The sequence below is a fragment of the Neovison vison genome, chromosome 7 (assembly GCF_020171115.1).
Source record: "Neovison vison isolate M4711 chromosome 7, ASM_NN_V1, whole genome shotgun sequence".
In the NCBI taxonomy this organism is placed as follows: domain Eukaryota; kingdom Metazoa; phylum Chordata; class Mammalia; order Carnivora; family Mustelidae; genus Neogale; species Neogale vison.
In genome coordinates, this window is record NC_058097.1 from 164,278,803 (window position 1) to 164,550,046 (window position 271,244).

The 271,244-nt window shown below is 45.9% G+C and overlaps 2 protein-coding genes, 1 non-coding gene and 1 pseudogene across 9 annotated transcripts in view; 3 read left to right on the top strand and 1 right to left on the bottom strand.

Annotated features, from left to right (window-relative positions):
- The window catches only part of C7H11orf58 (chromosome 7 C11orf58 homolog), a 12,269-nt gene extending 1,675 nt beyond the window's left edge, over positions 1 to 10,594 (top strand). The window contains exons 2-5 of the mRNA XM_044258890.1: positions 4,369 to 4,452; positions 6,959 to 7,019; positions 8,738 to 8,847; positions 9,551 to 10,594. Of these exons, the coding sequence (XP_044114825.1) occupies positions 4,369 to 4,452; positions 6,959 to 7,019; positions 8,738 to 8,847; positions 9,551 to 9,781 (486 nt within the window). The 3' untranslated portion in view covers positions 9,782 to 10,594. The remainder of the gene's footprint in view (positions 1 to 4,368; positions 4,453 to 6,958; positions 7,020 to 8,737; positions 8,848 to 9,550) is intronic.
- Positions 10,595 to 27,243: 16,649 nt separating this feature from the next.
- On the bottom strand, positions 27,244 to 241,332 carry PLEKHA7 (pleckstrin homology domain containing A7). Of its 7 annotated transcripts, none has more exons than XM_044258894.1 (28): positions 241,247 to 241,332; positions 241,056 to 241,132; positions 240,904 to 240,961; positions 115,618 to 115,701; positions 101,836 to 101,947; positions 100,952 to 101,056; positions 98,188 to 98,260; positions 96,704 to 96,804; positions 88,238 to 88,413; positions 75,347 to 75,817; positions 66,550 to 67,072; positions 65,969 to 66,055; positions 63,207 to 63,260; positions 52,759 to 52,827; positions 52,503 to 52,583; positions 51,450 to 51,599; positions 50,705 to 50,806; positions 44,995 to 45,103; positions 44,600 to 44,826; positions 41,438 to 41,626; positions 41,221 to 41,338; positions 39,129 to 39,220; positions 38,404 to 38,604; positions 35,342 to 35,500; positions 32,523 to 32,656; positions 31,618 to 31,760; positions 29,970 to 30,080; positions 27,244 to 28,045 (listed from the first exon to the last, which is right to left on the bottom strand). In XM_044258894.1, exons 1-27 carry the CDS (start codon positions 241,330 to 241,332, stop codon positions 29,980 to 29,982), a joined length of 3,882 nt encoding a protein of 1,293 aa, XP_044114829.1. In that variant the 3' UTR covers positions 27,244 to 28,045; positions 29,970 to 29,979. The 7 variants fall into 7 exon arrangements, with proteins under 7 accessions (XP_044114829.1, XP_044114828.1, XP_044114830.1 ...); XM_044258893.1 differs by having other exon boundaries at positions 39,117 to 39,220; XM_044258895.1 differs by lacking the exon at positions 29,970 to 30,080 and having other exon boundaries at positions 39,117 to 39,220.
- A 12,079-nt stretch (positions 241,333 to 253,411) lies between these two features.
- On the top strand, positions 253,412 to 262,876 carry LOC122913573 (annotated as a pseudogene).
- LOC122914824 lies at positions 255,939 to 256,042 on the top strand. The gene has a single exon (XR_006385896.1). It is a non-coding gene; the product is annotated as a U6 spliceosomal RNA (small nuclear RNA).
- Positions 262,877 to 271,244: the final 8,368 nt, after the last annotated feature.

The following is a 271,244-nucleotide window of genomic DNA, read 5'->3' on the forward strand; positions in this document are numbered from 1 at the left end:
GCATTCTTTTGGAGGGATTGGTTGTAGTTGCAATTCAAGATTAGGTCCTACAACTTTCACACATTATCTAAAAATGATTATGTTGCTAATTTAAAGTGCAGTAGAGTAATTGTCTTTTGATAGTGATTTTTTTAAGTCTGTTTCTTTCATGTGACTATTACTTTTACTGGTAATTAGGAGTTTACTTGTTTTAAAAACATTTTTAAATACTATATACAAAATTAAAAATTATTTTTTAAATACACATTTAAGTTGTAGAAAATCAGTTAATTATAATTGAAGTTGTAATTGATCATCAGTTTCTAATGAACGTACACTGCATGTGAAAGATAATCAGTTTCTCTGCTTACTCACCTCACATATTAAATGGAGATAACAAAACATTTGAAAGATGTTAAAAGTAGAAGACACCTCAGTTAAGCATTTGCCTTCAGCTCTGGTCATAATCCCAGGGTCCTAGGATAGTGCCCCATGTCAGGCTCCTTGCTCAGTAGGGAGTCGGCTTCACCCTCTCACTCTGCTCTTCCCCCCACCTCATGCACCTTGCCTCTCTCTCAAATAAATAAAATATTTTAAAAGGAAAGAAAGATGTTCAAAATAGATATTAAGCATGGAATCCAGCTTTAAGAAAATGCTGATAGTGTTAGAAATAAATTCTAAGAGTTACTACGTTATGCATTATTCAGGCGGAGGTAAATTGACTACAGTTCTATAATAAAAGGTATTAAGGATAACTTAAAAATGGTCTCATTGGTTTGATTGGAGTAGAGAAATGAAAACTATTTTTAAGAGAATGGGAGGTGAGGGGAAGTTAATTTTAGTAACTGGTGGAGACCCTCCAAGAATGTATCAGGCACCCATGTGCTTTTGAAAATGCAGCACTTGAGCAAGGTAGTTGCTGTTGTATGCTGAGGTCTTTGAAAGGAAGAACCAGAAGGACTTGACGATTGGAAAAAAACAATAGGATTAAATACTGCTAATGGTAGGATTATTTCTGTAAAGACTTCGGAAGATATTTGCTCTTTTAATAGAAAAGTTTTGGCTTTCAGAAAGTTGTTTTGTTTTTAACTTGATTCTGTAACTATTATAACTAGTTCATAAACTATCACATATTCTATCTCATTTGATCACGTACAGCATGATGTGGAAAGAGCATAGAACTTAAGGAAACAGGATCAGTCACTTAAACTTTTAAGTGACTTTGCCTCAGTGTTCTTATTTATTAACTGGACTCTTGAGAGAACATAAGTGTCATTAGTATGTTGTAAGTTGTGAAACACTGCAGTTCTTAGGTGTTGTTCTTAAGACAGTCTTTTAAAGAAGCTACTCTGTGTAGATTAAGAGTGGAAACTGGGAAGTTAAATGTGCGGTCCAGACTCCGAGAGCAAGTGATTTAGTGAGAATCAGAACTTAACTTTAGCTAGTACTTTGTTGTTGTTTTTTTTTTTTTTTTAAGATTTTATTTATTTATTTGACAGAGACAGATCACAAGTAGGCAGAGAGGCAGGCAGAAGAGAGAGGAGGAAGCAGGCTCCCTGCTGAGCAGAGAGCCCGATGCGGGACTCAATCCCAGGACCCTGAGATCATGACCCGAGCCGAAGGCAGCGGCTTAACCCACTGAGCCACCCAGGCGCCCCTTTCTTAACTGTGTTGAGCCAGAAAAAGTTAGGAACTAACTGTCATATATAAAGATACTGAGTTGTCAGATGGAAAGAAGTGGAGATTGGAAGTTATGTAGCTAAAATCATGAAAGCATATAAGCTTCCCAAAAAAAGGAATTTGGAAGAACCACAAGTGATTATCCAGTGTTGTACAAATACTTAATTTTTTAAAATTTATTTTTATTTAAATTCAATTGGTTAACATATAGTGTATTATTAGTTTCAGAGGTAGAGTTCAGTGATTCATCAGTTGTATATTAACACCCAGTGCTCATTACATCAAGTGCCCTCCTTAATGCCCATCACCCAGTTACCCCACCTCCCCACCAGCCCCCGCCTCAGCAACTCTCAAGTTTGTTTCCTGTAGTTAAGAGTCTCTTATGGTTGGTCTCCCTCCCTGATTTCATCTTTATTTTTTCCTCCCTTCCCTAAAATCCTCTGTTTTGTTTCTTAAATTCCACATATAAGTGAAATATGATAATTGTCTTTTTCTGATTGACTTACTTCACTTTACAAAATACTCTCTAGCTCCATCCACGTCATTGCCAATGGGAAGATTTCATTTTTTTGATGGCTAATATTCCATGAACAAATACTTCCAACACTCATATCCCTAGAGAAATGGTCACCATTGAGTTTGTTTTGTTTTGTTTTTCTGGTGTTTTGGTTTTTGTTTCGTTTTGTTTTAATTAAGAGAATGAGAGAGAGAGAGCATTGGGGGGGTGGTCAGAGGGAGAAGCAGACTCCCTGCTGAACAGGGAGCTGGATGCAGACTCAGTCCTGGGACTTCAGGATCATGACCTGAGCCAAAGGCAGTCGCTTTAGCAGCTGAGCCACTTAGGCGCCCATCATTCTTTTTTTATATTTTCTAAACCTTCTACAAATAATTTCCAGAAGAACAAAAATAGTGAAAACCAATTTTATTGAAAATTTCAATATGAATGTAACCTTAGCAAGCCCAAATTTCTATTACATGGCTTTCTGATTTTTGTGACATACATACCTAAAATGGTTAGCATCCTCTGAATCCGCTAACTGCTTATCAATTTTTGTGTGTAAAACTGGAACACATAGTTTCAGATTTCAAATAATTTCTAATAGATTTTAGCTTTATCATTATTGGTAGTTCTAGCATTTTCATCATCAAAAAATAATATGAAGAATTTAAACCTTTGTGCCCATAATTTTGTGTTGAAAGGGGCGGGTTGTCATCTTTGCTCCATAATTGCAAAACATTTTCATATTTAGATTATAAACTCAATTAGAATGATCAAGCCAATGAATGTTTCCTTTCTACAATCCTTCTAGTCACCTTTGTATATACATCTTCCTTTAGCACTTGTTCAGTTTCAGATCCTGTCAAGTAAATAAATATTGGTGTACAAATATAAAAGCTGAAGCAGTCACACAGTTTTTTAGAAAAACAGGATGGTCCGGGCTCTTACTGCACAGTATTACAAGATGAAGAATCCCTATTGAATGACTTTCTAGATGAGAGTGCTGAATTTTTTCTTTTTTTTTTTCTTTGTCTCTTGATTCCTTGATTGGAGAGAAGTCATGTAGTGTTTCAACATCCAAAAATTCAGTCTTTAAGATTTTTGCATATACGATTAATTTTGCCATTATCATTTGTTTAGGGTACACCACCTATCATTTTGCATTCACTTTATTCATATAATAATTGTGACATGGCTTTTGTCAGTTTCTGGTTTTTACCTAGTTGCCATTATGGGTAGAAATGAATATTCTGACTCAACTGTGTCCATGAAAGCTAGAAGTATACAACGGGGAGTGACATCTTGAAAGATGATGCACTACCTTGGACAACAGGATGAGAAAACTCTTCAGCTGTTTTTTTCTGTTTCCTTATTTTAGTCATTTTTAGTATAGTTGGCAAAAACTAATGAATCATAATATTTCCTATATTTGTTTCAAGATGTAGGGAAAAATATGATCACTAGGACTCCATAATATTTCTTAGATTGTAAAAGGGCCCAACTGACCATTTGGTAATTGCAAGGTAGAATGCGTTTTACTTTTTTTTAAAATAAGTTTTCTCTGTTTCCGTTTTCTCTTTCAGAAGACCTTTAAAAAAGAATATAAGTCTTAATATATCAATCCTTACAAACAAACTGCACAGAAAAGAAGTTGAAAACCTAAAATTGGGTCCATTTTGTGTTCCGTGGTCCTTTAGACAGCACTAAAGCCAGACTAACTTTTAAGTAATGACTGTGGCAGGCTCTGTGTTCGAAATTCTAGGTACTCCAGGGCCTTGCAAAGCTCTAGGATAGTAGGTCTCAAGGTGTGGTCCTCACATGAACATCAACAGCATCGTCACTTAGGAATTTGTTAGGAATGAAATCCTTGAGCCCACCTTACTTGAGCCCAGACTTACTGGATCTGAAACTCTTGGGGTGTAGTCTGGCAGTTTGGGTTTTAACACACCCTCCAGGTGATTCTGATAAGTGCAGTCTTCAGAATCAAAGCTCTGGCTGCAAAAGAAATAAAGGATACTGCCTTGAGGTAATAGAAAAGGAGTGTATATTGAGTATGATATATAGCTTCGGTACCTAAACAAAATCAGTGAGCCCTGTTTATATTTAAAAATGACAGGGGTTTTTTTTAAACCTTGGAAGTTGTGGGGAGAGTTTAAATTTTTAAGTCTGTATTAGTATGCAAAAAAACTAATGGCTGATTTCTTTTGTAGCTTGGATCTAGCAATTGGGAAGCAGCAGACTTAGGTAATGAAGAAAGAAAACAAAAGTTCTTGAGACTTATGGGCGCAGGAAAGGTAAGCATCAAACAGTTTGAGTTTTTTTAGTCTTTCTGTATAAATCATGTCCTTACTTTGTTGAGTGAGCCAGACTGAATATACTTGGATCCCATTTTCCTGTTCTGCTTAGGAAATACAGCTGACCTAACCAAGCGCTTAAAATTTATACTATTTCTGAACCACTTCTGGGATTCTCAGTGCCACTGAGCAGTAAAGTTTAGAGACTGTATAGAGAGAAACCTTGGTTTGAGGAGACTCCTGTGGAAGAAAGTTTATAATTTGCTATCTGTTAGCTAAATGACTTAATAGTTTTCTGGGCAGACCAGTTGGTAGGCCTTTCATATTTTATAGCTCCCTCTAGTCCCTGAAGTACTAGTCAAGCCTTTATCAAAAACTTAATCGTTAAAATGTTCAATATATTTTGAAATCCCTTTCAAATTGATTAACGTGGTAGAAAATAGAAAATATAGGTGCCAGGAAAACACTTTTTGGGGAAAAAAAACCGTCTTGTTCCTAGCAATAATTTTTACATGCAAATACAGTTATTTCTAGATCATTTATTTTGTGTAAGCAAGTCAATTTATTTTTCTAACATTGCCCCAAATGTGGATAAAATAAGAAAACTTTTTTTTGCTTTTTTTTTTTAAGTGCCTCAAAATTAAATTCTGCCCTTTGTTTTTGTTATTCATATGGGGACTCACTCATGCATTTTACCAACCATTATTGACTGTTTACAAGATGCCAGGGACCATGCTAGGTCCTGGAGGTTACATAGATTGCATGTTTGGAGGCATCATGTAATAGAGGAAACCAAGATAATTTAGAATTATAATTGCTATGAAAGAACTGTGCATGTGCTATGAAAGAGCTGTGGAGTCAACAGACAAGGGTAGCTAAGTCTGCCTTAGTGGTACAAGAAAGCATCCCAGAAATAAAATTGGTGAAACAAAGAGGAGTTAGCCAGATTAGAATAGTGGGGTTCAGGGTAGCGAGAGATCATGCAACACAGTAAGACCTGTACAAGGATGCATTTTTATAATATCTTTTTAACCCAGATTTCCCAGTAATTTTGTGATTTATCATGGAAAGTAATCTGAAGTTTGTCTTGATTATGCAAATTAAGTATTTGTTAAGAATATATGAAGTAAGTAATAATTTAGGGGACATGCTCAACCTAGTAGAATGAAAACTCCTTGAGTACTTAGAAAGAATACCCTAACATAAAGTGTATGAGATTTAGCTACCAGTTTTATATGCCAGTAATATTGTCAAATGTATCTCAAAACTATGGGGAAGAAAGAACAGATTGAACAATTTAAAAAACTAACTACCAGTATATGAGCTATTTAGCATACATTAAATTATTTCCTAGGAAGGCCAAGATTGTAGCTTTGATCTTACAAATAGGCTGTTTAGTTTTACTCCGTTCTGTGGCAACGAAGTATATTCCTAACCCTAGCCAGCTACGATGAGTATTTTACTGGTCACAGGGAGCACCAGCTAGGAGAAAGTGTGAATAGACTGGCGCACTACTGTCATCATTCTCAGGTAACAATGTATTACACATTTTCAAATCTGGATAATGGAGTGTCTTTTGCAATCTAAAGAAGCAGCATATTGAATCATTGATTTGCTTCTGTGATAATGGCCTGTAAAGCAGTTAAGTATTAGTGCTTGAAGCCTTTCAGTAATATCTTGGAGTATGGAAAATGTATGTGTCTGTCATCCTTTCACAATAGGAAGATTTGTTTTGTACTGTATCTTCACAGGTGATTGGTTAAGGTTACTTTGCAGTCACATTTATTTTCCCTTCACTGTGTTTTAGTGAAGAATTTCTTTTGTTTATGAAACTAAATATAAACCATAAGGAGTAGATTGGAACTGATAATTGAGAGTAATTATGTGGGGTAATTAATTAGTAACATTGAATCAGGATTTATTTGTATATTTTAGAGTAGAATTAGATTGCTTTAAATTCTGTTCTTGACGGTTTTAAGATTGGGTACTTATTGTAGTCAAATAATGATGAGCTGGCTATTTGTTAAAGATCTATCACTTTTTTCATTGAGTCTATTACTTTATTTTTATCTAGCTAAATAATTTCATTTGCTTTCTTTCTATAAAGTATAGGTATCAGAAAGAGGAGATGAGAAAGTTAAAGCAACTCATTTAATTGGCCTTTTAGGAAAGAAAATATTTATATTGCTGCAATTTTTTAGTTATCCGTCCCATTTAAAATTCCAGCCTGACCTCTGCATACTCTCCACTCCCCTTCTATGCTCTGTGTGTTTTAAAGGCACTTACAACTTTCTACCGTACTATAATTTACTTAACTGATTTCATTTCCCCTCCTCATCTCTATCTTTGCTAGACTATAAGTTCCATAAAGACAAGGATCTCGATTTAATTCTTTTTCTTTACTTTATCTCAGAAGCCTGGAATAATGTTGGGCACATTGTAGACACTCAATAATTATTTTAAGTTTGTGGTCTCAAATTCTAATATATTTTCTACTTTCTTATAGAAAGAACACACCGGTCGTCTTGTTATAGGAGACCACAAATCAACATCTCACTTCCGAACAGGTAAGAAAGTAAAATATAATTTAAGAGGCAGTGCTGCATTTGGAACATGAAATATTCGTTTGTATTGCGGGATAGTCTCTGTATAATTGTGTTAATGATTAAAATATTAGATCTGGAAATGTATATGTAAATGTATATATAACAATTATCATATACTTTAAAGATTTGAGAGAATATATCAATGATATTCTGACCAAGAAACTGACCTTTTTCTATCTTCGTTTTTATAGATCATACTTATTATAGTGAGGTTTTATGCCTTATCTTGCCAACTGTTATGTAGTATGTATATATGAATTTTTTACAGAAATTATTTAACATACAGTATAATTGTTGGCATATTAAACTGGCTTTGAATTTATTCACTGAGTTTTGTTTTGAAATCCTTAATAAAGAATATAAACTTGTCGCAAAGCCTGAAGAAATTAATTTTAGTGGAAAAAGTTTTAAAATAAAAACTAAAAATGAGTTTGAATTTGAATTCAGGCTGCTAAAAAATGAAATTTTCTCCTATATAAAATTGACACTAATCTTGGACATTATTAATAATAGGGGATAATGACCTGGATCATAGTTAACGAACTTTTTAGTTAAATTATTTAAATTAACTTTATACTGACCTAGAATATGTAGCACATTTCAGAAATTAACAGGTTTTTTATTTTTCCAAATAATTATTTCAAATTGATTTGCATTCTTAGAAAAAGAATTTCTGAGGCAAAAAGAATACCTGAGCTTTCTAGAATGGAAAAATACTTAACTACTGCATTTATTCTTTTAAAACTTGACTTTATGAATAAAAATAGTGCAGGCACTACCATTTGTGACTTAAAATGAAATTCCTCTTATATTTACAAATTAAAATGGCATACTCAAGCTTTTTTTCTCCCCACCCTAAGATTTATGTATGTATTTTAGAGAGTACAGGAGCACTTGCAAGCAGGGGGAGGGCAAGAGGGAAAGAAAGAGAGAGAATCTCAAACAGACGTCCTGCGGAGTGGGGAGCCCAATTTAGGGCTTGATCTTGGGACCCTGAGATCATGACCTGAGCTAAAATCAAGAGTTGGATGCTCACGTGACTGAGCCAACCAGGCTCCAACCCCTCAGAAAGCTTTGATGGTATTAGTAATGTTCTAGTTGTAATTAAGTTTGTGTTGTTTCAGTAAACTGGTATGTAAGAAAAGCGTGAATTAGAGCCATTATTTATTTAGCCATTCTCTGAACAGAATTGCCTGCCTTTTCATTGTATATCTGTTAAAATACAAACTTTTGTTTGTTGCTGGTGCTTTAAATGTGAGAGAAAACTCCCCTTTCTGGGAACAATTATTTATTAGACTATAAGTAAGCTAAAATTTTTAAGAGTTCTTGATAATTAGTATTTATAATACCTGAACTTCAGGCAGTTCTGAGACTTGTGTAGTTTTAACTTACCACATAGAAAAATATAAGTTCTTCATCTTTTATCAACACTTTTGTAGTTCAGAGGGTAGGTTACTAGAGAAATAATCATAAATACATCCTTCGGTTTTTTAATAGCGGTTAGGTATTCGTATTATATCTACTGTATAGCGGAAACTCATCCACAAAATGCGTTGTAAAATTAGTCACAGAGAAATCAGCCCTGAATATATTAGCGTTTGTAATGTGGGTTTTTTCTGTGTAATCAAATGTTTTTATTAATTTGACTAAAACATAACCAAAGTACACTGGACATGCAGGGGAAGAAGACAAGAAAATTAATGAAGAACTGGAGTCTCAATATCAGCAAAGTATGGACAGTAAATTATCAGGAAGATATCGACGACATTGTGGACTTGGCTTCAGTGAGGTAGTAATTAACATTTTCATTAAATGGGAAGATAATTTCTAAATTGATACCTTAATTTCTGTTAGATTACTCCAGCAGTCAAGAATCCTATGTAAAAGGCTTTCTTTTTACAGTCACTTAATTTTCCATATGCCCAAATAGGTCTTCGTAGATAATGAGAAAAGGTATTTTTGAGTTTTACAAACGTTTTCTGATAGAAGCTTAATGTAAATTCAACTTAGATAATCATTATGGCACATCTTTAATAAGCATGAACAACATACAAGTTAGAGAAAATATTTCATGTAAATACTAGTTTAGGATCTTTCTCAGTTTTCTCTGTGATCTCTTTTCATATTATAAGTGCTGGTTAACTACACCAAAGTTTATATGTAAAACATTGATCACTTTTCCTCATTTCCATGGGTCAGTGGTTAATTTATCTTACTTTTAAAAAAAATACTGTTTCTTTCAGGAAGATATGGTAGTTTTCAAACCAGGGGGAGGGGAGTCAAGTGAGTGGTCTTCAGAGCTGTTTCTTGAAACAAAATCCTACTTTAAGTCTAATGGGTAAAACACCGGGATGCCTGAGTCGATCATAAAACTTGATGTTAATGGCTAGGGAGTAGGTGTTCTGAGACTGTGACAAAAATTAGTGTCTTTCCCAGTTTTTGTACTGGGTAATTGTAGTATTTAAGAAGAACCTGTTGGTTGATGTTCATAGGTAGAAGATCATGATGGAGAAGGTGATGTGGCTGGAGATGATGATGATGATGATGATTCACCTGATCCTGAAAGTCCAGATGACTCTGAAAGTGATTCAGAGTCAGAGAAAGAAGAGTCTGCTGAAGAACTCCAAGCTACTGAGCACCCTGATGAAGTGGAGGATCCCAAAAACAAAAAAGATGCAAAAAGCAACTATAAAATGATGTTTGTTAAATCCAGTGGTTCATAACTCCCAAACACTTAGTCTTTGTATTAAAAGTAAGCCTTATTGTTATAATGCACAGTGGAGGACTGCTTATAGAGCACAGACCTTTGTATTATAATTTTTAAAAAGGCCCTTTTAAATAATTACAAAGAGTGTTTGCTTTCAGATGCCATGGATTACACTTTTATGGGCATGACTATAACCATTTTTGTAAAGAGTAAGAGTTGTATAAAATAAGAAATAAATACAGTACTCAATTTCATTTCATATTAGCATCATCAAACTCTAATCTCACCTTTTTACCCCTTCAGATAGTTATGGAGGAAACACTTTTTTGTGGTAGCTGTTTCATCTTTTTTGTTCCTTCATATTTTTCTCTTATAGGAAGTTTAATCTGATACTGTGATGTGTTCATGAAAACTACTCAGTTATTATACTTTGCTGTAGTAGAAGTATTCATCATGGGTATTTCTGCTGCCAGTAACTATCTAAATTGTTTGCAAAGATTAGGTACTTAGTTTACTCTTACTGATTCAGCTCTACTCTTTTGGACCAAAGCAACATGAGAGCAAATACTTTCACACCTGTTAGGATGGAGTTAAAACTGTCATACATTTGGCATGTTATGATCCCAAGCAGTCTTTATATAATTTGAATTACATTGTATGTTAGATTTTTGATAAAATTTGGCCAATTTTTACAGAAGAAATTATTTCTCTGATCATTTGGTCCTATCTATTTAGGAATATGTAAAACTGGAATTTTTTTTTAAGGTAATATGTGACCAAAGTTAATTTTCTTCCTAAGGCCTAAATAAAGAAAAAGCAGTTTCCCATATTTGGTTTGTGATACCTTTATCCTCATTATTTAAAATGAGGAATAGCCTTACTGAAGAAGAAGCTGAAACAAATTCTCTTCATTGTATCCCAGTGTTGTTACCTTGGTTATTGAATTACTGGAAAGTAGTACTGCTTTCTGATTTTGTTGCTGCTGCTTTGGGAGTGAGATTAGAATTCTCTGCCTGGTGTTATGTGGTTGATGTGTACATCAGATGAACAGGTTGCATTATGGGCTAGTCCATGATCTTTGAATATTTGGGTCCAAAATATTTCTAAGTAACATGTTCAGAGGCATGAGTCAAACCTGTTTGCTGAATTTTTATATATCTAGCTACTTACGTGTTTGATGTGTTGGACTTAAACAAATTCCTATGTCACTTTGAAATTTAAAATTTAGGAGTATTAGCAACTTGAACAGGTGATAATCCGGTTCATGCAATCCATTCATAGATTAGAGCTCTCCAACATTTGGCTTTTGATTTTTCTTATTTCTTACATTGTTTTATAGTAGTTGCTACCCTACATAGTAAAATACCAAGTCAGGGGGTAGTAGACAGGATATATGACCTTTAATAGATACTTGGTTTGAATAGGTTTGGCTTTATTCAAATTTCAGTTGGCCACAGATTTTTAAGTATCTAGTTTCTAGGGTTCCTTATTACAACTAAATGAAGTAGTAAATGAAGGCTGATTTATGTTTAAGAATGGAAGTGGGAGAGATCAGTATTACATTTTAAAAAGTATTTTCCATTAGTTTATTGTTGAAACATGCTGGGTTATTTATAAGTCTTGGTTCTTAATATGTAAATAGAAGAGCCTTCTTCTAAAATAACTTCACTGAAAGACCTTTTTCTTCATGACCAAATGGAGAAGTTTTTATTCCAGCTAATTCATATATTATTGGACCATTTATATAATTCAGGGTTGGAATAAATTTAGGTCTATTGGTCCATGTAGCCTAGTGTCCCAGCACCACATTAAACATCATGGCTATCTTTTAAGCATGAATATCAGGGTTGTGTTTTTTTTTCATTGTCAACTTTAGGGAAAAAAACGAGACAGATGCTTTGCCATCTTGATATCCCTATTAAAGAATCAGATTGGAAAATACAAATTATTTTGGTACAGTGAAAGACTAATTCAGTCAAAAGTTTAATGGCAAATTTCTATCACTGATAATTTCTTACCTGAAATGCACTTCTCCCATCTATGCCAATGATTTAACAGTCTTTACTGGAAAGCGTTTTAGGAACACAATTTCCAATTTTGTGTGTAATAATGCGTAAAAGTCCTCAAATCTATAATTTTTTAAACCTGGGAGAAATGAAGTTACAGAAGAAAGTTTGAAGTTACTGTTTTTCTGATTAAACAGCAGTTTGAGATCAGAAAGACAGGTCACATTCTTTGAGTAAATTTTGAGGAAAAATTTTCACTACCTATTTGACTTCAGTGACCACTTCTTACCAGGCTTTGGTTCCATTACTTTGTCTCCACCAACAACCATATCTTGGATATTTCCAATGTCCAAAAACAACTTTACCTCTGAAATTGCTAATTTAGAAATTACCTCTGACCATGACAGTTCTGTTCTTTATATATGTTCAAATTAGGTCATTGTCAATCTATTTTCACCTTCACAATCCCTGTCTAGATTATTAATTGGTCTATCAATTCAGTAGCACTATTGTCAGTGTCCTAAATAATCTTCAGTCATACCTTCCTGGGAAATTCCATATGTAGATCTATCCAGTCCTTTATGGATTATTTCTGGAGAAGACCCAGCATTACTAAAAATCAATGTTAACTGCCCTAAACACTGCATGTTATCAATACTGTTTTTTCTAGTCAACTCTTTTCCCATTTTGTTAGCGATTGTCTAAAGCCTCTATTCATAAACCTATAACCCTCCTTCATTCTTAACATGCCCTAACTTACATAAGAAATAGATTTTATCAGGCAGAAATTCCTTCAACTTCTGTCTTCTAAATTCACAACCATGGACAAGTTCCACAGCTTTAGGTCTTTTAGGTCACAGCCCTGCTCTACCACCACAGTAAAAAAGCTGAGTGACCTTGCGCAAACTAGATCTCTCTCGGTCTCCTTTCCTTGTCTGTAAAATGAAGATAGCAATAGCAACTACCTTGTATGGTGACTGACAATTTGATAAAGCAGATTAAAAGCATTTCACACTTGTAGGTATTCAGTGCTCAATAAATACTAGCTATAGTTAATCCTTTGAATCTTCTTGTGAACCTAGTGCTTTTGATTATCTTCCTTTGCATCTTCAACTTCTCCCTTAATCTGTTGGCCCTTTTCTGTCAACATTTTTACCCCCAGTATTTTACATCTTAAAAATAATTGTTCTTAGATAATACATACTTGAGCTATTGTCATCCTACCTCATGCCTTCCACATCCAGTTTTAATAACTTGCTTCTATTACTGCCATCCCCTCCCTCCTCACTTCATTTCAATATGGTTTCACACAACTGCTTTGAAAACTTGCATCAAATCAGTGATTCTCATTTTCCTAAAACGGATTTTTCAGTTAATTCCTTGCTTGACCTGTTAGCAGTACTAAGCATTGTTAACCATCAATCTTTAGATGAATATCTACTCTTGGGTTACACAGAGATTCAGTAGAATCAATTTCTGTACATCTATATGTTCTTGTTCCTAAATTGATCTCTCTCAAACCTACCTCTCCTTTCATGGTTGACTTTCTCAGGAAAGGAAGGAAAGGCAATACCTCTTAATCATCCCAAACTTCACAGTGATTTATCTTCCCTGTGGGTAAAATTAAGGCTCCAAAAGAGGGGACAATTTGAAATGTTGATACTGAGGCCTGAATGCAAGTCAGGAGGTTTCCTGTTCTATGCCTTTAATAAAAGTAGTAGAGAAAGTGAATTGTCAGTTGATTTATTAGGGATACATTTTGGTGAAAGATCATTATGATGTTTGGCCTAGATGCTAAGAGTTCAGGTGTTTTTTTTTTTTTTAATTAACATAAAATGTACTGTTTGCCCCAGGGGTTCAGGTCTGTGAATCATCAGGTTTAACATACTTCACAGCACTCACCATAGCACATACCCTCCCCAGTATCCATAACCCAGCAACCCTCAGTTTGTTTCCTGAGATTGAGAGTCTTACGGTTTGTCTCCCTCCCAATCCCATCTTGTTTCATTTTTTCCTTCCCTACTCCCCACAAACCTCCCCCCGCCCCCCCCAAAATCCCTCATATCAAAGAGATTATACGATAATTGTCTCTCTCTGATAGGCTTATTTTGCTTAGCAAAATACCCTTAGTTCCATGAGGTTTGAAGTTTAAAACCTATTTATTGCCAACTCTTCATATGAGCAAGGGTTCTCAGTGCTTTTACCTATAAAAATAGAAAACAAATTTTCTCCTTTAGAAATTCAAGTTATATATATGTTGCTTCTATTCTCCATGTCATTTTTCTTTATTTTTAAACCCTATTTTCTATTCCCCATATTGTGATTTGAGCACTGTATCTTCTGTCATTCTAATTCTATATTCATTTTTGTAATTATTCCTTAGTTCCAGCAGCTCACATTTCATTCTTTGTTGTTTCATCATATCCTCTTGTATTTCTAATGTCTGCTCTTATTTTATAGAGATTAATCTTCCATTAAGATACTCAGGTTATGAAATATTTGATCATAATTCTCAACTTTTAAAAAGATTTTATTTATTCATTTGACAGAGATCACAAGTAGGCAGAGAGGCATGCAGAGAGAGAGAAAAGAAGGGAAGCAGGCTCCCTACGGAGCAGAGAGCCCAATGCAGGGCTCAATCCCAGGACGCTGGATCATGACCCAAACTGAAGGCAGAGGCTTTTTAACCCGCTGAACCACCCACATGCCCCAGTTCTCAACTACTTTGAGGCAATTTTGTGTGTGTGTGCTTCATGTAATGTCTATTTTTCTTGATTTTTTCCTCTATTGTAATATCTTCATATAAAGCCTGTGCTAGTTTGTTTTTTTTGTTTTTGTTTTTGTTTTTACTTTTATCAGCTACAAATATTTATTGCACCTACTGTGTGTCAGCACAGTTCTAGCCACTGGAAGTACAGCAGTGAGCAAAAATCTTTAATGATTTAATGAGGCTTACATTCTCATGGAGGGGTGATACACAAACGTATCAAATGAGATAAATATAAGAAAACAGGGTAAAGGGATGCAATGTAAGTAACTGAATAAGCTAGGGGTCACAAAGAGTTGTGAGATGAGTTCAAAGAGATAGCAGTGAGGAATAAGATCATTAAAGCCACAAAAGGAACTTTGGATTTTATGCTGAGAAGAGATATTTGAGAGAGTTTTTGATTAGACTGACATGATCTAATGTAGTCAGGCAGCTCTGTTTGAAAAAAATACTATTGAGAGTCAAACGTCAAAATGGAGAGCATAGGTATGAAATTACTGCAGTATTCTAGGTGAGCACAGGAATGTAGATTAGAGGGTAATGGTGGAAGTAATGAGAAATTGATTCTGAGATGTATTTTGAAGGTAGAGGCACCAGTATTTGCCAGAAGACTGGATGTAGATGTGAGAGGGGAGTCAAAAATGAGTTCCCATTTACCTGTATGAAGAAAACTGATGACTCATCTTAAATTTAAGCTCTGCCCAGGTATTTGCAGGATTTTTGTATTGAGGAGGAGATAAGCTAACAGTTTTTTTATTGTGATCCAGAGTTATGTGTGTGAACCCCTCTAGCCTTGCCAGTGAAGATCATATGCTACAGTAGAGGGCTCTTCACATGCGGGGTTTTCCTCTCTTCCCTGCTACTTTAACAGACTAGTCCTGCAAATAGGCTCACCTTCGAAAAGACAGTAGCTAGGTTTCTCAGATACTGCAGAAGCAAGTCTTCTCCTGTACTCTTCTTTTGATATTCACTACTTTTTCAACTCTTTCACTCATTTGAGAGTTCCACGTCTCACATGTCTCCTAGGCTTGTTGAAGCTAGAGTTTGCAGTTCCATTTCTCATTTTCCTTACTGCTTTTGGGTGATTTCCAAAAGAAGAGAGAAGTGACTTCACTCTTCTGTCTCCAAACTGGAAGTACACATTAATTCATCACACCAAAATTATTACTGCTTAAACCCCCACTAGTTTGATTTCTGAACTTCAGCTCCCTAGCCCACTCTCAGAAGGCATTCCTCAATTACTTCTGGCACAGGATAAACCAAAGGAACATTTGTATGCTCCCCCCAAGGTATGCCTCCCACAGATGCCAAACAGTGCCTTCCCTCTTCTCTCCATCTCACCAAACTGCTGTTCACTGCCCTCAAAGCTGCTTCAGGAGCCTAATTCACTCTACTAAACACAGTGGCTTTTGCGCCTTTACCAGTACTAAGATGTTGCCTCCTCAGGCTGTCTTCAAATGGAGTCATTCTGCCTGCCACTCTTCAAATTAAAGTGAAGCCATTCCCAAAAGGATTCTTATATTAGAGATAAAAGATCAGTCCTGAAAACTGAGGCTTACAGTTAATGTAATAAACACAAAATTTAAGCTTTGAAAAGCTTCTACACAGGAAGACTTTCCTTCCAAAGGCCAAAGGAAAACACAACTCATTATAACCCATGGTCTCTAGTTAAACTGGTTATGTGCTTTCCTTTATAAAGCAGACTACTGGTATTAAGTTCTAATGTGGGTCTTGTCTGGAGTATTATCCTTAGACCAGTGGTTCTCAACCAGGAGGGATTTTTGCCTCCCAAGGAACATTTGGCAATGTCTGAAGATACTAATATTTGGTGCTACTGGCGGGTGCTACTGGTAATTAGTGGGCAGAGACTAGGGATGCTGCTACATTTCCTATAATAGTACAGGACAGACCCCCGCAACAGAGAATCATCTGACCCCAAATGTTAGTGTTGAGACTGAGAAATGCTACCCTTAAACCCAGGTAGGATGGGCTCCTACTGTGGAGCCCAAGCCTTAAAGGGTGCTGCATATCACAGATACATTTATCAAAGGGCAAATAGGTGCCTTTATTGCTCAGAATCTGCCACTTGGGGCTGGCATAGTACAGCCTAAAACTTTAAACATTCAACCTTGTGACCAGGAAAATCCTCCACATATTTTGTCCTTTGTGCTTGAAACAAGAGGTGACGATGTCCAAATTCCATGATGGTGGATGGGTTTTGCCACTGCTAATGTCAGAGACAGACACTGCTTTGGAGTATGAGAGAATCTGAGTGTCAAAAGCATTTCAGTAAGAGAAAGACTAATTGATTTGTCAAATCCTTCTCACACAGATGTAATTCTTGCATAATGCAGTATTGTTGCCTAGCAGGGAAACAGAGTGAAAAGACTTAGCATTCATACAATTATACGTCCCTTAAAGAAAGAACATAGAATATGAGGAAAATCTATCTTTTAAAGCAATAAAAGAATCTTCCCGAACTTACAAAAGATATACACTCACAGACTTGAAATCTCTAACTTCCAAAGTAGATAAAGAGAAACTCACATCTAGACATATTCTAGTAAAAGTGCTATGAACCAAAGACAAGAAGAAAAGTAACTGCAGACAAAGAATACACATTATCTTTAAGGGTGCAAAAATAAGACAACTGACCTTTCACCATAAACAAAAGAAGCCAGAACACAAGGTAATGATAACTTCAAAATACTGCGGGGCGTGGGGGGGAACCCCACCAACAAGGAATCCTATCCACAGTGAAAATATCTTTCAAGAGTAAAGATTAAAAATCTGTGCTGGCCAGCCCACATGGGACTTCTGATCACTGAGAGAAAGGAAGCACACTCTGATTTCCATGTCCAACCCTCCTTGCTCCTGAGGTCATTTTCCAACTGCAGTAAAGGAGTATAGACAGAAGCAGCAGATTCACTGGGTGGAAAAAACAGACCAGCATGCAAGACTGACAAGGAGACTGGGATTTGGAAGTAAGAGTCCTGGCAATGGGGGAGCTGTCAAGCCCCAAATCTACAAAAGCACTCCCATGGGCCCTTGGCTGACAGCCTTTGGAATGGGTGATGCACCTCCGGGGGAAAATGGCACAAAATGCTGACCCGCTTCTACCTTTCCTCTGAATCTTGGCTCCATACAGTGCTTTGACAACTCTCCAGTGCCTTCAAATATGGGGGGTTTTTTGTTTGTTGTTTGTTTTTGTACTTTAGCCTCCTTTTCTATTTGTTCTCATAGAGGAAGTTGATTCAAAGTCACCTTGTCCACCATTGCTAGAAGCAGAATTCTTTCTATAAAATATTTTGGAAAGAAAATTTTAAAGGCCTAAATAAATGAACTTATCATGTTCAGGATTAGGACACTCAATATTATAGAGATGATACACGTCTCTCCAAAGTAATCTACACGTCATGCAATCTCAATAGAAAAAAAAAATCCATTTGATGGCGGGGGGTGAAACTTGGCAAGTTGATTCTAAAATTTGTAAGGAAATGGAAAAGACCCAAAATTGGTAAGATATTTGTGAAGAATAAAACAGACACCTTGCTTTTCTGGGAATCAGCACTTACTCTGAAGCTCCAGTCATTAAAATAGTGTGATATAATAACAGACAAATAGACAATGGAATAGGAAAAAAAGGAGCCCAGAAATAGATTCTCACACATACAAATGCTTGATTTATGACAAAGGTGGCACACTACAACAGTGAGAAATGATAGATTCTTCAATAGTCTTGATAGCGACATAGAAAAATGAAAACTGATGTCCACTTCACTTAAAAATCAATTCCAGGTGGATTGTAGATCTGTAAAAGGCAAAACAATAAAGCTTAGAAAACACTGTGGGGAAAAAAAAATACTATGGAAGAACATTTTTATGACTTAAGTATAGGAAGACTCTTTCAACAAGATTTAAAAAAACAAAAAACAAAATCCACAAACTACAAAGGGAAAAATTTATAAACTTGATTAACTTAAAATTAGTAATGTCTATTCATTAAAAGACACTGTAAAAATTCAAGTCACAGAGTGTAAGAAGATACTAGCAATCTAGCAATTCGTTATAATCAATACGAGGCTTTGTGTCAGATACTTCTTGTGCTCCACTGCACATCCTCTAGGCCCCCATTTTACTCTAGCTCTTACTGCTGTGGGATCTCATTTAGCCTCACCTCTCATTTGATGCCCAATGTCTTCTTGGCTGCCCCAATACAGGAATCATTTGGGAAACACAGGTGGGATATGGAGATATGTGGGACACCCTATGGGGAAAACCCTTGGTCAATGGAGTCCCTGAGCTAGTAGATAAGTGATCTTCTCTTTCACACCTCAGATAATTTTGAGGTGTATTTTACATGGCTCTTCAGAAGGCCCCAATAAAATTGAGCCCATTTCCCACCACAGTCACCAGGTTGAAAAGGCATCCTACTGTTGGTTTCTTCTCTTTCCTTTCCACTTATGTTCCATAGGATCATTTCCCAAGTAAACCATCTTCCTGCAAGCCCTTGCCTTAGGCCCTGCTTTCTAGGAGTAACCCAAGCTAAAATAGATTTATATTCAGAAACCCTACAAATCAACAAGGAAAAGGTATGCAAACCCTAGAATAAAAAAACTCCTGACAGGTACTTTACCCACACCCACCAAAAAAGAAAGAAAGAAAGAAAGAAAGAAAGAAAGAAAGAAAGAAAGAAAGAAAGAAAGAAAGAAAGAGAAAAGAGAAAGAAAAAAAAGAAAGAAATCCAAATGGTCAATGAACTTTGAAAAGATGCTCAGTATCATTAATAATCAGACACTAATAAACCTACTTCATACACATCAAAATGGCTAACATTAACAAGAAAATTCTGTTGTGTAGATTATCTATTGTTGTATAAGTTACCCCCAAACTTAACGGCTTAACACAATAAACATTTATCTCATGGTTTCCATGAGCCAGGAATCTGATTAGCTGAGTGCCTCTGGAGGAGGGTCTCTCACAAGGCTGTAATCAAGATGGCCGCTGGGGCTGCCATCATCTCCAGGTCTCCCTGAGGAAAGGACCCACTTCCCAGCTCACTTACATGACTGCTGCCATCCTCAGGTCCTTGCTGGCTGTTGGTCAGACATCAGTCCCTTGCCCTGCAGGCCTCTCCACGGGTTAGCTCACAACATGGCTTCCCTCACAGTGAGCAAGTAAGAAAGCAAGGGAGAACGCTCAAGACAGAAGCTAGTCTTCTTGTAACCTCATCTTGAAAGTGACATCCTGTTGTGTTTTCTCATAACAGGGGCTTACACAGGATGCAAATACCAGAGGCAGAGATCATTGGGGGTCATCTTAGAGGCTGCCACCACAGCAAGGATGTGGCACAACTCGCATTCATCCTAGGACTATAAATTAGTGCTCCTACTTTGGAAAACAGTTTGCCTTTTCTACCTATACTGAAGATATGCTTATCTTATCACCTAGCAACTCTACACTGGGTATCTACCAAAAGATGTACGTGCACCAAGAGACACATACACAAATATTTGTAGCAGTCTTATCTGTGATAGCTCCTGACTGGACATGCCCAAATGTCCTTTGACAGTAGAATGATAAATACTTATTGAATATTCCTCCTATGAATACTATACAACAGCAAAAAAAGTGGGATAGAGTTACCAGGATGACTATCATAAATACAGTGTTTAGTGAAAAAAAAGGCAGACACAAGGGAATGCATTCTTTATTAGTCCGTTCGTGCACATTTCAGAAAACAAACAAAACTAAGCTACAGATTGTGATGATGGCTGCTTGGATAGTAAAGCTGTGAAGAAAAAGCAAGTAAGAAGTTACCACAAAAGTCATCTTGCACAGGAGAGGGAGGGAGGGAGGGCCTACTGAACGGGAAGGAGAATGGGAGGGGCTTCCGGCTTCCTGGCCAACAGAATTTTTTTTTTTCATTTTATTTCTTTTCAGTGTTCCAGAATTCATTTTTTATGCACCACACCCAAAGGAATTCTTGACTGATGCAGTGGTTGCACGGGGGCTGGTGCTCTGACCTTTCACGGAGCTGTACATTGTGATTTTGTGTACCATACATATGTATGTTAGACCTTGCCCTCAAGAGAGCTTTCACAAAACTGCACACAAACACACATCCTATTATCCAGCTGCACACAAAAGGGGGCCTGTGGAGGGTTTGGCCTAAGTGCTCAGGGGATGTGAAATCAGGACCATTTCCAGGACTCCTGCAGGTAGGAAATCCTGTCTGCCTCACCTCTTGACCATGACAGGTTCTGGAAGGAAAGGAAGACCTGCCGTTTGTTGCAGCCCCTCTTCCCCTTAGAGGACCCAGTCTCTCCCTTGTTCCAGAAAGGAGGCAGCAAATGGGAGGGGGAGCAGGACTGGCTGAGGGGCCCTCAGGTCAGGAGTCAGGGACAGCTCAGCTCTCAGAGACAACCTGCCTGCCCCACGTGACTTCAGCAAGCAGCTGCAAAAACCTTCTCCATCCACCTACCCCCACCCCTGCCCCCACAACTTCAACGAAAAGGTCAAGGGAATTTTCCTCCCCTTTAAATGGAATGAATCTTTCTTGGGCCCAGAAAGAATTATTTATCAAGTGTTCATGGCACTCCCAGGGCCTTTACAGGGCCCAGCCGTGCTCTGAGGCACAACAGACAACTTTCTTCCTGAAAGCTCAGTTTATAGGCCAACTTCAAAGCCCAGGTCCTCAGAGCAGGGCACGAGGCTCCAGTTTGGGAATTGACATCAAAGGGGCAGGCGCAGGCTGATCTCATGTTGGGTGGACAGCCGCAGGGCTGCAGGGGGAGGCCTCAGAGGATCCGCCTGTCCTCGGTCCCTGGGGAGTTCAAGGAGGCAGCTTGGCAGGGGCATGGCCTTGTGAACCCCAACTTCAAAGCCCCAGGCTGTTTTCACCTGCTGCAGGCACCTGTCAGAAATGGCAGACAGGGGCACCTGGGGGCTCAGTTGGTTGAGCATCCAACTCTTGCATGGCACTCGGGTCCCAACCTCATGGGTCGTGAGATGAGCCCCGCGCTGGGCTCAGCAGGAGTCTGCTTGAGTACTCTCCTTCTCTGCTCCTACTTCCCCCCAAATAAATAAATCTTTAAAAATAAATAAATACATAAAATGGCAGACAGATGGTGGAGGGCAGCAGACTGAGGATAACAGACGACCCCAAACCTGGTTATCCTGCCAAATCAGGGAAAGGAGACGGTACAAATGTGGAAGAACCACCTGGATCCCCTCTCTTCACAGCAAGGATCACGCATGAGGGCAAAGCAGCACAGTGAACCTTGGCTGAGTGCTCTCATGCCAGCTACAGCGTCCAAGCATGATCTCATTCAGGCCTCACGATCACCCAGGAGGGGAGGTACTATTACTCCCATCTTTCAGAGGAGGAAACAGAGGCTTAGGGAGGTTCAGGCACTTGCCCAAGGTCAGAGTTAATAAGGGTAGCTTTGAATTGCATACTCTCTCCTCTTAGCTACTACTCAAGGAACTTCTGAAGAGGGTACTAGAAATTATCTCTGGGACCTAGAGTATAAAGCACCTAAAAGAGCAGAGCAGAGATAGGCAACATCACCTGAAGAAGAGAGGAGCCTCCCTGGTCAACAAGGCTTGACTTCTTTCTCTCATTCGTTCAGGCACTATTTCTTAGCCCCTTCTTGTGGCAGACATCATTCTGGGCCCTAGAGATACTTTGAACAAGACAATACTCTTGCTTTCATGAAACATATATTCTTGTGAGGGAGACAGGTAATGACTACGTAAACAAAGAATAAGAGCGTGATGTGTATTTAATGATCATAACTTAAATGCATGTGAATAACTACATTTTTTTTTCTCTAGTGCTTCCTATGGGGCCAGAAACTGTGCTTAGCATTTTCTGTGTAATAACATTTGATCCTCACAACAACTCTACTGAGGTTGCTAATATAAACCTGTATCTTACAGGCAAGAAACTGAGGCAGTTTCAAAAAGGTTAAGTAATTTGCCCAAGGTCATGGCTGGCCAAATAGAGCAACCAGGTTTAGATTCCAGGCAGCCTGGCCCCAAAGCCAGTGATTGTTCCCTCTGCCTCCTGACTGCCTCCTTTCTGTGGTGTCAACCTACTAACAGGAGACTGGCTAGCCACAGTCACAGAGGAAGGGAGCATCTGAGGGGCAGTTCATCTGACTGTCCCTAGAGAGGAAGCTGTGGTCCAGAAACATGGCATCAGGTCTCAGGATGGGAGCAGCCTACAGTGGCGATAGGTCCTCAGCTGATGCTTCTCAGTGACACCAGGACTGTCCAAGATTGCCCTGGTCTCAAGACTGCCAGGCAACCTTCCAAGGAAGACTTGGCCTTGGGAAGTGTATGTGTGTCAGTGAACACTAGTGGTCTGGGATTTAGAGTCTCACCCAATTTTCTCCGTCTATCTTCAGAGCCCAGTGAGTGTGACTATTGCCCTGGGAAACAGCCCCAATTCTTGTGGCTGACAAATCTGGGTTCTAAGCCCCAAAGCCCAGGGATGGAGGGCTGGGTCAAGCACACCAAAGTAACACCTCTATGTGGGATCCTCAGGAGATTCTCACTGTCAGATCAAAGCCAAAACGGCAGCTTCCATTACTCACTAGGCACTGTGTTAGGCACTCTCCCGTAGGCCTCTCTGCAGGCTATCCATGAGCTCATTGCTCTTACCAGGGGCAATTCTATTTCAAGTGACCCAAATCCAGAGCCATAGGACAGCTCCACTTCTCCCAGGGACAATTCTGCCTCTGAACATGGATTTGAGGTCTAGGAAGGAGACGCTTTCTAGATCCAAGAGGCCTCCAAAGGCAAACAGGGATTTGGACCAACAAGGAGCCAGGGACTCAAAGGGGACTAGGTGCCTTCAGGGGGCAAGGAGAACCGGTATGTGTGTGGAAAATGAGACTTTCTGGAAGCTTCCAGGGCCCAGGACCAGGATGCAGAACACCCCAAGATGTCAAGTCAGTTAAGGACTGAGATGCGGCTCTGGTCTCTGGGAAAGCAGCTGCGACTGATTAGTGATGTCAGCCCAAGGGCTGAGGACAATGGGAGCCTCATGTCTGACTCTGTGACCTCAGGGACTGTGTCTCATTCCCTCTCAGTTCTAAAGCAGAGTGTGAGAGAAAGCTAGCAGCCGAGCAGTCAGGAGCCCCTTATTCATGAGGCCAAAATCCTCGTTTATCAGGAGGCGCTCTTAGCAAGTGCTTTTTCTGGCTCTCCACGTAAAAGCCTTTGAGCAGCTCAGCTGGGAAGCCTCTTGTCTGACCCCTTAGCTGGATCCAGTGAGCTCAGAGGGGTCCTTTTTAGGGTCCTTTTTTAGGGGCTGCTCCAAAGCTCAGCCCTTCCTGGGCTCTTCTGCCCCCTCCAACCATCACCTGCACCCCTCATGGGACAGGAAGGCTCCCCGCCCCCCACTTGCGCCCTGGTTCCCGCCTCATCTGCATTTAACATCCCTTGTTGGGCTGCAGAAGAGAATACTCAACAGACTCATATTAAAAATGCCCTTTAAAATTCAAAAGCTTTGAACTCAAGAAATATCTCAAGAAGTTTTCATGGAAAGTTCAGCCACACGGGTTCAATTCACTACACTTAGATGTACCTTTTCAAATAATAGGGAAAAAATGTAACAGGGTCAGACCCAATCAATATGCTTGTTCAAACAGAATTGCAGGGACTGTGATGTGCACACATTTTGTACTTTGCCTTTGTACCCCGCCACTCGCTCTGAAGAAAGGTTTCTTTGCTCGGAGAGCAATGAAAGTGATAGCCTTTGGAGTGGAGGCGGCAAAGCGATGGCGTGTTTACCGGGCTGGGAGGGGCTGCCATTTTTTCAGAGCCCCCCAGCCTTGTCTCTTTGTTCTTTTCATAACGGCACGAAACCCACATGGGCAAAGCCCCTTGTGCACCCTGGCGTCTGATGCTGAATCAGAAGCAAGGGGCTCCCAGAATTTGCCTACCATGTCTCAGAAATGTGATTTGTGGATTAGACAAATAATTTGCTGCTTCTTTCCCACCCTTGGTGCGAACACAAAAGGACTTGCCATGGAGGACTATAACCATGGGCAGAAGAAAATTCCAAAGCCCAAAATGGACTCTTGCTGGGCTGAGCCAGGGTCCACATCCACCCCCACCCCTGCCATTCCCAGACTGACTTTGGGCAGACAGAGGCTTCCCTGGGCTTGGGCTGCAATCTATAATAGCTAGGAAAATTCTAGAGAATCCAGTATAACTGAAAACCAGAGCCAAGGGGGTAGAGGAAAGCAAATAGACTCAGGGAAGTTTCTACTCTCACAGCCCGCCATGAAGGCAGGCAGAAAAGTGGATGATGGGGAGCAAACAAAAGGTTTTCAGCACCTCCACCAGTCTGGGGACCTCTACTTTACATGCACTCAGAAATGCAGGTGCATCTCAGCTTGTATCACTGAAACAATGCCCTGGACATGCTGAAGACCTGGGCAGTTCAGGAAGCTAAAGTGGCAATTATCCCTATCCCCCATTGCAGACTAGATCCTAAAGTGTTCCCATCTGTTCTTGCTAAAATTAGATAGACATTCTGGGCTCAACCCAGCCCAGGTTAAAAGTTATAGCTTGGGAGGGGAATGTCGCAAATGGATACAGGAGCACCGAACTCACATTTGTCAACCACGATCCCATTGTTCACAACTCTGCTCCGAAAAAGATAAATAAAAACCAATCAATCAATCAAACTCTGCTCGGGCCCTATGCCCCTGTTAAGGAGCAAAGCTGGAATCATGAGGCCATGCGGGGTTTTCCGGCGTGGTCCCCATCTGGAAGGTCCCCAGTCAGTGCGTACTTTCACAGATGGCCCCATCTTACCTCAAGTAAGGACTCCTCTTGATTGGGTTGAGAAGGGGGCCAGGCCCTGCTGCCCGCTTACACGTCATGGCTGCAGCAGGCCTCTTCCAAAACACACGCGCTCTTCCTGGAGTCTGAGTTGAGAGCCTGTCATGCTCTCTGCAGACTGAAGTTTGGGTCACAGTTCTTACAGAAGAGGCTACCCTTCTCCTGGCTGGAGCTGGAGAGAACAGAGAGCCGCCACCTTCTCTCCTACATGGGACTGTATGTGCGAAACAGAAACTGAGACCAACAGTAAGAAGAAAACCGCAGACACGTTTTTGCTGAAAAAGGTGTATGTCTGCTGATGGCCACACTGTGTGTAGGGGGTATTGGTTTCTGTATCTTCTTTTTCTTTATATTTTAACTTTTGTACTGAGTTACTGAGGAATATCTGCTCCTCCATGCCCCCCCAACCCCGCCCAAATCTCTTTCATCTGTTTTGGAGAGACCTTCAAGTAATGCTTAAAACCAGGGAGTTTTTTTTTTTTTTTTAATCTTAAAATTCAAAAAGAGATCGGTAGCTAAAAAAGCAGCAGTGTTCCCTGCTCAGAATGCCCTGGAACCTATTCTCCCCAGTATTAATAGTTGGAAAGTCACTCTAAACCTTGGGTACTCTTCTTGGCAATAAAGAAAAACTACCATAACAACAAACTTGGAAATACACACATACCCAAGCTGAACTGGCCGCTTGGCTTCTGTTTTAAGCCTACATAACAAGTCAAAACGAATTAAATACAAATCAAGTTTGCAATGGTCCGTCACTAACCCGCCTCACTGGAACGAGCTGGCGGCGTGTGGGTTGGAAAGGGTCCCCGGGCGTCCATCCTGCTATCTTGGATTGCAGTCTGCCCGCCAAAACAACCCCACAGGGCAGTCCATAGCCCAGAGGCCCCTCAACTCGGGTGTTGGGGGGAACCACTGTGAGCAGCAGCTGAAGCCCCACTAAGGACCCAAAAGCACAGGCCTTCTTCCCCCAGGCCTCCAAAGTCAATCAAGCGTCAAGGAACTGTCAGCAGGAGAAACTTTTCCTAAGTGAACACAAGCAAGATCAAGAGCTGACACTGGGGATTTTCCAAAGAAATGGAAAAAAAATTAAGGCCACTCATGAGGATAGAGCCAGCAAGAAGCAGAAAGCATATCAGGTTAATATTTTAATCTGTACATCACATTTTTTTTTTGCAAACCATTACACTTTTATTTAAATTAACTTTTTCTTGCAAAATATTCATTTCATTTTTCCAACAAAATCTTATAAAGGCAAAAATAAAATCTTATTTTGGCAAATGTCATGAAGTTGATACTGGCAGCATATGGAGTTAGTTAAAAATAGACAGCAATTTCTAAATATAGTTAAGATTTTTCTTTTTCCGACCATAGTCAAAGACAAATTTTCATTTAAAGTGTGGCCCTACCCAATGCAGGTTTTGTTTTTTGTTGGTTTTTTTTTCCTTAAAACATCATTTTCTGTATGCAAAATATCATGAGCTCATGACTTAAATAAAGGGCCACAAACACTGCTCCTGGCTTGGCAGCCCCCTCCTCACTTGAAACTGGAAGTCAAGTCCAAATCCTGCCACCGTCCATCAGGGATGCTGGGGCCACACGGCCTGACCTCTGGCCACCAGGCCCATATCACGCAGAAACTGACCTAGGTTCTCCGGGGCAGGCAGCAAAGTCCTGTCACAGCCTAGTGTGGAGTCAGGGAGACACCACCCAGTGTGAAGTTTATTGCTTATGATACAATAAAAGGTGCTTCCTCTCACCTTTTCTGTATTTCAAAGGGTATATATATATATATATATATATACACACACACACACATATATGTGTGTGTGTGTGTGTGTGTGTGTGTGTATATATATATATATATATATATGTTTTTGTTTTTTTTTTTTAATTAAAGCAAACTGTTCTGGTTTTCCTAAGAGAGCCCTTTGCTGAGAGAGCCTCATGAACAGGTTGGGAGCCAAACCTCTTGAATATACTACTGCCCCTAAACCAAACCCAAGGGCCAAGGCACAGACTTGGGCTCCACATGGCAGCCTGTTGGAGTTTCCCCCTCCAGAGTCAGTCATCTGGCCAGGTCAGGGACAGCTAACCTCTGCAGCTAAGGAGCCCTCTTCCCCAGATAGTATGCCAACAAGCCCAGTGCCGGCCCCCCCTGGAAGCACATGTCAAATCCAACCTTTACCTGAGTTCATGGATGTTGGACTGGCCCCTGCCTGCCCTGCCCTTCTCCCCAGCCCACACCGACCACGCACACGGTACCTGAATCTGTAGGTGCAGCTCCAAAATCCTGCATTCTCCCCTTTCCAGCCACTCAGCCCTTGAGGTGAACATTATAAAATATATTCTGAGTCTAAAATACAGTGTCAGTATTTTACAGTGTGTATCAAAAGTGCCTTTGTCATATGTAAAAAGGAGTCTGAACTAAAACAAGTTGGGGGGAGGGTTGTTAAGACCTAGCCCTATGCTGAACTCCCCACAGTTGGTGGACCACTCCTTCTTCCAGCCGGAGCCCCTGCTGAGCTGGAAGGGGGTTTCCTTGGGGGAAGGAAGATCAATCTTCTTGGACGAAACTGGTTCCACGGGGCCCCCAGCTCCAGACTTCTCCTTTGCACGCTGGGTCATGGGTCAGTCACTGCCTGGGCTGGCAAAAAGCACAGGACACAATAAGAAGCTGGCAGGACCCCAGCCCACATCTGGGGAGCAGACAGTGGGCATGTCTGTATACGCACACAACAGGAAATGGAAGGCTGACAAGACAGAGAGCAGCTGAGCAGGGGACTGGGGCAATGCGGCCGCTGCTGGGGGACCCTCAGCTTCTAGGACTCATGGACATTCGGCTCTTTCTTCACCCCTTCCACATCTAGAAAGTTTTGCCAGACAATATGCTGGCCCCTAGATTGGGTTTCTGTCCTGATAAGGCAAAAGTCCTGAGCAAAGAGGACTCCGGGGTATAGTTCTGGCCCTGCTTTTCATTCAGTGAGTGACTCTGAGAAACGTTTGCTCTCAGCCTCCATGAGTCTCATTTTATTAACCTAAAAGCAGAATGGTCAGACCCACCTCCTAATGAGGATCTACCCTAACAGGAGGGCAAACAGGAATGAGGATGTGCTCTAAAACAAGGCATTAAAGGTCTATCTCACAACTACAGGGGTGTCAAAAGCTGGGAGGAACAGGGCCTCACCCCTGCCTCTTCGTGGCCTGGCATGGGTCACATGTGGCATCACCACACACAGATCTCCAGGAGAAATCCACACACCCTACTGTAGCCCCAACAAGTCCCTGTGACCTTGACAAAGGATGTGGCTGGAGCATTTTTCTGTGGTTCTTCGCTCACTTTCTCTAACGCACACTTTCCAAGGGCCTGGCCCAAGCCGGCCAACCTCTTCCTTCTACCCTCAGGCTGGCAGGGCACCAGGCTGGGGAACACCTGCTGAAAATCACGAACCCCACCCCCAATGCACACACTCTCTGTCCCTCCCTTCTCAAACACCTAGAGCTCCTGGGGGTGCCCAGATGAGTCCACGGTAGTGATAGGGAACAAAGGCTCTGAACTCGCACCATAGGGGTTCAAACCCTGGCTCTGACACTTAGAGTTTCAACTCCTTGGGCAAGTCCCTCAAGGTCTCTGAGCTCCATTTCCTCCCCTATACAATGGGGGCGAATGTCTTCATAAGGTGGTTGTGTGGATCAAAGGAGATGCTTAGCACAATGCCTGGCACAGAGCAAGTATGCAACCATGCTACCTGGAAGTACACACAAAGGAAAGAGAAGGAAACCCTACAAAATAATGGTAAGATGGAATGTCAGGGAGAGGACCACTGAGACTTCTGGTATGACCGTCCCTTGTCCAGGTGGCAACTGGGCTCAGGCCACAACCTTACCCCAAGACTGGTCCAGAAGCTGGGCCTCCTGGCTCCTGCTCCAGTGCTCCTTGCCTAATCCCTCCCTGCCTCTCATCACTAAATGCTCTCATGGGGAGGCCCCACAAGGGGTGGTACCAGAACACTCTGAATGCCAAGGTGCCCTGGTGGCCTCCCCGCAAAGCTTCCCTTCTTCTCCCCCTCCTAAGGTGCTCAAGTACCGAAAAGAGCAGTCCTAGTCCTTGCTCTGACACCAATTCCATTTGGCCTGGAGTGAGCCTCTATCTCCTCACTGGGCCCCAGTTTCCTGGATTTTTCTAGTCTTCCAGCTTTTCACATTCTCTGGCCAGAGCCCTGAAAGCCTGAGACTAACTTCCACCCCCAAGCTGGCAGCCTGGCCTGCATTGTTCCTCAGGGCACTGGACTCCCTGCAGGAAACAGAGCTGAGTAGAAGGGGTACAGCTCCCGCTTCTGTTTCAGGGAAGCAGGGGGCCTGGATCACCCAGTCCCTACTCTAGCGAAGCCACTAAGAGTTGAGCTCCTAAAAGCCACCCATCCCCCACCCGCCCACCAGTCCAGGGCAGTCTCCCCAGCGGCGGCTTTGCCAGGGGAAGGAAGGAAGCAGGTGGCACTGCAATCATCTCGGCGGCGGGGCGGGGGGCATGCTCGGCGCTAGGGGAGAGGCAGGCCAGGCAGGGCTCTTACTTGGAAGGTGTTAGACAAAGGTGTAGTGGAGTCCGTTGCTTAAGGGGGGGTAGGGTGGCACCGTCCTGGAGGACAGGGGGGCGTTAGGCGGGAAGAGGGCCAGCTGCTGCGCTAGACGGGCACACAGGAATTAAGCGGGGCGTTAGGCTCCTCATCTGCTCCTGCAGCACCAGATGCCCCAGGCTTGGCAGGGCTGGAGGAGCGCGGGCCACACTGCCTGTCACTAACGGCCTGGGCAGCATACCCATGGGGTCGGGGGTTGGGACCGCAGTTCCCAGATACTGCCTCTGAGCTAAAGAGAGGGAGCAAGAGCAAGGAAAGGCTGTGGCAAAGGTGGCCACTTGTGGAGAGGGGCAGGAGGCCCTGCTAACTGCCCTCAGGGTGCATGAGCCCTGGCAGGCTTGCCTGCCAGCCACAGGAAGCTGAGCTCCATGTAGGTAGGGCAAGCAAAGGCCAGACAAGAGGACACCTATGGTGGGGGCGGGGCAGTATCCCTGCTCAACATGAAAAGGAGTCAAAATGACCCACAGGGAGCCCCCAGGATCACTGGGAGGAGGGGTCTGGGTGAGTCTTCAACTGTCTCCCCGGCCACACCAACTACCTCTCAGTCCACTTAGCAGTCTCCAAGGGAGCGAGGACAGCAGAGGCTGCAGGGACTCTGTGCAGGATCACAAGATGGGGAGGCAGAAAACAGCCTTCCTCTTGTCCAAGGTCACTCCCCTGGCTTCTTGAAGCGATGTTCAAGCTCTCCTCCCTAGACCAGACTTCCAGGGCCAGTCCCCTCTGGGCCCAGCAGGCCCCACCCTTCATCACTGCCAGACCTTTGGCCAGGGTTGGGGGGCTGGGGGACTGTGACAGCACTTCGGGCTCTATGATCACACCCTCCCCGGAAGGCCTAGAGCACACCTGGCCACGGGCGCTACCCAGACACACAGTGGCCCCTATATCAGGGGGACAAATAGCACTGGGTCAACTCGGAGGGCACACACGGGGAGCAGAGATGTGGGTGGAGGGAGGAGCCACAAGTCTGTTTCCTGGTTGAGAGAGAAAGCCTTGTACACACACACATACACACACGTGTGCACATGCACACAGATCCCCTTCCCATCCCATGGTGTTTTTTCCCCACTGGCCAGCAAAGAACCCCACTTCCCAAGTCCTGGCAGAGGCCACTCTGACAAAGCAAACAGTGGCTTTGACTTGGGGGCCCAAGCAGGGGGCCCAGGGAGAGCTCGAGGGTTCCCCTTTGTCTTGCCTAAGCAAGAAATCCAAACACCAGTGCTTTCCTGTCCCCCTTCTTGTGAAGCCAGAAACCTTAGCCTTGGCCCTGTCTCAGGGGCCTGAAAAACCTATTCTTAACCCACATTCTCAGAGAAAGCTGAAGAGCAGCACCTCACCCAGATTTAAGGAGGAGCTCAAGACACCCTCTCCTGGACCTCTAGCCTCGGACACTCCTGAACCTCAGTTCTCCCACCACCCACCCCGCCGCAGCTCACCTCCCCAACCCTGGAGTGCTGATGGGACCGGAAGACATGCCGCGCTGGCCCGCAACTACCACGCCTGACAGCTGGCTTTCCGCACACTCCCTGACAGGCCATGCTGGGCTCTGAGCCCAAGCAGGGCTGGAGGCTGGCACCCTCGGCCTCACCTGCCACCTGCTTGCTGCGCTGGGAGGCCTCGGAGGCCAGCGCGTAGGAGATGTTGATGATGCGTTCCTGCTCCTGCAGCTGCAAGTCCAGGTCAGCCACGCTGTTCCGGTCCTGGCCCGATGGCGGCTGCAGGTTGCACATGCTGCAGGAGGGCCAGAAAGCAGGCTATGGGCCTCCCCACCCCGGCATCTGCCCCAGGAGAGGAGGGGCTCCGTGGCCTAGAGGCTCTCGCCCTTTTAAGGGGCACCGGATAAACACAGAGTGCTCTCTCCCTAGACAAAGGCGTATGTGCTTCTCCCAAACACCCAGCCGCAGCTTTGTTCCTCCTCTGGGGGATCACGGCCTTAAGAAGAGAGTTCCAGCTCTGCATTCCTAATAAATCCTCACATGAGAAGGCTAACCCAACTCCGAAAGAGAGGCCCTCCAATACCACGTTTAGGTTTCTGAAGCTCAGGGGCGAGATAGGAAAGCCAACCGTCCTGGCCTCCTGGGAAGTGGGCAAGGCCTCCGGCTGAGCCCCTCGCTCTGGTCTAGGGATCTGTGTGAGGAAACATAGGCCCCAACACCAGACCACCCGCCTTGGGATTGATCTCCAGCTGCGTCCACCTCACTGTCACACTTGGCTCCACTCCCTATACTGGCCAGCATCAGAAGACACAGATCTGGGGGCAAAGGACCAGGGCAGCCCTCTATGGCTTATTTCAGAAGACCTGGCAAGCCTCCTCATGGACCCGCTGGTGCCATTCTGAGAGCCAGCCTGCCCTTTGCAATAAATAGGGCTTATGTGAGTCAGAGACCTGGCAAAACACACACCCTAGTCAGCCCGGCCCAGGTCCCAGGTAGTAGAGACACCCCCGGGGTCGGCCTAGCAGGCTGTCAAGACTTGAGCATCGTAAGCGCTGACCTGGAACGAGCAAGGATGTTGCGGATCTTCTCAGCTTTGCGATACCGCGCCTGCAGCTCCTCAAGGCTGGGTGGCTCCTCAGGGTCCAGCTCCACGTAACGCTCAGGGATGGAGACCTTCTCTGGTTTGGCCAGCTGAGGAAAGGACCACGCGGCGGCGGCAGGGAGGCTCAGATACTGGGCTTAGAACTTGCTCCTCGTCCTGTCCCCCAGCACAAGGCAGCACATGGAGCCCACTGGAGCTACGTCATGTGCCAAGATCAAGGGCCATCCACTGTGGAGTCGGGATCAGAACTGTGTTCTTTCCACTACACCAGACAACCTCCTTCGGGCCAAGGGACAGTGGGGAAAGGCAAGAGGGCGAGACCAGAAGCCCTCAGGATAAAATGATTATCCTTAATGCCGCCTTCGATAGGAGCTGAGCCCTGCCAACCTCCACAGCCACACTGATCCACCGTGCAGCCTCTGCTCCCGCACTCTCCTCCACATGGGATGCTCTTCCGTTCGCTTCCCTCCTTCTGACCCTTCGGACCTCACTTCCAGAAGTCTTCCCTGCCCCTCCCCACCCCACCCCTGGTAACCCGTCCTGTTTTCTGTTTGTGTCTCTGCTGTCAAGTGCAGGGACCTGACAGCCAATAGCCCTTCAGCAAACACTCCTCGGATGGGTAGATGGTTATAAAGAGGGATGCGTGGTTGGGTGGGTGGATGAAAGGAAGCGATAATGCTTTCTGTCCCTCAGAAGCTCCTCTGCTCTAGACAGTAAGCAGCCACGCAGTATCCACTGGTCACAAGAGGACAACGTCCCCAGCTCCCCCCCACCAGTCTCTGACGTGAGCCCAGCAGCAACCTCAGCCTGGTGACACCCTGCTTAGACTCAGAATGACAAAGGCAACTTTTGCACGCCCCAGGGAATTTCTTCCTCCTTGAACTACAAAAGCACATTAAAATGAGGTTGGTTGAAGTTTCTAAAAACAAGCTAAATCCAATCCCAGGACACATCTGGACTTGAATTTAAACCCATGCAGACCTTTCAGTCTGGTGAAAGATGGCAAGAAATAAGCTCTTCTCTGTTATTTCCAATGAGGGCAGATCCAGAGGAAGGAAGTAGATTACATTGTAGCAGGAGGGATTTAGGTTAGAGATAAGAAAGGACTTTTTCCCCTGGCTGGCAGGCCAATCAGAACACCACGAAGCATACTTGCATTGCCAAGGCAGCAGGGAGAAGCTTCTTGGGAGAATGTGAGAAAGCACAGACCTTCGGTTGTTGCAGAGGTGCCAAAGGGAGAAAGTCTAAGGGTGGGGGACCGACTTTCTTAACCTCTGGAGCCCCAGCTGGCCCCAGAACTCGGCAACTCCATAGATGTCAATTTGCTAAATCTAGCCTTCAAGTGGTGAGAACATTTCCTCTCATGCAGTTTCAGGGCACGCCAAATCCTCTTATAAATATTTGTGGGGTATCTGCGGGCCCCTGTGTACTTCATTCAACAGAGTTGTCACCCGGAAAATATTGACAGAGCACCTACTATGCGCCAGGCTCTATGCTGGGCACTAAGAGCCCAGAAATGAACCAAACAGCCATAGGCACTGATCTCCAGAGCTTACAAACAGCACAGTATAGGCCACAGGAGACCTCCCCATGTCATGAAGACCCTGAATCTGTCCCACTTTAATTCCTTGCTCTTCCCTTGGGTAAGACACATTCCTCAATGACAGAAGACCCAGGGGTTACTTGCTTTTCCAGGCCTGGCCAGTCATGATGCATTTGTGCCACCAGAGGGCACTAGAAGAACTCAGACTAGAACTACGATGCAGGTCTAGGCTCTGCTAGGGCTGGAAATTTCACCTGTGATTTTTCAAACCTGCTCCCCTCCACACCCACCCCCTCCCCACCAAGTCTAATTGCCCAAGTTGGCCGAAAACTGGCCCAATCAGTTGCCCTGACTGGCCAACTCCTAGTTTTCCAGGGAGCATTTCCCAATAACCACAGCTACCTGGTTACCTACTGGTTACAGCTACCTGTGTACCTACTATGTGCCAGGCACCGTGCTCATGGTTTTCTGACCACTGCTAATCCTCCAGGCAATGTGCTGAGTCAGCTTACCCCTACCACACCCCACTTTACTGTCAGGGAAAACCAAGGCTCAGAGAAGTTAAGTGACTTGCCCTCAACTGTGGAAAGAGAGAGATGGATGGGTCTGAATCTTCATCAAAAGGCCTTAGCTGGGGGCGCCTGTGTGGCTCAGTGGGTTAAAGCCTCTGCCTTCAGCTCAGGTCATGATACGAGGGTCCTGGGATCAAGCCCCACATCGGACTCTCTGCTCAGCAGGGAACCTGCTTCCTCCTCTCTCTCTGCCTCCCTCTCTGCCTACCTGTGATCTCTATCTGCCAAATAAATAAATAAAATATTTTAAAAAAAAAAAAAAGGCCTTAGCTCTGGGGCATCTGGGTGGTTCAGTCAGTTAAGCATCTGCCTTCAGCTCAGGTCATGACCCCAGGGTGCTGGGATCGAGTCTCACATCTAGTTCCCTGTTAAGCAGGGAGTGTACTTTGCCCTCTGCTTGTCCTCCCTCTCTCTCTCTCCCTTCTCTCTCTCACTCTGTCACAAAAATAAATAAAATATCTTTTTTTTAAAAAAATGCCTTGGGTCCTTTTTTTGCCTTGAGCTGCTATTCATCCATTCTCCTGGCCACACTGACACTGAGCCTTGTCCCCATTTAGGACAACACCTCCCTGCAGTGCCACTGGGTGGGGTGGTCAGGCCACAAGCCAAAGGCTGTTTCTCCTGGGGGTGGGGGACACAAAGGAAGGCCCTGCCCTCACCTCTCTGCTGATGTCCAAGTCATAATCTTGAGGTTCCAGGTCCAACTCAGTGACAGGCATGGCCTGCACTTTCAACCAGCCATTTTCCTCCTTGTCCTTTCTCTCCCCTTGCATGGCCCGTTCCAGCAACTGCAGGTCAAAGTCCTGCTCGCGCTTCCACTGGCAACAGAACAAGAAGGTTAAATGTAGTCACTTCATGACTGCTACAAGAGCCAGGCTTGTCCCCTTTTGGATGGGGCTTGCAGGTACTGGGGTCCTTGGGAAGGAAGCCTGTGACCCACTGGGGAAAAGCTGTGTGACCATGAGCCCCTCAACCTCACCTCTAAGTCAAGGCAGTGGTTGTAGGACATGGGTGGTCCCTGTGGGTTGCTGTAACCCCATGTAATGGAGAGTGAGGCCTCTGCCTCATTTATATGGCCTGATGCCAGGCTGCTGATTTCTCTCTCATCTGGGCCCCCAGAGGATTCACCCACGTACCTCTAGAGCCCACTTCTAAGACCCATGACTTCAGACTCACAATGGTCCCCAGATACAGGAAGTTTCTCAGTCTAAGAGGGTGACCCCAAAACAGACCCAGGGACAGAGCTCCAGAGAAGCTGCCTTATAGCTTGTGGAAGCCTTTCTAGTTCAGAAACCATAGAACTCAGCTCAGAAGTGAGGGAAAAAACAAGTCCTTTGAGGCCCTGGTAAGCACATACCAATAGCCAAGACCTTCTCTAATGGATGGTCCCAAGAGGATACATTTGGGGTGGGGGGTACTGCACCCACAATAGAGTAGGGAAGGTCCAAGCAGTGATGGCTGGAACATTGGGAGGCAGCTAAACTGCTTCTTACCCAGGCATCTATTTGGGGGCAGATACTTTAAGTTAGAAAAACAATGAAACTATGTACAATTGAAATGCTGAATCAAACACAACATTTCCCAGGTTCTTCATTAGTGCCAGCTAGGTACTAAGTAACTTAGTTAGGTACTAAGTTAGGTACTAAGTAGATATTAAGTTAGGTACTTAGGTACTAAGTAACTAAGTTACTTGGTACAAGCATCCCTTCACAGAGGGAAAAACTAAACTGGCCATTTTAAGATCCAAACGCAACTCTGCAACTCTATGGGGGCCTTTCAAATCATCTATGGCCTATGTCCTCACAGGCCTCTGACACTGAGCACGTTGTTGAGAGGAGGGAACAGCCTCAAAGCCTCTCTTTTCTTGAGCAGAAACCAAGCAGAGGCTTCTCCATACCAGCAGACCTCCTCTGTCCCACTCCATATATCTCACAGAGCCCCAAGTGATGATTGTCTTTGGTGCCCCCTCATGTACCCCCAAAGCCCCAAACCCATGGCCACATTGGCACATTTCACCCATTCATGCACAAGCTCTCAATACTGACTCCAAGCCAGTGGGATTGCTCTTAGGTGATGATTTCCAATTACAGCATGAAAGGATTAGGCATTTGAAGTTTTAAGGATGAAAAATTAATTTAATGATTCACAAAGAAAATGCACATTTTTTACACGCTCACAAGTGCCCCAAATAGACAAGTCCTCACTGAAACCCAGCCTGATTGTTTCCACAAACAGGAAAAGGTCACTAGACTCTGTGATGTATCCTGGGGAAGAACCACGCCAATCCATTGTCATTAAGCAACACGTTTATTGGCGTTGATGCAGAGACTCACACAAGTCTTTTTTAAGAGAAAAATTACAAGATACTCAAGTTACGATTTTTAGATAATCTTTCTACATTTGAGACATCAGGTTGTAAAAGGTCAGTGTTACTACAAATGACATTTGCTTATAAAGTTTAAAAGTTACCGGCTTTGCAGCTTTTCAGGATATGAGTGTGCTGGGTCTTACCCCTTTGGTGTCTGTGCTAACAGCTGCAGAGAGCCCCTCTGAATACAGAACATAATATATCTTGGCATCCATTCAAATTACTAAATACGAGAAACACAAAAGGTTTTCCATAAGAAACTGTGCAATAGGACTGGAGGAATTAAAATTGAACCACTTTAGATTGGTAGTATTTATTTAAACGTGCAGTCTCTGAAGCCTGTGTCTACCGTCCGGGTGTAAGGCATGGACTTTGATCAACTCGTAATGCCCAGACCTCTGCCCATGATCACGGCCCTCAGGCAGCAGGTTGGCTCAGCCCTGTGGGGCGGCTTCTGGGTTAAGTGAATTTCAAGTCAGTAGGCCTGCATCAAGGGCACAGCAGAAAGGTGAGTCACACATGGGAATGCTAGCCAGGCTATGGAGACGAGAGCTTCTGTTACAAGCCTGGTAACAAAGAGCACAGGCCAGTTAGAGAATGTTTAATGCAAATTAGAAGCTTCTGTAAACACAATCAGGCAGGATTAGAGAGGCAATGAGCGGTAACACTAAAAGCAAAAGAGCTTGTGCGATGAATTAGGGAAACGGCAGTCTGGCTAGAGGGCTAGGGAAGCAGAATCGTCTGACGGAATGTTTCCCAAAGGGACAGAGGGGGACTGTGGGCAGGGTGCAGCGCCAGGAAGCACACCAGGGGGCAGCACAGGTACCCCCCCACCGCTCTCCAGGGGGTACCATGAGGCCTGCCGGCACCAGAAGCTGGGGGAGACCGCCAGCCATCAGGGCTGTGGGGCCCAACCCTGTGCTCAGCTCCTTTGCGGGGCATCGCTGAGGGGTCTGGGAGGCTGGCTGGCTTGCGTTCCTCCTCACCAATCATATCACCATCTTCCTCCTCCATTCCTGAACTCTCTATCCCCAAGTCCTTGCTCCAGCTGAGACTCCGAGGGTTACAAAGTCCTCTCTCAAGTTCAGCTTGGAGAACAAACTTGGGACACCTGCTCTGGCTGGCTCCTAGGCTCCTGCTGTGACATCCTCACTCCTTCTCTGAGTCCGGATCACCCTCTGATCAGGTCACAGCTGCGGCCCAGGTTGTGGACACACAGCCTATGGGGTGTTCTCTGAACCATCTCGGTCGAAGGCCTGTTCTCTCCAGGGTGTGATATTCGTTGTGTTTGGGGAACTCTGGGAAGCTCTGCTCCCCGTCCCAGCCCCACCTGCCTGGACCCTCCTAACATACTGAGCCGCGGTCTCCAGGGAGAGGCTGGCTGAGGTAGCGGGACGAGGGCAGACCCGTCCTCTCTCCTTGGCTCAGCGTCCTCTTGCGCTCCCGGACCAGGGCCTTCTGGTGCCGCTTCATGCGCTCCAGCTGCTCCTCCGCGCTCATCTGGCCCCGCTGGTGATCCCCTGAGTACAGGCGCTCCAAGGCACTCTTGGGTCTCTGAGGAGCAGGAGGGTGAGAGACAGGGCAGCTGGGCTGGGCCTCAGAGGGCAGCCATCATTCCTGTCCTTTCTTTCTCTCTCTCTGTGTCACATGCTCTCTCTCTCTCTCTCATACACAACACACACACATACACACACACACGCTCCTCTAAGCATACTCCGGCTTTCTGGAGAGGACCCCATTCTGCAGATGCAGACACTGAGGCCCAGGCCTGTCCAGCTGGACACACATGTAGCATGTGATGGGGCCAGAACTCAGGGTACAGACATTCTGGGTACCCTCCTATGAGTCTAAAAGGCTGGAGAGAAAGGTAATGGGTGGTCTTCAAGAAAGAAAGAGAGCCAGATGATGCCCTTCTAGGTGGGCAGTGGGAAAGATATCACTGAGCACATGGTCACAGGGACCCTGAGCTCAGGAGGGGCTGAGGTCACCTCAAAGGCCATCCCTGGGGCTCCCAGGATTGCCAGTCACCATCCACCTCATAGCCCTTGCCTCCCAAGGCCACTCACAGGGAAGGTCACCTTGCTGCTTTCGGCATTTAGACCCCTCCGGAGCGTGACGTAGGGAGCAATGGTGGATGACTGCTGGAGCCTTGACGTGGACCCTGAGAGCCCTTAATGAGGAAAGAGAAGTCCAAGTGTATTTATGATGGGGTAGACAGGCCACCAGCCCCTCCCAAATCACCTCCCACTCCTGAGAGGGGACCATGAGGACCTAGCCAACAACCCATTCCTCTTCCTCCCCAGGGCCTAGAAGAGCAAGGCCCGGTAGAGGAGGAGGGGCCAGCCCAGGAGTGCTCTTTGTCCCCAGTGGGGTACAGCGTCCCTGGAGATCTACAGACCACCCTAGTCTTCCTTCACATGCAGAAGACCTGGGCTGCTTGGCAGGTAGAAAGGATGAAGAGGAAGGAATGCCCTTCCTCCTCCTTTCTTCCTGGTGCACTCCTGTGCATCCTGCATGACCCAACCTAGACGCCCTGCCTGTGTGAAGCCTTCTCAAATGCCCCAGGCAGAATTTACTGTCCTCTCTATCCTTCAGTACATGCATTGGTTACTGCACTGACCACAGTGCCAACACACCTAACCAACTAGCCTGCAAATTTAACGATGCCTGCCTGACCGACTGACTGAATGACTGAAGGAATAAATGAATGAAGGGAAAGCAGCAGCACCAAGTACTTATTAAGCACTTAACTACGGAACAGGCAGTCACTGTGCTTGGTGTTTTATATAGATTTTTTTCCACTGGGCTTACCATGTAAGCATTACCTGACCATTGCAGAGATGTATAGCCTAAGGCTCAGAGAGGTCAAGGAACTTGTCCAAAGTCACTTGGTAGGAATACCATTGACTCTGTGCTTCCCACATCTGGGTCAGTCCTACGGCTTAGAGAAACCATCTCACCCTCGCTGGCTGATGCCACTGCCTATGCTTTCTCTGCCAACACCAATTCTTACCAGAGGTGGTTCCTGACATCTGGAAATGGGCATCACTCCCACTAAGGACACCACTAGCATTTGGCACATAGGGGAAAGGACAATAAATGCCCTGAAATGAAAAGAGAATCCTGAGCAACAAAGAACTGTCCTGCCCCATATGCCACTAATACTGCCGTTGATATACACCTATGCCATAACGAATTAAGGGAAGTGTCCCTGGGCACAGTGCCAAGGATTGCTGTGGCCCCCTTCAGCAAAATCCAGAGCCTACACCCTCCAGGGACCAGCTCAGGCCGTGTGCCTAGGCCTCTAACCCTGCAGGTGCCAGAACCACAGCTATGGCTCCTTCTGCTTCTGCACCTGGCCAGTGGGGAAAGCACTGACCACCCACCTTAGGGAGCAGACAGGAGGATCAGGGGAGGAACAGATGCAGGAGTGTGGTCAGCCTGCTCAGAGATTCTAGGAGACCCAGGTGCAAAAAGGTCAGGAGACTTCCCTTTAAGAGGATTTCTGAGAAGAGGGTCTGGCTGTGGGGACCAAGAGGGCATGAGTAAGTCTAAGGGCCTAAGTCTGCTCCTATCCCCATCTGGAAGGCATAGGGGAGGACAAAGAGAAGGAAAGTGTGTTTGTTTATAGAAGGGACTAATGAAGTCTTTGAGTGATACAGGACAGCCAAAACCCCCCCGGAAAGCCTGAGATGGCGAAACTGATGGCAGTCACCCAACATCCCAGCCTGTAGGGTCAGAGGCTCCGGAGTCAGAACACTGGGACTGTATTCTCACTCCATCACCTGTTGGCCATTTGGCAAGTTAGTTAATTCCTCTGAGTCTTAGTTCTCTTATCTCTACAGGGAAATGATAATAATAACACTCCCTTCCTAGGATTATTAAAAATATTAACTAGGTGAATATAGAGAGCTTGAAACAGTGCTGGGCTTTAAAGTAACTGTTATTATCATTATTTCCAGGGGCAGATGTGATAAAAGAGCAAGAGAATCAGGATGGAGGCCAGAGGAAGGAAGGACAGGCCCTCCCTGCAGTCAGAGTCTCCGTGACAGCTGCTGAGGCCCCCAGCTGCAGGCAGAAGGGTGCAAGGTACGGGGCGAGGGACTGGGAGCAGTAGTTACGGTCGTAGTGGGGTTTCCCAGAAAGCCTCCATGGACAGGTTTGCCTTACCTCTGCCCGGCAGTGTCTGGTACCTGCTGTCAGGGCCCACTAGTCCCAGGGAGGGCTGGGCCATGTCCCCACTGAAAGTCGCCAGCTCAGGCTCACTAACGTATGACCGGAGCTCCACCTGTGGGCAGAGTCTGAGGCTGTCGTACCTGCCCAGTGTCATGCCACCTCCCCTCCCCTCACACACATCGGGGCAGCCCCAGAGGTCCCTCCTGCTCACCCTTGAGTCCCCATTCACACACTGCCCCTGCTCCCGGTCTCGCTTTCTCTCATCCGACTGCCGTTTCAGACCCCGCACTGACGTGTGCCGAATGATAGTGGCCTCCTTTGGCAGAGGTGGCACTGCCGGGGGCTGGTCCTCTGGACTGTAGAGCTCAGGGAGTGGGGGTCTGGGAGGTGCCTCGTCTTCCTGCTCAGAGAAAGAACCAGAATCAGTGCCAATGAGAGGGAGCTGGATGGAAGATGTGGCGTCACTGAGGCGGTGGCCCACCAGACTGAAGTGGGCCACTTCAGGCCTACAGAGTAGGACCACTACAGCCCAGGGATGCCAACACTTCCCCCAGATGAGCTGCGGAGAAGGGGGGGTGCCTCTGCTCTAATACTATTCTTCCCTTCAATTCACTCGTTTTCCATTTTTTCAAAGCATTACCCTTACAAAATCCAGTCTCCTGGGTCTGTGGTCTTACTCCACTTCCACGAAGCGTCCCAAGGTGGGGAGGGGGCTCTAGGCTGGCAACTCTGTGCTTATCTGTATGTCGATGACAGCAACCCACCACCACCACCACCACCTGCAGAACAAACACCTACCCCCCATTCAGAGTTCTCAGACTGAGCGGGCTCACTGTCCCTGCATGGTCTCTGCATCCTTCAGCAGGTTGCTGTCTGAGCAAGGACAGTCTACATCCCCTGTCTATGCCCTTTCTATCAGAAATGTGCGTGGTTACAAGCTATTTCCTCCTTCCTGACTCGGGGACTGAATAAGCAGTCAGCAATGGGTGACTCACTGCCTTCCTGGCAGCCCACTCGCTGGGCGGTGATGAATATAACTATTTTCCTTGAAACTCACCCCCACCCCCTAATAAATGTTCTCTGAGGGCTGTGGCTTCTACACAGACCAACAGTCTGGCCCCTGATTGCCACGAACACCCACTCCTGGAATCAGGGACCATCCTTCCTAACCACCCCCCTTCCTTAGTTTAATTTTGCTTTGTTTTTCAGGATTCTGGAAAGGTCAGGAAAGGATGCTGAAGCTTGCTCTAGGACGGTTTATCAGCATTCTGGTAAAGTGACACAGTTCACTATTGTGTGAAAGTTAAGCCTCCTGTCCCAGATACCCACACGCTCTCTGGGCATCAGCGGCTTCCAACCCTGACAATGTCTTGGAATCACCAATCTCTAAAAAGTTCCCCAGAAAGATAAACACAAAACATGGACACAAACACAAAAACTGCTTTGATTGAAGGGAAAAGAATGTCTGGAGATGAAGGGCGGGAGGAGGCATTTTGTTATATACTTTTCTGTATCTTTTGATTTTGTGCCCTTGGAGAATATTATCTAATAGAAAACTAAGTGACCTTAAATTCAAGAAAATAAGCCAAGCAAAAATGAAAGAACTATAGCTACGTGTAACAATGTGGATAAGTGTCCCAAAAATAATGTTGCAGACAAGTGCAAGATACAGAAGAATACAGCACCACATGTGGGCAAAACTCAAGTTTAGACACAGGTAGCAAAACTAAAAAAAAAAAAAAAAAAGAAGAAGGAAATTATCCAAAAAGTCAAGATAGTGATAATGGTAACTTCTGGCAGAAAAGGACTGATGGGCCTGAGGTCTCTAGTTCCTGACAAAGTTCTATTTTCTTGGTTTTCTTGTTGGTATAAATGGGTGCTCTCTTTATTATTTGTTAAATTATATATTCGTGTTTTATGTCAACCACAGGATATTATTGTTTCACAAATAAAAACATGAAACAAACAGTAACAAACAGTAAACCTGGTGAGCAAAGGGAAAGAAGACAAGCCAACTTGAAAAGTCCCTGCCGATGGGCCACAGAGGACTAAGCTGTGAAGAGCCTCTGTGACCATCTATTATTCCAAGCTGCTTATGGTGCACAAGGGGAAACTGAGGAAGCCCTTGCCCAAGGACCCAGTGAGAGAACAAGAGCCGCAATCCAGGCAGTCCAGCTCCCAGGCTACCACCTTTTCCCTCTGCTAGCAGGCATCTTGCCTTAAGTCAGGAGCTGTCTGCCCTAGCCATTCCTGCTGTGTTTTGCTATTCCCCACCTCCTGTTTTGTGGCTGGTACCCTACCGCCTCTTAGACATAAAATCAGGAAGGAGATATCAATGTGAAGAAATTCACAATGACTCAGTTCAGCACATGTCTTCCAGCTCTGGGCCCTGGATGATGGCTGGAAGCAGGCAGACAGTGAGGGCCAAGAGATGGGAACTTGTGTGTTTTAGCCAGCACTGCACACTAACCTTCTCAGAGGTCCTAGGCATACCCCATACCCAGGCAAAGCTCCTCTAAACCGTTGTTAGCAAAACCTGGAGGTTCCCATCCCAAGGTCCCCCTTACTATGGCTTCCCTGTCACTTGGACCAGATCCTTTGTATTCTCCAGCCAAGCCCAGCCTGGCACTGGAGACATGAGCCATCATAGTTCCTGACCATATCTTCTGTTTTCTTAAAGTTTCCTGTGCCCCCAGACTCTGTCAAAAGCCTGACCCATCTCTCTGCCAGGCAAGCCAAGGTGCTGGCTCGGGCAACCACATGGGCCACAACCCTGATCTGGGGAGCTGGGCTGAATGTCCACTTAGATGGCAGACGGCAAAAAATAGGAGATGTGGAGACTCTCAGCAAATGCTAACACCTTTGGGCCTCCATTCTCTCGTGTGTGGGATGGGACAGAGACCTTCCTGTCTGCGGACTGTGAAGGCCAACTGCATCCTACAACTCAGCAGAGTGCTCAGCTGCCAGGGAAGACAAAGATGCTCTTTTGCTGAGAGGAGTCCCTCACCCACGAGCTTGTGTAACCACAGGTTTGCATGGAGTCCGCGTGGGGCAGCCACCGGTCTCTGTGTGGTACATATCACAATCCCATCCTACTTAGCACAGTCATTTCCTCTTGCTGGGCCTCCGTTTTCCCAAATGTAAAATGGGAAGACTGGGCTAGCTCCTCTCTCAGGGCCCTTCTAGTTCTGGGAGCACGATGGTCGGCTCCACCACTCTTGAACTGTTCCTAGCTCAGGACTCTGGCTGATTCCATCTTCCCGGGTTTCCCCAAAAGCTTCTCTTCCAACAGAAGCTGCCCTAAGGACAGAGAGAGACAATCATCTCCCAGAGAGAAAATAATGGCGCTCAGCTCGTGGTCATCGATACTTACAACTTTGGGCTTTGCCTTGGTTGGTGACTGAAGAGGGGACGTCACTTTCCTCAGCTGGGGTGGATGAGGTCGGTATGGCACATAGGTTTGCAGCTGGGGGAAGAGTCGGACCTCCAGAGGGGTCCGCACGGGGCTGGTAGGAGGGCTGAGCTGTGGGGGCGGCTTGCTCTCAGAAGTCGAGAGTGAAGGCACAGGCGGGTGAGGAAACAAAGGCACCGTTTTTCTCTCTAAGGAGCATGGAGGGAAACAAAGGATGAGATGGAACAAAGACCCTCTTCCTTGGAGGACAAGGGGAGTGACGACTTTGCCATAAAGACCTGACCTCCCCAAGGGACAGCCCATGTATGTGGATATTGGCCTCCAACCCCCCACCCCCAGGAAGATGGCCCACTCACCTGGATTTTTGACCGATTCCACCAGGATTCTAAAGTTCTCTTTATTTGCACTCAGGCCTGCGATGACATCTTCAATCCTCCAGAGATCCTTCTGTATCTGCGATTTCTCCTGAGAAAGACAAGGTGGTGGTTCACTTCCTTCTTAGCACCTCACCAGAAGTTTTTCATTAGGACTTATGCTGTCATTTCAGACATAGCCCCTCACCCTGGGGGACAGCAACCCCTTTGGAAACCCCACCAGGGCTACAGCCAAGCCTGCCTCAGAGCTTCACAGGGAAATACACATATGGAAGACACCCAAGATCCAGGGGAGAAGTTCAGAGGAGGTTTCAGTGATTCACCTTGCCTAGTTCCCCCTAATTTAAAAATAGATGCCTTAAATACTGTACACTTCCAAAGTATCTACAGCAATCAAAGTCAGAGACAAAAGAGTGGTTAGCAGAGTCTGGGGTGGAGAGGGGAATGAGGAGTATTGCTTAATGGGTACAGAGTTCCAGTTTTGCAAGATGAAGAAAGTTCTGCAAATTGGCTGCAATGTCTTAATGTACTTAACACTACTCACCTGTACATTAAAAATGGCTAAGGTAAGAAGCTTTATGTTATGCATATTTTACCGTGATTTAAAAAAAAGAAAAAGAAAAAAACCAGACTGTTTCAGGCAACCACGGCAGAAGGGAAGAGAAGGCAAAGACTAGAGGTTACACCATCGCCAGAATATAAAGAGGATCTTTGAAAAGACAAAGCTGAATCCTGGGATTTGAGGTTCATTTAAAAGCACAATGGGCAATGAATCCTTGGCAAGAAAAAGAAATGAAGTACCGATACGTGTTACAGCATGGATCAACCCTGAAAATGTTTATGCCGCGTGAAAGAAGCTAGACACAGAGGCCACATTTATATGATTTCACTTACATAAAATGTCCAGAAGAGGTAAATCCAAAGAAACACAAAATAGAACATGGTTGGCTAGAGCAAGGCTGGGCAGTTGGGGGTGTGGATGAGGAGAGACTGTTAATAAAGAGAGGGTTTCTTTTCAGGGATGATGAAAATGTTATAAAATTGATTGTGGCAATAGTTGCCCAACACTGAATATTCTAAAAACCCCTGAATTATAGATTTTAAAAGGGTGAATCTTATGGCATGTGAATTATGTGATAAAACTTATGCACACTCTCACAAGTCACAAACAAAATCAGATGGGGACAGGTCCTAGAAAGCGGTGAGCAGGTTTAATCATGATTAAGGGACTCTGGGCATTTTACTGAGTATAGTCGACACACAATGTTACATTAGTTTCAGGTGTACAACATAGTGATTCAACCTCTCTAACCCTTACACTATGCTCACCACAAGTGTAGCTACTATATGTCATGATACAGTGCTAAGGCAATTACTACTATAATCCCTGTGCTGTGGCTTTTATTCCCACAATTTACTCATTCTATAACTGGAAGCCTGTACCTCCTACTCCTCTTCACCTGTTTTGTGCATTACCTCCAACCCCCTTCCCTGTGGCAACCATCAGTTTGTTCTCTGTGCTTAGAGGTCTGATTCTTTTTTATTAGATTCCACGTGCCTGAAATAATATGGTATTTGTCTTTCTCAGTCTGTCTTCTTTCACTTAGCATAATACCCTCCATCCATGTTCTTGCTAATGGCATGAGCTCATCTTTTTTATAACTGCCTAACATCCCATTGGGTGTGTATAACACGTCTTCTCATAAAAATGTGTCTATCAGTGGACACTTAGGTTGCTTCCATTTCTTGGCTATTGTAAATATGCTTCAGTAAACATAGGGGTGCATGTATCTTTTCAAATTAGTATTTTCATTTCCTTTGCCTAAATACCCAGTATAGGAATGGTTGGATCATATGGTATTTCTAATTTTTTTAGGACCTTCCATGCTGTTTTCCAGAGTGGCTGCACCAATTTACACACCCACCAAACAGTACACGAGGGTCCTCCTTCTCCACATCTTCACCAACATTTATTTCTTGTCTTTTTTATTTTAGCCATTCTGACAGGTATAAGGTAATCTCATTTTTTTTTCCCAAGATTTTATTTGACAGAGAGAGAGAGAGATCACAAGTAGGCAGAGAGGCAGGCAGAGAGAAGGGGAAGCAGGCTCCCTGCTGAGCAGAATGCCTAACTCAGGGCTCAATCCCAGGACCCTGAGATCATGACCTGAGCCAAAGGCAGAGGCTTAACCCACTGAGCCACCCAGGTGCCCCCTCACTGTGGTTTTGATTTGCATTGCCCTAATGATAAGTGATGTTGACCATCTTTTCACATGCCTATTGGCCATCTGTATGTCTTTGGCAAAATGTCTATTAGGGTCCTCTGCCCATTTTTAAATGTTTTTTGTTCTCTGGGATCTTGGGGGTTTTTTTTGGTATTGACTTGTATAAGTCCTTTACATATTTTGGATATTAATTTGTGGGCACCTTTTTTTTTTTTTTCTCAGTACTAGGAACCAATAAATCCCCCTTTTATTTAAGCAAATTTAACTGGACGTTCATGTTACATAGAGTACAGATTCTTAACAGTTATAAATTATAGATTTTTTCTTAGTATCTTCCTGTATTTTCCATTTTTCTATGATATACATAGTAGTTATAAATAGAATCCCCCCACCATGACCCATAAGGGATAAAAAATTATTTTTTTAAATTTTTTTTTCCAATTTATTTATTTTCAGAAAAACAGTATTCATTATTTTTTCACCACACCCAGTGCTCCATGCAAGCCGTGCCCTCTATAATACCCACCACCTGGTACCCCAACCTCCTTGTAGGCACCTTTTAATAGAGTTGTTTAAACATCAAACTTTTTTTAAAATTTTTAAATTGTCATGGGAGAATGTAGCTTTGGTCACTCCCCACAGACTTCAAAGGCTTCACACCCCATCTCCTCTCAAGGCACCCAGCCATCCTCCCGTGGAAAAATTCTTGCATGTGTGATACTTAGGGACTTGCCTGATTCAGCAAGTAGACTATATGCCCTTGGTGTATCTTCACAGTTTCTCAGCACATGGATGATGAGTGAAAAAAGACCCAGTCACATAAAACTCCCTGATCAATGCTGCCCAACAGCTGTGACAACAGATGTCCGAAGCCTCCTTCCTAAGGGAGCTCACATTCTCATACTCTCTCTACTCTTCCAACACCAACGCACATCCTCAAGGCTGATAAATAAGGAAAGGGCTTGATGCTTAGCTCCACCCCAAAGCACAAGTGTCCTAAAACAGACTTGGTATTGAACCCAGAGTGTGAGTGTGTGTAAGCTAACAGGATTGTCTCAGGAGCGGAGGTCCCCAAGCAGGGTGCTGGGAACAGGTAAAGGAGGAGCGTTGGAATAAAATCAACTCTCTCCCCTCTCCTCCAGCAGTCTATCTGGCATACTTTTACCTGTCAGTTTGCAGTCCTGCCCCTATTTAGCCCTTCTGTCAGCCCCACATGGAAGAGAAAAGCAAGGGCAAGCAAAAGCCAGAGAGCCTCTAATGTTCTCCAAGGACGATGGAATTTCAGAACTGAAGGAAAAGGTGAAGGAAGCTTTTGGGGCACAGGGGTTGGTGCTTCATCCCTGGACCCTCACACCATGCTGGGCAGAAAGGCTCCTATGGACTGCATTCAGCAGACGCCTGTACTTACTGTCCAGAAGCAGGGACATGCACAGGCAGCCTCATCTATCACTGCCTCTCACGGTTACCTCAATGTTCTTTTATCCTCTGGCTTGCCAGCGCAGGTGGTCACGAGGATCTTTACAAATAAAGCCACTCACCTTTACTGAAAAGCCTGTAAATTTTCTCACAGCCAAACCTGGCTAAAGGGGGCAAGTTTCCAACCCAACTGAGAATGTGTATGTGGGGCTGCACGCGTATTTCCACGCTTCATGACTTATTCAGGACTCTAACAGCTTGCCTGGCCTAGCATTACACCAAAGAAGTTAGCACAAAGCCTGTTCAAAGAAGTGCTTTGTGAGCTTCCCAGATCACAAAGTGGGGCTCAGGGAAAGCACGAGCAATGCCACCAGGCTAGGTGGAAGTTGAGTTGCAGGAGCTAGGCTTCAAACTAGCCTATGTCTTTGTAACTTACTTACACGGTTAAGTTCTTCAGGGAGTCTGTGACAAGACTTGTACATTTTACCCATTTGTTTTCCAGAGCAAAAAAAGGGATTCTGGGACTGCGGTATGTTAGATCACCATGAAATAAGGCATGGTAGAAACACAAATGGCCAATGACCATATAAAAAGATGTTTAACCTGCCAGTAATTAAATAAATGCAAATTAAAACTAGATGTCCTTTTTCAGCCAGCGGACAGGCAAAAACTAAAAAGACTGATACAGTCAAGTGCTGGAGAAGATGCGGATAAAGGTTCAGCACCCTCATTCACTGCGGGTGGGAGGGCAAATGAGTGCAGCCTCTTAGAGGGTGACTGGCCGGCATCCACCAACATTTAAGATGTGCACTCGCTTCAGTCTAGCAAGTCCACCCTCAGAGCCAGTTTTAGATGAAAGCTTATAAATGAGCTTGAAAGGGCAGTTAGATGCTCACTGCGGTACCATTTATATAAGCAAAACACTGCAAACAACTTAAATGCCCATCAGAAGAGAATAGCTAAAATATGGCATATCAAGACTATGAAATACTATGCAGCAGCTAAGAACTGATTTCTTTTACTTTACACAGCTTTCTGAGATTATGGAAATCTTATTATCTGTGCTGTTCAATACAGCAGCCACTAGACATAGGTGGCTACTGAGCACTGGACATGATTCTAGAGTGACGGAGCACTGTATCTTTAATCTTAGTTACTTTCAATTAATTTATATTTACATTTAAATAGTTAACACTTAAAGATCAGGCAACATAAACTTGGTATCTCTCCTGGAAAGATCTGCATATCATGAAGTTATGACAAAAAAGCAAATTACCGAACAATGTGTAAGTATGATCCCTCTTTAAGTAAACCCAACTCCCACTGCCAGATACATTATACTATCCTGTGGATGGGCATATGTTTGAAAACAGACAAAAAGTGGCACACAGTGATGGCACGGATCACACACAGGGAAGGTGATGGGAAAGGAAGGGAGGCAAAGGAGCTTTCATTTCATTCTTTGCTTTTGCTTCTTACTGTTTGGCCTTTACAGAGAGATGCATTCATGTGTTATTTTTATAGTTACAGAAACATAAGAAATAAAAAGCTAAAAAAAATCACTGCTAAAATTAATTAAAGAAGATCCAAGAAGACAAGTTTAATGGGATGAAACCGTTTAAGGAACTAGTAATTAGAAATAATCATTTGAAAGATATTGTCAACAATATTCACCTAGTGTTTTCAGGCCACTATGCCAAGTGCTGGGATACCAAATAAGAATAGGAAAATGTTAGCTTGGATACAGGGAAATCATGGGGGGCGGGGAACAGCAGCAGGAGACGGACAACTTCTGGGGGACCTGGCAGGCCAGCCCTAAGCCACAGGCAAGAGTGTTTTCCATAGGGCCGGGTTTTCTGGGACCAGGTTTTCTGGGAATCAGGTTTTCTGGACCAGGTTTTCTGGGAATCAGCTCCTAATGGTGGGTGGAGGGACAGCAGGCTTTTCCCAGGCCACACACCTAATCCCTACAGCCCCACAGCCCCACAGCTCTACAGGTGAAGTCCCTCAGAAGGAACAGAGCTCAGAAGGGATGAAGAGCCCTTGGTCACCTGGAAAAAAAAGGCCCTTCTGTGTTGTTCCTGCAGGGTCTGCTTCAGCTGCTGCACATCACTCTCTAACTTCAGGTACTCGTTCCAGGCATTGTCCATCTCCTGTTGGCCAAGAAAATCTCCTGAGTCTTAGTTATCCCCCGTCCCCCAGACGGCCCCATGAGCACCTGCGCTCTTGACCACTGCTGACCCAGCCAGGGGAAGACAGACGGGGAAAGGGCAGCCCAGCGGGTCTCAGGTAGGCCTGGCAGGAGAGAGACAGGGCTTGTCTCTTCATTCCTGCTCTGACCCTGGCTACTGGAACTATCGAACTGTCCCCTCTCCCACCACTGGAGATGCTCTAGTCCCCAGCCCCGGCAGAAAGGGCCTGCACCACATCCGATGGACAAATACAGTAGAAATTCTGATGCTTTGGAATTAACTGCACAGATCAGGGAAATCTGGTCCCTTGGGTGTCACTGTAGCCATACAGCAGTCACTGATGGAAAGCATCCTGAGGTACCAGCAGAGACAGACATGTCACCCCCAGGCAAGGTGAGCTACTATCAGGAGGCAGCCTGGAGAAGTTCTGCTACTCCAAGACTCTTGTCCCTGGCTACCAACTCAACTACAGCTTGTGAGCTAGGAGAAGCAGTCCCTTGCCCAGCCCCCTGCCCAGCCCCCTGCCCAGCCCCTGGCCCAGCCCATCTTGGGGCTGGGGGATGGGGGCAGGAGAGTGTCTGCCACCCTCACACCCTCTACACACAGTGGACTCTCTGGAGATCTCTGCCCGGATGTGGACAAGGTCCTCCTGCAGCAACCTCTGCTGGTGAGCAATCTTCTCCAGGTGCTGAGGCTGGTCTCGGTACTGCTCCATCTGTCTGTGCAAAACCTCCAGCACAGACTCCAGCTGGTCCTACAGCAGGGAAGGGCCAAAGAGCAAGTGGAGAGCAGGACAGCCCCTAGAGGCTTCCCCATCTCATGCCAGGAACTAAGCAAACCCGCTAGATCTGAGACTGAAAGGCCCCCAGCCTAGTTGGGGTCTCTGATTCCAGCTCTAACTCTGCCCACTGGGTGGGCTCCTGGGAGGAACCACCTAACAGCTCTCTGCCTCAGTTTTCTCATTTATGAAGTGGGCATAAGGTCATCCACTCCTTATGGATAAATTATGAGGATACATCAAAGAGTAGATGAAAAATTCTCTTTTCTTAGGGAAAAGGGCATGTTATGAACCTCCAGCATCGGAAGTATAATACCTTATTAAAGTTCAAAAAAGAAAAAAAAATCATAATAAATATCCAAGAAACTAAACATGGGCAGCCTCTGGCCTCTTCCTCCCCTCCCATCCAGACGTGCTTTCTCCATAGCCCAGATCCTAGGAGGAAAGGAGCTTTAGGAAATGACAGCCTCTGTCCTGTTACAAGTGTGGCCACTTTCTCCAAGGCAGCCCTCTTCCATGGAGTTCAGGCACTTGGGCTCAGCACACATAAGCCAGCAGAGCCCTCCTCTCCCAGGCTGACCTCACGAGGCCTCCAAGGAGAGGAAGGCCAGAGCAGAATTAAGGTGGAAGAGGAGGAGGTCACATTTGGAATAAACAGGCTTAAGCCTCCCCCTGAGATTTCCTCCTCTTTTCTTCCTCTTTCCCACCTAAGGTTTAGGCAGAAATGCCCCTGGAAGCAAACATATTATTCTGAATAAACTACTACCCATTCTGGATAAATGAGTACCTGTGACATACGAGTCCAATCTATATCTGAGGAAAGACAGCATGACAAAACCCCCTCCACTCAGCCCAAGGTTATGCAAAACCGATGCATACTTTGTTCTCCTTGAGGGCTCGGATCTTGTCTTCCAAGTCCTGGAGGATCCTGTCTTGTTCACAGAAGATGCTCAGTTTGACCTGTGAGCAAGAACAGGTTGGAGAGGGCCTGGGATGATGAGAAAAGGGCACGACCTTGAAGTGTGATCAGAAAGCCTTTGGCTACAGAACCATCCAAGCCCTGCCTGAAGCTGCCCACCTCGGGTCTGGGGGCAACAGGCAGCCAGAGGCTCAGACTGTTGCCCTGCTCACTCACGTCAATGTCACTCTCTGCGATCTTCACCGGCTTCAGACTCCGATCCTTGACCAGGTCCCGGCCCGTCATCTGGGAGGTGAACAATTTAAAGGAGATTAACCACAAGGTTCAGGATCAGATCTCAAGAAGAAGACCTAGCCCCACGATGGACAAGTGTGGAAGTCTTGGTGGTAGGGTCATGGCATGAAACGGGTAAAAACTCAGGCGAGACCTGATTTTTATGCCTACTTCATTTTAGGGAAAAACCAAAACCTTTTTGTGATCCAAGAAGCACTTGTAAATTTCTCAAATTTAAAGAAAAAGAAGACATTCAAGTTCTAGTATCATTGACTGGGGAAGCTAAAATTTGCCCAAAATGAGTTCAGTATGAATCTTGGAAGATTTAAAAGATAGAGTTTTGCTATTGAACCTGGGGTCAACCCAAGTTACAGAAGTCTATGGCCCCCAGCCCAGAGCAGTGAGGTGGACCAGAGAAACCTGCAAGTCCTGGGGGCATCTCAAAGACTTAGTTTAAGGAAGAGCTGCTACCTCCCCTCTGAGCAAGGTCAGTCTCTCTCACCCTATACCATTTGGGAAGAAAATCAGGTCAAGGGATGAAGGAACCAAGGTAACTCCTGGTTGGGATTTTCAATTGATCCCTAAATAACTGAGGCAGGTCCTATTTGTATACGTCACAAGTTACCCTGTCCTCTCAAGAATGAAAACCAAAATCAGGAGATAAAAATCATCTAAACTTATGGGTCAGTGGGCATTCAAAACATTGTCCATCCTTCCCTTGACCCCATGTGGGCACCATGCTGGCATCTCCCACTGACCCCTACAAAGCTAAACCCAACTCTTCAGCCCATGTTTTCACTTCCCCTAATTTCCTTCTTGCCAAAAGCTGTGTGGGATGGGGCTAGGGAGACTTTTCCACAGATGCACCCCCACAGCCAAGGTCAAATGACCAAGGTCAGGGAGAGCCAGGTCAAATGTTTCCCATGCACAGAAAGCCATCTTGCTGAATTCCATTTTACGGATGTGACCACAGAAACAGAGGGTAGAACCTATCTCTTCCATGAGACAGATGGTGTGTATATTAGGCCAGGGGTTCCAGTGTGGTTGGACAGACAGTTGCTGGAAAGATGGCCCTCACATTCTTCCTATTCCATCTGAGAGGTCCAATTAGTTGTGTGAATAAGAAGCAGAAATATATTAGCAAACATTCCCCTCACAACTCAAGCCAATCATGTCCCCAACTGTCCCGCACTCCTCCTTCCTCTCATCATCAGCAAATGCCAAGGTCAAGGTCAAGAGATGATGCCTTGTCCATGCCTTGGGCTGAGGAAGGAGTCTAGCTGCAGACACAACCCAAATCCATTCCCATGTTCCCTGTGGTCACATAGCAGAGGGCAGAGACCACTGTCTTTTATATCTTGGTAAAGTGAGCCTGAACATAAAGCCTGGTATGCTGGAAGGCACTGGGCAAATGCTTATTGCATTGGAGATAGGTCAAAGGCAAACACATGTGGGTCAGTAGAATTCCTGGAAAAAGTAGAGCTCCAGCCAAATTCTGCTCTTCAGACTGGCATATTATGTATGTGTACATACATCTACACACACAGTCAAGGACACATGGACTATTGCCACAATCCACAAACAAACCGCTGGCTGCTTCAAGGACAGAGGGCTGGGCAAGGCAGGAAGAGGAGTGGAGGGGGGGAGGGGTGGAATTAACTCTGATGAACCAGGGACAGCTGACCTCCAGGCAGAACTTGGCCTTTAAACTCAGGGGAACCCAGCAGGTGAAAGTAAGGAGGTCACTCTGTGTCACAGTCCCTCATCAAAGCAGAAGACAATGAGCCTGTCTACTCTCCAGGGGCTGACCCTTGGCTCACTTCCTAGGAAGAAATCATTTTTAAATTGAGATATGCTGTGAAGATTTTTTTCCTCCTAGCAAAACTCTTCCATTTATTTCATTAGAGCTTTTAACAGATACCATCTTTTTGATACTGAAATAGCAAGGCAGAGAATCTAATTGAGCAGTGCCTCATCTACCCAACACCGTCAAGAAAGAAATAACGTGTTCTACACAAAAAGGGCATTTTAAGAAAGCTGAACCTTTTAAACTTTTTGACGGAAAGGTTTCTAAAAGTCAGTCCTACGCTGCCTCCATGGAACTGAATATAAATTCAACCTTTCGGGAATGAATCAGAGACATTATAAAAATCAGTAATAGGAAATTTCTTAGAAGTCAGTGTTTTGGGACTTTTTGGCCCTTGATTAAATGCTCTTAAATTTCTGTGCTTTCATTTCCGTTGTAGATTGACACATAATGTTTCTTTTCCCTCTCAGAATATTAGTACGCCTTCTTTTCTAAGAAGTAACTCTCTCTTGTCTCCATTTAAGGGCTGCATTTAAGGTGCTGAAAGTTAGGAATTCAAATGGATGAGTCTATAAGGACAGGAGAGTCAACAGAGGTGACACTTGCTGCTTTTCCAGAACTCCCTCCCTCCAGTGGTTCTGGCGGCTTCAGGGGAGGTCCTCCCACAGTCTGTGTCTTCCAGTCTAAGAGCCTTAGCACGTCAGAGGATATACTCTGTCTCCCCTCAGTGAACAATGACCTAATTAGGGGTGACTGTGGGAACTGGGACACATTTTTCATATCTTCTCTGTATCCTGAAAGTCCAGCATATTGAGGATATTTGGAAAATGTCTGTTTAATGAACCCATGAATGTAACAAAATGGAGGGAGCTGAAGTAAAGGGCATGCTTTAGAGCATGAGTTTCAGGAAAGTGTTTACCCAGCTCAGAGGCCCTTGAAACTTCTGAATTTAGCTTTGTTCCAGAGAATCAAGGCTACTACAAGTATCCACAAGTAGTTTACTACATCTAATTTTCCTTTTAAAACTGTGCTTTGTGATAGCAATGTTTAGATCCATTTAAAATGTCAACTATGGGTGTCCAGCATCTCTGTCACAGAAAAAGTGGAAGTCAGTGGGCGTTTATCCCTTTGAAAGAGTCTGTGCACCAGAAAAGAACAGAAGACCACCCAGGCATTTTACCTCACCCTCCATCACATCCCAATACACGTTTTCTCGGGGCTTGGGATGACTGCACATAGCATCTGCTTCCCAATCTGCAGCCTCCCTTGGGAAGCTATAAAAGCTGGCCATATTTCAGGTGCTACTTCTGCATCAGTCAAAGGGAACCGTCTGGGGCAGGGGGTTGGGGAGTGGGCAGGGGAGAACCATCTTATTCTAGTCCTGCTTTAGACTGCTCTCAAATACCAATACCCTGCCCTAAAGAGAAGACACCCTAATCCCAGGGCCATGGTGGGATCTCAGGATACCCCAGCTCCTCCACGGTGACCAGAAAATGCTATTCCTTCCCAAGGAACTCATGCTTGACTACACAGACCACATTGGTCTCCGTCGAGGTCAGTCCTCACCATAGAGGCAGATGAGAGAGAATGGGAACACAACGCAAGCTGGTGGAAAGCCAGGCAAGCCCCCACCCCACCACAATCCCATGGCAACACAAAAGATGGAGTCACAGAACACCGCAGATGAGAGGCTCAGCCTGGTGCACCAGCCAAAATGCTGAAGGAAGCTTCAGTAGGAGAAAAAAATAAACCAAAATGACTTGCAGGAAGCCTGGGGGCGGTCAGGAGAGCCCCTGGTTAAGCAAGTGATGAGGTCAGCACTGAGCCAGAAGCAATGGAATGGCCCCGCTTGGAGACACAGATCAGATCATCTTACGCTTCTCCTGGGCCGACAGCCCCGTGCTGACTTCTTCAGCACTTTGTAAAGCACGTTGATCAAAGGTTCATTATTTTTTATCTGTTCCAAACAAAAAGGCAAATATAACAAAACGTAACAGGTGAGACATCAAAAGACACTTGAAGGAGCCAGAATTTGAGGAACTGGCCGGGGGAAACCTTAGGGAGGATGTGTGCTGTGCGATTCAAATGATCATGTCTCAGTCTGGTCATGCCGCTTCCCGGCTGCTGACCTTTGCAGACTTCGTCCCCTCACAGATGAAACAGAGGACAAGAAGCTCTGCCTGAAGGATCTTTATGCAGGCTAGTTCATGTGAGAGGGCCGATGTCAGGGCCCGCTGCCTTCCAATTCCCCCTGCAGAAGGCAAGAGGAAACTTTGCTTCCTCCTTTGCTCTCCTTCACCTTATGTTGTGAAACAACCAATCACTAGGGAGGAGCTAGACATTAGTCGCATCCCTGCCCCATGTTTTCCACCTTCAGTCCCCCAGACCCTCATCTCCACACTTATGTTCATCTAAGTAATGTCTAACCAGTGATCCCAAATGTTTACAGCTCCTTTGCAGGAACACCGTCCCTACCCACTACCACACCTACCCTACCCACCATCCCTACCCACTAAAACAGTGCACGTCAACCCCAGCTGAAACCGGCACCACCTGGGTGGTTTAAAAAAAAAACAAAAAAACAACAACTGATGCCTAAGTCACACTCCAAGAGACTTGGGTATAAATCCGTTTGGGGTGGAGCGTGAGCATCCAGATCCTTAAGAGCCCCTCCGGATGATACTGATATGCAGCTAACACTGGGCACCACCACCACCGCAACAAGGGCTTCTCAAACTTCAGCACGATTCAGAATCACCTGGAGGGCTTACTAATATAGCTGACCCTTGAGAACATGGGTTTAAATCGTCAGGGCCCACCTATATGTGGATTTTTTTCAACGAATGCAATACAGTCCTAGAAATTTTCTTTTCTCTATGATTTTATCAGTTTCTTTTCTCCAGCTTACTCCATTACAAGCATACAGTCTGTAATACACATAATGTACAAAATCTGTGTTACCTGTTCAGTTACCAGTAAAGCTTCCTGTCAACAGTAGGCTATTAAGAGTTAAGTTCTGGGGGGTCAAGTTATACTTGGATTTGCAACTGTGCAAGAAGTTGGCACCCCTAACCATGCTGTTCAAGGGTGAACTGTATACAGATTTGCTTGCCCCCACATTTAGAGGTTCTTACTGAGCCAATCTGGGGTGGGGGGAGACCCAAGATTTTGCATTCCTAACAAATTCCCAGGTATTGCTGATGCTGTTATTCTGGGATCACACTTTGAGAACCACTGCTTTGAAACAGTGTTTCTCAACCCTGGCCATACATTAGAAACACCTAGAGAATTTATTATTATTTTTTTTAAGAGTTATTCATTTATTTGAGGGAGAAAAAGCAAGAGAGAGAACACGTGAATGGGAGTGAAAGGCAGAGGGAGAGGGAGAGACTCTCAAGCAAACAGGGCTTGATCCCACGACTAATGAGATCATGACCTATCTGAAACCAAGAGCCAGACACTCAACCGAGTCACCCAGATGCCCCTGTTCATTTGTTTTTTAAAAAAGTAATTGCCGAGTATTACCAATTAGATCAGAGTTGAAGCGGTGGGATCAAAGCACTGATATTCCTTTTACAAACTTCCCTGGTTGTTCCAGTTCATGGCCAGGGTTAATAATCTCTGTTCCAGAACAACAGATCTCAAACTTTTTTGTGCCCAAGAATTATTCCAGAGCTTGATTAAAAAACAAGAACAAACAAACAAACAGCAAAAAAAGGCAGAATTCTGGGCACCATTTCCAGAGTTTCTAATTCAATAGAACCCCCTAAATCTGTACTTAAAAAAAAAAAATCAAGCTCCCAGGTGATCTTGAAATAGGTGGTGTTCCAGAACACAACTTAAGAAACTTGGCTCTAGAAGCTAACTTTGGAAAGAGACCCTGAACAGAGGAGCCCTGATCTCAGGCTTAGTCAGGAAGAGGCCAGAGGCCAAGTGACCAGCGCCCCGGCTGACACATCCCTCAGTCAGAAAGGACAGCCTCTGGGGGCACCATCTGAACAGCTGCAGATACTCACCCCTCCATCTCCCCTTCCCAGCTGTCTTCACCGATGCATGAAAGCAATCTAAGCTGTCAACAACAGTGACCCCACACCTGCTTCTTCAGACCCAGCCAGGGTGTGCGGTTCTGAAAAGCAGAACCATGATGCCAGAAACACAGTTCAGTGAGTACAACTTTAGGGTAGGCATAGTACATGGTGCATGGAAGAAAGAAGGCAGGAATAAAGTCAGACCCTGGGTTTACATTCCAGACCTATCGCTGTGGAAGTGACCTCTCTTGGATTCTTGGTTAGGAAAGTGGCTATCATCACACCTATTGCTCGAAACTTCTGAGAAGACCAAGAGCCATAATGAACAACGCACCCAAACCCTGCCAGGTGGGAACAGATGCCTCATCGGGGTAGAGTCCTGTCCACTCTGCAGCACCAAGTAAAATGCCAGACAGGTTCTTTGGCAAAAAGAACGTTAATACAGAGTATCTTCTAAAAGAGTGGAGTCCACCTTTGTTTGAAACTGGGCACCACAACAGAAATGCTCACTTTAGGGAGAAAAAGCTCCCACAACATGGAGGGAAGCAAACACCACCAACGGATTCTAGAAGCTGAGCATTGGCTGATGTACTGGTGGTGCTGGTGGTGGTGGTGGCAAAGGAAGGGTTTGGACCCTTCAGTCTGTGGCCTTTGGAACAGGGACATGGGGGAGCCTAGGGCAACCAGGCAGGAATAGGGAGGTCGATTTTCTCCAGTGATGCTTACCTCCTTCCTCACCCCCCCAAGAACCCAGAGGAACCTCTAACAAGCAGCTGGTCACAGCGGGGCTGTGTCACGGCTACCCCCACACCCAGTCTGGGCTTCAGGGCTCATTTGGCTGTGTCCACAGAGGCCCTCATCTCAGGGACCCCGGCTGAACTCAGCATTAGCACATTTTGTTGAGCATGTCGCCATCTCAAGAGCCAATGGACCTCAGGGTTTTCCTAACACAGTCACGCACCACTCCCCTTGTCCCACAGTGCTCATCTAGCTTCACTGACACCCCAGAGAAGGGGGGGTCCACCACAACCTGAGCAGGCCCTTTTAGAAACCCCTCTACTTGTAGCTGTTATCCACTTGTCTTTTTTTTTTTTAATTGAAGTACAGTTGACTCATGCTATCCATTTGTCTTCATTCCCCCTTGCAGTCACAGAAGACACATGGTAACATTTCAGAGCTTTGTTGACTGTCTCTAGGTCTCCTGAATTACCCAGAACTCTCTCCATCACCCTGTAGCACAGCTGCGCTAACTGCTGCTGATTTTCTTGTTTCTGCCCAGCATGCCGTTCCATTAGGGAACCCCTCCCTCACTCCACAGGAAGTCTGGATTTACAAGTGGTCACCCATGAGGATGCTGGGCTGGGAGAAAGTAAACTTGGGTTTGCAGGTGGCCACGTTCCCTGCCATGTGGACAGAGCCTACACATCAGGGAAACTAGAACAGTGATGACGTGGCCTGAGCCTCTGGGATCATGCAGCCCTTGGCTAAAAGAACCAGTATATTCCCTCTTTGGGTTATTAGCAGGTTCATATGGGTTTCAGACACCTGCAAACAAAAGCATCCTGCCTAATACATCCTTAGCCATTGCTTTATAGGCTCTCAATACCTCTGCTTTGCTTCCAGCCCTTTCTTCAAATGAGGCCTGAAGTGAAACACCATCTGGGAACCCTATGCCCCAGCTGGGTTTGAGCGGAGCAGAGCAGGTTCACTGCCTCTCAGACGTGGGCACTCTGCTGCATCTTGGAGAGAGGTTAAGGTGGTGCCAACATTTCTGGCAGCCGCACCAGACAGACAAGCACAAACCCCAGCATCTCCCTGCTACCAGTGCAGCTCATTTGGGGGGAAAGTTCTCTGAGAGGAGCTTAGCAACTGGAATAACAAAAATAAGACTGGGGAAATTCTGGTATCAACACAGCTGTTTTCCATGACAGTGACAACTTCCAGAAAGCCACTAGTTAATGTTCCGGGTGCAGACAGCTCCTAGCTCATGAAACATCCCAAGGATGCACCTTGCCTCTATCACATTAAGCACACGTCCTAGGATAATGACCCCAGTTCAGTTCCATCAAAAACTGAAATGCCGGGGCACCTGGGTGGCTCAGTGGGTTAAGACTCTGCCCCAGGTCCTGGGATCAAGCCCTGCATCAGGCCATCTGCTCGGCGGGGAGCCTGCTTCCTCTCTCTCTCTCTGCCTGCCTCTCTGCCTACTTGTGATCTCTGTCTGTTAAATAAATAAAAATGTAAAAAAAAACCAAAAAACTGAAATGCCTTTGGGTCCACAGTAGTGAAAGCAGCATTTTAAGAGAGGCTGGGAGGCAAGGTGACTGAAGTTTCAGAGTTAGAGCTATACCTAAATACCAACTCACCAGTAACCATTTATGTGGCCTTGGGTAAGAGCCTTAGTCAGTGAAAAAAAAAGATAACACCACCCTCCTTCTAGGGTTACTGTGGGATTTACATAATTTAACAGAAGTAAAACATAGTGACCATCACACATTTTACCTTCCATTGTTACTAAGCTTCTGCTGGTAGTTAGGACACCCAAGGACTTCAGGCTCTGCTGTCCTGTGCCTCAGTTTCTCTCTTTAAAGCTCTTTCAACTCAAATTCTATGATCTTGAAATAAAACAGACCTGAGCGGAATCTTCCCTCCAGGACCAGCTGTGAGTTTCCGCTGTCCCATATAAACAGGAACCAGAAGACAGAGATTTCCTATTAGTCTAGTCCGGACTCTCTAAGCTCTCTCTTGCACCATGCACCAAGCACTCTGGGGACTGTTTCAAGGTACACCCATGCTGCTGGGGAGCCAAATCTCTCTTACCAGCCTAAGTACATCGTGAATGCTCCATAAGCACTTCTAGTTGACTGCATGGCCCTGGGGCTGAGGTGAGAAGAACCAAGGGGTGGCATGGTGACTGGCTATTGAGGAGGCCAGTGAATGGAAATGAGGTGGTAACACAGGGCAGGTGAAGGTGGATGGACCTCTCTCTGGGACAGGTAGGGGTGGTGGGCATGCTGGGAGGACCCTGCCCAGAATCAGGGCACAGCAGGGTGGGCTGGGCTGCACATTCTGCATCCTGAGGCATGACTACCAAACCTACAATATTCACTCGTGCTCTGTGTGATCCGACCACCACATAAGCTAGAAAATGTCCTCGTTTTGAGAGAACCCTCCTTATTTTGCTCATGTCAGAAAGCCAAGTCTGACTTCTGTTCACTACACACCCCTCCTTCCTAAAGAACGTGTATAGTCTGCCTCCTCCAGCCCTGGCCACACCACTCTCTCCCTATCTTTCCTTGACTCCCACTGTTCCCTTCCCTTTAATTTCAATCAACTCAAACCCTCTGGCTCTTCAAGGCTCTAAACACGTGCTACCTCCTTCAGAACTCTTCCCAGCATCACAGCCCACGGTGACCTTCACTATTTCAATTCCAAGCACTAGGCCAGACAGATCTTTGTAAACTTGTTATAAACAAGTCTGTGTTATTTTGGGAGATTTTCTTTTTCTAACCCAGACTATTTGGGAGTTTCTCAGAGACTCAGAGAGTCTCATTTTTCCTCTTACATGTCCCTTAGGCTTCTCTAGAGCTAGTTATACAGCAAGTGCTCATCAGATCTAGAAGCTAACTAATTGATACCTAATCAAAGGCTCTGATCTTGTCTCAGTGTGAGGAGGCCCCCTGCATCTGCTACCGCAGTGCCTATTGTTTGTCATCTTGCTTCTACAAGGCTGGATGACAATCCCCATGTTAAAGACACCTCAAGCCAGGTACCCAGGGGATCTGGGGGAGGCATGCCCCGTGACAGTAGCCTGGGTGTCCTTCCACAGCTCGCCACTCTCTCACACCCACAGTTAATTAAAGGTCACATTCCTTCAGTCAATTTCATGGTTTAGGCATCAGAAGTGCTTTTCACAGTAGGAGCTTTCAGAGAGCCGGGGTAAGGAAACAATAGCAGCCCTCTTTCACGTAGAATGCCTCTCACACTTCTCCGCCAGCTTTCTCTCAGTCTCTGTGCTCTGAAGGCTGATCTCGAGCCCGAAGCTTTCTCACCTACATCGAGGTGCCCAGTGCTCTTCTCCTGAATGCAGACAGGAGACTAACCATACCGGGGGCTCCCACCTGGGACACCATGGTGGGTCTCAGAGCTGCAGAACTCCGTGTGGAACCTGTTCCCGCAGCAACAAAACCAAAAAAAGCGACCAAGATATTCGTGGCTGAAAACGCACGTCAGTGGCACCCTATGAGCCAAACCTCTGAGGAAGGAACTAGTTACTGTTTAGAAGCCTTTGGGTCCTGACTGAGGATGGAAGAGATCAAGATCTAGTACCCTCATTTCATAAAACTGAACTCTTATAGCAGAACTCACAAGGAACTGAACCCAGTATTCAAGGCAGTAAGAAATAAAACACTTCCAATTTAGAGAGGAGATGTCTTCATTTGGGATCCAGATTTGGTAAGAACTGCACAGCCTTTGACTTTGGGCTTGGCTCCATGAAGCTGACACGCTCAGAAAGGTGCATGTCCAAGGGAGGCAAGATGCTTGACATCCCTCACCTTTAGGTCCAAGTACTCCAGGTCCTTCTTCAGCTGGAGGTAGGTATCATCAGCCTTCAAATGAAGCAAAGAGAGAAAAAAGACAGTTACGAACACCAAGAGTTTCCAAAACTTGGGGCTTCGTGTGTGAATCCTTGACACTGCACAGCTTCAGGGTCAAGGAACTATATAGCGGGCTAACACCTGCAGCCACAGAGGAAGCACAAATGTCTCAGTGTAGCCAGAGCCTTCTTTGAGCATGAAGGATCTTGCAGGTCACTGTGGGGAGAAGCCAGTGAGTCCTGCAGTAGGCGGGTGGTGGGTGTGGGGGGTGCAGTTTGATGGGGAGACAGCACACATACCACCACAGGGCTAGGGCAGCAGTGCAGCTGAGGCCAGTGGTGAGCTCCTGAGACAGAACTAGAGAGATCTAGCTGGAAGAGGACAGGCAACCTCTGACCTAGGGACCCAACAATCACCAATGCTCCAATCCTTGTCATCAAACCTTTTCACTGACCCACTTAATATGCGTGAGGCAAAATGACCCTCTGATTGGCTAACGTCTCAAAGGGGAAGGGAGATGACCTGGGGACCCAGATGGGTCCTGACATGACCTTGGGTTCTAGGATGATAAGCCCCAGCAGCTACTGGAAGTCTCACCTCCCTTTGCTCAGCATGGGACCATGTCAGGAGCGAGCTGAGGAAGTTTCAGTGTCAGACCTATCTGCCCACACTGTCTCTGACAATCCGTTGAGTTCTTCAGTGTAATCACCAGGAACAGTGAAAATAAGCAAAAGACTCTTTCATTTTCTAGGACCTGTGTTTCCCATTAATAGCCCACAGAAGCTGTTAGGCAGAGGGGCTGTAAATGCTTAAGAAAAATGGCCCAGGAGCCACTTGCTCAGCCAGCTAAGAGGGATCCCAGCAAACTGAGGCAAACCAGAGCTATAGGAGAAGGCCATTTACACCTCTGATGTCAAACAAGTAAACAATGTGAGATGTTCAGGCTGTGCTTTTAAGCATGAGAAGACCTGAAGGACCATTGACAGGGAAACTGGTGACTTCTGAGATGGTATTTCCATCTCTAAACTGTCCCCTCACCCATTCCTACTCCCCCAATCAGCCCAGTCCCTATACACCTTCAACAGCAGCAAGGAGGACTAAGCACAGGAATATTGTTAAAAATCCCTCAAATTCACAACTTAGGGGTTTTGCTTGTGTTCTCTCACATTCATTTTTCCAAGTACATTTCCTGGGTCCCTCTAAACAGGACAGTTAAAGAAGGTGACAATCCTGTCACCCTCCTCTTCTGTCCCCTGCCTACTTTCATGCAGTCCAGAGGGACCAATCTTGTATGGACATTGTTAAGCTGCTCAAGATGCCTGGGAGAGCAATTCCTTGGCCACTCCTTAAGGAACTTGCCTGCAAACCTCCATGTCCCAGTAGGTTTAGAACACTATGGCAGATAGGACCTGATTTGGGCTCCAGCCTGCATGCCACTGGCTGAGGGGTCCCGGGCAAGTCACTTCCCCTTCTGGATCCGGTGCCTTGCGTGTGGCAGTAACCCCTGTCCTCCCTCACCTCTCCAGGGTACAGTGAAGTTCTCCAGGATAAGGGACATGAGGATGCTTTGTCCAGATCAGAGAGGACACCTGCCTTTTCCCTCTGGGTTGACACCAGTGAAACACACCTTCCTGCACCCCAAGGAGTAGCCACAGTGGCAACAAGGATGACAGCCAGCACAGCCCTTCAGACATGACCACACATCAGCCTGGCAGTCACTACTCACAGCCGGAGAAGCCACCGTCGAGGTCCTTCACGGCACATGCAGGCCCCTGCCCAGCACCAGAGGCGTGGGCTCCCCCCCACCCCCCCAACTGCCCCACAACCCCCTACCCCACCCCGGCCCCTGCACAGTGTCTGGCAATAGCGACCAGAAGCAGACAGGCAGGGAATGAGGGGACGAGCCAGACAGCAAATACAGACGAGAGCGTGGGCACGAGAAAACACGGGCCAGCACATCACTCTGTTGCCCCACAGCAGGGAGGCCCCGGCCCTGAGAGAGCCCAGCAGCGCTGACCTGGCAGGCGGGCCATGTCAGCTGGTGCTGCAGTAACTGGCCGACGGCGAGATTGCGCACGCTGGCCAGCCGCGCCTGGTGCCGCCGTAAGCGGGTGAGAAGCCGCGAGAGCTCCTCCAGCTGCAGGTGTGTAGACACATCACGAGGAAATTAGCCACCGCAGGAGCACGACGCTATAATTACTCTTCACCCCGGGGCCGGGACAGCACTGACGTGACACCATTAAGTAATTATTGCATTAATTCTGTCATCAGGACAAATAAAGGCGCTGGCAGAAAAGGGGCTGCAGGAAGCAGGTTTTATCTTTTTTTTAGGAAACAGTAAGGAACAGTGCAACCTCACCCCGACGGGAGCTTTAAAGGCAAAGTTAACTAACCAAAGCAAAGACCTGGACGAGAGGAGAGGAGCTAACGGCAGAGACGCTGGGAAAACACTGCAGGCAAAATGCTGCCTGAAAGAGAAGAAAAGCGCACATTCTCCTTCATTCCCCTAAGTTCTTCCTCCGATCTTGGAGGAGCCCAAGTCAGCTGGATGACATGGAGCAAGTCACTGGACTTCTCTGAGCCTCAGCCTCCTCATCTCTAACGTGGGGGCTGAAGGCTGCCCTGCACACTGCCGGTGATGGGCTCGGGGTAGGGAGCTGAGCCGGCACCCTGCAGGCAGTAGCACATTCACGGGGCAGGGGAGATGAGGGGCGGCTTACCGATTTTCCATGGAGACTGGGAGCGCTGACCGTGTGGGTCACGTAGCCCATGGAGGGCATGGAGCGGCGGTCCACATGAGAAGAGTTCTACAAGTGGGGGACACAGGAGATCAGCCTGTGGACCGAACCTCTGCCCCCTCCGCCCCTCTCTGCCGAGATAGCCTGGCCCACGGCACTCTCCCTCTTCATCTGTGAAATAGGGTGTCCATGTATTTCTTACTGGGTTATAACAACAGTAAACTGGGGAAGCCCCCTGGAGAAGTAAAGTGGGAGTCAGGTTATTATAAATTACTGAACCAGCTGAACACAGACATCTTTTCCCGCAGACTTCCAGTTGGATGATCCTCCATCTCTTAATGCCTCAGGGTTCTCATCTGTGCAATGGGCATCATAGCACCTACCTCATTGGGTTGTGGAAAGCATTAAAGGAAAGCCTTTAGTATTGCACCTGGCACCTAAAAGTCCCACAGAGGTGTCACCTCTCCTTATTTGAAATTGCTCAAATTAGTGTTCAAACCCTGGGAGGATCCTGGTGCCCTAATGCTGAACCCCACTGCCTTGCCAGCCCTCCGGAGACTCACCTTGGTGGCGTGGCCCCGTGCCTTCCTGGGAGAGCCCCCCAGGGAGATGTCCACGCTCCTCCGCTGGTCCGGGGGCTTCACGGTGACCCTCTCCGCTGGCGTGTGTGGCCGCCGGGGTGGGAAAACCCTCGGAGGGCCCGGAGGAGGGATGTCGGAGGGAGATGGAGGCACAGAGATGGAGCGAGGCACCTCCAGCATGCTTCTGCTCCGGCCCTGGTCGGTGAAGTCTGGGGAGCCGGCGCAGATGGGCGCCGTGGGGCTGCCATGCCGGAACTGCTGCCGTTGCTGCCACTCGTAGAGCTGCCACACCGTGCCGTCCCGGTGCGCCCGGCGCTCCTCGCTCGACATCTTCAGGTGACTGGCTCGGTCCTGCGCATACTTATAGTCACTGGGCAGGTCGCGGGGAGGGGGCGAGGAGCCCCCTGAGGGATATCGGGAGCTCTTAGGCAGAGTCTGGTAATTTTCTGGGAAGGACAGTGACTGGCTGGGACCCTGGCGAGGAAGGGTCTGGTCCAGGGGCAGGCTGTGGAGAGAGGAGGAAGACGGGTAAGACGACCAGCACGGAATCGTGCCGAAACACGGCGAGGTAAATCCACAGTGCCAGGCACGAGGGAGCCCTGCGAGAACCCCCAAAGAACAATCGAAGCAGATGCCCAAGACCTCAGTCACTCCCTCCCTACACGGAGGACTCTAAAACGATTGTTGTCCAACCACCTGGGAGTATCAGCCTCCCCATCAGGCAGCCTAGCTACCCCATACCCAACGCTTCAAGGGCAAGGTGATGAAACCCGCCTCCTCTTCTCCCTCTCGCTATCAGTCAGCTCTTCCAAACGGGTGTGTCTATTCCTAGGAAATGCCCGCTAATTCCCGGGTCACTGAGACTTGCCCTCTGCTGGTATCCGCACACCAAGTTCTGGAGGCTCTTAATGGAAGTGGCCGGCACCAGCTCTCTTCTTTTTCTACTACTCTAGTCCAGATACTGATTTAATCATCTTCCCCCAGATCACTCAGAGACCTTCCTAACCAGTGTCCACACCGAACACAGTCAACTGCTTGGATCTAATCACTCCCTTGCTCCAAAAACGTCAACGACTCCCCACTGCTTATGAAATAAAATCGAAACTCTTCAGCCTGGAACTCACCACTCTCTAGCACCTGATCCCAACCCACCTGCAGTCCTGCTGTTTTCTCACTGCTGCTCCCACAGGACTGGGCTGGGGCAAGCCAGGCATCTAGGGCCCAACTGTTAAAGAGGCACATCCACTCAGGTGTACCCCTGCACTTGCTGGGATCTAGGAATGAGAGACTCACCCTAATCCCATCTAGCCTCCTACATACCTGGGCTACTTCTCAGAGTGGGAAAATGTGGAGAGAGCTTGACCTGGGTTTTGAATGCTAGCTCTCCCATCCATTGGCTAGATGACCCTTGGAGGGCTCTGAGCCTCAGCTTCCTCACCTGCAGGTAACATGAGGACAGAACTATCTCCCTTATAAGATTGTTCTGAAGAGTAAATGAGACAAGTAAGAAAATGCAGCCTCCATGCTTGATGCACAGAAGCTACTTCCCAACAGGTTCTCCCTTTTACCTCTCTTTACTCTCATAGTATTGTTCTTCCCTCCCCTACCTGTATGGGGTTTCCTTGCCCTAGTCACCCAAATCGCACTCATTTTCCATGACACTATCCTATGCTCCTTCCAGAGAGATCTTCTGCAGCCCTCAGGGCTCCCACTCTGCTCTGACCTAGTTATTATGTTGTAGGAAACTTGTCCAAGGTCTTTCTATTGATGCAACCTTTTTATCCTTGGAAGAAAGACGTCACTTTCCCAGCCTACCTGTAATCCTCAGAGGGCAGGAACTAGGTCTCGCATTCTGCGGTATTGTCCACAGTCTGACAAAGTCCTGATGCATAACCAGCTAGCCACTGCTCTAAGCCAGTGCATCCAAAGTATGGTCTTGGATGGGCAGCATCAGCACCACATGGGAACTCGTTAGAAATGCGGGTTAGGGGTGCCTGGGTGGCTCAGTGGGTTGAGCTTCTGCCTTTGGCTCAGGTCATGATCTCAAGGTCCTGGGATCCAGCCCCACATCAGGCTCTCTGTTCAGCAGGGAGCCTGCTTCCTCCCCTCTCTTTGCCTGCCTCTCTGGCTACTTGTGATCTCTCTATCTGTCAAATAAATAAAATCTTTAAAAAAAAAAAAAAAAGAAAGAAAGAAAGAAAGAAATGCAGGTTATCAGGCCCCACCCCAGATCTGCCAAATCAGAAACACTGGGGATAGATCCCGGCCTCCTGTGTTCTAACAAGCCCTCCAGGTGGCCAATTAAAAAGTGCTATTCTAACTGTTCTTAAATTCATCTCATTTAATCACTTTCTCACTATGACCTCAGTAAATGTCTTTTATGTCCTCACTCTCCCTCCTATAACATGAGGATACGAAGAACCTAACAGATTGTTGTGCGGATTAGAAATAGCTGTCATTCAAAAATGGTAGATTTCTTCTCTTTTTATTGTTATCTTTGCAATTATGGGAGGTAATTTTAAGATCTCTTCAGCCAGACTTGTCTAGGGCGTCTGGCTAGCGTGTCTGTTTGCCACTAGGTGGCAGGGTTTACTACTGCTTTCCCAAAGTCAGAGGGGACTGTGTATCTGAGTAAGGGGCAGTGGCTGAATCCTCAAACAGCAGTGGTAGCAGTGGTAGCAGTGGTAGCAGTGGCAGAAACCAGGCTGGGGGCCTCTCCCGGGGACTCCACGACTTCACCAACCATTGTTCACTCTGACCAATGCAAAATTCAGACTATGCAAAGTATGTCCTAGCTCTGCTCCCAAACCCCTTCAGTCTGGTTTTGCAGCCTGTTCTTGGTGCCTGCCAGCCGGCCAGTCAGAGTCCCCCACAGGGTGGTGCCCCAAAGCCCTCAGCCTCATCTTCTAGCCTGTGCCCTCTGCTTTTGCATTGTCTGTCATACCCCCGAGCCCTCACTGCTGGCCATTTGCAGGCAAACCCCCAAATCCCAGTGCAATGGTGAGCTCCAGAGGCCAAACCAAGAAAACTAACCAATGATAGAGTGAGGGACACAGGAAGAAGTTTTGCAAGAAGAGGGAAAGAGCCCCCCAAAATAGGCAGGAAGTACCCAGAGCAGCTCTGCCCCTGAGAGCAGACCCATGTGCTGGCCACCAAATCCATCCTTACCCAAAAAGAAAGCTCCAGGTCCCCTGCCTTCATACCCTGCTCTGTTCCAAGGGGCCTCCCTGTTCCAAAAGGCACCAAAGAGGATATTCTCATATAGCCACTACAAACTGGTCATATCAAAATGTAAAATCAATTTCTATAACCAGTTACGTATGCAGCAGATAGCCCTCACCCTACGGTCCACATTTAATTGTGCAGGTCTTTCACTTTCTATACTGTTCCTCACTGTAACAGCTGAGTCCCTGATTCCATCCCCACCCCTGCCTTTTTATTACAGGTATGTAAATTACTTGAAATACCAGAGGGAAAAAATGGAAGGCTAGAATTTCAAAACAATCTCTTAGAATGTAGAATTCTAAGGGTATGTCAGTCTGTCCTCGCAAAACATCATTCTAAAGGAGTTTAATGATGAAAAACACAACATATATCTCTAAGAACTAAAAGAACAGTTAGAAATAATTTCTTGCATGGTCTAGACCCACGAATATAAGATCATATTACAGTGTAAATAACCCTCCTTCCTATGTCAATGTGCCCCATCGAACGAGACTAGCACAGTCTTAATCATACAAAGCACAGCCATCCCTCTTCTGTATTTTCAAAAGTTGGAGGCTCTTTCATTAGGCAGCCAGATCTACTTACTACTTAATTATAAGAAAATACAAATGTACTATTAAGATAAATAAACAGCAATTCTGAGAATGCAAGATGCTGTCCTTTCCAGATATAAGTGAATGATCAGAGACCGTGCACTTCGCTTAGTCACAGACAGCTTTCTTCTCAAAAGGGTGTCTTCAAGTCCTCACTTTTTTCTTTCAGCCCACTGAGATCTGCTTCCATCACTAGACTGAAGTTCCTCTCGCTGTGAACTCAGTGACCCCCAAGGCCAATGAACTGTTTTCATCTACAGACCTCATGTCACCTTGCCCCTCAGACAAGAAAGGCTCAAACCTCCAGCTCAGATGCAAGGAAAGTCCAACGCTTTTCCCAGCCCTGTCATCTACTTTGCAACTGACTCATCATGCTTTAGCTCACCTGGGTGCCCTGGAGCCCCAAGCACAGGCCCTTGGGTGTAGTAGAGTAACACAGGCTTGTGGGCTGCCAGAAGCAGTTAGGTAGAGACATTTCAACCAAGAGCTTACAACTGCATTATCAGTCACACAGCTTTTGAAAGTTCTTTCTGTGCCCCTGCCACAAACGGTTTCTCACTGGCCATGTGACCTTTTCTGATTTCTTCCTGTCCTCCTCTCCCCATACTGTGCTCCTAACCTAACTTGAAAATCCTAGTTCCACTCAGAAGAATGGGTCATGTCTGCCCATGTAAGCCCATTAAGGCGTTCAGTGGAACCCAAATCCCCAGTGACTGATCAAAAGACAGCAGAGATCTTAAGGCTCCAGATACTCTTTCAGTGGCTCCCAGCCTCCTTAGAAGGCACCAACCCAAGGAGAAGTCCTCATTCCCAGCACAAACCAGACTCCTTCTAAACGAAACTCCCTCCCTCACACTCTAGTTCCCTGGTCCCCGACCCCCACCCCTGCACCCATCTCCTGTTCACTGCCTTCACAGACACTGCTTTTGTCCACCCCTTGGGCTGGAGGGCTCAGCGTTCCACCTTTGGCCCTCTGCTATGGCTCACTCTGAGCTACGGATTCTCCAGCCTGGATGCACATCAGAATCCTATGGCGGGCCGGGAGGGGTAAAACTCCTGACCTCCAGGCTCTACCACGTCTACCTACTAACCAAGCCCAAGTCAAACTGTTCAACGTCAGCTATGGCCCTCCTCACCTTCCCAGCCTCGATGAAGCAATTTGCCAAGTTTTGTACCTACCCAGCCTCAACATCTGTGTATCCTACCCACCCTCCTCAAAAGTCTCATCATCTTCACTGCTTCGGTTTGGGTCTTCCCCACCTCCTACCCAAGCTAGGACTACCTTATTATACTCGATCATTGCTTCTTTCCAGGCCCTTCTCCATCTCGACCACCTTCTGTGTGGTCACTGGAGCAAGGAGTTAACCTGAAACAGTAGTTCTCGGTGCTGGACTCAGTGCTAGTTCTCAGGTGGACAAACTAGGACACTTTGGAGGGCAATTTTGTAATAACCCTCAAAATTAAAATGGCATATATCCTCTGACCTGTCGCTCCACTTCAAGGAATCTGTTCTCTAAGTACACGCGCACTCGTACGCAGAGACAATGAGGCTGGGATAGTCACTGTAGCATGGTTTGTAATAGCAAATGTTTGTAACCAACCTCACCGTCCATCAATAGTGAATGGTATAAATACCACTACAGATGCATACAATGGACTGCTCTGCTTATTTCAAATTAATGATGCACGTCTGTATGTGCTGACATGGAAAGACAGCCAGAGTACATTCAGATATTTGCATACAGACTTGCGTATATACTGATACATCAAGTGAAAAAAGCAAGCTGAAGGACAGGGTTAATTTTTCTTTAACAAGGTGGTTGGTCTTTAGGGAGTGAAAGTAGGTTTCCAAAATAAAGTAGAAGGATCCTTGTTTTTCAGGATTTATCTTTGGTATTTGGATTTATTTATTTATTTACCTTGTGAGTGGATTACTGATTATTTGGGGATACTGAGAAAAGGGAGATTTAGACATGTAGCTATGAATCTGGTGATGAAATTATAATCTGTACAAGGAAAACTAAGTAAACCACAAGCATGAAAATTATCAATATCAGAAAACAAAAAAATTGTTCAACAAAGTAAATTTAATTACAGTACATTATGGCCCAGCTGTGAATATTCATATTGTCATAATAATATAAAAACTGACTAGTGATCTGTACAAAAATGATGCTATATTATGAAGCCAGGATAAGGATAAGTGTATGTCTATTGGAAAGGCACAGCAAGGTACAAGAGACTTCAATCTTTATCTTCTAGAGTAAAATGTCTATTGATAACTAAAATTGAAAAATCAAGAAGGAGCAGTGTAAGAATCTTACTTGAAAATACAGAAATTAATTGGTAAAACTGCTGAAAGAATTGAAGGTGGCTGCCTCAAAGGGACAGAAATCAGGAGTAGGGACAGATGGGGGCCATACTACTTAAATCCTTAAATTACATGCACACATTAATAAAAAAAAAAAAAACTTTTAAGAGTAAGAGTAAGGAATCACTAAAAACTACCATTCGCATTATGGGTAGGGCACATCAGAATCACCTGGCAGATTTCTTCACAGTATACATGGACCTACTGTTTTGGAGCTGGCATGTAGTTAGGTCTGTCCAGGCCACAAAATCTCCCCAGGTGTCCCGATGCCTCTTTCCCGCCAATACCCTTCAGACCATCGATGACTTTCACAGGCCTCCAAGACTAAATCCAAACTCTTTAGAAAGAAATACAGGCTTATCTGAGCTAAACCCTTAGCTTTCCTATCTTCCCCTCGTTCTGATTTCTCCTGCTTTTACCTCCCCTTGCCTGCCCATATTGACTACAGTTCCTAGCACGTGTGACCTGTAAGAGAAAATAGCCATCTTATCATGGGTAGCTTCTCTCTGACCACACTGTCTCCTCTGCCAGATCCCCTTCTGCTGCTAACTCCCAAGTGCTGAGGTGCCATTAATGTGGTGACTGCTCCCAACCAGAACTCAAACCCCAACACCATGATCCATACCCAACTGTCTACCTGACATCTCCCTCTGGATAGCTAACAGGCTTCTCAAACTTACTGTCCAGGGTGCCTGGGTGGCTCAGCTGGTTAAGCAACTGCCTCCGGCTCAGGTCATGACCCCAGAGTCCCATGATCAAGTCCTACATCAGGCTCCGCTCCCAGCTCTGAGGGGAGTCTTCTCCCTCTGACCTTCTCCCCTGTAATGCTCTCTCTCACTCTCTCTCTCAAATAAATAAATAAAATCTTAAAAAAAAAAAAGAAAAAGAAAAAAAACAACCTACTGTCCAAAAAGGAACACTGACTTCCCCTGGTCTTCCTCCTAAGCCTTCCCTGTCTCAGCAACCACCTGGTTGTTCAAGTCAAAACTCTAGGGATCATCCTTGTTCCTCCCTTTCTCTCATCTTGAGCATCCAACTCATTAACAAACTTTGCTGTTTCAACCTCCAAAATGGATCTCCAATCTTTCTCCTTCCACTGTTACCATCCTGGACTACTGCAACAGCATCTTCCCTGGGCTCTTCTTCCTGAATTATTAATCAGATTACATTACTTACCTGCTTAAAACTTTCCAGTGGCTTCTCCTATTGTTTTTTCAAATAAAATCCAAATTGTTTTACCTTGGAGTAGGAGACCTACATGAAATAATGCCTGCTAGCTTTCCAACCTCATTCAGCAGTGAGGGCACTTAGAGTCACCTTCCAGGGGTGGGTCTACCTACCCCAGCACCAAGAATAGAAGCTTCTCTCCCCTGTGTCTCTGGGAGGTAGCTTTCTGTTTTTAAGAAGACACGAAATTTGAACTGACATTGACACCCGGTCAGTCCTAGGGTGGGAATGGGAAGGTATCTTAGCTATGCCACCAAAAGCCTTCCTTTTCCTAGTCTGTCCCACAACAATGTCTACCAATTCACCGGGGGATTTCCACGGTAATTTCTATACTAATCATCTAAACTCACAACTGTCCACCTAGACCAGATTCAAGAGGTTACACAGCCTGCATACACACAGCACACCCACACACCTGGAAAGAGGCTAAGACTATTCCCTTAGGAGCACTTGTGCCTCCACAGCCCACAGGGGGAATGTCTGGGCTCCACCAACAGAGACAATGTAGTATGGGTTTTAGAACACGTTTATCAGGTGGGTAAGTCTGTGGCAGACTTAGTCTGAGCTCTGGCACATCCACCGTAGCCCCTCTAGTGCCCGGGGAGCTTTCTGAAAGCACCAGGGCTTCGCTATCTCTTCTCCAGTCAGTGGCCGGTTTTAGAAGCCCAGGGATGATGAAACAATTTACTGTCTTCATAAGGAGGACAAAACACAGCGGCTTCTGGAGAAAATGGGGATGCCAGTGACCCTGAATTCTTCACGCTCAGAAAAGTTTCCTTTTTAATCTAAAACTGTAATAAAATACAAACAGTGCTTTGCAAATAGCAAAAACTGCATGCCCCTACATAATTAAAAAACCACTTCTTGAAGGAATAGGTATGATAAAGCCTACTGTCAACAGTGCCTAAGCACTTCTCTGTGCGCCTGGAATTGAAAATGGATCCGTATTTACTTTATTCTCTGCAAATATTTCCCGGATGCAGAGAAGGAGTGCAGTAAGAGGAGATCAGCTACTATCGACATACTGACTGTCACAAGGCACTTGCTGGGGAACCAAGAAGCCGCCTGATGCAATCTCAGACAGGCTTGGGAGGTTCACAGACCCGGGTTTGCACTCTGGCTTTGCCTCTTACTGCCTGGCCTGGGCAGGTTCCTTCACTTCTCCAAGCCCCCGTTTCTTTGTCTATAACTTGGGGATATCACCCTCCCCTTGCAGGGTTGCTACAGGAATTTACGGAGCTAGGAGCTAGCGGAGGTGGAGAGTTTAAGGCTAGCATTTCTGCAGTGAGTGCTGGGAAATGATAGCTCCTATTGTTATGTTATTATGCTCACAAGTAGCAGCCATCCTGAGTCCATTACTGACCTCCTGCCGTCCCCCTTCTGGGCTTTTGCCCAGTGCTCCACCTGGGCCAGGCTGCTCTTCCTCTGGCTGTGCTTTTCAGTGTTGTTCCTGGGAGGAAAGGCCCGTTGATACCCGCCGGTCCCATTCTGCTCTCCTGGGCCATACATGCCGGGCAGCACCCCGTTCTTCTCTGCCCGCTGGGGCTGTGCTTGCTGGCCTCTCAGACCACCAGGTAAGTCCACGAACAAGGCATCCTCCTCAGCCGGCGAGTACGGGGACCTGGCCTTGCTCCTGTCCCGCTTGCCCTCCAGTGGGTCCCTCTGGGAACGGTACCGTTCTTCCTCTTGCTCCCGCCTCTCAAAGCCAAAGGAATCCTCATGACTTCGATGAGGACAATCCCTCGCATGTCCAGGTCCCACGCGGCCACACTCTCGACAGGACTCTGTGTGGTTGGCTTGGGGGACCGCCTGCCGCTCTACCTTCTCCACGTCCCTGCAACGACAGAGGCACATTTAGCCCATTCCAGACAGCCGCACAGGCAGCCAAGACTCCCTGAAGAACACACTCTATACGTGAATTTCCTCCAGGCCTTTGCATGGGCTGTTCCATCCACCTGGAATGCCTTTCACACCTAGTCCCTCATTCTTCCTGCCTAACTTCTACTCCTTCTTGCCTAACTGCTATTCCTTCTATTCTACCTGGCCTATGTGTTCGTTAACTTCCCCAGGAAGCCACTCCAGTCACATATTCCCAGTCTAGATGGGGAACTTAGCGGACTCCACTCTCACATTACTCACACTGGACCATAATTGAGTTTATTCATCTAATGCCCAGGTAGACCGGGAGTTCCCTGAGGCCAGAGCCCCATCTGGCCAATTATGATACGCCCAGAACTTCTGTGCAATGACTGGTAAAGCGTAAGTACTTTATAAATAGTCTTTAACAAGTAAATGATATATGGGACAATCTCAGGCTTTCCTTTTTGCTCCTTGTTCAGCTTTCTGTTTGAGGCAGTCCAGCTTGGATAAAAGGCTCCTGAGCCCAGGATCTCTCCCACTGGCATCTAGCATAGCCCAGAGGACAATTAGAGCACAATTAACATTCTCCCAATATGCCGAGCAGAGAACAGGCTCAGCAACCTCTTTATATGACTTCTTACCAGAGCTCAAACAGGAACCCATGAGAACACAACAATCTTCTGAAGTATCACTAGTCGGATTTTAGAAATAAGGAAACTGAGGCACAGAGAAGATAAACAATTTTCCCAAGACTATAGTGTTGCAGACCCCATGTAGTTCCCACTGCCTCTCCATGTGTGCCCATGGTCTACGTACACGCAGACCTAGAAACTGCAAAGGAGAATGGAGTGGGGGTCATCAGTCAGGATGTGAACGGAGGCTGGAGGAAGAACTTCGGGGGCATCGAGTAGGGCTCCTTTTTCGTGGCCTGTCTCCTACTGTAAAACCTTTCTACCCTACCCACCGTCCTTGGGGCAGGATCCTCGTTATGTCTACATCCGCATTACTTGATAACAGGGACGGAGCATCAGCTCCGTAGGCTTTGCAGAATTTAGACTGGGGAAGAAGGAGAATGCGCTCCAGCCTAACCCAGAAAATTACCAAGGATCCTTGGCTGGGGCAGCCAGTTTCCTTGATAAAAAGGTCCTGGCCTTGATCTCCATTACTCCTCAGATGGCCAAGCACTCCATTTCAACATGAAAGCATACAGTGGAAATGCTGCTGCATTGACATCTTTGTGGCCACAAACCAGGCATTCTTACAGCAACCTAGGAACCTCAGCTACCAATAATCAGCACAGACTCAGGGCTGAATCAATCCATTCTGGGAGACAGTTAAAATATCAATGTAAAGTAACAATATAACACCTAAGGAAAGCAATCACACATCTCACTGTCCACGTACTCTCCTAACCATCCATGAAAATACAAAGCTCTGTTTAAAAAAAAAATCAATTTCAGCATTTCAATTTTCATTTGGGGATCACCTCCCCCATTCCCAGTCCATATGGTTTGGGTGCTGCTGACTCTACTAGTCCCTGTCCAGCTGAGGCCCAGTCTCAGTGACTAGTTCGGCTAGTTGGGCTGAGGCATCACATCACCTATCCCAAGCCAGGCAGAATTAGTTCTGGGGCTTTGGTTGGAGCGGGTCTTGAGCTGCTATAACTATATGGGAATCAGCTATTAGAGAATGAAACCAACAGCAAGGAAAGCAGATAGAAAGAAACAGAATCCTAGAAACTCTGAGATTTAGCCATACCTAAACCAGATATATCCTTGGACTTTTTGGTTGTGAACCAATAAATTCTCTTTCTCACTTAAGTTAGTCTGAGTTTGGTCTCGGTTACTCTTAGCGGATGGAGTCCTGTTATATCATTTTATAATGACATATTCAGATTGTGATCTCTGAGGGCCCTTCCATTCTATAAGCTCCAGCAGTGGGAATATCTGGGAAATATTCAGGGGCTATACTTTAAGAAAAAGCAATTCTTACTGTATGTTCATTAAGGGACAACTCTTTTCCAGTGTACATTATAGTTTTAACTTTGTTGTCCTTTCTTCCTTTAATCCTCCATAACTGCATCAGTGTAACCCCAACCAGTAGCCTTCAGGTTACCCAAGTTGGCCTTTATCTTCTTTACGGTTTCTCACACTTGGTGTGGGGAACCCCCCAAGTGATCTGTGCTAATGCTGTTGCCTCAAGGACTAGAGCTCTGGCTGCCCTCAGGGTCACACACCAGCCAAGTCACTGAAGCTTGATAACCTGGTTACTCCAATTGCGAGACCTAAGTAACTATCCCTCTTTGTTATTTCCACCCCAACGATAAACAGCACTTGGTCACAAAAACCAGGCTGTGAAACAACCATGCCACCTGCATAAATGACATTAGAACTTAAAGGAAAAAGGGGTTTCCTCAACTCCAGAAATCAAGGAGTGTGGTTATGATGCCTCAGCCCAACCAACCGTAATACGGATTTTCCTTTCTTTACCAATCAATCTCCAAGGATTTACTGAGCAACTATCTAGCCCCACTGGGGCAGGTACTTGGAGGTATAAGAAGGTAGCAGAGAAAACGGTCCCTGCCATCAAAGCCAGACAACCCTAGAGTCTGATTTAATCATGGTAGACACATTTACTACTATTCTCATTAAGTGATCCCAAATTGGGGAGGTTTCCAGTCTTTTCTCACCGTGGAGCTAATTTATAATTATAAATCTTAGTCTTTACTCTTTGTGGACATACAATGTATACACGCTAACATGCGCTAGTACATCCTGGTGATAAAGTTGATAGAGGATGACCAATCCTTTTGTCAGGTTAACACCACCATTTACTGCAAAATAAGCCTTAAAGACAGTGGCTTAAAGCATGGTAGTCTGCTTGCCACCTGGCAGCCTTCTAGGCCCTCAAACCTGGGATTATGAACAGCTCTTGGTCTCTTGACTGCTGGGACTTCGTGCTCAAAAGATGCCTTTGTGCTCAAAATAACCTATGCTATGGCTGTAGGTAAGAAAGATGAAGGTAATGTCCTCTACTCTCCCATCTTAACTGACTTAAACAGTTAACTTACTAAGATATATGATTTAAGGAAAAATGTTTTCTGGTTTTTCCCCCATCTCCCTGCATTCCCTACAATTTTAACAGCCAGCTTCTCAAATCAGGAGATCTGTCACAAAAGAGATTTGCAATGCTCCATTTAGCACAATGGTGGGAAAGAATGAAACACCCCTCAGCTCTCAATGACTGTATCATTCAGATAAGTTGGCTATGCAGGGCACACATGTTTAGCTAAGGTGATACAACCCTTTCCCACGCAGGTCACTACTATTATTGTGAGCACTGGACTCAGTGACTCTTCAAAGTCACAAGGAATTCTTGGCATTCGGTGACTGCTGTTGGCCAAACATGTCGAACACAGTGCCGGTGAAACCCGGTTTCAAGGGTTGGTTCCACCCAATACAAGCTGGGTGACCTTGAGTAAGTCTCTGACTTCTCTGGTTTCATGTTTCTTACCTGCAAAATGGGGATAACAACCCCTGTTTCATTGGACTGTAGTGAGAACTAAAGGATACAGTGCACAGAAAGAGCACAGCACAGTGCCTGACACACAGCGCGCCCTCAAACACACATGCGCTGACTACCCAATACCTATTCTGTTCCTCTTCCTTAACCCCATACTTTCTAAGTGGCAATGTGTCCAGCAAAAAGTGACATTTCCCAACCTCCTCTGGAGCTGAGGGTGACCATGTGACTTAGATCTGGCCAAGAAGATGTTAAGATGTACACAGAAATTGCTGGGTGGGTCTTCCAGGAAAGTCTAAAAGAAGTCACGCTTAGCTGGCTTAGTTAACCCTCCCCTTCTTCTGCCTGGAATTTAGATTCCAAGGTGACAAAAGTACAGATAAAAGCCACCTGCTAAAACCTGGGTAGAAAGTGAGAAAGAGCCTGGATCCCTGCTGGCTTCATGGAGATACTGTACCAGCCTGGATTCGTGTTATGTGAGGAAAGGGAAACCCAGTTTGATGATGCTGTCCTAAGTTGGGTTGCTCTATTACGAGCAATCAGACACAATCCCTAACCTGTTACAAGGTTATTAGCAGAGACTGGGTCCCTCCATTTTTAGCACATTACGGCAATCTCTGTGTCTGCTTAGAACATATTCTTTTTTTTTTTTCAAAGATTTTATTTATTTATTTGATAGGCAAAGATTACAAGTAGTCAGAGAGGCAGGCAGAGAGAGAGGAGGAAGCAGACTCCCTGCTGATTAGAGAGCCCAGTGTGGGGCTCGATCCCAGGACCCTGAGATCACGACCTGAGCCAAAGGCAGAGGCTTTAACCCACTGAGCCACCCAGGCGCCTCGAACATATTCTTTAAAAAAAAAAAAAAAAGATTTTATTTATTTATTTGACAGAGAGAGACACAGTGAGAGACGGAACACAAGCAGGGGGAGTGGGAGAGGAAGAAGCAGGCTTCCCGCTGAACAGGGAACCCGATGCGGGGCTCCATCCCAGGACCTTGGAATCATGACCTGAGCCTAAGGCAGGCACTTAACCGACTGAGCCACCCAGTGCCCCTGCTTAGAACATATTCTTGTCTCTTCCTGCAAGTGAGAAAGGACTCACCTCAGACTGGGGATACTTCTCTCTTCTTCATTTTCTTCACAGGGAACTTAGAAGTTAACAGATCATACCAAGCACGGATTATTATTTTATTCGCATCTAAACCCTTTATCTCACCAGGAAATAAGATCTACTATTTCCTTCTATCTTAATACTAAGCACATGCACACACCATACACATTATATTCAAAGACTTGGGTAGGAAGATGAATGACAGCTTGTAGGGCCTTGGTTGGACTTTGGTCCAGTGGCACATACAACCCTACCATCAAAATCCCACTAGAGGATCCCTTCCTACTCTCCACACCTAAATGACCAAACTAGGAATTCAAGAACCAAGGGACAGGCCACTGATATTCTTAAGAGAGTTTAGTCTGAACCAGATTAGGTAGCAGAAGTCCTGCCCTGCTCAGCCTGTGTTGACAGAAGGTGGGTCCTAAGCATTGTCCCTAGTGTCAGGAGGACAGTGGGCTCAATAGTCAGAACTGACTCTAGGCATAGTCTGTAGACTTGTATAAAAAGCTGAAGAGAAAGGGGCCCAAAGTATCTTGGGAGCCTATGGCAGGTTTGGTCACTTAAATTAGTCCATAGCATTTAAGGAAGGAAATGGCTGGAGAGAAATAGAGACAGGAGGCTGTTTCTCCTCTCCCCCAGAGTTAAATAGGGCAGTCCCCCTGGGAGTGGAGCAGATATCTGGCTCCCTTTCATAGGCTATTCTAAATTAACAATAGAGGGCTTTACCGCTCTGACAACACGCTCCCCAGTTCTCCAGGCTGTCCTCTCCACAAGAAGAGCAGGGTAAAAGATTAAATGGAACACCAGACTGCCAAGCTGACGTGCCTCTTGCCTCAGAGAAGTAGCTACTGGCAAAGTCCCTTGTGAAATTTTAAGGATGGACACATCAGATAAAGGAGATCTGGTCACTCCAGGTCTCCTCGCTCTAGCCAACTTCACTCACCTCCCGTCTCCCTATAGCAGTCACAGTGGCAGGTCATTCATTTTTTGGTGGCCAATGACTAGTTGTTATTACCATATGTTGGGTTCTAATATGTGCCAGGAACTTGACAGAGACCATCTCTAATCCCTACAACAATCCTGCAGGGTCAGTACTGTCAAGCCCAGAGCGGCTGAGGGTGTTCAGTAAGCACCAGATTACCTACTACAAATGGTCTCTACTAAAGAATGGGGACAGTGGCAGCAGCAGTCATCATGGAGCACTCAAGAAATACAAAACCCTGAGCTAATAAACAAGTTAAGCCTATTATCTCCTCTATCATTGTACAATCCTCCAAGGCTAGAGATATTATTCATCTTTCATTATAGGTAATAGAAGTGAAGCTCTAAGAGGTTAACTACCTTGCCTTGAGTCATGTAACCAGTGACATAAGCAGGACTCAAACCCCATCTGATCTGACTCCAAAGCCCTGCACCTGGTTGAAAACATCCCCTTAAATTACTTCTGCTCAGGGCCCAAGGGGCTTGTCCAACCTCAGCTGTTCCTGCTACCCTTTACTCAAAATGACCTGGTTTGGAACGCCTAATATTCAGTTCTCTGAAGACAGTGCAGATAGCCAGCACTGTATGGGCCATTTCTGAGGAGGATGAGTCCCCACATGTCAATCCCACAATAGCGGTCAGATCACTCTGAAACACCCCAAGTCCTACCTAACAGGTAGAGGTTTTACAGCTCTTTTGTTCATACATCCATCCACCCACCTGCCCAGCCAGCCAAACAGCCACGCATCCATCCATTAACTGATCACTTACTATGTGCCATTGCTCCATTTTCAAGGAGTTTATAGACGACTAGGGTTGACAATGAGAAAGCAGGCCAACAGAACTTGAGCATGAAAGTCCTGTGCAAAATGAAGGATAAGCTGGGGCATCTAATACTCTGAAGGGTCAGGGAAGGAGGAAATAACACCTAGGCTAAGGCCCGAAAGATGCACTGACATTTTCCTAATAAGGCTGAGGGCTGGGGGAGCAGAGAAGCAAGGCCCAGATGGATCCTGGGGCCTTATGAGATGGAGCACAGACCTCCACCTCTCACCCAGTTCCCATCACAGCCTATTCTCCCCCTTGCTCTCCGAGACGCAGCCACCCTCCCTAGCTTTCTGTTTCTTGAATAAACCAAGCTCATTCTTGCCTCAGGGTGTTTGAAAGTGCCATTCCTTCTACTTAAAGCCCTCTGCCTCAGCCTCATTTATCAGCTGGAACTCTCCTCCTATCTTCCCTGACCATCCAAACAACAGTGGCTACTCCCTGCCCCCTTGTCCCTCTCATCCCATCACCATATTTTACTGCCTTCATGCATGGATCATGACAGAAAATCCTCTTGTTGTTTACATGTTTATGATCTGTCTCCACCATCCCTTCCCAAGAATGCATGGGACTTCACCTCTTTGTTTGAACACAGTTGTATTTCTCAGCATCTTTAACAGCGTCTGATGCACAATATGCTGTCAATAAAATCCTTGTAGAATAAAAGACTAAAGAGATGAACACATGCACAAATGCACCTAATTCAAGTTCAGTACGGCTGGGGCACAGAGAATGGGGAATAGCAAGACATGAGCCAAAGGTGTCATTGGGACCAGACCCATGCAGTGCTCAAAATCCCTGAGGAAACTGACTTTTACTCCAAAAGTGATTAGACTCTAAGTTCCTCTGGTCCAGGAGGACTACAAGACAGGACTACAGTTACACAGAGACCAGAGAGGTTTGGAAACAGTAAAGAGGTAAGTTGTCTTCGAAGAGGCCCTCCTGTCCGAGCTGCTTGTCAGTTTTGTGAGCTGTAAAGGCAAGCTGACCTCCTTGCTGACTGCTTTAACTTGCTGGAGAGGAAAAAACATCTTCAGACACGAGACAAAAAAACAGTCCAATGCAGGGGAGGTGGGGGGAGAGATTTCAAGACAGTCCAAAGTCCGGCAAGTGGAAGAACATGGAAATGGGGGAAAGAAATTATGAACAGAAAGAGCTAACAAGCAGGCTCTGGCAGCACTGCACAGTAGCCCTTCTGGTGTGTGGGACGGGATCTTAAGAATACGTGGTTGAGGGGCACCTGGGTGATTCAGTCGTTAAGCATCTGCCTTTGGCTCAGGTCATGATCCCAGGGTCCTGGGGTTGAGCCCCGCATCAGGCTCCCTGCTCAGAAGGAAGCCTGCTTCTCCCGTTCCCACTCCCTCTGCTTGTGTTCCCTCTCTCGCTGTCTCTCTGTCAAATAAATAAAATAAAATCTTAAAAAAAGAATACATAAATGAATTTCTATCAAGAGACTCTGAAGCGCGTGTAGGAAGCAAAGGGATAAAGTCAGGAGTTGCAGCAGGGGTGCTCAGCTCTGCTCCTGGGTCAGGGGAACAAGGTGGGAAGAGGCTGGAGCAGGAAGGAGGGGAGGGGCAGGTGGAGGGATGATGGCTAGAGCTTGGGCAGAAGAGAACCACAACTCACACTGCTGTGGGATTACTACATCCCGATAAGGGAGAGAGTGCAATTTGTTCCTAGAAGACTCCTCATCAATGTGATCCAGAGGATGAACAATGAGACTGGAAGGGTGTAAAAAAAAAAAAAAGCCCATGACACTGTTAAACCAAACCCTATGGAGGGTAGCATATCTGCTATAAGGTATCTTAGGTATCTTATGAAGTAAGCACTTTATACATTCATTTTTTTAAAACACTCTGTTTATTTGAAAGAGCATGTGTGCATGAGAGAGAGAAAGCATGAGCAGAGGCAGAGGGAGGAGACTCCCCGCTGAGCAGGGAGCCTGATGTGGGGCTCCATCCCAAGACCTGAGCCAAAGGAAGATGCTTAACAGACTGAGCCACCCAGGCGCCCCTACATTCATTTATTTGACTTGACACTTAACACTTGTAATAGCCCTGTGGACTAAGGAAAACTCAGCTTTAATAAGCATACTTAATCTGTACAAGTGACTCAGCTAGAAAGTAGTAAAGCTGGGATTCGAACCCACAGTTATCTGACCTTAGACACTAAACTCTGGGAAGAAAACGAAAGATAAAAGAAACCGATACAGGAGAAAGTGAGGGGTGAATCAGCCGGCCTGGATGTTCATTGTCTGTGCCTCCTTTATCCCATCCCAGAGAGTCATTTCCCCTTCCTCTGCCCACAGTCCCGGCACTGATTTGGGCATTCACCCCACCTCACCCTCAGTACCTGGGGTCTGGCTCTCAGAAGTGAAGCACGTATCCAGGCTTGTGCCAGTCGGCATGGGCATTCCCTGGCCACGGAACATGGTGTAGGGTTAAAATGCGATCTAAGCCTGTCTAATCAGAACGGCTCTGAACAAGACTCTGGCTCTTTCCTGCTGGACTTTTACCCCTGGATGACAGGACTCCAGGGCTCCAGCAGCTACCTTGCCATCAGATCTAGGATCTTTCAGGGACCTCCACGTGCAGTTGAAGAATGAATCCAAACCAGAGGAGGCCAGAGCCTAAAGCCCGAGATAATGACTTCTAATATGGTCTGAGCCTTGAGCCTACCTGTTTCTAAAGCTAGACCTATCCTGAACTTTTCACTGAAGGTAACCAATGAATTGCTCCCTTTTTAAGATGAATTTAGGGGCACCTGGGTGGCTCAGTCAGTTAAGCGTCGACCTTTGGCTCAGGTCATGATCCTGGATTCCCAGGATCAAGCCCGGCCTCAGGTTCCCCGCTCAGTGGGGAGTCTGCTTCTCCCTCTCCCTTTGCCCTTCCCCCTGCTCATGCTTTCTCATTCACTAAGTGAATAAAATCTTGAGGAAAAAAAAAAAAGATAAATTTGTCTGCATTTTCTGCTACCTTAATCAGGAGTCCTACTATATATACCACATACATAAAGCATCTGTCCATATGAATAAGATCAGAAGATCTTGGTGAGAATCAAGTTGGGCAGAGACTGATACATGACCACTGGGGTCCCCCACTTAACACAGATGGAGGTTTTCCAGAGCAGATCACCAAACTGGAGGAGAAGGAAGATTTAGTACTGTCTGATGAATAATTCTAACTAACCAAATGTCTGAACATCTTATTCTGGGAACATAGAACATTTAATAAGTCTGGATTTGCTTAGCTAACTATTTCAACTCTCAGAAAGCTAAAGGAAAATGTTATTCTGTCTTTATTCAGACTCAGAAGGTAAAACAAGTTGGGTTTTTGGTTTGTTTGTTTGTTTTTAAGGAAGGAATCTTGGGCGAGCATGATTATGGGATTTTAAGAATTTAGTAAGGGCATAATAAGAACAAAAGTTAAAAGTTCAGAGAAAATCTAGGGACAATAGCCTGAGACCCTAAAAGGAAAGAAAGGCAGCCCAACAGATAAGGGATGGAGCCTGTCTGAAACAGAATCTGGGGATAATTAAGTACAACATCTTCAGTTAGGAAAAATTAAAAAAAAAAGAAAGAAAGAAAGAAAAAGAAAAAGCCAAATCTCAGCTAGCAAATTAATCCTGAATAGTTTGAGGCAGGCCTCATTTTTCAATCACAATACTCCTTCCTGTTAAGCCTGATTTCATTCTCATGGCTACCTTTGGCCCAGTGTCCTAGTCAGCCATGATGAATTGAGCAGAAATGGGACCCCAAGAAAGAACCCATTTGCCATTGCCGGTCTGAAGGAGCCAGTACAATAACGGAGGCAGCTCTCGGAGCTCACGTTAGAAAAGGGCATCCACAAGAAGAGGAAGGTGGGGCACGAAATCAAGCACAGATGCACATGCACAGTGGACGGGCCCACAGGAATGACGGCGAGAAGGGCAGAGTCTAGAAGGAGCCGAACTTCGCTTATTTAAAGCAAAGCAAAACAAAAACAAACTTTCTATTTTTCTAAGAATTAAAATGAAGGACGGGAGGGCTTTAAAAGAATATGAGACGTGGGTATCCTGCTTGGGGAAGATGATGCATATAAATAAAGCTGAATGCTTTAACTTCTGGATTTAGTTCCACATCTTCATCAAGAAGTATGATCTTCTCTGTAAAAAGGAAAACAACCTCAGTTATGAGAGACTGAAAGTCCAAGACCGGAAGGAAAATGGGAAAGGCCCCAGGCGTCAGCATCCCAGGGCCCTAAGGGAACACAGAAAAAGGCTCAAGAAACCTCTCAGGTGATTTCTGAAGAATCAAAGAGAATGGGAAAATGGCCAAAATATTAGAGACTGGCAAACAGCATCCTGATTTTCAAAAGAAGGGAAAATCAGATTCCATTCACCATAAGACTGGACAGCCTACCACCAACCTAGAGGCTGAGAAGCATCCCTAACTGGGCAGATTTCACAGCACACAGGAAAGAAAGCACCAGAAAAAGGCAAATGGCTCAGCAGAAAAATGGGCAGAGGACAGGTACAGGCAGTTCACTGAAGGGGAAACAGAAGCCCCCAATAAACAGAAAAGATTTCCATCATCATGCAGATACACACTGAAATAACCAGATACTATTTTTTTTAAGATTTAATTTATTTATTTAACAAGAGAAGAGAGAGAGAGAGAGGGAACACAAGCAGGGGGTGTGGGAGGGGGAGAAGCAGGCTTCCCACTGAGCAGGGAACCCGATGCGGGACTCGATCCCAGGACCCTGAGATCATGACCTGAGCCGAAGGCAGACGCTCAACCACTGAGCAACCCAGGCGTCCCTAACCAGATACTATTTATCTACACAGCAGCTCAGCAAAAAATTTAAAAGCTTGACAATATCAACTACTGGCAAAGATGTGGTGAGATGAGTACTCTCGTTAGGGGACTACACTGCTTTCTTTAAAGGGCAACTTAGTATACTGATTTAAATTAGAAACGCATTGTATTCTCACCCAGCAATCTGAAAGGCACACATGCAGAGGCCTGTAAAAGGCTTTTCATTACAGGACTATTTATAATGGTAAAAGTTGAGGAAAAAAATAAACTATCCAAGGCTGGGACCATTATGGTCCTATAAAATGCCATATACAACAGTCCAAAATAAAGCTGATACACACACACTGGTAAGGAAGGATTGGGGTGGTGGGGGGGGGGCGTTGACAAGCTAAAACACACCGAATGAAATCCACTTGCAGTCGCTGAAAAATCCTTCCTTTAGGTTGCTGGAGAACAACCTTTTATTCTGAGGCCTCACTGACAGACCACAGTCAAAAGGGCCTCTAAGCAGAGTACAGTGTCCAGATAGTGAAATACAGGCCCATGCCAGAGGAGGACCAGCCAACGCACACCCTGACTTTTCCAGAGCTCTCCTACCTTCTCTGAGACCCGGACTCCACTCTTCGTCTTGCTCTTTCTCTCAGGGAATTACCACAGCCAACAGACTCAGGAATCTCAAGATCCTTGAGTGTACCCTTGGTTTGACCACCTGAGGGAAGGGGTAGCTGGAAGATAGCCCCCTGGCTAGCCCCAGCAACATGGTGGGCAGTCTGAGGCACATTTTCAGTTTGGCAGATCTTTCTCATTTGTCTCTCTCTTCCCCAGTCTGGTGCCCCAAGACTGTCCCTCCCACCCCACAGCAAAGAAGGACAAATGAGAAACGTGCACACCAGGTTCCCAGGCAATCACCTCACCCTTCCAGGTCTTTGCATTTCTCTGCCCAATGCGGAGAGGACCAGATAACTTCTGGAGGACCGTACCATGTAGGCATTCTCTTCCCAGAAGAAATTCATTGTTAATTAGGACCCCAAAGAAAGGGCACTGCTTAATACGAGTGATTGAAAGGTGGAATTTGGGGCACCCAAATGTTCTTATCTGGGCCCCCATCCTAGTGTGTGTGAAGTACTCTGACGGGGACCTTCCATTGGGACTGACCTCTTCAGCGATGATCGAGACAGCACCTGTGCGGCCTGGTTCATGGCCCGGACCCACGCATTCATGTCCTCCTGGGTGTCCGCACTGAAGTAGTAGGTCCTCATGCCCGACTGCTCAGCCTGAGAGCCCCCCGCGGAGCTGTTGTAGATGAGTGCTCGCATGCCCGTGTGCACAGCCTGTAAACAGGAGGTGGAAACCAGGTCAGAGAGGTCAGCACCGTTTTACTTCCAGGAGCTGAAACAAGAAGACACTCCAGCCATGCTCTCCCCTCTTCCAGACTGAAAGCCCAGGCACCACCCAGCCTGTTCCCACACCTGGAAAACATCAAGGCGGGGTTCCCCTTTCCTAGTGCAGTCAGCCCCGGGGACAGCTGTGTCTGGTCCCCATGGTAAGGCCCTGCAGCTGTACCTGTTCCTATCTCTCTTACTCCTGGCTCAAGGAGGGGCCTACCATCAAGGCATCTGTGAGAAAGAATTTCCAAAACCCTCATTCTGTAGAAGCAAACTCTCTGGAATCCCTGCTTGGGTTCTTCTGAAGCAAGAAGTTAGTGCAGCTAAGCCAACAATCAGCAGCAACAGCAGGTGGCTTGGCGCAGGTACACGCTGGGTCTCCCAGCTTGGCCGTGAAATGTGATGTGTGCCAATCAGACCTGCTGCTCTTCTCTCTCTCCCCAAAGGCACAACAGAGTCTGCCATTCGACTGAAAATCCTTGTATGCCTACTATGCGCTAGGAAGCCTCAAGGTGCTTTCACATGTACCCTTGCAAAAAAAAAATCCAAGAGGTACTGGAAATGACCACTGAAAAGCAGCCAGGATGAGTGCAACGAAGAGGCAAGGCCACCAGTTCCTCCCTCTGTGTTCTGATAGGCAGGGGCCTATCTTAACTTTTTAATGAAAAACCTCACCAAATCTGCATAGGATGCTTGTGTGAGGAGGAAGATCAGCAAAGGCGACCAGTGCCTTCTAGGTGTCTCCTGGGTACGTCCATGACTTTCATTTCATTTTAATCCCAATGGCTCTGAGGATCTCTATTTTACAAACATGTCAAATGAAAGTCTGAGATGTTAAGTAACTTTCCCTGATCTCCATGCCCAGGAATGGATTCTTCACAGCATTTAACATTACCTGGCATTATCTATTTTACACACAAGTTTGCTTATCACCAGTCTCTTCCCTCCAGAATAGAAACTCCATGAGAGCAAGGACTTGTCTACTTTGTTCACTGAAGTATCCCCAGGAATAGTGCCTGGCACAGAGTTGGTGCTCAACAAATGTTTGTTGAATAAATGAAGAGCTGGAACCAGGATTTATTCCTAGGTCTATCTGACTCTGAGTCCGAGCTTCTCCATACAATGTTCCCAGGTCTTACCCAGAAATTAGTAATGATTACACAGATCACTGGTCCAATAATCTGGATCCAGACTGAAAGGCAGACCTCATGCAAGGGCCAGTCAGAGAAAACAAAATGAAAGAACCAATTAGGAGCTGGGAAATAGCATGCTTCTAGAATCACTAATGGTCATGGATGAAACCTCTCAGATGAGCTGTCAACATTGGCTTCTGCAACCCACACTAACACCTAGGTCCAAAATGCATATAAAATATGGGCCAGCTAGTGACACTGACATACCTGAATCTATCCAGCTAGTTCCAAGACAGTACAGGCAAACAGCCTGCAGCTAAGAGTCCCTACAATGACCAGAGCAAACCTGATATCCTTCCTTGCATGTATAAGGGGCTAGTCACTGTCACAGAAAAGATTCCTCCTGTTTTAGCAAGGTGGAGATAGGACAGTGAGAAAAGAATGAAAAGGAATGTGTTGTGTCTTATTATGAGTCAGCAGAAAGTCCTGGAAAAGTTCCCCTGGACAAGGACCCCATAACTTCTCTGATACCTCCTCCCAGACCTTCTGCCCAGTTACAGAGAGTAGACACTCGCCCCACCAGACACAAGGCCACCCACAAGCATAAGGCACCCTCAAGGGTATGAGATAGAAAGCAGGTCCCTACTATACTAGTGTTCTTAGAGCCAGGCTTGTCCAGGAAATCAACATGGGACCTTCTTCAAACATGGGGCTGTGGGAGTTAGACCCATGGTTACAGAGTAGCTACACATGATCACAAACAACCTCTAACCAAATTGCCAATATGTGCTCTGTCCAGCTGCCCTTGGTTCTGAAGAACAGATTTTTAACTACATTCTGCCTGTGCATGGGTGTAAAAGACATACTAACTGTAAAAGTGAGAAGTACAGGGAGTCGGCCCCATGACCCAAGTCCAAAGTGCACTGAGTCTGAGGAAGATGCCAGAGCCTAGATGATGAGAAGTCTTCTCAACCCTTCCTTAGTCTCATCTCAAAGATGCTCCCTTCCCGGGGCGCCTGGGTGGCTCAGTGGGTTAAGCCGCTGCCTTCGGCCCGGGTCATGATCTCAGGGTCCTGGGATCGAGTCCCGCGTCGGGCTCTCTGCTCAGCGGGGAGCCTGCTTCCCTCTCTCTCTCTCTCTCTCTGCCTGCCTCTCCATCTACTTGTAATTTCTCTCTGTCAAATAAATAAATAAAATCTTTAAAAAAAAAAAAAAAGATGCTCCCTTCCCTTCTGCTCTCTGCTTTCCAATTAACACAGTCCTCCTAGGCAACTTTGCATGACCGAAGAGAAAAGTTTAGGCTATGCCTAAAGGAAATGAGGGTGTAAGCAAGGAAGATTTTACCTCAAAAACTTAAGGCTCCTAGGACAAGACTGCTTTCTTGGCCTTTAGGACTCTGGTCTTGATCCAGCACTAGGGAAAGAAACTGGAATGCTCATACCTCATGCTCCCAGCATCAGCCTTTAGAACACAGAGGCCAAGGCCAGGGCCCATCAACTGACTGATTCATTCTCGAACTCATTCGTTTAACAATTATTTATCATTAACTGTTTATGTGAAAGGCACTATACCAGAAGGAACAGCCTTGATCCAGGTCCAGACAGTTTTCAGTCACGTAGAAAGACTACAAATACCTACAATTGTAGTAAGTGTCACCAAGAAGCTGAGGAGGCTGTGAGAGGACTGCTGGGGACCCTGGCCGGCCCTGGAGAAGGACCTACCTACGGGAGTGACATTTAAGCTACCCTCTACATTGCAAGTAGATATTCTAGTAGAAGTAGCACAGAGCGACGTGTGGGACCCCAAAGTGGACAAGGGTATGACATGTTCGAGGATGAAGCCAGCATGCCTGGCAGGGAGGAAAAGAGACAGCAGGGCGAGGTGAAGCTACTGGAGTTGGCAGTGCCAGGTCACGAGGGCCTTGTGGTCATGTTAGGGTTTTGTCTCGTGTACAAGAGCAAGGAGATGCTATTAAAGGGTTTGGGCGAAGGACTGGGGAAATCAGATTCTTGCCTGGAAAAAAACACTCTGGCTGCAGTATGAAGAGGTGAGAGCCGGGCTGGGGCAGATGAGACTGGGGGCAGGAGATCATTACAGGAGTACAGGTGAGAGATGGTGGTAGGGGCTGAGAAGGAGACAATCGCCCTGAGGCTGGACAAAGGTAGCAGATAATATCAGCAGGAGCTGGGAATGGACTGGACATGAGAGCTGAGAATGGCAACTGTCAAGGATAAGTCTGTGAGGTTTATGACTTACAAAGACTATGGTGCCCGTTTGCTGACATTAAGAAGGAACTCCTCATGCCCAACCTTTGGGCTGACTGCGAGTAGCACACTGAACTGGGTAGGAGCTCAGGCCCTCGACTCAGCCTGACGTGCATGGTGAACCTGCCTCTTACCCCAGGGCGTCCCTGGACCAGCGGCTCAACCTCCCCAGGCCTCTGTTTCCTCATCTCTAAAATGGGACTGAGGGTGATTACCATTTAAGGCTACGTGAGCATTAAATGAGATAATGCATATATGGAACTTACAGCACCGCCTACCATTTTTTAGGCTCAAAAGATATGTTAGTTGAGGTTATTATAGGGCCAGTCACTTGAACAATCTAAGCTGACTGAACTTTCTAGAAACGTTGAGAAGACTCTTCTCTGCCTTCTCCCCATTGCTAATGTACAGAGAACAAAACAGGCATTACAAGGAAGCCTGAACTTGGGAAGTCTAAGTAGAGTCACTCAACAGCAACTTCACTATAAATGACTGCTCTGTGTGGTCTCCGTCTACAGAATGGGACAGCTCCATCTGCCCAGGCAGAACTGGCTGATGGGCTCGCCTTCCTGGTGAAGACTCCAACAGGTAAATCAACCACGCACAGTGCAGTGTTCTAAGCGGTGCACACATACAGAAGAATGGCACCTAAACTGTCCAGAGGGCTCTAGGAAGGCTTCCTGAAGGAGGTAACCCCCAAACAGAGGCCTGAAGGACCAGTAAGAGTTGGGGAAAGACATTCTGGGCTATGGTTGAAGCTCAGGCACAGGCCTGTGGGCAAGAATGCTCTGGGACCCCAGGCAACTGTCCATGGCTGGAGGGAAAGTCTTAAGCTGGGAGTGGCTACAAATGGGGCTATATAGATAGGCTGGGGCTGGTAAACCACGACCGGGCTTTTTCCTGCAGGAAATGGGGAAACCGCTGGACGGGTTTATGGTGGGAGCAGAGCCTAAACAGATGTGCAACTCAGAAACAGTCTGGAGGATGGGCTGGAGGCCGCAGAGTCTGCAGGCTGAAGCAGGGGTAACCGATACCTAGAGAGCACTCACCCTGCAGACGCTGTTCTGGCAGAAAGTTAGTTACCAACAGGAGGGATGACAACAGCCAAGACAGAAGTGTAGATGGTAGACAAAACTGAAATGGGAGAGGAATAGGGCAGCTCTTCCCCATTCTCTTCTTACCTCCTAATAACCTCCATGCTGATGGAGAGTCTAGAATATAAGCCCTGTGAAGGCAAGGACCTTACCTTCTCACTGCTGTGTCCCCAGAATCTGTGTCCTACCAAGTAGAACAATGGGGCACATTGAAAGTTTGCTGAATATAAGTAAGTGAAAAACCACATGTCTCGGCGGGCCTTCAGAAAGAATCTAAAGCAGCAGTCTTAATTTTTCTTTTTTTTGGGAGGGGCATGAACCCTTTGGACAGTTTCGTAAATCCTAAGAACTCTTCTTAGAATGTTTCTATGAATGCAAATAAAATAAAGGAAATTTGTTGTACTGAAATATAGTTACCAAAACTTTCTTAAATGTGGCATAATGATATGGTGGTTCTTTAATAAATCATTACATAAGAAATGTAGTAATAATAGAGGTGCCTGGGTGGCTCAGTGGGTTAAGCCTCTGCCTTCGGCTCAAGTCATGATCTTGGGGTCCTGGGATCAAGCCCCGCATCGGGCTCTCTGATCAGTAGGGAGCCTGCTTCCCCTGCTCTCTGCCTACTTGTGGTCTCTCTCTCTCTGCCAAATAAATAAATAAAATCTTAAAAAAAAAAAAAGGAAAAGAAACGTAGTAATAATTATTGTAATTTCAAAGTGGTGATGAGCATAATCCTATTTCAAGATATTTACAATAGTCATAATGTGTTATGAAGAGTTTTCTGGTATCTACCGATGACCAAGGCACAGGTGTTACAGATAACCTGTTTTCCCCTGCTCTCCTAATCAAAGGAAACATTACAGGTTAAGAAATGTAAAGAAGTGATTCATCCATGGACACTGTAGAGCTCAGGTCAGGAACATTTGGTCTTAAGACAGAAGAGCAGTTCAAAGGAGGCCAATAAGGGCTTTTTTCCCCATTAAGGATCCTTGAACCCTTTCCTGCATGGAGATGTTTTTTGCTTTAGATCCTGGATCTAAGGGGCAAGCTTGCTCAGAGATGACCAGCAGGCCAAGGACAGCTGTGCATCCAGCAGGAGCTCTTTGGGGAGGCACCCAGATGGGCCAGCAGAGCAGAAAAGGCCTGGTGGTCAGGGCACTGTAGAAAGCCTTCTAGACGCTACCAAGAGCCCTGCTTTGCCCTCCTACAGAGCTGTCTGTGTCTCAGGATCCATCCAGCACCAGCTGGTAAGGCACAGGGGCTGCCAGGCTGCACGCACAATTGAAAAAGAAAGACAAAGAAGGGACCAAATAACCTTTCAGGTTGTTCCTATCTACCACCACAGATCCTGTCAACAGTCTCAGGTAAGGTGTCCTTAGCAACAGTCAGAGAATTTCAGCTCTGGACATAATGAAGAGTTGACATTAGAAGCAGGCATAAGGCCCAGGACACTAAACACTGTGCATTCCTCAGTGTGCCCCAGAACATAGATACTGAACTACCCAAGGGTCCCACTCACTGGCCCTTAAAAGAACCACGCTGCAACCCAAGGGAAAGGGAACTCTCCCACCATCAGGAAACCACAGCTGGTTCTGTGGAGAACCAGCAGGACACCACTTGACCTGCCTGCAGCAGCTCTGTCTGTTCTCAAACCCTGAAGACCCCCCACAGGGATTCCCCACATACATGCATGCCTTCTGTCTCTCAGACAAAAAAATTAGCTAAGGACACTCTTACTGAAGTCCTTCTAAGAAAATTTTTTTCAAAAAGAAAAGAGTCTATGACACATAAAAGATGTTTTTCTAAATCTGTTTTCACACCTCCCCAGTGAAGTGTTAAGATGAAATATATATAGTTACAGTCAGTTACTGTGACCATATTTCAAATGCTGTCCCTGAAAATTACATACAACATTATCCAAACTGTTTGCCCAGTAGCAACACTGAACCCTAGAAAGGAAGGTGTTCTGAGGAAGACTTTTAGGCTGCAAAAGAGCAATCTGGAACCCACTGAACACAATGTTTTCAGAGCCATCAATCAGCAGGAGAGGCCTCTGAATGATTAAATGAAAGAGTATTCCTAAAATGATAACAATAGACATTCATTCAAATCACTTCCTACCTCCTGCAGTGTGTGTGCAAGAGGGGACCAAAATAAGATGTGGAAGAAAAGTAGAGAGGAAGAGAAAGAAATTGTCCGCCCTCCCTGAATGCAACTGTAAGAGGACATAGTTCACATTCAAGTTCTGTCACCACCATCCTCCAGCTTTGTAACTTTGAGCAAGTCTCTTCAGTACTCTAATCCTCGTGTTCTTAATCTATAGAACAAACTTCGTAACACTGACCTTACAACATTGGCTCTCCACAGCCTTACATGAGCTTACGTGGATGGAAGAACTTCTCTGGTCATTAACAATTTTACAAATATAAGGCATGCAACAAGAAATAGGGAAGGATCCCAGAATCTTCAACCAACAGCAACTCTGCAGTCATCGGGGCTTGTGACAGCCAAGGGAAAGAGAGGGACAATTCAAACCTGGCAAAGAACAAAGCTAAATCATCAGTCCAGAAGGAAAGGCAGAGGGTGAGACTGACTTTCCAAACACCACCCCCACAATGGACTCAAGATCAAGATGCTGACGCAGACCCTGTGCATACCAACGCTCTCTTTAACCCTCACAGAGAATTCTGGGTGTCTTATCTTGTGCTTTTCCATGATCCTTTAGCTCTCTATGGCTGGCAAACTTGACTTCTGTTCAACCTCTGCTTTAGTACCTAATGTCCGGTACTTACCTTACACCCTCAACATATGAACAGCTAAGCCACATGAGTAGTGGAAGCAGGGGCCCCTTCCCCCACTTGAAATGCGCTTGCTTCATTGCCTTGTATCCTGAGCAGTGTGAGAGGGCGTTCCCCTGTGGTTACTGGCACCAAGGGCTGCTTACTTCAGTGCTGAGACTTGCACTCAACCGCCAATTAAACAAAACTTCAACTCACCCTATCCTTACCATCCCTAGGAGACCCAACAAACAGCAGAAAGTAAGGAATGCATGGAAGTAACCAGACGAGGTGGCCTCAGGATTCCCCAAGTTTGGGCCTGACCACCACCTTCCTGGAGCCTCCACACCCAGCTCTGAAGAGGCCAGAGGGCGTCAAAGGACCACCCTCAGTCATCACAGCCACACTCGCTTGACATGTGACAAGCAGAAAGTAGAAAAGGGGTTTTACTGTTGAAGGGATTTCCGTGGGAATCTTTAGTGATCCAGAAAACAGATCAAATTTGATTCTACTTGCTTTTCAACAAGAAAAACGAAGCAGACAAACTTGAAAAGCTCTTCAACATGAGCTTCTAACCCTCAATGTAAGTTTTCATAACAAAATTGCTATAAATCCATGATGAGTGACCGTCACTTGCAGTAAGTGACGGACACTAATTAGACCGGCTGACTGCAGTGATTAGAAGGCATGAGGGGGACTAGGGATCACAGGACTAGTAGAGATAGGAAAGACGTTCTGAATAGTTGAGCAAAGCTGAGGGACTCAGAAGCTCAGATACAAATGAAAGTACTTCTGATGTGGTATTATCATTTAAAGAATTTACAACATTGTTAACATGCACCTGAAATACTCTAGCTTCTTAAATTCTCCCCACTCCCCACATAAAACAACTGCTTTTATGAGGACATTTTTAGGAACATAAAGTTGGTTAGGGTGGAGTTGCAACCCTGGAGGGGAGGGGGCAGTACCTTAAAGGAATACTTGCGACTTATGCGGTCCTCAGGGGCTACAGGCGAGATCACATAGCTGGGCAGAGGGATGCTCCCAAGGACCGCTTCTTCTCGGCTGTCTTTGAATGGAAAAAACGCATCAGAATCATCTACTGTGGCCCCTTTCCTGGGTTGGGCCATCCCAGTGCCCCCGGTCAAGGCCCCTTATAGCTCCCTAGGACTACTGTCATCACTGATCGTCCATTCAGGTGCTCCCTGGGGACCTTGCGGTTAATGCAGGAATGACACAGGTGAGTCAGACAGGGTCAGACACAGGCAGTGCAACCTGTGAACTCCTGAAACAGGGCAGTATGCCGAGTACTGTGGGAACACAGAGGCAGAAGTGGCACACAGTCTGAGGAGGCGGAGAAGGCTTTGGAAGGAGATAACTAAAGTGTTTTAAAGGATGGGGAAGGGCATTCTGGGAAGAGCAAGCCTCATAGGCAAAGTTAGAGCATGTGCGAAATAGCCTACCTTCTACGTCTATTCTCCTCCTCCTCCAAACTATCTTCATCACAGAGGTAACTTCCTAATGACAGCGTTGGTCCTGGGGCTCTCCTACTCAAAGACACTTGCTGACTGCCCACTGGATGCAAAACGCAGTTCAACTTACTCTACCTAGTGGCACAACCCCCTTGCATTTTGGCCCTTACCCACTTTCTGAGCCATCTTTCTACCATGTCCTGCATGCAAGACTCACTTTGGCCTCACAGGTCTGTCCTTCCACTTTCTTCTGCTTCCAGAACTTTATTCAAGTTGCTTCCTCTGCTTGAAATTCCCATCTGCCCCCATACGCAGGCAAAGCTCTACCTATCTTTATAAGCCCAACTCAAATCCCATTGAGAAGCCTCCCCCAATTCTCCAACATGGGATTAATTTATTGCTCCCTCTGAATTGCTTAAGCACACTGAATGTCCTCGACAGCACCTAACACAGCCTAGTCTGTCTTAAAAGAAAACTCTCTCTTCCTCCACATTTTGAGTCTTACTTCTTTCTCACTATTACACAGCCCTGACTCTTTGTACTGGCACTCCAAAAATGTACATGTGGCCAACCCAATTCACAAGTTGGTTCATCCAATATTACAGAGGATAGATCCAGACAACAAGTTATAAAATACAGTGATTTATCTGTACTTCCCACCTCTCCAGATGGTGCCGAAGGTATGCCTGTGTTCCAAACGGGGTAGAAGCTGAGACAACTCCAGACTTGGAGAGCTTAAGTAGCAGATAAGCTGGATTCTATTTATTTTAACTCAACAAGTGGCACTTCAAGTATAAGGACTGGTAAAAATGAAGTCACCAGCCATTCACATATGTAAAAGTGAACACTTTGGCAAGTAAACAGGTTATAAACTAGCTTGGGCCACTGGTCCAGTCACTGGATTTGAGAATATAACCCCTGTATCACCTCACCATCCCCTCCCGCACAAAGAGCCCTTGATGTCCTGAGCCTCAGCTCACCTTTATAGTAAAACAAGCAATAATCAGCAAGCACAAACCACCTCCTTTTCCATAGTCTCATTCCAGAACTGTCCTGCAAAGCAAAGAAAACTAATCAGACAATATCTAAGCATACTCTTCCCCCTTTCCAATCATGCAAGGTGTGATGTTAGAACCAAGACTTACCCAGAGCCACTCGTTCTTTCAATAAATTAATGAATTAATAAGTTTATCACATGATCATTTTTTAATAGGACTTTAAAATTTAGATTCAACGATGGTTTGTCCCCAGGAAGTTTTGTGTGCTTCCTGGAAACAGATTAATGTAAATATCTTCCTTTTAGAAAGGAAGATGTGAATTCAAAAAATACAGTTCTTCCATTAAGAAAGAAATCAGTTTTTAACAAAAAGGAAGCTGTTTATTTATTTAGGTGCTATTCTGGAAAATATCTTCTCTTTTGCTGAAGAGAAAATTGATTTACACAGAATGGATTTTCCTTTCATTCAGTGTAAAGAGACTTGGATTGTCTTGCTATCAATTGCCTCATAACATGAATTTGTCTTTATGCATCTAAAATGTAAATCAAGACATTCACTAAAAATATTTTAGGTGATTGTAAATATTCTAAAAAAAATAATAAGGCCAGGGTAGGAAAATAGTAGGGCTGTAGGGTCATTTTTCTCCCAAACCTAGGAAAACTCCATAGTTGTCTTTAGCTGTTAAAACTGTTTTCCTGGGCACCTGGGTGGCTCAGTTGGTTAAATGTCTCAGGTCATGATCCCAGAGTCCTGGGATCAAGTCCCACACCGGGCTCCCTGCTCAGTGGGAAGTCTGTTTCTTACTCTCTCTCTGCCTGCTGCTCTGTCCACCTGTGCTCTCTCTCTGTCATATAAATAAAATCTTTAAAAAAAAAAAAAGTTTTCCTTCTGCAAATTTTTCAACAAGTTTAAATTTAAAAAAATAACAGTTGTGTTAGTCTCTAAACCTAAGCACAGCATGAAGTTTTGTTCATTCTCCACTTACTAAAGTGCTAAAAACAAATTTAACTTGCTGAGTTCATGCATGTCTTGGCTTTATCTTCTGCTCTGACCAGATGATCTCTAATATCTTGGCATATTGCTTTGTTTGGAAAACTCCTCTCCATCCTTTCACACCTAGTGCAAATGTCACTTCCTCTGGGAAGCCTTTCAGGACTCCCCAAGCACAGCTACATTCTCTGTGTTGTGTGTCCACAGCACTCCACACAGGCCTCTTACAGTTACTGGGCTGGGCAGTGGGGGCTGGGGAGAATTACTTACAGTCCTTTCCTTCTCCCTCCACATATCAAAGGAGCATACTTTTGTTTAATGGGGACGGGGATGCAAGTGGAAAAGTCAGAAGGTTATTCAGGCAAAGAGTTGGGCAGAGAGGCAAGGAAAGAGACACAGCTGTGAGGGAAGCAGAGTCACTGAGAGAGACGCCAGCACTGTGTCTGACAGAGAAGGTTAGCTATGGAAGCTGCCTTGGGGAGTCTGATGGGAAAGAGATTTCGAGGGGACTTCCAGGAACCTCTTCCACGTAGTGCACAATATAATGCCCTCTTCTGTCTTTCCTCAAGGCATTTGGTAAAAATTAACATCATAGCTCTTGGAGTTTGTGTGTTTTGGATGGTATGCTATGTGAGAGACGATGAGGGCAACGAGAGGACATGTGAGAGATGTGTCTGTTTCCCCGGGAAACTGAGTTCCTCAACGGCAGGAACCACATGTTATTCATCTCTTCATCCATGCTGTGGAAGCAGTTAGAACATAGCAGGCAGGGGCGCCTGGGTGGCACAGTCAGTTAAGTGTCCAATTTTTGTTTCCAGCTCAGGTCATGATTTCAGGGTTGTGGGATCAAGGCCCATTTTGGGCTTTGCATTCAGTGCAGAGCCTACATAAGATTTTCTCTGTCTCTTCCCCTGCCCCTCCCTGCTGCACGAGCTCTCCCTCCCTCTCCCAAAAACAAATTAGTCTTTGAAGGGATCTTAAAAAAAAAAAAAAAAAAAAAAAAAAAAGAACCTGGCAGGCACTTGGTAAACGAATAGGCAGGAGGACGAATGGATGCATCGATGGCAAGGAGAGAAGGAAGGAGAAAAAAGGGACATGCTCTCTGGCCCTGGGAGCTCACAGTCTATTTGTGGCCAGAGGACAGGAGACAGAACAATTGGTAGCAAGTTTAGAGATGCATGATAGCCTCAGGGGAGCTGACAGGGCTTCATGAGTGGAGCGATGTAGGAAAAGAAAGAGCTGTTTCTAACCAGGGTACCTAGGAGAACGGTGGTATCATCACTAAGATCCAGAAAAAGTAGACTGGGGGAAAAAGAGAGGTAAGGGGTAAGGAGGCAATGAGCTGAGTTTGGCTGATTCGGAATCCAAGGTGCTAGGGGAGCTAGACATGTGTGCTAGACCAGGGGAGAGGAAAAGATAGGATTTTTCAGCCAAATGATAGCAAAGGCTCTTTAACATCAAGAGGCCAAGTGCTGGCCAGGGACTGGTGGTCAGGATGGATTCACACTGACCCACCCAGTGAGTGCCTGGGTCCCATGGCAGCCAATAGTACTGGGAACCCAAGGGGTCAAGTAGGTTTGGGGAGGGAAGCTATAGCCACTGAGCACTCATAAAAATGGACAGCACATCTCCCTCAGACAAAGCCAGGAACAGAGAGCTTATTAAGAGTCTGCTCTCAGCTCCCAGGGGCCAGGGTTAGGACGGAGATCAGCTAGAGCCACCCCCCTCCCCCACCCTCCCCTCCCAGTCCCCTCACCTGCTTGTGCAGCCATCCCCTCACCACCACTGGAACATTGGGGTTCCTCCGAATGGCCTGGTCCCTCTTCCCAAAGCTGTGGACTTTATTGCTGGACTTCATGATCTAGGAAGAAGCAGACTCGAATTCTAGCAGCACTTAGGGGACTTCGGGAGTCACAAAAAGCACCTACACGATAGGAGAGCTGTAGGCTCCTCTGCCTTACTCTGAGTAGCAGTGCCCTTTGATGAAAAGAATAGCAAGGAGACCAGAATAGGTGGGCACAAGGCCACAGCATTTTAATTAAAAGGTGAATCCAAGGCCTAGCAGACTTCCCATCCAGGTCACAGAGGAAAAAAACAAAAACAAAACAACAACAAAAAAATTTAAAGGGATTTTTCAATGAACTTTCACCAGCAGCTGTTGGCCTTCATATGTCCTAGTCTTTCTGGAGCAAAGCTACTTTTCCATCACAGATTTTGCCAATTTCCAGCTATTTACCGTCCTACCTGGGTTCAGTCCTCAGCACTCACCCCTTCTCTGCAATGCTGGTTCTTTTCCCTGCTCCTCAGTCAATGGTCCCACATCTCACCTTTCCTCAGGCCCACCGGCCACAAATCCCACCAGGCAGTCTCCTAACACACCTATGAACAGAGGTGTGGCCCTCCCAAGACAAGTCAGGAAACTGAAGAAGGCATCCAAGGACTCAGATGTCAGTCCCGGTTCTGCCAGAAATCACCTGTTTTCTTGGACAAGTGACATAACCCCAGCTGGTCTCCCTTCGTGATCTGACATCTGGGGAAGATACCTCTTACATGCCTCCCTCACAAAACAGTGGTGGAGGTCGATGGGCACCTGCACAATATTAAAGGGTGGAAGGAAAGACTGAGTGGCCAGGAGCTCACCTTGGGACCAGGCTTGGCCTCCACGGTGGACGTGGTTCCAGCTGTGGACGTCTCACTGACCATGCTGGACGGCCTTTGGTTTCTCTCTTGCTTTGACATATGTGGATGTGGCCTGTGGGAAGACATGGGAGAGTCCAGTAAGTGCCAGGCTGCAGTGGAAGTGGAACCTGAGATTTGCTCCAAACTAGAACTGGTTTGTGTGCCATGACTGATCTTTTGGAGAATACCAGATTCCAGAATGTACCGGAGGACCACAAAGTCCGCCTGCTTCAGGGACTCAAGAAGATCACACACAGCTGGGCACACCTTCATGGCTGACACCGCACAAAGGGGCCAAGGCCATCATTCCTGCCTGCTGTCCTAAGGTCCCTACATTTAATCTCTTAATGGGATATCTGTGGCAACTGCCCAATCAGATGTGCACACACAGCTGTGCCACTCTTCACATGAGAGAAACCCATACTCGTTACACACACACACACACACACACACATATATACACACACACTCACTCACATATACCCCTCCATTTCTCTGGCTCCCAAAAGAAACTGCTTATAATTAGTAATAAGAAATCACTTGCGCACACATCCACACCCCCAGATACACACAGAGAATCGCTTACATAAATGCCAGTGGGGCTTGCCTCCCAAAATAGATTACTCAACAAAGAACCCTATTCTAGGAACATTCCTTTGCCCCAAAATAGAACCATTAGAGATATTAACCCCTTGTGCCATGCCTGGGAGCAGGAAGCAATGAAACATGCCTGGGACCCCAGTGGAGAGTCCCTCTGCGCATCCCCAACAGCACCCAGAGACACCATGCTTCCCGTCAAGAAGGTCTGCCTGCCCTGAGAGAGCCAGAACTCTGGGAACATCTCAGTAGGACACTCAAGAGACACTGCAGAGAACCCTTCTCACCTGCCTCCACACAGCCCCAGCATCCAGCAGTCTTTCCAAGCCCGGATGGCAGCGAGTGCCTCCAACAAATTCAGTGCCTATCCCTGAACAGCTTGATGCCTGATTCCCAGACTCTACTAACTCTGGGATCAGTAAGCCTTCCTCCAAGTGTGAGTCTCCTCGTTCTGTGGCTGGGTTCCCTGATGGGCAACACGATCCAGGCGGCGGCAATATACCGAGGCTCTCTGCCTGAGGAGAGGCGGAAATCGGACTTGGAGGCCTGGGCCAGGAGCCTGAAGAGAGGGAGCATCCAGACAAGACCCAAGAAGGAAGCAGCACTCTGCGTGTCCATTCGCCAGGCTCACTTTTACAGAGGTGCCACGAGGAAAAATCCTAGTTTCCACCTGGGAGATAGGCGGTTTCCTTCAAAACCACTTCTGCACAAAAGATAAGGGATCCTTCTTACGCCCCAGGACGGAGCCCCGACACCCGGCACCATGACTTCTTCACGGAAGTAGCCGTGACCACTGTGCTCTCTGAGCTGCGCCAACAGCAGGATCACTGCCGTGGGACCAGCTTTCCGAGAGGCTGAGCTCTACCGGATGCTTGGCAGCTGGAAGTGTAAGTCCCACCAGGCAGAAAGATCACGGGCTCCTTATCAGCTCAGGCACTCACTCCAGATTCCCCGCCCCCGGCCTCCATCCCAGCCAGACTTTTGTTACTGCTCCCCACTCAGAGCATGTCACAGCACTCAGCCCGCTCGCTGTTGGCAGAGGCTGCATGCAGCACGGAGATAATCGCCAACAGCCGGGTGAGAAAGGCCCTGAGAGGCGGCCTTGCCCAGCCCCTGCCTCCGGGCACAACTATGCCCAAAACGTCTGCCTGGAACCTAGTCTGGCCTGACGTTCAGATTTCCCGAGGTTGAGACAAGGATGAGTTCTCAGTTATGGCGGCTGTAGCTCTATGCCAAAATTGAGGACACAAAGTCTAACAATAACATAGGTTTGTTTGGGATTTATCAAGTTGAAATTGCTCCCATTTAAGACACAGAGGATTCTTATAGAACATTTGGGAAATATTTTTTAAAAAGCTAAAAGGAAAAAAAAAATTATCATAGTCTTGCTACCCAAAGGAAAATCATTTTTAACACTTGGTACATATCCATTCTTCTTTATATGTCTGGTTTTGGGGGTGGTGTGGGGGAAAAGAGTGCTTTTTTGTTTTTATATAATTGTTATGATACTATGTTTATGATTTTGCATTTTGATTTTTTAAACTTATTATAAATTAAACATTTTCTCTATTATTTTCAACACATCAACATCATCTTATTTCTTTACTTTTATTTCTTTTTACATAAGCTCTATGCCCAAAACAGGGCTTGAACTAACAACCCTGAGATCAAAAGTCACATGCTCTACCAACTGAGCTAGCCAGGCGCCGCATAACCACATCATTTTAAATGACCACATCACATTCCATCAACTGACTATACTGTTTCTCCTCTGTGGGACAAAGAAAGGCTATTTGGATAGATGTGTGACTGGCCTGAAAAGTCCAGGATGATGGCCACTTGCTCCCCTTTCTGTACCTTACAATCTTGAGCTCTGACTTTAATCACCTCCTGCTTTCTAGCTCCATATCCCCACCCCATTCAGGGATGCTGACTGTTCAGGGAGCTCCTCCAGACAACCGTACTGTCTTACACCTTGGATGGGTGAGGAAGGAAGGTATGACCACCACCTAAGGAGCCAATTATGAAAAGATTTCAGCTGGAGAAGGACTGGTTGTGGTCCCAACACTGAACATCACTGAGGGACAGTGGAACACAGTGGTTTGTGGTGGGGGCACGGAGGGGGGTGGCTGGAGGGTGGCAGAGTACAAGAGAAGAAGAAAGAAAAACATGAGGACAATTCCTTCTTCATTTACAGAGACCTCTGCTCAGCCACACCCAGAGAAAGCGGGCTTATCAGGCGATATGACTAAAGCCCAGACTATATCTGCCCCAGAGAAGAGACTGTGTTGTCTCTACAAACAGTGAATGTCTTCATCAGGGCTCCCCATGGGCAGGGACAGCTCCCAGCTTGAGCAACAGTTTCAACCCCTACCTCATAGTCCCTGACCGGGCTCTTTGAAAGAACAAGGTGCACACAGCTACGCACTCAGCCCAGTGACAAGATCGGCCTTCAGAGGATGTTCTCTATATCTCCTTAATAACAGTAATGAACTCCCATGTCTCCCAAGGGTAAATATGACTTTGGGATTAGTTATCTGGAACTACAACTAGTTTAAAAAACAAAGCAAAACAAAACACGTGGTGGTCATGCTTGGAATACCACTGGGTACCCCCCAAAAAAGGATATTAAAAAAGTCTCAGGGTACCTGGGAGGCTCTGTCAGTAAAGCATCCATCCGACTCTTGATTTCAGCTCAGGTCATGACCTCAAGACTGAGCCCCATGTCAGGCTCTGCACTGAGCACGAAGCCTGCTTAAGAATCTCTCTCTCTCCCATCTGCCCTTCCACTTACCCCCAACCTAAAAAAAAAAAAAAAAAAAAAAGAGCCTCAAAAACAATTTTCCCACTTGGCTGAAAAGCTGGCTTGGATGGAAAGTTCTGGAGGCTTTGAACAACAGGACTATCAATGGTGTTATATATTTATATAGCCTCCTGAAGTGAGACAATACTGAAAGAATCACCTTTCAGTGAACACACGTGTGTTCCCCACTTAAGAGCCTGGTGGGGCAGAGACTGACTCTGTCTTCAACTCCTTAGACTCAAGATCCATCCTCTCCTGAGGGAGAGGAACCTGTGCCCCTGCGCTGAGTATCTGTGAAAGGTGGTTCAGTGAACAGCATGCCCTCAAGCACATGAGTCACACAGCTCCCAGGAGAGGAGACCAAGACACCTGCACACGCTATGGGAAGGCAGACTCTTGGTGTCATTAAATAAAATCTATTAACTTAAAAGCCTGTTTGCCAGGTTTCTGGATTCCCAAAGTACAGTGGGACGATTTGAACAAAGACGTCTCTTTCCTTGGCTTGGGCTACATGAATGCTGATTATTTTGCTGGAGGGATGTGGGCTGAAGTTCAAAACAGTGAGCTAGAGTTTTAACTCAACTGGCTCCCAGCTGAAATGAACAAAAGAAGTTAGAACTAGATAAAACTCAGTCTGGAGATGCCCAGTAGCAAAGTGATTTCATCCTACTCTAAACTTCCTGAAGGATGTGTCAAGTGAGCCTGGACAGAAAATCACTTTCTCTGTCCCTCAGTTTCCTCCTCTATAAAAGGAACTGCTTCTGCTACCTACTTACCCAGGACCAAATGCATACAACACTGACAATGTGGTTAAGAGGGAGGTTATAAATTCAGAAGTCATTTTTTTCTGTTGGGTCTGAATTGAGCTGAGTTTGGTTACTAGGATCCCCAGATGCCTCCCGGTAACATCATGAACAAGAGTAAGCTGTAGTGGGATCACGGCAACACCCTTCCCTACCCTATCGCTGTCTTAGTAGGTAGGTGACCAAGCCAAGAACCAGCAAACCTTAGGATCGGTACACAAGGTCAAGCAAGCAGAGGTACCGGACTGGACTTGTCCAGTACCTACTATGTGCCAAGGCTCTCCGCCTGCATTATCTCCCTTAACCCTGGAGAGCCAGCTTTACCATATCCATTTTGTAGATAAGAAAACTGAGGCTAAATGAGATGAATGACTTGTCCAGGATAGAAGTTGGACTCCAGCACCTGGGTTTTGCCATAGAATCATCATCCCAAGGCAAGTCTCAATGTGTGACAGAAGCAGGCTGTTGATGCTCTTCTCAGTACCAACCCCCCTCTCCAAACCAAAAGGATCCTAGGATGGTGGAAAGACCAGGAGCCTGGAATAACCAGGTTTCAACAAAACTCTACAGTTTAGTCACTCCTCCACAAGTCACATTATTTACATCATTTCTTTGGGCCTCGGTATCCATTTCTGCAAAACGGGATGAAAACTATTCTCACCTCAAAAATGGTTGTGTGGATTCTAATGACCTTTTGAAAACCATGACACATTACACTAAATGAAAAGGTCTGTTGTGGCTGTTCCCAGTGGAGACCCCAGAATTTAAATCTCAGGTACACTCTATTTTTACTTCCAAGGCACTTCTCTCCCAGAAAGCTCAAGGTGCCAAACAATTAGCTTCTAAACAAATCATTTCCTAGAAACACCCCTATAAGCACCTTATCTAGGTGGGGTTCCTTTAAACTGTAATAAACCTGTGGCTGGGGGACCGGACTCCTATTCTTTCCCCAGGAGGTTAGAAAGCTATGGGGAATTGGGACTCCCCTATTGAGAAGCCATCGTTAGATATCACTTGTACCCCATCAATTCCTAGAAAAATAGGCCCCCAAATTAATTCCCTGTCCTCAAGGATTCTACACAGAGAGCTCAGCCAGAATTAATGCTACAAGAGGAGGGTGTATGAAAAGAGGCACACTCGCTCACAACCAGCACATTTTTTAAAGTGCTCACACCCACCACCTAAGGGGTTTGGGAAAAGCAATGCACAAAGAAAAGCAGGAATAAAATAAAGTTCTTGTCCCAAGCAGGCAGACACCTCCACACCCCCTCTTCTCAGAGAAAGAGACACACACAGACAGACCGCCAACGCTCACTGTATACTCCCAGCACCCCGGGGGAGGCTGTCTGACACAGGTTTTCATTCAGCAAGTATGGCCTTGTTACTCAGCTGTGGCTTTCTGTGCTCCTTCCCTCCCGCCCCCAACTCCTCTCTGGAACACAGGCTCTAGTTCCTCATCCCACCCCAACCCAGGAGCTGGAAACCAGCCTGAAGAACACCCCTCAACCTGGCATGAAAACAGTCCAGTGAGCCCCCAAACCCAAGCATTGCTCTGAACTCAGCCTGAGTCCTGCTCAGCCATATGACCTTGGACCAGTTTCTTCTGCTGTGTGCTGTCCATGCCCAGTGCCTCAGTCTGTGCAGGGGAAGAACCAGACCTTGACCTCTACTGTTCCTCCCACCTCTGCTTTGCTACTACAGAGACGCTAAACGGGAGCCATTGGCCAGCCCACCTCTTACCTCTCAGACCCACCCCACCCACCCCCCTTTACCAGGCAGCCACTCCCCCACTAGAAAACACCTTTCTAATGGAGATTGGGGGGTGGGGGGAGAAGCGCTTCTCAGACCAAGGAGGTAAAAGAGGAGGACCAGAGGGGTAGTCCCAGGAAGAAACAAAATGACAGCAAGCAGCAGCTTCCCTTCCAGAGCAGAGCCACCACTGCAGCATCTTTCCCCATACACAGAGCCCGAAACGTGACTACTGCATGGCAGCGACCGCACCCCCAGTGCTGGCGCCCTTGGAGACATCAACGCCAGAGCCAGGTCAACACTAGCGCCGCCTCTTCCCTACCTGTGACCGTCACAAACGTCGTCTCCTAGACCAGGAAGGAAAACTGAACAGTCAAGTTTCTGCATCTGCTTGCCAGATGTTTCCATTCTTCCTCGTTTTTTTCTGCTGCCATGGCAACCAAATGCAACAGGCAAAGCTAGCCCAAGCTTGCCAGGCTGGAGAGACAAGGTGCTGGTTCTATCAGCAGCGCAGTCTGGGCTCAGCGGAGGAGCCACAGGACAGACCCAGAGTTGGCCTGGACCCCCACCCTCATCTTGTGCTCTTCACCTCTCACTGCAAATTCTTACCAACTTGTAATGGCAGGAGGAGCAGCAGCCAGCCCCTGGTTTCCCAGCAGCAGGAGACAGCCCACCCCCAGGCCCATACTCTGCATAGGCCTTGGAGAGTCAGGCCCCGCCTATACACAAGGAAGAAGTCAAAGGTCAGGAAGGTACCTCTTACCTTCAGCAAAGTATGGTTTAAAGTGATGTCCTCCAAATACCACTCCTGACATTCCAGGCCATTCCGACCTACAGTTCTTTTCCAGACATACCAATGAGAAAATGGGGCTGCTCAGACTCCAGTGGAAGGAACAAGCTAGCCTCACGAGGAAGCCAAGAGAGGCAGGCCAAGAAATGGTCCCCTTCAGGTTAAGGAATCTAGGAGATCGGGGTACCTTCCACCTGGCTCCTGAGCAGAGCAGCAGGCTTCTGAACTGCCAGAGCACATACTCTCAGCTAGGCCCCACCTCAACATCAACTGCTTGACAGAGCCTGGGGAGCCGTGTACACAGCCTGCTGTCAATCAGCCCCCAGCGTCACCGCTTCGGCATGCTCTTCTCTGCTCTTCCCAGAGAGCTGCGGAGGCGTCTGTCAGCGGCTTCCTGGACAGCCGGCTCAGAGGAGCAAAAGCTCCTGTGCATGGCCCCAACCCTCAGAACCATAGCCTGGGAGTCCCTCGGGCCAATGTTCTCTCTTTCAGTAGGCCCCTATGTGTGGTCCGTTAAGCCACAAAGCCAAACCACAAGCTCCCAATTCAAGCAAGTCATAGAGAATCAGGAAAAGAGGCTGAAAAAGAAAAGCTGGAATGACCCCATCACTGGAAATGAGGCCCTATAGAAAAGCTTGAGAACATTTTCTGGAGACAAGAGTAATAAGGAGGCTTTGGCTTGGCATCTTTCACACAAGAATGAAGTTATTAGATCAAACCTCATTACTGCAGATACAATAAAAATCTCTAGCCTACTTAGTTGGCACAGTAACACCTATGCCAAGGAAGAGGACTGTCTCTCAAAGACCAGTCGGATGAGAGGCAGTATTAGGGTGCACAGCATCTGGGGCCAGACTATCTGGATTCAAATCCTGTCACTTACTAGCTGTGTGACTTTTGGCAAGTCTCTTAACCTCTCTGTGCCTCAGTATCCATGATCATAATGGTATCTTCCTCATAAGCCTGCTGTGGAAATTAAATAAATAAATGTAATCCCTGGGGTGCCTGGGTGGCTCAGTAGGTTAAATGTCTAACTTCAGCTGAGGTCATGATCCTGGGGTCCTAGGATTGAGCCGCATGTTAGGCTCCCTGCTCAGCGGGGACTCTGTTTCTTTCTCTCCCTCTGCCCCTCACCCTCTGCTCATGCTCTCTCTCTCTCAAATAAATAAAATCTTTAAAATAAATAAATAAATGTGGGGCGCCTGGGTGGCTCAGTGGGTTAAGCCGCTGCCTTCGGCTCAGGTCATGATCTCAGGGTCCTGGGATCGAGTCCCGCATCGGGCTCCCTGCTCGGCAGGGAGCCTGCTTTCTCCTCTCTCTCTCTGCCTGCCTCTCTGCCTACTTGTGACCTTTCTCTGTCAAATAAATAAATAAAATTTTTATAAATAAATAAATAAATGTAAACCACTTAGAAAAGTACCTGGTAATAAATAGTAAGGGCTCTAAATGTTCACTATAAAAATAATAACAATATTACTATTAATGGAAAAAGCCAACTCTTACTCTAGGAGGTAGATTACTTCTTGTAATGTTAAAGATGAAATTCTAGATCCCAAAACAAGGGATGTCAGGAAATTTCTTTCCAAGAAAATTATGAACTGAGCTAAAATTTGCCAACCTAGACCTTTTACTCATTGACCTGATGTCTGCCTTGGCGGCCACTCAATAAATATATCCCACTTCTGCCCTCTAGCCCTTCTTATAGACTTACAGCACATCCTCCTTCATCTTCTCTCCTGCAGACTGAACGTGAAAGGACAGTGTTTCCAGACCCCTCACCTTAATGGTCCCCCTCCCAGGGCAATCTAAGTTGCTCAATATCCCTCTTGAAACTTAGCACCCAGATCAAAGTGGGGCTTGGCATGTCCTTGGTGCTCCATAAACTTGGAATGAATGAATGAAGTAGTCCACAAACACCATGATATACCAGAACTATTATCCTCCTTTCTCTACATATTGTACTTTTATTAATGCAGCCTGAATTTATATTGGCTCTTCTATTTATTTATTTATTTATTTATTTATTTGGCAGACAGAGATCACAAGTAGGCAGAGAAGCAGGCAGAGAGAGAGGGGGAAGCAGGCTCCCCGCTGAGCAGAGAGCCCGATGCGGGGCTCGATCCCACAACCCCAGGATCATGACCCGAGCTGAAGGCAGAGACCTAACCCACTGAGCCACCCAGGCGCCCCTTATATTAGCTCTTCTAAGTGGGATTTCCATAGCCTGTTGACTGATACCCACCTTGCCTTGATGGTTCTGACAATGAGCAAGATCATGTAAAAGAAAAGGCAAAATGAGAAATCAAACTCTCTAATCATGCAGCAAGAGAAGCTTGTCAGTGATGGACTCAAAAGGTCCTACCTTCTTTAATAAATCTGGACTGTAGATTATTAAGTATAGTCATTAAGGATAGTGCTGGCCAACAAATATTTTGGATAGCCTTCCCAGGTGGATGGTAGAAATGCACCTCCCTGGCCCGGTGAAGTTAGGGGAGGTCATCTGACTTGCTTTAGTCAATGAAGTTTAAGTGAAAGAGCAGTTTACAATTCAAGTTCCTTTTTTCTTGACGTTGGCCATCCTGGAGACACAGAGATGGAGCATCCCTCAAAAAAAATGACAGAATAAAATCCCTTAGGTGACCCATGATGGACATGGAGCAAGTAAGAAATAGGGGCGCCTGGGTGGGCTCAGTTGGTTAACATCTGACTCTCAATTTCAGCTCAAGTCACGTTCTCAGGGCAATGAGACTGAGTGCCGCATCAGGCTCCACACTTAGCACAGTCTGCTTCTCTCCCTCTTCCTGCCCCTCCCTCTCTCTCTCAAATAAATAAATAAATAAAATTTTTAAAGTGGGAAACAAACCTTAATTCTTTCATATCACTTAGATTTCGTTTGTTGTTTTTACCACAGCAGACCCTAGTCTATCCTGGCTGATTCTGTATTACTGGCACAGAAACTAAAATACTCAGTGCTCATGTCCTCTGGACCCACTGATCATAGCTTTCACATTATTTCTCTTCTCCATGCTTCCAATTTGTAAGGTGGGAAGTCATCTTTGGGTGGGCATACACCTGTTACACCAAGGGGCAGCAGTGGGGTAGATGAGTTATCCGTCCACAAAGTAATACTCTCAAGGAAACCACCATGAGACCAGTTGGATTTCCTACCCCACCCCCACCAACACACACACACACAAGAAGGAGCCCAAGATTATTTGACTAAAATCCATCTAAGATTGTTACCACAGCCCAGAGAATGATGGGTGTCTGGAGGAGATTTAAGGATGAAAGGAAGAATCTAGGGGTAATTTAGTAAGGATGGAAATAGCAAGTTGTCTAAATCAGTGGTTTTTAAACATCTACCTGAATCAGAACTACCTGAAGCCTTTCAAATACATGCTATGACGTGTTAGCTCCAGAGTCTCTGATTAGTACATCTGGGATAGGGCTCAAAAATTTGCAACTCCAGGGCGCCTGGGTGGCTCAGCGGATTAAGTCGCTGCCTTCGGCTCAGGTCATGATCTCAGGGTTTTGGGATCGAGTCCCTCATCGGACTCTCTGCTCAGCAGGGAGCCTGCTTCCCTTCCTCTCTCTCTGCCTGCCTCTTGCCTACTTGTGATCTCTGTCAAATAAATAAATCTCTCTCTGTCAAATAAATAAATAGAATCTTTTAAAAAAAAAAATTTGCAGCTCCAAAGTGTTCCCAGGTGATGCTGGTTCAGAGACCACACTGAAAACCACTGCTATGGAAGGATTCACGTCAAGAGCCTCAGTGGAGGCTCTGGCAAGAGGAGTCCACGTGGCCTCAACAGATAGTCCTTAGAGAAGAAAAAGAAAAGAGCCAGTTTTCCACCCACCCCTGATGTTAATCTGAGAGCTGATGTGTAAAGCACACATGAATGGCTATCTTGATCTTTTGCCCTCACCATATAACACACCACACAACAAAATTAAGCTCCTCTAAGGGAACAAAACAGGAATCTTATTTGTTGGCACTTTTCTTTTTAAGATTTTATTTATTTATTTATTTATTTGAAACAGAGAGAGTGAGAAAGTACACAGAGGGAGAGTGGGAGGGAGAAGCAGACTCCCCGCTGAGCAGGGAGCCCCATGTGGGACTCCATCCCAGGACCCTGAGATCATGACCCAAGCCAAAGGCAGACACTTAACTAACTGAGCCCCCCAGGCACCCCTTGTTGATACATTTTTTAAAAACTGGGTTTCTATCAGGTGAAATCATGCTGAACTCCCCCTCCAGAGCTCCACCAGGGGTAACTCTGGGTGTATTTCAAAAGGAAGCAATTCAGATAACTGGCCGAAACTCCCTCCCCAACCTTATCTCCTCCCTCCCCCTTGCAAACCTCAAACCTCAGCTACAAGTCAGTCCCCCTCTTGCCCTCTGACCCCACCAAGGCTGTTCACACTTCCTTCAGCTGTGAATGACTGGCGCATGCACGTGCACACTTATCTTTACTTATCTAAATCCCCCCTTCCTCCAATTTAGGGCCAGACACTTCAAGAATGTCTTCCCTCTTTTGCAACCCCATCACAGCCAATCAATTACCAAGTCCTGTCAATTTTACCTCCCAAGTCCAGTTTTACCTCCAGAGTCCATCTGGTGTGTCTCATTTTTTCATTCTCACTCAACCGGTATAGCTCTACGCTCTTTCCCCTCTAGGTCACTGCCCAGGTTGGGGCACTGTGACTGGACAGGTCTCAATTGAAACAGCATCCCTTCCCAGGATGGAGAGGCCTCTTACAATCCCTAAGCCAGGTTAGAACCCTCTTTTATCAACTCCCATCGAACCCTATGTTTTTTCCACCGAGAACATTCATCACATTTGTGACCTCTTGTTTATTTAACTCCCCTACTCTACCACCTTCTCTTCACTACCACTCTACTACTCTTCACAGACAGGACTACATTTGTCTCGCACGCTGCTGTAACGGCAAACTCTGGCACAGTCCCTGACGCAATATGAGCACTTTGTAAGTATTTAATGAGTAAACCCAGGGATCACCAGCTCGGTCCACAGGAATCCTCCCTTCCTCTCAATGCCTAAAGCACGTTTTCCCTGCTTCAAGGAGTGTCTGGTCACCCAGACCCTGCACCCACCACCTGAGACAAGCAAGCAGTCCTTATGACATCCAGAAAAGGTGATCTAGAGGGGAAAAGTGAGCCTTGAAAAAAAGGTTTTTCTTGGAAACTGGATGGAATGGAGATTAGCTACAGAGATATTTTGGGAGGATAAAAGAGGCTACCTTCTCAGAAGTGGCCAAGGACAAAATCTTAACAGTGAGGAGAAGGAGGTGTGTATAAGACAAGGGTGTTTAGTGATGAGAAGTCTGCATTTCTCTAGAAGCTTTTATTAAAGTTGGTAACTTCCCAAACTATGTGTTCTAATGGATTCTCCATACAGACCTTTAAAAATGATAGGCGGCCATTTCTCTAGGATGCCTTAGGAAGGGGACTGAACTCACTGACCTCCCAAGAGCTTCTAACCTTCAGGAATTCTTTAAACATGCTCATTCCAAGCTGGAATGTGGAGAATCCACATTCTGGCTCTGTCTTTACATAGCAGTTCTGTCTCAATGTAGAAGACAAGACAATCTTTACCTCCCACCCACTTTCTAATAGTACTGACACTTTCGAAGTCAGACCCCATGACCCATGGGCCAGGAGAATCCAAAGAATTTAGCAAGTAGCCAATCACTAGTGGCAAGGGTTAGCCCTGACTATAGAGATCAAGCGGGGGTGCCATCCTGACTTTTTCTACTTCCAGCCATGCAAATTTGAACAAGTGACCCTACTTCTTTGAGTCTTGGTGTCTTCATCTCTAAAACTGTGATGACGGTCTACTTCTCAGGATTGTTGTGCTATATGTAAACCCCCAGCACAGAGTAAACAGGCAAGGAATATCAGTATCATCGTTATAGATTTCTAGTTTTAAAAGTTCTATAAGGTAATGATTCTAAACTGAAAATACTGTAGGAACAAAATGATGTTTGGAATTTGCTTCAGAATAATCTGGGTGGTGAGGAGGAAGGTACAGATGAAATAAAATCAGGCATATTTTTGAAATTATTAAAGATGAGAGTTGAATACACTAGACTTACTACTTTATCTTTCTCCTTTTGTATATAGGTTTGAAATTTTCCATAATAGAAAGTTTAAAAGTATAAGTACTGAGGGAGAGAAATACTATAAAAATATAAGTCTTTTATTTTCAGATCATATTTGGTCTAGATGATTGAACAGAAGAATGATATGAAGGAGAGAAAAAGCCAACATATCTATTCATTTCTCAAACAGAACTATTTACTTCAAACAGAACTGCCTCAGACGAGCAGGAGGAAGCAGAGCCACTTGCATACCTTTCTCTGCCTTTGTGTTTGGGCGAAGAACACACCCTGCTTCGGCTGTAGATGCATTTTTACATAGATAAGCCCTGGGTGGTGGAACCTACCTCTGAGCAGCCCAGGGGACCTGCTGAAATCAGACTGAGGAGCAAGGAAGTCCCCACAATGGAAAAAACAAGCAGAAAGAACTCCAGGCATTCTGGGACAATGGGTGCCACAGCCCTCCTCCCTTCGAAGCCCTGGCCTTAGACTCTTATTTGAGGCTTCCTTGAAAGGCTGGTTCAGTTTGGTGTGATTGAAGGTCATTTCGCTCCAGATGAGTGGGTGCTCTTAGAGCACAGCTGGTGTGTTAGATGATACTTAAGGAGGGTGGGGGTCGTTCAGGGGACAGGGTGTTTCCAAGAGGCTCTGACAGTACCAGTCACGGCACAAACCTGGGTCATCTCCACACTTCCACATCTTCCCACTGAGAGAAGTCTGGAGATTGAAAAACAAAATTCTTGCATTCCACTTTGAATCGACCATCCCACTCCAAGTCCCTCTATCTGGGACAGAAAATAGTCCAACAAGCTCTGTTTTGAGCCAATGCCTTTAAGCTCCCAAACTCTGCCTGGAAAAGGAGAATATATAGAAGTACTTACTCTTCTTGAAGAATAAATTCGCTATTTTCTGGCGAAAACTGCCCACTCACAGGATGCCTGAATGCTGTGGTCTGTTGGTTATGGCTAAAGAGAAAGAAAGAGAGATAATGAATGAGAAGTCATGGGAATGGGAAGGCTTGCAGACACAACAACAGATAGTAATGTCTGAGGACCCCTGATCAGCACAGATTCCTCCCAGGGTGAGAGAGTGGGTCTTTCTTCAAAGATGCACTTCATATGTCAAGACCCAGTTGCACTGAAAAACAAAAACTTTCAGCTCAGGTGCCCAAGCCCACCTAAGACACAGGGATTTTAATTCTAGGAAAGCCTTGGCTGCAAGAGAACATTGCATCTTTGAGAGACATTCCGTGAAGTCCTTATTCCGACAGACCAAACTGCTCAGAAGCGAGTTACTTTAAGACGGCACGAGCTAAAACAAGAATGAAGGAAAGTAGACAGCACTTTCAACAGCTTCCCAAAACCATGAACCAGGGAAAGAATTCCAAGAATTAACCACCCACCCAGAAAAACCTATCTTCTTAAAATTCTTCTCCCTACTACAAAATGCCTTCGCTTCAATGATGGGATATAAATGTATGGGCATGTCTCTGCAATATGACCTGCACAATTTCAACACTGTGGAGTTTCTATCACCCTTTTGAAGTTAGAAGGGATCAGCTTCCATGCCAAGCCAACAGACACAACCAAAGTGTGTAGGTGTTTTGTGTATTCACAAAGGCTGCCTGGTTCTTTGAAAGAAAGGAGGAGAGGGTTCTAAAGGCTGCTGGTTTGCTCGATAAATAAACCTATCTAAAGTCATTTTCTTCCCCCCTCAAAGAATATGATTTATATTAAAGTGTTTTCCCCCAATCAAAGAATCAGTCCTTTTAGAAATCTTAGAAAATATAAAAAGAAAAAATGTCACCCATTATCTCATCACTTACATACAGATATACCTGAGTATCTTCTCCTTCCCTAGTTTTTCCCTCTACTAAAAGATTGTGATTTTTCTGTATTTAGAAAGCTGTCTCCTGCCCTTTTCACATCCTAGTCACATAGACAATTTGCTGTCCTTAAGACTTCTTTATTTGAAATAGCTGAATCCATGTGTGCCCCCTCCCTCTCCTTTTTGGAAGTTCATGTTATGACACTTCATTTTTAGGAAAGACCTATATTAGTGCCTGTTTTCACTAACTGAAAGAAATCTGAAGAGGAATTTTTGCTTTCAGAAAAAAAAAGTTGAAAAGCAAAAAGCATTCAGCGTTTGTTTTGCAGGAAATCCTCACGGAGGCAAGCAGCGAGTGGCGCCCCCCAACTCCCTACCAGAGAACACCACCAGCATCTCAGCATCAAGTTGCCAGGGCTTTGAAGGGAGTCTGGGAGCAGCTGTGTTTTATCTCAATTTATTTTGTGTATCTATTAACAAAATGTGTCCTAAGATATCAGAAAAGCCTAAAAAGTTATTTTGGGAGTCTGAGAGTGCTCAAACTTCTTTCCATATAAATTACAGTAATCTGATTTGCCTTACATCATTCTGTCTTACAAAATGTTTCATAGGAATGCTCTATGTCCAGATAGGTGAAACCAGTCAGAGTTTTATCCTATGGATATAAATTTTTTTTGTCTATAACCATATAAGACATGTTCATTGGCCATCTGTGTGCCAGGCGCTGTTTTAGGTGCCAGAGATACAGAGTGAACAAGAAGTCCTTACTCCATTTGTGCTTACATTCTAGAAAGATTTCCATTCATCTGATGCTGGATATTTTAGATGCATTATACATCTTCTAGTACAAACTCTTTCTGCAATTCCAATTATTTCCTTGGGTTAAGCTCCCAGAGGTAGAATTATTTAATTCTAAATAATTAAATTAATTCTAAAGGGCATGGTCATTTTTTAGGGCCCTTAATACAGGTGGTTAAAATGCTTTCACTGTCAGAGTCAATACATCATCTCATTTTGCTAGTGTTAAAGTATTAGCCCATCTCCAAACTAAGCATGGGGCCACCCCAGAGATTAGTAGGCTTAATGAGAATAGTATAAGGTTAAAAAAGAAAAAACTCTCTTCACGCACAAGGTTTTTCTTACTCTGCCCTGGGCCCTGGTCAGAGTGTCCTGAGTTCCAGTGGCTGGGGTGAGCTGGCACTGAGTTTAGAGCAGCCTGACTGCTGATAAGCCAAATGTGAAGCAGCCCAAGCCATCAAAACCAGGTTGCTCCTTGGGCCCTGTGATTGTGCACCACCACCACCACCCCCAACCTTTCATCCCTCCCAACCATTCCAGCTTCCAAATTCCCAGGTTTGAAGCAAGCCCATGGAATCCCAGGACTCCATCAGGCAGACAGCAGCCTGATCGTCACAAAAAGCAGAGTTAAGGCACAGGCATCCAGATAAGGATGAGAACCAGACCCCAGTAACACCTGGTCCAGAAATCCATGTTCACGGGTTAGGATTTATTTACACCCAGTTTCCGCCTCTCTCTCTCACTCTCTCTTTTTTTCTTTCTTTCTTCCCAGCTCGGCATTCACCAGGAAATTACAAACTCAAAGCCTGCCTCATTTCTACCTGGAGGAAAAAAACCAAAAAGCCCTGCTCATAACAGGCTTAATAATGAAGCAACAACACCATGATCCACTGTTACTTCTCAAGGACTCTACAGTCTACAAAACATTTCCTTAGGCCTCTTAGCTATTACCACCATCGACCCCCATTTTATGAATGAGGAAATGGCTCAGAGAGGTTAAGTGACTTGCTCAAGATAATATCATCAGTAAGTGATAAGACAGGAACATAAATCCTGGTCTTCTATTTCTAGATCCAATACTGCATAATAACTTGCTGTCCCCTTTCCTTAGGAGTCTACGGGGCTTAGGGGTTCCTGGCCACAACCAGAAATCCCTGAAGACGAAGCATCAGAAAAACAGCATCTCATCCACTGCTACTCCCCCTCTCTCTTCCTCTGCACCTCCCTCCTTCTATTGTGCCTGGGCCAAAGTTCTGAATGACAACACCTATGTGGCACCCAGTAGTCCCCAAACAACCTTTGATCCTAATCCAAGGTCAGCTAGGAGGATCTCTGATGTACACAAAGAGGGGATCTTCTCTATGCCCAGAGCAGCACCCAGCATCCAGCAACCTCTTCATATATGCTGCATGACCTGGATAGCAACTCCTGGGCTCCCCCCACCCAACTTATACCAGCTTAAATAAGTGTAGAGTTTTGGGAAACGAATCCTGAGCTGAAAGATTTAGACACTAAGATGAAGTTTACATTCTAACATTAGAAGATACATGGATTTTTTTAAAGTGGACAAAAATATAGCTGTTTTAGACACAGAAGAAGTGCTCAACATCACTCGGCATCAGGAAAATAGAAATCAAAACCACAATGAGATACCATCTCACACCAGTCAGAATGCTCAAATTAACCAGCCAGGAAATGACAGGTGTTGGCGAGGATGCGGAGAAAGGGAAGCCCCCCTACACTGTTGGTGGGAATGCAAGCTGGTGCAGCCACTCTGGAAAACAGTATGGAATGTCCTCGAAAAGTTGAAAATAGAGCTACCCTATGACCCAGCAATCGCACTACTGGGTATTTACCCTAAAGATACAAATGTAGTGATCTAAAGGGACACGTGCACCCGAATGTTTATAGCAGTAATGTCCACAATAGCCAGACTATGGAAAGAACCTGGATGTCCATCAAGAGATGAATGGATAAAGAAGATGTGAGATACACACACACACACACACACACACACACACACACACACACACAATGGAATACTATGCAGCCATCAAAAGAAATGAAATCTTGCCATTTGCAACGATGTGGATGGAACTAGAGAGTATTATGCTTATAAGCTAAATAAGTCAATCAGAGAAAGACAATTATCATATGATCTCCCTGATATGAGGACTTTGAGAGGCAGGGCAGGGGGTCCTGGGGGGGTAGGAAAGGAAAAAATGAAACAAGATGGGATCAAGAGGGAGACAAACCATAAAAGAGACTCTTAATCACATGAAACAAACTGAGGGTTGTGTGGGGGGGGGTGGTTAGGGATAGGGTGGCTGGGTGATGGACATTGGGGAGGATATGTGCTATGGTGAGCGCTGTGAGTACCTCTGGGGCAAAAAATACATTACATGCTCATTAAAAATAAATAAATAATAAATAAATGTTAATAGCCAGTTTAAAAAAAAAAAAAAAGGCTGTTTTTTTATCAGATCTGGAGGCAGCTCCCTAACCTTTCTTCCTTAATATAGATGTTGCCCTTCTTGACAAAAAATTTCCTGAATTTCCATGAAGCTCCAAGTTTGGTCATATTCATCACTATACCTGACTCTCCCAAGTATCCTCTGAGATAAGCAGGGCTGAAATTTTTACTCCCACATTACACATAAGGAAACTGATGATCTGGGTTCCGTGATGTTAATGGAACACTAAACTAAGGGGGGGAAAGGACTCATATGCTGAGAAAAGAGATAAACCAGAATAATACCTCCTGAATACAAAGGCCTTACAACAGGATCATTTCTGATCAAGCTTGCCCAGCACACAGAGCTTCTGGTTCAGCCCTTTTTTGAGTAAAAGAAGTGTTAGGTATTGGGTTATTTAATTCGGTCTTCCCAAACCCCCAGTGTGGCAGGATGTGTTTCATCACACCAGACCACAGGTGAGGAAAGTGAGACCCGGGAAGGGTAGATGACTTGCCCACAATGACAGTCCCCTTCTGCATTCCTGCACACCACCACCCTTCTGGTCTCCTTCTCCTAACTGCAAGCTCACCCTCACCAAACAAAGGCTGTATAGTAAATGCAGGATCCCCACACCCGTTTGGAGATTGCAAAGTCCTCCAGCTTTACCTGCTGTCCCTGACCTCAGGCCAAAAGCCCCCACCCTGCTCCATTTCCTGATTTTATAAAATCCATGAAGAATCTCATGTCCTATCATCCTGTCTCAAGACACATTTAGCAGGCACAGACAAATCCCCTGAAATACCTGTTCTTAAACCTGAATTGCTACCTTGCTTCTTGGGAGTGATGGAGATGGCCCGGCTGGGAGCCAGGTGGCCAGTTTCAAGGGAACACAGAAACGTTCTTTCCTCCATACAAGGGCTTCTGTTTCTCTTCAGACTACTAGAAAGTAACTTGGCAAATGAAGTAAAACACAAGCTAGGCTTTATTTTCAGATCCTGCCCTTCCTCCTAGAAACATCCCCCACTAAGTCGAATGTCAGCTGGTCTCACCTGGGAGAGGACTAAGGCACACAAAAGGTTACAGGGAAGGATTACCCCCTGAAGGCGGGCCACACATACCCATCCACATAAATAAGCACGTCTTCACAAGCCCGGGGCCTGGAAGGACTTGGGTTAGGCCCTAAAGAGGTCCAACAGCAAACAGAAGAGATTTCACAAGGCAGAGTTAGGACCAGGGAGCCGTGGAAACCAATTTGAGCTCAATATAAGGAGGAGCACACGTACAGCCACTGACAGGACTAGTCGAGATGTAAACGAGTCCTACAGTTTCTTGCAGCATTTCTGCAAGATTAATTTTCCATTCATACAGATTTTGACCATAATGTGAGCAGCGAGATTCTGGTCGGTTAAACATAAGGGTTCCAATTACTTAGCCTGGCAATTCCTTTGGGCATAGCAAGAAGCTCTGGAGTTATGTGAACGGTGCCCACGAGTGGAGGTCAGAGCACCCTGATAAATCTGGTTTTCCGACGGCGGAGGTATTGGTATGCTGAGTGTGGGACAAACCTGCACAGTCAGCACGAGCTCTTATCTGGCCCAGCTATAAAGAGAACAGCTTAAAATGTAAGAAAAGGATCCAGCTTGAAAGTCTAAGGAGGGACTCTATCAAGGCTCTTCTCATTGGTATGCCTGGCAGCATCTGCCCCTCTGGCCCCTCAGGCTCCCCAGTGTGGCTCCCCTAATGCGACAAGACTGTCACCTTGCAGGCCTGATGCCACGTTCAGCTCTGCCTCCAGGCTTGTTAAGGCACTGACTGTTTGAATCCCAGTGTCTCAAGAAAACCAAGGGCTGTGGGTAACCTAATAATGCTTCTACTTGGGTCCCCAAATTGGTCACCGAAACTCCAAGAGCAGAAGAAATTGCCTCCCTATCTCCTTCAGTTCCTACTTAGGCCACAGAGTAAAAAGGTGGCACTCAAAGGCTGAAGTAGCATCTTTACCTTCCCTCAACACTTCCAAGTTCCTTTTATTTTATTTAACACTTTTGTAAAACGGCTTGTTTAGTACAAAGTGTCACTGTTGTTCATGTGGCATTTCCTAAAGGGACTGAGAATCTTACTGAAATGGTCTTTAGAGCTTGCACTATTTTGGAAATGTCAAGATTTTCAACAGCTCCTTGCACACGGGCATTCCTGTCAGGCTCTTCTTCAGAAATCATCGGAATTGGGCCTTGATGAGCCAACTTAGGGTCCCCATCCTCTCTTCTCAAGTGAAAGCCATCAACACTGCACACTAGCCAGCCTCCTTCAGTGTCTGCCCTGAGCCCCGGCGTCAGAAGACCTGGGTTCAAACCGAGCACGCCATCTCACCTCACTGAGCCCTGGTGCTTCCATGTGCAAACAGGGAATAGTGATAATATCCTTCCCAAGAGTTGTGAGGATACTCACACAACTCCTGGCACACTGAAGGTACTGAGTTGATGTTTGCTGAACCTGACCATGCACCTTGACCATTGCAATGGCTACTAGTAATCCACATTTTAACAGGGCAGAAACAAAATAAGCCTCCTCCCCCAACTCCGACCAAACCCAGTATTTTCCTTCCACAGTCTCTCTGTTTCCATTAACAGCATCACAACCCAGCAACCTGGGAGTCGCTCTCCATTCCCTGCTCCACAGTAACTTCCTCACACACTACGTTAGCAAGCCCTGGTGCCTCTATCCCCAAGACATCTCTGAATGCACCCCTTTCTCTTTAGTCCTATAGCCAGCAACCAATCATCTCTAGCTAAGATAGTACAAGAGCCTAACTGCTCTCTCCCTGGTCTCTGTACCACCCACTCTCCTCATGGGAAGCCTGATGGGTCTCTTCGAATGGAAATTAAATCAAGTCACATTCCTCCTTTAAACCCCGCAACAGCTCCACAGCACAGAGTAAAATTCAAGCTCTTTGCCTTGGCTTGACTCTAGGTGACTTGACCCCTTGACCACCTACATCACCTTCTTGTACAATGGACATCTTCTCTCCTTCTCCATCCCTCCCCAGCCACCCTGGCCTCCTTTTTGCTCCTTGAAGACTAAGCTATTTCCAACTTGACAACCTCTGTACTAGTTAGCCTTTCCACCTGGAAGCTCTTTCTCTCATACTCGCATAACTGGCTCTTGATCATTCACCTTGGCACAACTATCACCACCTCAGAGCCCTGCCCAACCACCCACAGAAGTAGGCTCCCAGTCACTTCATATCATGTCACCCTATTTTCACTCTTACTGTCATTTCTCTTACTCATGTGTTCTGACTGTTGTCAGTCTCCCTAAGATGTATATTCCAGGAGAGCATGGAGCTTGCCTGTCTCTTCACTGCCCTTGTCGGCTTATACCAGTGTCTGGCACTGTTACATTTGCTGAATGAATGAATGAAAAACGACTAAAGAGGCTTCTACCTTAAAGTGAGGCCACGAGTCTAAATACACTAGCTAACCTTTACAGAAGTCTGGGCAAAAGTACCAAAGAGACAAGAATCTAAAAGGTCGTAAGTCATCAGAGGGCAGTGGCTTCCCTTAGTGACAAAAGAAAGAAGGATGAGACACCAACATGCCAAGAACACTTCATCCTCGGCTCTCTCCCAACTGTTACAATATAATTTGGAGAAATCCGCCCTCCCCTGAACACCCTCCCAACAAAGGAGGGTAATACACTCAACACAGAGAATCAAAGAATGGAATGTAAACACCCGAGAGGAAATTACTGCGTGATTAAAAACACATGGGAGGAGAATACAAACATCACCTGTATCTCCCTTTTGTGAACTGGAGAGTATTTGCTACGAAACCTACAATTTGGTGACTGATTATATGCTCTCTCCTATATTGCTCTCTGCTTACTTCATGTGTGTTTGTTCTCCTCCCCCACCCCCTCCATCGAGAGCCCAAGTTCCTGGAGGGCTGGGAACCATCATTCACTTATTTCTCATGGATCTAGGGAGCAGGCGCTTGAACTCCTTCATCTCAACAGCCTGAGCACAAGCACACATCACTTTCAGATGCATAACCCACCTCATTTCCTGATCACTGCAGCCCAACCTGTCAAGGCTCCCCCAGAGAGAGTGGGGGAGAGAGGGGTCTGCAGGCCTGATAAAGGCTCCTACGTGCAGTGGAGACACTGACCAGCCCTGAGGAGCATGGCACAAACCAAAGAACAGCCTTCCCCACTCCCACGCGGTCCACACCTGGCTTTCACTCACACATGCAATTAAGCAGAGACACTGAAATCTAGCCAAACCCCAGACCTACTACCTGAAATGGACAGTCAGTCCCTGCTCTCCTCACCTGAAGGCATTAAAAGGGCAGAGCCTGGCACAGACAGAACTGGGCATAAAGCAGTCACAGAATTAACTGAGCAAACTCAAAGCTCACATATCTTGCAAAGAGAGCTGTGCTTTCTAAACTCTGGATTCCACAGACTCAAGTCTGCTAGCGTGATTTGAAAAGCTCTACATTTCATCAGGTGCTCCAGATGTTTTCAGATCCACTCAGCGGCCAACTCATTTCATAAATTACCTCTCCTGACCCACTAACCCAAGTGTAAGACCTGCCTTCTTCCTGAGCTCCCACATGGGGCCCTTAAGAGTCCTATGTGGTTAATAGGGAGTTCTAATTTTGACTTTACAAGACCTCAAGAACCATGAAAAGATTAAAACCAAGCTCCTGACAGAATGAGGAAAGCAAACTCAGATAGCCTCCTGCTTTTTTTTTTTTTTTTAATTTTTTGAAGAAGGTTGGCAGAGAATCAAGGTACTAGGAGCCGAGGTACAGCGTTGTCACTACCAGGTCCACACCCCCAGCAAACACTCAGCCTCTCGGGGTCTTAGGTTCTCTCATGCATCCAATGTAGAGGCCAGATGAAGCCTGCCAAGCATGAACCCCAGCCTGTTGTTCAGAGTCAGGACGACTGCAGCTCAAACCCCAGCTCTGCCGCACACTTGACGGTGCACGACCTTGAATGAGTGACTGACCTTTCTGAGTGCTGGATTCTCTATCTGCCAAATGAGAAGACAATCCCAACCTTGCAGACTGTTTTGAAGAGTACTAATAATGGGCCTGGCCGGCAGCACTGCACGTTTAAGTGCTTGTTAGAGTCTTCTTTTGCTAGCCCGGAAACTCCCCACGGATAGAGCTGTTTTGCCTTTTTCCGTACTGCAAGTGCCAGTATGATTAGCCTGCCATAGGGCAGCGGCTCAAGAACACATTTTCTCCCTTTTGAATTAAGGCACTCTACCCAGCCTCCTGTTTAAACTTCTATTTAAGGAACTTGCCTGCCAGAAAAAGTCCTTTAAGATCAGTAGGCGCCTGCCTTCAGCCCCACTTCTGTCCCCCACTTGGGTCAGTCCTCAAACATTCAGAAAGCACAGCCCAAGAAAAACAGCCTCCCCAGCCAGCAGTGCTGAGTCAGGGATGCGCACGCTACAGAAGTTTTCAAACTTCGCAGGAAACATTTTCAACCTCAGAGAGTAGCCGGTTCTATGCTTCTGTTTAGTAAGTCAGGTTCCAGAGTAAAATGAGAAGGATGGACCAAGTGACAATGTAGGGATCTTCCAACAATCACGTCCTGAGACACTGGGGTTCATCTCTGACTCCTGGCCGAGCCACGGACTGAGCCGGAACAACACTACAACATAACTGAAACACAAAGGAACGAGGCAGAACACTGTCTCCCTGATCTCACTTGCCAACAGAGAATCCTTTGTAATGACATCAGGGAGGTGTACTTAATAATACTTTCGTCCTATTTATTCTCAGTTAAATTGGACTGTTTTTGGTTGGCACTCCCAACCAAGCCATCGAACCCCCCTCCTTCAGTCCATTATCTGACTTTCATGAATCAGAATACACCGCAGTGAACGGAGTCCCTGTGAAGCCCGGAGAGGACTAACCTGCTCTCCCCAGCTCGCCGGGAAAGGTGGCACACGCACTCACTCTCTCCTTGAGCTCCATGTTCAGAAGGACTGTGTCTTCTTCCCCAGCGTTGGCCTTATGAAAACCTGGGTGCTGGTCACACAGGGAAGGAGGGCCTAGCTGCCTGCAAGAGGTGAGGCGGAGGCTCCCCGCCCGCCTACTCTCAATTTCGGTTCTCCCGCAGCTGCTTCCGAAGGTGTTGCAAATCCAGCTGCCACTTGCTCCTACTCATTCATTCTCCCTCTTCCCCAACCCCCATGCAAAAACTGGCAACGAGGCAGGAACACAGCTCCAGCTCTGAGTCACCGCCCCGCTGTGGCCAAGCCGAGCACGGGCTGGGGGTAAACAGCGAGGCAGACACTTCACGTCTCCAGACTCTGCCGTTCTCCTTGGAGTCTATGGGGCTCGCCACCCCTCGGGAAGCAGGACGTAGGAAACACCTCCGTTTATGGGCTCTGGAGTCTGAAGGATTTGCTCCTTTAGTTTTGCTGGACTACCTCTGTGGCTGAAATAAGCCCTAAAACGGAGACTTTAATGGGAAGGTAATGGCTCCTTTATCATTCTGTCCCACAGGCAGGGCAGGGAGGGGCCTGAGCAGTCCCAAGCCACCATCCCCACTCCCCCAGGGAACTGTAGAGGAGTCTTTTGTCGCTGCTTAGGATGGCTCAGGTCCTCTTAGCATAGGCTGAACCATGTGGCTCTCCCTCTCAAAACAGGCCTGGAGAGGAGAAGGGAGAGGAATCAGAAAGGGAAATACAGGCATTGAAGTGCCTTTACTGCCACAGCCGCAGATCAGTACTGTGGCTCTTTACTGCCATCTAAGTAGGTCTGCAGGTCCTGATGGAAGGGACCACTTGAAATGTAGGCTCCACCGGACAAGGACTTCTGTTTTCACAGCTATGTTCCAGTGCATACACAGTGCCTGGCACAGAGTAGGTGCTCAACAGATATTTGTGTAATGAAAAGGAACATACAAGGGATTTTCTTCTGAGTCGGCTTGGGATGACAGTTTTACTAAAACTTGTATTCATTGCCACCATTTTTTCCCCTTTTAGAAATCTCCTTAGCCTTCGTAACTCCTACCACAGCCTTCAGTGAGTGCTCTGTGAATCCTGAAATACAGAGATGGTTTACCTGAAGCTCAAGCATTAGCACCCCTCATTCCAAAATCCCTTGTAAGGTCCTGGAAAGGGTTCTAGTGCTGTATTCCCAGGCCTTCTGCCATTTCATATGATTTTAAAGAAGACCTCCTAAATTGCACGAACGTCAAGGCCCACAAACTGCAGATATGCCACAGTAGAATGAAATAAATGACTCCCGAGCCATCCTGATACATCACCCTAACAAGGGCATCTGGCTTGACAAAACTTGTTTTAACTACACACAAGATAAGCCCTAGCCCAGAGACACATCCTAATCAATCAGAAGCCAATTGCTGTAAAGACTGGCGTAGGTTAAACCACACAGACTCCACTCACGCAACATCTGCCTAGCCTTACTATGTACACAGCACTCTGAGCGCTTTGAGGTAAAACAATGATTAGAACCTATTATCCCCAATGAAAAGGAGCTTACCGTCCAACAGCATAGACTGATATGGTCATAAATAGATACAGATAAGTATATATTTCATATACTAAACATAAATAATATAGATATGTAACTACAGGTCAGACTGGGCACCATAATATGAAAGTAAAGGATGGCACATCTATTTGCAAGGTATCAACCTGCCAGGTATAACAACTGAGAAGGTAAATCATACTATCTCCATTTTGCACAGAGGATACTGGAGCCCAGAGGGATCAAGTGCCATCCACGACCACATAACCAGGAAGTGGCAAGGTCAAAATCCAAGCTCCAAACTCCCTGACTCCAAAGGACGGGCCCGTTCTGAAGTGACTACACTTCAGTCAATGGCCAGTCGCTCTACATAACCTCCAAAATGTCTGGAGAGACATGCTGGCTTCAGAGGAACAGGAACCACACCAGGCAACAACAGAGGTGGGCAAGCTTCCAAGGCCCACACTCTTGGGAGTGGAGGAACAGGAAGTGCCATGAGCTTATTCATCGGGTGTATAGGTATAAACCCCGTTCACCAGGCAACACCCTAGCAGGGATCAGTGACAGCTACCTGGGAGCCAGAAGAAGCCACATGAGAGGCTCCTGCCCTATGGCCCTGCCTACAAGCTCCCTCGTCCTTGCTGCCAGACGGATTGTGCTGGAGCACAGCAAACATTCCATTGCCTCCTGCTATACAACACCCTCCTTCACTACTAAAGCCCCTACCCAGAGCTCCTGCCAAATGTAATTGTTCCCCAGTCCCCACAACACCTGCTTTCCTACCCCCAGGCTCTGGCTGCTGTCATCCTCTTCCCTAATGCATTCTGCCCAACCATCAAGGCCCCCACTCCTTCCAACAGTCCTTCCTAATCACTCCGGGCCACGCTGCTTCCATCCTTCCTCAACACCGTCATACATCCCAACGACTCTTTCCATTTTACCTTCCCAAAATTACTCTGTATTACAGAGAGGGGGGAAAAGCAGAAGTTCCCCTTCCTGCGTCCAATTCAGTGTCAATCTCAGAAGCAACACCTTTACCGGTTTCTTAAGTATTTTTTATTTTTTGCTTTTATGAACATTTTACGCATTTTTAAAATTTTACCTATATTTCTTTTTAGAAAAAAAAATTAAACAAATAGAATGAAATTGTACATATTCTTCTATAATGTGCCTTTTACTTTGCGTATCTTGGATTCCCCCATGTCCATATGCAAGGATGAACATAACAATCTCTCCACATCACAGCTTCCTTAGGACCCCTACAACAGATCAGACCAGACCAGCCTATAGCCACAGGTGACCTGGGAGGCCATCCGAAACGTCAATCTGCCCCACACACCTAACAGAGCTTTGAAATTGATGACATGCAAACCAATTTGTCCCCAACATGAGTTTTATTTGAGCCACACAGAGTTTTTTGACTGAGCCAAAGTTTAAAAGCAGGAACATTTCATATAAAAATCTAGCATGCTTTGGAAAAAAACAAAACTGGGGCAATGCTGGGTGCCTGTGAGAGGCGAAATGGCCCTTCACATCCACTGCGGTCCCCACCACTCCCTACCAATTCCCAGTGTTGAGGGTGTACACCTAGTGCTACTTATCATCACACCTGTATTTCTAATTTTCCTACAGGAGAGCAATTTCTTTATACCCATATCTCAACCAGAATGGGGAAAACCCAAGATAAACAGAGTAGCCCAAGTATTCCAAAAACAAATTGGAAAGCATAAATACAGTCTGCTTTTTTGTTATCCACTAAGCCTCTACAGACATGGAGTTTGCAACCCCATTTTGTACTACCACTACTGATTCTAGAGAAGACCTTTCTTTTAGGAAGAAGCTCTATTTTAAAGAATGAAAATTTCTTGTATTAAGAGGAAGAACTAAAAGAAAAGATGGCCAAAATAGGGTGCCTGGGTGGCTCAGTAGGTTGAGTGTCTGCCTTCAGCTCAGGTCAGGATCTCAGGGTCCAGGGATGGAGCCCTGCATTGGGCTGCCTGCTCAGTGGTGAGTCTGCTTCTTCCTCTCGTTCTCCAATCTCTCTCGCTCTCACTCTCTCTCAAATAAATAAATAAATAAATAAAAGTCTTGAAGAAGAAGAAGAAGAAGGTGGAGGAGGAGGAGGGGAAGGAGGCAGCAAAAATAGGCCACAAAATGTCCTTCCCCCAAAAAACATTCTTAGAAGAATCTTCCTGACAATAATGGCAAATGAACTCATCCTTAGCCCTCCCTGAAGAGACTCCTGAAAAGGTAAGACCCCAGACACTCAGCAGACTGTTTCTTCCACAAAATGAAAAACCCAGAGAGGCACTGCCAACAAAGGTCCCTAAAGAATCCAAAGGGAAGACCCAGTGACTGCAGCCCATTAGGGACACCCGCAAGGCCACTGAAAACAGGTAGGGACTCCTGTAACAGAAAAGCATCTGACCAAGAACTGCCTAGGCCAAGATCACAGACCTCCCTCAACCCCCAAAAATGCACATTCTGTTGTGGTATTTAGAGCACAAGCCCTGGAGTCCAGTCCTCCACAGCCACCTACTTCACAGAAAAGGAAACTGCTCCAGAAAGCAACTCTTTTTTTTTTTTTCAAGTGAGAACATTTTTTATTAAATTTTTTATTTTTTATAAACATATATTTTTATCCCCAGGGGTACAGGTCTGTGAATCGCCAGGTTTACACTCTTCACAGCACTCACCATAGCACATACCCTCCCCAATGTCCATAACCCCACCCCCCTCTCCCAATCCCCCTCCCCCAGCAACCCTCAGTTTGTTTTGTGAGATTAAGAGTCACTTATGGTTTGTCTCCCTCCCAATCCCATCTTGTTTCATTTATTCTTCTCCTACCCCCTTAACCCTCCATGTTGCATCTCCCCTTCCTCATAGGGAGATCATATGATAGTTGTCTTTCTCCAACTGACTTATTTCGCTAAGCATGATACCCTCTAGTTCCATCCATGTCGTCACAAATGATAAGATTTCATTTCTTTTGATAGCTGCATAGTATTCCATTGTGTATATATACCACATCTTCTTTATCCATTCATCTGTTGATGGACATCTAGGTTCTTTCCATAGTTTGGCTATTGTGGACATTGCTGCTATAAACATTTGGGTGCAGGTGCCCCTTCAGATCAGTACATTTGTATCTTTAGGGTAAATACCCAGTAGTGCAATTGCTGGGTCATAGGGTAGCTCTATTTTCAACTTTTTGAGGAACCTCCATGTTGTTTTCCAGAGTGGCTGCACCAGCTTGCATTCCCACCAACAGTGTAGGAGGGTTCCCCTTTCTCCGCATCCTCGCCAGCATCTGTCATTTCCTGACTTGTTAATTTTAGCCACAGAAAGCAACTCTTAAACATGGGCACCATCTTTTAAAAATAATATTCCAGGGGATGCCTGGCTGGCTCAGTCAGTAGAACATGCGACTCTAAATCTCAGGGTTGTGAGTTCAGCCCCCATGGTGGGTATGGGGCCTTTAATAATAACAACAATAATAATTTTGGGGAGAAATCTTAAAAGGCCCAAACTTAGAAGATGATCAGACTGGAATGATGATAGTGCATTACTTGTTCCCAATAATAGTGTGTGACATAAACATATTCATTCATTCATGTAACAAATATTTGAAAGCCAAATAGAAGCCAGTCCTGTAGTATCTTACGCTTTGTGAGTAACCAAGAAGAGAGTGGGAACATGTAATAAACATCTCAGTCTCTACATCTTGTCAAAGGTGAATAAAAGGGTAGAATTTTTCAGATTTTCAGATTCATGAATCATAATCTGTCTTCTTAGTCAAGAGTTGCACATTTTTCGTTTATTAAGCCAACTTGAAACCTTTCGTCACAAAGAGTAACCCCTGTTTTCCAGAAATCACAGTATTAAGTGTCTTAATACTGAAAATGACACAGAGCTTGCCTCATCCAATCTCTGTTTTACAAATGAGGAAACGGAGATCTGAGAAGGTTAGCAAATTGCTCAAGGTCACTGTGATTACTTATTGTAAATTAACACTAGCTTCCTGGAAATAAGAATTGTGAAAAAAATAACACATTGTTTTTAAAATTAATTTTCCGCCTTAAACAAAATCCATCTATCAGTGCCTAATATCCCCTAACAAGCATGAAAAATATATTTTAGAGCTGGAATCCTTTTATCTAGCCAAAAGACCTTGCACAGAAATCCAGGGCATTGGTCTGGATTCAAGAGGTATATAAAGTATGCACAGGGGAGAAGGCCATGTGCAGACAGAGGCAAAGACCAAAGCAAAGCATCTACAAGCTGAGGAATGTCAAGAATTGTCAGCCTCCACCAGAAGCAAAGAGAGAAACATGGCACAGATTCTCCCTTAGAACCTTCAGAAGAAACCAATACTGCTGATGCTTTGATTTCAGGCTTCTCTCCAGAACTATAAGGATAAGCTTCTGACGTTTTAAGCCACTAAGTCTGTGTAACTTGTCATGGCAACCCTAGGAAAGAATACAGAATCTAAACAGTATTAGTTTAATGGCTTTGATTTACTATAAACCCAACTAGTCAACAGTAAGGAAAAGCGGTCACAAAGCTACTAAGATCTTGGTTGGGACCCATATAATAGTCTAAAATAAAGGAGGTAAAAAAATGTTCTTTCTTGAACTGATCAGACCACACCCAAATATTGGGTTCTCTTCTGGTAACCATACTTACTGGCCAGAGTGAAAAGGTAATGGAGAGACAAGCCAGGACTGTGAAGGGCACGAATGGGTCAAAGCCACATCACTAAGGCAATAGGAGTTTTATGGTCTGGGAAGATTCAAGGCACAGGACAACTGTCATCATCTCTGTAGGGCTATCATATAGAAGAGTAATTCAATTTGTTTCTTGAGGGCCAACATTGTAGAACTAGGCTCAGTAGGTAGAGTCACTGGGAAGCATATTTTTCAAGGAATTATGTGTCTACCAATGTCAAAGCCAGAGTAACTTCTGAACATCAGACTGGCTGGCTGCCTCTCATTGGTGGAAGTTTTCAAGCCCAAGCCAAAACACATTTGGCAAGATGTTGCTAAAGAAAGAACACCAACCCCATGTCTGTAATCTGCCAAGATGGCCTTATGTTCCTTTCCAGTTTTATGAATCTATTAACCCATGAAACATACCATTTAGCAATTATGCGAAATCTAAAGTATACGGACGGGTAGGATAAAGAGATCCTGAGCATTAGGAGATATTTTGGTGGGAAAACAAAAAAAAAAAAACAAGCCTCCGTACACAGGCATGGCTGAGAACCTATGCCTACTCCCAGAAACCTGGCTGCATTAGCGGGGCTCATAGCTCAATATTAGCAGCTGGGCTAGGTTCCTTTTGCTCCTTCTCAAAGGAAGCCTATGCTGAGATTGACAGTACCTGTGTCATGCTTGTTCTTTTAGATACACAGCTTTAAGAGTCTGATGAGGCCAGTATCCATTAATAAGCCACTGAGACTATATTAAAAGTAACAGCCACTGTTTTCTGCATAACTATCATCGTAACTGCTTAAGATGCTAGCACATACGAACGACCCCTACCCGTCACTTCAACATTTCCAATGGTATTATCTCAGGGAACTGAGGTTTAGAGGGGTTAAGTGATTTGTCTGAGGTCTTACATTTCAGAAGGATTTATGATTCCCATTGGAACCCAAGTCCAGAAGCCAAACTCTTTTTCTGCATCAACATGTCTCCCTTGCACTCCACTCTGAGCAGTTCAATTGCTCAAGGTAAGCAGCAAGACCAGCCAGGTGGGAAACAAACAGATGGCTTTCTCTTTCTGGTCCACAGTCCCTTCATCTGTGAAATGGGAAAGGGTTGGAGATGATTAACACCAAGCCCTACGTACTGTTCTACCAAATTCCATTTCTCCTTGTCATCTCCACACTGGTAGGGCTGAGCAAGTGGTGACAGGGTAAGTGGTAATTCTCTGGTATTCAACACAAGGGGGGACACAGCTAGCAACTTTTCCCATGCTACCCTGAGGTCAGGGTAGTAACAGGAGGAAACCAAGAACAGGTCCAAAGTCAGCAGTATGAGCTCACTCACAGGTGTACAGCATAGAATGACCCACATAAATCTTGACAGGTAGCACTTGGCTCCTTAAACCAGGGGAGGGGGTGGGTATGCTGTAAAGGGTCAGTACACAGATCTGAAGGCTAGCTGTGCCCCTAAGCTCAGAGCCCAGAGGATGTCCATGAGGAATTAAAGCACAGGGTCTTTGTTTAGAAAAGATAAAGCTGTCAGTGGGTTGTGAGAGATAAAGCAGTCCAGCCACATTCCAGTGGGAGGAGCCTCTTGTAGCTGTCCCAGTGAGGGCACCCGTCCAGCCTCCAAGGCTGCTTCCTCTGGGCCTGCTTGTGCAGCACCTCCTCCGGCCACCTATAACCCAACTACCTCTTTAAGAGTCTGCTCGCAGTAGTGTCAGAGCAAAAGGACTCCAGAGGCCCAATCACACAGCATCACTCCGTGACTCAGAGAAGAGGGACCATTCCACATTCTCTGCAGGGGGCAAAGGGAGGGAAAAGGACTCCAGATATCCCGTCCAGGAGAGGTCCTCTCTGCCTATCTCACTTCTAGAAAAGGAATGATTTCGGAAACCCCCCACCCAAACCAGTTTCCTTCTTAATTTCCTAGTGATGCCCATTCAGGAAGGGAGCCTCAGGTCAAGAAACACAGCAGGAAGAAGGCGCCTGACCCACAGGACCCAGAGTACCCAGACTTTCCAGTGAGTCAACCACTGACCCCAGAGAGACTATCCTGACAGACTTTTCTGGCTTTATTCTAGTATTTCTTTTTTATTTTTTTTAGGGCAGGGGCAAAGCAGGACTGACAACAGGACAATAGGAGAGTATAGGTTTGGAGCCAGAAGGGTGCCAGTTGCAACTCCACACTGTGTGGGCTTTGTGGAAGACCTTCTAAATGGTGCCTAGCATCAAGGAGATGAACAATAAGGGTAGCTGGTCTTATCAAGGTTTCTCTTCCTAAAGAAAACCTACTAGCTCTCCACATGACTAAACAGCGAGCCTGCTAAACTGGAGTGCCAGATTTCTGCAGAGAGCCAAAAATATGTGCAGGAAGGACAGGTAGTGGATAAAGAACCACATATCCCAAACTGGAATTTCCAGGAGGGTATCCTATCATATTCTAGGCACTCCATAGGCATTATATCAGTCTTGAGTATAATCCTGAGAGGTGGGTACTATTATCTCCATTTTACAGATTAGGATACTTAAGGGGTTTATTCAAGATTACACAACTAAGTGGGGACAGAGCCAGAATTCAAACCTAGGTCTTTTAACTCCAGAGCTGGTCAAAAGTTGAACCTTCATTTCCCATGAAGACAAACATAGCAAAACTAGCTCTTACTTTTCCATGGCAAGAAAAAAACTTCGCTATTGGATAAGGGCTTAGGAGAAGAAGCCATTCTTATTAGAATCTCCACACTCTGAAAGTAAACCACCAGCCTTCCACGTCCCTGTCTGCAAGGCCCAAACTCTGGCTAAAAATATGGAAACTGGGGGAAAGCCTGAAGGTCAGAGCCCAGAACTTGCTTGTGATCTTTAACCCAAAATGACTCCCACCTTGAAAGGGGGTGATGTGAAGGTCATGGAAGTGAAAGCCCAACCATCCACCACCCTCGAGCACCCCCAACTCTGGCCACTGCTGCATGTCATCGCTGACTCTGAATCACACATTTACACTGTACTCTTCTAGGTCCAGACTCAATTCCCCAACGTCAAACTCTGTCGGCGGGGAGGGATGCAGACAGCGGAGAGAATGGTCCGTGAATCACTTTCTCTGCTAGTGATGGTATCTGATGCATGTTAAATGCCTCCCTGCAATTCCTCAAGTGTCTATTAATCAGTGAACCAAGAACACAGAGGGCGTCAAGGAAAAATCCGCCATTGCAGGGAAAAAAGCAAATCTTGGAAGGTCTCCTTACTAATGCACAAAGATTCTAAACCCAAGGTGAGACAGTGAACAGCCCAGTCGTTAAGACCCTTGGGCCAACTGACTACAAAGTAAGAACCCTCAATTGAAGAGGCAAAATTCATTTCTCCTCAGCTTCATCTAGACACTGACTAAGCCAAAACTGATTAAAAGAGAATCTAGGGAAAGTCAGTGGCTCTCCCTGAGTTTCAGTCTCCTCTTCCCTATGGGTCCTAGAATACTCTCACTCCTCCCTAGCTCACAAGATCGAACAGATACATGAAGGTCCCCAAGGTTCTACCATCCACCTCCCTATCTCATGCCATCCTCCCTGGGAAAGCTCACTCACTGCCATGAGTAGGACTCCAGAAGCTGTATTTCGACTGCTGTCCACTCTTGAGCCCTGGATCCCAGATGCAGCTGCTTACAGGACATTTCTCTCAAGATGTCCCCTGGGCACCATTAAATCAACATATTTCAAAATGGAGCCCTTCCCACCATTATTTCTCATCTTTCATTCCCCGTGATGATACACCATTATTTTGTGGTTTTCAAGTGGGGGCATCTGGAAAAACAGGTGACATTTTTGTTGTCACAACAATTAGATGGCATTTCAGTGGGCAGGGGGCCCAGGCTGCTAAATAACACTGTCCTACACAGTGAAAATCTGTCCCTCTCCAAATGCCAACAGGAACACCATTTAGAAATGCTGGAAATCATCCCACCTCCTTCCCTCATTCCCTGTCAGAGACTAGTCACCTCTACTTCCATATCACCAACGGGACCATCTTCTCCATCCCCACAACACTCTCACTGGGATGACCACAGTAGCTTCTAAGGTCATCATTTGGTCTCTGTACTCACCCACCTATTCCTGATTAACTTTCAAAAGTCCTCCACACAACTACTTGTAATATCTCTAAACCTAAAAATTATGTCACTCCTTGCCTTAAAATCATCCCGTGCTTCCCCTCACCTTCTGGATAAAGGCAAACACCACTCTTCATCTGTTCCCTGCCTCAGGGTTTACCACTCCCTTGAGGATACCTACATTTTAGGGGTGTCTCAGTGTTTTTGCACACACCATTTCCTTTTCTTGAAAGCTGCCCCTCACCTCATCTTTCTGGCTAACGTCTATCTATTCTTCAAGGGTCAGTACAAGGATCACCTCCTCCCAGAAGTCCTCTCTGACACCAGGCAGAATTAAGTGCCTGTTGGTGCACACTGGGATCACACATTTACCGTCTTATTCTGATTGTTGTTCCTTCCCTGCCTCTTGGCCGGTCCCGCTTCTCCAACACTCAGCCTAGTATACAATCTAAGCTTTATGAACTAGAATGTCCAGCTTACAGCAGACAAAGCATCATCTAATGAGAGACAATGACCTGGAAAGACAGTGACTGTCATTACTACCATTTTATGTTTTACCTAGGAGACTAAGGCTCTGAGAGGTTGAGTTCTTATCCAGGTTCACCTCGCTAGCTAAGAAGTGGAGCCAAGACTTAATGGCAGATTCTTTGCTCTTTGTCACAGCACCATTCCACATGAAAGGTTACAGCACAGACTGAGTTGGGAGGGGAGGTGTCATAAGCCTATCTTCTTTAGACCTGCGGGTAGTCTCACCTGCAGACAGAGTTCTGGAAAATCCATCTACATTATGCGGCTGCACCACATCACTGGGGAGGTGAGGTGTCATTGTCCTGTCTTCACAGGCCTGGGTGGGAGGTAGCCTCACGTGCAGACAGAACTGACAAACCCATCCAGATCCTCAGCTGTACAACATCACTCTTCCCCATTCCCCTTCCTGCACCCCAATCACTCTGTGCCGAAATCCCAAAGCCAGCAAAAGAGCCTGGTTTTACGGTCAGAAACAGCTGCACTGTGGCTGCAGCGGCATGACGCCTCCAGTGAGCCTGCCGGGTGCAGGGGGGACAGCAGAGGACGGGTGGTGAGTGGCAGCTTTTGAAGTTGCCAGGTATTGAGTACAAGCCCCTCTAAATGGGCTGTGTACAGAGAAGGTGTGTCAGGCAAGACTGCTGAGTGCCTGGGAGTGGGGGCAAGAGAGCTGGGACAGGGAGGAGGCCTTCCTCCTGAGCTGTCCCCCTGTGCCACGCAAAAGGCCGATAGTTCCCAATTACTTTCTCAGAGTTTTCATGAGCTCCTCCCATATGCCATTTGGCTTCAGGAGCACAAAGCAAATAGAAATGGGGTTTCAGACTTGATCATTCTAACCATGTCTGCAGCGGAACGAGCGCCCCAGCTTGCGTGGACACACACACACACACACACACACACATTTGGCTCAAATGCAAATTTAAAAGGCGATTAAGGAAATGTGCAGTTTGGTTCTGCAAGCATCTCAGGGGGCAAGGAAAATGATAAATGCTCATTTCAAGGCTCTGGAATACAATCACTACCCGCTTCATCGGTGTCGTTCAGACATCACCATGACAACCAGGGAAAGGCTTCCTTCCTCTGTGGCAAAGACAATAGAAATTTTAATTAAGGCTATTCATTTTTTTGGTCTGGCCAGTGGAAGAAAAACATCAACAAAATGTTACCCAGAAATACATGACCAGGAACACTTTCAGAATTCAAAAAATACTTCTGAGGCTTTCCACTGAGTCACATGACGCGCATCCCCAAAGCCCTCCCTCCTGCCCCTTCAACAACTCAAATTTTATAGATCTCATAAATCCAGACATGTCTAGATCTTTTATCAAACATTATAAAACTAGGTAAACACTCCAATTTAAATTTTCTGACTATGATTGAGAACAGGAATTTAGTCATTTTTATTTCAGTCATAAAATTCAAAAGATCTGGCATATTTCCATAAAGTACTTCCAATAAACTCTGAGAGGACCCAAGATTAGACGAGTGTTCAGTGGCCTCTGGGCAGGAGGAGATCTAGCTTTAAACACCTGCCTTGCTCCCCTGGGTGACTTTGGGTCAGTTACTTAACCTCTCTGAGGTTTAGTTTCCTTACATAAGTAATGCTGTCTGCCTCAGAGCATGGAGAGAAGCAACAATGACCATAACACAGCAGCACATGGCCCAGTACATAGTGGGCTGTCAGTAAAAGTGTTACTACGACTCTGCCTTATTTTGCCCTGGAAGAATTAAGACTGTCCTGTTCCCTCTTATCCTAGGAAGGAAACCTCTCCAGCATGTGTTGGCTCCTCCCCCTTCTCACAGGCCTAAATCCCAACATTCATCTCTCACCTGGACTACTGCAACAGCCTCCTCAGTGACCTCCCTGCTTCCAGACACTGCTCTCCAGGCTCCGCTGTCCCCATGGCCACCCAAATGATATTTGAAAATCCAGAGCTGTGCTGGTCACCTGGCTCTGGGTGAACATCTGACAAAACTTTCATGGAGGAAAATAATAGCTTTACTGAAAAATATTTTAAAAGGCCTCAATGAAAGGAGAAATAGAAAACCCCCAATGTTGTAAAGTCGTTGATTCTTCCCTAAATTAATCTATAAATTCAGGGTGACACCAATCCAGATCTCCCAGGGTTTTCAGGGATCTTCACAAACCCACCTTAAATCTAAGTTAAAGAGCAAAAGGATGAGAATAGCCAAGAACATTTCATCATTGGAGAAAGTTCTACTGGGCAGTGTTATTCTAGAGTAAAACAATTTTTTGTTTCAATGGGTTTTATTTTGGAGAAATGTGTTCAAAATAGACAAATTTAGCACATAAATAGTGAGGCACGGAGAAAATATGTTAATAAAAGTACTGACAGGTGGCCTCCAACTGGAGGTGTAGAAAACTGGGTAACTTTCTCTGCCAATCCAGTGCAGGACTCGAGCCAGGGAAAGGGGAGGCAAAGAAGAAAAGCAGACTGAGAAAGAGGTAATGATCTTTATCAAAGGTCTAATGTGTCTCCAGCACCACACTGTGTACCATATGCTTTCCATTTCATACTCATCATGAGCCTGTAAGGTAGATAGCATTATTTCTATTAGAGATTAGGAAAATCTTAAGAAAAGTAAGTGATTTACCCCAAGGAAAAGACCTCTTGTAAATGGTAGAGTGAGAACCTGAACCTTGCTCTCTGGGATTTCTCCTTCTACCATACCTGTGACCTGTTCCAGGCAGAGGTATCTACAGGGAGACAGAAAGCCCAGGTGCCCATGGTGCACAGGAAAGTGTTGGCAGGCTCACAGGGTGAGGTGCAGGGAGAGGCACCTAGTGGACATACAGCCGCCCTAACACTTCCTCTTTTACCAGGAAGGCACCTGGACCTTACTTATAGAAAGACACACATGCACACAATAAATGAGAAGGCCTTGGAGCCGGAGAAATCCAGGTCATGCTCCCAAGTTGCCAACTTACTGTGTAATGGGGAATGAACCCTCCACCTTTCAAGCCTCTCATGGGTTGTATATCCTCAGCCTTACTCTGACTGCTGACAGCATATTCTGCCCTCAAACATACTGTTGGATCTTGATAAATTTCACTTCACTAATCCATAAATCCTATTTAAAGAAAAAAAATATGCATGGTCCAGCTGGCCCTTAGCTCAGGTGGAAAGGAAGGGGCCACAGTGAATTCCCCTTCTGTGCAGGCCTTGTAACGTTCATGAGATTATTTTACTGGGTCACAAGTAGAGTGTGAAATGCTAGCATCAGCAATCATACTTGGATAAATAAAGTGGAACAAATTACCTAAGGGCACAGACACCCCACTACATTTCTTCCTTTTACCTGTATTCACAATTTGATGTGACTATCCATCACCACCGCCACCATCCCCCCATGTATTTCCTTCGTGTAAAAAAAAAAAAAGTTATACACAGAATTGTACACAACATGGTTGTGTACCAGTTGATCATTAACAACTTGATGGTCTTTGAAGAGACTCAAAGGATAAGTAAGAAGTGAGAGGGTAAAAGGCAGGAAACTTCCAGGAAAGACTGGATTCTGACACCATCTCAATGCAGGGACGAACACTTGCGATACCTCTTTTTTTTCCCCAAAAATCTCTATTCTAGGACAAAAATTCTCAAACTAGTTCAAGTGGTACAACCTGTGGAAGTCATAATGTTCTTTTTGCATAACTCAATGGAATACATATTTTATGACATAGTTTATTTTTGGTTCCCTACTTACAAAAATACACACCCCTTAGAGAAAAATTTAAAAACCTAGAAAAATAGACAACTGAGAAAAAAAAAAATCACCTCTAAGTCCACCAACCAGATTCTAATGAGGACAAACTACTATAACCTAAAAGTCCCAGAGAATTAGATGGGATTTATGTACTGGTCCTTAAGTTCCACCATTAGTGATTTATTTGGATAAGCATGGTCTTTTCTAGCTTTTGTTGTTGTTGTTGTTGTTGTTGTTGATAACAACTTAATTGAGACATAAGTCACATGTCCAACAATTCATCCCTTTAAAGTGTATAATGCAGTGGCTCTCATATAATCAGAGTTGTACAACCGTAAACCCAGTCAATGTTAGAACATTTTCCTCACCCTAAGAAGAAACACCAGACCCTTTGGCCGTCACTCTCCTTCCAGCTCCGTTTTGTATCTCTATAGTTTCTCCATTCTGAACGTTTCACAGAAATGGAATCATACATGGTCATCTTCTGTAACAGGCTTCTTTCCTTTAGCATCATGTCTGGCAAAGCTCATCCTTATAGCATGTACCTTTTTTATTGCCAAGTAATCAATATTCCCTTATATGGAGGTACCTCATCTTATCTATCCACTCTCAGCTGATGGACATTGGGGTTATTTCCTCTTAAGAGATGATATGAACGACACCGCTTTGCACATTCACATATGAGTTTTTATGCGGACATGTGTTTTCATTTCTCTTAGGTATGTACCTAGGAAAGGAATTTGTGAATCATATGGAAACTCTATGTTTAACCTTTTGAGGGCCTGCGAACTGCTTTCCAGTGTGGCTGCATATTCTCCCCAGCAATGCCTTAGTGTTCCAATTCCTCTATGTTCTTACCAACACTTTTTTAAAAAATTTATCTATTTATTTTAGAGAGAGAAAGAAGGAGAGCAGTGGGAGGAACAGAGGGAGAGGGAGGGAAAGAATTTTGAACAGATGCCCCACTGGGCAGGAAGCCTGACACAGGGCTGGATATCATGACCCTGAGATCATGACCTGAGCCAAAACCAACAGTCAGTCACCCAACCAACTGAGCTACCCAGGTGCCCCTCTTACCAGCACTTTTCAATTATCTTTTTAAATAGATGTGTGGGGGGGGGCACATGGGTGGCTCAGTGGGTTAAGCCACTGCTTTTGGCTCAGGTCATGATCTCAGAGTCCCGGGATGGAGCCCAAGATCGAGCCTCTGATCAGCAGGGAGCCTGCTTCCTCTTCTCTCTCTGCCTGCCTCTCTGCCTGCTTGTGATCTCTCTCTGTCAAATAAATAAATAAAATCTTTTAAAAAAATAAATAGACGTGTGTGTGTGTGTGTGTGTGTGTGTGTGAGAGAGAGAGAGAGAGAGAGAGAGAGAAGTAGTATCTCATTACGGTTTTGCTTTGCATTTCCTTGATGGCTAATGATGTTGAGGATCTTTCCCCATGATTATTGGCCATTTGTTTGTGTATCTTCTTTGGCCCAGCTTTTCTTTTAAACTGCAAGCACCTCTGGACAGGGATACTGCTTGAATTCAAATGTTATTTATCAGCTGAGCAATCCCTGGTAAGTCACTTCCTAGCTTCAGGTTCCTTACCTGTATTACTCCTCAATACCTAACGGAGGGTGCGAGAATGGAGCCAATGCGCGTAAAGGGCTTCTCACACAGCTGGGCACTAAGTAAAGGATCGGCAAGAGTCAGCAAGTATCTCCAACAACAGACACGATCACTAACCCTTCATGTTCCACTGCCTCTTGGAAGCAGTTTGTCCCATATGCTGACAGTCTAACCTCTAAGATAGAGAACCTGGGAACAGGAGGTAAGAGGAGTTCAAAAGAGGGAGAGAAAAGGAAAAAGAAAACAGTTACTCGTGGACCACTTCCAGAGTCTTGTTTTAGGAGCCACTGCCGAAGGCCAGCTTTGATCCTGTTCTCCTGCACTTTCCATAATGATGAAAATCACCTAAGTGCCAGCATTAAACCCATTTCTGTTTAGAATAGCGAGTTTCCCATTATTGCCATTGAACCCTGACTGAAACAGGCAGGCAGGCTTAGTCATGGGTTGTATCACGACGGCCTTGCAAAACTCCAGGACATAGAACATTAGGTGATCAACAGCTGAAGTAAACCAAACAGAATGGGTCCCTGAATAAATGGACAAACAGGACTGTGTTTGGGATACATGTTCAGCTCAGTGACTGAGGACTCCTTCCCCAAAAGGCCCTAGGAAAGGCAGAAAAACAGCCCCTAAGACCCTGAAGCCGAGCTTCTCTGCCCATTCACAGCCCATCACCACCCCACGGGTATCTATACTGGAATATTTTTCAGCTCTTTATTGCCAATGCTCAGGAATTACAGATGCTAGAGAACGCTGCTTCCTTTATTTATTTCTTGAAGTCATAAGAGAGAAGGTGAAAAGGCCTCCACTTGTGCTCTTGGGCATATAAATAGCTCACAGTGTAAAGAAAACGGGAGTCAGTGGTTCCAAATTCAAAATAAAGACAGGCTGTTCTGACAAGGTCCAAATTATAGAGCGCTCCAGGCACAAACACAGAGAGACACTTTTCAGAGAAATTCTATTTTCCTATTCAATTCCAAAAGAGAGAGTCAAGCCAAGAAAACCCTCACAGCCTTCCACAAATGGATTTGGTTTCAGCAGCCGTTTGGGGCAGTGCACATTCAAACAACAAACCGCCCCTTAGGCTTCTGTCCTTGCCATGTTCCCTTCCTTCCAACAGGAGAAGCACCACTGCCACTAGGTCCCCCAGCATGGTGCAAAGACAGCGCAAGTCTGCCATTCCTGCCGTGCAGTTCTGCAAACCATCGTCTTCCCCCAACATCCTTCATGGCCCCAACTACAGAGCTCTCTCAAAGACCTGGAAGCTCTCAGAGCATGACAGGTGTGGACTTTAGGGTCCATTTTGGGGGGCCCTCTTTACAGGCCTGAACTGCCATAAAACCTTCTCTGTTTCTTCATGTTATCATTTATTCAAGTCATCTGCAGAATACGGCTTCACGCATGTCTCCTGATTCACTAAGCACAGACAACTGTTGAGTGACTGCTGTATACTCATTCATCAGGAATACAGTTGATCCAAGCATCAGACTGTTTCAGGGTCAAAACATCTAAATGCTTTGTTTCCTAAGTTGCTCATTATGGTATCATTTAAACAGGAAAAAAATAAAAAATAAAAAACCTGGAAATTACCTAATTGTTGAACCATAAGGGAATAGGTTAAACAAAATATCGTGTTTCTACTTGACAGAATACTGCCCAGCCATTAAAAGCAAGGTCCATGAAGGATCTAAGGTTAGTAAATGCTTATGTTAAATGAAAACCAAGCAGGACTTACACACAGATATAAAAATGTAATCTCAACTATGTTTATGAAACACAAAGAACAAATACTAGATAAAAATAGGCCACAAGGGGCGCCTCAGTGGCTCAGTGGGTTAAAGCTTCTGCCTTCAGCTCGGGTCATGATCCCAGTGTCCTAGGATCAAGCCCCACATCGGGCTCTCTGCTCAGCAGGGAGCCTGCTTCCCCCTCTCTCTGCCTGTCTCTCTGGCTACTTGTGATCTCGTCTGTCAAATAAATAAATAAAATCTTTAAAAAAAAAAATGGGCCACAATTTTAATTCTAAGATTATGAACAATGTCTTCTCAGCATACTTCTCTGAATATTTCTGCTCATTGTAGAAAATTTAGAAAATAAAAGCATAAAAAATAAAAATAATTCACCTGTAACATGTCACCACTGTTACCAATTTGGTATCCTGCTGTCTGCTTATTATGTAAGACTAAACATTCACAGGGGCACCTGGGTGGCTCAGTTGGTTAAGCCTCTGCCTTTGGCTCAGGTCGTGATCTCAGGGTCCTGGGATCAAGTACTGCATCAGGCTCTCTGCCCAGTAGGGATCCTGCTTCCCCCCTCTCTCTGCCTGCCTCTCCACCTACTTGTGATCTCTCTCTCTCTCTGTCAAATAAATAAATAAAATATTTTAAAAAATAAATTTAAAAAAAAAGACTAAACATTCACAAATACAGTTTACATATGTTGCTTGCAAAATTTTTAAAAATTGTTAAAATGGGAAGGAATAAGAAATGCTTAGACCTATGAAGATAATGTTAACTGAGTCAAAATCATATATGCAAAATACTAAAAGCATATAAAGACTTATTTTTCACTACTTTGCACTGTCTAATTTGTGCTGTTACGTATACCTATTTAAAATAAATGAAAATGATTATTCTCCTACCTCCCCCAAACATCCAGGAAAAATACATTAAGATGAAATGAAATGAATGCTTTCCCCCCCTCTTCTCTGTAATTCAATTTTGGAAGCAATGTAGTTACATTACCTTGATGATGAAAAAATCGTTTTTTTAATTCTGTGGTGTCCTCACTGTCACCGTTTAATGCAAAGTATCTAACAGCAACTTTCCTTTAAACAACCGAGTCCCCCCAGGCATTCTTCTTTGCTGCAGAGCCCCAGGCTAGAGCAGGATAGAGCCCTCAGGTGAGTATCTGCAAGGAGGGCTCTGCAGGAACTCCCAGCCCCACTCCATGCCTGTAACCACTTCCTCCCTCAGAGGGGGCAGGGAAGTAGAAACACATCCATACATGATGTCATGGCACTTCGTGAAGGTGAGGGCTGGGCAAGAAGGCCTTGGAAATGACTGGCAAGGGAGATGAGTTGGCTTCTTTTTCCCCAACTGTCCCCATATTTCATTCCTTTGAACGTTCTGCCCCAAGCTCCCACTCCCCTTCCTGTGGAACCAACTATCATTAGTCTCACAATCCCACCTAAACTGTGAGTTTATAAACACTTTCAAAAGGAAGTGTTTCATTTAACACTCTCAAAAAAAAAAAAAAAAAATCATGAGGCGGGAATCACTACCACTTTCTAGCTGAGGAAGATGAGACGCTGGAGGGTTAAGGGATCCATGTAGCCAAAAGCCAGGCCTTAGTGTCTAAAGGCTGTGCCTCCCTTGACAGCAGGCCTCTAGGTTCCCAAGTCAGGCACAGTTCTTCTCATTTAGGCTTTTGGCACTGCCTGAGAGGACGCGTCCAAGTGAGATGGTGGCCTCGAGAGCTGGGTGTTACCCAGTGGGGACAGCCCTAGAGGTTCCAACAGGCCATGTGACAAATAGCACATCCTTGAAGGCATCAACTTCGGCTGGGGAGGAGAATCAGCTCCTGGAGTTTACAATAACCACCCACAGGGGGGTCAGGAGCTACAGACCAGGAGCAAGCCTAGTTGGGATTCACACATTGGTGGGGTTTAAATCTCAGCTTCCCTTCCTACTCTCTGACCTTGAAAAAGTTACTTAGCTGGTATCCTCATTTACAAAACAGAGATAGTTATAGTGCCCTCTTTGTAGTTTTTGGGCAGATCAACTGTGGTGTGTTCACTGTAGTAAACACATCACACACAGATACACAGTCAGCACTCAACAGACAGCAGCAAGGATAAATAATAGTAACAATTAATATTAGCAGTGATGATGATACAAGAGCACATCACAGCGGGAGAAAATGTATAGCCAAGAGACAGCGTTCAAGGTTACGGAAGAAACAAAAGGACCTTCAGTTTCTCAATCTTTTTCCTCTTCAGTATGTTCACAAAGACACAGGAGCCCCTTCATGTGCAGGGCCTTTTCCCCTCAAGATTTCCTGCTATAAAGAATCAGTGAAAATCTTATCCTGTACACTGTGAATTCTGACGAATTTCCATTCATAAATTACTGAACAGAAAGAGATGACTTCACAAGACCAACAAGGCACATCTAAAGTCAAACAGAAGGCAAACGTAGCACCGTGGTTACGGAGCACAGCCTGCTCCCCCGGCACCAGCCAGGGAACAGGCGTGAGGGACGGCACCAAGAGCCTCGGTGCCGGAAGGCGTGGGCAGCAATCAAACCTGGCCTCCAGTACACCTCCCATACGCTCCCACTCTGGGCTCAGTTTCCTTGACTGCAGAATTAGAGCTGAACTAGCTGAGCTTTGCTGAGCCCAAGAGCTCAGAGACCTTTAATCTCCAAGCTCATCTGCATGTAACTCCACAGCCCAGTGCAGGCTTCGCAGCCTGCATTCAAGCCTGGCTCGCCTGTCACCATGCACCTCTCTGGGTGCTGGCAATGAGGAAAAAAGAAGGTGACACTGGTTTTGATTTTCATAAACTATCTGACAGCCCTTCAAAAATCTTGCCATCAAAAGAAACCATCTCACCAATCACAGATAATAACTAACAACAAATCTTGCAGAGACAATGGCCCAAGAGAGTTACTGCAATGGCCACCAAGAAAGAGGAGGTGACATTTAAAGTGAGAAAGGGGAAGATTAACATTAGGAGTAGAGAGATGATAGGGGTGATATACTTGGCCAAATACACGTCTAGATTTGCTGTTCTGCACTTTTGAATTTGAGAAAACCTTCAAGTGTTGGTAATTAGACTTGAATCTTATCATCACCACTTAATAGATGAGTAATGTTTTATAAACACTAACACATTTAAGGTGTCACTTAAGTCGCATTCACAACAAACACTTATTTCTATCATAATCAGATGAGGAGAGGGGCTTAAGAAGGTTAAGTGACTCGCCCAAGATCCCACAGCTAAGAAGTGCAGGGCTGGCAGGCAAAACATAGCCTGCAGTCCAAAATCAGTGGTCTTACAGGTTTATTTATGCCTTCCTTCTGCAAGCGAAAATGGAGAGGAGGACAGAGCTTATATTCAGCGTGATTTTCATTTATGTGTGTAACCCTGCACAGTAGCCAAGTTGGGGAGAAGCCAATGATGCAAATTTAAAAAGTGAAGTCCCCAAACCTAAAAATAAATGTCTTAAGGATGCCATCAGAGAACATCCCTGACACACAGCTTCTGCCGCTAAAGTAACAGTTCTCAACTGGGGTGATTTTGCCCCCCAGGGGACATGTGGCGATGTTTAGAGACATTTTGGATTGTCACACCTGGGGAATGTTACCGGCATCCAGGGGGTAGAAGCAAGAGATGTTGCTGAACATCCTATGAAGCACATAGGATTAGCACATAGGTCAGCCCCCCACACCAAAGAATAATCTGGTTCAACACAAATGATAGAGGACACTCTCAGCAAATGAGGGGAACAGAAAGAGAAACTACACTTTCGAAGAATAAAGCTCTTTACACCTAGAAGAAGGCATTAACATTCTGGACTCGTCTTTGGGTTCTTCCAGGCTTGGTTCGAGCCTGAATTCCCTGTGTGATCCCAGGCAAGTCAGCTGACCAATCTGTGCCATATTTTCTCTGTAAAACAAAGCAAGGTGGGCAGCGGGGGAGGAACATTTTTTAACAACGTGATTCTCAAACATTTCTATCCCTGAAAACGGCCTAGAATTCTAGCTAAAAGGCAAAATTCCTAGATTTCATTTCAGAGAGTCTTCCTGCTTAACAAGCACCCCAGGGGAATCTCTTATACTTAGTTAGTCCACTTTGAATAGCAAGGGAACCGTTTTTAAAAATTAAATAAAGTGTGTGTAGCTTTTTCTAAGCAGGATTCATGAGTTTGAGGAATGGTGCCACCAGCACTGCAGGTGTTAATCTAGAGGCCTCCTTCCCTGTGGGAAGACTATGGGGGCTCTCAAGGGAGCTCCAGCTTCTCTAAGGCCCAGGGCCTGGGAAGCAGCTCCACCATAAGACAAGCTAAGCAGCAGCAGAAACTACAAGAACAACCCCTCAACCTGAGAAGCTGCTCATGGAACAAAGCCCCAGCCACACGCATTCCAGAGAGGATGGGGGAAGGTGACAGGATTTGGGCCACCGAGAACAGTGCATTAGCCGACAAGGAGCATGACCATTCTCAAATCACACAGAGGAACCGCAAATCCAAATACACTTAGAGAAGGGGCTCATTCACTCAGCAATAATTCAGTCTCCTATTAACCCTTCTGGGAAGACATCTGTACAACACTCAAGAGGTTGTGGTGAGACCTTCGGAATCCCAGCCTACAAGGGGTGATGAGAGCCATGAAGGGTTGAATGTTCACTGCAAGCACCTGCTACTTTGCCCTGTTTGTCCTCTAGACCCAAACTGAAAGCTATCCCCGCCATGCACGCAGAACCCTGTTCCCGAGCCTTCCTTCCTGGGGCCCATGCTCCACAAGTTTGAAAAAAGTGAATCTAGGCCCTGGCTAATGAACCAAATATAAACAGATGCATACCCTGTTTGTACCTTTTTATCTTTAACCTTCACGAAAGCATCTGCACCCTGTCCAGGTCCCCTACTTGATTACCAGGCAGAGTGGCCCAGCCAGAGCACACGCTGGGAATAGACAGAGATGCTAGGTAACCCCACAAGGACTTCTCAGCAAGCCAACACCACACAGGAAAGGACTAACACAATCCTCTCCTTTGTCATTTCCCCTTCTGCTTCCACAGCAGATTTGGAGTAACCCACTACTGCAGATATCCCCCGCTCCAAACACATGTCTTCTCATAAAGGGAAATTGCTGATAGGACATGTCAGGCACATCTTACTCCTTACTCTGGGAAAGTCACTGGGCATTAATAATTAACACAGACTCACCTGTGGAGTGTTTTTAAAATGACGCCAAAGCCTCAACCCAGTGCAAACACATCAGGATCTCTGGCACTGGTCCCAGACATCAATATTTTTTAAAAGCTCCAAAGGGATTCTACCATTTAGCCAGGTATGGCATCCACTGGGCTAAGGTCTCACAGTGGGGACACTGGGCTTCAACATGCCAACTAAAAGTACCAGGGACAATCGGCTCCAAAGTGGGTTTGGGAAAACAACAGGGAGCAGAAGAAAAAGCTTCCCATCTTCAAAAGGAAGAAGAATGATCTGACATGGAAATTTTTTTTTTTTAAAGATTTTATTTATTTATTTACAGAGAGAGATACAAGTAGGCAGAGAGGCAAGCAGAGGGGAGGGGGGGAAGCAGGCTCCCTGCTGAGCAGAGAGCCCGATGTGGGACTCGATCCCAGGACCCTGAGATCATGACCTGAGCCGAAGGCAGCGGCCTAACCCACTGAGCCACCCAGGCACCCCCTGACATGGAAATTTTAAACAGGGCTGAAGACCAGGGAAGTAGCTTCTTTACCAAGGACATAAAGCCACTGTGTTGGTTTTTTTGTTTGTTTTTTTGTTTTTTTGCCTCCTAAATATTTATTTCAATCAAGTGCTAGACCTGTACTAGGCACTGAAGAAAGAAACAGCCAAGTGTGAAACCAGCCATCTCGTCTGCAAGTGTAGACCTTCTGAGAAGGGAAAACTACAAGCATGAAGCAGCTCATGTTAAGGCAGGATCTCCTGGTGCTGACTTGCAGGGGAGGGCAAGGAGCTGGAGGAGCTCAGCCAGCCTGGCCCGGCCCCAGGGGTGCTTCAGGCTCCAGGCTCCAGCCTCCTCTGGGCTTCCAGCCATGCTCAGATACTCCCACAGGTGCGGAAGGACTCAATTCCCAGTCTGTTTCCTGGGTGATCTGGTCCACCCTGCTGGCCTATTGCCAGCCGCTCTAAAGTGTCTAAACAAGGGACACAAGGGGCCTCTTACTGCCGGTAAAGTTGCAGCTATATTCACTTCCCTTCCAAATTAACATCCTACCGCCCCGTAATAAAGCTGTCAGCTCCCAACAAAGGATGCTGGCTAAGAAAGGTGGCCAAGGCTGTACGGGCAGAGGGCAGAGCAGTTATTTGATGCCAAGGGTGGGAGGCCCAGGGTAAGACCCTACCCCTCCTCACTGACAGCCCGCTTTCCCATCACGAGAATGCACTCAAATGCCCCTCCCTACCTGGTCGTCCTTCTTCGCTGCACATTTATCACTTGGCCAATGCGCTGGGGAATGAAACATAATTAATCCCAGCTCCAGCCACATTTCTTTTTTCCCAGAGAATGAATCTGATAGACCCGCAGTGTCAATAAGGGAGCACAGTTCTGAATGCTAATTGCCCCCACAAGTCCTGCAGAGGGCACGGGAGAGGCCGGGAGGCTGGCCCTCACAGCGTGGGCACTTTCAGGTTTGGAAACCCTACCTGGCGTTATCGTCAGCAACTCGATGCAGGGACCGCCCTCCCAGTCGAGACAGCAGCAGCCAGAGACCCTCGAGTTTCCTCCAGGGTAACATAAGGCTGGTGGCCAGAGCCGCGGCAGCCAGGCGGTCAGGGAGAGACGAGTGGGCTGCCTGCAGATCGTGCACTGGCTCTGCTCCGCTCAGCTCCACTGAGGGGAGTCAGCAGAGGGTGAGGATTTAAAATGCAGCAGCCGAGATTTAGGTTAGATTCACAGATGAACTTCCTGACAGAAAGGGAAGCATTGGAAAGGCTGACCCATTACTTAAATTTCACTGGGGAGCCACAAGAGGCTGATTGTACTGTCTGCCAGGAAGGAGTCAGTGATGGGGAGGCACCTTCTTCTGTGCACGATGATCAGAAGCAGGGACCTCACTGGGCTGACCCACAACCATTCAACACATGATCACTTTCCTGCTTCTTAGTATGAGATAAACAGAACAGTCTGATAATCCCCACCAATACACACTTCCAAATAGACTTATTCTTTGTTCTAGGAATTTCAGTTCTAGGACTCTAAGAAAATGGTAATAAACCTCAGTCAAATATTATTAAGAATTTTAGGGGAAATACGCATTCATTTATTTTAGTGGACACCATCATTTAGATGCATGGGGAAATGATTAAGTAAATTATGGCACATGTGCTCCACAGACTATTATGTAGAAAATAAAAATGTTTTTAAGGAATAGGTAATAATCTGGGAAAGGCACAATGACATGATTTAACGTTAAGTAAATAAAGCATGAACTGTGCATTTTACCAAAAAAAAAAAAAAAAAGTATATGTGTATTTCAAAAAAGAATGGTGGGAAATACACCAAAATGTTACCAGTAATCATTTCTGAGTGTGGAAGTAAACATTTTTATTTTCCCTATTGGTATTCTCCAGATATTATAAAATCAGCACATTCCCTTAATATTTAGAAAATGCAGACATTAAAAAAAAAGTCTGTTCTCTGATGTACCTCAGCACCATAAATCTACTTCATCTGCACGGCCATTATTCCCAGAAAGCGAAACGGTGACACTCAATCTCGGACTTGGCAAGACAAACACATTCTTGCTTCCAAAATGGCTCGGCATACCCACTGCAGCCACCTCAAAACCACTTGTCACCATTTCCCACTAGGAAGCACAGGGTCTTCCCCTCAAAGATTCATGGGGCTCTCATTCTGTGGCCAGACCCTCCCTTCACATCCAATTACAACATGCCTAAGTGCGTCTGAAAGGCAAGGGAGAAAGGTGGAATCCTGCAAAGAATGGGGACTTACTGGATTAACCCTGTGAAGTCTTGAACAGTCAGACTTAGAGATGGTCAATATTTATTCAATGTCCACCATATGCCAGGAACAAGACAGAGGCTTTCACACACTTTGCCAAGTAGGAATCATTAGCCTTGTTTTAGACAGGCAGAGACTAGAGGCTCCAGAACTGCCATGAACTTACCTCAAATCACACAGACAGTAAGTGGCAAGGCGGAGACTAAATGCTGCCTGCCCAACTCCAAGTCAGGAAAGGTTTCTTCCCCAGTTACCTCCAACATCAGCAACTTCACAGGGAACAAGATACAGAGCACACTTCTTCCTTCTCGACTTAGACCCTCACCCTTGGCACCTGAGGCAGGCCACTGTCTCTTGCCCACTTTCTGTCTCCACCATTACCCATGGATGCAAATACTCCAACCCCATGTGGACACCTCAGTGACATACTGTGGCCAAATTCCCCAACTTGCTGTATGGCCCTTAGGAATGACCCAGAACTGGAAGATCAGGCTCACTAACAAGGCCCTCTCTGGGGGTATCTGAAACCCTGGGGTATCTGAATATTTATGAATATTCCTCCATTCACAAAGGACAAACTCCTTTACCCTCACAACATTTCTGAAGAAGGCAGGCCTCTACTCCCCTTTTGCAAATGTGAAAACTGAGGTTGGAGAGCAGGTTGACCTCTTCTAAGTCCAATAAGCAGCAGAGGTAGCACTAGAACTCAGGTCCTGATTTCTGGCCCAGTGATCTTCCTAACAGAGGAGAATACTAAGAACTTGAGCTCTGAAGCCTGAAGGCCTAGATTCAAATCTCTGCCCTGCTACCTACAAGCTGGGTGGCCCTGGTCCCATTACTTAAAACCTGTCTCTGGGCATTTAGGTGGCTCGGTCGGTTAAGTGTCTGACTCTTGATTTCAGCTCAGGTCATGATCTCAAGCTTTGTGAGATTGAGCCCTGTGTCAGGCTCCATGCTGAGTGTGGACCCTGCCTAGGAGTCTCTCTCTCCGACTCCCTCTGCATTATCCTAAGTCTCATTTTGCTTCACTGCAACATGAAAACCTACCAAACCTAAGTCTCATTTTGCTTCATTGCAACATGAAGAAATTACAGTTGCTACTTTGCATAGTTACTCTGAGAATTACATGGGATAATACATGTAAAAGAGCTAGCAGGTATTCACACAACCCTGAAGGTATAGCATTTCCATCTTATCTTCCCACTATGCAAGGTCCACAATGATTTGCCTGAAAACAGGGTCATCAGGGCCCACATCAACTTAGATGGAACCAACTTTCTGCTTTGCAAGGTCTGACCAATAGCCTGTATCTAGTTTTTAGATCTTACTGAGATTACTTTGAACATGCCTTCCTCTCTTCAAAAAAGGCTCTTCCGGGCTGTACTTCATGCCCTAATTCTAACCCTCCATCAGTGGTACCTGAATTCAGCTCATCCAGGAAGTCTTCCCTTGTCTGCCCAGACTGGCGTAGGTCCCATAGATTCCTGGACTTACAGTCCTAGCAGATGCTCCCCACTATTATCTAAATTGGCTGTGTACTTGCCAGTCTCCCCACTAGACTGAGAGCCACTTGAAGGCAGACACTATGGCTACATTCACTCTTCAATCTTCAGTACCATCTGTACTGGCTTCCTATTGCAACTCTAATAAGTTACAACAAATTGAGGGGCTTAAACAAAATGGGTTTACGGCCTTCCAGTTCTGTGGGTCAGAAGTCGAAAATCAGTTTCACTGCGCTAAAATCAAAATGTGAGCAGCGCTGCACATCTTCTACGAAGGAAGAATCCATTCCTTGCCTTTTTCAGGTCTTGAGGTTGCCCACATCCCTTGGCTCATGGCCCTGCACTCCAACCTTCATCATGTCTCCTTTCAGTCTGATCCTCTTAGAAGGACCCCTCTGATTACATTGGGCCCACCCAGATAAAGCAGAATAATCCCTTACTGCAGGATCCTTTGCTTAATTATAATGGCAAAGTCCATTCTATCACGGAGTAACATATTGTCAGGTTCTGGGGATTAGAACACGGACATCTTCGGGGAGGGGCAGGGGGATCATGTGGATTAACCCACTATCACAGCACCTAGCACACAGCAAATGGGCACTTTCCTCCCTCAAGGAAGAGGCCATGCTCCATGTGGTCCTAAACCACTTCCTAAACCACTGAGAAGTAGAATCTTCTCAGCTGGTTTAGGAAAGTCCCAAAGCCTAGATGGCACACCCACCCGCCCTACTGCCATTCTAGTCAAAATATCCTAAATGGGCCCTCTCTCCATAACCTGAAACTCCAGATTTCTTCAGCTAACTTGGAAGCAGCCCACATTTACATCTCCATACCTCCCCTCTAGGTAAAAATCTGCTAGCTAATTCTCTGAACTCTGGAAGTATGGCTGGATGAATCAGTCTCCAAAATCATCTGGTAATTGCCCTTTGGATAGACTGACAGGCACAGTCTATGTCTTCCTGGAGCTCACAATCCACATGGCAGCATCACAATGTGAACAGAAGCCAAAAGGCAGCAAGATAAGGGTTCTATCACTTACCAGCATGAGTCAGATTTGGTAAATACAGCACATTCTTTGAAATTCTATCAAAATCAAGCTTTAAATTAGCAGGCTACAGTAAGCAACCTAGCAACCCAACCACATGCATTTCCACTTGAGCCTGGTACCTGAACAGAAAGATGTTGGAACCCCTGAGAAGAGGAGCAGGCTGGGTCCAGGGTTCAGCCACTTTACAGAATATGACAGGTGCCTAGGCGCTGGCAATGGAAGAAGCCCAAGCTGGGATCTGAATCTTGACTCTTCAATATATCCTGTGTTACCATGGGTTTGTTAATCAACCTCTCTGAGCTCAGATACACAATACACACATACTGAACCCAGGTAAAATGCTTAGCAGGTGGTATATTTCCACTAGGGGCTGGTCTTCCTTTTTCCTGCCCCTGAAATAATAGAGCTAGCAGGAGAAGTTTATCCTCTAGGAGTGCAAATTGGTGTATATGCACTGTTTCCCTGATGTTATCCACACATCGCCCACATACCACCTCCATGATTTCTGTCACCTCCCGGCCCAACCTGTACTTCCACTTTTTTTCTTTAAATAAACTACACAGACAATAATATCTGCCAAATAATGAGTTTGATGTTCTAGCTACACTTCTCTTCAAATACACATGAGAAATTATATATAGAATTAAAAACATTCACCCTCTTCGGGTGCCTGGTAGCTGAGTCAGTTAAGTGTCTTCAGCTCAGGTCATGATCCTGGCCAGGGTCCTGGGATGGAACCTGGTGCTGGGCTCCCTGCTCAGCAGGGAGTCTGCTTCCTTCCTCTCCTTCTGCCCCTCCCCCACATGCTCGATGTTCACGTGCTCTTTCAAATAAACAAATAAAATCTTTTTCTTTAAAGATTTTTATTTGTTTATTTGACAGGCAGAGATCACAAGTAGGCAGAGAGGCAGGCAGAGAGAGATGAAGGGAAGCAGGCTCCCCACTGAGCAGAGAGCCTGATGCGGGGCTTGATCCCAGGACCCTGGGATCATGACCTGAGCCGAAGGCAGCGGCTTTAACCCACTGAGCCACCCAGGGGCTCCTAAATAAATAAAATCTTAAGAAAAAAAAATTCACCCCTATATTATATTGTATGTTTTCACACTTTGGGAAACTGGTGAAAAAACCTGGCTCAACTAAACATTATCATGTGTGCTCAGGTAATTTCCTTTCTCTGATACTTGGTTTCTCCCAAATAAGAGAACAGACTTGAGAGAATGGACTAGACCACTTTGCATTTCCTTCCAGTCCCAGGATTCTGAGATGTATTATCAAGTGGTCTGAATAAGCAAAAGAATCTGGGCAGAGATCTTTTTGAAAAGGTAATGAATACCGTTCAATATAATCAGAATCATCCGTCTTAAAATCAGAGAGAAGAAAAGCTTGAAAGAGAGAATGACAAAGAAGCGTATGCCCCTGACTTTGTGCTTCGCCTTCATGGGTCTCTTTATATCGGTTCCTTGGGTTTTGTCATCTCAGCTTGGGTGGTTGTTAGTTTTATCACCTTAGGCAGGCCATTTCACCTAATTCACAGTTGTAAAGTGGGTAAAATGGGTAATACCTCCTCCACGAGGCTGTCTGGGGATTAAGTGAGTAACGTTGTCTGAGCACCGGGAACAGAGCTGGAGGAGATCACTGTTTGCTATTACTGGTGCACATCTGCCTCTAACTTAATTACATGCTCTCTGAAGGTAGGAACACCTTGTTCATCTTTCTGTCCCCCACAGTGCCTAGCAGTGTTTCACACAAAGTAAGAGAACTTGACTTGAATATGTAGGGAATCCTCTCTGACACAAAGAGTTCCGGCTCTAAGGCAGGAAACTGAATATTCTCAAGATGTACAGAGAACAAGCAAATCTTCCCCGACAAAAACAGATGTTCCTTCTCCCCCACCCCCCCCAAAAAAGTCAAGAAACCCAAGTCTTCAGTGCTTGAGCCATGATTCCCTCCCACACTCTTCAATCTTCCTTCGGAATAGTCTAAATATTCCAAAATATATACATAATAGGGAAAAAAAACTTTAAATTATTACAAGGATAAATGAGACTGCTTGCCTTGGAGTCAGAGAGATGGAGACATGGGGTCCAGTATGTGCCATTACCTATCTATATATTGAGCTACCTAACCTCCGGCAAGTCACTCCACTTTCCAGTAAAATGACAGTAACAATACTTCCTCTGACAACATCGTCAGGCTGCTGTGGGAGCCAGGACACCCAGGTCCATGAGCTCTAGAACCTCCTGAGCATGCCTGGAACCCTACGAGTAGCTTTTCACTTCTCATTCCTAACCAGACCTTTATTCCTTCATTGTATCATACCCTCCTAAATGTTATTCTTATCATAAAAAGAGAGAATAACCCACAAAGCTTGAGCCTCTTCCTTATCCTATAAATGTGCTACAAAAGTAATGAGGAGGGATTTGAGGCTGTGATCGTAAGTCTCTGTTAACGAGCACCACCGTGCTGGGAACACCACCAGCCGTGAGCCCCTATTTTCACAGGGTGTTTCTTCCTTCCTTTTCCTCCTAACACATTTAACTTCAGACTTGAGTGCTCACTGGCAGACACATTTTGGAGCAGAGGGAAGGAGGCAAAACAGCTAACTAGAATCAACAGAAAGGATGAGGCCTTGGAAACTTGGAGCCTAGGAAGTTGGCTCTAAACCAAACATTTCCCTTGCCTAAAGTCAAATCCAATTAACAACCTCTTCTCTTCTTTCTCCACAAACATTCCGTTTGTTTATATGAATTACGCTCAAGTCGGAAGGAGATGAAACTGACCATCAGCATCTATGTTAGAGCCTATGGATGAAAAGCAGAGAAGACAAGAAAAAGACACCAAAAAAAGCTAACTGATCAATAAAGACCTCTTTTACTCATTTTACAAACATACCGAGAATTAGCCTAGGATGTTAGAATAGGTCAATGGAAAAAAGGCAGTGTGTGAACCTTTGTGGACAGTTTGGTTTATTTCTACTGTGGGAGATAGCTCTTCAGATGCATGATTTCCAGAGGAGGTTGGTTAGCCAAGGATAATTATAGTTCTTAACAGCTCAACTTCCTCATCCACTTCCCAATCAATAATTAACTGCATCATATATCATCGTGAAAATTAAATGAGATAACACAAAAGCACTTAGAACAGTGTCTGGTACATCATAAATTCTCAGTTATTTGCACACCACATCACGGTTTAACACGCGTGATCCCATTTGATCCTAAGAACCGTGTGAGGCAGATGTGACTGTTCTCAGAGGACACCGGCTCACGGAGATCAAAGGACGTGTCTAGAGTTACACAGCTGAAAAGTGCCAGGTATCCCGTTGCTCTTCTGACTAACATTCCATGATCATGGCTGGACCAGAGGTGCGTTAGCAAGCGTCTGAGCATTTCTAGTGCAACTGTGCTTTCTAGTACCTTTCTAGTTCAACTGTGCTGTGTGCTTATAATCAGGGAATCACGGATCTCCAAAGCCTTCTTAAAAGATCTGAGGCTGAAAAACAGGTTTGATGTGAAGGTCAGAAGAAACTCTTCCAGGACAGTTCTCACATCTGACCCTAGGAGCCCAGGTATGGCCTCTGGGGTTAGCAAAAAACAGCATTTCTGACATTCCCATTTTTCTACATAAAACCTTCTCAGCGGCTATTCCAAGAATACTCCAGTTACCTTTAATTAATAAAAAAATAATAGCTATCAATTAACAAGCACTGTATTAAACCCTTTACAAACCTCTCATAACCCTCACACTATCCTTGGGAGTTTGGGGGAACTGAATAGAGGTATCCTTATCCCTCTTTAAGAGGCAAGGAAACCAAACACCATCTGCCTCAATTAACCCTCATTCTCTTTCCCCTTGCTCCTGGATACCCTCAGGGCATAGGCCTGGAATACTGGCCTCTTTTTTCTTCATAGACAGTATAACCTAGGGAGGAATTCTGTGTTTTTTGCAAACCAAGACGACAAAGGCTGCCAGGGTCTTTATTGTGTTTTTCCTCTTGATATTATCTGATTCAGAACAAATCTTCAGGGCACCTCTCTCTTAGCCTGCGTACTTTGTCCTGCTGTCCATCCCAGGAAAAGTCTCCCTGCTACAGGTGGGGTTGAGGAACAAAGTCACGGCCACCAGCATCCCCAGTGCCTCCTTTAAGAGGGAAGACAGAAGTCCAGGAGCTGATACACATGAACACACTGGCCCTCTTCCCAGGTCGTAGGGGCAGTCAGGCCCCAGGACAGAGGCCTCAGATGCTGCTGAACTCACCACAGACTGTTGTGTCCAGCACAAACATTAGGAATAGTATACATCGAGGCATGGGGGAGCTCTCCAAACCAGCCCTGCTCCATCCTCTGACCCTACAATCCATGGTGATCCTGCCCCCACCAGCTAAACCCACAATTCCACAGCCATTCTGATAACTGCCTCACTTTCCCCACAACACCTCACATTTGACTTCCCACTTATCTCACAACACCCCAGGGACCCTACTCCCCTCCCACCCACTCCCTATAGCATCACCTTAGGAGCTTCTCTAGGCAGTGGCCAGGCCATTACCAGTGAATATTCAGCCATGACTAGCAGGCTGCAAGGTGAGCAGACATTAGGTGGCAGCCGTGCACAGACTTCCCATAATAGAAAAAAAAAAATTGCTCCTAATCAGGGCCATCTCCAAACCCTCGACTTGCAGAGTACCAGCATGTCAGCAGCAGAATGGAGCCCTGCTGGACACGGTGGCAGTCCGAAAGCATGTTTGGGGGAGGGGTCCCACAAACCTAGGTGGGAGGACAGGTAGCACGGACTCCCCAGTAACTCGGGTTTCAAGGTCAGAAGCCCCTCTGAAGCCAAGCCCTCTCACTCATTTCCTCCCTGGAAAGCTGGAGTGAGATGGGGACTCTGTGCCCTCGGGGCAGCCATCAGAACATTCCCGCTCCTGGAGACCAGAACCAGGAGGAAGGGAAATCCAGCAAGCCAAGTCGCTAAAGTAGGGGACAGAACGCTGAGGGGAGAGATGTGGGACACTACAGCAGCCTGTCTCAGAGAACATCTGACACAATGCATAGCCTACAACCAGAGCTAAAATCTCCCTCCCTGCACTCCATACCCCAATAAACCCACCCCCTTGACACATTTCTCACCCCCAAAGCCCATCTCCCTCCCCACACCTAGCTTCAGAAAGCCCAGCCCCTCTTGCATGCCTCAGAGCATCAACTGCCAAGATACGCTCATCTTCTCATCACAGTAACTACAGATCCATCAACCCCTCGGTTTACAAGGCTGAGCACCTCTATACTCAGTTGACAAGAAAAAACAGTTTCCCAGGTCTTGAAAACACAAGGCTGCCAGGAGGGCTGACTGTGGAAACTCTCCACAGGCCCCAGCTGGGGCAAAATCTCTTCAGGCTTGCCTCCAACCAGCCCTCTCCAAACTACCCCCCAAAGCCAAGCCCTATCCAAAGCCCTCCATTGAAGATTGGGCTCCTCCATTTCCACTCAACACGGGCCCACCCGAAATACACAGTGCATCTTGTGAGACTACCAGTCTTAGAATCCACCTTTTCCCACCCAAGGGGGAGGGAAACTGAAACCCTCTACGGGAGGAGCTGCACTCCAACCTCCGCTCTTCCCCACCTTGACCTCTTCTTTCCAGTAAGGAAAGTCTGAGGGCACTAGGAAAGACAGGTCAGGTAATCACCTGGCTGGCAGACCCTTTTGCCTCAGCCCACAGTCCTATAAATCAGGGGCACTTGTTGAGCAAGTGTGGAGATTTTCAGGTACTGGGACTAGGGTAGGGCAGCCCTTTCCAGAAAGCCTCAGATAGCCAGCAGAAGACCCAGGGCTCACACACCTGGCCTGGAAGCTTCATCAGAAAGCTGCCCTGGGAGAAGCGGTGGGAGTATGGTTGGGTTCGGAAAGCAAAGGAGGAGAGGGAGAGGCTGGTTCAAAAGTAGATTAAAAACCGAGAGCTGCTCCATCTCTGTCCTCCGGGGGATGGTGGTGCTGTCCCACAGAAAGGGAAGGGATCCCTTCTGCAGAGCGCCGGTCACTGGGGGAACACCAGAATCCTCAGGAAACTGGCTGCAATTCCCTAGGCTTAAACCTCGGTCCCAATGCCAAAAAAGGGAAAGAAAAACCTGCAACCCACCAATCTCATTACCAGATTCCCTATACCCAGCCTAGAGACATTAATAATTAACTTGCCTACCCGGCAGCTTGCCGGTGTTGCCATAAAAGATGAGTAATGGCACCGGAACCCCAGCCCCACGCCCGCAAGCTTCTGGGCTCAGGGCTGGGACGGGCTCCTGGAACAAAGCCTCTGCATTCCTCTGGGAAGGTGTGTCTGAAACCAGACCTGTCAAACGACGAGAAGCTGACCTCTTACCTCCCCCTTAGCTGACTCCCAGCAGGAGGTGGGTAGAAAGGGGGAGGAGAGATTGCCTCTCCCCTTTCGCCCCCCACCCACCACCACCGACCGGTCGACCGATCGGTGGCCCCAACCACCGCCGATTTCTCGGGAAGCCGAGCTCTCTGCTGAGAGCTAATCCTGGTACCATGAACGCAGGCTGTACTTGGGAGACCCAATTCTCAAAACAAGGCAGCTCCCTCCATGCCCTTCCCGATGAGTAACCCCCAGCCGGACGCCCGCCACATAAATTCTCTCGCTGAAACTCCCGCGGCGAGCTGCGGCTCCCACGCGGATGGCCGGCCGGAGACAAACCCGCTCGCATCACGCCCGCGCCCAGGCACAAAAGCATCCTCCGATGCAGCCCCTGCGCCCTGTCCGCCCAATAGCCTACAGCCCCCCGAAAGTTACAGCGCACGGACACACCTGCAGGCCCCCCGCGGTGGCCCCCGCCAGCCCCCCAGGGCGGCGGGGCACGCGTCCCCGGGCGGACAGCGCCACCGTTCCATGCGCAGGCTCCTCGGGCTGGCCACCGGTCAGCAGCGCTGGGCGGCGGAGCGCGCTGGGGCCTCAGCGCGCCCGCAGCGCATCGCGCGCCCTCCTCGTCCTCGCCTGGGCCTTCCCTAAGAGCCCACACCCACTTGACATCAGCGCGGATCAAAACACGTGGCGCAACGCCAGACGGCCGACCCCGGCGGTCCAGAGCGCGCCCTGAGTGCCGCCGCGCCGCCAGGACAGCGCGTCCGAGCGCAGCACATTCCTCTCCTTGCAGAGGATGCTGCAAACTGGAGGGGGTAAGGAGACGGAGGCGGGGGAGGGACAGCGGCAGAGGTGGCAGGACTTGCTGCCTACCAGCCGGCGCTGCACTGGCGCCCAGCCAGCCACCAGCAGACCTTATAGCCCTTGCTGCAAGAGCCCACTGACTGCGAAGACCAGGCTGCAGGTGACCTGGGTTGCTGTTTCCTGCCGGCCAAAGAGAGTCCTGACCTTGAATTCTCTTCCCCAGAATAACTCAAGGAGGCTTCTCTCCAACCACAACTACTAAATCGCTGGGACTGATTCTGACAAGCCAGGAATGAATGCTTGCCTAGATTAGGTTGCTGACCCCATCATCCAGGAGGCCGCTATGGGGCACCAGCAAAGCAGGTCCATACTCTCTGGCTTGTCTCTATACTAGCAGCCTCAAAAGGTGTCTTCCTTCTCTCTTCTCTCAATGCCCTTGGCAATAAGGGACAGTTCTCCTGATTCTGCAGGCAATTAGAAACAGCATCGCCCAGCAACCACACACACTTCCAATTCACACGCTAGCATCCATCCAAATAATCAAACATTCAAGCATTTATTAATGCTCAAGCCAGGAGCAACAGAAGATAAACAATATTTAACACTCATAGAACATACAGTTCAGTCAGGGAGAGATATTAAATACAGTGCAAAGTAATTATAATTGTGACAAGGGTATTAAAGGTCAAGAGGTGCTGTAAGAATGCACACAGGGACCCTAAACTCTCTTGGCAGTCAGGAAAGACTTCCCTGAGGAAGTGACATTCTAGATGCTGAGGCATGAAGAGAAGTTAGAAGTTATCAGAGGGGAGGGAAAGTTCAGGCAAAAACCATGGTTATTAAAGTGCAAGTTCACACTATTCACGGTGGAAATGTTCAAACAGAAGTGAAATGCCATGCTGGAGACACCTGGGTCTTTTTCCAGGAGGGGTATGGGGCAGCTCACCCTCCTCCCCTGGAAGAAAGCCTGGCCATCTTTCCAGAAGACCTTACATCTACGTTTCATCTCCTCCTGAACCACAATGGCCCACCTCAACAAAAGAACTCTGAACGGGCAGTTAGGATCCTTTACGTCTGGCTTCAACTCTATCATCGATTTGTTGTGTGGCTCTACAGAAATCCCTTCTACTCTCTGGTTTCAGTTTCTCTAAGATGAGGTGTTGAATTAGGACAGTGTTTCTCCATTTATCTTTTTAAAATCATAGTCCCAGTATGCCTGGGTGTCTCAGTCAGTTAAGTGTCTGCCTTTGGCTCAGGTCATAGCTCAGGGTCCTGGGATGGAGACCCGAATGGAGCTGCCTGCTCAGTGGGGAGTCTGCTTCTTCCTCTCCTTCCCAGCTCGTGCTCTCTTGTTGCTATCTCTGTTTCTCTCTCAAATAAATAAATAAAATCTTTTAAAAATAAAGAATAAAAATAAATAAAACCATACTCCCTTTTGGGTAAATATACAAGTGTCATTCCTGTCCTGTAGTATCTATAATGACAAGATATCAAACCACCTTCCAAATAAAAAATTATATTAAATATGCTTTTTAAACTACATATGGGGGTGCCTGGGTGGCCCAGTGGGTTAAGCCTCTGCCTTCAGTTCAGGTCATGGTCTCAGGGTCCTGGGATCAAGGCCCGCATCGGGTTCTCTGCTCAGCAGGAAGCCTGATTCCCCCTCTCTCTCTGCCTGCCTCTCTGTCTACTTGTGATATCTCTCTCTCTCTCTCTCTCTCTCTGCCAAATAAATAAATAAATAAATAAAATCTTTTAAAATAAATAAATTTTAAAAACTACATAGGCCCCACAATAGCCAAAATATGGAAAGAGCCCAGACGTCCATCTACAGATGAATGGATAAAGAAGATGTGGTATTTATATTTTATATATATAATGGAATATTACAGCCATAAAAAAGAATGAAATTTTGCCATTTGCAACAACTTGGATGAAGCTAGAGTATTACACTAAGCGAAACAAGTCCATCAGAGAAAGACAATTTATCATGATTTCATTCACATGTGAAATTTAAGAAACAAAGGATCATAGGGGATGGGAGGAAAAATAAAATAAGATGAATCAGAGAGGGATACAAACCGTAAGAAACTCTTAACTATAGGAAACTCAGGGTCACTGGAGGGGAGGTGGGTGCGGGGATAGGGTAACTGGGTGACGGGCATTAAGGAGAGCACTCGATGGAATGAGCATTGGGGGTTATTTGCAACTGATGAATCACTAAATTTTACCTCTGAAACTAATAATACACTATATGTTAATTGAGTTTAAATTTAAAAACGACATGTCCTTTAAATATTAGTATTCTGTCTTTAGATATCTGCTGAAGACCTGGAGGCAGGAATGAAGAAATGGTCTCCAAGCTCATCCCTTTCCAGTGATCTGTCCCCGTTCCTCCCACATGAACCTGCCCACCAGCACTTATCATCTCTGGCCTCATTTTGTTTATTCTTTCCAGGAAAGAATGAAGAACCACACAATGAAGAGAAACTTGGGTCATCCAAAAAAGAAAAAAAAAAAGGCATTCTCTAAAAGACTCTTTTGAATAATAATCCCCAGTAATGCTGGGGTACAGACACTTTGATGGAAACATATGACATTCCTGAGAACACTTCAGCAATATGAATTAAAAGACTTAAAATTGTTCGTGGGGCACCTGGGTGGCTCAGTGGGTTAAGCCTGTACCTTTGGCTCAGGTCATGATCTCAGGGTCCTAGGATGGAGCCCCGCATTGGGCTCTCTGCTCAGCAGGGAGCCTGCTTCCCCCTCTCCCTCTGCCTGCCTCTCTGCCTACTTGTGATTTCTCTGTCAAATAAATAAACAAAATATTTAAAAAAAAGACTTAAAAATGTTTGTATCCTTCAATTCCATGGCAAAGAATTTATTCTCAAGACATAATTATCAATAAACACAGAGATTTATCCACAAGGATGTCCGCCATTTTTAGAACAGCAAATAACTGGAAATAAACTAAATGTATATGAGGAGATTGGTTAATAAACATATTTACAATTGAAAATATACATATGCAACTTTAAAAATGATACATAGAATATTTACTGTTGAATTGAACAAAACAAAGGTTATAAAACAAATGATCCCAGTTGCATGTGCGTGTGCACGTGTGTGTGCACGTGCGTGTGCATTTGGGGGTGGGGCGGTACCTATGGTGGAGTTGCACTATGTTCATTTTCCTTACTGGTTGACTCAGAATCTAACCCCTGAAGCAAAACATAATGTCGCTGTGGCATGCCATCCTCACAAGTAAATCTATTAACCCACAACATATTACAAAAGCTTAATATAAAAACAGAATGATACAAACCTTATAGGCAGGAACATAGTTTAGTTCTCCACTACTGTCCACTCACCATTAGAGATGTGATAGATTGGGGGTTTTTCCCCCCAGACTTTTCATTTTATATAGATTTTTCAGTTGTCCTTGAGTCCAGTTCAGTGGTTTCCAAACTTTAGAGACCATAAAAATTACTGTCCAGGTGGTTTAAAGTCATTTTCACTTTATGAGGTTTTTTTTCTCCTTATATCCTGAATTTAAAGATTTTATTTATTTACTTAAGAGAGACTAAAAGAGAAGAAGAGAGAGAGCACAAGTAGGGGCGAGGGGCAGAGGGAGAAGAAGAAGCAGGCTCCCTGCTGAGCAGAGAACCCAAAGACTCTGCTGGATCCCAAGACCCTGAGATCATGACCTGAACCTAAGGCAGATGCTTAGCTGGCTGAGCTACCAGGCTCCCCCTTACACTCTGAATTTAGATCCCAATCACTGTATGAAGGAAAAAAGAGGAACAGAAGGATATTTACCAAAATATTAACAATGTTAGAATTGTAGTTGATTTTTATTTCCTTCCTTGGGATTTTCTGTTTTCCAAGTTGTCTGACAAGAAACATATTTTTCATCAGAACATAAAATGTTGCTTAAAAATAAGTGGGCTAAAAGCTCTCCAAAAGATAAAAAGAAACTAGGCCTTGACTTTAAGAGGGGTGACTCCGACCGTGCTCTTCGTATCCCTCCCCTCTGCAAGCTCTGATGCTGCCCCAGTTGGTGCCCCAACATGTGAGGACAGACAGTACATCGTCGCTAGGATACCATGCCGGAAAACCTGGCAAGAAGATTATTTTTACATTTACCTCCTAGGCTGTGCTTATAATGATGCTTCAAAGCTGAGACTAAAGGGTCCAAAATGCAGCAGCCATGCCCATCTGCTAATGGAGCTATCCCCTACCCTTGAAAGTCTACCAAATAAATAAGCTGAGAACATGTAAAGCACATACCCTTGGTCCTCAGGACCAGGACTATCCAGTCTGCTTTTCAAAGACCTGGTTATGCTGCCACCAGTCATGCTGGTAAGGACCAGCAGGAAAAGAACAGGCCATACATCAGACTGGGTTCAGCCAGGCTAGTTTGGTGATCTGTGCCCCAGATTCCCCTCTGTTAAATAGCCTAATAAAGGTTCTACTTTTCTTGTAAGGCGGGGGTGGGGGTGGTGAATATAAAAGCATTAGGACAAAGTGAACTGCGCTGTCAGTGTAGGGTATTATTTAATGAAAGTATACGCTGCGACTTTTGGGGGAAGAAGGGAGATGGCTAGCTGTGGGTTCTGTGACACAAGGCCGGTAAACTGCAACTTGGCTCACCTTTCAAGCTCTCCAAGAAGCTGGATGGGGAGCAGAGGTGGGCTGACTTCTCCTGGGGCTCAACTCAGGAGCTCTGAAGTCAAAGACAGAAGCCGGCTGGGATAAAAACCCCCAGGGGCGTGGAGGCAGGGGACAGGCTCCTCAAAACACAACGGGCAAAAATACCAGGGCAGGATCTAAAGATGAGGGATGCTTGAGTTTTTTGGCCACTTAAATGCAATAATCATTGAATCCCCTACCAGGTATTGTCTCTACCCATGGTCTCTGCTCAAAATAAAACACAGGACAAGCCAGAGAGAGCTGCCAATAGGTTACATTTTAAGTCCACCTAGAGTCTAATAAAGCTAATTTTACTGTTATGGTGTCTATTAAACACGGGGCCTTTCTTTAAAGAGTGAGTGGAGGGGAGGAAAGCTCGGGCATCAAGGGCTAGGAATTTTGATTATTCCAGAATTATTTTTTGGAAGGAAGGAGTAAGAACAAACCTGATTTTTAAAAATAACTTGGACAGGGACACATGTATCAGAAGGCCCACTACTGTACAGCTATCCAGCCCCTTCGAGAACAGACCTGCCCCCCACAGCCAGGCAACAGCTCAGGGACAGAAAAAAGGCACTCCACCTCACCAAAGCAGAAACTATTGAAAACACTGACCAAGGAAGCCAACGCAGACCTGGAGCTGGAGCCTAAGGACCATTAAGGTGGGGGCGGAGGGGAGCCTACTTGCTCCATGGCCAGAGACCAAAGTCACCCAAATGAGTTTTGATAAAATGAATAATTAAGTTTATAGCTTTATAGAGTTTGTTAAATCAGGAAAACCAAATCACAAAACATCTAAATAGCTAGACCACATGTCTATGATCAGTGATCTTCATATATCCATTTTAATCAGAAAAATCTCCAGGTGATTGTTTAAAAACAGCAGATTCCAGGGGTCAACCCCTACAGAACCTCGTGACAAAAGTCTAGGATGAGCTCAAGAATCCGCATTTAGAAAGCACCCAAGGTGAGCTGGCCGTGTGTCGCGTGGAGCCCACACTTTGAGATACTTGATGCTAAAAGGCCAGGAGGACTTACCACCTGTCTCCCCTTGTCTTCTAGCAGGGATCACCCAAGAAGGCTTGAATCAGTTCAAAACTGAATCTGAATGAATCCAATTAATACCTCTTGTGAAACCTCAACAAAATCAAAACAAAACTAGGGCATGATAAAGAATGCCACAGCAAGGAAAATACACATAAGCACTTAGCACGTAGGAAACACTCTAACAAAACTGTGACTTTTTAAAAGGACGAGGATAGTATACTTTCGGTACTGTCTAGTCTCACCTTGTACTCATAAGCTGGGTATGAACTCTCTGAATTCACTAGTGTTAGCACCTAAAAACTCCATGGACTCGCCCAGACTGAATTTAAAATCTGGGCTCACCCACTTACCAATTTTTTTCCTCCCTCACCCACTATTTCTTCAGCCCTAAAATGGGATTAAAAATACCCACTCCCATAGTATTTGTTATGAGGATGAAATAACAGAATTAGTAAGTGAATGGGGACATAGAAGGTACTAAATAAATAGTAGCAATCATTCATTCAACAGCTAAATGTTTATTGGGGCCTTTTACAAGTCAGGCATTGTAGGCCCAGAAGGCACAGTAGTAAGTGACGAAAGAGACAGGGGGACAAAAATATAGATAGTACACAGATAAATAATTTCAGAGATTGGTGTGTACCATTAAGAAAATGAAACGGTGGTGCCTGGGTGTCTCAGCTGGTTAAGAGACCAACTCTTGATTTCAGCTCAGGTCATGATCTCAGGGACATGAGACTGAGCTCCACATTGGCTCCACGCTCAGCCCAGAGTCTACTTGAGATTCTCTCCCCTTGCCCCTCCCCCCATTCACAGGGGCACACGTGCACTCTCAAAAAATAAAATCTTAAAAAAATGAAACAGTGACATCATAGAATGATATGGGGGTTCAGGGTATGTATCAGTAAAAGGTCTAAGATGTGTCATTTAAACTGTAAGATCTAGAGGAAGAGCATTTAGACCCAAGAACAGGTAGAAACAAACAAAGTACATTCCTGGAATGGAAGAAGGACAGTGAGGCTGGAAGTCAGTGACCAGTGGGGAGGACAGTAAGAGAAGCAGCTGAGGAGTCAGAGCCAGGGTTAAGGATGACCATGTATTACCTGGTAAGAATTTAAATTCTCCTCCAAATGCAATAGGAAGCCATGGAAGGGGTTAAAAGAAAAGACTGTGCCATGGAAAAGGCATGATCTAATCTGCTTTCTAAAAAGACTTTTGTAGCATTTATATGGAGAATAGCCTGGGGGTTGGGGAAAATAAATAAAAACCTATTATTTCGTTAGTGTTTAAACTGTGCGTTCTGAACTGTCCAGAGAACTTTATATGTATGGTCCTTAATCCTCATGAAAACGTGTAATATGAGTATCATTATTATCCCAATTTCTCAGGTGACAAATGCAGCAGGCACAGATTAGGTGACTTGCCCAGAAAGTGGAGGATCTAATACACACACCCAGATGGTCTGACTGCAACACCTCTCCAATGCCTTGAAAAGAAGCAGGGGAAATCAGAGAGACAAGGTAGAAAGACCACTGCAGAGTACAGGCAAGAGAGGGTGGTGGCTGGCAAGATGACCACAGTGTAAATGCTGAGGGGAAGGCAGCCACTTCTTGGTGGCAGGAGCTAATTCCACCACTGACAGAACTTAGGACAGGGTGAAGGAAAGAGACAAGTGAAGAGGACTCCCAAGTTTTTGGTTTGAGCAAAAGTGGATGCCAGTGCAATTTCCTGAGACGATTAAGCCCGGGGGAGAACAAATCCAAAGGGAGGGGAGGCATTAACATAAATCAAGCACTCTGTCTTAGAGGCGCCTGGGTGGCTCAGTTGGTTAAGCATCTGGCTTGGGCTCAGGTCATGATCCGAAGGTCCTAGGATCGAGCCCCACATCGGGCCCCTTGCTTAGCAGGGAGCCTGCTTCTCCCTCTCTGTCTGCCCGCTTCTCCCCCTGCTTGTGCTCTCACTCCCTCTCTCAAATGAATAAATAAAGTCTTAAAAAACAAAAACCTCTGTTTTGGACACATTAGGTCTGAGGAGACTATTAGATGTCCAAGTGGAGAAACCCGAAATACAGTGAGCTGTGGCAGTCTCCACTCATCTCATCACCACGTGACTCCTAGTGTCTGTGTGCCCCTGGGAGTGGGGGCAAGGGTTCTCCCAGCCACCAACCTTTCTAGTTGGTTGTAACAAACAAGGGCAGAGCTATATCTCAACATACACTTGCAACTTGCTTTGAGGCAGAAAGCATCCTGCCCGGCCCACCTTCTGTGGTCCAGCCCCATTCTCTGAACCAGCTTCCAAGGAACCAGACCCCAAGAGGCAACACACAGAGCCTAGAAGTCCAGGAGGAGAAGCTGGAAATAGGAGCTGTGGAAGGAAGGTTATCGGGCATCTTACTTGCTTGTGACAAGGGGACTTCTGACCCCCGTCCCTTCCACTTCAACACTTTTTTCCCAGGTCTCCTATCACTGAGGCCCATCCGGGTGTGAGTCCCTGCAACTGCTCACAAGGGCCTGAGTGTGATAATAATGAAAGAGTTTCCAAAATAGGCCTCCCACATTCAGGCTTCCCAAATTCCCCACTGGCGTCCTGGCTACAGCATTCCCAGAAAAATAGCAACCTCGCTTGATAAAATACCTTGGGTATTGACACCTCCTTGGCTCAGAGGAAATGGGTGTGTGCGTTCGAGGTCAGGTAGAGGTTGGAAGAAAGAAAAAAATGGCAACTTTTAAAGTTCAGCTGAAATGTCAGGAACATGAAGCAGCCCATGTTTACACAGAGCTTTCCAAAACTGAGAACTGCTTCCAAGTAGCTGTAAAAAAAAATTTGTCCAATGAAATGGCTTTTTAGTTTAACAGAAATAGACCCAGGCCGTTCTCATTCTCCTTGTGTCCTTAGGCTTAATCTAACATAATTTATACTCAACTCTGGCTGATGCGGATTGTTTAATTTTTTATTCATATTTTATCCCTTTCCTCCCCATAAGCAGACTCAAATCCACTGTGGAACAGGATAAAGCAAGAGATGAACAAATAGTTCAGATCTACATAATCCAGAAAGGCTGTTTATTGTGGATATTAATTGGAGGTTACAGGGAGGAAATACCCTAATTAATCTGTAAAACACTTGGAAAATCTGATCTTCTTATGCTAAAAAAAAAAAGAGAGAGAGAGAGAGAGAGAGAGAGACCCAGTCTGGTAATGGTGAAATCATATGGGATGATCTTGTGGCTCTTAACCATTCAAACTGAAAACAACAGGATACCAGTTCAATAATTGTAATCCTTCATCTTCCAAATAAGAAACTGTCAAAGCCTCTGAAGGAGATCGGAATAAGACTTAATCTAAATCTATCCACAAAGCTGGAATCTCAGTCCTTTCCTGGCATGGGGAGGTAAAGCTCTATTCTCTGGCGTCCTCCTAAATGCAGGAACAAGCTTAAGAATATGAAATGGCCAGCAGCCTGCGAACACAACTTTGGAGACATAAAAATTATTAGGTTTTCTAAATCACTGGCATGAGCCAAAATCCTTCCCGAGACTAGTGGGCCAAAGATAGAACCAAAAGCCTCATTGCATTCACAAACATCCCCTTAAGTGCCTTCTTCAGGAACACTCTCTCTAACATAAACCTGAATGTAGCAATTATTCAGATCCCCATGTGCAGGCAGTAAATGTTTTTGAGGAGGCTCATTCTCAAGGGAGCAAAGGGAAAGTGGTATTTTTGACTAACATTTTTTATCACCGGAAGTCACTGGAACCAGTGTCTTGGCACTAGAGAGCACACAGGGATGACAAATGCTTATAATGTTCACCCTGAAGACTTGCAACCTTATAGAACAGACAGATCAAATTATGCCTTGTTGTAGTTTGAAATGTGTTTTATCGCCTTCTAGGTTTTGAAGATTGACACTCCATGCAGAACACAGTAGGTGGCAACACTGAGCCATGAGACTATTCCATTTGCCAACCCTGGTGAAGAGAGAAAGTTGAATGTAATAATGAAGTCCATCCTAAAAATTAGGTCTCTATTAAAATAATGACAACAGGCACAAAGCCATTAAAAATACACGCCTGACAAATCTGGAATCAAATGCACCATCAAATGTACTTCCTGGCATGCTGTCATTTCCCACCTGCACTCTACCAATCCTTGGGAAAATCCAATTATTCCTTGAAACAACAGAATTGTGCAACTCCTCTCCCCTTCTCCCTAGTGACTTTTATGAAAATAATATTCAACATTAATGCACCTGCACTTCAAGAGACTATGTGACAAGAGCAATAAACATATTCTCTGTGTGCAAAAACCAGGGGAAATGAGATCTGAGACTGCTTTTGCCAACCCCAGGTGTGGGCCTTCCTTCCCAAACTCAAGAGAGACTGGAACATAACAGCTGTCAGAAAGCAGCAATGCCCTGTGCCAGAAATACCCTGGCTGCGCAGCTCTAATTGCCAAGAGATAAGAACCCATAACTCACACAGACACTTGTGGCTCAGGCTCAGACACAGCAGACAGAAAGGAAAGAGCATGCGCTCTGGAGTCAGACCAACATCCTGACATTTATCAGCTCTGCGACCTTGGGCTAGCTGATTCCCTCCCTCGAACCTCAGTTTCCCTCATTCGGCGGGACAGGCGGCAATGTGTACCAAATGCTGACTACAGCAGGTACATGATACACTGGTGTTGGTATGACTAACAATCCCTGAAGGGCACGGTGGAGTAAAATGAACTTGAGGGTGTCCTGGGCACCAGGATGGTCAAGCTCTCTGGATAAAAGATAGTTTGCAACCTTGAAAGGGCCTCAATTTTCTGTAAGAGGTACAGGGATCAGTCACATAAAATCCCTGGCTACTTTTGCCTTATTCATCTGTGCACATTTACAGTGTGCCAGGATTATGCAAAGCAAGAGGACAATATGGCTTGGCCTCTTGAGGCTTATAGTCTAAGGAGAAGACAAAGTTTCAAAATAAACACAGGAGGAGATATAAATGGACGTCTGTGAGGAGTACATATAGTAGAAGTACATGGTCATCTGTAACATGGCCACCTAAAACGGGTAAATTGGCCCAGTCTGAGGAACTGCAGAAGGACGAGGGCTTAGTAAAGAAAAAGAAGAAAGCTGAAGCAGACCTTGCTGCCACACTCTCAGTGGGCCCTACATAAGATATTTAACTTAAAAGAACCAAAGCAGGAAGCTCTTGGTTTCCTCTTAACAAGCAGAATGTTTTTCCTCTCTAACAGTAAAATCCAGAAAACCTACTATTCCCTTTTTGTTTTGGCTCCCAGGAAGCTCTAAGACAAACGTGAAGCTCAACAATAATACAAACCCTTAATGCATGAGCATTTATAGTCTCCCCAATCCCCTTGGTTTGCCTTCTTCCTCTTGTATTTTCCCTGATCCCGATTTCAAATTCCTATTTCTATTTTATCATTGTATCTAGTGTTCATAGATCTTGGGTAGAAGGAAGCAGGATACAAACAGAGACTTATTAAGACTCTTTCTAAGGCTAAGGGGCTGAGGTGGAAAGAATTAACAGAGTGCCCTTTGTATCCTGCCTGGTGTGTCACCCCAGAGGCAGAAAAAGACATGTAGCTTGGTCTACTTTTGTATAAGGAGTGCATTCCTTGTGATTGTGTGGTTTAGCACAGTGGTGCTTTTTCCCAGAGCCACTTTATCATATTACATTTCTATCCTAACAAGCAGCTTTCCTTTTAGCTCGCTTTTCCCTGAAACATTCACTGACCTATATTTACAATGAACCTATATTCTGGATATTTCAGGATAGACGCTCCCTTCTCTCCCCACCCCACTTTCCTTTTTTTTTTTTTTTTTAACAATTTGCTCTGTTTCGTAAAGACAGCTCATTAAATATAGAACTGTAGTATTCCCTTTTTACCTCTGAAAGGCATGATATATACATACAAATCCCTCATCAGGCCATGTATCACAAGAGGTACAGTTTTCAATCAGGAAACAGTCATTCTTCTCCTGTGATGAATTGATGTTCTCATGTTGAAAACAGATAAGAGATGAGGAGAGGTGAGATTACTATTTTTCAATGTACCATTTATCTGCACCATTTTAAAAAAAAGTAGGATGTTTTATAAGTAAAAGGTCCATTTCTTACAGAAAAATCCATTCCTCTTCCTGGAAAGATAAAATCTTTGTAAATGATAATTAGATGTAATTCCAAGAACTGGAATTCCAAGAATTCCGGCAGATTGAGCTGCTGTTCTTCTTATTGGGTCCTGGCCCCCTTTATATGATGAGAACTTTAAACTATCTCACTCGGGACAAAAATGCACAAACACGGGGAGGCTGGGTGGCTCAGTGCGTTAAGCCTCTGCCTTCAGCTCAGGTCACGATCCCAGGGTCCTGGGATCAAGCCCCGCATCAGGCTCAATGCTGAGCAGAGAGCCTGCTTCCTCCTCTCTCTCTCTCTGCCTGTCTCTCTGCCTACTTGTGATCTCTGTCAAATAAATAAAAATGCATAAACACAATTTTGGACAGTTTGAGAAGATTCAAAGACCTCCTAAAATTCCACTCATTAACTTCTTGGGTACTCTCTGTAAAAATGGAGCAAATACCCAAGGGTGCCCGAGGCGGGGTGTGGCAAGAATCCCTGGAAAAATATATAAATACTGTAAATAACAGTTATATATAACATTGATAATAGCTATGAAGTTAATAGTTAATAAATATGAATGGATAGTTAATATGAATAGTTAATAAAAAATGAATATGAAATTATTTCTTTAAATTCACTTTAGTGGTTTTAAGTGTGTCAATTTAAAGGAAAATACTAGGGTGCCTGAGTGGCTCTGTTGGTTCAGGTCATGATCCCAATGTCCCAGGACTGAGCCCCACATGAGGCTCCTTGCTCAGTGGGGAGCCTGCTTCTCCCTCTGCCCCTCACCAGCTCTTGTGCTCTTTCCCACTCTCTCTCTTTCTCAAATAAATAAAATCCTTAAAAATAAATAATAAAACCTCGCGGATACAGTCTAAAAGTCACTCAGCAAGTGTCCAGCCCCAGGATGGACACCAAAAGCGAACCCTCACATAAACTACAGACTTGGGGTCAGAATGACATGTCCGTGTCAACAACTGTAACAAATGTGCCACTCCGGTGAGGGGAGGCTGTGGGTATACGAGGGAAAGGTGTAAGTATAGGAGGGTAAATTCTGCTCAATTTTTTAAGAACCTAAAACTGCTCAAAAAAATAGTCAATTTTTTTAAGTCCCTCTCATAAAGCAGTTCATTCAAGGCCACTTTTCCCCTCCTTTTTTCTCCTCTCATGTTCCTCCAGACCAGCTAACCTGGCAACACACATCCCCACGTCACTCTTATCCCTCTGGACCTTCCTTCTGTTATGAGCCAGAGGATTCCTGGTTTGTTGTAGAGATTATGAATGATGAAAGGCTGCCTGGGCATAGCAGAAGTGTGTGGGGTGAAGGGGATTTCCCTGAGCTGCCTGGACAGAGGTATCTGACCAGGGTGAAATGACAAAGACCAGTTACATTTTCCTGACACCCAGGAATCTCATGAGACCCAGACATCGCTACAGGAAATGAGTCAGAACCCAGGACAGCAGAGAATGGTCCCAGGTTTGCCAAACCAAAAAGGCAAGACCACAGGGAGCTGAGCAAGGAAGCTAGGGAAGAGCCACCATCTGGACTGCCTGCATGGGTCTGTTTCCCCCTCAAACAACCAGGACCTTAAAATTACGGACTCAGTGCCTATCTCCCCTGCTGGGCTACAGCTTCTAAGAGAAGGACCACAGTGCCTGGCACACAGTAGGCACTTTGAAGGAATGGAAGAACTGGGCTACTTTGGGGAAAGAAAACAGAAGAGCACATCTTTTCTCTTCCGCCCTCTGGTGGCTAGCAGATGCTCTGTATCAGCAGATGCTCAGGAAACAGTACTTTTAAAACCAAATAAACTGCCTGATATAAAAAGCATTTTGGTTTGTTTTTTAAAGATAATTATCATAAAAAAAGAAGAGAAAATGAATCCAGTATAGAAGTACCTTTGTTTTTTTCACTCCCTGTAGGCAAGTCCAGGGTGGCCAACAGCTGAAGGAGCGCTTGAGACCAAAATTAAAAGCTGGCTGCATCTCCCCAGGCATGCTCCTCAACGGGCCCCCTGGCTCTAAAGCCTTCTCCATCTACTCCATCCCCTGAGAAGAACAGGTGTGACACCAAGCCCAGGTGCCCTCTACTCTCTGGATAAACAGTGTGGTGACAGAATGACCCACCCCTTTCCAACTCAACTCTAAGGCCTGCCTCCAAGAAATAACTACACTCAGAAGAAGAAAAGTACTAAGGAAAAGTCTGTCACACCAAATGTGCTCCTTGGCAGGGTGGGGCAGGGTGCCTCCAAGGTGGGCAGTTGCCCTTTAGAAATGGGTGCCCCAAGGTCCTGGGATGATCAGGTGCCCCTCCCTAGAGCTTCCTTATGCAGTTGGATCATACGTTGACAGTTAAGGCCTCCATAACCTCCACAACAAGGTCCATCCTTTTGCAACACTCCTGCCTACTGGTGGCCCAGCTTAGATACCACCAATGACAAGTGACTCACTACCTGTCAAAGAAATCACTACATCTTTGGGCAGCTCTACTGAAATTCTGGATCTCTGTTTTCTCCTCTGGAAAAGAATATGGTTTCCAAGGCATTCATGAACAACCTTGCTTAAAGAGTGGGCACCACAGAAGAACAAGAGTCAACTTCCCTTCCCACCAGCCTGAGGATCTTTTATTTGGAATCACTGGCTTCCAGAATCGCTACTGCTAGAAGCCATGACAATAACAGTTAACCTTTATAGAACACTTACTAGGAGTCAAGCATATACTAAGAGCTTTACAGGCATTATCTCACTTAATACATTAAAAGCTCACACTCTACTTTGACTAAGATATTACTGTTAACTTCTTTTTATATAAGAAAACAACGCCTTGGGAAGTTAATATAACTTGCCCAAGGTCACAAAGTACCAGGTGAGCTAGGCATGAAACCCAAGGTTTTGAATTTGTTTTGTTTTAGTAACAGAACTCTTAAAAAATATATATCTTACTGTCAAAATCCAATAAATAAAATGAAGCAGCACCATCTGTGAAGGCTTCTAAGGCAGTGACATACTCTGGTAATTAGGATTAATAAATAGACTTTGAATTCCTCTACTAAAAGTGCCTCTCTCCCAGGGAGTTTTACTGCTGTGCCCAGCACTTAGAACAGCACCTGGCACAAAAAAGACACTCAAAAAATATTACTGACTGAATGAATCCAATATTCACTGAATGTTTACTAGCTTCTGGGCACTGTTCAAGTCTCTTACAGGTTTTATTAGCTCGATTAACCTCACAAGAAGTGCTACTATCCATTTTACAGATGAGGAAAGTGAGGCTCAGAGAGGTCAAGTACATTTCCCAAGGTCACACAGTTAGTAGGTAGCAGAACTGGAATTCAATCTGCAGTTAGACCTGTACCCTTTTAACTATATTGAGCCATTCTCTCTCCTTAGTGTATAGCGGGAGAAAGATCTGAGACCTCCAGAAGAGAGACTGTTTGCCCCAGAAATAGTTAATGGCAGAGAAGCTGGACTTTTACTATCAACTATTTGTACCCCTGATGTCCTGCCTTTTTATTTTTCCTTATGATTTCTCATAACTCCATCGTGAGGCAGACACAAGAGCTTTTAGCATTACCACTTCAGAGATGCAGAAAATGCTCTGAATTCCCAGGAATGCTGCCATTTAGAGAGAGAAATCAGTGACCAGTGCCCACTCCAGCTTGGCCATTGCTAAATGTGTTTTTCTCCACCTCACCGCCGAGTGCCTGGCTGGGTCTCATACACAGTAATCACAAAACCACATCAGGGGAAGAGAAAGAGAAGGCAGAGAGCCAGGGAGAGGCCAAAAATGATTAGAAAAAGGGTAAGCAGTGCTTTCATTGCTGTATGGCAGCGGTTTCATCCCAAGCCCCGAGTTAAAAAATGAATGGCAGTATCCACTATACACTGCTGTCTTCTGGGCTTTGCAGCTCTGAGATAAAAATCTGATCTGAGCAAAGCCATTTCTCTACTTGGGCTTTCTTCTTGCCCCTCCTAGAGATGTTAGAAAAGACTCTTTTAAAATAGTAGAGGAGCCATAAATGCCCTTGGACCCAATTTCCTGAAATCTCCACTTCAGAAAAAAAAAAGCAAAACAATTCTTCAAATATTCACGGTCAAGTTAAATGATTTGAAATAGCTGCACTGTAGGTCCATTGCAAATGTAAAGCCCAACATTTGAATTTGCAAGCAGAGGAAAACTGTAAACTTTTTGAACTTTCCCCCCAAATTGGCTTAAACCAGAACACAGTACTGTCTGATGAAATATAAGGCAAGTCACATAATGCAATTTTAAACTTTCTAGTAGCACATTAAAAAAGGTAAACACTGGGTCTCCTGGGTGGCTCTGTTGTTAAGCATCTGCCTTTGGCTCAGGTCATGATCCTGGGGTCCTGAGATCAAGCCCCACGTCAGGTTCCCTGCTCAGTGGGAAGCCTGCTTCTCCCTCTCCCACTCTTCCTGCTTGTATTCTCTCTCTCTCTGTGTCAAATAAATGAACAAAATCTTAAAAAAAAAAAGATAATATCTAGTGAAATTAATTTTGATAATACACTTTAACTCAATATTTCCAAAATATTATCATTTTCAACACATAATCAGTATAAAAATTACTGATATACTTTACATTCTTTCCATGAAGTCTTTCAGATCTGGAATATATTTGAAATTTGGAGCACATCTCAATCCAGACTAGCTGAATTTCGAGTGTTCAATAGTCACAAGTTGCTAGCGCTCCCTTTCAGGATGGCACAGACCTCAAGCTTTCCAATCCTTAATCATAAACACTTAGCATAGATTCTCCCTCCACTTGATAGAACAAAGTCTGCATACAGACCCGAGCTCAGAATCAGAGGCTTTTAACAGGCTTTTTTTAACAAAGAAAATTTGCTGGTGGGCTCACGCACAGAATCTTGCTCCTTATTTTACAACATGAAATCCTATGAGAAGCAACCACAGGCTTAAAAGATAAATGTGTGCAGTGGTGACTCCAATTAAATTGTTAGAGGAAGAAGGGGGACTAAGAGAAAGAGACTGTCATAAGAAATGAATAGAAATATAATCCTTACATTTACAGAGCCCATGTACAAGTGCTCTCACTCATCATCTCCTCAGACACCCACACCTGATAAGCCTGGGACTCAGACGTCCTGGTAACCAGCAGGTCAGTCAGGTAGACAGAGGCAGTACCAAGAGAAGCTAAGCCTAGTACGTGGCATCAGAGCCCTGGGTTCTGTCCTAGGTTCCCTAACTGAGCTGCAAAACAGAATTGTCTGGAGGCACTTATTTAAAACACAGACTTCCAGGCCCTGCCCAGATATATTGGATCAGTTTAGGAGAAGGGAGAAAGGACCCCAAGATCTGTATTTTTAAGACATTTCCCAGGTGACTCTGATATTGCCTCAGTTTGGGAAAGACTGTACCAAACCATCTTGCAAGTATTAAAATGCCACTCCTTTAAAAAAAAAAAAGAAAAGAAAAAGAAAAATCCAGCCTCCAAACATCCACACTTTACAAACAGGGTGTTGCTCTTCCTCCAGCAGCGTTCTTTCACCAAACAGCACGGTTGGTGTTATTCCTTCCACTTATGCTGAAGCATAAACAGACAGGTTTATAAGTCTCAGGGAATTCATGGCTGAGAAAAATGCTGGAGATGTTTTTCCTCTGTATTTTCAGTGACTCCCCCCCTCCAAGGATCCTGGAGAAAGTTTCTTCTCTGACTTTGATAATAATTACAAGAGCCAATATTTATTGAACAGTTACTATGTTCCACAAGTATGCATTATCTCATTTAATCCTTAGCAACAATCATATGAGGCTGGTACTATTATTATGCATTATCCAATTTATAGATGAGGAAGGTGAGGCTCAGGAGAGTTAATAATTTTTTTTAAGATTGATGGATTGATTGATTGATTTTAGAGAGAGCAAGCATGTGGGAGGGAGCAGCTGAGGGAGAGGGAGAAACAGAATCTCAAGCAGACTCCGCAGTGAGCACAGTGCCCAACATGGAGCTCAGTCTCACAACCCCAAGATCACGACCTGAGCCGAAACCAAGGGTCAAACACTTAACCGACTGTGCCACAAAAAGAGTTAATGCTTTTAAAGAAGCTTAATTTGAAGTTGGCCTGTTTACAAAGCATCATTATCATTATCCCTCCTAGTACTCAAAATCAGTAGGTTTCATTCCAGCATCTAATGTGTTCTCATCTTACAGGAAGAAAGACCATTAACAGATCCAGCCCAGATGCCCCACCTCTGTTATCTCACAGCCCACCAAACTTGTTCCCATACTTAACTGTTTGCCTCTTCCAGTGGCCTGGTAGTTCTCTAAGAACTGTACCTCTTTCTGTCACATGACAGAAACCTCACAGTCCTATAGTACAGGGGGAGCATTAGATGGATGGATACAGGAACGATAGGTCACTGGACTTTATCAGGTAAATAAATGGAAGCTCCATAAAATCTTAGGGCAAGAGTATCTGGTGCTCTCTGGAGGTGAGGGGCTGCAAGAGGACATGGGGGAGGGAGGTTGAGAGTCCTATAGAGAGCAGATCTGAAGGGAAAAAGGCATAGTACCAGGATAAAAAAGGCTATATTAAAAGGCAGTTTCAAAGGAATCAGGGAACTGGGTGTAGGAAAAGGCTGGACCATGAGCCCAATAAGGACCTGACTGGGAACAAAAGTCCTACAAAAATCTACTCCTTTCATTCTCTGGCCCCAGAGGACGTCACTGCTTTGCTCTCTCGTTTAGGTGACTGGTACTTCTAGTTTTGTTTTTAAGGAAAAAAGCATTCCCTGACTGGTAATCCCAGTCTGCTCACTGACAGAGCCCGCTAGATTCCCTCCACTGTGGTTTCCTCAGCCTCCTCATATAGGGGGAGCCAGACCTCCACTTCGGGGAAGTTCCTCACTTTCCCCAGTCCTCCTCAAGGGGGCAGCAGGAACTGTCTGTGGTGTCGCCCTTGCTCTCCACATGGGGCACTTCTGTTGGCTCCCATGGCCCTCACGATGCTAGATGAGGAAAGGTGGGCAAAGTTGACTAGGGAAGCTGGCATGCATGCGAGCGTGAGCCCAGTCAGCCTGGGACTGAGGCTTCCAGGCTTCCTCTCAGTGCCTTCTCCCAAACAGTCTAGTCACTGAATTACCAGCCCTGAAGAGGACTGGATACCCCACCTGCAGAGCCCCCAATCCTAAAACCCTCCCCTCTTAAAATGTGAAATCCTCTTTCCTCACTTTGTATCACAAAGCAGGATTATACCAACCTTAAAGTCAAGGTGGGATAGGAACTTTAAAATTGGACACCCAAAATTCTCAGGTTGAAAATTGAAACCACCGAGATTCTTGTTTGTGTTGACTTTTTTGATGTGTTGAAAGAATTTTACTTCAAGTGTCTCCCTAGAGGTTCACAGAATTGGGATGCACAGAGGGTGCCACAAGCCTGCCCACAAAACCTGACTCCAGTGCCTAATTAGAATGGCAAATCAGAGTATTTGAAGGCAAATCAGGTTTTGAAGTGAAATTTCTGTAGAAAACAGCAAAGAGTACTCATTACTGACAGGCCCTAACTTGTTGTGGGTCTTAATGAGCATTCTGTTGGGCTCCGGCTCTGGCAACACACACCCATCGCGCACTGCAGACCTAGGGAACATCCCTCAGCCGCCTCTCCTCCGCAAGGTAGTTTCCTCTCTACTGATCAAAGTGGAGGAGGGAGTCATCCTCAAGTTCAAAAACCCCCATTCCAGCTGAGGAATTCAAGGGCCCCTAATCCCAGGGTGAAAGGACAAATTGATTGGGTTATCTGGGTTGATGGTTCCAAAATGCAGCTACGTCAGCATCAGCACGTACCCCCGGGACTTTGTGGGGAACATGGACACCCAGTCCCCACCCGACCTGGGGAGCTGTAGCATTATTAAGTCCCTTTGGTGACCACCAAACAGGCTACTGTTTTGTCAAATAAAGCACATTCGAATGTATCAGAATGCCCTGCATTACCGCCCCACTCCATTTCCCTCACACCCGGAAGGTGACAGCAGTGGTAGCAATGAGCAAGAAAGGACAGGTAAAACAGTATCTGCACAGTTAACCATGTACACACATACACACACACACACCCCAAACTGTGAGGCAAGATGAAGGGGAGGCACATATACAAACACCGTCCCAGGAATTCACAGGAGCTGAAGATTTTTTAAAGCACAGAAATTTGAAACAGGAAGATACATTCTCACATCATACATGGATGTAAAGGTTTTAGAACTTGATCATGAGCACCAGAGTTCTCACTGCCCTCTCCAGGAAGCCCTTCCCCACTTACCCCATTCCTGAAGGACATCCTCAACACAGAGAGGGAACAGCAGGCCCTGCAGGTAACAGGTGCACACAGAGGCCTACACTCGAGTCTCCTCAGCAGCATCTTTAAGGCAGGAAGTCACACTCCTCAGCATGGTGCCCAAGCCCTCATGACCTGCGTCTGTCTTCTTCTGCTCCCCCTCATGTATTTCCATCCACCAACCCATACTCCCTTCATCCCCACCCTCTGGATTGCTCATCTCCATGCCTTGCTCATATTGGTTTCCCCTCCCAGAAAGCTTCCCAATTGTGCCTCTCTGTATGTGTTGTCCACCTCTGTTTGGCAAGCCTTATCTATCCACCCATTTCAGTGTGACCTGCACCACCTCCTCTCTGCTCCCCTCCCATTTACCACTTCCCAAAAGCCATGACTTCCATCCAAGTCCCAACTGCCCCGCATGTGAGAAAAAATGGAGAGCAATCCAGCTCACCTCAGATCTCATCCAGAAGATACTTGACGCTCAGCAACCGAAATACATATATAAGCTTGATCCTTAAATCAGAAGTTCAGATTTCAGTGAGAATAAGATCACTGCGGGGCAGGGGGTGGGGAGAGAGTTGCTTGTTTAAAGTGCAGACTCCAGGGGTGCCTGGGTGGCTCAGTGGGTTAAAGCCTCCGCCTTCGGCTCAGGCCATGATCCCAGGGTCCTGGGTTCGAGCCCCGCATCAGGCTCTCTGCTCAGCAGGGAGCCTGCTTCCTCCTCTCTCTCTCTGCCTGCCTCTCTGCCTACTTGTGATCTCTGTCAAATAAATAAATAAAGTGCAGACTCCAGGGGCGCCTGGGTGACTCAGTGGGTTAAGCTTCCAACTCCTGGTTTTAGCTCAGGTCATGACCTGGATGTTGTGGGATCGAGCCCCGCATTGGGCTCTGTACTCATTGCAGAGTCTGCTCCAGTCTTTCTGCCTCTCCCTCTGCTCCTCCAGGCTGGCTCATGCTCTCTCTTTCTCAAATGAATAAATAAAAACTTCAACCAATCAATCAATTAATCAATTGCAGAGTCCAGAGTCATACTCCCAGAGATTCCAGTTTAATAAATCTGGAAAGGGCCCTGAAACCTATGTTTTTAACAAGTAGGGCATCTTGTTTTTAACAAGATAAGCATCTGCTTCATCTCAGGTCATGATCCCAGGGTCCTAGGATCGAGCCCCGCATCAGGCTCCTTGCTCAGTGGGAATTCTGCTTCTCTCTCTCCCTCTCCCTCTGCCCCTCTCCCTGCAATCATGTTCTGTCTGTCGCAAATAAATAAAATTTTAAAATCCCAAAAAAAAAATGGCATCATACATACCTTAATCTGATGCAGTCTATGGAAAACACTTTGAGAAATACCACTAAGCAGTTAACTTACAGAAGACACCAAGAAAGTATTCATTCCTATATCCCTATGTCCCATTATATGCCTGTATTGGGCCTTTGGGGAAATAAAGAGAATTAAGAACTGGATCTTGCCTGAGAGTCTGGCACAGGACTTAAAAGACACGAATATAAATCACCACAGAGAACCAAAAAAAGACAGTAACATGGGGTGCCTGGCTCGTTCAGTCAGTAAAGCATGTGACTCTTAACCTCAGGGTCGTGAGTTCAAGCCCCACGTTGGTTGTGGAGCCTACTTAAAATAAAAAAAAAAAAATTTAATGCCATTAGAGTAGAGATATCATAAGCCACAGAAACTCAGAGAGAGAAAAACCAGACTGGAGAGAGGACAGGAGAGCAGAGGGGAAGGAGACTGAACAACAGCCAAGGTGAGGTTTTGAGAGAGACTGGTCAATAAAGTCAAAGAGTGAGCGGAACTATGCTTGACGGTAGCCTTTGGGCTTGGTAAGCAGGAAGCCAAGCAGATCTGAGTGGAGTGGGGAGTGCAAACCAGACAGTAAAGATGGACAGACTGAGTGTATGGAGGTAGAAGAGGGCCACAGAGAAGGGAGAAGTCAGAGTTGGAGGGCAGCAGAGAGCTGAGAATTGTTTCCTCCTCACTACAGATCATGACCCTAAAATCTGTGAGGTGAGACCACAGAGAACCAATGGGCATGGCCATGACCACCATTATAGGTGAAGTCTCGGGTGAAAGCTCAAAGGAATGCAAGAGCTCCCACGCCAGCGCTGGGATGAGATGCCCCCTGTGGAGAGGCTTCCAGGGAACCAGGGCTTCCTGGACAAAGCTGCTCCTGATGTTCCAGGGAGCTAGAGAGAAAGGGATGTGAGGAACAAATCCTTCAGGCCATCAGGGGATCCAAAAGGCTGTGCATACCCAGAAAGGAGTGATTTCCTTCTTCCCTGGCCTTTGAGAAAATCAGATTTATTTTTCTTTTTCATGAAATACAACCTCTACTGGATACAGAATAAAGTCTCAACTCCTAAGCACAGTCTATTCTAGTGTGCCCATTCTAGTGTACCCACCAGACCTGACCTGCCAGTGTGTCCCCACAAGTAGTTTAGCTTTGCCCACCTTGGCCACACACACCATCTAACCACCCCCTCAACCTCAGCCTTTCACACCTCCAGGCCAATGCACACAGAGCTACTCTGTATAGAACACCTTCCAAACATCTTTCCCTGACTCAGGTACCCTTGCCTAACTCCCAGACCTTTAAAGGCCCACATCAAATGTCTCCTACCCACCCCTCACCCTACCTCCCTGTTCACGTTTCCCCAACTACTCCCTCCTTTGAGTTCCCACAACACTCAGAGAATCCTTCCATTTTGGCACTCACTACACTGGGTGTAAATCATCTGTGAGCTCCCCAAGGGCAGGGAACCAGTCTTCCCTACATACCCAGCATCCTTTTATTACTATTCTAAGGTACATCTTTTTCGTACCCAAGGTTGGAGAACCACTACCCTGAAAGACACTGGGAGGTCAGGGAAAGCTTCAGGGAGGCTTTAGCTGTGTCTTGAAGGCTAAGGATTCAGGTGCCAGAAGCACAAGAGGGGACAAAGAAAGAGCACTCTAGGTGTATGTAAAGGCATAGAAATGATACATGCAGATTCCACTGGATTATAGATTCTCATAGAGAAGTTTCAAACCTTGCTCTTCACAGTAATCAGCTCCTCACCTCGTATTAGTTTACTGACTAAATGAAAGAGTAAGTGAAGGAACCAGAAAAAGTTATAAAATTCTTTTATGAATGCTAATGTGACTCTAATCTATAAGAAGTCTTAAAGTTCTATGGTATTGGCATAGGAACAATTACGTGTACCACCCCAACTTAAAACTTAAATAAGCTAGACCAAATGATAAGAACCAGGGCTTTTCAGAATGGTAATACACTTAGACCCTTGATCACATGTTTGACATGCAAGATTTCATTTTATGCTTTATGTATTTTTATACTGAAACAGAAGAACTTCTACTGACAAAGTTGACATCAGAGCCCTTTCCTTTTTTTTTTTTTTTTTTTGAGAGAGAGAGAGAGAGAGTGGGGTAGGGAGAGGGACAGAAGAAGAGGAAGAGAGACTCTTAAGCAGGCTCCACACCCAGCACAGAGTTGACACGGGATTCAGTCTCATGACCTGAGCTGAAATCTAGAGGGGGACACTTAACCGACTGAGCCATCAGGTGCCCCTACTAATTAGCTTTTAATGTTTGAATAAATTGTACTGCATTTATAAGCACAATTTAAGCTACCCGCTAAGGAAAATTAGCCTGGTTGATTGGACAATGTTCTTCTAGTTTGTGTTTATTTTTGTGGTTCAAATAAATGAAAAGTCTACTGTTTACTCTGCAGGAAAATGGAAAGCAGATTTAAAGGGTGCTTATGTTTTTCTTTCCCTTCCCCCTCAAGAAACTGGTAAGACAGGAATGTGCCAAATTGCACCAGGTCTCTAAAAGAATAATTTGGCCTTTATCATGATTAGAAAGTTGACTCACCAAACAGAAACTTATAGAAAGTTCAGAAACTGACCCCTCGGGCCCACAGGAAGCTAACCTGAATCAAGGTGTGAGAATGGAAGTTCAGGGTTGCGCTGGGTAAGAAGCAGACTTCACACAAAGGAAAATCCACAAGGTAAGAGATTTGTAGGGTTTCGGCCCCTATATACTGTGTTAATCAATAACAAATCATGAAATAAAATAGCAACATCACCGTCAGTGTTCTCTTACCCTGCACTATCGAAACACAGAATAAAAAACTAATAATATAAGATGTTGTGGTTATCTAAAAGAGCGAAAAAAAAAATCCTCCAAATAATCTCTTTGGGAAAAAAAAAGAAACAACTAACAAGAGAGTTAAACACCAACTGTATACCTTACAGTTGCTTAATGCTTTATTTTCATACACATTTCTCATTTGAAAGTCAGTTTCTACAAATGTCAGAATTTTTACTTCCTTTACATATCAGATGAAAATTTTTTTAAATGATTATTTATTTATTTATTTGATAGAGATCACAAGTAGACAGAGAGGCAGGCAGAGAGAGAGAAGGGGGAAGCAGGCTCCCTGCTGAGCAGAGAGCCCGACGCGGGGCTCGATCCCAGGACCCCGAGACCATGACCTGAGCCGAAGGCAGAGGCCTAAACCACCGAGCCACCCAGGCGCCCCCAGATGAAATTTTTTATTTACTCAAATATTTCCCAAACAACTGGTACATACAAAGCACTATGCAAAGCTCTGTAGAGTACACAAAGAAAAAAACCTAAACTCCTAACAAACCATGGGCCTAGACTGCAGCAGATAACACAAGACTTGCTGAATGAATGAATGATGAAGGAGTATTCCCAGAATACTCTTCCCATACCCATCAGTAAGACAACTTCCTAACTATCCATCCTTTAAGGCCTTGTTCAAATGTTGCTTCCAACTGAACCTATCCCATGGAATGGATCCATGCCCTACATACCCCACTGTGCTTCTGCTGCATTCTACACAAATCCTCCTTGTCACATTACATTTGTTTGTGTAGTGTATCTGTTGTCCTACTGGACTATGGCATCTTGGGGGGCCACGATTTGCTCCTTTTTGACTCCCCAGCATTAACTGAATTAAGTCAGTTGTTAACAGACTAAAAGAGAAGATAGTATAGATACACTGAAGCTCAGAAACAATGAAGCTTAAAGAAAATAACTGATTTAGACAGAATTCTAAGTGTTTTTTTTTTCCTTCAGGCCATGTCAAACATGAGCCAATGATTCATAGAGCCCATAAAGAATAGTAAAGGCTGGGCACCTGGGTGGCTCAGTCGTTAAGGGTCTGCCTTCGGCTCAGGTCATGATCCCAGGGTCCTGGGCCCGAGTCCTACATCAGCCTCCCTGCTCTTCCGAAAGCAAACTTCTCCTTCTCCCCCTGCCTGTGTTCCATCTCTCACTGTGTCCCTCTCTCTGTCAAATAAACAAATAAAGGGCGCCTGGGTGGCTCAGTGGTTAAGCCGCTGCCTTCGGCTCAGGTCATGATCTCAGAGTCCTGGGATCAAGTCCCGCATGGGGCTCTCTGCTCAGCAGGGAGCCTGCTTCCCTCTCTCTCTCTCTGTCTACTTGTAATTTCTCTCTGTCAAATAAATAAATAAAATCTTTTTAAAAAAAATAAACAAATAAAATCTTTAAAAAAAAATTGTAACAACTGCCTCCAAAAAATTACAATGGCAGAAGGGAAGGATGGGATTTTAAGGACTACTCCCAGTTATTTAAAATGAAGTGAGGCTTAATGAGCCCACTACAAGGGATTTAAAATGACTGGAGCATGATTAGAGACCCAGTCACCTGGAAAAGGGGAGATTTTAGAGACCATACATAGCAACTTAGAAATCAATGTGGGCGGAACCACACCCAGTGATCTAGTTTGTAGGAGTACATTCTTTTTGTGTATATCCTATAGGGACCAGGCAAACAGATATATCCTACAGTCATAATGGAGCAGCTCAGGGGAGACTGTCAGAGACAGAGAGAGTGTGTGTGTGTGTGTGTGTGTGTGTATGTGTGTGTTCGTGCACTCACACAGGTGTTGAATACTCACTCTGTACCAGGCACTGTGCTAGGCTTGGAGAAAACAGTCATCACTGACAGCCCAGCAAGTGCAATTCCGAAGGGGCCTTACTGCCCAAGGCAACTCAACACTCACTTAGGTCCAGACAATCTGATTCCTAGAGAGGAGCAGTGCCTTACCAAAAGCCACACAACTAATTAACGGCACAGCAAAGATAAGACTTCACTTCAGTGTTCTTCCATCAGCATCCCCAGCTCACAAGGCCACAGTTGGAGTCAAAGGCAGCTCCTGTTTTAATACCTAATCCAAGTCTGTGACAAGGATAAAGGAAATTGTGCCAGTCTTAAATTTTGCAGAAGTCTGAGGCCTCTCCAGGAAGCCTGCTCCTGGCTGTGCCCTCACCACAATGTCTACAGGGACCTCTCCCAGCGAGTCTTATTCTGGCACTTCCTGCACCTGGATGAGAGACGAGAAGGAGCAAGTCACCTTTACCTGAGGTGTCTGGCAGTTACAAGTTCTGCAAGCACTGGCCAGCCCTGTCAACTCCATCCAAAGTAGTTTAACCAGTTTCTGCAAAAGTTATGCTGCCCTTGAAGAACAGAAAGATTCTGCAAAAATAGCCCACATGATCTTTAGGGAAGAGGCAGGCTGAAGTGCTGCCTTCATGCAGCGTGAGGCAGCATCACCTTGCAGGGTTCAAGGCAGCATGAGTCACCCTTGCTGAGGAACTGCTTTGATGGAAGAGACAAGACTTGGCAAAAAAGCAACAGGGAGCCCAAAGGTTAGAGGCAAAAGTCTTTCATTCAAGGAGAACTCCTCCCCCCAGAAAAAAGAAAAAAGAAAAAGAAAGATTTTACTTCACAATGACTTCAAATTAAATTGCATGGATATATTCAAGAATATGTGTCCTTGCTAATCTGAAAATACAAAAAGAAATTTATGCACAGAGATGCTCAACCCATTACTACCTGTAGGCATAAAAAAAAACCTGCAAACCACCTCAGTGTCCAGAAGCAAGGGATTCGATAAACTACATCCATAGGACAGAATCCCAGCTCCTGGATGATGGACCTCATATTGAAGATCTGGGACCTATTCAAATGGGTAAGAAGCACAGCATGGAACCATTAAAAACCATGTCTCAAAAAGAAAAAAAAGAAAAGAAAAAGAGCTCACAAAACAAAAAACACATACACAAAAACATGTCTCGTGTAGGATTCCATTCACATGAAATATCCAGGATAGAAAAATCTATAGAGATTTCCCTGGTTGGTTGCCAGGGGTTGGGGGAAATGGAGAGAAACGGCTTAATGGACAAGGAGTTTTACTCTGCAGTGAGGGAAATATTTTGGACCTAGACAGAGATGGTGGCAGCCCAACACTGTGCGTGTATGTACTAAATGCCACTGGATTGTTCATTTTAAAATGGTTAATTTCACATTACATGAATTTCACCTAAATAAATTATTTTTCAAAAACTTGCCTCAGGAAAACTGCATGTCATGACACACATTTGTGGGATATTTTTAAGTAAAAAAGGAAAAGAGAAAGGATGTCTGTATATGCACGATCCCAATCTGTGGTGAGAGAGAATGTGGGTACAGCCTTGAGAAAGAAGACTGGCAGTGTAGGCAAACAGTCACCGAAAAAATGGTTGGCTCTGGATGAATAATCAGTGTAATTTTTACTTTTCATTCTGTGTTTTCCCTCGGTATTTTCCAAGTTTTCCACGATCAAACGCACATTGTTTCTGTAACAAGAACTGTTCCGCAAGTGCAAGATACAGACAAAGTGGAGAGTGTTAAGACCTCAATAATGATCTTAAATGCCCCATGAAATCTATATGGAATTATGATAAGATCTTGACTATCATGATCTATTCTCTTGGTGTGGTAGGATTATGGGTGACTTATTTTTTTCTTTGCTAATTTCTTAGTTACACAGCAGCTGTAACCAGAGAAAGAATACTGAAAAGGAAAAGCGTGAAGGCTCTCAGAAGCCCAAGTAGTGTCCACTGTGGGAACGGAAGTGTCAAGCCTGTGCGTGGGTCAGAGTCCAGACCCTGCCCAAGCCAGAACTCCCTGTCTTCACACTCGGCGGACCAGCCACCAACTGCCCCACCCTTTCCTACTTTCAGGCTGGATTCCTTAGACCACCACCGCCTGATCATTTCCAGTCTCCTCCACAGAGTGGGAACTGATGGAATTATAAATGAACATGACAACTGGAAAGAACACTCAAAGCCCATTTTGTTTGTGCCAGGTCACCTCAGGAAACTGAAGAAAACACATTTGTAAATGTTTAATAAAACTCACAGAGCCAAGAAAACGTGTCTACATGCTTCGGTTATCTTTCTCCAGGCTCAGCACCCAACAAGAGCGATGTCTCAGGGAGACACCAGAACAGGAGTTAAACCAAGTTTGAAAGACCAGACCCAGTGGGGCCATAAGCAGTATTAGAGCTGAATACCCCAGGTGGTAACAGACCCAAGTAATGAACCTGAATTGGCTCACGGAAACCAAGTAGTACTGAAACCACCTTGGTTAGAAAGGGTCCTGCAACAAAAGGCCCACTCAGTAGAAATCTAATCTGTGGTAATTAACGTCCCTGAGAATGAAAACACTTCTTTATCAGCGTGCTGTGCCTGGTTGGAGCTCTCCCATAAAATGTGGCTCTGGGGTGGAGGGGACTGAGGGTTCCCTCAAAGGCCCACATCCCCAAATGGCTTACCCCAGGTCAAACCCCAGGGGAAAGAGCCCAGATAACACTGATGGATTTTCAGAGCTGAAACCGACTGCCCCCAAAGGGACCCACTGAAGACATAGGGATGAGTGCTGGCCCGGTGCGCTCCACATCACAGCCCTCCATGCCGCCACCAAGACTGTATGCACACGCACACACACACCTTCACATCCTCCCACGGCTCTGCCAACCATACTCCTTGCTGTGAACTGGCTTTTCTGTCCACCTTGGGCCATGTGTCTTTTAGTTCCCTTGACCTCTTCCTTCCCGGACGCTGACTCCTATTCATTTTTGTCCCAAATGGCCAAGCACCATTGCTCCCAGAGCCATCACAGCCCCAGCACGGCCCCTGCCTCGCCCCCCCGCCCCCACCCCGGGAGAGGCCAGCACAGCCCCCAAGGATCTGGCTCCCTGAGCGGGAGGAATGGCAGCCAGGGCCTGAGCTGGGCCAGGGAACGGGAATGAGATGAGAAGCCACTGCAGATCTAGATTCCACACTCCCTGCTAGGCTGACTAACTGGTTGCTGAGTCCTGTGTCGGGCACCATGAGAGTGAGCAACAGCCCCTGGTGAGCGGGGGAGAAGGGTGGGACAGGGTGGGGAGAGAGGGACGTGCACACCGTTACCAGCAGACACAGGCGCTGCAGGAGCCCAAACAGGAGGGAAGAGCCTCCCTGGAGACTCCAGGGCGGCTCCTAGTCCTACATGCCCAACCCACGTGGAACACCTGGTGCATACCCCCCACACGCAGTAGGTGCTAACTACAGACAAGTGATCGCAGGGTCCAGCAGAGAAAGGGGACCCCAGCCTAAGGTGACATTCCACCCACAGGCCCCTGCTCGGCCACAAGAGAGGTGCTTAAATAATAAATAATGACACCAACAGAGTGACGGCTATAATGCAGCTGCAGCCTCCAAAGCCATACGGCAGGAATGCTGCCAACAGAGAATTTCACCCCCGACATACAGATGGGGGCACTGAGGCGCAGAGGGGGCTGGGCCAGGGTGAGGAAGCAGATCTCACTCTAGTTACCGGCCAGCGCCTTGAACCCACACTTGTCCTCAAACTTCAGGCTTCCTCTCATCACCTCTGTCCCCACCCTCCACAACTCCAGCCCATGCTCCCCAAAACGGACCCAGCCAGCAGCAACCCCGTGCACCCCTCCAGGAAGCCTACTGCCGACCGCCCGTGGGGGTCTCCGCTCCAGCTGAAGAACCTGATTCTCTGAAACATATTCCTCCTCATTTTCTGGCTACAGCTTTCTCCAACCCCAAAACACAAAGCCCTCCAGTTTTAGAAAAATCCAATCATTCACCAAAGTTCCCTCAGTGAGTCTCCCAAACCACCCCTGCCCCAAGTTTATTCCTCTGCCACTCACCAGGAAGACCAAGGCTCCTAAAGAAATGACAATGTCTCGGCAACTCAGCCAGGAAGGGCTGCAGAAAGGCTCCCAGCGCGAGTGAGCCTGATGCCAGCTTCCATGCAGCTCATCGGAGGGCAAGCCTCAGAGAGGGAAGAGCATCTGCTTCTCACACCTGCCTCGGCCCCTCAAAGGCACTGATCCTCCCTCTGCTTCCCTTGGCTGAGAACTCCAGAGAGTTTACAGTTACGGGCCACAAGCAACCGGAGAAGTGGCCCAGAAAAGAGGCCCTTGGTCCTGCACACACACCCCTGGCCACGCCCAAAGGGGGCCACCCTAGCTGTTACTCTCCCAGACAGGACCTGCAGGACACCTGGGGTAAGTCGTAGGACCCTCCTCACAGGTGTCTGCCCCGGTATCTTTTCTGGAAAGGGCAATGTTGTTTCAACCTTGGCCCTCAAACCTACCCTGGCATCATCAAAGCCAGAGATAGGATTTCGGCAGAGTCAAGAGTGAGGGAGGTCATGGTGGGCCCACTGCACTGCATGGGGAAGAAAGTGAAAAGGCCACAGACTTTTGAACCAGATGATCCTGAGATCACATTAAGGTTCTGCCATTAATTAGCTATTTGATGTGGGCAAGTTGTTCACCTCTCTGAGCCTCAGTTTTTGCATCTGTAAATTGGGAGCAGTAATACCTACTCATTGGCCATTGTGAGATAATATGAGGGAACACCTATCAAAAGGCCTGCACACACACCAAAATGCACCACATGGAAAGCAGGAACCTACATGCCAAAGTCAGGCTGACATAGCCACCACTCCAGGAGAGAAATAAGTGGGGGGAAGGGAGAGGAAAACCTTTATTACACCCTTTTTCCCAAATCAGGAGGTCACAGGAGGGGCACCAGGGCCCTGAGTCCCAAATCTATGCCTCAGTGAGGAGGAAGCCCTGTGGCTTTGGCAGAAATGACTGGCATATACACAGCGAGGTGGACAGGTCCTGGAGACAGACTACCTGGGTTCGGATCTCATACTTATCTCTTGCCGGTGGGTGCCCTGAGCAGGATACCCAAGAGTTTTCTCACTGGAACTGGGCACGATCACAATGTGTGCCTCTCAGGGCTGTCAAGAGGCCAGTCTGCATAAAGACCCTCGGAGACAGGCCCAAATGCAGTAAGTGCCCATCTTTCATTACGGTTACCATCTTCTCCATGCAACACTGACCTCCTAAAACAGCCCCAAGTCCTCTCTCCTGTAAGCTCAGCTTCTGCCTGTGCACACTGGCCTGTATGTGGCCCTTGAATCTCTGTTTCTGAGAATCATTCAATGACCCCAGTCTGCCAACACACCCAGGAGCAACAAGAAAAATCATAGTGTCCAAGTTGTGGGGTTCGGCCACTGGAGCCTTGGGAATTAGGTGATACTAAGGGGGTTTCTGAGTTAAGGGTACCCATCCCCAGGAGAACCAAGGGCTAATGGACATTTTGGGAAAGGGGGTAATGAGAAGCAGGGGCAGCCATGGTGACCTATGGACAGTCATCATGGCACTTCTGGCTTCAGCCTCCTTATCTGTAGAGCAGAAAGCCTCCACTCCCCACCCCAGGGACCATGCATCGTGAAAGACAAGGCTTTAGTCTCTGGGAGGAGAGTGACACTGTCCCTGTGCCACTGAAGTACTGGGACGGGGTGGCCAAAATAGAAAAGCAGAGAAGCAAACACCTGACCAAGCAGCCATACGTGGTATTTTCCAGATTTCAGCATCTTTTATTTTTAGAGGGATGTGTTCCAATTTGGTTGAGGTACCTTCAAGTTCCATGTGCTGTACTTAATTTAGGACATTTTTTTTTCTTTTTTGGTGGTGGGGTAGCAGTTAAATACAGCTTTTTCTCAGCCACCCCTGGATTCTAAGCCCTAAATTTAACTCCAAAGAAACCTGTATGCCTTACTTCATGATTCCAACCTTCCCAGGAAAACCACTACCTGTTTCTGAAAATCAGTGAGTTCTGACAACGGGGCAGCCAGAGAGGTGTGTCTGTGATCACAGGGTGCTGGGCTGCAGTACCAGAGCTGTCATCAGCTGACTGGGGAGAGGGACAAAACTAGGGACAAATGGACCTACTTCATGGCCTCAATCTCAATGACCGCTCCCATGGGAGGTCTGGAGAGCTATTTGTACAGTCAGTTAGAATTGCCAGGGTGTGGTCACAGGTGTCCTATTCTAGCAGCCCTAATGCCTGGCACCAGTGCCCACAAGGATGGGGACAGCCTGGCATCTGATCCACAGTTGCACCATAGTCAGACAAAGGAAGTAACAACCTGCCTGTCCTTCCAACCCAGACCCCAGCCTCTTCTCCTTGCTTCCTCCTCCTTTTTAAAAAGTTTTTTCTTAGTTTATTATATTCACAATGTTGGGCGACCATCACCACTATTTATTTCTAAAACTTCTTCATTACCTCAAACAGAACACTACAACCATTAGTAGCAATAACACCCATTCCTCCCTCCCCCCGCCCTAGCCCTGGTAACTTCTAATCTTTCTGGTTTTTTATGTTTCGACAACTCTAGCTACCTCATACAAATGGGATAATACAATATCTGTCTTATTCTGCCTGGCTTATTTCACTTGGCATGATGTCCTCGAGGTTCACCCATGTTGTAGCATGTATAAGAATTTCCTTCCATTTTATGGCCAAACAATAGTCCATTCCACGTGTATATTATATCTTGTTCATCTGTTCATCTCTTGATGGATACTTCTACCTTTTGGCTATTGTAAAGTCTCTGCTTTCAATCCTTTTGAGCTTATATGTGAAAACTGAATTGCTAAATCATGCAGTTAACTCTATTTGAATTTTTGAGAAATCGCCAGTGTTTTCCATAGTGGCTGCACCATTTACCTCCCTACCAGCAATGCATGAGAGTCCCAATTTCTCCACATCCTCACCAGTCTTTGTACTTGTACTCAAGCCCCAGGAGGTGGCCTTTCTCCCCTCATCATTCCTAGGATGACTTGCAAGCTATTGGGACGGACTGAGAGGCTGAGGAATAACAGCAAAGGCCGGCAGCCAGAGCAACGGCGGAGAGAGCCTCCCCCTTGGTTCCAGTCAATTTGGTAACACTAACCGACAACCATGAGCCTGCAAGGTCAGGCCCTGCCTGCTTCTGAAAATCAGGGTACCTAAAAACAGAGGGTTCAGTCCCATGTGCACTCTCTCACAGGGCACTATGGTCACAGGGCATTGATCAGGGTTGGGGGGACAGCAGGGGTCTCCAGAGTCGGGCATACTCAACCTTGAGGTGCTCAAGATCATCTACTGTGGCTCAGGAAGAAATTATTAGAACACCTATTCACGTTTATTTTTATATCATCCTTTTAAGTGTGTGTGTGTGTGTGTGTGTGTGTGTGCATGTCTTATAGATAGGTTCATTAGTACAGTTTGTGTATAAAATGTATAAATGAGTCTACATATATTAGGGTACATGCTAATTTATTAATGGGATATACATGATCAAAAACGTTTGAAGACTCCTACCTTAGACCAACCCTTCCTTTGGTGCCATTTTTCCCTTCTGATTTTTATATATTATACCAATGGCCACAATAATGATAACAGGGGGAAATAAACTCACCAAACCCACCACCACAAACCCCTCAGAGCCTGTCACTTCTCTGCTGCCAACGCATCTTTAGGGGGCTCCTATGCCAGGGGAAGTGAGAGACAGCTGTCTGTGAACAGTGGAACAGTGGGAAGGGGAGAATGGAGGCATTTTTTTCCTCCCCTCCCCCCAGGAACCTATTCTACTCTAGCTTAAAGCCCAAGAAAAGGGAGGCTTATAGCCTAGAAGAACTCAGCTTTTGAATCAGAGATATTTGTGGGTAAGCTGTGGTATCACCATCAACTTCTGTGGCCAATTAATTAACCCCTTTTGACCTCAATTTTCTCATCTGTAAGATGGCAACATTATAACACAATCACCTGCTTCCCAGGGTGGCTGTGGGGACATAAAACACTAGTGCGATGCTTGCTCAGTGTAGACTAGGTCTTCTAATAACACGGGTGGGGTGAGGATGCCCAAGAAGGAAGAGGAGAACTCTGGATGAGGCTGGAGAGATAGGACAGACTTGTAGCAGGACCAGGGACACGGGGTGTGTGTGTGTGTGTGTGTGTGTGTACACACACACGATGCACACAGCTGTAAGTAACCAGCCCATGTGTTCCACAAACATCCCCGGAGCAACCACTACTATCAGGCACTTTAAGAGACACAGGCACAAGCCAGGCAAAGTCCACTCTCAGAGCTCATTTACGGGGACCACACTGGGAATCACTAGCCCACCAGGACACCAGCAAGAGCCAGCAAGATACAAGGACATCTGGAGTCAGTAGCCAGGGTGTGAAAGTGAAGTCAGGACCTTAAGCTTAGCAAGGGCCTGACTGAGATCCAGGGACTCTTAAAAAAAAAAAGGCACCAATCTCCTGTAGTAACACACACCACTCAGACTCCAAGAGGATTCTTTGTTTCAATTTCCCTAAACTTTCCATTCAGATATTTGGGTTTGGTTCCTCCCACCCCCTCACCCCACCTCTTCCCTTTTCCAAAGCAAACTCTGCAGAAGGGCTTTGTCATCTCAGATACCGGAGCAGAAACTCCACTCCTGGCTTTAGTCCTTCAGCCAGCCCCACCCTTGTTGGGCCAGGAGGGTTCTTCTACTGCTCTCCGGCGCCTAGATCATCTGCCCGCACCAGTTGCGGAGAGTTCGCAGCTCTGCCTCGGCCACTCCGACCCGGCTTTCCCACTGTGGGAAAAGCTGCCCCAACTTTATGGCTTCCTAGTGGGGAAATGGCTTCCTAGTTCATCTCAAATGGGCTGCATAGTGAATTACTTTTCAGGGACAGGGAGCCCAGCATCAGCACCTCCAGGGCCACTGAAACCCTCCCAGTAGCACAAAACTGCTTATTCCAACAGAAACACGGAAATCATTCCAGGACACGCGTGCTCTGGATGTCCTATTTTTTAAATTCCCTGCCTTGTTTTTTTAAATTGGCTGTGAAAGTTCAGCTCAACAGCTTACCAGGTACATTATTAACAAGCAAACATTTCTTTGGTTTGCTAGTTAAAGTTTAGAAAAGCACATTCCCATTAACATATAATTTCTCCAGCAACTCCGAGAACAGCCCAGACAGCATTTCATCAGGGCAGACCTCAACCAGCACCTTCCACCTCTCCCCCACTCAGATTTTCCCAAACTGGCTTCCTTTATTCCTGGAGTAGATATAAGGAATATTCAAATAGACCCTCAGCTGGGTATCTGAGGCCTGGGCAGTGCGGGTCAAGGACAAATGCTAAATAGACATTCAACATACAGCTCTCCACCAGGCTGGGGAAGGGGAAGGAAGAAAACAGCTCTGCTTGATGCCACAAGACACTCCTCCATTCCTGAGGTCCACCCACAAGTCACCTCATGCCCAGGAGCCCAGGGTCCCACTGGACCCCAGGTCCAGAAAAGAACAGCCCACCAGCTGCCCCACCTCCCTCCACTCACTCCCCTTCTCCAATGCAGAAGTACTCTGTAAACCAGTTTCCTCTGGTATAACAGCCTAGGACCAAGACAAACACTTGTCTTGCATTCTCTGGGCACCAGAGTGATTTAGGCAACTCCAGGAAACAGTCTCGCCAGCTTTCCACCTCAACCCCGTCCTCAGCAGCCAACCTCAGCCTTGGCCTCTAGACCCTTCATTAATCCTGCTCCCCCGAAAGAGGGGCTCATCTAATACGAGGAAGTTGGTCCTGGTCTAACCAACCACCAACTCCCTAAGAGTGGAATGGGGGCTCAGGGCATAGAGAGAAGAGGAAAGGAGTGACACAAACAATGAAGGAGAGGGAGCAAAGGAGACAGAGAAACAGACACGGAGTTAAAGATGGAGGACGGGCAGACAGAACACCATTTGGCCCAAGCCAAAACCAGAAGTCCAGCTGGGATCTGGTGCAGACAAGGGGACGCAGAGCTACCAAGAACTCACAGGAAGTCACCTGATGTCAACAGGACAGACTGCCAAAGTACTGAGTGATTTGCAGACCCACCTTGAGGTGAGGACAGCACAGGCACCCGTAATGCTCTTGCTCAGAGGAAACTGCTCCCCCCACCTCCTCCCAGGAAACTGAAAGGGAACAGCTCACAGACTCACATTTAAACACAAAGACACACACAGCACATCTAGCTCCACCAGACCCCCTGGGCCATAGAAAAAAAGGCCATTTTCTACTGTCATTCCTGCTTGACCCACAGGCAAGCCAGTGCCTAGATCAGGCCTCTTGCCTGTCACTGTCTGTGGACTCAGGACCTTCTAGGGCAAGGCTCCCCCCACTGCCCTCTGTTCTCCAGGGGTCCCTCCGGATGCTGCTGTCCAGCTCTGCTGCTGCCAGGCCATCTGATGTTGCATCAGATTAGCTCCACATACTGCCAGAACGGCTGCCCATCCAGCTGTCCTCTCTGAAGGGCCGCTTTGTGTCTCTTGCTTGAAAGGAAGAAAACTGTTTTTGCAGCTAAACAACACAGTTTGGAGCCTTCACTAAAGCAACAGCAATGCCACGCGCTCACCACCAAGAAAGCCTGCATGCAGGAGGCCAGTACAATCAACCTATAACCCAAGGAGCTCACAGTCATTTCCAATCTACTGCTCGCCACCCCATACCACTGAAGATTTCTCAGGAACCTGCTAGTGCCCAGCAGCCTGCTTTCTCCAGCACACCTCCCATACCCACCCACGCTAACAAGTTCTTAATATCTAACCTGGAGCCCTCCTACTTCGACTTAAGTCCATTTGGGGCCTCCGTAGGAAAGCAGACTGCCTGATTCCCTTCCTGGTAAGCTCTGACATACCATGAACCAGAAGGCTGACCTCACAGGCCACAAAAAATAAAACATTAACAACAATAAAACTATAGAGGTTTGCAGGGTAGGGGGAGGTAGGAGAAGATTCTGACTCTTTTAGTGCAGCCGATGGCCCAGATGTGGCCTTCCTTCCCTCACCTCCCCACCTCCCCTCTACTCCCCGCACTAAATGTCAGTCACACCTGTCACCTGACTACAGAGTGCACTGAGCTGGAGACAGCCCAGTACGTCACATGACAGAACTAGGGCTAAAGGGTCTCAACAGGCTGATTCTCTGGACCTAATACAGCCATATGAAATCTAACAGGGATAAGCTTAAAAACCTAAATTTGAGTCTAAAATATCCCAGCAAAAATAGTATAAAAGGGGACAGAGAAAGGCTGAGCACATGATGTGCTACGACTACACATTAGTAGGGAACCTATTTTGATTTTAGTTTGCATTAATAGAAGCATGTTGAGAAAAAGAGAGATCGTGATTCCATTTTTTTAAAAATATTTTACTTATTTATTTGACAGAGAGATCACAAGTAGGTAGAGACAGGCAGAGAGAGGGAGAAGCAGGCTCCCTGCTGAGCAAAGGGACTCAATCCCAGGACCCTGAGATCATGACCTGAACAGAGGGCAGAGGCTTAACCACTGAGCCACCTAGTCACCCCCAGTGATTTCATTCTTTTCTGAGCTGGCCAGACCCCACCTAGCACCATGCTCAATCCTACCTATCACAATATAATAGGCATGCCCTGTTCACATACTTTTCTTCAATGAAGGCCGCCTCTCCACACTTTCAGGTTGCAACTGTCAGCTACCCAAGGGGTACTCATCCAAGGGATGAGCCCAGGATCCAAGTAAGGCCAGTCAAAATCTTCTCTAAGAAGTGATACACAGATCCTAGGAGAGTGAGCACTTGGGGTCCAACAGTGCCAAGGCCAGGTCAAATTGACTCCTGGAGTTCCCAGTTACGGGAACTGAGATACCTTGTTTTTCTGTGTAAGTTAGTTTGAGTTGGGTTTCTGTCACTTCCAACCTGAAGGGCTGATTAATACACATAGTAAGAGGATTACTGATAAATTACTATGTGTCCAGTAGTACCAAAGACAGCAGATAAATGAAAAACCATGCTTCATGAGCAAACAAGGATGACTTAACTCAGAAAAGGGCCTGAGTGAACTCAGTTCATGGCCACATGGGAGCCTCTGTGAATAGTTAATGAAGAAACCTGTTCTATGTGGGGCCAGAGGGCACATCCATGACATGCAGGGAAGTTACAGAAAGTGGAAGTTCTGGAAAGTCTATGTAGTAGGACAAAACTGACAAACCGGAACCTACCTCCTACTCTATTCTCTCTAGCTCATTGGATTAAAGTGATTCCTCTTACCAAAGTAGTTTCTTATCTTGAGAAACTGCGACTTCTATAAACTCCGGCTTCCAATATGTACAATGGAGATAATAATCCTTCCCAAACCAGCTCCAAAGATTATTTTAGGGATCAAAAGAGAAAATGTAAACAGAGAGTGAATTTTCAGAGGCTCTTGTCCTAGGACCCAACAACAATCCAACTCTTCCAAGATTTTATCCTAAGGAAATAAACACTGATGTTCATGAAGGCAAGGGTGTTTATAACAGCATCATTCAGGGGCGCTTTGGGTGGCTCAGTCGGTTAATTGTCTGCCTTTGGCTTAGGTCATGATCCCAGAGTCCTGGGATGGAGCCCCACATCAAGATCCCTGCTCAGCAGGGAGCATGCTTCTACTTCACCCTCTGCAATTTCCCCAGCTTGTGCTCTCTGGCCCTGTGTCTCTCTCTTCCAAATAACTAAATAAATACAATATTTAAAAAAATAATAACAGCATCATTCATAATAATGAAAAAAAATTGGAAACAACATAATGTCCAAGATTTGATAATCTCTCACAAAAACCAGACACTGTAGAAGAACAGTTAAGGATGGGGAGAAATGTCTACAATAGATTAGTGAAAGAAACAAGAATCAAAACCATACATACAACACCATCCTAGGTTTGTAAAACTTTCTTTGCAAAGAAAAAGACAGGAAGAAAAAATGTTAATAATGATTTTCCTTGAGAGATTATAAATATTTTTCCTTCTTTGGGCTTTTCTCTCTTTTCTTAATTATATAATGAATATATATTCTTTTTAAAATTAGGAATACATTATATACACTATAAATCCTATAAAGTATTTTGCCAATTATAAGAGCTATGGAAACAAAGCAATGTGGCTCTTAAACAGGTATCCCTGCCTCATTTGTCTTTTTGCTCTCAATATAGCAATTAACTCTTAATTATAGAATGTCTATTTTTGTTTAATGGAAACAGATGAAGACATTAAGGATAACACTGGATTCTTACAAAAGACCCAAACCCAAAATCCTATGTGACCTTTAGGCAAGTTAATTTCCTTACCAATAAAATGAGGAAGGTGATAGCATTGCTTTGTATGAATGTGGGTTTAAACATTCACTGAGAACCTCCAAATGCCAGCCTGTTCCATAATTTTATCTACCAAGGTACAGAGAACATTTTCCATATCATTAGTTAATATTTTACAGCACCATTTTAAATGGATGCATAGTAATTCACTGTATGGCTATTATCACCAGTGAGTGGTTAGGGAGTTTTTTGCTTGGTTTGATTTCTGATATGGAAATGGTTAATCTCCTCAGAAACCCTTTGAGCTTAGGTGTTCCAAGTGCAGAACTGCAGAGGGCACTCAGTAAATATAAGTTATTATTACTGCCGTATTAGCCACTATACTATTACTACTCAGGTTCCAGTGAGGTAGCCAAGTTCAATCTAATATTTTAGACTTCTGAAAATGTTTCTCTGGAAGCCAGGAAAAATGGATCCATACAGATATTTTACAATCTGGCCTTCTTGTTTTTTTGTTTTGTTTGTTTTCTTAAGATATTAGTCATTCATTCATTTATTAAGAGGAAGCGCACAAACAGGGAGGGGAAAAGGGAGCAGGAGAGAGAGACTCCCAAGCAGGCTCCATATTCGGCACAGAGCCTGAGGCAGGGCTCGATCTCACAACTCTGAGATCATGACCTGAGCTGAAACCAAGAGTCAGATGCTCAACTGACTGAGCTACCCAGGCGCCCCTGGCCTCCATGTTTTCTAAACACCTTGAACATTATGAGTGGACATCAACATACGAAGATACATGTGTTGTCACCAAGCAATTAATTCTCATAAATGCCTGAAAAATTAGAAACCTTCTGGCCAGTAACCATACAGCTCACTGTAATAAAACAAAGGGTTTCCCAAAGAGGCACAGACCCCATGGCCTCTAGCAAATCCATGGACCCAGATAGGTTCATGGGAGAAAAGTAGACTAGCAGAGAAAAGAGAAAGGTTCCACTATGACTAGAAGTAGACCAGAAGGTTCTCACGTACAGCCCAATGGGCACATCCAGCCTGCAACCTAGACTGAGCACCCGCCTCTTATGCCAGGCTCTGTGCCTTCTGCCTTGAGCGCACTCACACGTCCTCCTGCCAGTGATCCTCTGGTGTTCATATTCCCTAACCCCATCTTACAGGTACAGGACTTGAGGTTCAGGGAAGGTAAGTGACTTCTTGGGAGTCTCACAGCCAGTAGAGGGTGCGGTTGGGGCCGCAGCCCACTCTGTATGCCTCTAAAGTCCAAGCCCTCCCATGTTGGTGCTCTCCCCTCTAGTTACTCAACCTGGTTCTTCCTCCCCAACTACTGTATCAAACCAGCAAGGCCTTTTTCATCTGGGTGAGCCCCCACAAGGGCTGGGCCACTCGGACCCAAGGAGGCAGGCAGTGCAGCTCTGCCTGAGGTAGGGTGGGCCTGCCCATAAGCATACAAAGTAAGTTGCAGTACCAGCCACATCCTTTACTGATTGTGAGACTCCAAGAAATTACTTACCCTCACTGAGCCAGAGGTCCTGCACCTCTGAGACAGGGCCTTGCCCTCAGGTACTTACAAAGACCTGAGCCGCAGCCATACCAGGGGCTATCTGGCCAGAGACCCAAGACTCAAAGGAGAGCCACTGGAGTTTCTCAGGGTACGGTCTTCTGAAGTGAGTGACATCTTGGTCCCCACCACCTGCGCCTTCAGAGAGAAGCCCTGGGGAAGAGTATCTATTAACCCTTGGGCAACTGATGAGGATGTGAGCTCAGCCAAGTCTCTTTGAACTTCTGATCTGGCACCTCAATGACCCACGGAAGAAGGGAGTCTTCTCCTCTGTGGGTTACCCTGTTTGAAATATTTCCCCTGTTCCATTTCTTTCTTTATTTATCTTATTTTGAGAGAGAGGGAGAGAAAGAGAGAACAAAAGGCGAAGACAGGCAAAGGGAGAGAGAGAGAGAGAATCCCAAGCAGGCTCCACACCCAGCACAGAGCCCAATCTCACCACCCTGAGATCATGACTTGAGCCAAAATCAAGAGTCAGATGCTTAGCCAACTGAGCCACCCAGGTGCCCCTCAAGGTTCTTTTTTTTTTTTTTTTTAAGATTTTTTATTTATTTATTTGACACAGAGAGAGATCACAAGTAGGCAGAGAGGCTGGCAGAGAGAGAGGGGGAAGCAGGCTCCCCACTGAGCAGAGAGCTGAATGCGGGGTTTGATCTCAGGACCCTGAGATCACGACCGGAGCGGAAGGCAGAGGCTTAACCCACTGAGCCACCCAGGCGCCCCAAGGTTCCATTTTTTAAAATAAGATTTTATTTGTTCATTTATGTGTGTGTGAAAGAGAGAGAGAGCAGAAGCAGGGAGAGCATCAGGCAGAGGGAGAAGCAGACTCCCCGCTGAGCAGGGAGCCTGATGCTGGACTCAATCCCAGGATCCTGATGTCGTGATCTGAGCTAAAGGCAGATGCTTACCCAACTGAGCCACCCAGGCACCCCTCACTATTTCCATTCTTAATGTCCACCCTGTCCCCCATTTCTCCTCCAGCCCCTTCTCCCACCCAAGGGCAGAAACCAAGCTGGACACACTGGCTCATCCATGGAGAAGAGCCAGTACAGTATGGGACAGGAGTACTGAGGAGCACAGGGGTTCAAAGGAATATGCTATACAGCTCATAGGAATCACTCTAAATTAGGCAGATTGGACTGGACGCTGTCTAAAAACCCACACCTCCAGTAAAGCTCTGTCCCAGTGTTTTCTCTGTAAGGTCTCATCTGTAATGAGAAGCAATGCTTTCACTCTAGCAGAACCACCAGACTATGGAGCAAATTGTTTTCTTAAAGCAGCTCAGATGTTTTCTCTGTCCCTTTTTTTTTTCCTCACATGACATCTACTTTCAAAGCCAGACCCAAGGAGGGAATTGTGTCTGTTCTGCTCACTACCATACACTCTAGCTTAAGTGCAATGGTGGACACTCAATGAGTAATTGTTGAATGAACGCATGCAGGCACACATACATGCCAACCATTCTTTTTTTTTAGTATATGTGCTGCCGAAGCGAGCACCCAACCATTCTTTATCTAACCGTTCTCTAAGTGTGGACCCACACACCCCTGGACTAGCACACACAGCTGTCTCTTTTGTTTACTGTCAGGACCATCACATCTCCAAGTCAAAGTAGATCTGACACACCCAGTCCACCACAGCAAGGTCATCCCTACCCCTCCTACCATTATTCTCACAGATGGACAAACATTCTAGAGAGGTGAGGCAGCTCTCCCTCTATCACTCCACAGTTTATACCTTGGCGGGATGAACTGCCCTGGGACTGCTCCCCCCCACCCCCCGCATATCAGCCCTCTGTTCAAAAACCTTCAATGACAGGGCACCTGGGGGGCTCAGTTGATTAAGCAACTGCCTTCAGCTCAGGTCATGATCCTGGAGTCCTGGAATCAATTCCCACATAAGGCTCCCCACTCAGCAGGGAGTCTGCTTCTCCCACGGACCCCTCCCTACTCATTTTCTCTTTCTCTCTCTCTCTCAAATAAATAAATAAAATCTTTCAAAAAAAAAAAGCCTTCAATGACATATAGAAGGCCAACAAACACATGAAAAAAATGCTTAACATCACTCATCATCAAGGAAATGCAAATCAAAACCTGTCAGAATGGCTAATATTAAAAAGACAAGAAATAACAAGTGTTGGCAAGGATGTGGAGAAAAGGAAGCCCTTGTGCACTTGGTAGAAATTATATATTGGTACAACGATTAAAGAAAAACAGTATGGAGATTTCTCAAAAAATTAAAAATCGAACTACCAGATGATCCAGCAATTTCACTTCTGGGTATTTACCCAAAGAAAGCAAAAACACTAACAGAAAGATATCTGCACCCCTATGTTCACTGCAGCACCATTTGCACTAGCCAAAGTCTAGAAACAACCTAAGTGTTCAGTGATGGATGAATGAATAGATTGTGGAATGTGTACACACACACACACTGGAATATCATTCAGCCATATAAAAGAATGAAAATTTTCCATATGCAACACCATGGATGGACCTGAGGACATTAAGCGAACTGAAATAAGTCAGACAGAGAAAGACAAACACTCTATGATCTCACCTATACGTGGAATCTAAAAACAACAACAACAACCAAGCTCTTGGTACAGAGAACAGACCGGTGATTGCTGGGGTGGGGGAGGGGGGCGTAGATGAAATAGGTAAGGGACTCAAAAGCTACAAACTTCCAGTTATAAATAAATAAGTCCTGGGGATATAATGTAGAGCATGACAACTATATTTAATAATACTGTACTACATATTTGAAAGTTGCTAAGAGAATGGATCTTAAAAGTTCTCATCAAAGAAAAAAAAATCTGTAAGTATGTCTGGTTATGTTAACTAGTTATGTTAACTAGACTTACTGTGGTGATCATTTCACAATATACACAAATACTGAGTCATTATGTTGTACACCTGAAACTGATATAATGGTGTATGTCAATGACATCTCAATTAAAAAAAAAGTCTTTAATAGCTCCCCATTACTTAGGAAATTAAGCAAAACTCCACAGCCCGGTATCCAAAGCTTCCCAACCAAGCTCACACTCCTCACACCTCCAAGAAACCCCCATTTCAGGCCAGGCCGGCCATCCCTACACTGTGGCTCACACCCCACCATCTTCTTGTAGCCCACCTCTGTTTCACTGGAGGCTCCTCTTCAGGCTCCCTCCACCTTTAGTTTTCTGCCATCCCTATTTATCTTTCACCACCTCCTGTTTCATCTCCCCAGATAAGAATGAATGACTTCAACCAGATGGCTAACTAGAAAAGGACAGTGTCATCTTGGCCTCTTCTCTGTGTCCTCTAGTATTTGGCCAAGTTGCATACACAGCAGATAGGAAATCTGACTAGTTAGCTCTCATCCTGCCCCAACTCAGACAGTCCCACCCTTTGCCCACCACCAATGCCAAACCACACAGCAACAGTGCCTACCTGCCTGGGGCCAGCCCCTGCTCTGGAATCATTAGCAGTGAGCACAAAGCTAAATTCAAGGGCAGACAGAGCTGGGATCAAATCCTGGCTCTACCCATTCTTAGCTGGGCAACCTAAGCAAGTTACTCAACTTCTGAGCCTTGGTATTCCTGCCTACAAAACGAGACAGGGTCATTCCTTCATCTTCAAGCTGCAGTAAGCACGAAACAAGGTAACATGAGGTGCTAGCACCCAACAGATGCAAGGCAAAGCTTCCCCCGCCCCTTTGCCACCCCAACAAAAACACACCAGCTCAGATGTTGTGCGTAAAAACCGGTTGGACAGCAAGCACACCTCATCTCCCCTCACCTCCAGCTGGCTCCCTAAGACAGAGGAAACAAAGCCTGAATGTCCTCCGGCTCCCCCCAAGCAGGGAGGTCTCTGGAAGAGGTCTTTGTTAACACAACTTTAGTTTAAAAGCTGCTTTATGAGCCAGACACACTGTTTCTTTTTATAAGAGGGAGAATCAGCCTACAGCTTAATATCACTTAATGGTGATAACAAGGCCTTTTGTTCACATCCCTCAATTAAATTCCGCAGCAATTAGCGGCCACCTACTCTTGTTGCCTGAGGGAAGCAAGCCCCCCACCACCACCACCCAGAACAAGGAAAGGTCCTTATTCTTAGAGACCCAGACACAAAGCAGTTATCAAGTAACATAAGACAGAAGTCATATACAGGGGAAAAGAGCAAAGCTGACCCCGATGGGTTTTTGAATCACGGAAAATAATGGAAAAGAGGTAGCAGGCTAGGTACTATACATAGGTTATTCTGTTCTTTCATGTGATACACGTATGTTAACTTGTCGTGCTCAGAAAAATAGGCCAGCAGCAACATTTTACGGTAGGTAGCATGTCTCCATAATTTAGTTAACTGATGCCTAACTGATGGACAAGCAATTGGGTTGTTTTCAATTTCTTAGTATTATAAACAAGGCTGCAAATGACCCTCCCTGTACATAAACCTCTGCAATTCGTCTTATTTACCACCCTGGAAGGATGGAGCCATAGCAACAGAAACGCGAGGTGTCTGTACTTCCAATGATCTCAGTCACCAGTGAAACTACCCAATGTGCACACAGAGGGTTTCACCCTTTTCCAGAACACATACATATAAATACACACACACACATATATACACAAATGCGCCTCACGTCCTCCTCCATGCCCACAGCCCTGCCTCAGTTCAGACCTGCACCATCTCTCACGTAGACCGTCATAGGAGATCATGGTCGTGGTCAGGGCAGGGCAACTAACAGGTCTCTCTACACAGGGCTGCCAGAATGAGATCTGCAAAATACCAACCTGACCCTACACACCAGTGCCTCAAGCCATTCTGACCCTACCTCTGACAGAAGGGCAACCCTTAGCCCATCTCCAGCCCGATCCACAGGTGGCCTCTTCCCCACATGCCCACAACCCCACCTTCCCCCGTGGGCATATTTCTATAGCGCTGAGCCATGTTTGCCTCCACTCGTGTCTCCTTGCCTTCTTATCTCTACCCCACTCAAGTGTCAGCTCTTCTGGAAAGTCTTCCCTGAGCTCTCAGTGTTAAGAACCAATATACCTTTCATGTGGTTCTTGCAAAGCACTTGCCAGACAGTCCTGTTCATGATGGCTATCCACTCACACACCTTCCCTACTTCACAGCCATCTCTAGGCTCCAGGATGGAGGAGATCATATTCTGTCCATTCTTAGAGGCCTGGCTCTGGGACTCAGTAGGCCTAGCAAAGGTGAACTAAATGCGTGAACCAATATGAATACAAAAGAACACAAGATGTGGGAGGCAGGCAAAGCTAGATGGGGATTTCCACTCTACAGACAGAGAACCTAAGGCCCAGCTTGCTCCAGGTCATATAGTGCGACAGAACCAGGATGAAGCCGCAGCTCTGCTGACTGCTGAGCCCAGTAATCAGAGAACAGAGGGGGCATGAACTGCACATCAGCATGGCTTCCCGAGTTAAATCCCACTCTCTGTTTCCCTTGCTCTTTCTAAGGAACTTCACCAGTTTCACTGTTTCAGTGGGAGGTACCTGCAAGATGCTCAGCCTCAGAGAACTTGGCCCTGTGAAGTCTGCAAGATGAAAAAACACACACTCCACCCTTCTTGAGCAGAAATAGGTTATCTGGCTAATGTCAAGTCGGAGCAATTCACCGTAGTTCATTAAGACTTCTCATCTGGTTACCAAGTGGCCCATCCACTGGCAGGTAAATCCATCCGTAAGCAAGTCGGTCTGTGCACACAGAGTCTCCACACCTTGGGAGTCTACCCTGCATCTGTTACCTAGCTGTCCCCACAAGGAGTGGCCATATCATGGAGCACAGTGACTGGCTGAGAAGGAAGGGGTCCCGTCATGGACAGACTGGAGTGAGGCAAACCATCCCTGGCCCACAGGAAGTGCCAGGCAGGACAGGGAACCTCTGCTTAGATCTCCCTGGTCCACTGATCCTGTCCAGTTCCTCCTTCCCCCAAAGAAAACCGGTCCCATGTTGAGCCTGGAGAGAGAAATACTCCAAACAGAAAAACATGACATCAAATCTTTGAAAAGATTGCAAAGGCCAGAAGAGCTCACATCTGCTGACACTCACAGTCGGTCAGACGTTATTATGAAAACTCGATGTAGATTAACTAACTCCTCACAGCAAACCTATGAGGCACGCGCTCTGAGTCGCGCAAATCGAGGGCCGCAGAGCGAGTGGTGGCGCAGGAGTCAAGCAGAGCCGGCCCCTAGAGTCAGACTGGCCAGTGGGCTCTCACACAGGCTGCGTCCACCAGAGTTTGTGGGAATCCCCAAACTCTCCCCAGGCCAGCCTGCTTCTCCAGATCCACAGCCACCACCCACAGGGCATTCTTGGCAGAAGGCAGAATAGGCACAAAGACAGAGAGGACGAAGGCCAACGAAACATCAGAGAAGAACAAGCCATCCTTTGAGGTAGAGTGATGTTTTGTTTTGGTTTTGGTATGGTTGGTTTGTTTTTTTTTTTCCGGTTTAGCAGAGTAGGGGAGAAAAGATAAGCAAGATAAGGGCCAATTAAAAGGAACAACCTTCCAGTAATAAAATAAGTATCACACAGGAATGTAATGTACAGCATAGGAAATATAATTAATAATATTGTAATTTTTATATGGCAGCAGATGGTAACTAGATTTATTGTGGTAAACGCTTCACAACATACATAAATATCAAATCACGTTACAAACCTGAAACTAACACAATATTGTACATCAATTATTCTTCAATTAAAAAATAAATTACTAGGGACGCCTGGGTGGCTCAGTTGGTTAGGCAGCTGCCTTCGGCTCAGGTCATGATCCCAGCGTCCTGGGATCGAGTCCCACATCGGGCTCCTTGCTCGGCGGGGAGCCTGCTTCTCCCTCTGCCTCTGTCTGCCTGTGCTGGCTCTGTCTCCCTCTCTCTCTGACAAATAAATGAATAAAATCTTTAAAATAAATAAATAAATTACTAAAATAAAAGTATTGATGTAAGTTACACTTTGGACTTACTCTAAATGAGCTGATGTACACCAAGTGCCCAGTACTTAGCACAGAGTAGGGCTTCAATAAGCAGAAATTCCTTCCTCCTTATGCAGAGACATCAATGGGGACTCACTGAGGCTTTCTAAGCCAAGGAGTGATGGGAGCAAATTTGCATTTTAGAAAGAACACTGCTCTGTCCCTTTTGTAGTCTCCAAAGAAATCCTTATAGGTAAAATGAAATATTGATAATGATCAGGACATAATATTAAAATGACATAATATGGGGCTTCTGGGTGGCTCAGTTGGTTAAGCAACTGCCTTTGGTTCAGGTTACGATCTCAAGATCCTGGAATCAAGCCCCACATCGGGGTCCCTGCTCATTGGAGAGTCTGCTTCCCCCTCTCTCCACCCCTTGCTCAGGCTCTCTCAATCTGTCTCTCTAGTAAATAATTTTTTTTTAAGATTTTATTTATTTCTTTGACAGAGACAGATCACAAGTAGGCAGAGAGAAGAGGAAGCAGGCTGAGCAGAGAGCCTGATGTGGGACTCAATCCCAGCACCCTGAGATCATGACCTGAGCTGAAGGCAGAGGCTTTAACCCACTGAGCCACCCAGGCACCCCTAGTAAATAAAATTTTAATAAAAAATAAACTGATATAATGTAATACCAAAAGTACTTATTGAGTATTAGGTGCCAGGTATTATCCATAACACTCGATATTGTTAAATTCATTTAATTCTCAAAACCATCCTAGGAGTCAGACACTATTCCTATCCCCATTTTGCAGATGAGGGGACTGAGGTCCAGAGAGGGTAAGCTGGGAAATATAACCAGGAATTACAACCCAGTCAGTTTGACTTCAGGTCCAGTGTTCCCAAGCAGCAGCCAGCCCTGTCCCAGGGGAGGACAGCTTCCCAGAGTACCTGCTGTTCCATGCCCCACACTGACACCCAGACCCAGTTATAGGTATGTCTCCCAGCCACCTCCAGCCCTCACCCCCAGCTCTCCTCTCCTGTCCCAGTGCCAAGTCAGCCCAGGGCAAGCCACCCCCAGGCTGGAAACCATTCTCCGCCCCCTACCAGAGGCTGCTAATATTAGAGGGGGAAAAGGAACCTGGCTCTTGAGCTGCAAAGAGAAAAGGAACGAATGAGGAGTGGGCCACCAGATCCCCGCAGACTTCAGGGTGGAAAGTGTTCAATTAAAATGCATTCTGCTGGAGCTCAGCAGTGTTTCAACAGAGCCACCATTGTCTCCGTCTAAACTGCTGCTGCCCACAGCCCGGCAAGCAGCAACGAAACAAGCTGTCGTCATGGAACCGGAATGTGGGGTCCTGGCCCTCTGGACAGCACCAGAAACGCCGCTCTGTTTACCCACGTTGCCCCTATTTAAAAACAAAACAAAAAGCCCCACTCCACCATCAGCCCTTCAGCATCCGAGACACCAGGGTAGGACAGACAGTAGTGGGAGGACACTCCATATGCCAGCAGAGTGAGGTGGGTCTGCCAGAAGCTTCCCGAGGAGCTAGCGGGGCTGGGAGAGATGGGCCTCCCCCAGGAGGCTGGAAACATACTCGGGAATATACAAAAATTAGACACAAATAGCTATCTGTGTGGGGCATAAGCAGAAACTGCCAAGCCCTGGAAGGGTCCCAGGCCCCTTTAGAAAATGCTTATGGCCAAAGAATCTGGAATGTTTGGCCAAGGGCTTGGAGTCCAGACACTGTTTGTGCCGAATCCCTGCATAAATGAGACACCCTACAGAGCAGAGACAGGCTTATGTGTCCAGCCAACTACAGGACACAGACAAACTGAGGCTGCCCAGCCATGGCTACAGCATCCTGGCCTCTACCTCAATCCATGGAAGCAGTTATCAAGAGGCAGGAGCCCAGAACCAGGCATGCCCACTACACTGAACATAGAAACAGGATGTCCAAGGCACATTCTGCATACTGACTTGTCCCCAGCTTCACTCTGCAGAAGCCTAAAGGACAGGTTTACTCAGCAATCCCAGGCCACAGCAGAAAGGAGAGTTAGAGGTACTCAAAAATGCATGTATAAGTTCTGGGAGAACATGAGACCCGCAGGTCCCCAAAAGCACATTCTCCTAGGCAGTCCTCTGACTCAGGTCCACAACCCCTCCCAGGTCACAGGCAGTCCTTCATGCTCTCATTCTGGTGGGCTCCGACCTGACCTCTCAGGCTTCACTAACCCCACAGTAGCCAGGACCCTACACACACACACACACACACACACACACTCTCTCTCTCTCTCTCTCTCTCTCTCTCTCTCTCTTTCTCTCCCTCCCTCCTTCCCTCCTTCCCTTTCCTTTCCTCTGTCTCCCTCTTCCCCCACCCCCTACTGTTCCAGTGAAACCAAACCACTTAGAATCTGGAATTCCTGAACTCTACACACTATTTAAAGACACCATCTTACCTTCTGCCTCAAAAGCTTTTCTTCCTTTCCCAATCTGGCTAACCCCTCACCCTGCAGGACCCCACTCAAGCACTGTGTACTCCACAAAGCTCTCCTTGACCTCCCCAACCAGGTGATCCCTGAGTAACAGAGTCAGAATTGCACAGAGCCTCTTGAGAAACTAGTAAACATCTACCTAGTAGAGGGTGGGTAAAAGATTGGGGGGGGGCGGTTGTAAGAGGAACCATCCCTCAGTCCCTGTATTTCAGAACTAAAAGCAAAGGAGGAAGTCAGAGCAGAAGAGATTTCAACTTCACAATGGAGCCTCCAAACAATGAGGATACAACCACTCCAGAAAGGGTGGCCTTGTCAGGCTGTGGACTCGTCCTGCTCGCCAAAGGAATCCCTCAGAGGCAGACTGATCAGGAGTGCTGCCAGAGATCTTTCCATATGGAGTGAGCAGGTAAACCACCTCAGAGACATCAGGGACCCAGACGTTTCCATAAAGGCCTGAGATATGGAGATTCTGGGATGGAGACCCGAGGAGATGCTCATTGTGAAGTCCTGGGAGGAGGGGAGCAGCTCTGCATGCAGAACTCCAGCCCCTCCTGAGAACCCTAGACCTCCAGGGAAGGAAGGAGCAGAGATGAAGACAAACATTTCAGGGCCATCTGGTTCCTTGTGACATGGAGTGGGCCATGCGACTGACGGGCAGCTCCCAAGGACCAGGTTGGGCTCTTTCAAGGTTTATAGAGGCTGGGACTTTTCTCCTGCCTCCTCTCTTGCACCACTACCACCACCCCCTCACCATGACTACTAAACAGAAGATCAAGAAAAAAAAAAAAAGCCAAAGATCAGACACTTTCTCCCTCCTCATTCCCAAGCCCAGGACCCATCGCTCTCCTCAGAGAGAAAAAGCATCCTGGATGCTGCAGCTCTTGGGGCAGAGGCCAGATGAGGGCTCAGACCAGGACCAGCCAGCATCCAGGTCAATCTTTAATAACATTATCATCAAGATCGACACCACCACTTAAGGAAGGCTTCCAGGCCAGGTCCTGTGCTGAGCACACTGCCTACATTGTCTCTGAGCTGCCTGTTCTCTGCACAACAACCAGAATTACTATCCTTCTTCTAAACCAAAAGGCACATCATATCTCTCTGCCCTCCAAGCGAGGACTACCACCTAACTCACGGAGAAAGCCAAAGTCCCTTCAAAGGTCTGCAAACCACCTACACACACACTCACACACACACACCCCATCTCTCTAACCTCAGCTCCTACTCCCTTCATCCTGGCCACACTGGGTCCTTGTTATTCTTTCAACCAGCCAAGCACACTGTGGCCTCAGGGCTTCTGCATTTGCTGTTACCTCTTCATGGAATGTCTTCCCCCCACCCCACGATGTCTACCTGTCTGATCACATCTCTCCTCAGATGTTATCTCTGCAGAGAGGCCTCCTCTGACCACTGTACTTCCCCACCAAGCCTGTTCTCCCAGTGCTCCTCACCTCTTTCCTGGCTTCTTTTCCTTCACTGAGCTTACTATCCTCTGATATTATGTATTTTAACCATTTTGTTTCCAGTCTTTCTCCCACTAAGATATAAACTGCATGAGGGCAGAGATTCTCATGGACTTTGTCCACAATCCCCTCACCAGCAACTAGACCAATGTCTGACACAGATTAGGAACTCAACAGATGGATGGATGGATGGATGGATGGATGGGTGGATGAATGAATGAATGAATGAATGGCTCTACAAAGGAGATGTTCTTACCAATATTATAAATGAGAAGACTGAAGCTCACGAGAAGTTGACTTACTTGTCCAAGGTCAGCCAGATACCAAGGGACAGAGATGAAATCGAACTCCAGACCTGTCTGATACCCCCTTTAACTCTGTGGTGCCACCACAGGGAAGCGTCTGGGCATCCTACACCCCACCTGTCCTCATGTTCCTCCATCTGGACTCTTCAAGGCAGATGCCTCTGCTTCCTTCATCAAAAATGCTCAGCACCAGGCTCGGGGCTGGTACACAGCAGGTGCCCACCAGAGGTTTCTGAATACACTGACGTACCTCTAGGCACTCAGTCTCTCCTTACATTTTTATTTCTTTCTGGGTCACTTCACATATTCCTCATTCGACCGACTATAAGGAAGGGCAGAAACTCCAAGTACACAAAATGAAACTAGAAATGGACACTGCCCTAAAGAAATTTACAACCAGGTGAGAGAGAAAGAAAAGATGTAGACACAAAAAGGTGAAAAGAAGCAGGACAGTCATGTGAGCAGCGTGCATGGTGCCGGGGGTTCTGCGAGTGATGGGGCTAAGGGTGTTGAGGGAGGTTGAGCGGCAGAAGGCGAGGCTGTTGCACCCAAGCCGAGGGACATGTGTACCCTGCAGGAGGGCTGGAGGGGACTGTCATACATTTATCCAACACTAACTTTCAGGGTTTTCTTTGCCAGGCCCTATCCTGAGTGCTGGAGATAGAGAGGAATGAATAAGGCATGAGAACTTGTGGGCTAATATGGAAGAGAGAGAAACAATGTATAAACTAAGGAGATAAGTGGCAAGAGAAGATGCTAGGCTGTAAGCTCCATGAGCACAGGCGTCCTCCCCAGCACTAGTAACACTGTGGGTGCTCAACAGCTGCTCACGACACAGCTGGTAAACAAAAGAAAGCACCAGTGAAAGGATATCACAAAGCCCTGGCAGAGGGCAGTCAGAAAAGACTTCCCAAGGGAATGCCTGAGCCTTAAGGATGTGCAGGAGCTGTGTGGATGGCACAGGGCATTCCTAGGGATGGAAACTTCAAGAGGAAAGGCGTAGAAGCAGGAGAGAGCTATACACAATATGACGTTGCTGGGCTGTGTTCAGGGCAAGGTGAACAGGGTGCAGACCACACAAAGACAAGCACCAAGCTAGGAACACCTGGGAAGGCCCTAAACAGGAGGCACATTAAGATATTGTCTTTGGGTCCCTGGAGGGAAGACAGGGCTGAAGCTTGACAAATGTCAGGACCACCTGCACCACCCCAGGTGTGAGCTGGAGAAGGCAGGGCCTTCAGGAGGCACCAGAGAAACGCCGTGTGCAGGAACCCCTTACCAGTCACAGGTGCCAGACCCCACTGAGAAGGGACACACTGAGATGAGTCACAGGACACTTGTGAGCACACAGAAGTACATGCTGCAAAACTGCTTGGAGGAGACAGGAGTAGAACCATGTCACACCTTGTACACAATCCCCAAAGCCATGCCTGGGGCAAGGAGGAAGTCGGGGAGAGAACCAGAGAAAGTGCTATTCATTTCGCTTTCACTTTGAACACACCAGAACTGGGGAGAACACACCCTGGCCCAGGAGAGAAGAAATCAGGCTGGAGTTCCAGCTATCACCAATGATCTGAGTGACCTTGGGCAGGTTACCTCATCCCCTGGGGCTCAGCTTCCCCATCAATAAACCAGAGCTGCCACCACAAGCTCCATCCCATCCCACACCTAACAACACCCTGGAAAAGCTCCAATCAGATATGTACAGCTCTGCATGGCTCTATAAAGCACCTACTGTGTGCTCTTCCTTGTACTAAAAGGGAGGACATGTCCAGCCCCCAGTGAACATTTTAACAAGGGGCCCTGGGAGGCAGTGCAGGACTCTGGGGAGAGCATTCTGGGACATTCTCTGGCCAGTCTGACTGCCCAGGCCAGGGAGGGGGAGAGGAAGTGGTGAGCTGTTTTACAATCCATCAAATTAATTGCCCCAAATGGGAAATTTACAGGCCTCTTACAGCCTCCTGTATATCCCATAATCTCCCATGGCCCTAATCTGAGAAAGAATGTGTGAGCTGTAATCTTTCCAGCCCACTGTGCTCAGGAGCAATGCCCCAACAAACCTCAGTTCCTACCAGTGGTCACCTCCAACCAAAAGCCCCCAGTTTATGGCCCTCCAGGGCCTGACTCCACCCACCTCCACCCACCAGGAGCCAGCCCAGCTGACCTTGGCCTAGACGCTGGCCTCAGCAAGAAGACCTGCCCAACCAGCCCCTTTGGTAAATACAACTTTGTTCTCTCCTCCTTTTCTCTCTTAAGGGTAACAGCCTGCCAGGAGGCAGAACCAGGAAAATTGGAATCTGGACAGAGTCATCCATAGGCACAGGGAAAACAGCCCCCAGATGAGGTATCGGGCATCGGTTCTAGCCTCAGCTCACCCTAAGCTGGCTAGGAAACCCCTCTCCCATCTCTGGCCTCACCCTCCTCTGAGAAACAACAGAATATAAAAAGCCTCCCAAGAACTTCTCTTCCCGCCTCTTCATGACCCAAATGTTACCAGCAAACTGCAACAGATCTGGGTCTCCTTCAACTAACTATCAGAGAGCGTCAAGCTCTACTGTTAGGAAGGGAAGAGTTCTCCAGCTGGCAGGAGACACTCACGTCAGCATCTGGTTCTCTCCTTCCATGACATTTGTACCCATTTGCCTCTGCCTCCTCTAGGCCTTTGCCCACCTCCCTACATAATGAAGTATTTGTCTACTCCATAAGCAAATGTCACCTCTTCCATGAAGGCCTCCTGGATCTCTCCCTTCTTAATTATTACATTTTTTTTAAGATTTTATTTATTTATCAGAGAGAGAGAGGGAGAGAGAGTGAGCGAGCACAGGCAGACAGAATGGCTGGTACAGGCAGAGGCAGAAGCAGGCTCCCTGCTGAGCAAGGAGTCCGATGTGGGACTCGATTCCAGGACGCTGGGATCATGACCTGAGCCGAAGGCAGCTGCTTAGCCAACTGAGCCACCCAGGCATCCCGGATCTCTCCCTTCTTAATACCTGTTCCATTCTCTCCTGTCTCCTCTATTCAGTAGGTCTCGAGTGCAGAGGACTCTTACTCATTGCTAGCAATGGGGAACTTACTTTATCACAAAATATTTTAGAGGACTCTCCACAAACCTGGAGCCAGTTCTCTAAAGCATTTGCACCTAAGTCCTCAATACCACTGAGTGAAGTTTCCTAGACACTGTTTGGAAGACCAAGCTCCTTGAAGTTAATTATGCTACTGGTGGCCAGGGCAGCACTTGTCAATCACCTATGTTTGAACCCTTCCTCCTTGAGGAAAAGCTTTCTCACTCACTACCTTACAAGAGTCCAGCAGGGGAGGAACTGATACGATCCCCTTCTACAGAGAAAGCAAATGTGCTGTCCAAGGTTATACAGCTCTACAGGGCTGAGCTGGGGTTCAAACCCAGGTCTTCTCATCTGATTCTAATCCTGTATTCTCCCAACCACACCTGGAGGTGTGTGCAGTCCTGGAGCCCACTGAGATCTGGGCTTGGGACAGACATCATCTAAATTCTGCCCCCCGGCCTACTCACTCCTGGGAGCTACCCCGACAGCAGCAGAGACAGAACCACACTCAGGGACTCTGGGCCAAAGAATGGTAGAGAACATTTACTCCATACTCTCCACTGGACCTCCATCAGTACGTGATTACCTCTGGTGACAGTTCACTCACTATATATGGAGATATTTTGGAAGGTTTTATTGTAAACCCAGAGCCAAAACCTTTCTCCCTATAGATTTCCCAGATAATAAGGCTCTTCTATGTGACAATCCCTCAGATATTTGCAACTGGTCCTCATTTTCTTGAGGGTCTCCTCTTCCCCACAGGAAATCCTCAGCTGTTCCTCAGGAGACAAGGTTTCCAGTGCCTATTACAGTCATCTCCTCAGAAAGGCTTTGAGTAGTCACATATCTCTTAAAAAGTAATCCCAAAACAGATCCCAATACTCCATCTGTGATCTCCTAGAACAGAGCAACACCATCATCTCCCATGTTGTGAGCCCCATACTTTCATTAAAGCAGCCCCAAACCAAATTAGCATTCTGGATGGTCACATTATCCTGTCAACTCCTATGGAGTTCATGGTCAGTAAACTCCTTTTTTCCCGAGCTGCATCTCCCAGAGGGCACCAGCCATGCAGGAGCATGAACAAAACTCATTCTCCTCAGCTGGATAGAGCAGAAAGTACAGGAACTTTGGAGTCAGACCTGGATTGGAATCCTAGTCCTGCTACTTATTTACAGAACAACTCAGACAAATCATTCATTCTTTCCAAGTTTTAAAATCCTCAAGCAAAAAAATGAGGAAAAATTTTTCCTCACTAGGCGGCATTGAGGAATAAATGAGACAAAGCATGTAAGCACCTAGCCCACACCAAGAACATGCCAAGATCAAAGATGATTAAGTGGTTAAGAGTCAAACCCAAGTCTACCAACACATAGCTTTGTGGCCTTAGACACCATGCTACAGCCCCAGGCTGTTGTCTTGTGCCACAGCCCTTACCCACTGAAGGTCATCTTTTTGTTTCTCCCTACACTGCACTATGAATTCCTTGAAGACAACCTTGTCTTTGTAGCCCCAGAATCCAGCATGATGCCATCTGTTAGACGTGGGAGCTAATAAATGCTGATAAGCAAATGACTGTATGAACAAGTTAACTGAACTGATATCAAGGTAGGCACCCCTTTGGCCCTCTTAGCAGCTCCAACCCCACTATCACTTGCTGAGTGGCAAGAAGTATTTACCCTACAAGGACTTACTATACGAATCAGGCCAGCACTACCCCCCATGCCCAGACAGGGAAGCCCACGTCCCAGTCCCCCGTTCTTTCTTTGGACTCTTCTCCTACCTAGCACATGGCAATGTTCTGCCTTCCCAACCACAAGATCTCCAACACTGGTGAGTTTTACTCCAAACTGCTCCTGGAGCCAGGCTGAGCTGCATTTGGTCAGATGAGCATTGTCTGGGATGGGGTGACCCCAAGATGCATACATAGGTCCTATAGGGGGAAGGCTGATGCCAGGCTTTCTCCAGCCCCAGTTCTCTGGGACTTCCTTAAAAACATCCTCTTCTAATTCCCAGGTAATTTATAATAGGAAAAAGAAGGACACGCCTATTCATATTCAGCAGGCTGTCTCAAAACCATCCAAGCCACACCTAATAGAGCACTCCTGTCTCTGTGCCACTACTCGATGCCACACTGTCCCCATGACCCAAATACTAATGGTCCTTCCCAGCCGGGTTGTGATTTCCCAGTTATTCCTAAGGTTCTAGAGTCAGTGAGAGTCTTGGTCCCATCACTTCTGAGCCTTGGTTTCCTCGTGCCTTCAAATGGGCATATAATCATGAACCTCAAGGTTCAGTGTGGGATAACTACACAAATATCATGCCTGTGTATGGCACACAATAGGTGTCCACTCGACCTTGATTTCTTTCCTTCTGGTCTATTCCGCTCTCAGCTCTGAAGCACAACTGTTGTCCAGGGCCCAACTCAAGTCCAGCTCCGCAGGGAGAACCTCGAGGTATGGGATGGTGTCTCCTCTGGCCATCACAAGGACGTGTACGGCTGTGGGAATGCAACAGGCATCAAATACTCCCAGTGGTTAGCTGGTAAGCCAACACATTTTAATCTGCTGTTGTCACTGTGGATAAGCTTGATAGAATACATTGATTTTCAGAAAATTCCCCAGAAGTGGTGATTGGAAGCCAGCATGGAGATAATAAAAATGCCATGTGATCCCCAGACTGAAGAGGACTCTTTGGGGACACCCAAGCCAGTGTACCCAAGGCCCATCCTCTGCCTCTCAGGCCATAGCTCCCTTGGCTATGGGGTGGCACCATTCAGTGGCTGACTAGCTTCTCAGGCAGAGTCCCAAGAGAGAATAGTGCAGGGTTCACTATACCATTTAATAAATTCATTCAACAATTACCTTCTCTCACCACACACCAAGAAAGTAACACAAGAAGTTACATGTGTTAACTATCTCAATTGTGATCATTTCACAATATGTGTGTGTGCGCGCGTGCGCACGCACATGTATATGTATATATATATCAAAACATCAGGTGCGACATCTTAAATACATACTTTTTTGTCAATTATACCTTAATAAAGCTAAAAAAATAATTTTCTACACACCTTGTTCCAGCCACTGTTTTACACACTAGAGGTATAGTCTTGAACAAAACAGACATTCTGTTATATTCTAGGGGCAAAGACAAATTAAAATCTAATGTGTCTGGGCTGACTGAGAACTCTAAACAAAGAGAGGGGAGTTAAGGGAATAGCGTGTGCTGGGGGAGAAGAGTTCAGAAAGGCCACTCTGAAAAGGTGGTATCTGAGGAGAGACCTGAAGGAAGTGAGGGAGGAGTGGGCCATTGGCATATCTTTAGGAAAACATTCCAGATAAAGAGCACAGTGAGGGGGCGCCTGGGTGACTCAGTGGGTTAAAGCCTCTGCCTTTGGCTCAGGTTGTGATCCCAGGGTCCTGGGATCGAGCCCCACATCAGGCTCTCTGCTCTACAGGGAGCCTGCTTCCACCTCTCTCTCTCTGCCTGCCTCTCTGCTTACTTGTGATCTCTGTCTGTCAAATAAATAAATAAAATCTTAAAAAAAAAAAAAAGAGCACAGTGAGTACAAAGTCCTGAAGACTGGTTGTGCTCACATGCCGGAGGAACAGCAAGGAAACCAACATGGCTAGAGCAGTGCACCAGGGAGAGAGGGAAGAAATGAGGTCAGAGGAGTCACAGGGGTGGGAGCAGATGACGCAGAGCCTCGAGGACCTAGGATTCTGCTGTGTGGGAGATGGGAGCCTTTAGGTGGTTTGGGAGGGGTGACATAACCCAGATTCCACTGGAGAACAATCTCTAGCTGCTGTACTGGGGGGAGGGGGAGAGTAGCACAGGGATTACTTAGAAGGGTATTGCAACAGTCCAAGCAACAGATGACAACAGCATGGACTAAGGTGGTAATAGGTCATGGGTACAATCTGATTCTAGATATATTTCAAAGTAGAGATGGCAGGATTTTTTGAAAGTTCCCTGGAAATGTGCCTGACGCCAAGCAGTCCTGGGCATCACCGGCTGCTTACACTGAGTAAACCAAAAGACAAACTGAATTTAGTCTCCAGAGCCCCAACCTAGATACACGCGTGTGGAAAGTGCATCATGGCAGAGTGGCAGGAAGAGAGGCGCAGAAGCCCCCACATGGCCAGGAGGGGCAGCTCCCTGCAGGACTCACTACCCATTCTCCCCTGCCTCTGAGGGGCTGGGTGGCTCCCGGGCAAACTACTTCTAGCTTCCAAAGGCAGAAGAACTCCTTCACAAGGATGCCAGTGAGGCAGCTTGGTGATATGAGTCCCAGTCCCAGCTCCACTACCTCCCACTGTGTGACTCTAGGTAAGTCATTTGAGTTTGGGTCTCAGAGCTGCAGGTGCAAAAGAGAAACATATCATATGACCCAAGGTTCTTACAAGGTTCGAAGGCGTGCTGTGCAAAAACTGGCTAACCGCTTTTTTTTTTTTTAAGATTTTATTTATTTATTTGATAGAGATCACAAGCAGGCAGAGAGGCAGGCAGAGAGAGAGGAGGAAGCAGGCTCCCTGCTGAGCAGAGAGCCTGATGCGGGGCTCGATCGCAGGACTCTGGGACCATGACCTGAGCCGAAAGCAGAGGCTTTAACCCACTGAGCCACCCAGGCGCCCCCTGGCTAACCGCTTTTGAATCAGAATCCACCAACCGCTCCTAGTTGTGTGACCCTGGACATAGCATCTCATTGGGCCTCTGCATCCTCATCTACAAAATAGAGGGAATAACACCTTTCCGGGCTATTGTGAGGGTTAAACCAAATGATGTATGATAAATGTTGGTGATATTCGTGAGATTTGATCAGATCCTGTTGAACCTCTTCTGTGCCATCACCTCGCCCCTGCCAACTCTGCCCACCCTTCCCACCTGACCACCATGAGAGGAAGCTGAGGCATGAGGAAGACCCTCAGCTCACACTTCCCTCCTGTCAGGCTCAGTACCAGGGGCCCACTCCCACGTGCTCAGCAAAATGTCCTGGCCATCTTAAACATGGTCTCGGGCTCCAGCTCTTAGAAAAAAAAAGCACCTATGGGTTCTCGGTGGCAGCTTCTGCTCTCAAGGGCTCTCCCTGCTGCTGGCACCGGCCTCACAGGCTCCTTGGGAAGGGCCAGCATGCACACAGTAGGTGCTGAATAAGGTTTTGTGATTATAGAAACAAGTGCAGGGCACCCCACCACCACCCCCAGCCCCAGACTACAGACCAGAAAAACACCACTGGGCAGGCACAACGGCTAGAGGACTCCACTCCACAAGTCTGAAACAGACCATCTTCACCGTGTGTCAGTTTCAAAACCCCAGGTCAAGTTTAAAACGTCCTGCACAAGGACCTTCAGCAGAGCCTGCATGGGAATTACCCGCTATAGATTAAGTCCTGAAGGCCTCAGAGAAATCAGGCAGACCAAAGGGAAATGAGACAGAGGGCCTATGAAAGTGAAAGCCTCCGTGTTTATTCTTCCCCACTATCTCTGGGTGGCATTTAAGGAAGTCGGGAGCTGGGTGGGGAGACCAGGAGGGGAAGGGTGTTTAGTCTATGAGGAATTAGGATACTCGGGGGGGGGGGGGAATGAAAGCCTAAATATAAAAAGTTTTCCTCAGTCTTCTTCAATTGACTCCAGCTTCTTCCTCTTCCTTTCCTTTCCTCACAGCACCCGAACCTTCACCCCTTTCCCTTGGAAGCACTGAGTACACAGCCTGGGAACCAGACTTACTGTAAGCGGTGTGGGGCCAAGGTCACCTGCCACAGGACTTCTGCACATCGCCCGGAGCCGAGGAGGGACCAGCTAAGCAGGGCAAGTGTGAGGCCGGCTCTCGCCCTTCTAGGGGGTCAGGTTTTAACTAGGTCACCACTAGGACACTCACACCACCCACTCTTTATCTCCATCTCTTTCTATTTTAAGGCAGGAGTGCTGCCAGCAGTGGTATGGGTTACCCAGCTTCTCCTCCTTTAGAGGCCAATCCCTCACCTGTTGGGGGGGGGCGTACCTACCCTTCAAAGGCTCCAGCCTACTTCCTCCAGCACTACCTCTGCAGACACCCAGCACCCCAGTACATCCCCTCCTCCTCCCGTACAACCATGGTGGGGCCATGATCACACCCCTGCTCATGCCCTGGAGCCACACTGCGCTCAGGATGGAGCCACAGCTCCCCAAGGCAGCTCTTTTCTGCAGCCTCCTTCCTCTCCCTCTCACAACGTCTTGAATGCGCCACATTCTCTTACTGCTCTGCCCATGCTGCTTCCTCTCCCACATACAGCTCTTATCATCCAACAAATCCCTGCTTTTCAAGGTCCAGCTCAGGCTCCCCTTGTCCACCAGGATGCCTTTTCCGGCCAGCCCTCCTCGGTCCCCCTCCGGTCCCCATGCTCTCCTTATCAAAGGAGATATTTGCACAGTATCGTCTAGCTGTGGACATGTCTGGGTCCCTACTGGAGATCAGCCTCCCAGGTTCCTGGAGAACTGCAAAGGCACTATGATTCATTAACTGAACGCTTACCATGTACCAGATACTTTCTGAGAGCCAGCAATACAGCAGTGAACACAACTGAGAGAGAAAATTCCTGCCTTCGTGGAGGTCACATTCTAGCGATAATAAATGGCTAACACATGGGAGTACTTTCTATGTTCAAGACTATTCTGAGTACTTCTTATGAACTCATTTCACCTCCAGCACAACTATTATTATCCCCATCTTACAGATGAAGAAACCGATGCTCCAGATTACCTAACTTGCTCAGGATCCGCAAGCTAGTAAGTGGCAGGGCAGGAATTCAAACCCAGGCAACCCTGCATCACATCATGCTCCTAAGGGCCATTCTGCCTCTCGGTACTATGTTCTCCGCTCTTCTGTACTCATTTTGGTATCCAGTGCTCAGACCAATGCTTGGCGCACACACAGTGCTCAGTATAAGTCTGTTAAATGAAAGGAACCTGAATAATGAATGCTAGTCTCCCTGAAGAACCCGCTCTCTCCCTTGTCCCCACCCATTCCCAACTCATAAAACCCCCTAAGTCTTTCCTGATGCCTCCAACCCCTGAACTGTTTCCTCCTAGACATTCCTCTTCAGGCTGCACCCACACTACTTACCAGACACTTGGTCACACACCGCTTAACCATCCTTTCTGGTGCAGATACCTTGCTTCACCAGCAACCTGGGCTCCCTGACATCCCACGGAGTACAACAAATATGGTGCCAGGACACAGCAAAAATGGATACACAAAGGCTGAACTGAATTCGGCCTCCCCTCTCCTTTTTTCCATTATCACCAGAGCTATTTCTCCCCTTACCCAGGGGAAGCAAGCCAGAACATGGGTCAGATACAACCTTTGCTGCAACTATATCCAAACTGCCTAACCTCTTCTGCTGTAACAGCCAACATCATAATTAGGGTACAGCGGTGGTTAAAAATAGTAAGTACAGTTGGACATTTTTAACCCTCCATGAAATGCATCAGGATGCTCAATGCCCTCTATTAGAAAATGCCTGTACCTGAGAATCTGAGCTGGACAGCATACACAGGTACCCTCGGTGTATATCAGAAGATAAGAGTCACTGAGGGATGTAAGTGAAGGAATTACCCAAATATGCTTGGTTCCATCAGCCATTATAGAGAAAAGCACACATGGAAACACCTGCTAAAATTTACTGAACTACACTATGCTCTGGGAACTGAGTATTTCACATGTCCAACTCAACCTAAAGTGGGGTTATATCCTGATGAACTCACTGTATATTGAAAACACCAAAGTTAAAAACGCATTCAGGGAGCACCTGAGTGGCTCAGTGGGTTAAAGCCTCTGCCTTCAGCTCAGGTCATGATCCCAGGGTCCTGGGATCGAGCCCCGAATCAGGCTCTCTGTTCGGCAGGGAGCCTGCTTCCTCCTCTCTCTCTCTCTGCCTGCCTCTCTGCCTACTTATGATCTCTATCTGTCAAATAAATAAATAAAATCTTTTTTAAAAAATGCATTCAGTATGCCTGACCTATCTAATGCCATAACTTAGGCTAGCCTACCTTAAATGTACTAAGAACACTTAAGTTAGCCTACAGTTGGGCAAAATCATCCAACACAAAGCCTACAATAAAGTGTTGAAAATCTCACGTCATGTATTGAATCCTGTACTGAAAGTTAAAAAAGACAATGGTTTTAAGTCCATTGGTTGTTTACCCTCATGATCTCCTGGCTGACTGGGAGCTGTGCTCACTGCCGCTGCCCAGCATCACCAGAGTGTCAAAACACCTATCGCTCACGCAGGGAAAGATCAAAGCAACTCAAAATTCAAAATTCAAAGCATGGCGTCTGTGGAATGCGTATCTCTTTTCCTCCACAGTCATGTCATATCAAAAAATCATAAGTTGAACCATTCTAAGTCAGGGACTGTCTGTATTATTCTCATTTAACCACTATAAAAGACCCATGTGACAGATACCAGCCTTTGTCCCATTTTGTTCAGAAGTTAAATGACCACCTGAGTTCCACAGCCACAAAGTTGGGCTGCCAAGCCTGCGTGCTCAGTCCCAACCCAACGGTTCCCCTATCTCCCGCAGCACAGTCCACCATGGAGCATGATGGACACAGGCCAAGCAGGGCTCAAAGGGACCACGAGGACCACCAGTTAAGGGCAGCTGGGGATGGTCTCTTCCCTGCCACCTAACACCTGTGCTGCAAGGTCCCTAACCTGCCTGTGCCTTATATTCCTCATGAGGATAAGTATCTACCTCACAGGGTTGGTAGTGGGATTAAATGAGTCCCCGTCTATGAAGCCCTTAAAACAATGCCTGTGATGAGCACTGGATAAACATTTGTAAAACAAGCAAATAAGGACTGAACAAAAGCAACTGGCTTCTTGGTGTGACAGTCCCTCTGCCCTGGCGCTCAGGTTACTGAACCCCAAAACCAAGCCAAATCCAACAGAGACCGTAAAGAAAAAAACAAATTCTCAAACCTGTCCAAGGACCCCAGAAGACAATCAGCACCATCCAGTCCTGCCGGGCCCAAGAAGCAGCCTCAAAAGGCCCAGCGAGATCATCACTCGACACAGTTGCTGCATCGTCAATCATTGGGCCCCTCAGACAAACGGAGCTCTTGAGGCAAAAGGAGTGTGCTTTGGATTCTAATTTAAATATCTATCTGTTCACAGAATAGGAAGCCAATTACTCTCCTTTCCCCCCAAAGAATTAATATCCCCACTGAGTTTTATAAACCATCTGGTACCAAACACACAAACACATCTACGCATTTTCAGGTGAGGAAGGCTGAGAGAAGCCGACTGAGTGCTCTCTGCGCCCGCCCACACACCAGGGCTCAAAAAATGTCATTATTCAAAGCCTCAGTAAATGGGTGTAATTTCAGGTACCACCAATTCCATCTAGAAATGCATTAATGGGTACAATGATTACAGATATTTAGCCTCGCAGCATTCATCTATTTCTTTAAATCCCCAAGTCAAAATGCGTTGAGGGAAAAAAAAAAAATCTCTCCCAACAATTTCCGAGGCAAGAAAGGAAACCTTTTCCACTCCCCGGGATCCTGACCATGGATTCTGTGGTCAGCTTACAACCCCAATTTACTCCCAATTTCAATCAACTCTCTCTCCTCGTATGTCTGCCAAGGTCAAGAAGGTCATGCCCAATGTCAGATCAACCCACCCACACCAATCTGGCTCTGTGCCTGATACTGTTCCCAAGGAGCTGGCGAGCTATCTGTGGCACTGAGTCACAATCCTGCCCCTGCTCCCTCTCCCCCAGGACCAGCTCAGGGAAGACTACAACACCAGACACCTCGACGACCTCCCCAATATCACCACTGTTTGCTGGGACATATCTATTCTCCCACACAGAGGAGCTTTTCCATTTCTCAACTTAATTGCAGCCTGCTTGCTGCCTCTGGCTTTCAACGTCAATCACTCAGAATAACACACCCATTACTCCAGGCCTTCCTCTGCTCTCAGAAGGATCTCTAAGTGGTCCTGGGGTTCTGAGATGTGGATGTGCCAATCTACCCCCTTCCCAGGCAGATGTAGTCCCCACTCAGTGTTCATCCACCCGACCAGCCCTACTGCCCACCTCCAGGACCACCAGCATCATCAGGGCACAGGGAATAGCAGTACATTCTCAAACCCCAAGGGGGAAACCAGAGACCCACCAGGGGCCAGGGATCAACTCTGGGTAACAGGGTGGCCACTGACAGACAGGGTGGCCACTGACAGACAGCCGTACTGACACTTTCTTGGGTCCCTTCCCACAGCTTCATCCAAACAGTTCCAGCAGAGGGCCTCCTGAAAATGCAAAGGCGTGCAATACTTGAGCATCTACCACGCGTTTAAAGGAGCTGCAGACAGGCCATCATGTTAGATTCTCAATAACACCAGGAAGGAGAGTAGCATTATCATTACTGTACAATATCATTATCGTGGGGAGGCTGAAGCTCTGAAACATCTTCCCTTTCAGCATCCAGAGAATCCCTCGTGGAACTCGGGATAATGCTGATGCCCAGTCCCACCCCCTTGAAGTTTGGACTCAGCATTCTAGAACAGTTTGTACTTCATGTCCACCCTTACGACTCCTTCATCAAGTGCTCTGGCATGGATACCAGGGTCACTACCTCCAAAAAGAAAGCTAGAGGCCCTGCCAGGCAATGCAAACACTACTGCTAGCACCAGGGAGCCATCTCACCGGGGATGAGGGTGGAGGATGAAAGGGGAGTATATCATAACTGCCCATTTGGAAAATGTGTTGATCGTAGGTACGAGAAACCCATCTATTTTCTCTCTGGTTGGACACAGCCACACAGGGCTTCAAAGATGAAGAATCCTTTCCCTGGTATTTAGGCACCAACGACGTTGTGCCCAGCTTCCTTTTAAGGACAAGTCTCAACAAGAAAAACACACTTCCTCCTGCTAGCCTGATCTTAGGAGATTTCCCCAAAGCGAACGAACCATCGCTTTCTGCAGACTGTGCCACACAGGCGGGGGCTCTGCTTCTAGGAGGAGTGATGACAATGGTTAATTCTTACATAGCATATGAGATTTGCCAGGTACTATTCTAAGTGTACAGTACAGTTGTTGTCCCCATTCTACAGATGAAGAAACATCTGAAGACACAGAGATGTTTAAGTGGCCTGTCCAACCTGGCAGCAAAGACAAGATTTCAACCTTGGGACTCAGACTCCAGACTTCATGCTTTATAACCCCCACCACCCAGCACCACCCCTCAGACACAGGAGTCGGGGAACCCTTAGGGCAATATCCCCAATTACATCACTCTCCTGAAGCCCAGCTACTATTTAGTGAAGGGTGTTATCCAGGACCAGTCCCTATACCTCAACTCAGCACCAGCCTCTTCAAGGTGCAGACAAGCACACACATACTTCACACTCCCTAGCTCCTGCCAGTTTCATCCCCTGGCCTCTCTTGCCTCGGGCTGCCCATTGCTCTGCTCCACAGATGCTTCGCTTTCCTCGCACTCACCCTCTGAAGCTCCTTAGGGCCCCATCCTCAGGGTCACCAGCCCCTATTACCTATACTGAAATTGTCCAGTGTCCCCCTCCCTCCCGGACTGGGCCCTGCTGGAGGGCAGGGATGATGATGTCTATTGCTCTCCATGGCACGATGATGATGATGTCTATTTCTCTCCATGGAACCCAGTACAGAGACTGGCATATAGCACATGGTTTACCAGAGTCTGGTGACTCAACAGGTGAATCCTGGACCAAAAGCCATCCAGCCTCTCATTAAACTGCCCCTCCAATAAGGTGCTCACCACTCTTCAAGGTGGTCCACTGGTTCCATCTGCGGACCTGCACAGACAACTCAGTTTGCAAGCAGAGAGGATGATTATTGCAAAGGTGACTGCACTAAGCTACAAAGTTGCTCTGGCTCCACTCCTCTCGGGAAGGAGACTGTCTCCCCTCCCACTTCACCCAGGGGGAGAGAACACTGGAGGCGGTGCAGCCAGGGGCCTGGGAAGAGAGCTTGAATGGGCCCTCTGCCCCCTCCACCCCCAAGCACACTGCACCCTGCCTGCATGACAGACTGTCCCACGGAAGCACAAGAGGTAGCCCGCAGTCCCTGGGAGAGACTGCACGCTAACGCCAAGCTGTCAGATCTCGGGAGGGTGATCGCTCTGCCTTGGCAGAAAAAGCCCCTGAGAAACCCTGAGAACACTGACTAGGACGCTGGAAACACTCTTCTGGCAGAACCTGAAAGAGACAGCCTGGCTGTAAGCAGGCTTAAGAGGCTCATCAGCCCCTAAGCTGTGGGCAGGTGGTGGGGCCGGGGGGGGGGGCAGTCCACTCTCCCAGAGCACCAGGGACCTGCCCACTGCCCTGCCTAGGGACCATTCAACCCACCCCTTGCTCATCCACCCTGCAGGGGACTTTCTGAAGGAGGCCCAAAGGGTCATCAGGGAAGGTACTGAGGACCAATTTGGGGAGATAACGCTACAGGAGGATTCAATACAGAGGGGGTGGCTATGTGAGTCAGAAGACACCATGGTAGAAACAGTGCACAAATTTGGAGCCAAGACGACTCAGGTTCTAAGTGCCAGCTCCCCTACTGTTGCTCTGGCATCAGGAAGATCTTTTAACCCTGTCCCTCCAGCCTCCACTGCTTGATCTGTAAAATGAGGCTAATAAAAATCCCTGCCTTTAAAAGGAATGCATGTGTTTCTCAACTATAGAGTACCATGAAGATTATTACTGTTGACATCTGGGGCCCAGGCAGCACCAGACAATAAGTCTGTCCTTCAGCAGTCAGAGCCGATAACCAGGTGGCCACCCAGATTAAAGAGAGGACATCTGTGCAGCCTTCTAAATGCCTGGGAAACATCGAGCCTGGGAGTGTTTTTACACCTCATTACCCTGGGCTCTTGGTCCCCAGGTCCCTGCAGCCTGGATAAGGTGCCTGTGGCCTAGGGACAGCACAGCACTGATGGTTGAGGTTAGTGTTGTTTTGGTTTTGGTTTTTTTAAGATTTTATTTATTAATCTGACAGTGAGAGAGGGATCACAAGTAGGCAGAGAGGCAGGCAGAGAGAGAGAGGGGGAAGCAGACTCCCTGCTGAGCAGAGAGCCTGATGTGGGGTTCAATCCCAAGACCCTGAGATCATGGCCTGAGCTGAAGGCAGAGCCTTAACCTACTGAGCCACCCAGGTTCCCCTAGTGCTGTTTCTTTAGCTAACTTTTAATTTGGAAATCATTTTAAACTTAGAGAGAGGTACAAGAATAGCATCCCTCACCCAGCCTTACCCACTGTTAGCATTTCTCCAAATGCTAGATCATCTGCTCCCCTACATACGTGCATGCGCACACACACATACACATGCAGTTTTTTCTCAACTGTTTAAGAGCAAACACATCAGAATTTCCCAAGAATGAGGACATCCTTTTAATAACCAAAATGGTTATGCAGTTTTTATTGGTCCAAATTTTGAGTTGAGTCCTATAGTTTGCATGCCCCTGACCCAGGCAACCCCAGTTCAAGGGCACCAGATTTCTGCACCAACTGCTGAATGTAATAAGGACTCAGAATTCACATTTCCACCCCCTCTCATAGCTATGTGGATGTACAGTGAGGAGCTCACATTTATTGGGCGTTTACTAGGTGTCAGGCACCTGCTAGGCACCTTTTCCATCAATCAATTCATGTAATCCCCTTACTTATCCCCATTTCTTTGGTGAGGACCTGAGGCTTAAAGGAAGAAGGTAACTGATCAAGGACAGGGAACTGTAACTGGTGGAACTGGAATCATAATCTGGGAATCCAGAGCCAATGCACCTACCCACCACCTCCTTACACACACTACCACCACAGACACAACACCTATACATTTTTCTGCATGATGAAGTTGCCTGGCTGTCCTTTGGCTTCCAAAAAAATCCAGCCAGCATCCAGGTGACCCAGAGTAGGTTAGATGGGAGACAGTTGGGTAGTCCGGCACAACTCAAAAGACAGCCCAAGCAGAAGACGTGAACAGATATTTCAGCAAAGAAGACATCCAAATGGCCAAAAGACACATGAAAAAAAGTGCTCAGCATCACTCGGCATCAGGGAAATAAAAATCAAAACCACAGTGAGATACCACCTCACACCATCAGAATGGCTAAAATTAACAAACCAGGAAACGACAGATGTTGGCGAGGATGCGGAGGAAGGGGAACCCTCCTACACTGTTGGTGGGAATGCAAGCTGGTGCAACCACTCTGGAAAACAGTATGGAGATTCCTCAAAAAGTTGAAAATAGAGTTACCCTATGACACAGCAATTGCATTCCTGGGTATTTACCCTAAAGATACAAATGTAGTGATCCGGAAGGGCATGGGTACCCAAATGTTTGTAGCAGCAATATCCACAATAGCCAAACTATGGAAAGAACCTAGATGTCCATCAACAGATGAATGGATAAAGAAGATGTTGTATATAAATACAATGGAATATTATGCAGCCATCAAAAGAAACGAAATCTTCCCATTTGCAACAACATGGATGGAACTAGAGGGTATTATGCTAAGCAAAATATGTCAATCAGAGAAGACAATTATCATATGATCTCTCTGATATGAGGAATTTGAGAGGCAGGGCTGGTGGTCACGGGATGTAGGGAAGGAAAAAATGAAACAAGATGGGATCAGGAGGGAGACAAACCATAAGAGACTCTTAATCTCATGAAACAAACTGAAGGTTGCTGGGGGATGGAGGGGTAAGGATAGGGTGACTGGGTGATAGACATTGGGGAGGATATGTGCTATGGTGAGTGCTGCGAAATGTGTAAGCCTAATGATTCACAGACCTGTACCCCTGGGGCAAATAATACACTATAGGTTAATTTTTAAAAGAAAAAAAAAAATGACGGCCCAAGGTCTCAACAGCTGCTTATGTCTTCCTCCAAGCCTGTACATCCCCCTTTGGAGATGCATGGCCCAGAGAGGCTAGAAGCCAATGAGCCATCTCCCCACTCCCCTGGTCCCTTAAGACTGAACAAGGGAATTAGTGTCCTGGGAGCAACACATTTCTGTTTGGGAAAACACCAAGCCATACAATGAACATGATACATCCTGCCAAAGCACTGATCTTTTTTTTTTTTTTTAAAGATTTTATTTATTTATTTGACAGAGAGCGATTACAAGTAGGCAGAGAGGCAGGCAGAGAGAGAGAGGAGGAAGCAGGCTCCCTGCTGAGCAGAGAGCCCGATGCGGGACTCGATCCCAGGACCCTGAGATCATGACCTGAGCCGAAGACAGCGGCTTAACCCACTGAGCCACCCAGGCGCCCCCAAAGCACTGATCTTAAGTGAAGATATGGGAAGGGATTTTATAATAAGTTAAATTGAGGGTCAAGTCTACATGAATTTTTGGATAGTACCCACATTTTGATGACATTTCCTGCCATCCAGTCTCCAGGAGAGTTTGCCTTCATCGTCTTCAGATGAAGAAAAAGTCTAAGAAGCCCTTGTCTGAGACAATAACATATCCATGTCTTCTCTGAACTCGAAAAGGCTGAACCAACACAGCATGAGGCTTTAGGAAGTCCTTTTATTCCTCTGAGCTCACTTTTCTGCACTGAAAAACCCAGTAACTGTAAGCTTCCAATCAGATAATGCTCATGAAGTACTCTGTAAATAATAAAATACTAACCCAAAACACTTGTCATTTCAGAAAATCAGAAACAAGTGTTTTGACAGCCATATAAAGGCACCAGGCAAATGAAACCATATTCCTCTGTGTTTCTCCCTCTGTCAGTACTGACGTAAGACACCATGCCAGTTCACTGAGCAGAGATTCAAACCCATGCTCTCTTCTGAAGAGATGGGAAGACTGGAGCAAGCACCTCATTAAATCCCCAAACAGTCCACATTCTGATGTGCTTTCCCAAAGAGACTCCTATTGAAGCCCTAATTTAAGAAGCACAAGGTTTACTCCCATAAATATTGAAAGAAGGGACAGAGCTCTGTCAATGCACATGAAACCTCCAACCAACCCTTAGGAGCTACTTGCAACTATCTTTCTTTCTTTCGTTTTTTTGTTTTTTGTTTTTTGTTTTTTAAGATTTTATTCATTTATTTGAAAGAGAGAATGAGAAAGAGAGCACAAGAAGGGGAGGGTCAGAGAGAGAAGCAGACTCCCTGCTGAGCAGGGAGCCCGATGAGGGACTCGATTCCAGGACTCCAGGATCTTGACCTGAGTCGAAGGCAGTCGCTTAACCAACTGAGCCACCCAGGCGCCCTGTAACCGTCTTTCTTACAGAGGTTTTCCCAGAACTTTTTGAGAGCGTGGAGCAAATCGGGGCTGCTAATCCTTCCTTCTGCTTTCTGCACAACACCACTGTTGTTCCTTTTGTAAAGGACCTAACGCTTCAATCCCTGAGCCAGTTTTCACTCTTGATAAAACAACCAGGAAATGAAACGTGAAGTGTGGGATTATGCCAAAACTGGCCAAGCTGGGAGAAGCTTTTCTTAACCTTCAACAAGAGGTTTTAGAATTTCCATTTTAAATAGATGTGAGCTGCGGTTTCCCAGAAATTCTTTGCAAAACTGTTGCTTTCTGGTTTGAAACGCTGTTCCCAGCAATGAGAAAGATGACAAATGAGAAAGAGGGCAAATAAGTGAACCAATAGTTTGGCACTCTACAAGACAAATTTCACTAACATGAAGTTCAGCATTTGTCTGGGGAGAAAAAGTGACAGACAGGAAATGTAGGGGGTGTTGCTGGAAGACTCCTTCAGTGATAGCATAATTAAATCTTATGAGGGCACCTTCCTGGGCCTTCCAGTATTCACAGACTTTTCCAAAGGGCCTTCTATACTTGGCGCCTACAGCCCACTGGGGTACCCGACTGGACATTCAGTCATCCCTGGTTCCGCCTTCATTCCCCAATTCCTCTTTCCCTTTAATTTCAGAGAAAATGGGTTTGCTGAATACAAAAACACACTCCAGCTATTTAGTGTTATCTCTAGAAAAGTAACCCTTCTGAAGGAATCTTAAAACCTTGTCTCGTGCCCGGTCCCCACTCCCTGCCTGCATGGGACATGTTTTTTGTTGTTGTTGTTTTTTGTGTTTTTTTTTTATTTTTTTTTAAGATTTTATTTATTTATTTGACAGAGAAAGAGAGATTACAAGTAGGCAGAGATGCAGGTGGGTTGGGGGGCAACCAGGTTCCCCACTGAGCATAGAGCCCCATGTGGGGCTCGATCGCAGGACCCTGAGATCATGATCTGAGCTGAAGGCAGAGGCTTAACCCACTGAGCCACCCAGGCGCCCCCATGGAACATGTTCTTAACTGCCTATTCCCAACTACCTAGAGCCCCAAGCTCTACCCAGCCTCCCTCCTCCTCATTCCTGTCCGGGAGAGTGTGAGCACCAGCACCCTTGCCTTGTGGTGTCTTGGAGTGGGTATGGTGGTGGTGGGTCAGCACACAAGGTCATCACCCTGATGTTTGCATTCGAAATATTCTACAATACAGACATGAACCCGAGAGTCATGCTAAAAAATTGATTTTTTTTAACTTGGAATGACTTTGAATAGCAAATAATAACAAATAAAAAACGCCATGACAAGTTGAGAGAAAACCACAGGAAAAAGGAAAAAGTTTAGTGCTTTAATACCTCGAGTGACACCTTTTTCCAGCTTTGTGAACGAGTGCCCCTGAACTTTCTGATTTTGCACTGAGTCCTGCAAATTATGTAGCCAGGCAGGACCTGCTGCAGTCCGCAGGGCTAAGGTGGGGAAAGTCGGTCTTACTCTAAGACTTACTCTAAGTCTTACTCAGAAATGTCTTTCCCAAGAGCCTCACTGGCCTCACTTGGGGCTGGACACCCACAAGAGGAATAGCACCTACACAGGATGACCCTGCAAATCTCCAAAGATAAACCTAAGAACAGAAAGCTACAAGAGACCTTGTGCAATCAGCTGCTTCCCACCAGGACTCTGGAGCCAAGTCACAGAGGACAAGAGGCAATCAGAGAGGGAAAGAACCAGGGAGGGGATCCCAACAGATGTCCCATTCCCCAGATGCAGAGCATGCGGTTATGAGGTGAAGCAGCCACAGGAGGCCGCGATCCTATTTCAGGTGCTATTCTGGACAGCAAGCAACAACTGCCAGGAAGGCTCAGATCCAAGCACTATCCTCGACAGGCTCAACTCCTGGCTACTTTGCTTCTTTCACCTTACCCAGGCTCCCCTGGCCCCTGATCTCCTCCCCAACAGGTTTTCCAAAACTTGGAATATCTACTAAACTCATTGAGTCCCTTAAGACACTCCTGCTTTAATAAATACCAAGAACCTACTCACAGACCAGAGCTGGGCTGGGTACCAATGCCTCAGAAATGCAGAACAGGGTACCAGTCTTCGAGGAACCACCTTGGCACAGGCAGGATGGCCAAGACCCTCCTCACTCCATTTGTCCTCTTTATTGACTCAGGATCTACTCAAAGCCTATTGTAGGAAGAAGCCAACCACAAGGCAACCACAGGGTGCCACCAAACCCCCGAAAACCAGCCCAGTGTAATACCCTTGCTCCTAAGGCCTGTTCTAGAAGTTCACCCTTATGGGTCTCACATGTGAAAAGGCTGTGTCTACCAAACTGCTTTTACTAATTAATAACTAATGTCTTCCATTTCTTCCATTCTTTACTAATCAGAGACTTACTCCACCACTAATCAGCTCAGAAGACCAAGGGCTGCTGCCTTTCTCAGGTGCCTCAATCCCCAGCAAAAGCAAAGAAGGCCTCTGCCCCGTAAGCCTTGGGCAGCCTGACTCAGAGCAATGGCAACTGGCACAAGGCTCCTTCAAGTATCAATGCTGCCTCACACCTGTGACCTGGGGTAGAAGCCGCCCCACTACCATGGGTACCATTTTAGAGACTGAAGACTAACTTTCTAGTCCAGCTCTAAGCACTCCAGACAAATCACTGAACCTTCATGGACCAGAATACAATTATCTCTGCTCTTCTGCTGTTACAAAAACCAAGTAAGAAAAGATACCAGAAATAAGCCAACTGCCCTTTGCTGTTGGAATGCCCAGGATTACTATGAGTTTCCACATCAGTAAAATGGAACTAATAACAGTTCCTACCTCACCAAATTGTTGTAAGAATTAAATCACATAATAGTTATAAAACAGTTCCTGGCACTTTTCAAAGACTGGAAAAGATGAGGCTATTACATAATTGCTACTACTACTCTTATTGCTGCTGCTGTTAATGACACTATTATCTCCATTAGTATTCTATCTTGCTACTTGGCTAAGAGACTCATGGGAAAGTAGAAAAGTTTTAAAGCGTAAGTCTTCTTTTTTTAAAGATTTTATTTATTTATTTGAGAGAAATAGAAAGCAAAAGAGAAAAAGCATGAGCAGGGGGAGGGGCAGAAGAAGAAGATGACTCCAGGCTGAGTGGTGGGGGGAGGGGGCGGACCAGGAGATGGAGAGAACCCCAAGCACACCACACTGAGTGCAGAGGCTGACATGGGGCTCAGTCTCACAACCTTAAGATCATGACCTGAGCTGAAACCAAGAGTTGGACACTCAACCGACTGCACCACCCAGGCACCCCACTTTAAGGATTTTTTTTTAAAGATTTTATTTATTTATTTGACACAGAGAGAGAGAAAGCACAAGCAGTGGGTGCGGCAGGCAGAGGGAGAAGCAGGCTCCCTGCTGAGCAGAGAGCTCAACCTGAGGCTCAATCCCAGGACTCTGGGATCATGACCTGAGAAAAGGCAGCTGCCTAACCAACTGGGCTATCCAGGCACCCCTAGAGTATAAGCCTTCTAGAAGAGGATATCAGCACACCAAGTCTAGAATTAGGGGAACCAGCAGTAGATTTCTTTTATATTTTTCCCTAATCCAAAATTGAACCCAAGTGCAGAAATCAAAAACAAAATGCACCAGTCTTAGCTCAAGTTTTTCTGCTTTAAAAAATGTACTTCTGGAGGTGCCTGGCTGCCTCAGAGCATAAGGCTCCTGATCTCAGGGTCATGAGTTCAAGCCCCATGGGTTGGGTGTAGAGATTACTTTAGGAAAAAAAATACACACACACACACTTTGGGTTTTCTTACATACAGCAGGGTTAAAGAACCCTGTATTAAACTAAGAGAGAGAAAGAGAAAAGGAAGGAAGGGAAGGAAGAGGGAGGGAGAAGAAAGAAAGAAAGAGAGAGAGAGAAAGAAGAAGAGGGAGGGAGGAAGGAAGAGGAAAGGAAGGGGAGGAGAGGAGAGAAGAAATATACTCTGGAGGGGCGCCTGGGTGGCTCAATGGGTTAACCCGCTGCCTTCGGCTCAGGTCATGATCTCAGGGTCCTGGGATCAAGTCCGGCATCAGGTTCTCTGCTCAGCAGGGAGCCTGCTTCCCACCCCCTTCTCTCTCTCTCTCTGCCTGCCTCTCCATCTACTTGTGATCTCTCTCTGTCAAATAAATAAATAAAATATTTTAAATTAAAAAAAAAAAGAAATATACTCTGGAAAGTATCAAAACATCTGCTAAATATCAGGAGAAACTGATGCACCTTGAAAACCTCACACAAACTTCCAGACCAAGGATCCACTGGGGAAAATAAAACCAACTATGCCAAATGTCTGTCCCTCTAACTGAGGCATGTTAGAGAAGGATCCGAAAAAAAAAAAAATAGAACATTCAGAAATGATCAGAGCAAATACAAGGAAGTTGACTGACTAAAGCAAAGCATTTTTTATGTGAGGGAAAGGAGAACAATTACGTCCAAACTGTTCAGTCTCTCAAGAAGCTGTCTCAGGAGACAGCTGGCTGCCACAGTGTCCAGCCTCCCCATATGGCTGGCCTTTGAAAATGCAGGATCAGTCACACACTGCTTTCCCCTAGGCCTGGGAGGACCCTGGGGGTGGGGAGCCAGAGCTTGCTATAGGATAATCACTAGGGGAATGCCTGGGTGGCTCAGTTGGTTAAGGGTCTGCCTTAGGCTCAGGTCATGATCCCAGGGTCCTGGGATCAAGTCCAGCCATCGGCTCCTTGCTCAGCAGGGAGCCTGCTTCTCCCTCTGCCTGATGCTCCCCCTGCTTGTACTCTCCTCTCTCTCTCTCTCTCTTTCTGACAAATAAATAGATAAAATAAAATTTTAAAAAAAGATAATCACTAGGAACTTCAGAGTCACCACAGAAGAGTCAGCAAAAGAGAGAAGGGCAGGAGGCTGTGCGGGAGGCTGTGGCAATGGCTGACAGAGTCCTCCTACCCAGCCCTGAAGTCCCCCAACTCAAGACTTAGTCTAATACTTCACGGTAGAGACAGGAATACCCATGTCTCCCCTCACTAAACCTATCAGCCTCCTAGCATGAGCTCTGACATGGGCAGCCCTCCGTACCATCAAATGGATGAAAGACCCTGTTCCCAGCTGGGACTCCTGACACCTAAGCCCAGGATCCCAGGGTCCCCACTCTCTCACCTTGTCAGAAACACTGCTCCAGGAACTGTCCCATCTCTTTCCTGCATCATCTATTTCATTCCCAGCAGAATAGAACATGCTCTACTCTCTGCCACTAAAAAAAAGACCCCCCGCTGCCACATCAAACCCCAAACCTCCCCAATTCCCAGCTAATGTTTCCAGCCTGCTCCCTAACAAAACTGTCTGAAAGATTCGCCTACGCTTACTGACCCCAATTCTGCACCCTATATTTTCCCCCTCCACCTACTCTAATCAGGTTCTGTCCTTGAAGCTTCTGTGAACCTCTCATTCTACTGGGGTTCCTCCTACCTTCTCAGTTCTCCTTTGCTGGATCCACCTCTTTTCCTAACCTCTAAATGCTGTGTCTCAAGGCTTAGGTCATTCTTCCGTCTACACGCGCTTCCAAGGTGAGTTCAACTAATCCTATGGCCTGAACACCATCTACCATACCCAAATACACCTTTGCAGTTCTCTCTCTCTCTCTCTCTTTTCTGAGCTTCAGGATCCATCCATCTGCCTAGCGGACATACTGATATCTCAAACCTCTCAGATCTCATGCTTTCCCCCACCGCAAACCTGCTCCTCCCAGCCCTCCCATCTAAAGATATAAGTACCATCCACTCAGGTGCTCAAGCCTCTCGGAGTCATCTCTGACTCTTTTCTTTCTCTCACAGACTGCGTCCAGATCATCAAGCCTGAATCTGACCACTTCAGATGAAAACATGTCCAGTGCTACACCCTCAGTCAAGTCATCAGTAACAGACTGCTACTACTATCCTGCCCACTACACTTGCCCACCTCCATACAGCCCACTCTACAGCAGGGAGAATGATCTTCCTAAAAATGCACACCAAATCATTGCTCCCCCACTTCCAACCCTCCAGTGATTTCTCCCTAGGCTTAGGATAAAGTTTAAAAACCCTTTACCCTGGCTCATAAAGTCCTACACCATTTGCCCTCTCCTACCTGTAACCTCTTCCCTTGCAACCGCCTCCCTTGCTCACCACATTCCAGCCTCTCCACTCTGGACTTGAAGCTCTTCCTGTCTTCAAGCCCTTGCACTGGCTGGTCTCTTGGGGATATGCTTTGCCATCTCATCAACACAAGGATGGCTCTCTCCTGACATTCAGATTTTACCTTAAATGTCACCTACTCAGAAACACCACCACAGACCTCTCCATCCAACACCACCGCTTCATATCCCATTACCTTATCTTGATTTTCTGCACAGTAGATACCGCTGACACAATTCTTGGTTTTTTAATTTATTTTCTGCTCCCTCTCCCCACCAGACTGCAAGCTCCATGACCATCCAGATGTTGTCTGCCTCACTCAGCTCTGTGGTTGCAATGACTACAACGATGTGCGGCACACAAGGAGAAATCTAATAAACATCAATGAATGCAGTTATGAGCAGCCAGGTCCACTGACTGAGAGGTTCTGAGGTCTTAGCCAGCTCCCCAACTTCTCTCTCAAACATAGATGTGAGGCAGGACCCCAGCCACGGTCCTAGTGTCCACCTGCATAAAGCTCATTCACCAGAATTTCGAACATCCTGCAAGAGCCCAAACTAGGGAGGGAGGATCCAGGATTTTCTGAGACCACCGAGCTCCGACTAGGCTGCCCCACTACTGCCTAGCAGTGTTTTCGGTTGATGAAAAAGGAATTCTGACTCACAGCCCCCTAGAAGTAACAGTATTTGTCAGACTACCGTCCAGACCTTGGCTAGTCCATTCATTCCGTAAACAAAGATTTACCCAGTGCCTTCTCTGTGCCAGGCACCGGGCAAAGGACCCAAAGCAGCTTCTGACCGCAGGGAGCTGATTGGCAACCACGCAGAGCTTTGCAGAGAAACGCAGCAACACAGGTAAAGCCCTGGAGCGAGAAGGAACCGCCGTACTAGTGTTAGGGGTTGCGCAGCGCCCTCGCGTACTGCCCCACGATTTCACCCCTACAGACCCAGGTCTGGAGTAACCTGGCTGGTGGCGCAATGCTCGCCGGCTTTTTCTGAACTACCGCTTGCTAGCGGAGGCTGGAGTGACTGTCCCCGTGGAGCACCGGCTTTCCCAGACGCGCAGCGCTCGAGGAATATTATTGGCTGGTGGGTTCCCTCCCTACCGCCACCACTAGCCCCCCGCCCCCCGCAAGCAGGCCCGCGCTCTGGATGGCGAGGGGGGTGCGGTTGCGACTCTCCACCACCACCCCAGTCAACAAAGTCGAAGACCAAGTCCTCCCCACTCGAGATGCCCTCCGTCTCTACTCCCCACTCCCCAGCCCCCAGGTCCCGGACCCCGGACGCAACAATTATTTCCACTCTCCCCACCCCCGCCCACAGCGGTGGGTCCCGGCGGGGCTCCGTGCGGGCCCCGGACCCCGGCGGGGAGGCGTGTCCTGCCCCTCACACCCGCGCCCGAATCCCGCCCAACTGCAGGACCCGGGTGGGGGGTGGGGGAGGCAGTTTGCGGCCCCCGCCCCTCTGAGGCCGGGACTGCGGCCCCCTGCGGAGATGCGGGCCCCGCCGCCCCCTTTCCCGGAGCCCGCCACAGAACTCCGGCACACAAAACCCCACAGCAGTGCGGCCTCGGCGCTGTGCGCGCCAACTCGCCCCGGACCCGCGCGGGAGGCGGGGGGCGGGCGCGCGCGGCGGGAACCCGTCGGATCCCGCCACACAGGTGCGATCGCGGCGACCGGGTCACTCACTCGATGAAGTAGCTGGCTCCCTCCTCCGTGAAGCCCTCCTCCCAGCCGCGGGGCAGGTCTACGGAAATGCCAAAAAAGTCGGGTCAAACTTGATCCGCCCGAGCGCGCGCCTCCCGAGCGCTGCCCCCCAACCCCGCCGGCCCGGCTCCCACCTGAGCGGATCATGTGGCCGGAGTTGACTGGCTCCCCGGTGCGCGGGTGCAGCCAGGTTGTGCGGCGGAGCTCGTCACTGCGGGAGAGAGGTGCACCTGTTAGCGCCGCCGCCGCTCCGGGGACGCCCGCCCGGCCCCGCACCCCGCCCGGCCCCCGCCCACGCCCGCGTGCCCGCTTGCCCGCGTCGCACTTTATGAAGAAGACGCGGCCGTCCCGGCACACGCCGTAGGACCAGTGCTCAGGTAAAGTGTCCCGCCCGACCGCCGCCGCCGCCATGTTCGCCGAGCGCCGAGCCGCCGCGGCCGCCGCGGGGCGGGGGAGAGGGGGCGGGGCGGGGGCGGGGGAGGGGGCGGGGGGGCCGGAGGGGGCGGTGCGGGCGGCGGGCCCGCGGCCTCCGCTTGAGCTGACGCGGGGCTGGGGCGCTTCATCCCCGCGCGCGGCGACGTCCCGGGAGTCTCGAGTCCCCGCACGGCCGCCGGAGTTTGTCGCCGCACGGTCCGACCGGGGCGCGGTGGCCGCGGCCTTTGTCCCCGCGCCTTCCCCGCCCCCAGCCCGCCGGCCGGGCGCGCCCGCCGCTCGCCCCTTGGCCCCTGAGGCCGGGAGACCCGGGTGGGGCCTAGAGCCAAAGTCGGGGCGCCGCCGGCAAACTCCGGAAAACAAGGTGCGCCCCGAGTGCTCCAGGGCACCCCAGCCGACCCCCATGATAGACCTTCTGCCTCGGGGAACTGTACTTCTCTCTGAACCGTGCAAACCTAAACAGGTTGCATCCATATTGCGAGCCTCGGTTTGTTCCTTCCTCTGTAAAATAAAGTTACTAGTAAGTACCACAAAGGAGTGTTGTGCTGGCTATATGAAATTACAGTGGTGTAAAGTGCTTAAAGGACCCTGGCCTGGAGCAGGTGCTCTGTTATTAATGCCAGGGCAAGCATTATTTCATTTTCCCAGGTTTGCAGCTCAGATAGGAAGCAGGAAGGTGCAGGTTCTCAAATCGCACTTACACCACACACAGCCCAGAAGTTACCGGGATCTTAGGCTTGTGCCTTTAGTTCTTATCAAGTGACAGAAAGAGAGACGACGCTGTGGACCCGCTGCATCTCAGTCTATTTTTAGAAGAGCATACCCACCAGACTGGGCCTCTAGTAGGGCATCTGGAAAGTTCTTTACATAGCTGGAGCCTTCTCATAGGCTTGTGGTCGAATCTCAGTTCTTGGGGGTTCCCTCCCCTGGCCTCTTTGTCCAAAGGAGACCCTTTCCCTCCTCCCTTCACTATCCGTTCCATTACTTGTGTACACTTCATTGACATTCTTAGGCATGTGTGTGTGTTCACTGACTATTTTGTATGTCATCCACCTGCACACACACTAAAATTTTAGCGGAATGAGAGGCGGGACCTTGTTCTGTCTTATATACTGCCACATTCCCAGTGCTTAGAGCAGTGCCTGACTCATGTACACATTCAATAAATGCTGGAAAAGTGCATAATACCCACTCCACACTGACAACCCTGTATGCTGAGCATAGACAGAGGGGAAACTCAGCTCTGGGAGAGGTCCAGCCCAACCTTCCAGTGGTATAGGCTGTAATTGGTGGACCAATGGTTCCCAGGAGGCTCTTGGTAGTATGGGCACTGTTATTCAGAAAGGCATCCCAGGTGGAAATCAGTTGGGCCCAGAAGGAGTGGTCAGGTTTGACTGAGAACAGAGCATCCCAGAGGGGAAGGATGGAAGACATTTGGGAATGTCATGGGAAGGGTGTGGGATGCTGAGACCATAAAAATGTCCTTCCTTGAGACAGACAGTGGTGTTGAGGCAGGAGGCTGATACGAGTTAGAAAGAGGGAGTCGGTGTGATTGTGGAGACCACCGAACACCTGTTTGAGAGGGCCTCTGGCCTTTGAGGAAGATCTTGAGCAAATGATAATGAGAAAGCTGAGTTTTTATTCTTAAATATTAATTTAAAATAATAATGAAATGGGCAAAGGATATGAACACAGTTCATAGAAAAGTAATACAAGTGGCTTCTAAACAAATGAAAAGATATTCAACCACCTCAATAACAGATTACAATTAAGGTGAGATACTATATTTTAGATATCAGATTGGCAAAAATGAGCATTGTAGAAAAAGACATTCATTGTTGGTGGGACTATAATATGGTTGTCTCTTTGAAGGCAATTTGGCAACAGCTATTACAATTTAAATGCATATACCTTTTGACCTAGCAGTTCCACTACTAGAAATTTGTCTTACATTCGTGCTCACGCAGAAACACAAAGACCTGTGTACCAAGGTATCCACTGCAGCATTGTCAATAGTTACAAAAGACTGGACACGACTAAATGTCAAAAAAGAACAAGTTTATATGGTGATGGACATTAACTAGACTTATTGTGGTGATATTTTGCAATGTATACAAATACTGAATCCTTGTGTGGTCTACCTGAAACTAATATAATGTCATCTGTCAATCATGCCTCAATTTAAATAGAAAAGAACAGGCTAATTAAATTATGTCATACTCCTAAAATGAGATGCTATTCAGCTGCTAAAAAGAATGAGCTAGGGGCGCCTGGGTGGCTCAGTGGGTTAAGCCTCTGCCTTCGGCTCAGGTCATGATCTCAGGGTCCTGGGATCGAGCCCACCATTGGGCTCTCTGCTCAGCAGGGAGCCTGCTTCCCTCGCCCAACCCGCTTCTGCCTGCTGCTCTGCCTACTTGTGATGTCTCTCTGTCAAATAAATAAATAAAAATCTTTAAAAAAATAAAAAGAAGAAGAAGAAGAAGATAGCTTGCATGAATTACGGCATACCATCCAAACAAATAATTTATGCATTACAGTTTCAGAGGGAGAAGGGAGAAGAGAGCTTATTTAAAAGAAATAATGGCTAAGAACGGTTCAAATCTGGCAAGAGGTTTGGATATCCAAGTTCAAGAACTAATAAAACTGCCAAAAATCAAAGACAAAGAAAGAGTCTTAAAAGTAGAAAGAGAAAAGAAGCTTGTAACTTACAAGGAACCCCCATAAGGCTATCAGCAGATTTCTTAATGGAAGCCTCAGAGGCTAGGAAACAATGAGATAATATAGTCAAACTGCTAAAACAAAAACAAAACAAACAAAACTACCAACCAAGAATACTCTCTCTGGCAAAGTTATCCTTCAGAAATTAAGGAGAAATTAAAAATTTCCCAGAAAAACAAAAGGGAATCCATTTCTGCTATACCTGACTTAAAAGAAATGCTGAAAGGAGTTCTTTAACCTGAAATGAAAAGATACTAGCTAGTAACAAGAAAACATACCAGTGGGGCGCCTGGGTGGCTCAGTGGGTTAAAGCCTCTGCCTTCGGCTCAGGTCATGATCCCAGGGTCCTGGGATCGAGCCCTGCATCGGGCGTTCCGCTCCACAAGGAGCCTGCTTCCTCCTCTCTCTCTGCCTGCCTCTCTGCCTACTTGTGATCTCTGTCTGTCAAATAAATAAATAAAATCTTAAAAAAAAAAAAAAGAAAGAAAGAAAAAAAACATACCAAAATGTACAACATGCTGGCAAAGATAAGTATAAGACAACCTCAGAGCACTCTGATACTGTGATGCAGTTGTATGTTAACCACCTAACTCTAGGATAAAGGATGAAGGGCAAGAATATTAAAAATAACTACGATATTTATTAGTGAATATACAGTACAGAAAGGGGTAAATTATGACATCAAAAACAAAAAAGGAGAGCAAAAGGACGAAGATTTTCTATGCAACCAAAGTTAAGTTGCTATCACCATAAAATAACTGTTCTATCTATATGGTGTTTTATGTAAGCCTCACAGTAACCACAAAGCAAAAACCTATAGTAGATTCACAAAAGATAAAGAGAAGAGAATCAAAGCATACCACTAAGGAACATCATCATTTCACAAAGGAAGACAGAAAGAGAGGAAGAAAGGAAAAAATGAACTATAAAATAGCCAGAAAAACGTTACTAAGAATGTACTGGTAAGTCCTTACCTATCAATAATTACTCTGAAGGCAAATGGTTAAATTCTGCAATCAAAAGGCATCGAGTGGGGATGCCTGGGTGGCTCAGTTGGTTGAGCAGCTGCCTTCAGCTCGGGTCATGATCCCGGCCTCCTGGGATCAAGTCCCACATAGGGCTCCTTGCTCAGCAGGGAGCCTGCTTCTCCCTCTGCCTCTGCCTGCCACTCTATCTGCCTGTGCTCACTCTCTCTGTCAAATAAATAAATAAAATCTTTAAAAAAAAAAAAAAGGCATCAAGTGGCTGGATGGATTTTAAAAAACAACAGCAACAACAATAAGACCTAGTATGGGGTGCCTAAGTGGCTCAGTGGGTTAAGCCTCTGCCTTTGGCTCAGGTCCTGATCTCAGGGTCCTGGGATGGAGCCCCACATGAAGCTCTCTACTCAGCAGGGAGCCTGCTTCCCCCTCTCTGCCTGCTGTTCTGCCTACTTGTGATCTCTCTCTCTTTCTGTCAAATTAATAAATAAAATCTTAAAAAAAAAAAAAAAAAGCCAAGACCTGGTACACCTGGCTGGCTCAGTTGGAAGAGCATCCCACTCTTGATCTCAGGGTCATGAGATCAAGCCCCATCTTGGTGTAGAGATTACTTAAAAGTAAATAGAGGCGGCTTGGTGGCTCAGTCATTTGAGCATCTGACTCTTGGTTTTGGCTCAGGTCATGATCTCATGGGTTGTGAGATCAAGCCCCAAGTCCAGCTCCTTGCTCAGCAGGGCGTCTGCTTGAAGATTCTCTTCTTCTTTCCCTCCCTCTTCTTGCTCTCACTCTCGCACTAAAATAAAGAAAGAAATGTTTCTTAAAAATAAAAAATAAAAAAACTTTTTAAAATTTTTTTAAGATTTTACTTATTTATTTGACAGAGAATGACACAGTGAGAGAGGGAACACAAGCAGGGGGAATGGGAGAGGGAGAAGCAGGCTTCCCACTGAGCAGGGAGCCTGATGCGGGGCTTGATCTCAGGACCCTGGGATCATGACCTGACCTGAAGGCAGATGCTTAGTGACTGAGCCACCCAGACGCCCCTCTTTTTTTTTAATTTTTAAAAATTAAAATGAAAAAACAAGACCCACCTATATGGTGCCTAAAAGAAACTCATTTCAGCTGTAAGGACACACAAGGGCTTAAAGTGAAGGATGGGAGAAAGATATTCCATGTATGTGGAAACAGAAAGAGAGCAGGGTAGTTATTCTTATATCAGACAAAATAGACTCTAAACCCAAAACAGTAACAAGAGACAAAGAAGATCATTATATAATGATAAAGGGGTAATTCATCAAGAAGATAATCATAAACATATATGCACCCAACATTAGAGCACCTAAGTATATAAAGCAAATACTAACAGAACCGAAGAGAGAAATAGACAGTATAATATCATGGGCCTCCAACACCACACTTTCAGGGACACCTGGGTTAAGTATCTGCCTTCAGCTCAGGTCATGATCTCAAGGTCCTGGAATCAAGCCCTGCATTGGGCTCTCTGCTCAGCAAGGAGCCTGCTTCCCCCTCTCTCTCTGCCTCTCTGCCTAGTTGTGATCTCAATCTCTCTCTCTTTCTGTCAAATAAATAAATAAATGTTTAAAAAAAAATACCACACTTTCAGCAATAGATAGATCATCCAGAGAGGAAGTGAATACTGAAACACTGGACTTGAATGACACTTCAGACCAAATGGACATAATAGATATTCACAGAACATTCCATCCAACAGCAGCAGAACACACATTCTTGTCAAGTACATACAGGACATTCTGCAGGAGAGATCATGTGATAAGTCACAAAACAAGTCTTAGCAAATTTAAGGAAGATTGAAATCATACCAAGTATCTTTTCTGACCCCAGTGATGTGAAACTAGAAATCAATAATAAGAAGAAAACTGAAAAATTAGCAATATGTGGAAATTAAATAAAATACCCCTGGGGTACCTGGGTGGGTCAGTCATTAAGTATTCAACTCTTGATTTCCTCTCCAGTCATTATCTCAGGGTTGTGAGATACAGCCCCATGTCAGTGGGGAGTCTGCTTGAGATTCTCTCTCTCCATTTGCCCTTCCCCCTGCTCTCTCTTGCTCTCTCTTCCTCCCTCTCAAATAAATAATCTTTAAAGAAAAATACTCCTGGGGTGTCTGGCTGGCTCAGTCAGTAGAGCATGCAACTCTTTTTTTTTTTTTTTTAAGATTTTATTTATTTATTTGAGAGAGAGATAGTGAGAGAGAACATGAGGGAGGAGAAGGTCAGAGAGAGAAGCAGACTCCCCGTGGAGCTGGGAGCCCGATGCGGGACTCGATCCCAGGACTCCGGGATCATGACCCGAGCCGAAGGCAGTCGTCCAACCAACTGAGCCACCCAGGCGTCCCGAGCATGCAACTCTTGATCTCAGGTCATGAGTTTGAGCCCCATGTTGAGGATTTACTCAATAAAAAAATAATAATAATAAATAATATACTCCTGAATGAGTATGAGTCAAAAGAGAAATGTGCCAAAAAGGAAGTCAAAATAGCAAACTAAGAGGCTCTTGGATGGCTCAGTTGGTTAAGTGTCTGCCTTCTGCTCAGTACGTGATCCTGGAGTCCCAGGATCAAGCCCCATGTCGGACTCTGCACGCTGCGGGTAGCCTGCTTTTCCCTCTGCCCCTCCCCACTCATGCTCTCTCTCGCACTCTCTTTCTCAAATAAAAAAATAAAAATCCTTTTTTTTTAAAATAGCAAACTAATGGGGCACCTGGGTGGCTCAGTGGGTTGAGCCTCTGCCTTCAGCTCAGGTCATGATCTCAGGGTCCTGGGATGGAGCCCAGGCTCTCTGCTCAGCGGGGAGCCTGTTTCCCCCTCTCTCTGCCTGCCTCTCTGCCTACTTGTGATATCTCTCTCTCTGTCAAATAAATAAATAAAATCTTTTAAAAAAAATAAAAATAGCAAACTAAGCCCAAATTTAGCAGAAGGAAGGAAATAACAAAGATCAAAGCAGAAATAAATGAAATAAAGACCAGAAAAACAATAAAAAAGATAAATGAAACCAAGAGCTAATTTTTTGAAAAGATAAACTTGACAAAACTTTACCTAGAATAAGAAAAAAGGAGAAAAGACTCAAATAAAATCAGAAATGAAAAAGAGGACACTACAACTATACAAATACAAAGAATCGTAATAGATTACTATGACCAGCTATATGTCAACAAATTGGATAACCCAGAAGAAATGATAAATTCCTGGAAACCTACTACCTACTTAAACCTAAATTCAAGACTTAATCATGAATAAATAGAAAATCTGAACAGACCAATAACAAGCAAGAAGATTAAATCAGGAATCAAAAATTTCCCAACAATGAAAAGCCCAGGCCAGATGGTGCCCATGATGAATTCTACTAAACATTTTTTTTAAAGATTTTATTTATTTACTTGACAGACATAGACAGATCACAAGTAGGCAGAGAGGCAGGCAGAGAGAGAGAGGAGGAAGCAGGCTCCCTGCTGAGCAGAGAGCCAGATATGGGGCTCGATCCCAAGACCCTGAGATCATGACCTGAGCTGAAGGCAGAGGCTTTAACCCACTGAGCCACCCAGGTGCCCCAATTCTATTAAACATTTAAAGAAGAGGTAACACCAGTCCTCTTCAAACTCTTCAAAAAAGCTGAACAAAGGAGACCATTCCCAAATTCATTTTAAGACACCAGCATTATCCTGATACCAAAGCCAGATAAGAACACTACAAGAAGGGCACCTGGGTGTCTCAGTCTTTTAAGTGCCTACCTTTGGCTCAGGTCATGATCCCGGGGTCCTGGGATCAAGCCCTGCTTTGGGCTCCTTGCTCAGCAGGGAGCCTGCTTCTCACTCTCCCTTTGCTCTTCCCCTCCATTTGTGTTTGCTCTCTGTCTCTGTCTCTCAATTAAAAAAAAAAAAAAAAAAAAAAGCACTACAAGAAAGCCACAGGCCAATAGCCCTATGAATACAAATGCAAATTTTCTCAACAAAATATTAGCAAACCTAATTCAGTAGCATAATAAAAGGATTATATACCATGATCAAGTGGGATTTGTCTCTGGGATGAAAGGATGGCCCAATATATGCAAATCAATAAATGTGATATACCACATATTAGAATGAAAGATAGGGGCACCTGGGTGGCACAGGGGGTTAAAGCCTCTGTCTTCCGCTCAGGGCATGATCTCAGGGCTCTGGGATAGAGTCCTGCATCAGGCTCTCCGCTTAGTGGGGAGTCTGCTTCTCCCTCTCTCTCTCTCTCTCTGTGCTTCCCTCTCTGCCTACTTGTGATCTCTGCCTGTCAAATAAATAAATAAATAATCTTTATTAAAAAAAAAAAAAGATAAACATTGGGGGGATCACACACACACACACACACACACACCCCATTACACAGCCATAAAAAAGGATGAGATCATCCCATCTGCATCAACATGGATGGACCTAGAGGGTATTGTAAGTGAACTAAGTCAAACAGAGAAAGACAAATATTATACAATCTCACTCATTTTTGGAATCTAAAAAACAAAACAAATGAATAAACCAACAAAAAGCAGAATCAGAACTATAAATAGAGAGAACAAACTAATGGTTACCAGAGGGGAAGGTGATGGGAGGATGGGCAAAAGGGGTTAAAGGGAGTGGGTGATCCAGTTTCCAGTTATGGAATTAATAAGTCGTGGGAATAGAAGTCACAACATAGGGAACACAGTCAAGGATTTTTTAAAAAGATTTATTTATTTGAGAGAGAGAGAGAGCACGGTGGGGAGGGGTAAGGAGAGAGGGAAAGAGAGTCTCAGGGGGACTCTACAGAGCCCAACACGAGGCTCAGTCCCTCAAATCTGAGATCCCCACTGAGCCAAACATCTGAGTCAGATGTTTAACTTACTGTGCCACCCAGATGCCCCAAAGATCTTTCAATAGCATCGTATGGTGACAGATGATAACTATACTTGCAGTGAGCATAGCATAATGTACGCACACTTATTGAATTACTGTGTTGTATGTCTGAAACTAATGCAAGATTGTGTATCAACTACACTCAAATAAAAATTAAAAAAAAAAAAATTAAAAGGGCCACCTACCTGGCTAAGTTGGTGGAGCATCTGACTCTTGATCTTGACATTGTGAGTTCAAGCCCCATGTTGGGTGTAGAGATTACTATATAAAATATTTTTTTTAAATAAAAAGACAGGGGCGCCTGGGTGGCTCAGTGGGCTAAAGCCTCTGCCTTCGGCTCAGGTCATGATCTCAGAGTTCTGGAATCGAGCCATGCGCGGGGCTCTCTGCTCAGCAGGGAGCCTGCTTCCCCTTCTCTCTCTCCCTGCCTCTCTGCCTACTTTGATCTCTATCTGCCAAATAAATAAATAAAATCTTTAAAATAAAATAAAAAGACATAGGTAGTAAGCAAATAGAAGGAATGTCAGCCATAGTCCTAGAATAAGGCTCTGAATACCTTAGTTGTTGAATCCTAGGTAAAGTCTGGAAATATTGGGGGGAAAGAATGAAAATCCTATACCAAAATCTTGACAAAGCTTTTATTATTGGGTGGCATGAATATTCTTATTTTTTTTTTGTGTGTATGTGTGCATACTTCTACTTTCCCTCACTTATAAAATGGACATAAAAAAGATAAATATCATATCTTAAAAGATAAAGAAAAGTCATTTGACAAAGAACAACATCTTTTCATGATTAAAGACTCTCAAGAACTTGGGTACAGCAGGAACATACCTCCACATAGTAAAGGCCATAATAACAAAATTATGGCTAACATCATACTTAACTGTAAAAGGTTGAAAGCTTTTCCTCTAAGATCTGAAACAAGACCATGATGCCCACTTTCAACACTTCTATTCAGCATAGCACTGGAAGTCCTAGTCAGAGCAACTAGGCAACAAAAAGTAATAAAAGGCATCCAAATTGGGAAAAAAGAAGTAAAATTGTCTTGTTTGCAGAGGACATGATCTTGTACATAGAAAATCCTAAAAATTCCACCAAACAAAACAAAACTGTTAGAACTAATCAACAAATTCAGTATTCAACATACAAACTCAACATACAAAACTTAGTTACATTTCTATAAAATAGCAAAAAATATCTGCAAAAGAAGTAAGGAAAACAACTCCATTCACAATAGCATCAAAAGCAATGAAATTCTTAGGAATAAATTTAACCAAGGAGATGAAAGATCTTTGCATTAAAAATTATAAGGCTTCGGGACGCCTGGGTGGCTCAGTTGGTTAAGCAGCTGCCTTCGGCTCAGGTCATGATCTCAGCGTCCTGGGATCGAGTCCCACATCGGGCTCCTTGCTCAGCAGGGAGCCTGCTTCTCCCTCTGCCTCTGCCTGCCTCTCTGTCTGCCTGTGCTCGCTCTCTCTCCCTCTCTCTCTGACAAATAAATAAATAAATAAAATCTTAAAAAAAAATTATAAGGCTTCAATGAAAGAAATAAAAGAATTTATTAAAATAGATGGAAAGATATCCTGTGTTTGTAGATCAGAAGAATTAATATCATTAAAATGTCCATACAACCCTAAGCCATTTAGAGATTCAGTACAATCCCTACCAGATTTCCAATGGCATTTTTCACAGAAATTATAAAAATAATCCTAAAATTCTTATGAAACCACAAAAGACTCTGAATAGCCAAAGCAATCTTGAGCAAAAAGAACAAAGCTGGCAGAATCTCAGATTTCAAGCTATACTCCAAAGCTATAGTAATCAAAACAATGTAGTATTTGTATAAAAATAGACCAATGGAACAGAATAGAGTGCCCAGAAATAAACCCTCACAAATATTATCAACTAATATTTGACAAAATAAGCCAAGAATGCTCAATGGGGACAAGATAGTCTCTTCAGTGAATAGTGTTGGGAAAACTGGATAATCACATCCCCCCAAAAAAGGAAATTGGATCCCTATTTTACACTACCCACAAAAATTAACATAGATTAAAGACTTAAGACCTGAAACCATTGAAATCCTATTAAAACAACAACAACTTAGAGATGGGGCACCTGGGTGACTCAGTTGGTTAAGTGGTTGTCTTTGGCTCAGATCATGATTCTGGGGTCCTGGGACCAAGCCCTGCATTGGGCTCCCTGCTCAGTGGGGAGCCTGTTTCTCCCTCTCCCTCTGCCTACCACTCTGTCTAATTGTGCACTCTCTCTCTGTCAAATAAATAGATAAAGTTTAAAAAAAAAAACATAGAGAAGAAGCTCCTTGGCAGTGGTCTTGGCAATGATATTTCAGATATGCTACCAAATGCATAAGCATCAAAAGCAAAAATAAATAAGTGGGACTGCATCAAACTAACAGGTTCTGCATAGCAAAAGAAGCAATCAACAAAATGAAAAGGCAACTTACAAATGGAAGAAAAAATATTTTTAAATCATAAAGATGACAAAGGGTTAATATCCAAAGTATATAAATATAGGAGCTCATATAAGTCAATAGCAAAATTTAAAATGGGCAGAAAATCTGAATAGATATTTTTCCACAAATGGCCAACAGGTATGTGAAAAGATGATCAACATTACTAATCATGAGGAAAATGCAATTCAAACCCACCACAAAATATCGCCTCACCCCTGTTAGAATGACTCTCATCAAAAAGACAAGAAATAATCAGTGTTGGCAAGGATGTGGGGAAAAGGGAAACCTTATGCACTAGGGGGGGAATGTAAATTTGTGCAACCATTGTGGAAAATTAGTATAGTGTTTCCATAAAAAAAAAAAAAATAGGGGCACCTAGATAGTGCAGTCAGCTAAGCAACCAACTCGATTTCAACTCAAGTCCTGATCTCGGGATCATGAGATTGAGCCCCATGTCGGGCTCAGTGGGGGGTCTGCTTGAGACTCTCTCTCTCTCCCTCTGCCGCTCCTCCCCTACTGCTCGTAATCTCACTGTCTCTCAAATAACTTTAAAAAATTAAAAATAGAAGTGCTATATCATCCAACAATCCCACTTCTGGTTATATGTCCAAAGGAAATGAAAATGAAAAAAGAGCTGTCTGCACTCCCATATTCACTGCACAAACTGGATTTACCATAGCCAAGATATGGAAACAACCTAAGTGTCCATCAACAGATGACTGGATATAGAAGTTGTGAGATATATAGAGATATAGATATATAGAGATATATATGAGAATATACATATATAGAGAACATATAGAATATTCGTATAGAATATAGATATATATTCAGTCATAACATGACACTTGTGACAACAGGGATAGACTTTGAGAGCATTACGTTGAGTGAAATAAATCAGAGAAAAATACTGTGTGATGTCACTTATATGAAGAATCTAAATACACAGGTGAGCCCCCAGAAACAGAGAGTAGAATGGTGGATGCCAGAGAGTAGGAGATGTGGGAAGAGGTTGTCAAAGGGTACAAAACATCCAGTGTTAAGTTCTGGGGACCTAATATACAGCATGGTGATTATAGTTAACAATGCTGTAGTATATAGTTGAGAGTTGCTAAGAGACCGTGTCTTAAATATTCTCACCACAAAAAAGAAATGCTAATTATGTGAGGTGATGGGGGTGTTACTAATGCAATGACGGTAATCACTTCACAATATGTAAGCATCAAGCCAGCACGTTGTACTTGTTACACATATACAATGTTGTATGTCGATTTTATCTCCATAAAACTAATACATGAATAAATATAACTACAAACATTAATAGTAGGTGAAAACACAAGAAACAGGTAAAGTGATTGTTTCAGTGGCAGGGATGGGAAAACTTACTTTTCGTTGTGTTCCTTTTTGTACTGTTTGATATTTTTTCCCTTTAAAATGTGTATGTGGGGGACGCCTGGGTGGCTCAGTTGGTTAAGCGGCTGCTTTCGGCTCAGGTCATGGTCCCAGCGTCCTGGGATCGAGTCCCACATCGGGCTCCTTGCTCGGCAGGGAGCCTGCTTCTCCCTCTGCCTCTACCTGCCTCTCTGTCTGCCTGTGCTCGCTCTCTCTCCCAGTCTCTCTCTTTAAAAAAAAAAAAATGTGTATGTGGAATTGGCAGTGAGCCAAGCCTGAGGTGACTGAGGCTGGCTGGCGGGGCCTCAGGGACGGACAGCCAGATTCTCTATGATGTCTACCTGCCAGTTTTCCTACCCACCTGTGAGAACCCCCCAGCCCCCTCCCAGGCTTCCTCCTCAGGAGAGGGCATGCCACGAAGGCTACAACAAAGAGTTGACCCAGTCCCTGCCCCCACTCATCATACTGAAGAAGCCCCCTGGGGCTCAGTTGGGATTTAACATCCAAGGAGGAAAGGCCTCCCAGCTAGGTGTCTTCATTTCCAAGGTGATTCCCAACTCTGACACACATTGAGCAGGACTCCAAGAAAGAGACCAGACCCCAGCTGTGAAAGAATGATGCAGATTTCTAAGAGGCTGAGCCCAGCAAGGCTGTTGAGAGCCTGAAGACAGCCAGCAAAATCAGCACACATGTCTGCATCTCTCTGTACAAATATCATCACCAGAAGGAGAGGACTTTGCCCTGGAGAGTTGCAACCCATGGGTCTACACTTAGAATCTGCTGGGAAGGGCACCTGGGTGGCTCCGTGGGTTAAGCCTCTGCCTTCGGCTCAGGTCATGATCTCAGGGTCCTGGGATCGAGTCCCCCATCGGGCTCTCTGCTCAGCAGGGAGTCTGCTTCCCTCTCTTTCTCTCTGCCTGCATCTCTGCCTACTTGTGATCTCTGTCAAATAAATAAGCAAAATCTTAAAAAAAAAAAAAAAAAAAAAAGAATCTGCTGGGAAAAGCTGGCAAAATCCCAGGGCCGCTATTTGGAAAAATACTCTCAGCCCATCCCTGGCAGAGTGGAGTGGGGAGGACAGGGTGACAGGGGGACGCTGCACTGAGCCAGCGAACCAAATGAATCATCCAAACTACTATCCTTCTTAGTGCCCTAGTTCCCAGGTGAGCCTCATTCCTGGAAAGAGAAGGATGATGATGTCTAAGTACAACCTAGCCTGTGGAGAACCCTGCTAGAAAAGGCAACTGACATTTACTGAATATCATGTTTTAGGCACGTACATAGATGTCATAAAATTTTCATTAGAGTATAGAAATCAGAAAAAAAAATCTTGGAGGCCGTCCATCCAATCTGCCTGGCCATCTCCTCCCATCTTTGTACCATGAGTCTCATACACCTTAGAGATTCCAGTGGGACCCTGTTTCCCCCTCTTTTTCCTCCTCCTATTCTCTCCCCCTCAAAAGTAAAATGTAACATTGGAGGGAAAAAAAAAAAGTATAGAGACACCTGGGTGGCTCAGTCGGCCTTAAGTGTCTGCTTCAGCTCTGGTCGCGATCCCAGGGTCCTGGGATGGAGCCCCGATTCTGGCTGCCTGCTCAGCGGGGAGTCTGCTTGTCCCTCTCCCTCTGCTATGCTGTGTGTGTGTGTGTGTGTGTGTGTATGTCAAATAAAGCTTAAAAAAAAGTATGTATATTTAGGGATAAAATAATGTCATTGATCAAGAAAAGCAATAAGAGATACCATGAAATTATCTCAATAAATGCCAAAAGACATATTTGATAAAACCATCACTAATTTTTAAAATTATGTTAGAATCTGAAATTAAAAATAGTGAAAATATCAAATGCTGGTGAATATGTAGAGAAATTGTATCTCTTACAGTTTATTGTGGGAATGCGAAATCTTAGAGCTATCATAGGAAATAGTTTTGGTAGTTTCTTTAAAAAATAAAAATTTACTTACCATATGACCCAGCAATACTACTACCAGACATTTATCTCAGAGAAATGAAGCATATGTTCACATAAAAACTTGTGCCTGATTGGTCACAGCAACTTTTGTAATAAACAAATAAAATGTTCCACGATAGGTGAATGGTTAACAAAAACTGTGGTATAGTGCTTGCTTCAGCAGGACATACACTAAAATTGGAACACTACCGAGGTGAGCACAGTCCCTGCACAAGGATGACGTGCAGATTCCTGAAGTGTTCCATATTGAAAAACAAAATAAAACTGTGGTACATCTGTACCCTGGAATACTACTTGGTAATGAAAAGGAACAAACTATTGATACAACAACTTGAATGGATCTCCAGGCATTATGCTGAAAATGCCAATTTTTTAAAAAAGATTTTATTTATTTATTTGACAGAGAGAGAGAGATCACAAGTAGGCAGAGAGGCAGGCAGGAGTGGGGGGAAGCAGGCTCCCTGCTGAGCAGACAGCCCAATGCAGGGCTCTATCCCAGGACCCTGAGATCATGACCTGAGCGGAAGGCAGAGGCTTGACCCACTGAGCTACCCAGGCGCCCCATGAAAAAGCCAATTTTAAAAAGGTTACATATTATTTAATATCATACATTCTCAAAATTTAAAAAAATTTATAGAGAAAGAACTGATTGTCGGTTGTCAGTGGTTAGGGATGGTGGTGGGGAGGAGAAAGATGTGGCCATAAAGAAATGGCATGCTGGAGGTCTTTGTAGTGATGAAACAGTTCTGTATCTTGATTGCTATGGTGGCTACACAAGCAGTTACAATGACTGGAGAAGTATACATTGTACCAGTATCAATGTTCTGCTTTCGCTATTGTCCTGCAGCTACATAAGATAGAACCACTAGGGGATAGGGTGGAGAGTAAACAGAGACCTCTCTACTGTGTTGGCAAAATTCTGTAATCTATAATTATCTCAAAACAAAAAGTTTTTAAAAAGTATTAGAAAGGGGCGCCTGGGCGGCTCAGTGGGTTAAATCCTCTGCCTTTGGCTCAGGTCATGATCCTAGGGTCCTGGGATCGAGCCCCACATCGGGCTCTCTGCTCAGTGGGGAGCCTGCTTCCTCTTCTCTCTCTACCTCCTGCTCTGCCTACTTGTGATCTCTGTCTGTCAAATAAATAAATAAAATCTTTAAAAAAAAAAAAATATTAGAGGGCGCCTGGGTGGCTCAGTGGGTTAAGCCGCTGCCTTCGGCTTAGGTCATGATCTCAGAGTCCTGGGATCGAGTCCCGCATCGGGCTCTCTGCTCAGCAGGGAGCCTGCTTCCCTCTCTCTCTCTCTGCCTGCCTCTCTGCCTACTTGTGATTTCTCTCTGTCAAATAAATAAATAAAATCTTTAAAAAAAAAAAGTATTAGAAAATGACAGGGGGTGACTGGGGTTCTCACAGAAGCCTCTGCCTTGGGCTCAGATCATGATCTCAGGGTCCTGGGATCAAGCCCCACATCAGGCTCTCTGCTTAGCAGGGAGCCTGCTTCCCCCTCTCTCTCTGCCTGCTTCTCTGCCTACTTGTGATCTCTCTCTGCAACAAATAAATAAATAAAATCTTTTTAAAAAAAGTATTAGAAAATTACAAATAACGAGATGTTTCTTTTGAGAGTCTCTCTCTCCAACAGATAGAAACATTCTTTAACAGGGGTGCCTGGGTGGCTCAGTGGATTAAGTATTTGCCTGTGGCTCAGGTCTTGATCTCCGGGTCCTGGGATCAAGCCCTGCCTGGAGCTCCATATTGGGCTCAAGCTCCCCACTCACTCAGGAGTCTGCTTCTCCTTCTCCCTCTGCCCCTCCCCACTGCTCGTGTTCCCACTATGTCTCCCAAATAAATAAATAAAATCTTTGAGGGGAAAAAAAAGAAAAAGGGGCACCTGGGTGGCTCAGTTAGTTAAGCATCTGCCTTCGGCTTAGGTCATGTCCTGGGATCAAGCCCCAAGTCAAGATCCCTGCTCAGTCTGAAATGTGCTTCTCCCTCTTCCTCTGCCCTGCTACTGTGCACGTGCGTGCTCTCTCTCCGTTTCTCTCTTAAATAAATAAAAGAAATCTGTTAAAAAAAAAAAAAGAAAAGAAAAAGAAGCATTCTTTAACAATGAAACATTTAAAAACATTCTATTAAAATAAGAAAACATTCAAAAGAAAAGCACAAGCATACCTAGGGTGATACTATTATTTAAAGTTGTTTTAGAAGTTTTGCCAGTATAATAAGAACTAAACAGAAATAAGAGATTTATGTATTGAGAAGGCTTTCAGATAATATGGCACTATGCTTTAAATGTGGAAAACAACCCCAAACTCAGAATTATAAGGAAGTCCAGGACCAAGATAATGTCACAAAATCCATAGTTTAATAACCAGTTACTGAGCTCTTCCCCCTTACAATAGTAGCAAATATACAAAAAGCTTAGGAATAATCCTAATGAAAAATATATGCAAGACATATATGTATAAAATCTATTTGATGAAAACTGAAAAGCTTTACTGAGAGATAGTATTATAACAACTTTATTTCAAATTTAAATGTGTAAGTATAAAAACACAAAGCAAAAAAGAAAGCGAAGCACCCATTCTAAGGGTCTTGGTAAGAATTTAAAATTCTCACAACTACATCATCCAATGAATTATAAGCAAAAAAATATTTATGTTATATATTCTAGCTCTGCATTACCCCAAACAGTAGTCATTGGCCCCAGGAACTACAGCTGCCTCCCTGCCTACTTGTGATCTCTCTCTGTCAAATAAATAAATAAAATCTTAAAAATAAAATAAAATGCACAATAGAGTTCGAAGATTTACTATAAAATGTAAAGTATCTCATTCATAATTGTGTTGATGACATGTTAAAATCATATTTTGGATGTATTAGGTGATGTAAAATGTGTTACTAGGAACTTTAAGTCAGGTGTTGCTCACCTTTGTGGCTCACGTTATATTTTAACTGGACAGCACTGTTACAGATTTTTCATTTCACCCTTTCATGTACCTATAGACCTTACTGCCCATTAAAATTACCTAGTTGCGGGGTGCCTGGGTGGCTCAGTGGGTTAAAGCCTCTGCCTTCAGCTCAGGTCATGATCCCAGGGTCCTGGGATCGAGCCCCGCATCGGGCTCTCTGTTCAGCGGGGAACCTGCTTCCTCAGCTTTCTCTGCCTGCCTCTCTGCCTACTTGTGAGCTCTCTCTCTGTCAAATAAATAAATAAAATCTTTTTAAAAAATTACCTAGCTGCTTTATTATTTTTAAAGATTTTTATTTATTTATTTGAGACCGAGAGGGAGAGAACAAGCTGGGAGAGGGGCAAACGGAGAGGGAGAAGCAGGCTTCCCACTAAGCAGGGAGCCCAAGGAGCGGCTGGATCCCAGGACCCTAGGATCATGACCTGAGCCAAAGACAGATGCTTAACCGACTGAGCCACCCAGGTGCCCCTAACGAGTTGGTTTAAAAAGAAAAAGCCCAGGGGCACCTGGATGGCAGTCAGTTAAGCATCAGCCTCTCAGTTCTGGCGCCCGCTGTGATCTCAGGGTCGTGGGACTGACCCCTGTATTGGGTTCCATGCTCAGTGCAGAATCTCCTTGAGATTCCCTCCCCCTCTGCCCCACCCACTCATGCGCTGTCACTCTCTAAAATAAATAAATAAATCTAGAAAAGGAGAGGGGAGGGGAGAGGGGAGGTGGGGAAGGGAGGAGAGGAGAGGAGAGGGAAAAAACGTGGCCCTACCCCAAGAAATACAGTTGGTCTTTGTAGCATTGCTATGATCCTCAGTGAGCCTAGGCGATTGTAATGTACTCCCGAGGTTAATAGCCACCACGGCTGGCCTCAAGGTTCAAGCCCTACAGAATTCTTTTTCACATTTATCATTTCATATAATTAAGGAAAGGTACTCACCAGGCCAAGAAGTAACATTCGAATCTGAGAGCACCAATGTGGGGCTGGTTCCATTCCGGATAGACACCAACTGCAACTGATCAAAACAAAATGTAATGGGGCGCCTGGGTGGCTCAGTGGGTTAAAGCCTCTGCCTTTGGCTTGGGTCATGATCCAAGGTCCTGGGATCAAGCCCCGAGTCAGGCTCTCTGCTCAGCGGGGAGCCTGCTTCCTCCTCTCTCTGCCTACTTGGGGTCTCTGTCTGTCAAATAAGTAAATAAGATCTTTAAAAAAATAAAAATAAAATAAATTAAAAATGTGAATTTTCCCCAGCCTATGGCCCGATCATAGCAGAATTTTCAGTTAATAAAAATGAAGTAATTGATTTTTTTAAAAGTTGTATATGATTCTCAAGAGCACAGTTACTAATATTTGAGCTGGTTCTGAGCAGATGGCCTAAAGGATGGATTTAAAACAAAGGTTTGTGCACTTTTCTCCCCTTTCTGATCACAGCATCTCTAGGAGGAGGGCAAGGCAAGAGATTTTAATCCCCATTTTTAGATGAAGACATTGGGACCCACAGAGGGCAAGTGGGTTGCCAAAGATTGTGTGACTAGTTACATAGCATGGCCTTGACTGGAACACACCTTTCGACACCTGTCCAAGGCCCTCCTCGGTTAAGTGTCTGCCTTCTGCTCAGGTCACGATCCCAGGTGCCTGGGACTGAGTCCCACATCAGGCTCCTTGCTCAGTGGGGAGTCTGCTTCTCCCCTCTCCGTCTGCCTCTCCCTCTCTCTCAAATAAATCAAATCTTTGTTTTTAAAGATTTTATTTATTTATTTATTTATTTATTTATTTGTCAGAGAGAGAGAACGAGATCACACAAGTGAGCAAAATGGCAGGCAGAGAGAAGCAGGCTCCCCGCTGAGCAAGGAGCCCAATGCGGGTTTCGATCCCAGAACCCTGGGATCATGACCTGAGCAGAAGATAGCGTCTTTGTTTTTTTTGTTTGTTTGTTTGTTTTATTTTGTTTTGTTTTTAGAAGGCAGCGTCTTAACCGATGGAGCTACCCAGGCGTCCCTAAATAAAATCTTTAAAAGAAAAAGAAAAGAAGAGGAAGAGAGACCAGAGTGCTGACCCCCTCCCTGTTCTCCACTCCCTACCCAGCTGACCCCCTCCCTGTTCTCCACTCCCTACCCATCTCCCTCTCTCCATCTTTTCACAGGCACAGAGGAAAGACTGTGTGAGGACCGATGGAGGAGACTTCCATCTGCAAACCAGGAAGAAAGGCCTCATCCTGCTGGCACCTGGATCTCAGACTTCCAGCCTCCAGAATGTAAGGGAATAGATTTCTATTATTTAAGCTCCCCAACCTGAGGTACTTTGTTATGGAAGCCTGACTGAGACAACAAGTTAAATGCTGTACCCAAGGTCAAGGTCACAAGATAAGGGCATAATGGAGCCTCGATTTGTACCCAGAACTATTTTTTTTTTAAAGATTTTATTTATTTATTTGACAGGGAGCAGGAGAGAGAGCGCAAGAAAGCAGAAGCAGGGGGAGCTGGAGAGGGAGAAGCAGACTCCCTGCTGAGCAGGAAGCCTGATGCCCCTGCCTCAATCCCAGAACCCCAGGATCATGACCAAAGCTGAAGGCAGGTGCTTAACCCACTGAGCCACCCAGGTGTTCCTGTACCCAGAACTATTTGGACCCTCCCCTCATGTAGTGATTGTGTGGGTCAGGTCAGTGCTTCTCAAACGTTGATGGCTATCAGAAGTGCCCAGGGGAGTGCCTCGCTGCCTCAGTTGGAAGAGCATGCAATTCATGGTCTCGGGTTGTGAGTTGGACCCCACATTGGGAGTAGAGATTACTATGAAAAATAAATAAAATTAAAAAAAAAAAAAAGAAGAAGAAGAAGAAAAGAAAAGAATGCCCAGGGTAGTTTGGCCCTTACCCTGGTTATGGGGCTATGTGAGGCCTCAGATTCTGCATTTTAATAAGTGATATCCCCACCAGGTGATTCTGTTGAAGGTGGTCCCAGACCACGCTTTGAGAAATGCCACTCTGCTCTCAGCCTGCGGGTTCAGAGAGATATGGCAGGGAGCTGGTGACCCACAAAACATACATAAAAGTTCTACAAAGATATGCAAAAAACACTGTCAGCCTCTGAGGAGGCTTGAGGGTCTGCTATGAGAGGGAGGTTTATTTTTAAATTTTTATTTTATTTTATATTTTTAATTTTATTTATTTAAAGATTTTATTTCTTTATGTGTGAGAGAGAGCATGAACAGTGGTGGGGGAGGCAGAGAGAAAAGCAGATTCCCCACTGAGCAGGAGTCCCACCTGGGGCTCTATCCCAGGATCCACCCCCCCCAGCATGACCTGAGCCCAAGGCAGATGCTTAACTGACTGAGCCAGCCAGGCACCCCTGTTTCGTGTTTTTTACCCTTAAGAATGTACTATTTTTCAATTTAAAAACTAACTTGAGGGGCACCTGGGTGGCTCAGTCACTTAAGCGCCTGCTTTCGGTTCAGGTCATGATCCCAGCGTCCTAGGATCCAACCCCACGTCAGGCTCCCTGCTCAGTGGGGGGCCAGCTTCTCCTCTGCCTACAGCTCTGCCTGCTTATGCTCTCTCTTTGTCAAATAAATAAATAAAATCTTAAAAAAAAAAACCAACTTGAAAAGAGAGATCATGAATTTGAAGAGCTTGTTATTGGCATGTTGCTCCACAAACAGGTGCTCAACAAATAAAAATTCCTTTTGTTGGGGTGCCTGGGTGGCTCAGTGAGTTAAGCCGCTGCCTTCGGCTCAGGTCACGATCTCAGGGTCCTGGGATCCAGCCCTGCATCGCATCGGGCTCTCTGCTCAGCAGGGAGCCTGCTTCCCCCTCTCTCTCTGCCTGCCTCTCTGCCTCCTTGTGATCTCTGTCTGTCAAATAAATGAGTGAAATCTTTAAAAAAAAAAAAATTCCTTTTGTCATCTTCCGCTCAAACATTTGCCATCCCTGCCCTTCCCTCCCTCCTCCACCCAACAGTGTCTCCATTTGTGCATTTAATTAGTAAATACTAATTTAATGTGTATTCCAGGCACTATTCTAACAGTACAGCTGCTCCCATCAAACAGACAGTCCCTCCCAGCCTGCCTAGAGCTTTCAGTCCCCGTCCTCACCTCTGGCAATTTTGACTTCTTAATTCCTGTCTCCCCAGGATTAAAGGGGCTATCGCCATACACAAACCTAAACTAGCTTTTCCACTCCTGTCCCTCAGAACCTGACCTAAGCTCTCCTCCATGGAGCCTCCAGGCCCCTGGTGATATTCCTTAGTCAGGGGACTCCTAAGAGCCTTTGGACCAGCGTCCTGCTGCCCTCTGCTGGGGCTCCTTAGGGCTCACATCCTTCTTCCGGGCTTGCCTCTCTCCGCTTGGCATCTACTTCATCTTGGTGGGTAGACTTCAGGGATATGTGCCCCAGAATATAGTGGCTTTTCCTGGCCCCTGTGACTCAAAGCTGGGATCTCTGTGATTGTAAGTCTGAGCCAGAATGTCCCTAAAGACCACTCTCTTAAAAGAGACAAGGCTGTATGGGCGGGCCAACAGAGGAGAACCCCCAGGATGACCCAGACTGCCCCCATACATCCTGCACTAGATGTTCTCTCTGTCCCAAGTTGCCCCCGTAGGTAGCACCATGACTTCCCCATATGGGCATCACAAAGGCAACCATGAGCCACAACCTCCAGCCCATTAGTCAGTGCCTAAAGGAACATAGCCCCAAAGCATTCTCTCCCCCTTCAGAAGCCCCTGCTCAGCTCACCCTCAGGCACAATGACTACTAGAACCAGAGAGAACAGGCCCTTGCAGAAATAGCATGCTTTCTATTTGTCCAAGTTCCTCCTCTTCTACCTCCTTCCCTCTCACCACACTCCTGTGCAGTAGAGTTCCCTGTAAGACCTAGTACACAAATGAGGGAGTACTACCTAGCAGTAAAAACCAAAATTCTTGTGTGTGGTGACCTTCCCATCCCTGGAGGAGTTCAAGCAGGCACTGAATAACCACCTGGGAAGAGCACTCCCACCCCAAACTTAAACAGCCGGCAGTTCCTGCGGATTCTACGCCTATGACCCATCTCCCCCTGCACCTGTCTCGGCAGGTCCCAATTCTGCCCATCCAGGAGCCATTCCCCTGCCCTGTTGGCCCTTCCTAACAGCAAATAGCCCTACGTCTTTTATAGGACAGTCTAGCAGTTTGGCCTGGACCTGGCCCATTTGGGAGTTGACCAAACTTCTTTCCCAGACTTTACTGCTAGATTCACCAATCAACTAAAATACTCACTGGCCCCTCACACTGCAGACTCTCCTCCTCCATATTGTGCTCCTGCTATTACCTCTGCTTAGCAGGCTCTTTGCCTGCAGTGCACCCCGTCCTGCTTGCCCACCTTGTCCTTCCTGATCCAGCTTAACTGCCATCTCCTCTGTTAAAGCCCTTCAGATTCTGTGATTTTTTCCTTAACACTTGGTCTGCATCTCTCTTCTGAAGCTCACTTCTGTCTTGTGAGATTTGCATACTTCAAGGATAATGTGTTGTAACCTGTACTAGTCTGCAAGTCTTCTAGAGTGCAGGACGGGGCACGGGTCATCTTATCAGCCTCTGGCATAGCATGGGGCCCACAGCAGGAACGGTGCATTCGGTGTGCCTTGTGAATGAATTAGCGGTCAATCCAGCCCCTAGCTAGACTGCTGTTCACTGCTGAATAGAAGAATATTTGTCCCAGAAGCATTCAATAAATATCCGTGGAGTGAACAAACTGCTTTTATAATTGTAGACCTCCCTGAGACTTCCTGTGTTGCACATACAAAAAGACACAGAGACTGTGACAAAAATCCCTTGTACCTAAACCTGGGTTAGAAAAGAAAGCATCACAGGGGCGCCTGGGTGGCTCAGTGGGCTAAGCATCTGCCTTCGGCTCAGGTTATGATCTCAGGTTCCTGGGCTTCAGCCCTACATCAGGCTCCCTGTTCAGCGTGGAGTCTGCTTCTCCCTCTCCTTCTGCCTGCCTCTCCCCCTGCTTGTGCTCTCTAATAAATAACAAATTTAAAATAAATTTAAAAAATAAGAGCATTACAGACACAGATGGACCTGTCTGTGTAGCCCCACCCAGTCCTGCTCAGCTCCTCCCCACTAGAGAGGCACTGCTCTCCTGATACGGGGCCATCTTCCCAAGCTAAGACTGCATATGTCATTATGTTTGGAGCCACAGCAACTCGTAGTGGAAGCAGCAGTACGACTGTAGGTGAAGCTGGGATGCTGGCGACAGCACTTGCTGGAGCGGAAAGGCAACTCTTACCCCTAACTTGGGAGGATGTGAATTGTTACTTATAGGTAACAAAATTAGAAACAATATAAAAGAGAGCAGTGCCTAAATTCACTTAGATGTCTGGAGATTTTAAAAGTTGCTTTCTCGGGGCACCTGTGTGGCTCAGGTTAAGGTCTGACTCTTGATTTCAGCTCAGGTCTTGATCGCAGGTTCATTGAGTTCAAGCCCCACACTGGGCTCCATACTAGGCATGGAGCCTACGTAAAAAAATAACAACAAAATAAAAAAATAAAACAAAATCTGATTTCTCTAATGGATATATTTCCATACATTATGAATTAGCTAAAATGTTTCTGTTAATAATTTTTTAATTGATTTGTCTAGAAGAACATGGGTCTTTTTAAAAAAGCTTTTGTAGGTATGTGTTTATTTGTTTAAGTAATCTCTATGCCCAATGTGGGGCTTGAACTCATGACTCCTATATCAAGAGTTGCAGGCTCTACTGACTGAGCCAGACAGTTGCCCTGAACATGGGTCTTTGTACTTGCATTCCTCACAAACACAAAATAAAAGGATTGCAAGAGGTACTGAGGGATAATGATAGGAACACTAGACTTTCTAATGGTCTTGGTTTGAGTTGCCATTTCTAAACCTCAATTTCCCCATCTTTTTTTTTTAAGTGGGCTCCACACCCAGCGCAGAGCCCAATGTAGGGCTTGAATTCACAATCCTGAGATCAAGACCTGAGCTGAGATCAAGAGTCAGATGCCCAACTGACTGAGCCACCTAGGCACCCCTCCCCAAGGAATATATGTTGTTTTGAATTTATCCTAAGCCACCTTTCAAGAATAGCTGGAATTAATTGGGGGGGGGAGTTGTAAAAATCAAAGAAATAATAAATGTGAAAGAACATGCACATTATATGAAGCTGCTATTTGGTAGTGTTAGCACCAGCAACACTAAATACGCCACCTAGTGGCAAAAACGAGTAACTGCATCGGGATATGCCTGCTTGGGCTCTCTCGCCAGCTCTCTCTCAAATATTTTTTAAATGTGCAACCATAAGCATTTTATTTTATTTAAGATTTTTTAAAGGTTTTATTTATCTGAAAGAGACAGAAATAGTGACAGAGAGCAAGATTAGGAAGGAGAGGGAGAAGGACGCTCCCTACTAAGCACGGAGTCTGACTCAGGGCTTAGTTCCAGGACCCTGGGATCATGCCTTGAGTCGAAGGCAGTTGCTTAACTGACTGAGCCACCCAGACATTCCTCAAATAAATAATCTTTCAAAAAAAATCTTTTTTTGAAAGATTTTATTTATTTATTTATTTGAAAGAAAAAGAGAGAGAGAGAGAGAGATCACAAGCAGGCAGAGAGGCAGGGGGAAGCAGGCTCTCCGATCCTCGGGCCCTGAGCTCATGACCTAAGCCGAAGGCAGAGGCCCAACCCACTGAGCCACCCAAGCGCCCCTAAAATCTTTTTTTAAAAAGGATATTTATTTATTTATTTATTTATTTATTTAACAGTAAGAGAAGAAAGAGAGCACAAGCAGGAAGAGCAGAAGGCAGAGAGAGGGAGAGAAGCAGGCTCCCTACTCCATGGAAAAGGGAGCCAATGTGGGGCCTGATCCCAAGGTCCTGGGATCATGACTCAAAATGAAGGCAGATGCTCAACTGACTGAGCTACCCAGGCGCCCCTAAATAGAATCTTAAAAGAAAAGCAAAAACAAAAACAACTGACTTGATGGCTCAGTCAGGTAAGCATCTGCCTTTAGCTCAGGTCTTGATCACAGCTTCCTGGGGTTGAGTCCAAAATTGGGCTCCTTGGTCAGCAGGAGCCTGCTTATCCCTCCCCCTCTGCCTGCCACTCTGCCTACTTGTGCTCTCTGTCAAATAAATAAGTAAATAAAATCTTTTTTAAAAATGAAAAAAAAAAAAAACCCAACCCGTTATTATTGCAAAACTGAGAGAACTAAGCTATAAAGAGATCAACCTAAAAGCGAGTCCACAGACACACACTCACACACACACACACAAAAGAAAAGAGAAAAGAAAAAGAAACACAGATTACAAAGGAGTGGGAGATAGAATGACACCTGACTTCTCAACAGCAGTTTTTTAATGTAGAAACAATAAGCACTAAAAATTCTTAGGAAAAGTTATTTCCCACCTATTTTCTATTCCAAGTCAAGTTCTCTATCAATCATCAGTGAGGGTTGAAAAAAGACTTTTTTTAAAAAAATATTTTATTTATTTATTTGACAGAGAGAGATCACAAGTAGAGAGGCAGGCAGAGAAGAGAGAGGGAAGCAGGCTCCCTGCTGAGCAGAGAGCCCGATGCAGGACTAGATCCCAGGACCCTGAGATCATGACCTGAGCTGAAGGCAGTGGCTTAACCCACTTAGCCACCCAGGCACCCGAAAAAAGACTTTTTTCCCAATATCTCCAAAACTTTTTTCATCTCCCATGTGCATTCATTTAACATTTATGTGCATTAAGATTGAGAACCTACTACATACCAGACATTCTAGATACTAGGGATATAGCAGTGAACAAACAATGTCCTTGTTCTAATGGTCTTATAATCTGAAAATATCAACATAGTGTGTCAGGTAGTAATCAGTACTCTGAAGAACGGCAGGATTGAGGGGAAGGAGTGCTGGGTGGGAGGGTGCCCTCTTTTAGATAGGGCCCATGATGTTACAGTTGAACACACCTAAAGAACAAGCCATGTGGATAGCTGGGGTTAAGAGCCTTCCAGGCTGAGGAATTAACCAGGGCAATGGCTCTGGGAGGAGGGTCTGTGAAATCAGGCCACCAGTACTGGAAAGGGTGGTAGGAGAACAGAAGTGGCTGGAGGAACTCAGGTCCCAGGGGCCCTTTGTACTGGATAATTTCCTCTTGTCCCTCCAGACCTACTCTCCACCCTTCTTGGCTGCCTGGGAACCTCGTGTTCATAGACCATACCAACAGGCTCCCTTGGCCTCTGGCTTCCTGTGAGATTGGCTGATGGAAGGACCCTGCAATGAATCAGAAGGCACGAGTCCTTACTGAGGATCACAGCTTCTGCAGGTGACTCTCCGCAGCTGAGTTCCCTTGCACTCTTCATATTGGGGTGGAAATGCTAGTGTCTCCCCCAGGTTGCTAGCTTGAGGGAATCATACACAGTATGCCTTGTGGCTTCCCTAAACCCCACTCATATCTTTGTAAAACATTGCTTTAATAGATTCTCTCCAAATTCCTCAATGCTAGTATGACATCCATTTTCCATCAGGATCCTAACACTCCCTTATAGGGCAAGATAAGGATTTTCAATTTTATTCCGAGATGGGAAACCACTGGGGGTTTTGGAACCTATGAGACATCATGTGACTTGCATTTTATTTTTTAATAAAATAAAATGTGAGTGGTGCGGCAGGGGGTCGGGGAGATGGAGAGAAAGAATCTTAAGCGGGACTCCATACTTTTAGCACGGAGCCTGATGGAGGCTCACATCTCCTGACCCTGAGCCAAAATCAAGAGGGGGACATTTGGGGGGGAAAAAAAAGAGCTGGATGCTTAACTGACTAAGCCACCCAGGCTCCCCAACAAGTTAAATTGTAAAAGGTCACTTTAGGGGGCGCCTGGGTGGCTCAGTGGGTTAAGCCGCTGCCTTCGGCTCAGGTCATGATCTCAGGGTCCTGGAATCGAGTCCCGCATCGGGCTATCTGCTCAGCAGGGAGCCTGCTTCCTCCTCTCTCTCTCTGCCTGCCTCTCTGCCTACTTGTAATCTCTCTCTGTCAAATAAATAAATAAAATCTTTAAAAAAAAAAAAAAAGGTCACTTTAGATGCTGGATGTAGAAAATGCCTCAGTGGGGTCACAAGTGGGAAAAGAACAGGCAGCTTTTTGTAGGAAGGGTAGAAAGTGACTTGGGCTAGGGTGGTTGTAGTAAAGGTGCTAGGTGTTTAAATGTAGGCATAGGGGCACCTGGGTGGCTCAGTGGGCTAAAGCCTCTGCCTTCAGCTCAGGTCATGATCTCAGGGTCCTGGGATCGAGCCCTGCATCCGGCTCTCTGCTTAGCGGGGAGCCTGCTTCCCCCTCTCTCTCTGCCTGCCTCTCTGCCTACTTGTGCTCTCTATCAAATAAATTTAAAAAAAGAAATCTTTAAAAAAAATAAATGTAGGCATATACTGTAAAGGTAAAGGTAGAGCTAAGAGGACTTGGTGATCAAGTATATGCGGCATTAAGAGTGAAAAGTCAAACTTACGTCTTTGCCATTTACTGAGTTGGAGATGTCTGGGGAGAGAGCAGGTTTGGGCTGCAAAAATCAAGAGCTCTGTTTGGGATTAAAAAAAATGTCTAGAGGCACCTGGGTGGCTCAGTGGGTTGGGCCGCTGCCTTCGGCTCGGGTCATGATCTCAGGGTCCTGGGATCGAGTCCCGCATCGGGCTCTCTGCTCAGCGGGGAGCCTGCTTCCTCCTCTCTCTCTCTGCCTGCCTCTCTGCCTACTTGTAATCTCTCTCTGCCAAATAAATAAATAAAATCTTTTAAAAAAATGTCTAGGAATTTATTAGAGATCTAAGTGGGGATGTTGACTAGGCAGAGGCACACTAAGGCTGGAGTTCAGACTGCAAACGGGAAGAGGTTTTTAGTTTCTGAAACCACACATATTCATAACTTTGATTAATAAATAAGGTGGGGGCCCCTGGCTGACTCAGTAGAGCCTGTAACTTAATCTCAGGGGTCCTTGTGAGTTTGAGCCCCATGCTGGGCATAGAATTTACTTAAAAAACAAAACAAAAACAAAAACCAGCTGTCGCTTGAAGGAAAGATGATTTTCAAGTTGCTTTTTTTTTTAAAGTGAACTCTATCCCTAACACGGAGCTCAAACTCATGAGGATGCCGAGGTCAAGAACTGCATGCTCTACTCACTGACCAACCAAACATCCCCAAAAAAGCATTTTTAAATGAAGAGAACAGTTGTTGAAGGAAGCCTTCAAACCCTAGCTGCTCACATATGGGTAGATTTGGACAAATAGTAAGCACATGCTGATTCCAACTGTGTCAGAGAAGATGTTACAAAGAAAAAACATATGGAAACTTTTGTTTAAAAAGTAAGAATAAATATCTAAGTCTGAAAGACAGATGAAGACCATATTAAAGAGAAAAAGAAGCAGGAAAAAAACAATTTAATTAGACTGATCCATTAAAAAAAAAAAAAACAAAAAGAAAAATCATTAGGCACAGTACCAATAAAATCCCTAAACTTCTAAACAAGATGAAAAGACAGAGGGAAAAATATTCATAGCACATAATAAAGCGTTAGGAATTACAATGTTCCAAAAGAGACAAACTAGAATAAGGCATGAACAGGCAGTTCCCAAAAAGGAGATGTAAGATATTGATTAATCTAATGAGTAAAACAGAATAAGGTATAAACAAGTATCATTCTCATTCCTTCAAAACCAATTTTGAAAGGATGTGAAATGACATTATCGTGCACTTTTTGAGAACTTTATCAGACTTCTGAAATGCAATTTTGCAAAATATACAAAATACAAAAGATACATGCCAAAGTTCCCATTCCTGTGAGTTTTATCCTGAGACAACTACAAGGCAAGTTACAGTAGGTGACACCTATGGAATGCCAAAACCAGGACATAACCAGTAAAAAATAATGGGATAATATGTATAGTATGATGCCCATGTACCAAGTGTCTTTGTGATTATCTGAACAGGTATTATCTGGAGAAATGTTCGCCAAATAAGTTAAGTTTCTCTCTGAATGACTGACGACCACCACATACTAATCACCTCATGCAATCCTCACAATAATTTAGATTCTTGAGATTTCAACCCCACGACCTTCAAGTGGTTGTTGCTAAAAACTCATTTGACCCCCTCTGCCCACCATTTACAAGGACTGCATGTTTTGACATTTTATTTACTATCAAGTATACTAAAAAAAAAAAAATTTTTTTTAAGATTTTATTTGACAGGCAGAGATCACAAGTAGGCAGAGAGGCAGGCAGAGGGGTGGGGGGGGCAGACTCCCTGCTGAGCAGAGCCCCACGTGGGACCCTGAGATCATAACCTGAGCCAAAGGCAGAGGCTTAACCCACTGAGCCACCCAGGCGCCCCAAGTATACTAAAATTTTTAAGGCACTAAACACCTCCCACATGTAGTCATATTTAATATTTGCAGGAATTCTCTTGGCTTGATGGCAAGAATCACAAATACACAAATGCTTTTTAAAGTAGGCTCCATGCCTAGCGTGGAGCCTGAAGCAGG

What these genes read in the sequence shown, in the direction of transcription:
- PLEKHA7 (XM_044258893.1), bottom strand. Translation starts at nt 241,332, where the DNA reads ATGGCGGCGGCGGCGGTCGGGCGGGACACTTTACCTGAGCACTGGTCC. An exon ending in CACGGGGCCACGCCACCAAG is followed by an intron (nt 66,056 to 66,549) that starts GTGAGTCTCCGG and finishes CCCCACTTGTAG; the next exon opens with AACTCTTCTCATGTGGACCG. An exon ending in TGGAGTACTTGGACCTAAAG is followed by an intron (nt 52,828 to 63,206) that starts GTGAGGGATGTC and finishes TTCACCTCCCAG; the next exon opens with ATGACGGGCCGGGACCTGGT.